This window comes from Leucopleurus acutus (assembly GCF_964270905.1).
Source record: "Leucopleurus acutus genome assembly, chromosome: 11".
Taxonomy (NCBI): Eukaryota; Metazoa; Chordata; class Mammalia; order Artiodactyla; family Delphinidae; genus Leucopleurus; species Leucopleurus acutus.
In genome coordinates, this window is record NC_139152.1 from 32878125 (window position 1) to 33166482 (window position 288358).

General features: G+C 35.4%; 1 protein-coding gene across 3 annotated transcripts; it reads left to right on the forward strand.

The window, feature by feature from the left end:
- Positions 1–34164: 34164 nt before the first annotated feature.
- On the forward strand, positions 34165–196831 carry CNTN1 (contactin 1; the record flags this gene model as incomplete). Of its 3 annotated transcripts, XM_082849223.1 has the most annotated exons (23): positions 34165–34225; positions 35625–35657; positions 44107–44239; positions 47678–47850; positions 49605–49700; positions 56977–57183; positions 60465–60564; positions 60718–60899; positions 63743–63867; positions 64522–64639; positions 68345–68495; positions 74067–74194; positions 74503–74678; positions 90004–90124; positions 112008–112166; positions 122829–122978; positions 130592–130662; positions 133075–133309; positions 135653–135756; positions 142904–143090; positions 152561–152673; positions 153459–153615; positions 196191–196831. In XM_082849223.1, the coding sequence occupies 23 exons, from the start codon at positions 34165–34167 to the stop codon at positions 196265–196267; spliced, it is 3057 nt and encodes a 1018-aa protein (XP_082705349.1). In that variant the 3' UTR covers positions 196268–196831. The 3 variants fall into 3 exon arrangements, with proteins under 3 accessions (XP_082705349.1, XP_082705350.1, XP_082705351.1); XM_082849224.1 differs by lacking the exon at positions 35625–35657; XM_082849225.1 differs by lacking the exons at positions 112008–112166; positions 122829–122978; positions 130592–130662; ... (4 more) ...; positions 153459–153615; positions 196191–196831 and adding an exon at positions 104067–104422.
- Positions 196832–288358: the final 91527 nt, after the last annotated feature.

Genomic DNA, 288358 nt, shown 5'->3' on the forward strand with positions numbered 1-288358 from the left:
AAAATTAAACGTGGAATTAATGTGAGGTTAGGCTAATCATCCATTGCTTGGATCATCAGTTGTCCCAGCTCCCAATTATTAAATGATCCTTCTTTCCCCTACTAGTTGCAGGAATATTTCTATCATTGATCAGGTCTCCTTGTATGGTGGGTCTGCTTATGGACTTTCTATTTGGTTCTGTTGGCTTATTATTCCACCCTGGCACTGTTACTATGCTGACTTAATTCTTATAATATTATAATAAATCGTGGATATGCTGAAGTAAGGACCCCACTTATTTCTTTTATTTTTACTGGATTATAATTGCTCTACAATGTTGTGTTAGTATCTGCTGCACAGCGAAGTGAATCAGCCATATTCATACACACATCCCCTCCCTCTTGGAGCTCCCTCTCCCCATCCCACCCAACTAGGCCATCACAGAGCATCGAGCTGAGCTCCCTGTGCTATACAGCAGGTTCCCACTAGCTACCTATTTTACACATAATAGTGTACTTATGTCAAACCTAATCTCCCAGTTCATCCCACCCTCCCCTTCCCCCACCATGTCCACATGTTTGTTCTCTACACCTGCCTTTCTATTCCTGCCCTGCAAATAGGTACATCTGTACCATTTTTCTAGATTCCATATATATGTGTTAATATATGATATTTGCTTTTCACTTTCTGACTTACTTCACTCTGTATGACAGACTCTAGGTCCATCCACATCTCTACAAATGACCCAATTTCATTTCTTTTTATGGCTAATATTCCATTATATATATGTACCACATCTTCTTTATCCATTCATCTGTTGATGGACATTTATGGAGGTTCCTTAAAAAACTAAAAATAGAACTACCATATGACCCAACAATCCCACTACTGGGCATATACCCTGAGAAAACCATAATTCAAAAAGACACATGTACCCCAATGTTCACTGCAGCACAATTTACAATACTAATTTCTTTTTCAAAATTGTTTTGACTATTCTTAGTTGTTTGATCTTTAACCTAGGTTTTAAAATCATCTTACTACATTCTCTACTAAATAGTGTTGATATTTTGACTGATTGTACTGCAATTACAGACTAATTTGGGAGAAAACTGAAATCTTTAATATATTGAGTTTTCCTATCCAAGAACATTTAATACTAACTCTAAATTTAAATTAGCTCTTCTCCAAACTCTTTTAGAAAAGTTTGCAATTTTCTCCAGAAAGGTTTCACACTACTTTTGTAAAAATATTATCCTAGATGTATAATAGTTTTTTTGTTAACGTAAATATTATTTTTATGACATTTAACTACTTGCTGCTTGTCTATAGGATTGCAACTAATTTATATAATTGATCTTATAGAAAAATTGCTGTACTATTATTAGCTATAGTTAGTAATTTTTGTTTTAGATATTTTTTTGTAGACAGTCATACTCTGAATAATGACGGCACTCTTTCATCCTTTCTAGTTCTTCTGTCTTTTATTTTTTTTCCTGACCTAATGGCTCAAGTCTCAAATATAAAGTTGCATAGAAGGCTTAGAAGCAGACATCCTGACTTATTCTTGACATTAAAAAAATTATGTCAATTCACCAACCTCTTTCTTTGATCACACTTGAAGGTAAAATACAGTGTCTATCTCAAGGTAAAATTAAGTTTTTTTACTCTGAGGATGTTTTTTTTTATCACCAACCTTTTATTTTTAATTTTGAGTATAAATGTTATTTCTAAGATCTTGGAAAACATGAAATAGCCACAGATTAAATACTGCTAGCACGGGCTTCCCTGGGGGTGCAGTGGTTGGGGGTCTGCCTGCCAATGCAGGGGACATGGGTTCGAGCCGTGGTCTGGGAAGATCCTATATGCCGCGGAGCAGCTGAGCCCATGTGCCACAACTGCTGAGCCTGCACACCTAGATCCTGTGCTGCACAGCAGGAGAGGCCACCGCAGTGAGAGGCTCACGCACCACAGTGAAGAGGGGCCCCCACTCGCCGCAACTAGGGAGGGCCCGCGCACAGCAACAAGGCCCGACGCAACCAAAAATAAAAATACATAAAATAAAATAAATTTTAAAAAATGTTAAAAAAATACTGCTAGCATTACTTAGTGAAAAAACAGAACTTATTGTTTAAGGTTTTCTCATTGATGATGCATACTACTAGTTTACTAGGAAATTAATATCATTATTCATTCATTTTCCCACCTTTGTTTTCTAGATATAGCAGATGAGAGAAAAAACAATCTAAATGCTTAAGCAGTGTTCACTCTCCTACAGCCAAATTAAAGGAAGTGTATTTTTCTAATAATATGTTCATTGACTTGAAATCAAAATAATAGGGATGCTTTGAAGAATAAAACACTTTTTAGAGTAAACTGAATATAAAATGACATTTAAACTTTATAGAATCTCATGGAAAACTTGAATAGCATTGAATGATATTCACATCCTAGAAACACGTAGTATCTTCTGCTAAATTTGACTAATCCATCAATATAGCCACCTTTATTCTCAAAGTTTTTTTTATTTTTTATGACACTAGAGCCAACAAAAATAAAGCATAATGCCATAGTATGGGAAATATAAATTATCACAGAAAAATTTAAAATTTATTACAGTTATTTAAATATTTTAATATGTCTATTCCTATACCAAAACATTTCCTACTAAGTATATGAACTGAACATACATTCGCTGTTAGCTTTTCTTTTCCTACCTGCTGCAAACAGAGATTTCTCTGCTTTGTCAAGACAGAAACATAATTGTATTATCTTCCTCTATAGGAAACGTATTATTTTCCTCTTTTAACAAAACTTTAATAGAAGAGCATTGTGATGCTATCATTTTCATGAGTTTAGTCTATTTATAAAGGAACTGATAAATCCAATGTGTTTGCCTCTGTGCATTATTTTTCTTGAAAATTTAGCCTAGATAATTATGAACTATTTACCTATATAAAATGTTTTGAAGCCTAAAATTTCAAGTGTATCTTAATTTTCTATTGAAATTTAATCACCTGGTTCTGAGTTGCTCTAAGAACTAAATTTCACCAATATAGTTGTGAATGTGAATTCTCTTGTTTTGTGACCTTGTTATCATGACAACTTCACTTGTTTCCCTTTCATCAGCCCTCATCTGCCAATGTACCATGATAGCTACCCTAACATTTAAGTTTAATTCTCCTGCTTTGGGATCAGTGAAGGTCAGGGATATTTAATCAGAATTTTCCATGTGAAAGTTGAAACTTTATACCTTGAGTATCCTTGCAATTGCTACTGTGCCTTTAGTAACTATTCCAGGTTAATAGGTAAAATGATGTGTTCAATTAAATAGACTTATGAATGATTAACAAATACAACCACACCATCTTGCTATAATTCTTTAAAATTTTAATTTTAATCAAACACTGTTTTTCACCCTAGAATTTCTTTTTGTGAAAGAATGAAAGTGAGAAACCTAAACATGTTTTTAAGTCTTTCCATTCAAAGGAAGAAATCATCTTAATCTTTATGAAGTTGACATGGTTAATGCACTTTCTATCAGTTAATGAGATTTGTTCACACTATTTAGCTTCCTGTGAGATTTCTTAGGTAAATTTTTTTGTACTCCATCTAAAATTAATAATAATATGAAAAAAAATCAACATGACTGGGGACTCTGAAGGTTGCTAAGGTCAGAACTCTCAGCCTTGGTTTATTCAGAGATTGATTAATAACTAACTGTGCCTTGGAGTTGGCTCATGTGCAGGAATTAAATCAATGTAATGGTTTTTCAAGTTGAGATTTTAAAGTACCAAGATGACCTTAATTACATGTATTAAATCACTTATCAAATATTATACACAGCACATTTTGCCCTTTTCTTCGTCTAATTAGTATTTTATTTACTATTTCTCTAAAAGATTTTCTTATATTCTCCCCACAATAAAGAAAGTTCCATTTCTCTGGTATATGTTCTTTGGAATCTCTTAGCTTATTAAAAAATTCTGAGAAAACAACAAAGATCCTGCTGCTAGAAGAAATAACAGATATGGGATTCCCAAGAAGAAAAATAGTTTATGTCACCCCCAGAGTGTTTCTCTTCTCCTCTCTCCTTTCTTTACATTTATGCAAAATAAATCCAAGGGTTGGAGATTAAGAGCAAGAGGAGAAAATCAGGAAAGGAATGAGAAGTTTAGAATTGAGGAAGCGACTAGTGTTACCACCCCAAAATAACAAGACATAAGTTCCAGGAAGCAGGAAGGGATATAGAGAAACTAGCTGAAGGATGGAATAAGAGAATCCTCTCAGTCTTTTTCTTGATATCCCATGTATAGGAGGAAAATACAGTTTCCTATAATAAGACAGAATAAGAGGGTCATAGAGATACATAATTTTTTGTTAAAATTAATTCTACATATATTGTGACTTTTACATTGAATACAACTTTACTTCATGGTTTGTTCATCTGTTGGGAATTTTCAATTTTGTAACAAGAAAAAGAAAAAAAACCCCAGTTAATTCTGTAGAAGCAAGAAATTCTTAGTGACAGTTGTATGTTATATGAAAATAAATAGGATTATCATCAAATAAACTGAATACAGATTGTAAAAATACCTGTAATTATACCTGTGCTCTGGGGAGCTAATATATGTAAGGAACACAGTGTAATACAGAGTGTTCTCCTTAGGAACAAATTTACTTGGGGTGATAAGTATTCAGAGATAAAGTAAAATTTATGCAATAAAGAGATAAGACAGAATAGCAATAAGGAAAAGGCAAATTATTTAGCTAATGCATACTGAGTATATTCATTAATTCAACAACTATTTGTTGTTGAGTATCAAAAAATACAGAATCAACTAGATTTTAGAGGTTGAAAGATCATTGTGAGTTATAGGATTTAGGAAGTCTTTTAGGAGAAGAATTATCTTTTGCTGAGTTCTTATGGGTAGGTTGTTTAGAAGAAGAAGTGGGAGAGCATTCTTTCTGAGTGTGTGTACATTTACTGAGTAAAGCAAATTCATTGCATTCTCAGGGTTTAGTAGCAGTAAATTACTTTGGCTAGAATGCAGTGTACAAATAGATTTGTGTTAAAATAGAAGTGAAAGTTCTAGAAAAGACAGATTTTAATCACTAGCCAGGATATTTGCAATTGGTGTTATGGGCAAAAAAGAATCTACTCTTAAGCAAGTAAGTGGCATCGTGAAAGAGTGTGCATCACTTAGAACAGAAAACCCAACTACAGTTGACTGAAGAAGGGGTTTGGATGGAACATATCACTGAAAAATTCAGAGGTAAACAGGGCTTCAGGAATATCTTGGGAGTAATTTAATTAGGAGTTAGTTTTTATCCTTGTCTTGACATTGTTTTCATTCTCAGGCTCCATATCATAATTTCCTTCAGTTTTAGGCTCACATCCTCCCAGGATTAAGTCCAGTAGAAAAGAGAGAGAAATATCTAACTCCTGAATAATGTTACTGTATTTTATGCTTGAAACTTCTAGAGTCACAAACTTATCTCTGAGCCAATCATCGTGGCTAAAAGGACAGAATTATATAGATTTACCAGGTGTGGGTCACAGACCTATTCTTGAACCATACCTCCTGTGAATAAAATCATTCAATAATTCATTATTATGAGTGATTGGGCATAGAGCCTGTGTACCATCCCCACTTCCACATGAATCAGAATCAAGAAAGGCTTGTTTCTCAGAGCAAATTTCTTCTTGAGGGAGAGAGAGAGAGAGAGAATGGAATGTGAATTTTGGTGCTAAAATACCACTCAAGGATGTTGTTGTAGAGTGGATTGGAAGAAAGAAAGCCCCAAAACAGGAAGACCAAATGCCATTGACATAAATTATATGAATCCAATCTATATAAATTGGAATGGAAAGGGTAATATCAATATGCAAAATTTTTCAAGGATGACTTGATATAACTTGTTAATTGATTAGCTACCGGTGGTGACGAAGGTGGTGGTGGTGATGGTGATGATGATGATGATGATGGTTAGCTTGTTGATCCATTAGCTGTTCCAATAGTTGGTATTTTCATAGTTATACATGATTTAGAGTTATACTATAGCCCAGAGGTTCCCAAACCTTTTCAAATTACAGCAGCCTTAATATCTGAGTCATTTTTTGTATGTTATCCCTACACCAAAATAAATACCTAAGAGATCTGTTTAATAAGTATTTAGGTCTGAGAAATAATATGGTTGGGTTTCACTCCAAAAATTTTAAATGCCCCATGGGTCCCATCTTTTTTGAACCATAGCTATAGTTATTGACTTACAAAAGTGTTTCATTACTTCTTAAGAGTAATCAGGATATCAAAATTAGATAGTACAAGAGTTTCACAGATACTAGTTGAGTAACATTGTGTATAAAGGAGTATCAAACTCACTTATGCAGATCTTAAGTAGGTAATCGGTATATACCATTTTGTCCAATTTATTTCCCAGTTTAAGTTCTGATTAATGAAGTATGATTAGAAAGTAAAAATTGATAAAACTAATTTTACAAATAAGGCATTTGTAGTTGGAGAAGAAATTGATTTCCTTTCTATATAGTTAGTCTAGACAATTTTGCCCCCCTTTGCAAAGTGTGATTTGTTTTGGGACATGTGAAGTTATTTTTATGCCATTTATAAATTATTGTAAGTTATCAGAGAACAGTTTTCTGTTGGGAATAGATAAAGGATAGGAGGATGGAGCCTCATTACAATAGGAAACAGGTGGTGAGATAAAGGGGCACAGGGACAGGAAAGATACACAGAAGTAGAGCAAGAATAACTTATGAGTAGCCTGGGTCACTTCTTAGTTTTCTAAGAGTTAACCTTGATTATGATTGGATAAGGCAAGAGAAGAGCCAAGTAAGTATCAGGAAAATAGGCATACAGAATGATATATAGAGAACAAGTTGAACTGACAAACATTTTTAAACCCTTTAAACTCTCTTAGTGATTCCTTTTGATTATTTAAACACATGAGTTAAATAAACCTCATCAGTTTATTTGTGTCCCTTCTTAATTTGTTTCAAAGACTATTACATATGAGAAGAAACGTCATTAACAACAATAAAAGTAGACAACTCTAAAGCATTGTAGAGTGAAAATAAATGGTGTAGTGTCCCAGATGATTTTTGTTTTCAATTCACTTTCCTAAAGAGTTCTCTAACAGACTGGCTGGAATGTGCAACTCAGAAAACTGAGTAATATGAACACTGTTATAGATCTTCTCTCTTCTAAGACCACTGGATCTAAACCTATCAGAGGAAACAATGTCATCTGGACCCCTTTCTCCTATTGCTCACCCCTTAGGATCTGTGCCACATTTAATTGTATGTTAGGGCTCAAAATAATATTCCATCTTCAATAAAGCCATTTGGTATGGACACCTTTCTATAGCCAATATAAATATTAACACACAGTTGCACACATAATCTCCTTTTAAAATGCTTTGAATTTAATATACTCCATATTTAGTATAAGTAAAATAGTTTATAGTAAAATGAAGACATTTTAAAACTATTTCTTACTTGCTTTTAACATATGAGGCATTGATTTTTTTATTTGGGGTTCTTTATTGTTTTATTATTTGAACTTTACATTTGAGTAATTGTAGCAAATCTGTGTTTAAATTAATATACTTGAGATATGTCCTGGTATCATCTTTCACTCATTTTTTAAGAAACTTTATTCATCACTTACTAAATGCCTTGCACATTGTTAGGGAAACAAACACTGATACTGTGAACACTGTAATAATGCAGTGGTTTTCAGTCCAGGCTCTACTACATTACTATCACCTGGGGAGATTTTAGTCAAACCTCACTCCAGAAGTAATAAGTTGGGTTTTGAACCCAGGCATTGGTATGTTTTAAAAGATTTCTAGGTGATTCTACCTTGCATTTAAGGTAGAGAGTGAGTGATCAAATGAGAAGGCTGATTTTTTAGGATCAGTGGCTATTTCAGGTCTTGAGAGAAAAACAATAACATAGTTATGGTTTCTGTTCTTTTTCAGTCCAAACCCTTGACAAAGTGTTACTGAAATTATATAACTGTGAATGAAAAATTCAAATATATTCCCCCAAACTTAAAACATTGTAGTATACCAAAGTGAATAAGAGAATGCTAGTGATTACAGAATTGATATTCCTTTTCTCCCTTTGCAGCTGCCTACTAGCCTAATTCACATTGTTTATTCACAGGATGAAAGAAATGTTTTTAGGCATTCTCCACAGAAGATTGTGATAGATATGAAAAAGACACTCTGGCTTAAAGAATGTTGCTAAGTAACACAGTTTGCAGATGAAATGTCCTACAGAGCTGTCTATCATCCCATAACAAGAATGTAAAGTGGTAGCATGTCCTGATTTTAAAAGTAGAAAAATAGTCTGTTAAAGTGTAACCAAAGGGAATCTGTTATAGTTTCATTTAAATAGTTTCATTTTGGAAATAGTTTTGGTTTATTTATGTTACACTGAAACTTCCAGATATTCTCTGTGTGTGTGTGTGTGTGTGTGTGTGTGTGTGTGTAAGGATAAAAATGTAAGCATATAATAATACTTTGTCAAAATAATCACTTTTAAAAGAAATACACATAAATGAAAAACTCATCTTAATTTTTGCTTTAATAATAATTTTCTGACAATTAAAATAATATATCCTTTATCACAGGAAAATTTGGATATATGGAAAATATCAAGAAGATAAAGATCATCCATAATGCTACCACATAGAAATAACCATATTTTGGGGTTACTTCTTCATACTTTATTTCCTCTAAATACTCAGTACATATTAGCTAGGGTTTTTAAAGTTTTTTTTTTTTTAAAGTATGTTCCCAAGAGAAAAACAAATATATATTAACGCATATATGTGGAACCTAGAAAAATGGTACAGATGAACCAGTTTGCAGGGCAGAAATAGAGACACAGATGTAGAGAACAAATGTATGGACACCAAGGGGGTGAAGGGGCAGGGGTGGTGATGGTGGTGAGATGAATTGGGAGATTGAGATTGACACATATACACTAATATGTATAAAATAGGTAACTAATAAGAACCTGCTGTATAAAAAAATAAATAAAATAAAATTCAAAAAAACCCCAAAAAAATAACATATGTCCCCTGCCTTTTAGCAGATAAATTAATTTAATCCATTTACTTTTATTGTAATTTCTTGTGTACCTTGATGTATTTCTACACTTATTTATTTATTTATTTTTTTACTGCCCATACTGTTTCTTTCCTCTTTTTTCTCCTTTCTTCCCTTTTATTTTATTTAAAGTCTTTTTGTACCTTGTATTTTTGAGGTCATACTCTATAATATTTACTTCTGCTTTTTCACATAATATAATCAAATAAACTTTCTCTGATTCTGATTCTTATTATTATAAAGCACTTGCAAGCATAATTTTAAGGCCTCCCTAATATTTCATCATATTACCTTATCATAATGTAAATAACTCAAATTATTTAATTATAATAGATTTTTCTGTAGAGAATCACTGTATCAAAATATCTGAACTATTTTAAAACTTTTAATATATAGTACAAAATTATTTTCTCAAAAGATTTTCTTAGTTACTACTTCTTGTAGCAATACAGGAAAATATCAATCATTGTATCTATTCCAACACTGAGTACTATTATTTTTAATGCTGTGAAAATTTGATCAAATAAAATATACATAGCATTTTAAAGAATTTGTATTTTTGATTAGTTTATTAGTCATTCATATTTAGTCTTTCATATACGTTTGTAAACATGTCCTTTATCAATTTATCTATTGTGACATTGATATTTTTTTACCTCTGTTACTGTGGGTGCCTTATAGCTGAGCCTGTAATTTTTTGAAGCTTTTCCCATTTGCATTTTCACTTTTAAATTTCTTCATCCCTTTTTGTATATGCAATTTAAAAATTCTTCTTTGTGTTTTCTTCTAGTCAAGGACTGCTACATTTATTTCCTTTTTCTATTAGCTTTTCAAAGTGGGTTTGATTTTTATATTTCAATATTTAATTCATCTGAGTTCATGTTGATGTATGAAGCAAGATTAGAACATTTACTGATTTTTCCATCTAGCTATCTGATTACCTAGTGCGTTTTATTAAATCATATTTCATCTCTTTATCTGTTAGTGCTTTTACAAATGGAGAATATAGCAGTATGAAATGTAAGCATGGTTTCAAACTCACTTCACTACTTGTTAACACCACCATTTTGGGCAATTTGCTTAATCTATGTGTCTCAGTTGTGTCATCCTGAAAATAAACATAAAGAAAAAGTATAAATCACAGGGATATTATGAGGGGTAAGTGATGTAATGTATCTAAAGTATTGGTACATAGTAAATGCTCAGAAAAATGCTATCTATTATGGAATCTGTTTATATTAGAATATCATCACACTTTTATTAATGGAGCTTTATTATAATTTTCTATCTGTTGATATTTTTCTCATTTTATTAGCCTTGGGAAACAATTTGGCACAGCATTTAAGCACATGGATTCTAGAGCTAGACTATCCCGGTGTGAATCTCAATATCCAAACTAATTAACTGTGTGACCTTAGGTAAATTACCTCACATCTTTGTGTTTTAATTTCTCTATTTGTAAAACTGAGATATTTGTGGCATTTATTTCAGAGATTTACTGTGGGGATTAAATGAGAATTAAATATGTTTAAAGTTGTTAGTGGTAAGTGTAATGGTAGCATTAGCTATTATTTGTTTCAAGATGTTCTTAATGACCTTTTCATCCATTTTTATTCTCTAAAGAAATTGAGATATTCTGTGAAGTTCAGAGACATCCTTTTTTTTATTGAAATGTACAGTATTCTGGAAAATTTTAAAAATACTGAGTCTTCTTATCAGGGGAAATGGTATATTTCTTGAATCTTTCAGTGATTCTTTTAGATCTATTAATAGATATTTATAGCTTGTTATTATTCTTCACACTATTTATTAAGAGCATTACTAGGTAATTAATTATGTGTTCTTAATATTGTAAATAGTATCTATTTTTCTTATTTCTAAGTAGTTAATTGTTGGTACACAAGAAAACCATTGTTTGGTTTATATTTATCTTCTGCTTAACCGTTTTGCTGAACTGTCTTAATTGTAGTATTTCATTTAAATCCATTTTCTTTGCTATTCTGGTATATAATCATATTGTATGCAAATAATAGTTTTGCCTTTTCTAATTCTTGAAATCTGATTTTTACTTCATTTTAAACTATATTTGCTTAAGCTTCCAGAATAGCGCTAAATTCATTGACCAAATATTCAATGGGCGTTTTCCATGTTTCAGATACTGTGGATAGCACTTGGGATAGACCGACAGACAGCAAAGCCAAAGAGCTTGTCCTCATAAAACTTTAAATCTAATCCTGTGGTCTTAACATGGTATCAGTCTATCAAATGTTTTACGTGGGTTTACATTATTTAGAGAAGATGTTACATAGCTTCCATTAGATAATCAAAAGAGTTAATGGCCATAAGAAGTGAAAAACCATTAACCTTAATGTATAGCAACAAGTTGTAACCTTAGTTATATACTGATTAATTTTACTTCATGATGATTTAAATGTTCTTATTCTCTATTATAGAATTTTTAAATGTGAAAGAACCTGTATAGTGCTACTAGTTTCCTTATAGGTATATATATTAAAAATAATCCACATTCTCAAAAATCAGTTACTGATTTTCCATAGAAATATGGTAAAGTAACCTATGCAGAACTCCAAAATAACCTAAAAAGGACTCTTTATAGATACATTAGTTTAAATGTAAAAATATATATATTTGAATGTTAAAAGACAATACTGAAAACATAATTCAAGTACATAATCACCGATTGATCACTTAGGCTTCCTAAGAAACATAGGAATAAGTTAGGGTATGATTTTCAATAATAACTTGTGGTTCTAGACAATAGAATTGTAAAGAAACGTATTTGATAAAATAAAAAGCAAACAAATAGTCTTGTGTGTGTTCATTCTTTTTCACATTTCTATTGCTCAAACAGAGAAAAGATAGAAAGTATTTTCTCTAATAAAATTGCCTGATTCATAGGGAAGGCAGAGGGCTTTCTCAGGTTTTGATGGAGAGACTATGGGAACACTTTATCAGAGTAAGAGGTGAATAAGCTGAGTGGCTCTCAACAAAAAAGATTGAGCCCTGTGAGAGATGCCTCAGAGGGAAGAGATCACCTTTCTTGATTTAGCAGCTAGGAGAAAACCTTCATGGGAGGGGAATGCATCAGGACAAAGAACAAGTCTCCCTTCCCTGACTGCCTCTCAGTTCACTCCACAATATGCCAGTGAGGGCACAGGTTTGGGCCTGCAGAGATTCGCTTCATGGGGAAGGTCATCTGAAATTTCTTTAAAGTATTCTGACTAGAGCTGTAAAAAATTAAAGCATTTAAAAATTCCTTCTCAGGTTATTCTCTGTAAGGGTTCAACCTTGTCTTAGGAAATTCACTTCCTATCTATCCACTTAATGTAGGAGAGAGGTTCATTAAAAGGTTGGTGAGAAGTAGCTAGGTCTACAATAAGAATCACTGGCCTCATTGGCTGAATTTTAGACCATAATGTGAAGCAGAAAAGACAAAAATTTTGGATATTATGAGTGGTTTAAAACAAAACAAAATTACTAAGACAGTTTAACATGGTGGTACAGTTAGAATGTGATTGAAGAAAGGAAAAGGGCACTTGGTATGTCATTACTTTTCAGTCTTCAATTTATCCCTTCAGGTATTGTGCAAATATTAGCTAATTATGCTTGTTTTTAGGTCAATAGATTAATTTTGACTTTCAAGGCATTTGTTAATTTATACATTCAGAGATTTTTTTAAATGTTTATTAAGTCCTTCTTGTGTAATTAGACATTATGGTAGCTTCCAGGAGTTTTATAGTTTGCATTTTATATTTAGGTCTGTGATCCATTTTGAGTTTATTTTTTGTGAAGAATGTAAAGTCTGTGTCTAGATTCATTTTTTTGCATGTGGATACCTCATTGTTCTAATACCATTTGTTGAAAAGATTATCATTGCTGCACTGTAATGCCTTTGCTCCTTGGTCAAAGTTGCCTATATTTATATTGGTCTATTTCTGGGCTCTCTATTCTGTTCCATTCATCTGTCTCTTTTCTCACCAATATCAGTGTCTTGGTTACTACAGATATATACTAAGTCTTGAAGTGGGGTAGTGTCAGTTCTCTGACTTTGTTTTTCTTCTTCAGTATTGTGTTGGTTATTCTGGGTCTTTTGCTTCTCCATATAAACTTCAGAACGAGTTTGTCAATACACAAAATAACATAAAATAACTTGCTGGGATTGGGATTGGGATTATCTTGAATCTATAGATCAAGTTGGGAAGAACTGACATCTTGACAGTACTGAAGTTTCTTCTCTATCTTTTCAACTTTGCATGAAAATTTACTAAAATATTTGTTCAATAAAAGAATAAATTGAACCCCTCCATACCATAGCCATATCTCAAAAGTTTATCTTCCTTCCACAGCTTAACACTGGCCAAATAACCAGCTGGCTAATGAGGTTAAACAAAGTTCTACCACTGAGAGGTTGCATCTTTGCATCAGGCCTGTCTGAGGGTGAAGGATGTATAGATTAGAAGTATTTAGCAGAAGGTGAGAGAAAGAACATAATTACAGTGTAGCTGAACTTACCTCAGGTTCAAAATCTATATGATTGTAGATTCAAAATCTATATGATTCAGGTTCAAAATCTATATACACTCCAGAAGGGTCAGGGGAGCTTCTCATTCTCAACAAAACATTGTTGAGGTTCAAAATCTATACGATTACATACACTCCAGAAGGGTCAGGGGAGCTTCTCATTCTCAATAAAACATTGTTTACCAACTAAGAATTTTTACTGTGAAAGACTATATTATTGACTCCTACTCATATAAAATTATTAGTTGCAGAAAACAAAATGGTATCCTCCCATAAAAGGAAACAGACCAACAGAAGAGACAATAGAACCATAACAAAATAATCATTACTATTGGCATTTTTAAGGAAGCCCTGAGGATGAATGCCTATAATAACTGACCAACCTTCTTGTGTATGTTAGGAATAACACCTGATTTAGTTGAGATATTGACTGTCCATTGATGGAAATGCTAATCATTTTTGTGACATAACTTATTCAACAACTGCATACTTATAGTTTCTTAAATGGAAGTTAATTTCTCCAAGGGCAAGAGATTTGCAATCTGATATTTTGTAACTTTTTAGCTGAGCTGTCTGTGAGGCAACTTGCCAACATCTCATTATATAATGCATTTTAAAAGTACTTTATATGGTACTTTTTGTTTCTGCTAGAAGGCTGAGAGGTTTGGTTCAGCAGAATACAAATCATTACAAATACCCTCTCCCAGAAATTCAAGACATCAATCAAAACAAATGTAACAAAAATGAAAACAACTGGAGGGTGAATAAAGAAAAATATGATGGAGTTGAAAACATAATGCATTTATTGATTGGAAAAAATTACTTATTAAGATACACAAAATTAAGCATAAAGATTCCGGTTATTATTATTATTAAAGATTTCAGATATTGTTCAAATACAAATAAAGAATGAATGGTCACTTAGATAATTCAAGTAAAAGTATTGCCTTTGCCTGAAGTTTCCTGATTAATTACAAAACCTTCCTTTTCACCTTGACTGTAGAGATCATTATATGATAGTCATGTAAGGAATTTAATTTTCAAGTGAAATCAAAAATCCCTTAAATGTCATGATAATTCAAGATTTCGGACAGAAATATGGACATATTGAATTCAACACTGATAGTTAATTAAGACTAAAAGTCCTTGACTAGCCCTGATAAACCTTATATTATGCATTGAAAATTAGTTCACAAAAGAGCAGATACATTTTTGCATTCTAAAATTTGTGAGATCTTTATTCTAAGAAACTGAAAATACACTAATGTTATTTATTAAATCTTCAGAACACCCAAGAAACTGTTTTGTAAATCTTTTTTAAAAATGTTCAGCAAGAAATTTTTTTAAAGCATCTTTATTGGAGTATAATTGCTTTACAATGGTGTGTTAGTTTCTGCTTTATAACAAAGTTAATCAGTTATACATATATATATGTCCCCATGTCTCTTCCCTCTTGTGTCTCCCTCCCTCCCACTGTCCCTATCCCACCCCTCTAGGTGGTCACAAAGACTGGAGCTGATCTCCCTGTGCGATGCGGCTGCTTCCCACTAGCTATCTATTTTACATTTGCTAGTGTATATATGACCATGCCACTCTCTCACTTCATCCCAGCTTACCCTTCCCCCTCCCTGTGCCCTCAAGTCCATTCTCTACATCTGCATCTTTATTCCTGTCCTGACCCTAGGTTCTTTAGAACCATTTTTTTTTTTAGATTCCATATATATGTGTTAGCATACGGTATTTGTTTATCTCTTTCTGACTTACTTCACTCTGTATGACAGGCTCTATGTCCATCCATCTCGCTACAAATAATTTCGTTTCTTTTTATGGCTGAGTAATATTCCATTGTATATATGTGCCACATCTTTTTTATCCATTCATCTGTTGATGGACACTTAGGTTGCTTCCATGTCCTGGCTATCGTAAATAGAGCTTTCAGCAAGAAATTTTGAACAAAAGCCAAAATATTTCTTTTAACATCATAAAGAAAGTAAATAATTCTGGCAAGAGTGCAAAGAGCTGCAAGATTCCTGCCAATATACAGCTGTAGCTGCTTTGTTCTTTTATTTTATTTCTAAGTCAGTGAGCAGGCCAAGATGGGTGAAAAATTAATCTCAGGTTTATATTTCTGCTGTTTAATTTATCTTCTTTTCATTTCTCCACTGTATAAAACAAATTGATTAGGAGGTTCTACCTATTACTGAACTTCAAAAATATTATCTCTGTGCAGATCCCTTCCAAATACCTGTTCTCTCCCCCAGCTTGTCTCCAAATTCTGGTCTCATTTACTCAAGTGTTCACTAAGTATCACCTCTCGGATGTCTAATGGGAAACTCAAACCTAGCACATTCAAAAGTAAACTCTTCATCAACTCACTTTCCCACCAAAACACTACCTCCCCTTTGCCAAATGGAAGCATCTTCCACTCCCATGGGCAAGCCAAGAGATAAGGACTCATCTCTGAACTCTTTCCTTTTGCTCACCTCCTACTTCTAATCAGTGTTAATTTCTCACTGGTCCATACTTGAAGCCAAGGGCCACATATTTTGGCTCTATTAAATCTCTAGGATCTAGCCCAGTGTACATGATAGACACAAATATTTTAAAACAAAGTTGCCTATATAACTGCTTCTACTACAGCTACTGCTAAGTAAATTGCTGATTTTACCTACCTATATTGAAAATTGTATTGGCAGCTGTACTGCATTAGAGAAGTCATTAGATCTTGGAAGAGAAATGGTATCATTTTGTTCCTCCCAATTAGATAAATGCACGGAATTATCCTCAAGTCAGCGTTAACTGTTTAACAGTGATTCTTGTGCTTTAAGTGTTCTAAATGACAGCAGCTTCATAGCCATTCACAACTGTGGTGCTTTTTCTTTAGTTATCAGCTTTCTTCTGTGACATCTAAAACTTCTGTGGCATTAAACACACACACACATACTCACACACAAGTGCACACACATATATTTATTAATCACACCTTCCATGCAAAGTATTTAATCCTTAATAAGAATATAAATATATGTATAAGGTATGTTCTGTTCCCTAACTTCTAATCTAGTTTGTGGTAATGAGAAATTAGCACAAATGTCATGTGTACATTTTTCAAATAATTCTCACAATTGACATATGCTGGAATAACTTGCCCAAAATGGACTAGCTATATGAGTGAGTTCTGACTTTATCCACACTCTTGTCTCTCAATCTCATTGCCTTTTGATAATACAAAAATCTAAAATACTGTGACCATATGTATAAATTTCCCAGGACAGTTTCATAGTCAGATATTTTACTCTACTTATTTTCTTCATAAGCCATCAAGACCTATCAGAAATAGCAGATTTGGGGCTTCCCTGGTGGCACAGTGGTTAAGAATCTGCCTGCCAATGCGGGGGACATGGGTTTGAACCCTGGTCCGGGAAGATCCCACATGCCACGGAGCAACTAAGCCCGTGCACCACAACTACTGAGCCTGTGCTCTAGAGCCCATGAGCCACAACTACTGAGCCCGTGTGCCATGACTACTGAAGCCTGTGTGCCTAGAGCTCGTGCTCCACAACAAGAGAAGCCACCACAATGAGAAGCCCATGCACTGCAATGAAGAGTAGCCCTCGCTCGCTGCAACTAGAGAAAGCCTGTGCACAGCAATGAAAACCCAACGTAGCCAAAAAGAAAGAAGGAAAGAAAGAAAGAAAGAAAGAAAGAAAGAAAGAAAGAAAGAAAGAAAGAAAGAAAGAAAGAAAGAAAGAAAGAAAGAAAGAAAGAAATAGCAGATTTTGGCAAAGAAACCACTTCTCCAAAATACTTTTTTTTCTCAATCTCTTAAATTGTCTTCAAATGTTTAATAATCAAATGTCCCTATATTCATTTGGAAGTGGCCTTGCATTTGGAAGACAAGAAAGCACATAATAATAAGGTATCAGTGAGTCAAACAGCTGCTCCAAGACTTTAGACAAGGGATAGGACCTCACAGAAGGATATTGTCAGAGGACAGTTTTTCTTACAAAGATGATCTTGATCTAGGTCTTGATAATAGGAGAGGTTTTTGTTTTCTCATCCATAAACTGAGGTTAATAGTAGTAGCTACATTATTGGTTCATGAAAGATTACTTGAGTTAATGCTTAAGCTTCTAGAACAAAGCCTGGCTTACAAAATGAGAGGTAATAGAGTGTAGATATCTTAACTACTAAGCTAAAACTTATAATTGAGTTTTTTTTATTTCTGTAACATAGTATAATGTGTACCACATACAATAGATACTCAATAAATATTTGTTGAAGTGATGGTGTATCACTGATAAATTTTGAAGCAGAGAGTACAAGTAAGCTAAATTTTCTAAAGATAAATTTAATTTTACATTATTCACTAGGTTTCAGATATTTGGATACATGTTCATTAAAATAACAAACACATAGGCAAGAGCTCCTCTTGGTAGCAGGGATCAAAGGCAGATCCATTGAGATTGCACTGATTCTTGTGCTTAACTAGACTCAAAGCTTTTGAAGTTTGAAAACTTGCCTCTACTTCTATTTGCATCTGGGGCTTGTATAGGGACTTTCCCATATTAGGTACCCAGTCAGTATTTGCTGACTGATAAGACTTGGGTTTGATACAAAGAAATCATTACTTACATTAAGAGAGAATAAAATTATTTTCAGAAGTTATAGATCCCTCTTTTATATTTCAGTTTTTTAATAATCTACATCTTTGTTCTGTAATTTCATATAAATGGAGGGATATCCACTCTTGCCTTACTGGTAATTTAATTAATCTTTGATACAAATTTGAATAAAAAGGGTACAGCCCTAGACCTTGTTGTCACTATAAATCTGAAACCTTGATTCTGTGAGGACATAAGGATTCAGGAGTTAGGGAGTTTCACCAATATCTGCTCTGGTAATGGAATGCTGAAAAGGAGCCTGAAGAACAGTGTTCTTCAACCAAAGCACTTAGGATTAAACATTATGATGACATTTTCTTTCAGAACAATTCAGCAATGGAAACTTACTCACTGCCTGTGGAAGAAACCAAAAGTTCAACACACGACATTTAAGGTCCTATAATTTGACGATATTTTCTCCCCATTTATCTTTCTTAAATGCTCCCATGAGCGTAGGCTCTGGCCATATTAAATACCTGAGTTCTCTGAATTTGACATATACTTTCCTACTTTATGCTTTTCCTATTGCTTCGTCCTCCTGCTTGCTTGGCTCTGTGAGCCAAATGTACACCAGTGATTTACTTTTAGTAATAGCTCAATAAATTTATTCAACAGATGTTAAATTGAGCATCTGCAATGTGTAAGACATCACATCAGGTAATATGGGGCATTGAAAAATACAATCTTCTATTGAGGTATTTATAACCTAGAAATTCCCTCACTGAATATACATCTTTGATTTAACAATACTTATGTTGCTGCTGCGAAATGTCTCAATTTGGTAGCTACTTCACAAATATGTATGGAATTAATGAATGAATAATTAAAATTGCCATCCAGCTACCTTTATATGATTATTTTATACTCTTCAAAAGAAAATGAAACAAACTTCTCGGTCTTTGAACAGCATTCAATAAAAAACAAGGTCTATTAAATTGCACAAACATTCAAAGACATCTTACATGTGTTTCAAAAATAAATACTTATTGAATTGTTTGAATTGAAGCATGTTAAAAAATGATTCTCTTATGCTGTTTCTAGAAATAAGGGCCTAAATTATCTGGCTAGAAATCAGTCATGAGTTTAAGCACTGAAACAACGACAAGAGTCAGTGACTCTTCCCTGTTATTTAAAATAAAATGTCAACGGTTACATCTTGTTCTTTCCGAAGGTCTGTGCCTTCGTGTGGTATCTCTCTTAACCTGAACAGCCGCTAATAGGAGTTGCAAGATCATCAGCCTCATTCTGCAATCATGGACGGGTTACTTGTCATAAAACAGTATGAAATTCTATGTACCTTTAGATTGGTGAAGTAGAACAAAGGTCTGCTCTTTTATATGCAGGACATACAGAAAGATCTGTGCAGTGAGGAGGAGTCACTCACATCATGGGCCTTTGCAGTTGCTTTAGGGAGAAGGACTTAGAGTGGAGCCTCAATAGCAGAGTGGTAGCAGCAATGAAGCCTTGTTATTAGATATGGCCATTTCCACAGAGGAATAAAGCCATACAAAGGGGAGATTAGGGTCCAGGAAGTCTTTAAAACTCCCAGTGTAAATTGAGTGAGTGGTTTCAACCTGCCACCTTTTCTTCACAGGTCTTGTCCTTTTGTGCATGTGTGGGAAAGCAAAAGTTCTATCTTGCTGGCATGGGAATTTTTTCTGCTGTCAAAGACTTATTAAATCCTACTTTGGATTTTTAGATATGATTCACAGGGAAGGTGTCACAGAGCACGTTTCTTTGTAGTAGTCCAGCTATCTCAGATCAGTTTGAACTTCAGTTAGGCAACAAGAGAGGTTAATAGAACGTTCAGTCATGTCATTATAGTCCAACAAGAGAGTCTTATTTAAAAGTAGGAAAACTTCCAGGTATTTGTCAAAGCAATATATCAAAATGCCTTGTTCATTATGATAAATCAGAAGTAAAGTAAATCAGATGTAGACACAGAGGATATTCAATTCTCACCCAGACCAAATGCCACAACAAGGTACAATGCAGACATAATTTTAAGAGGTAGGTTATTAAGTGTCGCATATCTTTTGATTTGGAGAGTGCACTGGCTAAAGATGTGGCCTAATGAATTCAGAACACATTTGCATGTTCTTTGCGAGTAGTGGAATATTCCAACCTTCACTTAACACATTAACTGCAATAGTTCTTGAACTTTAGTATGCCTACAAATTACCTAGGAAGCTTGATTAAAATGCAGACACCTGGACTATTCCCTTAGAGACTCTAATTATTCTTGGGAGTTGTCAGAAATCTGCTTTATTAACAAGCACACCAAATACTGTTAATGTAGGTGGCCCCTAGACCATATTTTGGGAAACACTGACAGTGTTTTGAAAGATATGTTAATCATTGAGTGTACAAAATATCATTTCTTATGATTTAGAGCAAGAATAGATTCTAAGTACCTTTAAAAAAAATTAAACAGTAGAAAATAAAGGATTTAAATCTGCCTGGAATAGAATTTAAACCCGGCTCTGTTACCAGCTGTGTGTCTTTGGGCAATCACCATGATCCTCAGAACTCATTCTATTTGGCAAGATCTAATGAGGTAATAGGTAGATTGGGAACTTGTAAAGTTTTTAGCACATTTACATGTTATTGCTCCTTAATTTTTTCCATGTGTCTGAAGTTACCTTCAGTTTTCTTATTCATCCACCTGGCTCTGTTCAGTTCCTTCCAACATGAACCATAATGTAAATCATTGACAACAGAGGAATTATTAGTTCCACTCCCCACTGTCCTTCTCTAAGTCTTACTAAAACTCACCAGCTATGTTTTACTTTTCATTTAATATTTATCTGATATTTTGCACAGCAATTCTTTGCCATAGCTAGCACTAGATTCTGAGGATTCAAAGTAGAATAAATTATAGAGTTGAATAATAAACTGATTCCTTTTTTATTTAGTATCATTGATTTAAAATATTATATTAGTTTCAGATGTACAACATAGTGATTCAATATTTTTATAGCTTACACTCCATTTAAAGTTATTATAAAGTATTGGCTATATTCCCTGTGCTGTACAATACTCTTGTATCTTATTTTATACATAGCAGTGTGTACCTCTTATCCCCTACCCCATCTGTCTTCTCAGTGGTAACCACTGGTTTATCCTCTATATTTGTGAGTCTATTTCTGTATGGTTATATTCACTTGTTTATCTTTTAGATTCTACACATAAATGATAACATATAGTATTTATTTTTCTCTGACTTATTTCATTGAGCATAATACCCTCCAGGTCCATTAGTGTTTTTTCAAAGGACAAAGTTTCATTTTTTTAATTGCTGAGTACTATATATAATATAATATATATGTTATATTATATTATACATGTATATTATATGTATATAATATCATATCATTTTCAAATATTTTCTCCCATTTTATAGGAAATCTTTTCTTTTGTTGAACGTTTTCTTTGCAGTGAAAAAGCTTTTAAGTTTAATTAGGCCCAATTTGTTTATTTTTGCTTTTATTTCTTTTACCTTGAGAGACTTATCCAAGAAAACACTGCTACAATTTATGTCAAAGAGTATTTCACCTCTGATCTTCTAGATATTTTATGCTTTCAGGTCCTACTTTAGGTCTTTAAACCATTTCGAGTTTATTTCTGCATATAGTGTGAGGGAATGTTCTAATTTCATTGTTTTAAATGTGACTGTTCCATTTTCCCAGCACCACTTGTTGAAGAGACAGTCTTTTCTCCATTGTTTACTCTTGCCTCCTTTGTAGTAGATTAACTGAACATAAATATGTGGCCTTATTTCCGGGCTCTCTATTCTGTTCCATTAATCTATGTGTCTGTTTTTGTCCCAATAACACACAGTTTTGATTATTGCAGCATTGCCATATAGTTTGAATACAGGGAATGTGAAACCTCCAGCTTTATTCTTTTTTTATTAATCAAGATTGCTTTCACAGTCTTTTGTGATTCCATATCAATTTTAGGATTATTTGTTCTACATCTGTGAAAAATGTCCTGGGTATTTAGATAGGATTGCATTAAATCTGTTGATTGCTTTGGGTAGTGTGGACATTTTAACAATGTTAATTCTTCTAAACCATAAACATGGGATATATTTCCATTTCTTTGTATCATCTTCAATTTCCTTCAACAATGTTTTATAGTTTTCAGAGTATAGGTCTTTCACCTCCTTGGTTAAGTTTATTCCAAGGTATTTTATTCTTTCTGGTGTGATTTTAAACAAGACTGTTTTCCTGCTTTCTCTTTCTGAAAGTTCATTATTGGTGTATAGAAAAGCAACAGATTTTTGTATGTTAATTTTGTATCTTCAATTTTACTGAATTCATTTATTAGTTCTAATAGTTTTTTGGTGGAGACTTTAGGGTTTTCTATATAAGGTATCAGGTCATCTGCTAATAGTGACAGTATTACTCTTCCCTTCCAATTTGGATGCCTTTTATTTTTCTTGTATGATTGCTCTGGATAGGACTTCCAAAACTATGTTAAATAGAAATAATGAAAGTGAAAATCCCTGTCTTCTTCCTGATTTTAGAGGAAAACCTTTAGTTTTTCACCATTGAGTATGATGTTAGCTGTGGCTTTGTCATAAATGGCCTTTATTATGTTGAGATATGTTCCCTCTACACCAACTTTGATGAAAGCTTTTATCACAAATGGATGTTGAATTTTGTCAAATGCTTTTTCAGAGTTATCAAGAGGATCATGTGCTTTTTATCCATTGTTTTGTTAATATGGTATGTCATATTGATTGTTTTGTGGATATTGAACCATCCTTACATCCCTGGAATTAATTCCACTTGATCATGATGTATGATCCTTTTTATATGTTGTTGAATTTGATTTGCTAATATTTTGTTGAGGATTTTTGCATCTATATTCATCAGAGATATTGGCCTATAATTTTCCTTTTTTTTTGTAGTGCCTGTGTCTGGTTTTGGTATCAAAATAATTGTGGCTTCATAGAGTGAATTTGGGGTGTTCCCTACTCTTCAATTATTTGGAATAATTTGAGAAGGATAGATATTAAGTCTTCATTGTACATTTTGTAGAATTCCTCTATGAAGCCATTTAGTCCTGGACTTTTGTTTGCTGGGAGATTTTTGTATACTGATTCAATTTCACTATTGTGATTGATCTGTTCAGATTATCTATTTCTTCCTGATTCAGTCTTGGAAGATTATATGTTTCTAGGAATTTATCCTTTTTTTCTAGGATGTCCATTTTTTGCCACAGTATTCCTTATTATTTTTGGTATCTCTGTGATAACAGTTGTAATATTTCATCTTGCATTTCTTATTCTGCTTATTTGTGTCCTCTTTCTTTTTTTTCATAATAAGCCTGGCTAAAGGTTTATCAATTTTATTGTCTTTTCAAAAACTAGCTCTTAGTTTCTTTGATCGTTTCTATTTTTTTTTTTTTTTGGTCTAAATTTTATTTATCTCCTTTCTGATGTTTATTATTTCCTTCCTTCTACCAACTTTGGGCTCTGATTGTTCTTCTTCTAATTCCTTTAGATGATAGGTTAGGTTGTTTAATGGAGATTTTTCTTGTTTCTTGAGGTAGGCCTGTATTGCTACAAATTTCCCTCTTTTAACTGCTTTTGCTGCATGCCATACATTTTGAAAAGTTGTATTTTCATTTTTATTTGACTCAAGGTATTTTCTGATTTCTTCTTTGATTTATTCATTGAACCATTAGATTTTTAGTAACATGTTGTTTAGACTTCACATGTTTGTGTTTTTCACATTTTTCTTCCTGTAATTGATTTCCAGTTTCATACCATTGTGGTTGGAAAAGATGCCTGATATAATTCCTATCCTCCTAAATTTCTTGAGACTTGTGTTGTGATCTAGAATGTGATCTATCCTGGAGAGCGCTTCATCTGCAGTTGAAAAGAATGTGTATTCTGCTGGTTTTGGATGGAATGTCCTATAGATATCTATTAATTCCAATTGGTCTGATATGTCTTTTAAAACAACTGTTTCCTTATTGTTTTTCTCTCTGGATAATATGTCCTTTGATGTAAGTGAGGTATTAGAGTACCCTATTATTTTTGTATTAGTGTCAATTTCTCCCTTTATCTATTAATATTTGATTCATATATTTAAGTGCTCCTGTGTTAGGTACATACATGTTAACAAATGTTATATCCTGTTCTTGTATGATCCCTTTATCATTATATAATGCCCTTCTTTGTATTTTGTGTTTTGTAACTTTGGTTTAAAGTCTACTTTGTTTGATATGAATACTGCTATCCCAACCTTTTTCATTTCCATTTTCATAGAATATCTTTTTCCATCCCCTTACTTTCAGTCCGTGTGTGTCTTTAGCTCTGAAGTAAATCATTTGTAGGCAGCATTTTTTGTTGTTGTTGTTGTTTTTTGACAGAGACATCAATAATTTTTTGGAGAGAGGGATCTTACAAATCTAAAACAAAGGGTTCTGGAGCAACACCTCACAGTGTACAGCAGGCAGGACATTGTTTTGTTTTTTTATCCAATCAACTACCCTATGCCTTTTGAGTGGAGTGTTTAGTTTGTTGACATTCAGTGTGATTATCACTGAGTATGTACTTATTGCCTTTGCTTATTTGGTTTCAGTTTGTCCTGTAGTTATTCTCTGTTCTTTTTTTAGGCTCTTCCTCTGTGGTTTGATGACTATCTTTAATGTTATGATTTTGTTCCTTTCTCTCTGGTTTTTGTTTATCTATTGTATGTTTTTGATTTGCGGTTACCATGGAGTTCACATATGTTGACCTGTAACTATATCTACTTGTTTTAAACTGGTAGTCATTTAAGTTCAAACACATTCTGAAAGAGGTACAGTTTTTACTCTCTTCCCCCATGCTTTATGTTTTTGATGTTATATTTTACATTATGTCTATCCCTTAAGTGTTTATTGTGGTTATATTGATTTTACATTTACTGTCTTTTAATCTTCATACTAATTTATTTAAATTGTTGATCCACAGCCTTTATTATATATTTGCCTTTACTAGTGGTATTTTCCCTTTCCTATAAATTCTTGTTGTAGCCTTTTCTTTTCCAACTAAATGTGACCCTTTGTCACTTCTTGTAAGATCAGTTTAGGGTTGATGAACTCTTTTAGTTTTTGCTTATCTGAGAAGTTATCTTTCTCACCTTTCATTCTGAATGATAACCTTACTGGTTAGAGACTTCTAAGTTTTAGGTTTTTCATTTCAGCACTTTATATATATCATGACACTCCCTTCTGGCTTGCAAAATTTCTGCAGAAAAAATCAGCTGAAGCTTTATGGGAATTCACTTGTAAGTGACTCTTTGTTTTTCTCTTGCTGCCTTTAAAATTCTCTCTATCTTTAACTTTTGCCATTTTAACTATGCCATTTTAACTTTTGCCATTTTAACTATGAGTCTTTTTGGGTTCATCTTGTTTGGGACTCTCTGTGATTCCTGAACCTAGAAATTTGTTTCTTTCTTCAGCTTCAGGAAATTTTCAGCCATAATTTTATCAAATACATTTTCTACCCCTTTCTCTCTTCTCCTCCTGGGATCCGTATAACACAGATGTTAGTGCACTTGATGTTGTCCCCAAGGTCCTTTAAGCTATCCTCATTTTTTTAAAGTTTGTTTTTCTTTTGCTCTTCTGATTACGTGATTTCCATTATTCTATTTTTCAGATCACTTATGCATTCTTCTGTATCACTTATTCTGCTGTTAGTTCCTTCTAGCATATTTTTCAGTTCCGTTATATTTTTCTGATCTAATTGGTTTTTATATTTTCTAGTTCTTATCAAAATTCTCACTGTGTTCATCTATTCTTTCCCCAAGTTCAGTTAGCATTCTTATTACTACTTGTTTGAACTCTGTGTCTGGTAAATTATTTATTTCTATTTCATTAGGGTTTTTTTCTTTTTTTTTTGTTCTTTCATTTGAAACAGTCTTCTCATTTTGTTTAACTTTCTTTGTCTCTACAATATTAGGTGTAACAGTTACCTACCCCAGTCTTGAAGGGTTATTCTAGTGTGGGAGCATTCCTATGCAGTCTGCATGTATCCAGTGGCTTTGGTGGGAGAGATGGATCTGAAGTGAGCATGGGTCATGTTTTCCCTTGGAGTGTGCTGGCAAATACCACCTTGGAGGGAGGTAGGTCTGAAGATGGAGTGGCTAGGACCAGAGTCAGGTTTAAGCCAGGGCTTCTCCTGTGCTCAGTGGCAATCAGCCCCCTATCAAGGGCAGGGTTGGTGCCCAAGGTGCTGGAACAGAAGCCCTAAAGTTTGTATCTGAGCTGGTTTCATTCTAATTGTGTAAAGTCTCCTTGGCAATGGCAACTTTCACCCTAATGGAGAGCAGCACCAGTGCAAGAGAGGCTAGATCCAGTGCCTGGTGTGGGCTGAGGTGTGTGCTGGGATGATCACAGGAAACTGGTCAGAATTTCAGGCAATTTTCAATCTACAGCCTCTGCACCACTCCTGGGAGTAAGCAAACATCTGCATGCACTCTTCACAAGAAAAATCTTGGTTTTTCATAGCCCTCTGGTAAGTCTCACAAGTTTTCAAACCAGCTAAGGGGACTCATCTCACCAGGGTCTGACTCCATGGCTGGGGTGCCTCATATGTGATTTGATCCCCGGGGAGGATCCTCAAGCCTGTGATATCCTCATTCCTCTTCTGTGTCCCCTGCTAGGGGCCTGGACCCTGACCGAATCATTTCTTTTCCCTTCCTACCTGATTTCCCTTCCTACCTGATGTGGATCTTTCTTTAAAGTTTTGGTTGTCGAAGAGCCTTTCTTGCCAGTCTCCAGGTTGTTTTCAGCAAGAGCTGTTCCATGTGTAGATGTATTTTGATGTGTTCATGGTGGAAGGTCAGCCCAGCAACCCCCTGCCCTGTCATCTTGATCTCCCTCATAAACAGATTCTTATTAGTACACTGATGAGAAAGAGGTTGAGTGGAATCCCACATGTATATGTTTGAGTTTTAAATCTTGCTTGACAAAGCAGCCCCTCTCTTATTCATTGACTGAATCAATGATTTTTGGAATTGCAAATGAAGAAATCATATTGCATTATTTGCTTATTATTACTATGTCTATTTTCCATTACCTTCTCAATTTTGTAATTTCAAGCAAAATAATTATGTAGTATTGGTACCATGTCAGTTCCATTGGGGAAATAGTTTAGAATCAGCGGGAACTTTCTGCATTTTCTTGAATTTCAAGAGATATCTAACCACACATACACATACTCCTGAAATGTGGGACAAAAATTCTGTTGGACTGTCAGTTTATTTATCATATAAAAATGATGGTTTACTGAAACTATCCAAACAAAATGCATGACTACATCAGTTATAATCTTGCATGACATCATGGGCTGGCAAGAAATATGTGCTATAAATATCACAAACAGGGTTCCATTATTTTTAAGTCCTTCTGCAGGCATTACATCATTTTAGAAATAAGCAAGTAATTAATTTAATCATAAATCCAATTATCTAAAAATATGAGCATTCAGTTTTCTGTAAAATGCAAGGTGTGCTGTCAACATGCAATAAATACCCATATCTTCAGAAAGCCTTTAGATATTTTTCCCTCAGCAGCCTCCAAGTCATTAATTTCACAGTCTGATAATTTTATATTTATTGAAATGTTTTGAAATGTATTTATTATATTGTTTTTCTTTTTACATATACTTCACACATAATCAAGTGACAGGCTGCTTCAGCAGCTAAGGCAGTTGCAATCTGAAAACCATCACATTCTACCTGTTAGTTGAGCAGTGTATGACTCTATTCTGGAAAAGAAGGATAATGTTTATAATCATTTTCAGAAAATGTGGTGTCTTTCTTGGTTGTGTACTGTTATTCCTTGGCTTCAAACAGCATGCTCTTTAATTTTTTTTTACATCTGTAAGCTGCTAAAACACTGTTAAAAACTATTAGACTGAGACAATAATAATTTGATAATAGAGTTTAAAGAAGTCAGTATGAGGCTGGAGAAGACCATATAAATTATGCAATTATATAGGTAGAGGGAGTTGTGTCTCCTATGTTTAAATTGTTTTTAATAATCTGAAAATTAACTGGAGCTGTAAAATATTGATATACAAATGCTTAATGTGTAGTATATACAGTATCTCCTTTCTAAAGGATAAGAATTTTTAAATATTCCTTTTTTAAAAGATTCCCAATTTTTAAATTCATAACTGATTTTGGGACTTCCCTGGTGGTCCAGTGGTTAAGACTCCATGCTTCCACTGCAGGGGACATGGGTTCAATCCCTGATCAGGGAACTGAGATATCTTGTACGCTGTGTGGCGCAGCCAAAAAAAAAAAAAAACTAATTTTATTTCTGGAAAATTTTAGTTAATTTCATTTTAATGTTTTGACTTCTGTTATATACAGATGTCAAAGGGCTTTTACTTACACACATGTATCCATATGCATAAATAATTTACTCCTCACAACAATCTTCTGAAGAATGGACTTGGATTTCCATTCTACATACTGGGTGACTGACACCTCAGGAAGATGAAGTGATGTGTGCAGCAAAGGCAGAATTTCAGATTGAGTCGAGGATAAAATGTCCCCTGGTTTTGTAGAGTAACAGCTATTGATGTCTTTTCACCTAGAATCATCTGTGCTCAGCACCAACAAGCTTATTCTATTTTCTGGAAACTGAACTTTATAGCAAATATTCTTTAGAACCAGAGCAGAGTGATGAGTATCATAAGTAAAATTTTAGGTTAAATATTTTTTAACATGGCCTTTCATGAGCTGTGTTGAGGATAAATCAGAATAGTTTCCTGATATCCCCCCAAATCTTTTTTCTTTCTGAAAGAGATGTGACAATTTGCCAATACATATTAGTATTTTCTCAATATTTCTAAAATTTTGTTCTCTCTCAATGTAAAGGCTTGAATAAGCATCAGTTCAATGAAATATTAGATTTATTGATATTGATGGAACAAACTTTGATTATACAGCAGGACTAAATACTTTGTGAATAATTGTTAGTGGCTAAATGTTTGTTAATGTACTGTTGAAGCTTTTTTGAATAAAAAATGCATACATAGATATGGACCAAATTTCTCAAAGGAGAACCATAGCATCATCTAAAGTAAAGAGAGAAAGGTCAGAGAAAGAAAAGCATGGAAAGACAGAAGGGAGAATGAAGGAAGGGAATAGAGATTGTCACCCTGTGTTGCCTTATTATATTTTTTTGTTGTTGTAGTTGTTTAAATACATGAGTAAGAAGAGATTTAGTAAACGATGTTGGAGAAAAGAAGTTAAGTTCTTTGGAAATTACTATAGTTGCAATGCATGTTAGAAAAACAACAGTCACTGGACACCTATAGATTTGTGATGGGTTTTGGGGGGAAGCACCTGCACTGCCTGGTGTAAGGCCTAGGCTGAGAGCAGCAGAAACCAGGGAGCTAGACAGCACAGTATGGCCTGGGGACAGGAATGCATACCCGGGTTCCAGGAGCTGGTCATTCTGTTCTTCTGGTTATTGAGAAGGAAAATGTTCACTCCTTTAACTGGCACATCTTCATCCGACTTGTTTTCTTCTTATGCCACTTCACTTGCTGCAACACTTTCAGGCCCATGGGGGCTGGGATCTGTCTGTGGATTACTGAGTGGCAGGTCCTCAAGGGACAATTAAGAAGAGCCATTTCTTCCACACTAACAAGCATGGGCACAGCCTTGCTGCCTCTCTCCTCTACTGCACTGCTGAGAGGATAGGATCAGGAGTCACAGTGATGGGATAACTGGGGACACAAGAAAACAAATCAGCAGCAGAAAACAAATGGGTGCACAACATGCGAGAGATGCTTTTATACTGAAACAACAAGAAACCCATTAAATAAAATAAAATACATTCTGCCAGAATGAGGACTCACTATCCTATTGAAATAGGCAATATTTTGGAGTGAAGGAAAAGACAGTGTGGCTCAAAATAATGAAAAATGTTTCCTTCTGACTAGAGTGAGCATATTCACATCAGAAGACAGAGACTTCCAACACTCAATAAAGTGCATAATAAAAATGCTTTAAAATATTGCTACTTAGAATATTCCTCTTCTAGAGTGTATTTATATGCAGCAATAATCCCTATCAAAGACCAGAGCCCCATTAAGAGATACTCCTTATTACCTATTGTCAGCATCCTATCCTTATTCTAAGGAACTAAAGTTTAATTTTGTTTGTGGCAAGTGTTTTGCCATTTCTTCATTTCCAGTCATTTCTTCATTTATTCAATAAATATATATCAAATGGCTTCTATGTGCCAGGTATTAGAGGCATAATAATAAACAATGACATGTTGTTTTCTCCTGTAGCCTGATGGACCTAAGATCTCGTAGAACAATAGTTAACATTTATCGAATACTTTCACAGTAAACATTTCACATTGCACAATCTTATGCAATGCTTGTAATAGTCCTATGAAATAGACATTTTTTTCATACTTTGTGCATGAGGAAAACTAGAGTCAGAGCTTGAGTGATTTGCCCAAAGTTACAAGCTAAATAATGGTTGAGCCAAACTTCAGACAAGGTCTGGCTGACTTCCCCAGATCTCTTTTTACTATGCCTTACCTCACTTTCCCATATACTGTGGGTGTTGTCTAAGAAGGAAATGTAAAATAATATCCTTGATCTAGAAACTCCTTCTGTACCTTATTTACAATTTCCTGAAATCACTTGCTCTGTGTAGACACAGCTAACCTTCCTTTAGACCTGCCCTCTTTCTTTCCCAGATTCCCTGTAGACTCAATGAGGTAAACAGACCAAAATCTCACTCACACAATTCATCAAAATTAATAATCTGAAGGATACTCTCACTGTAATTGTCCTTCATTTTTACCTGATTCTTTTTCTTTCTGGTCAGTACTGCTTCCTCTACACACAATACAAAAACTGCAGCAGCATCCCTTGCTCTTACGTTGAATATTATTAGTATGTAGAGTTACTGTTCAGAATTACTTTACAATTATCAATTTATAACAGTTTATTAATCGATAAATTTGAACTATGTAAAATCCAATAATTACTGCCACATTAAACCGAACATGCTTTGTAATTTGCAAAATGTTTGCAAATATATTATCTAAATTAATCTTTACAAAAAGAACTGTTTGATTGACACAGCAGTTTTGGCACAGTTTATGTTTGCCTTTCTACCTTCCTCCTCATTAAAGGAACTTGTCCTAATAGGGTGCATAACTCAATGAAAGGAATTAGAAACCAATAGGCCAAGAAAATGCTGAAATGTACATTTTTCGAGACAAACTTTAGGAGACATAAACAATGTGCACAGGTTTCAATAATTTTAAATTAGGTTATATTTAAATATTAATGATAACAAAATATAAAGCTAATATCCTTCCATAGATCATTTCATTGATTTCCCTGCCTCCTGAAGGATTTTTTTTTTCATTCTTCACATTTATTTACCTGTTTCTATTTCTCTCTGATCAGTTCTGCTTAGTAAAAGAAATAAAATAAAATTTAAATTTATAAGTGTAGATTTAATACAGTTTATAGAGATATGTATTTCTCACCTTCTTACATATGTCCAAGAGAAATAAATTGGTCATAAATCAATCCTGGCATTTAAAAATTATCTTTTGAATATTTTTCCTCTTGCAAAGATATTTTAAATATCTCCTGTTGCTAAGTTGACCCATTTCTGCTATGTTTTCTCTAAGAATTCAACTCAATTTCTTTCTAGAAATAAATGATTTTTCACTGTAAAATAACCTATACACCAAAAGGGACAAATATGTTTTTCCTGGTCCATGTAGTACCAACTAAATATTTTTACCAGTCTCTGCAAACGTTAGGATTCTGGCAAATTGGGGGGGGGGGGGCGGTAAATATAGTCTTTAAATCCAACATATTAAAAAAAATAAGTAATACCTTTAAATGTCATTATGATGCAACAAATAAGTACCATTTTATTTTTGCTGTTTTGGATAATATTTAAATATATTTATAAATTGATCATCATAACATTACATATTTTCTTTTCAGAATTGCTTTTATGCTCTATCTTAATATTTTACATTCAATTTTATGTCATGAGGTTTTTCTATCCTATTTCTTATATATTCTTTGAAAACTTGATTTAATATTCTTTCAAGTTGAAGGGCCTACTGTGTCCCAATTGAAGAAGTCTCTTTCTAATGCCCTGGAACATTAAAAAATTTGTTATACCTCCACCATAATGCCCTGCCTGTCACCACCAGGCCCATTCCCACTGTGATGTATTTTGCAATGCTTTTTTTTTTTTTTTTTTTTGCTGTACGTGGGCCTCTCACTGCTGTGGCCTCTCCCGTTGCAGAGCACAGGCTCCGGACACACAGGCTCAGTGGCCATGGCTCACAGGCCTAGCCGCTACGCGGCATGTGGGATCTTTCCGGACTGGGGCACGAACTCGTGTCCCCTGCATCGTCAGGCGGACTCTCAACCACTGCACCACTAGGGAAGCCCTGCAATGTTTTTAATTAAAATTATTAACATGCTTTCAAGTTTAATAGCATGTAGATCCAAAAAAGTTTCACTGCACTGACTTGTGTACACATAAGTGTTCCTATTGATCTGTGAACTTCTTAAGGGTAAGCAGACTATGTCTTTCTTATAGATTCCTTTATCTGTATGCTTGGTCGCAGACGTATTTACAAAGAAGATGATGAAGCTTAAGTCATGGGACCCCTCACTTACATGGGGCTATTTCAACGTCCTGAAACCTCACCAGTATAATCACGTGGTCATAAGTTTTTGCAGAATTTATAAAAGCAAGATATTTTATTTAGACTGCTGCATAGTTTCATAGCTTAGTTTATATTCATAATTTTATCTTTTTATCTTTAAAGATGGTTCTCCAAATTTTAAAGATTTGGCCACACAAAACCTAGATTCTTCCTTATAAGGAGTAATTATTTACTTTCTGTTAAATGAATAAAAGAAAGAAATGAAGAAGGGGAAAGGGAATGAATATATTATTAATCAATACATTTTAATGTCTAAAAATTAGCATTTCTGGCAAAATTTTTCCATAAGCCACCAACAGGCAACGCTAACATATAACTCTTGTACAGTGTCTATGCATTTACAAAGCCCTTATACAAATATATCTTTTATTAAATCTTTCTACCAGCCCTTCGAGTAAATTTAATCTTCAATTTAAATAATTGACATTGAAATGTTCACAACTGTGCTATTTGTAAAAAACATATTACTATGCTCAATTATTAAAAAGTTAAAAACTAAAACATATCAATTGAGTGACATGCTCATGTTTCTTACCATGTCAATACTGGGAGGCAGCTGAAGCCCTGATGCAGAATCTACTCTTTTCATTACAACATGGGGTTTACAAATGTACATAAAAAAACTAAAACATTCTACAAATAAGAAATATAAAATAGGGGCTTCCCTGGTGGCACAGTGGTTGAGAGTCCGCCTGCCGATGCAGGGGACATGGGTTCGTGACCCGGTCTGGGAAGATCCCACGTACCGTGGAGCGGCTGGGCCCGTGAGCCATGGCTGCTGAGCCTGCACGTCCGGAGCCTGTGCTCCGCAACGGGAGAGGTCACAACAGTGAGAGGTCCGCGTACTGCAAAAAAAAAAAAAAAAAAAAAAAGAAATATAAAATAAAATAGAATTGGTAATATTGTTGACCCCAAATGATGAACATTTTCCCTTCCTTTTCTTCCCTTTTCCTTCTCTTCTTTCTCTTTTCTTTTCTTTTCTTCTCTTCTCTTCTCTCATCTTTTTATGCAGGTGTTTAATATTCTCCAACTGCCATAAAGTTAAAGCTATTTTTGAAAATTGAACCTAACCTCTACTGAACACAAGATGAAAATGTGGTTGCTGGTCAATCACCTTGTGATTGTATCTTTTACAACCTGTCTATCAGGTAAGAAATATCCTTTGTATAATCTCCAAAAATTATGTCAATGTAAACAATATGCTGTTCACTTCATTGAATCTGGTGTATAAAGTTAGAATTAATATTTTCTTTTGACACCTGGGTCAGACAAGTAAATTCATATATATTAAGGTTGGCCCTTGTTCTCTTTTTTTTTTATTAGTTTCAATTAAAATTCACAAGATTTAGTTAATCAGTCTTATATAGTGATGTGCTGGTAAATGTTTAAAATCTGGATCTCTGGGAGGAAAAGAAAAATCCCTGCTGTGTAGCATTTGCCAATTCCTATAGAGTAAGTCGTCCTACTATTCTCAATTTCAACTTGAAATCATTTAATGTGGTGGCAGAAAAGATATGTAACAGTTCACCATTATACAGTATGTTCACTATATAATTATAATAGACAACCTCATCAGCATACATAAAAGTAAAATACAGTAAAATAATTAGAAAATAATGGATTTTAAGCTTTTGTTACCTTTGTTCTTTTTTATTTATGTTAATATAATTTAATTTTTATTATTGGCTGGTCTATCTTATGAAAAATAATTCAGAAATAATCTACAATGTATTCAGGGGCTTAATAACAAAGCAGTTTTAAGAATGCTATAGTTTTAGGACAAACAAATACTATATTTCTATCTTTCAAAGACAAGTGTGAAAGATTCAGAAATATTTTCTACAAGGAGAGGTACGTTGTATTTTTATCTGAAGCAGCATGTTTTCTACAATCAGTTTTTTCTGATACCTTTGTCTCAATTACCTTAGGTCAGTGCTTGTTGAGTTGTTATTAAGTTCAAGACTTAGTTGGATATCATTTTATCATTTATCAGCCCCCCTTGATTGCTTTAATGATGAACTTGATAGGCATCTTATTGTATTTCTTATGTATTATTAAGGGAATAAAAAATTTATTTTAATTTAGGGAGTAATTTTTATTATGATGACTTCAAAATCAAGAAAAATATAATAATTTTATCAGTACTTAAGAATTTTAATGACATTGATATAACCACGTAATTATACACACACACACACATATAACTATATGCTTATATATTATATAAATATAAGAAAGAAAAATTTTGTGGTAAGGTTATTATTGCTGTATTACCTTTATGAATAAAATAAAACAAAAATAATCTTATTAGTACTGAAAATCCATACTAATTCTGTTGACCATAAATTTTAGTGCTACAACTATAAAATTGCAAAGACAAGAAATAAATATTTGCAAAGATATGGTGATACTTCAGCCTTAATAGTGAAAGGCCAGTAATCTTATTTCATTAACTAATATCTCAGTTATCTGAGTAATGTTTGAGACCACAACCTGAAGAGTTGCTTTGGGGATTAATTTTTTTTCTTTTTCTTTTTTTCTTTTTAGAGTTTACATGGCACAGAAGGTATGGTCATGGAGGTAAGTTGATGAAAGGGTTAATTTTTAAATAGCTTTCCTCAAATAAATCATATTTCATCCTGCTTTAAGCTATTAATTCTCCAAACTTCAAGCAAGTGATTAATGTTAGAGCACTTGGAAATTTTGTAAGATGATTTATCTAGGGTCTTCAGGCAACTTGTTTGATTGCCAGAATGAATGAATGGATACACCACGAACAAATATCCAACTAGAAGATTGTAGCAGATGGAATATATTCAACACAACCTGTATTTTTTCCTGCATGCTTTGTAACAATCCTATGCTACTAAACTTTGAAGCAATATTTTCAATATTGTAAAAATCTAGCTTATTTTGAAAGCCTCCTGCTTTGCTGCACACATCACTTTAACTAAAGTTAATGAACTTGGAACCTTAAGATTCAGTTTAATTAGAAATCCAAAGACCTTGCAAAATTTATTGTTTATTTTTTATTGAATATAATTAGCAATCCTGCTAGTTTAGATTCTATTTCAACCACTGAACAGTTCTTGCCAGAAATATAGGCAATATAGTAGACTGCAAAAAAAAGAATCTAGAGTAAGGCCAGCCTGGATTTACATAGTCAACCTGGTATTCACTAGATATGTGATCTTGTGCAAATTATTCAACTTCTATGAGACTCAAGTTTCCAACATGTAACAATCACAGGATTCTTGTGAGAACTAAAAAATAATGTGACAGGGCTTCCCTGGTGGCGCAGTGGTTGAGAGTCCGCCTGCCGATGCACGGGACACAGGTTCGTGCCCCAGTCTGGGAAGATCCCACATGCCGTGGAGTGGCTAGGCCTGTGAGCCATGGCTGCTGAGCCTGTGCGTCCGGAGCCTGTGCTCCGCAACGGGAGAGGCCACAACAGTGAGAGGCCCGCGTACCGCAAAAAAAAAATAAATAAAAAATAATAATGTGACAATAGCTTCCAGCACAGTGACATACATAGTAAGTGCTCAGTAAACATAGTAAAGCTGGTAACCAATAAAAGCCACAGCATAGTGGTAGGAGAATGAATAATTAGGAAGAATCACTGAGCAAACAATGCAACAACTTCCATGCCAAAGCAAGATATTCATGCCAGAGTGGGTCTGAATTTCCCTCTGTAGGGGATTAAGAAAAAGGACAGTCCTAGCATGAAGCACATCAAAGCTATTTCTGTTTCCTCCTTGTGAGTTAGGAATAACATTTAGGCTATATAAAGATCAGTGAGATATGTTTTTTGACTTCAAGAACCTTACATATAATAGGGAATAATAAAAGGAAGATTAACAGATTTATAAGAGAAATAAGCATTTTAAAACAATTACTTTGAGGAATAAATGAGTATTTAATGATGGAGCTAGTAGGTAAGGGAAACTCGAAGTATTTCAATTATTAGAAATGGAGCTAATTCTTAGAGGCAGTGGCACAAATAAAGTGCAGATGTGGGCAAATATGGGCTGTGTTAGATCACTAATTCAAAGAACTCTTGTTCTGCAGGATGTTAGTAGGACTTCATTGTCAAATAAATTTGAGAAAGGCTAGTTCATAAAAGTTCAACAGTTTATTATTAAGTGTAATATATGTATTAGTTTCCTCGGACAGCTATAGGTATAATAACGTGCCACCAACTGGGTGGCTTAGAACAACAGAAATTTATTGTCTCACAGTTCTAAAAGTTCCAAACCAAGGAGATATCAGGGTCATTCTTCTGCTAAAACCTGTAGGGGAAAGCTCCTTCCTCGCCTCTTTCAGCTTCTGGTATCCCCATCATTCCTTGGCTTGTGGCAGCATACATAGGTAGACATAAGGTAGGTGTGGACAGATGCCCAGATAGTTATGCAAAACACAGTGTCTAGGGCTTCAGGGTTGGACCATAGGTCAAGGAAATTGTTGCCATCAAGAAATGTGATAGGCTCTTCTTAGGCAGGTAATGCCATGCTAAGGAAAATTTAGTCAACTTAACCATTCTGCTAACCAGATCCTAATCTTCCTTCTAATTATTGGATTTCTGCACATTCTCAAGGCCAACTCCTTATATTTTAGTTATGATAAATTACTGCAATGTTACCTATTACCCATGAGACTAAAGAATTAGGGCACCAGAGTATTCAAAGCCTAAGCCCTAAATGTCCTTGTTCTCTTATCAGTGGGGAACGATTGACAATGAAGACAAGAAGCATGCTTTGAGACAATTTAAATATTGTTTCATTTGGAGAGTTTATTGTATTTCAAGAGAGCCTACAGCACTCCCTATCCCATAACCACTGTAGCATTGTAAATATTGTAAAAATTCTAATATTAGACTGCGTTAAAATTTTGTTTTCATCGCTTTTTCTAATAGATTTTTTTCCTGAGAATCTTATTACAGCATACTTATATAAAATTATGTTTGAAAACTATCAGATTGAGATGACATATTACAGAGTGAGAAATAGGATTTGATTCATAATGAATATAAAATGAATAAAAAATAACTCTCAAGCACAGATAGTAATTATACTTTCAATTTCCAGAGATAAAATAGGATAGCAAGGTTACAGTGGACCATCTCTATATAGTGAAAGGTGAAGTAATACCATTTAAGATCATACAACTAAGTGATTACATTAACCATGAAACTGAGAATGCTACTGAAAAAAGCAGTAGTTTTTGCCTGTTGCTCACATCTGTGAATTTGACAGCAAATATTCATACATGATTTCTTTTTTTCTGTTAATCTTCTTGATCAGATTTAAGAAATGAACTTACTTCTGCAATATATTACCACTATATGGTAGAAAATACACAAATTTGCATTGAGTAGATCAAAAAAAGAGTGAAGTGCTGTCTTCAATTAGCTTGAGAAGTCATCTATATAATTGTGTGCTCCTTTTTAGAAGAATATATCCAGTACAAAAAAGAGCATGTGTTTTAAAAATAATCTTATTTTTTTAACATATTATCCATGTGTTTCTTGTACCCTTTAACCCCATAATACTTCCAAAGCATGATCATTTGTCATCTAATTATTTCCATGGCCCTAGAAGAAAAGCAATGGATGGCTGAATTCTTGTTAATGGAGATTATAATGCTTATATTAATGGATCCTTTGCTGAACCTTGTGTTGTATTCCCCCTGAAAGTTCTTTTTCCTTGATCTGGGCTCCCTAGCTGAGCTAACAGAGCAATGAGCTCAGGTAGTATTCAAGGGGGTTATGAAGTTCACATTCAGAAGTTCACACTGAGCATGCCACAACAATTCAAAACCTTGTGTTGAGTAATTTATCTTCCCAGAGCCCAAATATGTTCTCAAAATTAAATGTATAGAGTAATTGGTAAACCACCTAATGGAATATTATGCATTATTTTAATCAGGCTCGAAAATTTTACAAAAGCTAGAAATGCACATTTATAATATATACTGAGTAGAAACACTAATGTGATGTGGTGTGTCATATTCTGCTTTTTGATCTAGAAAGTGGGCAAAAGGAAATATCTTAAATGTAATATTTTCTCAAGTGAAAAATAAATTAAATATTTTATTGGAAATTAGCTTCATATTTTTATCCCTTAAATGTTTTGTTGTCTCTTCCTATAAAGGGCAGATGGAAGTGGAGTACTAGAAAATATCTGCATATAATTTTGGAAAAGCACTTGTCATTGAGAAAAAATAGCATGGGGCACTGATAATATACAGTTTGGCCTATAAACTTCAACCCAGCTCATCCCAAAAGTGTTTTATTTTTACATCTATCCTTTGAGGGATTGCCTATCAATAGATATAGTCCCATCATTATTAACATGTGGCATTCCATTATTTTCAATGGAAATATTCATTGCTGGTATCTTTTCCAGAAAAAAAAAAAAAAACTAAGCATTATGATCATGATGAAGAAACTATAAACAATATTTTCAGTTTACTAAAAGATGACCGATTTTTATCTCAAAGGCATATACCTTAAAATCATAGAGTCAGAAAGTATGTTGGTAGATGCCAGGGGCCAGGAAGTGGGGGTGTGGAGAGGGCGAATGGGGAGTTGTTAGTGTTTAACAGGGACAAAGTTTCAGCTTAGGAAGGTGAAAAATTCAGGAGACAGATGATTGTGAGAGTTGCACAACAGTGTGAATGTACTTAGTGCCACTGAACTGTACAGTTAAATATGGTTAAAATAGTATGTTTTATACTATGTGACTTACCACAATAAAAAAAATTAAGAAATAAAATAAAGTAAAAATGAAAAAAGATACACTATCAAAAAAATATGCATTTTATGAAAATATGCAAATCTACTAATCTCTACCTCCATATTGATGTATGTTTATGTGCAACTATCTTTGTTGTATTTCAGAGCACTGTACAGTACTTTAAATAATCAAGGCAACTTGGAATGAACAAAACTCACTTTATTTCAAAGTGATAAAAGTAGTTATTTCAAGAAGGCTAATAAAATTATAAATTAAATTGAGAATTATTACAAACCCAATACTGGCACTACCAGACGGCACTCTAGAAGCAGGTGCTAGCAGGCCAGGATTAACTATTTCTACATTGGAAATACAATACTGTTGAAGAATCTTTAGGTAATGAAACCCTGCACCTATTGAGATGAGTTCAGATTTTGTGAAATAGTGTGTAATCACCATTATTAAACGAAGTAGATACTTAATTAAGTTGACAGTCTTTTCAATTCGCTGCTTAATGCAAAATTTTCCGATGCAAGTTGGAGTCGACCTAAAGAAAAATCCCTAACCTTAAAGACCTGAAATTCTATTAAAAGTGTCTTTCATAGGGGACTTCCCTGGTGGCACAGTGGTTAAGAATCCGCCTGCCAATGCAAGGCACAGAGGTTCGAGCCCTGGTCCTGGAGGATCCCACATGCCACGGGGCAACTAACATGTGCCACAACTACTGAGCCTGCGCTCTAGAGCCTGCTAGCCACAACCACTGAGCCCACGGGCCACAACTACTGAAGCCTGTGCACCTAGAGCCTGTGCTCTGCAACAAGAGAAACCACCGCAATGAGAAGCCTGCGCACCGCAACAAAGAATAGCCCCCACTCACTGCAGCTAGAGAAAGCCCACATGCAGCAACGAAGAACCAAGGCAGCCAAAAATGAATGAATTAATTAATTTAAAAAATAAATTTTTTTAAAACAGTGTCTTTCACAGAGCATAACTTTTAAATTTTAATAAAGTCCAACTTATCAAATTTTTTTCTTTCATGGATCATGCTTTTGGCATTATATCTCAAAACTTCACCATATGCAAAGTCAGAATCAAGTCATTGACTGAATTAAGGACAACCAACACCTCTAGTTCACCAAACTGTAGCCTCACAGATGACCATCTAAAATTCTTATGCTGCCACTGATGTAACAAATGGAAACTCAAGATCTAATCCAGTGCAAATCAGGGGGTTTCTGCTTAAATTATATGCATAATTGCACCAAACATCCATTCCTCTTTAAATTTGATGATCTTTTCTATTGGTAATGATAGTAATACCATAATCATCAGGCTTGTATATAAATACAATGTACTTAGAAGATATTCATGAGCTTTAAACTCCCCTAAACACTTTATTTTTAGTATTCTAAATATTTAGTCTATTTAGGTATTTTTTTTTAATTGTTCAAAAAATTTCATACTAAACTCATAATTCATCAGGGGGTAAAGTGAGAATAGAAGTCATCTTACCTTCCAGAAGAGAATCAAAATATATTAATAAAATTGAACTCCTCTGCTTGTCTTTGTAAGCTTTTTTGTTTTTTTTGGGGGGGGGGCGGAGTTGGGAAGAAACAACAGACTCTCCAGGGCAGCAGTGTTACTAAATTGCTCCAGTCAGAAAAGCTGTGCAACTGGGAGAGATTCAAGGAAGAGCTTATGAGATTGTCCAAGTGGGAAGAAAAAAATAGCATATGATTTTTACCATAGATAAGCACAAGGTCGTTTCTTTCAGAGATTAGAAAATCTAGACCCTACGTCCAAACAAAGGTCTAGTTATCAGGGATTTGGGTTTCATTCCTCATTTTTCTCTGGTGTGCTATTATATCCTGAAAGGCCAGAAAACATTGGCCATCATCAGGAAAATTATAGAAGCAAAGCAGAAAACATTATATGCATTTCTAGTTTTTATAACCTCAGGGATATGGAACTAGACACAGCTCAGAGCAGTGTCAGTGTCATACTCAGAAAGTATGTTGGTAGATGACTTCAAAAGCATTAGCAGAGGACTTCTGTGAACACCTTGCACTCATTGTCTTACTTATGGCTGCAGTAGGCCTGTGAAGTCCTTAGGGCATGTGCCCCTATTCCTTTCTTTTTTTTAAACTGTAGATACCATGTAGAACAAACTTATATAAAACAACGGCTAGAACACTGCACAGCTGGAGCTAAATCCCAGTTTCTCTGGTTCCTCCAATTCTGATCCAGCAATTTATCTGCGGTCTGAAATAGAATGGTGGTTTTGGAATGTAACTAAGGTCTATAAATTCTTGAATGGCAATTTCAGCAAATTCCAACTAAAAATGAGGCTTCTCCCTTTGAAATATTTCAGGTCAGTTTAGAAAAATTAATGCTTCATACTGGGAGAAACTAACTGAAGGTTTTTGTTAGTCATCTATGTACACAGAAATATGTATTGACATAATGCTTATGGCACCATAGCTACAAGAATGAATAAAATTTGGCCCCTGAAGTTTTTGGAATTAGTCTAAGAGATGATATACATAAGATATTTAAATTAAATTTTGAAAGCATTGGCAAATTCATGATAATCAGTAGTTATTGATTACTGACTACATGGGTTGTCTCAATGTAATTCTCACAATAGTCCAATGAGATAGATTTTATTATTATGCACATTTTATAAAGCATGATATTGAGTCTTGGAGACATTAAATAATTTTTCCAAAAGCACTGCTAAACAGTACTAAAGCAAGATTTAAAAGACATAATTAAACTTCTTGTTAAGAGAAACTGGGAGAAAGCTTTTATCCTTAAGTTTAATGTTAGAACAACCAAAATTTCAGTGTAGCATTTGCCTTACACTCTCTCTTAAAAAGTAAATTGGAGGAGTGAACCATAGCTTTTGATCAAGCAGAGACATTACAATGATCCCATGTAAGACTATTCCTCATTTCTAGTCATATACATCAGTATTAATTCATTTGGGGTATATGGCTCTTAGCTGTGCTCTGTAAATGGTGCCACACTGATGACATGGGAGTGAATCTCTTCTCCTCATCCTGCTATGATGTGTCACACCTGCCCTTCAGAGAGGATACACAGTCAGGAACAACTGCTTCTCAACACTATTTTTGTGGTAGATTTTTTTTGTGTGTGTGGTAGATTTTGTGGTATTTTTGTGGTAGATTTTAAATGAGTTGTCCAGATCCCATATCATGTAATTAGTTTACTGATTGTTCTAGATGTTGCTAAGTACTAGTGCTGGTCACATGTTTAAAGACAAAAACAAAAATTAAACAAGAACTGACCCCCCAAAAGGACTCATTTCCCCAGAGCATCTATAAATTCATCCGTTATGTTGTTCAAAAGTTGTTAAGTACCTGGTATGTTCCAGACCTGTCCGCAGGCATCTGCAATCTAGTGAAACAGAAAGTTTTATCAAGAATCACAGCAGGTGTGTTAAGTGTCATAAGCCTGACAGGGAGTTATGAGAACATAAATGAGGACCAACTAAAGCTAGGAGGGGTTGGAGAGGTGGCTTCGTGAAGGAACTAACGCTATGACTAAATCATAAAGGAGTGTACAAAGTTTTTTGTTTTTTTTTTTTAGATTTAAACTTTTTCCTTCTTTTTTTCTAATTTATTTATTTATTTTTGGCTACATTGGGTCTTTGTTGCCGTGCACGGGCTTTCTCTAGTCGCGGTGAGCAGGGGCTACTCTTTGTTGTGGTGCTCAGGTTTCTCATTGCGGTGGCTTCTCTTGTTGCGGAGCACCGGCTCTAGGCGTATGGGCTTCAGTAGTTGTGGCACGTGGGCTCAGTAGTTGTGGCTCACGGACCTAGTTGCTCTGCAGCATGTGGGATCTTCCCAGACCAGGGCTCAAACCCATGTCCCCTGCATTGGCAGGGAGATTCTCAACCACTGCGCCACCAGGGATTCCAGGAGTGTACAAATTTTGATAAGAGGAGTAAAGTCAGATGGTGATTCCAGAAAGAGGAAGAGTATGTGCAAAGTGTCAGAGGCATAGAAAGCATGACTTGCATGAGGAGCCGTAAATAGTGAAGCATGGCACCGCAGAGTGCTTTTGGAGAAATGCTGAGAGATGGGCAGAAAAGAATTTTGAATAAAGAACCTGAACATTTTCCTCAGGATTATAGTGGCAAATATCTTTGGTTTGAATGAAAATGGAGATTCCATGTTTCTGACCTTTTTTTCAAAAAACTTTTTAATGTACCCAAATTATCTTTGATTTGTAAAATAGAACAATGTAAAATAATTGTATTTTTCTTATAGTTTCTGAGGAAGACAAAGGATTTGGACCAATTTTTGAAGAACAACCAATCAATACCATTTATCCAGAGGAGTCACCGGAAGGAAAAGTTTCACTAAACTGTAGGGCACGAGCCAGCCCTTTCCCAGTTTACAAGTAATGTACCTCATTGCTCTTTTCAGAAAGAAGTGTTGGACTAAAGATTACAGATCAGCATCTATGACCCTGTATCTATAGAGAAAGCTATGGCATAAAGCTTTCTACGAAGTCCAGGAACATTAACAAAAATATTGTCATACAGGTTATTTTTTTAAAGTTGTTAATACCCAAATAGATAGTTTTCGCAAATATATGCAAATAATTCACTTCCTATTTCCTGCAGAGATAATGCCAGTGTCATTTGACATTATCCACTTAAAAACTGGCTAATGGAGATCATGCTATTAAGTAAGAAAATTGTTATATGAATAATATGCACAATTTAAATATATGCATTTGAGGATAAGCTGGTTTTGTATGTATTGGCCTGGATAACTCATACCTACAAATGATGGATAGTATTTCTATATTAACTACATTTAAAGAGCTTCTTACATAGATAACTCTAGAAAGCACTATTTTTTCAGTAGTCTCAAATCTATATTCCAGACAAAGCAAATTCCTTAAATGTCTCTACTTATCGGACAATCTATATAACATACCTCTTTATGTTTTTCTGGGGTACATATTTATGCTATCAAAAATAACTTTATAGAAAGTAACATTTGGTTCTCTTGCTTCAGAGTGTTCAGAAAAGTATACTAACAGTTTCTAGCCTGATGTAAAGAATAAGATTTAAAACTTAAGCAAATGCCAATGGATTTTGGTTCCAGGAAAACAAAGGAAGTGATTGATGGGGAAATTGGGTCTCTAGTGTGTTAATGTCACCTGAGTTAATTGAAGGTTGTCATTCAACAAAGTTGATTTTAGTACTAGATTTTTCTTCTCATGGATAGAAAAATAACTTTCTATTTTTATTAAAAAGTTGTTATCATGGAGAATACCCCTTCCCCCCATTTAATTATACTTGAACTCATTTTCTCTTGCCTCTGGCTATAATTACAAAAATTTTCTTAAAATAAATATAAATTTATATGTAAAATCACCATCTCTTTAAAATTATTTTTTTTTAATTTTATAAAAGTAGAAGTAGATATTTTATAAATTATAAATAACACATTTGTTCTGAAAATAGTTGATGCGCTAGATTTATTTCTACCCTTAAGTCATATATAATGGGAGTTTATGTACGTAACCGTGGACATGGCATAGTATAACTAATGGGGGCTCTAGAGAAGATTTAATCCAGGTACAAAATTTTATAGGAGAGGAAGCTGAGTCCTGAATAAGTAAGTTGACTTGCTCTGCTCCAGAGCTAGTAAATTACAGATCCAGGGCTGAAATACAGGTTTTATGACTTTCAAAGAAACATATAATTTTTTTCAGTATTTATCTATCTAGACAGGTCAATAGCATTTAAAAAACTATTTCAGTGACGGTTATTCTGTGACAGTTATTCTGTGACAGTCTGTCCTTGACATTCATACACGGAACCTAAGCAAATCAGCCTCCAGGCTCCAATGGAAGAGAAAAGAACAGCAGAGGCTGTTCTCAGATGGTGTTCTACGAACGTGTACTTCTCTTTGCTGCCGCCACTACCACCATCCAGCAGAGACAGTAAGAAGCAAAGTTTTACATCAATAAAATTTTGTACATGTTGATTAGCACCTCTCTCTAGCTCCCTCCTGCTAGTCCCACTTAGTCTTCTCATTAAAATATAAAAAAGAACAATGAAAAGCAAAACTTTGCTTGGCAAATACATCACCAACTCCCTCCCAAAAGTTGCATCAGCACGTAAGTCCCCAGGGCGAGTACGGCCTGTTTATCTACACGTTAATGTAGAGAGCTGAAGGGGAGAAGTAGACGTTTAATTGTTAGGAAGGTGATCTGCATTTGACATCAAAATAAAAAATATTCAGCTCATGATGCAGCTTGTCTGACAGAAGAACACTTGCAGTTATGAACATTTACTTAATATTCAGGGCAAGCCATACTTACCTTGGTAATCATGTAATTTGTCATTCACATAGTACTTTTATATTTATGGCATGTTCTATGATAATTTGTTATTCGTGGCAACATCATGAACGTTACAACAGGGAACTTTACCTTTCACTCATCAGCCTTGAGGTTTTCATTACCTTGCCTTGTCTCCCACAATAACAAGAACTCCAATAAAAATTGTGTTTAAAGCTGTGTAAAAGGAATTACAGCAAAGGTGAATCTTCCTGAAAATAAAATAGACCTGTGAACTTACCTAACACAGCAAAACTTAATCATTATATGACATCAAGGGCAGAATCAGTCCCACTGGGAAGAAGTTAAAGCAATAAATAAAAATTTAAAGTAAATATAATGAGGGGGCGTAAAACCTAACAATTGGAACTGCCTAACAAAGAAACCCATTGCCTTGGCAAGTACTAAGTGACTTGGCATTGGATGGTTCAGTCAGGGACAATATTGCCATCAGCTGGGGTGAGGGGGATGATTTATTCATTGGGTTGGTATTTGGTAGGTTTTCAGAAGCAAAGCACAGTTTTCTGTTGTTCGCTTTTGAATTACTTCCTACACAGTAAAAATTAAAACTAAAAATGTTCCAGTAATTTGATTTATTAAAAAATGTTATAAAATCATTAGACCTCTTTGGCAAGATTCTGACCCTAATCAGAATTGTGCAGCCAGGCAATGAATGATGGGACCACAGCCCACTGGTTCACCATGGCTCGTCTTATAACATTGCAGAAGACATGGAACCTTAACCCTGATAGAACATGAGTATAAAATTATGCAGGTGGTCAACTTAATTGACAACTATTTTATATATGCAATCTTCTCATCATCTCACCAAGAAACTTAGATTCCTGTTTCTAGTTGGTTTATTCATAACATCATCTCCATGTAAATATACCTTCAATAGTGTACTTGTGGCTTGGAAACGAAGACCCAGTTGACTTTAATCATGTTCAAATAGTGTGATCGACCTCTAGTGGTCAGAATATGACATTTACTGAGAAGAATCCTGATTTCAATTAGTATGTTTTTTTCAAAAATGACTCATATTTAGAATCAGATATTGATATTTTATATTTTATTTCTGCTATAGGAATGTTTTTAATATTTTATACAATATATCTATATGCATTAATCTAAACTAGTGCATAAAAGGTTACCATTTATAATCCATGTATATCTGCTAAGAAACCAGTTTATGCAGCAAAATTCAATGAAATATTTGTCCTTTGGAATGCCTCATGAAAAAAAAGGAAATTATTCATACACTTGAACATTTACCTTTCTGTGCCTGAGCTGAATTATAAATCATGAGCCCAGAGGCACAGAATTATAGGATGTGAATAAATACCACTCTGAGTCAACTACTTAATCACCTGACTTCACATGGAGCTATACTCATATTATTTTAGAACAATGTTAGCCCAGTACACTGTTTGCAGTCCTCTTGGCCTTTGATATGACATTTATTTCTTTTTTTCATAGATGGAGAATGAATAATGGGGATATTGATCTGACAAGTGATCGGTACAGTATGGTAGGAGGAAACCTTGTTATCAACAATCCTGACAAACAGAAAGATGCTGGAGTATATTACTGTTTAGCATCAAATAACTACGGAATGGTCAGAAGCACTGAAGCAACCTTGAGCTTTGGATGTAAGTAATTGTAACTTTAAAAAGGGCAAATGGATTTAGGAGAAGTAAAACTTAGATGTTATCATAGGAGTTTAACAAAAGGAGAAATCAAGAAAAAAAGAAAGTGAAGGACTCCATAGATGAGGTGTGTCTTACCAGATTAGTGGGCCTTAATTGTGTGGAGAAGAAAAAATTTCAGGAGAGCAAAATGTCACGAGGGGTGTTATGAATGTACTTGAAGTAGTGAAAGGTAACACTGGAAAATAAACTAAGGCCATGTTCAAAAAGATCTTGAATAAGTTTCTAAAGATTACTATCAATGGAAATGCTAAGCTATGCATTCTCAGTGGGGGTGATATCACCCCCAACGTAGTGAAAATTGGTTTTTGCGGTGGGGGGAACCATCTTAGATATTACAACATAATGGTCTATGGCTCTCCAACGCTCAGCCCCACCCAACAAAACTTTTATTCCTTAGTATTTAATTTTTCTTGTTAAGAATAAATTAAATAAAATTTCTCATTTTGGGGACAATAATAATGAAAAATATTTTGAGAAACATTGTGCTAAACTAAAAGTTAGAGGTTATTCTGAAAGAAAAATGTGTGTTGGGAGAGGAGCTGGACTAGATGTTCTCCCTGAGTGATTTTATGTCAGCATTTAAATATTCTGCAAAATGAATTATAGGATGAAAGTGACATTTTAAAAGGACCCAAGTGGTAGTGATTACCAGGAGGGAGTGAGACAGGGTCAGGAAGTGCAGTCCAATTAAATTGGTGTGGTGACAGTGGGAATGAAAATAATAAACTCAGTCCTTGAAGAAATACACAACAGATTGCATTGCATTGAAAGAAAAAGACCTTCAATATTTTCTTAAGGAAAGTCTAGTCAAAAGGCAGAAACATTCTGCTCTCTTTAAAATGGGATGGCGCAAGTAAGACCAATTTCAAGGATGGGAGGAAGCATTTAAATTGTCGCTTCACATGCAGAGGTGACATTAAGTTATCCACAGTGAGATAGATGTCAGCTAAGTTTTGAGGACAGGGATGGCATTCCAGTGAGGCATCAGGACAAGAAAAGTAGATTTGAAGCGTTCTTTGCAAAAAGGTAGTTATTGGAATGATAAATTTTCAGGGACATAAGTATACTGAGAGAAGTAAAAACTAGATTTTATAATTCGAGTACTGATCACATGTAAGGAATAAGAGATGAGGCAAGACTGAAACAGAATGAGAACCAGTAAAACAAATGAAGAATCAAATAGTAGGCTCTCAATAAACCAAGCAAAATGTGAGTTCCAAATACACAGGAGAGAGTAGAGGAAATAAAACAGGAAAACCCAGAATTTGGAAAAAGGAAGAGATTGTTGACCTTAACATTCCTCATCTAGCATCCTGCCCTTCATCTTTATTCCTTCTCCCCATTGGAGTCCTCCCTAAAACTTTCTCTGGTAGAGCCCTGGGTTTGTCTGAACACACTATTTCCAGATACTCTTATGGAGATTCTTCCTAAATCTGAAACAAAGTTTAGGAAATGCTCAATCTTCAGGGTTGTCCAAATAGTTATCAGGTGCTACCAATGTCCATACTCTTCTGTAGTGTGTGCACATCCCAGTGTGTGTAAAAGGGAATTAATTGACTTTGATAGGTTTCACCAAACCAACAGAGAACTATTGTATCTAAAAGTGAGTTAGTAGCTGAAAAATAAACTTTAATGAGTATCAATCTTTCTATTGCCCAGAGAGTGAATGTTTTCCTTTTTGTTTTCATGATTAGATCTTGATCCTTTCCCACCTGAGGAACGTCCCGAGGTCAGAGTGAAAGAAGGGAAAGGAATGGTGTTGCTCTGTGACCCTCCATACCATTTCCCAGGTAAACTTAGCTCTTCTGTGATTATAAGCACCTAGGAAATGAAATGGGGAAGTTTCTGTTTTCTATTTTTTTGTTTTATTTTCTTAATAATAATGGAACATTTATAATTAAATAAGACTCAATATTTGTGTAACCTTATAATGCATGACTTACTAGTGATTATAGATGCTTGCTTTTTTAATTCCTTAATAACTGGGCCTTAATTCCAAAAATCTATGGTCATTTCAGTTTATAAACAATATATATGTTGGATTATGTCCCTATTAAAGTTCCTGGTACACAGGAGAAAACACTGTAGATTTTCTACAAATGACCTCTGAAATAGAATAGTACCAAGGAAGAATATATAATCAACTATTTTATTAACAATTTAGCATCTACAGTATACTGTGAACTGTAATTAAACACTAGAAAGGAATAAAGGCATAATAAATTATTAATCTCTGTAGGAGTACCAATCCAGAAGAAAGGGGCTAAATCAAATGTCATATATTAGAAGATTCAACTTTTGAATGCATGTTTTCAGTAATTTGATATGGCTAAAAGACAAGCCACCAAAGTGTTAATTAAAAGATGAACACTGCATACATTTCACTTGTTTTATTTATCAAATATCCTCTTCAAACAATATATTAATACCACTTTTCTCACAGAAAAAAATGTTTTGGGTTCTTATAGTTTTAATATTATGTCATAAAGACATAAAATATTATGTCTTTAAATATCTCCATAGAGAATGATTCATAACAGGCTAGTATAAATCATTTTCTATGGAATATATTAGTATGGCACATATATACATATATTATATATATATATATATATACTATTCCAATTATGTATATATAAATTCAGATTGTTTTTTGATCATTTTCTTTCTAATAGCTATGGGAGAAAGATAATTAATTGATAAACATAGGAGGAATTTATGAATCCAAAATGTTGTAAAAAAATTTCAAAGAGGAAGTAGTCTTTTTTTTGAAGAACTGACAAAACTATGAAAAAAAAATCCTATCATGTTCATAGTGTTTCCCACAAACCGAATGACCATAAGTCACCAGTGTCTACATTTGACCATATTCAACACTGGATGGGCTTCATTCAATCACTCATTCACTCAACAAATCTCTTGCGAGCACTTGTTATGTATCAGGCACTGTTTACACCACAGAAATACCTTGGTGAGCAAAATAGAAAAAGCTACTCTCCCTCAGAGACCTTCTACAGGGAGAGAGACAATAGACAAGATAAATAGTTAATAGACATAGCATGTTAGATATTAATAGATAAGTGAAAGGGAGAAAAAATAATCCAGGAAAATGGGGAGAGGAAGTGTTGAAGGGATGGCTAAACTTTTATAAAGGGCATCACTGAGATGGTAACTTTGAAATAAAGCCTGAAGGAAATGAAGAAGCTAAAATGAAGATATTTGAAGGAAGGACATGCCAGATATATGCCACAGCAAGAACAAAGGTCCAAAATGGGAGTATGGAGGAAGACAAAGTGAGCCAGGTTGCTGAATGAGATACAGGGTAGCAAGGAATGAAATCAAAGGGATACAAGAGATATATTGGTTGGAATCTTATAATCCATAGCAATTACATTGGCTTTTACTTTGAGTGAGAGTTACGTTGAAGGGATTTAAGCAGAAGAGTCATATGACATCACTTAAGTTATAGAAAGCTAAATCTGGCTACTGCTGTAAGAAAAGACTCAGGGGAGGGTAAAGGTGAAACCAGGAGATCAGTTCAAAGGTATTGCAATGATCTGGGCAATGAATGGTGGACCAGAGCAGTGGCACTGGAGGTGGAAAGAAATGGTTAAATTCAAGATATATTTTGAAGGAAAAGCCAAGAGGACTGGCTGGTAGACTTTCTGTGAGATATAAGAGAAAAACAGGAGTCAAGGATGACATCAAAGTTTTTGTCATGAGCTCTTGAGAGGATGCAGCTGCAATTACCTGGAGGAATAGCTATGGACATAAGAGTGAGGTGCCTGATTTAAACTTTCAAAAGGAGCTGTCAGATTGGCATTTCTGTGAATGTGGAACCCAGGGGCAACATCTGAGCTAGGAATATCAGTTTGTGATACATCATTTTATAGTTTTAAAAGCCATAGGAATGCATGTGATAACTTAGGGAATTAGTACAAATAGAAAGGTGGAAAATGTCCAGGGAACAGGTTTTGAGATTTTTCTGAGATAAGTCTTGTTTTCAAGTCTCTGTGACATCTTTACTACTATGCCGAATGAAGAATTTCATGGACCAAAACAAGGTTGATAGAAGCTTCAAATCATTAAGCGAAATGACTAATTACCTCTTCATCCTGATAAAGATACATATGTTTATATGGGCAGGGGCAGGGCAGGGAATTAAGTAGGTCTTTTAAATAAGCTGGAGAAACATCATTAATCATAGAATAGAATCTGAGCTGCTCTTCATCTCCTTTTGTCCGCTTGTGTTCTTAGCGGATTACGACCTCTTTGAACTTTAGACATGCCATCTTCAAACATAAGAATGGACATATGCTTCAAAACCATAATGTGTGTATGTATGTGTACTATTTTACCATCTCCATGCCATAAATCTATCTTCCTCCTATATGCAGTTAAGTTAAGGTTTTGTGTTTGCAGTTTAAAACTTAATGGCGTTGAAGGTGTAAAGGAACCTGCCTTTGGATTCTGAGCCTCAAAGAATGTTATATACGCAACTATTTATAGTTGTCAAACCCTGCTGCTCTACTTGGTGATCTGATAACCTAGGATTTAGTCCTTACTAAGTCAAGTCAACTTAGACATATCTACATCTCAATTTCCTTGTTTAAAATTTGAGAATAATAATTCCTGTGCCACCTACTTCATAGACCTTGTTGTGAGATTTAAATTTAATAATATATTTTTAAATGATAAAATGGATATATAATTAAAATGGATTATTATTAAAGTAAATAAAATACATTTAGTACATTTAGTATTTTGAACCTTATTATTAAAGCAAATAAAGTACTTCTTACTCTACTAAGAATTTTTTATTCACGATTATAGCAATGTTGTCTTTCTCATTTATGCACAGGAAAAAGATCTAGTAGGGAAGTCTTATTGTTTACAATCCATTACATTTTTCTATGGATTTGAGTGTTCTACAGTTTCTTGCAAAGGGGAGAACTCTAATTTGAACCAGTTTACTTATTTATCAAGAATACTTATACGTAACTATATCAGTACAGATGTTGATTCAATTTTATAACAACATTTGATATAAAACGGATTGCCTAATGCTTAGCACAGAATAAGTGTCCAAAAAATATTTGAGGACTGAGAGAGTGAAAGAGTAAATAAATGTGTTCATTAAATTGGTGGATATGTAGTGATTACAATTTCATTAAAAGATAAATTTTCCTGTTAAGATTTTGTTTTATTAAATAGCAATCAATAATTCATGAATGTGTAAGACTTCCTAAACCCCTAGACCCTCAGAAAATGAAAACATGATGCTTTGTTTCTGGCCAATTTTCAGAACCATCAGAAATTGAGTTATACATCTCACAAAATAGAAATCATATATGGGCATATTAAATGAGAGAATAAAGATGAAATCCATTGTTCAAAGGGTGGATACTATTGACAAAATATGGAATACTAAGTAATAGATATGGTGTGAATTTTTTTAATGAATAAGAAAGTGGGAATACTCCTAAGAAAAATAACTCATGAAATGGTGAATATGATATTGAATGAATCTCAATAGACTAAAAAGGTAAGCACAAAAATAGACACGAATGCCAGAGCATCGTAGGGAATATGTGAGCCCATGGTATAAGTTGGTATAAATTTCTTTCTAAAAGAGTTTAATGTATAGTTTACTGTGAGTATCAAAGAAAAATTAGGAGCTATAGTGATTTTTTTGGTATAGGTAAATTCTGTTCTATTGAGGTTAATTAACAAAGAAAGTACAAACATCTTCTTAAAAGTTTGTGAATTATTCTTCCAGGGAACACTTAAGTACTTTAAATCTATTTCAAGGAGAAATATATATTATTTATCAAGGTTAGATAAGTGATGTATTTCAAAGTAATACAATGAAACTAGTCAAATGCAGTAAAATTGGCCAAAACAAATCCCTCTGTAATATGGTCCAGACTCTCTTGAGGCAAAGGAAAAAACATCCCAGACATCTATCAATAAAAGTAGTGTTTTTGAAACAGGTGCTGGTACTTATTACTTTTTCTAAAAAAGTAATTTTATAATAATTTATTTTTTAAGCCAGACAACAGGGCTATGAAGAAAGCAGGTGTTGGCTTCTTCAGAGATGGTTAATTTTACCATCTGCATGGGGCAGGGGAAGACAGATAGATAATCGATTGAGCCCCTGTGAGAACTTGGTCAGGGTTTGGCTCTTGATTGCCTAAATTCAGTCTCATTCTTAAGTCCGAGCAGCAGGGCAGCTACCACACCAGTCGAGGAACCGTTTTGGTAGTTCTGGGGTGGAAAGGGAAGTTGGAAGATCTGTTCTGCCTCCCTACTGCTCCCCCGGGGAAGTCAACCAGCTAAAGCTCTGTGTCCCTGTTTAAAAATAGCAATAGCAATTCCTACCTTTATTTTAATGAGAAATGATAGCTTCCAACATATTGCAATTATTCTTTCATCCAAGTAGATGGCTTATCAGTAGGCAAAAATTCGTTATATAAATTTAGATTAACTATTAATATTACAAGTCCCATAAGGGCAAAGGCCAAATCTGTCTTGTTTAGTGACACATAGAAGATAACTCAGTAAACTGGAGAATCCACATTGGGCATTAAATCAGCCAGACCAGTTGCTCTGTAGTCCAACACTTATGTTTCTATCAACATCATGGAAATAACTTCTCTGACCTAGCGTTTCTCCCTTGAAGATTCAAATAGTAAAACATTATCCCATTCCTCGTTTCTAATGAGTCGTAAACAGAAAACTTTCTTAAAATTTACAGAAACTGAAAAATATAGTAATTAAAATAGACTGACCAAAATCATATTTAGTCTAGATTTAAAATACAGTTCTCCATATTCACATAACTATGGAGTACTCAGACTATTCTGAATGCATTTTGTGTGTGGTATCTTGAAATCATTGTATAGCTAAGAAAATCCTTCTTCTGTAAGGAAATCTATACTTTCCTGACTCTTTCTGACTTTTTGGAATTTAATTTTTTGCAGAAATCATTACAAAACTATTAATTTTCTTTTTAAGTGAGAATACAAAAAATATTTCAAAATTAGACAGGTTTACAGTTGTTAAAATATACTATAAATATTATTTTGGATCAAAGATTACATGGAATTATTTGTGCCCAATGCCAAGAACCTGATTTCAGCAATTTAAGCAGCCCCCAAAGTTTCTTCTTATTTTGTTTCTCCTGTGGTTTTTACCTGACCTTAAATCAGCATAAGAATAACAATTAAGATAATAGAATCATTCACAGATATAAATGCCTAGAAAGATGTATGCTAACAATGATAACTCTGAGTTGGAGAATTATGGTGGTTTAATTTTCTTTCTCTTTTTAACTTTATCTGTATTTCCTATTATTTTAATAAAAATAAACTTCTATAATTAAAAAGTTAAGATGAAAAAACAGAATAATCATCTTCATTCGCTTTTATAATATTGTATATTGCTGGAGAAAATTACATAGCTAATCTAAATGGAATCCCCTGGATTATTATTCTCAAGCATGCTGAATGTATATAGTGTGCAATTCTTATAGTTTTTCCTATTCAGCTCTCTTTCACACTCCCATTAGCAGCTTCACCAATCACCTTGAGTTCCCTGAAGCAAAAGGGTATTATGTCACGATTTTTTCTGTGTGTGTGTGGTACACGGGCCTCTCACTGTTGGGGCCTCTCCCGTTGCGGAGCACAGGCTCCGGACGCGCAGGCTCAGCGGCCATGGCTCACGGGCCCAGCCGCTCCGTGGCATGTGGGATCTTCCCGGACCGGGGCACGAACCCGTGTCCCCTGCATCGGCAGGCGGACTCTCAACCACTGCGCCACCAGGAAAGCCCCATGTCACGATTATTTCATTTTTAAAAGATCATGACTTTCTACCATCTTACATCTAAAATCCTTTCTAACTTGAACTAAGAGATCCCCTCTTTTTCTGAGGTGATCTTCCTAGTGGCAGTTGTCTTCACATGGTTATGATGTTTTAAAGGGAATCAGCATATTGTGACTGAGAAATACGCATTGCCCAGAGTTCCCTCTTGCACATTACTGCTGCACATGACTACTGGGGGGTCATTCCTCAAAACTGGAAGGGGATATAGGAATAGAAAACTGCATGAAAAACAGCAATTTAATGAGGAAATTCAACTTTTGGCCTAGCCAGCCAGTATGTTTAGCCAAAGGAATTTCCTACAGTTAAAAGTTACCATATGATTTGCTTCCTAATATTTAAGAAAACAAATTAGATACCTTCCTCAGGCTTCCCTGGTGGTGCAGTGGTTGAGAGTCCACCTGCCGACGCAGGGGACACGGGTTCGTGCCCCGGTCCGGGAAGATACCACATGTCGCCGAGCGGCTGGGCCCGTGAGCCATGGCCGCTGAGCCTGCGCGTCCGGAGCCTGTGCTCCGCAACGGGAGAGGCCACAGCGGTGAGAAGCCCGCATACCGCAAAAAAAAAAAAAAAAAAAGATGCCTTCCTCTGTTTCTGTAGTTTTCACTTTTTAATGTGGCCAGAATAGGCTATGTAAACTCATTCCTAAATCAATCATTTAAAATAGGAGTATAAAAATAAAAAGATATAGAGCCACAGTATAGTTAGTAATCTTGATTTTATCTTTTAAATGCAGTAGGGAAGATGGAATTTGGAATTATTAGACCTGGATTCAGAATCCTAATCCTTCTTAGCCATGAAATTCTAAGCAAGTCATTTAACCTCTCTGAGTTTCGTTTTGCCCATCAATGAAATAAAAAATAAAAATTAGTAATCCATAAATAATTGAGAGAGAGAGATATATAATTGCTTAGCATCACTTTATACTCACTCAAACTACAGTAGCTTTTAGAAAATTTTCAGTTTATCTTGGCCTATTTCCAACTTCTTGGCTCTATAAAAGCTTAGATTAGATTATGTGCTTATTACTAGAAAGCAAAATCTTTGCTTTTGGAGAAGAGATTAATACTTAGTCAACAATATTTTAAAAGCCTACATTAGGTTATGGGCTAGCTTATTATTAGAAAACAAAATCTTTGCTTTTGGAGAGGAGGTTAATACTTAGTCAACAATATTTTCTTCTAGATGATCTTAGCTACCGCTGGCTTCTAAATGAATTTCCTGTATTTATCACAATGGATAAACGAAGATTTGTGTCTCAGACAAATGGCAATCTCTACATTGCTAATGTTGAGGCATCAGACAAAGGGAATTATTCCTGTTTTGTATCCAGTCCCTCTATTACAAAGAGTGTGTTCAGCAAATTTATCCCACTCATTCCACTACCTGAACGTAAGTATCATATTTGTTCCTCTGTTTTTGCAAGTTTGTCTGCTTATGGCATACTTACAATAATGAAAAGAGATATCCAGTGGGGAGAACAGCTGTCTGCTCTGTCGGAGCAAACAGAGGATACGTACTTTGTAAGCCTTGCCCTTCCTTAGTTTTTCCCATAGAGAAGATTTACATCATAAAAGTGTCCCTAAGGTGGTTGAGTTTGGACTGGTTGCCTCTAGCTCAGGGAATGCATAGAGAACCAATCAATTCATTAGCAAAATACCAATATATCATTTACAATGGGAATCACCAGCAACTGCTTTTTGTTTCATGTCCAATCCTACTTCTTAGTAAATTCATGAAAGAGAATGAATGATTAGATCAAAACAAACTATAGTGATTACAGAATTGGGGGGCGGGGGGAAGAAGGCAATTGGATTATTTTGATATTTTTAAGAACTATTTACATGAAGCAAATAAGTATATAAATTGCCTTTCTACTGTAAGTAGTGTAGGGTATGACTACCGTGGTGCCATATTTGATGACCACTAACATTCTTGACTGGCCTTTTCTCAGGCTTCAATTGAATGAACTGCATTCCGTTTTTTAATGTACCACTTCCTGAGAAATCAGATCACAATATGTTTTCTTACTTCACATTATTTTTATCTCAGTCCTGCTGCTACACTCATATTGCTGAGTTCAAGCTTCTGAAGAAATACTGGCACTGTTGTTGGCAGACTTAGGTTTGGTTCCTACCACTAACCTTAAGTTGTATATAACAATGGGGAAAAGTCCATCATACCATAAAGATTCTATTTTTATTATTCTTCTCAAGATAGCAGTCACATGGTTAGAATTCAATAAATATCTTCTGATTTTCTGGCTTTTTTTCCCCTCCCAAATCTTAGGAGATACTCTCACCACTACTTCGCAGAGTGAAAAGGAGCCATCATGTAAAAATTTCCCTAACTTTCTTCCCTATGCTTCCCTCGACATTCAGTGCTTCTTTCTTTCTCGGTGGAAGAAGTGCTTCTCCTGCTGCTCAGGCTGCTTCCTCCAGTTGCCCTGGTTCACAGTCCATTTGATTCATTTAAGGACATCACTACATCACTCTTTCCTTTCTTTTCTGAATCTTCAAACTCTCCTCCATTCCTTTCCCTCTGCATATTATTTTGTATTCAATGAATAAGTGAAACCACTTCTTACTTGCTAAATCCAAAGGATATTTTCAGGCCTGATACTGTATGAATTTTGACACTTGTTGATCTCTCTGCCTCTCTTGAACTCGCCCTTCTTTTCCTATTTTTTCTGACTACTTCTGCCTCCGCTCATCTCCCACCTGCCTTGCTGACAAATTCTATACAGTATCCTTCATCAGATCTTCCTCCTTCTAATATTTCTTTCTAATCTTTTTTCAAATATTCTCACTCATTTACACCTTTTTCTCTAGTAGCCCTATGTGATGACTCCAAATTTGCATCTCCAAAACTTTTCCCTATATTTAATCCTGAATTCTACCTACATCCTGGGCTTGACACACAGAAAGTTCCCAAGGATGTTAAGTTTGAAATATTCCAAGCACATCTTTTATCTCCTCTCTAAACCTCCTCTTCTGGTGTTCTTCATCTCATTTAGCAATACTGTCATATTTCTCATTTAGCGATAATTCGGGGGAGCATTTTTAATCATCAGCTCCTCTCCACTGCCATCCTCAGGACAGTGAGCACAGCGGTTCCCATTTAGGATATAAGCACTTGGGAAGTTTGAGGAAAATGTGGAACCCAAAGATAGTGATTCAGCAGACCTATGATGTGACCCATCCTAGACCCCTAGGAAGTGATCTGCAGGTTCAACGAGCATCCCAGGTGATTCTGATTAATTGGATTTTTGATCTGTACCTTGAGAAAACATTGATCCAAGGGGCAGTTCTTTTGATTTTGCCTGTAAAATACAACTTGGATCTGCCCTTTCCTTTCTGTTCCCACTGCAACTGTGCCCTCGTTTAGTCCCTCATCTATTTTTCTGAATTTATGAAACTCACTACCTTAGATCTCTGACTCTCTGCTATTTTTCTTCTCCATATTCCTTCCTTTAAAACCGACAACAAGGTCTTCTACTTAAACCAAAATTAAGATTCATATCACTTCTTTTATCAAAACCTATTAGTAGTTACCCATTGAGGAAATTAGCTTCAAAATGTTTAATATCACAGTTTCAAGTCTTCTATGTTGTAGGTTCAAGCTCATCTTCAACTACATATGCTTCAATATCATTTTGATTCCTAGACCTTTTATAATTCCCTGCACACTCCTGAAGTTGTGTCATAATATGCTATTTCCTCAACTTGAACTGGTCTGGTTCAAATGCCCTCTTTGCTTGAAATTCCCTTGGCCCCTATATACTTCCAACAATCCTCCTTGGCTGCCACTCTTTCAGAGCATTTACTTTTGTTTTGGCTTGTATTTCAGGTCTTTGTGTATCTATTTGTCTTTATAGTGTTATACAGTGTAAAATACACACTCATGTTGTGATCCTAAACAGTGTATTTAGCCTTTCTGAGCCTATTTCTTCCACTGTAAGATAGAGGGAATTACATCCTTCAATAATGACATGCTAAATAAATGTTGTCAATTGATGAACACGGTGATGTTTAAATAAACAATTTTCTTCTTTCCTTCTCTCCTTCCCTCTTTTAAAATTGTTTTCTCTTTTCCTTCATCTCCATGGACACTCCTTTATTCTTTTCTTCCTCTTTCTTCCCTTGTCTCCTTCTTTTGCACTCTTCTCTCTTCTTTCTTCCCTTATCCCTCATTTCCTTCCTTTTTCTCTTTTTTCCTGATTCCCATAGAGTACCTGGCAGATCCAAGTTGTATTTTAGAGGCAGAATCAAAAGGAATGCCCCTTGGGTCAATGTTTTCTCAAGGTACAGATCAAAAATCCAATTTATCAGAATCGCCTGGGATGCTCGTTTCATACGTATTTTATGCTTGTTTTATACCTATTTGATGCTTCCTAAAGAATTGTTGAATTTTTTAGTTATTTGAGTCAAATTGGTTACACCGTTGTCAGAATGAGCCAATATGATTGAAAATGCTTAATAAAATTCATACTGTATGCATACTATGCATAAATAAACAAATCTATACATTGTGACATGATCAGATATTTTCCAGTACTTGTACAGAGAAAAGTCTTCCATACTGAAGCAATTCTAATCCTATAAAAACCACAATGTTAAACAAACGCTACTCTGCTTACTAATTAGTTGATATTTTTGTTTTTCTTAAATTAGGAACAACAAAACCATATCCTGCTGATATTGTAGTTCAGTTCAAGGACATATATGCATTGATGGGCCAAAATGTGACTTTAGAGTGTTTTGCACTTGGCAAGTAAGTATACTCACAGTTTTTATTAACATATATAGAAATACATTAAATTTTGTATTGTTAGGAAATAAATGTTGTAAATATTTAGCTATAAACATAGAGTAAATTGTCTTTTAAGAATTGTGGACCATTAGCTCTTACTTTCTCCTATTTAAGTCCTGTTCCTGATATCCGTTGGCGGAAGGTCCTAGAACCAATGCCAAGCACGGCTGAGATCAGCACATCTGGAGCTGTCCTGAAGATCTTCAATATTCAGCTAGAAGATGAAGGCACATATGAATGTGAGGCTGAGAACATTAGAGGAAAGGATAAACACCAAGCAAGAATTTATGTTCAAGGTAGAGATATTGTTTTAATTTTCCATACATTTAATCAATATCTTATTGAAAGCCACTTTCATACTTGAAAAACTAGCATAAAATGATTAGTTTAAAAATAGTGATGTGAACTACATTATGCAAAAGGATAAAATATTCATCTTTATGTCTAATTAAGTCACAAATATGAGTATATAAGTTAAGAGTTTATGCCACTGGTATCATAGGAACACCAATGGATCAATAGTAGTGTTATTGATAATTTTCAGAAAATATAATTCATATAGTTTGTAGACTTTTCTTCAAGCTCTCTTTTTTATTTGTACAAGAACCTAGGCATTATGATTTAGTTTAACCCAGTGGTTCACAAACTTTACCATGTTTTAAAATCATCTGGGGGCTCATTAAAAACACAAATTGCTGGTTCCCACCCTCAGAGTTTCTGAGTTAGAAGGTCTATTTGGGACCCAAGAATTTGTATGTCTAACAAATTCTTGGGAGATGTTGATGTTACTGGTTCAGGATGCACACTTAGAGAACAACTGGTCTAAGGAAAAGTTTTCTTTAATATAATTTTCTTGGCACAAGTGTTTGATTCTCACACATTAAAATAAGCTTATGTTTGGGAGGAGAGAATGTTGTTTCTCAGTCAGTGCTTGAAACTTTTCAGGCTGAAATCATCCCTACAAATCCATTCACAAATCTACAATGTGAAGTTTGCAGGTCTAAATAAACATCTAAATAAACATCTAAGTCTTCAACAAGTGTATACTGAGTGTGTCCTCAGAGGCAGACACTATGATAGGAGCAAGGACTTAAAGGAAATATTCTGTCCTTGAGGAATTCATACTCTAGTCATATCATACAAAACCCCCAAATGTATACAAGCATATACAGTCAAATAAATATATACCCCCAATATATATAATTATAAAGAAAATAGTGAGAGTGCGATATGGAAAATTACATAAGATATTGATAAAGCATATGGCAAAGGGGTACCTTAGTCTCATCAAAAAGATACATGATAGGAAAAACTGGAGATGATGCCTCAGCTGAACTGGAATACCAGAAGGCTGAAAGGGTACTGTGACAGGGTCAAGTCCAACCCCTACCCCTATCTCTCAGACCCCAGGCCTCTGTCTATATCGGAATAAAGTAAGTGTCTCCGATGACCCAGGATTTGCAGCCTCACCACCACCATCTCATAAAGTCCACTAAGATTAAGATCATTTTACCTTCACCCTGTGCATTTCATTTGCCTTAAGAAGCCCTTGGTCCAGGGCCTCCTTATGACCTGCACTTTAATACCCACAGAGCTCTGCACATGTCCTACTTAGTCTCTATTTCCCCCTCATTCCCAACTTCTGACGTCTTTATACTATGCTTCTAGAGCACATAGTCCATTATCAGAATCCCCTATATTCTCAACTTCTTTGAACATTCCCTTTATTCTCTTGCTCCAACTGAAACTTGGCTCTCCCTTAAAGACACTTTCCCCTGTAGACCATTCAAGCAGTGGCTGATTTTTCTTTCACAGCCCTCATCCCCAGGAGTGACTGGCAGTACTGCCAATACCTGCCTCCCTGCTCTTCACTGCTATTGCTAGACTATCTTTCTTTTCCTTTAATCATCCAGTTTACAATCTTATGTTAAGTCGCCCCTCCCCATTCATTGCCCTAAGATTTTCACTATTGACAACTCTCACCAACTACAACTCTACTCCTGACTTCATTCTTGGTGACATAAAATCATGTAGACTAGGGGCTTCCCTGGTGGCGCAGTGGTTGTGAGTCTGCCTGCCAGTGCAGGGGACACGGGTTCGAGCCCTGGTCTGGGAGGATCCCACATGCCGCGGAGCAACTGGGCCCGTGAGCCACAACTACTGAGCCTGCGCATCTGGAGCCTGTGCTCCGCAACAAGAGAGGCCGCGACAGTGAGAGGCCTGCGTACCACGATGAAGAGTGGCTCCCGCTCACCGCAACTAGAGAAAGCCCTCACACAGAAACGAAGACCCAACACAGCCAAAAATAAATAAATTAATTAATTTAAAAAAAATCATGTAGACTATAATAACTTTTCCAATAGTTTGCCCTCTCAGTTCCTTTGAACTCCTTTCCTCCAATGATCTTGTCCTACAACCTTCCTCAGCAACTCACTCCCACTGCCATGCTTCAGATCTTATTGTTACCCTTAATGTCGCCTGGCAACTAGACTACATTTCTCCAGATTCACTTACCTCTCACTCTCTTAGATGACCATTTCATGCCTTCATGATTTCCTTCAAACCCACAGTACCTCCTCCTTCAACCTTCCTCTCAGCTAATAACTAGGTTTCTTATTTCACAGAGAAAATGGTAGTAATTAAATTGGAGCTTTCACAAACTCCCACTCCACATCTACTGACACCTACTTCTCTACACTTATCTCTTTATATTCTAGGTTCAGCTGCTCTCTGAGGTCAACATCTCCACTTGTACCCTAGACTCTACCCCTCTTACATAATAAATTAACACATAATTCTTTAAAACTTTATATGTAATTTTGAAAGATTTACATTATAAGAAAAAGATAAATTATTTTAGTGCTATTCGTGAATTAGCTTTCCAACAAAACGTGGTTCACAAATAGAAAAACAATTATGAATTTAATTACAGTTACCTAGTGCTGTAATATTGTAAGATAAAGTTTACCTGCTGACCTGTAGAAATACAATTTCACTGACTCTATCATTGATTTTATGACACAAAGAGTATTTGATGTATTTTCTAGAGGAAGATCAACTAAGTGTAATATTTGTCCTCTTGAGATAATGATGAATGTTGACTTGCATTTGACAATTTTCAATGTCCTTTACTTTTAAGCATTTCCTGAGTGGGTAGAACACATCAATGACACAGAGGTGGATATAGGCAGTGATCTCTACTGGCCTTGTGTGGCCACAGGGAAGCCCATCCCTAGCATCCGATGGCTGAAGAATGGATATTTGGTATGTATGTTCAAGTGCTTTGCAGTTCTTGAGCCTATGTTCCGGTAACATTTCTGGGTGATCCTGGGATAAAGTTAGCAGGAGTGTCAATAGATTAAGGGCATCTAGTCCCTGAAATATAAAAGTCTCCTTTAAAAGAAAAAACCAGAAAGTGAACATAAAGTGTCTTTTTCCAGCTTAAACATTTTCTTATGTCTACCTTCTCTCTCTCTCTCTCCTTATTGTTTCCTTTGTTCCACTTTTCACCCTCTTCCTATGCATCCATCTCTACTACCTGATATTGTCCTCTTTTTCTTGCCACTGTTTCCCTGACCCCACAGAAACAGAGGTAAGAATGAAGGTCCTACCTTTAGCCCTGGGGACAAGTAGCAGCAGTGGGGTCCTTCTCTACCTTCCCACTGTAATCTCCCAGCTGGGCCAAGAGGGAAAAAAGGTGGACTCTCTTCTCTGTAGGATGAATAGAACAAGAGCCACTGGGCATGGTAAGTGGGTTTTACTTCCCCATACCATGAAAACCCCACTCCACTAGACTTAGTTAACAGTGGGGGCAAAAATAATGTACCTAAATGGAAAGACAACCAAGCCCAAACCCAAATGAAACCATTTCTATTAAAGTCTATCAAGAAAATGTGTTTCACTTTGTGTTCTTTCCAGTATCATAGAGGGGAATTGAGACTGTATGACGTGACCTTTGAAAATGCTGGCATGTATCAGTGCATAGCTGAAAATACACATGGAGCCATTTATGCAAACGCGGAGTTGAAGATCTTGGGTCAGTATTATTTCTGGTTTCTGTTAACAATCAGCAAGAAAGCAACATGTTAAAATGATCCTTCATTATATACAGATTATATTTAATTTCACATTACTTTCTTGAATTAGAAGTTAAACATTTCTAAAATGTGGTTTGAAATAGAATGATATTATTATTTTCCTTTCATTCATGAATAGTAAATAAATTGGAGGCAACATGGAGTATAAAGGTTTTTAAGACTTTTTTAATGGTAAAGCAAACTTTACACATGCCAATTTTTATGTCTTGTTCTCTCCTATGTTTGGGCAGCTAAACACTGCCAGGACATCACATAGTGAAGATTGATGCTTCCGCAATGCCTGTGAGCCAGCCTCAGATGAGTGTTTAGCACTTGGTAGCTTTATCAGTCCCTGGGTCCCTGGGTTAAAATTGCTATTGAAAACCTTCGAGACATTCCTCAATCCCCTTACCCCACACTCACTCCTACTTTCGTATTACTTTCTTACTTCTCCATGAAAATTGAAAAACACTGAAATAAAATATTTCAACCTCCCATCCCTCTTCAAAACTATCTGAATCTTTACTACACTTGTCCTTTTGATACTCTTTATCCAGAGGACGATGTATCTTGTCCCAAAATAATCCCTTTATCTCTGCCCTCAACAGACATCCTTTCTTCGTGTGCATGTGTGTGTGTGTGTGTGTGTGTGTGTGTGTGTGAGTGTGTGTGCATATCCTCAGGCTGCCTCTCTTTCTGGTCATGCTTTCCTCTTGAATTCTCCTCTCTTTTGTCCTTGGTGATGCCATGCTCTGATACCTCCCAGATTATTTTGTCTTGATCGCCTTCATTTTCCTTTTTACTGCTCAGTTGGAAATCTTGCTCTCTTCTAGATTTCCATTCCTCTGGTTGCATTCCATTTTCTTACTCATTCTTTCATGTATTTTATAATATTATTCCTCAATTATTATTATTTTTAAATTTTTAAAAAAAACCTGGATGATATCTTCTTCTTTGCCCATTAACTATCAAGGACCCCTTAATTTATACATCTGGCCCAGAATTTTATCCTCAGCTTCAAGCTCACTATAAAAGCTTCTTGGTAGAAATGGTCATCTGGGTAACTTCACAGATATCCCAAACTCAGCATGTCTGAAACCTAATTCATTATTTCTCACTCATTCACATCATCTCCTCCTGAAATATTTACTGTTCTAAAGAATGACACAATCTACTACATACTTTCCCCCCATTACATCTATTAAATTTCTCATTTTTATCCCATAAATCTCTGAGATTTTTTACTTTCTTCTTATTTTCATTACAACTACTTTAATTAAAAGTATCATGTCCTTTTCATACTATCATGTCCTTTTCATACTATTTGAAGTGGCTGTCACCAAGTTTAGTAATATTGTAAGTAATGAATCAGGTGGGCAGGATTTCTCTGCTAGAAATGATTACTGAAAAGATAAAACAATGACTCAGTGCAGTCTCTTTTATTCTTGAGACACCAAAGGGAAATTTTTTAAAACATTGGTATCACTGCAAATTGAGTGACACTAAAAGAACATGAAAGACACTGAGACAGTTATAAGAAAGTATTAAAGAAAGCTATCTTTAAAAAGAGTTGAGGCCTTCTTGATTTTAACTTTTCCTGCCTCTTCTTATAATGCTGAGTATCATATTCCATTTCTTCCCCCTAAAGTCAAAATTCCTTGCTAATAATTTAATCTAGTTTCTTTGGGTATCAAGGAAACATTTAGGCTTAGGCTTCATACCCTATCACTTTGGTATGAAGTGCAGTAAAATCATTTTGACTCTTAGAGAAGATATGAGGTGAATTTCAATTCCTTCCAAATGTAAATGCTTTTGTTTTCTGTTAAAATTTCTTGTTAATTGTTATATATTACAAGAGAAAATGAAAATTTAACAGCTCAGACTGAAAGATCTTTCTGTCTTCAAACCTAAATCTTGCAATCATTAATCTATTAAGGCAGTAATTAAGCAAATTGATCATTTTGAGACTGAGATTAATTCCTGACCATCTTTATATTTGTTTCAATCTATTTTTGTTTATTACCTTTAGGAACAGTGTTTCTCTCTCTTCTTTCCTGAGTTATTTAGTTAATTCATTTATTCATCCACCAAATGATTATTGAGTGCTTACTCTGCACCAGATACTAGTCTGTAATAGGCTCAATAAAGAACAAAAGAAAAAAAAATATATATATGTATGTATACATGAACATGGTCTAGATTCTGTCACTAGAAATTCAAACATTAGGTAAGCATGGGTCATTTAAATGACTGCACCAAATCAACGATTTTATTAAGACTGAACAGATTCAGAAAAAAGTCTTATTTTCTAGATAAATTTAGACTTTCTAAATATAATCCGATGAAAATTTCTCTCATATTTTATAAGCAATATGTCACCCACAATATTTATTTAGCCTATACAAAATACCACATGCTGTGTTAGGTGTACAACACAGTTGGTTGTTTACTTATTTATTTCCAATTATAAAAACTCAGACTAAAAGAACAATGGGATAACCTAAATCATTTTTATGAAAAGTGTGTTCTTCAGAGCTTGTTAGAAGTGCTGAATATCAGGTCCACCCCAGATCTATTAAATAGCATTTTACCAAGATCCTCAGATGATTATGATGCACAAATAAAATTTGAGAATCATGGGACTAGATGATGAAGGGTCAAGACCTGGATAAAAATATACTTAGGCCTAGAAAAGCCCCCAGAAAGGACAGTTTTATAGATGATTGGGATGTGTGGAAATAAAAAGATGGAATCCCCCTGGAGTCTGCAAAATGACAAAGAGATTGAGAAATGAGCTAGATGTGGGGACACTAAAGAAAATTAGAGCATATCATCAAGAGAGTAATATTTTTTGAGACTCTATAGCCTGTTTTCATAATTATTGATCTGTACTTTGAAGTAAGGATGAGCTACAGGTGCATTATGTACTTCTCAATTGATTGAAAACATCATTCCCATAACTGTTTGTAGGTTGGTCCTGAAGGCAGGGGTCTCTCTGTTTATTAAGGCATCTCATAGTGTCTTCATGCAGTTGGTACTCAATAAATGTTTGTATAATGAAGGAGGAGTCATATTGTTTATTGAAAAGAGCATGCTTGCAAATCAGACAGATCTAGATTCAAATGTAAATCCCATTTTATACCTTACTGCCTGTGGCACCTTTGGCAAATTATATAATCTTAATAGGTATCAGTTCTTTCATCCGTAAGCTGGGGACAGTTCATTCAAAGTGTGACTATGATTACGGATTATGAATATGTGTCAATATTAATAATTGCTCAATTTCCTCTATCCTTTCACTTAACTTCCCTTGCGCAACTGAGTCAAGACACTTGAATTAGGTATTACCTTCAAGGTAAATATTCATACAGCATTTGATTACAACTTAAATGTGTAATAATTAATTCAGTTATCACCAAGAATTATACATTTAAAATGGGTAAATTTTTGATAAGTAAAATATACCTCAATAAAGTTTTAAATAAAAGAAAACAATTATTATTATTAGGCATGGAATATCTGTTGGTCATTGCTGATAACATTTGGTGAGATTAATCTTTTCTATTGATTATTAATCAAAAGGGAATAAAAGATGCTATAGTATAGAAGAAACTTCTGTTTCTTTTTTTAGCAAAAGAGACAAATAATAGTTTACTTTCTTTTAGCTTTGGCTCCAACTTTTGAAATGAATCCTATGAAGAAAAAGATCCTGGCTGCTAAAGGAGGAAGAGTTATAATTGAATGCAAACCTAAAGCTGCACCCAAACCAAAATTTTTATGGAGTAAAGGTACAGAGCGGCTTGTCAATAGCAGCAGGTCAGTCCAGAAACTAGAAATCCGATTGCAACTCAGTGCTTGGGAAAGTTTACTTTGTAGAGAACTTGTTTTCATATTCATAGTGTAAATAATTTTTGTTCTAACTTTTCTCCCCAGAAGATATCACAGCTCTAAGGTAAACAGAAATACCCATCACTGTCAGTATCTATTATAAACAGAATTCAATTTTTAGACTTCTAGAGTTTATAAGGAATTTTAAAAATTGAGGCCCAGAGGTTTGTGACAAATTGCCCAAGGCCACAAAACTAATTAACAATGGGAAATAAAATAGGGTCTTTATAATTTTTCCCCTAACAAGGGCTTCTATAGCCATTCATATTTGATTTAATTTTATGCAATTAGCCTCTTAAATATTTCAGTAGGGAAATAAAAGGTGATTTTAAAGTACAAATCACCTCTTCCCTCTTCTGAAGTGAACAGGAACTTCTAATCTTCCTAACTATCTATGGGGAGAAGGAATGTTGGGAAATAGGAGAATTGGGATGTGAAGGTTGGGGAGAAGCAAATATTTCAAGCAGGGAGCACAGCATGTGCAAAGGCCCTAAGGCAGAGAGCAGAGGATGTATAAGGAATGTAAGAACTAAAACCAACATGGCTGTCTTTAGAATAAAATGGAGAACAGTTTTAAGGGATGACACATAGTAAGCCAGGTCATTAGTAACAACATTTTCTGTGGCTTTATCTAAGAGTAGTAGAAATCTGTCTAAAGGCTTAAATAAGGGAGGAAAAAAGTAGTTTTTGCCTTTAAAATATATTCTAGCAAAAGTATAAAAGATAAATCTTTACAGTAATCCAGTAAAGGATGTAAGGTGGGTGTTATCTCTGTTTTGATGTATCTAAAGCCTGGAAAGTTTAAAGTGACCTTCTGAAAATGTATCAGTAATCTCCAAGCCAGAACTTGAACTTGTGCCATGCTGATATGGAATGAACACATGGCAACACAGTTTTCTTACTAGGATAATCACAAGTATGGTTGTGCATGAGACAAAGCTGTGGTTGGGGAGGGGTGTGCAAGGACAGCAGCTGCTTCCCTGAATACATTAAATTCTACAGGTAATATGTCTGACTAAGATTTATTAACACTTTAACAAAATGATACTAGAAGAATCAGTGTTAAAGGAAAAGTCAATCTGTGCAATACAGGGTTGAAGCTTTAGCAGTCAGATAATGAGTGATGCAGACCATGATCATAAGGTAGTTCCAATTTTAGGTATTCACTACTGCAACAGCCTAGAGCATAGCATTCCCTGTTGGCTGCACTATTAGCTCTCTCTCCTTAATGAAAAGAATCTTGCTCTGATTCTGATGAGGACTCATGCCATGGGCCTCTGCAACCACAAATATCTCAGAACCATGCTTCATGGATTTGTTTTTCCTAAATACAAACATGTGTTCAAAAAAAGAAAAGTCTAGCTCCTGAAACCTTATTATTCTAGTCCTGTCAATATTTTTAAAGTATTTGAATCAAATTGTATGATGTTTTGATGAAAGAGTCTATAAATCTAATTTTTGCTCACTATGTTAACCCATTAGTAGCTCAGATTATTTAAGTATCTCTTTATTATAGATTTGGTATTTCATGTAAAAATAAGTTTGAATGTTATAAAATAGTATGTATTAAGAAAAGTTAAACTAATAATTACTTTTAGAGAAACATTTCTGTTGAAAATTATATTAAGGAGTAACTGAATAACTGTCTTTGAGCATAACTATAATCTCATTCTGATTAATATAATTACCTAAAAACTGTTCCACATTACTAAGTTATCTCTGTGCCTGGTAAATGGTTTGTAAATGGCATATGAAGTACTTGCAATCAGGAGAGAGGAAACATAAATCTTGATAAGTTGTAATTAAGTTCTCAATTGTATGATTTTATTTAAGGTAAAATGATATGCATCCTCCAACAGAATTTCTTTGTAGTTGTTCATTTATAACCAATGGACTGCTATCAACTCTAAAATGGTCTTTATCTGAGCCTTTTATATGAGAGTCTGTCCAAGATTCTTTTCTACCCCAGAGTTGGTGTGCTTTAAACATTAACAAATAAGATGGAGGTTATACTGGAATAATTTTGGCAACAATAAGTGACTACTTTATTAAAGACCAGATGGTTCCTGGCTTGTTTGACTGTTTATCTATATGATCTAATCTGAAAATAAGGATAAGATTCTGATAATTTAACTACATTGACTTTAGAATATGGATCATTATTCAAAAACATCAAGTTCCCTAAATACTCTTACTGAAATTAATTATAATGTCATGGACAAAGTACCTGAAAGTGTAGGTGAGCTGAACAACACAAGGAAGTATACCCTTTAAAGATGACAATGATCAATTGAGAGCTAATATATGTGAGAAAACTAAGAATATAATGTGGGTTTTAGAAAGATTAATTGTTGCTATTGTTGTTTCCATTGCAACTTGATGATAATTTTCATTGCTTTACGTACAAAATAAGTAAATGGGGTGGGGGTGGAAAATTGGCTAAGAACTTACACTAGAGCCTAGTGAGAAAAAATGAGACACATTAATGTTAGTACTGTGTTAATATGAGTTCTATGAGAAGAAGATGACAATGCGGGATTAGCCATGCAAGAGATTTATTAATGGCAATGCCTAGGAAGGAAAACAGAGAAGACTCTTGGTGAAGCCTGGGACAGCCATCTGAGATTCAGGTCTGCTTCCAAATGAAAGGGAAAGGGAAGGAAGGAAGAAAGGTTGGGTAGAAATGGACTGCAGTGCAGATTTAATAGAGTGTGGTAAGACCACTGGAAAGCGTTCCAGCTAAAAATGCCCATCAGAGGAGCCTGATGTCTACCTGGAATATGCAGCCTTAAAATTCCTCCTGGACTCAGTCATTGGCTGAGAGCAACCTGTGGAAAGTGTTGTTTTGGCTCAAACACAGTGATGGATTTCTGAGTGAAGCAGCTAGAGCTGTGGATCAGTTACACTCCTCACAGTGAGAACATAGAGGGACATTGGCATAGCTTCCACAATATCAAATAATTACTTTTATGTTTATATTATGCTATTACATTATTTCTTCAATAAGTAAAAAGTATTCTGAAATGAGCTTAAGTTGGAACTGGAGAGTTAAAGACAAGCAAGGAAATTATGGAATATATTATTGGTGAAATTTTTGGTGTTTTCTTATATGGAGATTTTTATTAATAAAGTATGTATGTAGTAATTGTCCTTTATGAAGCTCTGCTCTTAAAATGGAATATATGGAGAATTGTTGGCATGTGTTTGTACAAAGCTTCAGAGATAAATTAAGGTTTTGGAAATTATATATTTAAGGAAAGTAAAAATCAGATCTAAATAGACATTTCTCCAAAGAAGACATACAGATGGTCAATAGGCAAATGAAAAGATGTTCAGCATTGCTAATTATTAGAGAAATGCAAATCAAAACTACAATGAGGTACCACTTACACTGATCAGAATGGCCATCATTAAAAACTCTACAAATAGTAAATGCTGGAGAGGGTGTGGAGAAAAGGCAACCCTCCTACACCCTTTGCCACACCCAAAAGCGTGGCAAAACTCTACCCTTTTGAGGGTGTGGAGGTTCCTCAAAAAACTAAAAATAGAGTTTCCGTATGATGCAGCAATCCCAATCCTGAGCATATATCCAGACAAAACTATAATTTGAAAAGATACATGCACCCCAATGTTCATACAGCATTATTTACAATAGCCAAGACATGGAAGCAACCTAAATGTCCATTGACAGATAAATGGATAAAGATGTAGTATATATATACAATGGAATATTACTCAGCCATACAGAAGAATGAAATAATGCCATTTGCAGTAATATGGAAGGGTCTAGAGATTATCATACTAAATGAAATAAGTGAAAAAGAGAAAGATACTATATAATGTCACTTGTATGTGAAATCGAAAATATGACACAAATGAACTAATTTACAGAACAGAAACACATTCACAGACATAGAGAACAGACTTGTGGTTGCCAAGGGGGAAGGAGATGTGGGGGGATGGATGGGGAGTTTGGGATCAGCAGATGCAAAATATTATATATAGGATGGATACACAATAAGGTCCTACTGTAAAGCACGGGATAGTCAATATTCTGTAGTAAACCATAATGGAAAAGAATATCAAAAATTTAAAAATAAAATAAAATCCAATGACAGGCAATCCAATATTGAATGTAAGTGCAAGGCATTATATAGTAAAGTTATATAATAAATATATAAATTATATGTAATATATCATAATATATGTAATATTAATGTAATATAAATTATATGTAAGAGTTAGGTATAATAAGGTTACAAATAATGAGTTTTCGGTCTCCTGACTCCAAGGAAGAGGCAGACAGGCAGAGGGAATACATTTAAGTTCTATTAGTATGAAAGATTTAGTTTCTGTTCATAGAAGAATTTCCTAAAAGTAATCTGTTACAGAAGCTTTTACTAAGGTAGATTTTACAGTATCATTCTTTGAAATTTCCTAAAATTAAAATATGTTTGTATTCCTCTGTGGCTGTGGAAATGACAGTCCATTCTAACTACCAAGGCTGAAGTCCTGGGGTCATGTTCCTGGAAGATCTGGGCTCACTTCTTTCAGGCCTATGACTGATCTAAGTCTGTCTCACAGTGGTTTAAAAGTCATTTTATGGTGGTATGTAGAGAGCCACTGCTTCAGTTAAACTCTATGTAGTTCATACATTCAAAAACAGGTTGATCAAGTGCCTACTCATTGTTTCATGTCTCACTCCTTAAGGAATTCCTGGAACATAGTTTTTTGTTTTTTCCTAATGATTGTATACGTTAATGAATATGTTACCTTGAGATGGGGCCACAAACAAAGCAGATACAAATTCCTGACATCAGGATGCTACCATCTAATGCAAGGATAGATTAACAAGTAAAGCTGAAGTATGTCTGATGAAATATGTGTTAGGAAGAAAAATCTGGGAAGAGGGATATCATGGGGAATGCCAGGACAGCAGCAGTGCCATGGGTGGGTGTGTGCATGCCATACTAACTAGAATTTATCAGACAAAGCTTTACTGAAGGTGCCACTGTGCAAAACCCTGAAGGTTGTGAGAAACAGATTGTGAAAACGACCAGGGCCTAAAAGGGCAAACCAAGGGCTGTGGTTTTTACTATGCATGAGATGGAAAACTCACTGGAGGCTTCTGAGCTGTAGAGTGACATCACTGAGCCAAAGAGTGACATTGTATTACTTATGTGGTGTATGTCTTCATGTCTGGCTGACATGTGGGAAAAGAAACCGTGTAGAGGCAAGGTTGGCAGCAGGAGGACAGTTCGAGATTACTGTGATAAGTCCAAGAAAAAGATGAAGGTGGTTTTCCAAAAAAACTTGATGCTGAGAAAGAATATTCTAAACAAAGGCTAGAATGTTTCATCTTGAAAAAAGTCTCTGTCAAGCAATTTATGTAAAACTTTAATGATACTAAGATGTTAGTGTTTTTAATCCAAGACATAGAAAAGTAACGTATTTCATTAAATTAATTTTGTGAAATATGTATTTCTTTCATTTCAATAGAATAGTCATTTGGGAAGATGGCAGCTTGGAAATCAATAACATTACAAGGAATGATGGAGGTGTCTATACATGCTTTGTAGAAAATAATAAAGGGAAGGCTAATAGCACTGGGACTCTTGTTATCACAGGTAGGAAACCATTTGATTAACTTTACTTTTTTTTTTAAGTTTGACAGTGCTTAATTTCTAATGTACTATAAGACATGATTCAGCACTAAGCTTATAAGACAATCCACCTTTTGATGTTTCCATTTCAAAAGCCTTCTGTGCAAATCTCTTGTTTGATGAAACTATTCTTGGAATTTAAATTTGTAAACATCATATTGTTTTGCACAGAGATTTCAACTATATTGATTTTTATTTTTTAATGTACTAGATAATATGGTGTCTCATATTTTTTTGAATTGTGGTTTACTCCTTTATTTAAAAATGTATAGATCCCACACGAATTATATTGGCTCCAATTAATGCCGATATCACTGTTGGAGAAAATGCAACCATGCAGTGTGCTGCTTCCTTTGATCCTGCACTGGATCTCACATTTGTTTGGTCCTTCAATGGCTATGTGATCGACTTTAACAAAGAGAACATTCATTACCAGCGGAATTTTATGGTATGTGTTTTATTTTTCATCTTATTAACATCCCAACACCCCCCATGTGTCTGCATTGCACCTGCTATTACCATAATCATGTACATGAGACTGGAAAACAGGTAAAATTTTTTTATGGGTCTCCTTATATTAATTGTAATATTCCTGAACCTTTCTAAAAATGGCTAACCCTGAGGATTTTGGTAGCGATATTAATCAATAAATATTCATTGTGCTTTAGGTCCACTTCCTCTTTATTATAATACAATTTTTATATTAATGTGTACTCTGCCTCATTATATCTGTACTATAGGTTCTAAGTGCCTTCACATTCATTTTAAACTAAGTAAGAGCACAGAACTTATCCTTTGTTATAGTGATGACTTTATGGCATTTATTTTATTCTTTGAGGGTAAGAAATAGACAAGCTATATATGTGGGAGGGTTTGGAGAACTAGTCTATGCAATTTTTAAAAGGGTTAAATGGCTGTATTTTAAGAATAAGAAAGCTTACATGATACAAGTCCTATAATTAAGCATAGTGGTATCGTTGTATAGAAATGAAAATAGAGGAAAAAGACTGGGAAGTAACGCAAGTATAACAACTTGCATAGGAACACACTTGTTGCACTGATAGGGCTACCTAAATTACAGTGTATTTAAAGGGCAAATTGATCACTTCTTCTTCCAGTCTGTTCTTTAGAAAGGCAATCATTTAGGAACCTAAAGACCTATTTAGAACATATGCTTAGTCAAGAAAACTTTAATTCTAATTTTAGAAGTCAATTTTTAATAAAAGTTTGAATTAACTCAGTAGAGTATTTAAGATTTTCAAGTCCTATGAACTCTGAAGTTTGATATGTATCTATTAGAATATTATGTTTTCAAATTGTCTAACTCTTTCAAAAAATTCTTCTAGAACTTTCCACTTTAAAAAGCCAAAACAAGTTTTCAGTCAGGTTAAGATTGCTTTTAACTAGATGGGAACATTTATTCTTAAATTTTTATTAGATAGATTCATAGAACAATTATCAATACAGTATCAATGTTTGTGCCTTCTATATGTTAACTGTAATTCCAGTTTTTTTCTTTTTAATCTAACAAATCTAGCTAAAACTGTACATCTACAGTGAATCTACTGTCTTTCAGTTTCTGAAACAAATTTATACTTTAAAAATAAACAACTGGGAATTTGTAGAGAATGATTTTAACATTATACCATGTGATATTTTTTCTTTATATATCTATTTTGATGTGCTTAATTATAAGAATGCCCAACATTAATAAATTTGGCACCATTGTCTTTAATAATTTCTTCAAATTGTGTTTTGTTTTGCAAGAAAAGCAAATAACACTCAGTTTTTACTCATTTGAAGAAAAGAAGTGAGCTAAACAGAGATTTTATTTTAAAAAAGTAGACTTTTGAATTTGCTTGATATTATATATTGAATATTTTCTAAAATGCAACAAGCATAGTTTATACAAGTAGTTACTTATAGCTGCAGTAGAGTCTCTGAAAATAGATTTGAAGGTATAACTTACCCTAAGTTAAGCTGAAACTTCATATGTGGAGCCTCTTTATGTTCTTTAAAATAAGTTACTTTATGTTGATTGACGTAAATAAACATTTCAAAAAAAGAAATGAAGGAAGGAAGGAAGGGAGGGAGGGATGGAAAGAAGAGAAAGAAAGAGAGAGGTGCGGGGGGAGGAGGAGGAGAGAGAAAAAGACAAAAAAAGAGAGAAATAAGATAAAAGAGACCCATGACTTGAAAAAAGAGAAAAGTAAACCACTGAAAGACTAATTAAGAAATAATTATTACATTAGGTCATAACAATGTAAAAGACTTTGGTCATCACCAACTATACTCCTTCCTTTTGTGGATGTTAGCCACAGGGGTTCAGGTTGTTGCCCCTCAGGGAAGCCAGAGCAGACCCTGACTCTGAGCCCATACTCTGGCTTCAGGGGCTCAGTTTCAGCTTCATTCCACCATATAAGAAGCATAATAACAATCAGCGGCATAAAACATACTCACTGGTTAAGTATGCAACTTCAGTGAGTAAAAGTATCAAAGACACATTTTTAGCACTTTGTAGATGGACAAGTTGATTTAACTCTGTAAATAATTAAAAAACCCAGATAAGAAATGTATTTTGAATTATTAAACTTAATTCTGCCTTTTGAACCTAAGAAAGATCTATGAAGCTTTCCCTTGCATCCTCCTTCTCTTTTAAAGCAAACTTCAAAGTCACACTTCACTGCTAAATGTACCACACAAATTTGAGTAAAACACCATATGGGTCTGATCCACCTTTTGGAAGCCAGTCCTAATGGCTAGTAATTGCTTCTGGGGTCACTAATAGAACACTCAGAAGGAGGGGTTCTTCCAACCTAAAGCTCAGTGAATGAAAACATAACAGGGATGGCAGGTATTGGGGAAAGCAAATTCGAAGGAAGGAACACTGCTGCCTGCGTTTGTCTGTTATTCAAATTGCACTAGCAAATATGTCGGTATATAATTTTTTGGTTTTTTAAATCATGTTTTTATATTTTATTTAATTCTGGCAACATTTCAATTATTGAATATCACTTGTTCGTTTAAAAGTATAGTACTGAACCCATACCACAGCAGGAATAGTGATAGACACTAGGGTGTATAAAACAGTGAATAAGACGAACACAGGCACTGTTGAGGTCTATCCCAATGGGACTATTTCTGCAGACCTACATTGTTGGAAATGCCTCATAGAGTAACCGTGTGGTTTCCTTTACTGAGAGAACTACGTGTTAGACCTGTGGGAAAGAACTTCAAGATAGCTGCTAATAAACTATGAAAAACCTAACAGTCAAACTTTTTATATTGGGTATTGGCATATCCCAACGATCTGTACTGTTTTAAGGTGTGATAGCTTAAGAGTGAATATGGTTTGAACTTAACGCATGTTTAGAGGGTGTCTAAAATTCAGTGCCAGGCAGATCCATCTCCTTTGACCCTAAACATGGTCCTAAAGTAAATTGCTTGAGGAAATTGGATCCCAAAGATTACAGGTGGGGAATTTTGAAGTGTGTCCATATTCCACTGGAGATCAAAGAAGCCCAACTAAAAGAATTGTGGACCGACAACATGACAACTGTGGATTGAGACAAAATTCTTTTTGAAAGGGTTATCTTGAAAATTATGGATCAAACATTGGAGAAACCAAGGTGATTGGCAGTGGAAGGAATCAGAACATGTGAAATTCCTTAAAAATGTATTGACTTAAATAATTTTGCCTGTGTTACACATAATAACAAAAAAACCTTTACACTTTTTGTAGGAACAAAAGACAAGCACAGACTCTGATCCAAAATAAATCAGAGCTACCCTATGAGTTTAAAATTTAAATATAAATGACTTGGTAGCTATCACAGTTAACAAAACTGATGTCATTGTCACCATCATGTTTTAATAATTTTAATTGCTAAAAATTAATATCAGAAACTCTAATTCATGAAGAATATAGACATAAAAATTTACACTTTTAATTTTAAGAACCTAAGATTTTATTTTCAAGTTTGGCTTCAATAATACGTTATATTCAATAATCAAGCATGTTGTGAGTTTAGCTTGCTATTCTTGATCTTGACCACCATGTGGCAACCATGCATAAGGTTTCAAATTTCACAGCCTGACCTACTTGGAACTTGAAGCTTTATGAAATTAAACAAATTATAATATATCTATCATATATATAAAATTATAATATATCTAATATATCTATATCAAATTAATTATGTCTAAGATGTGTGATTTAAATTTTTTTCTTTATACTTTTTCCAATTATATTAATATAATTATCAGGAAAAAAGTAACTATATATTTTTGAAGATGTGCATTTCTTTTAAGAATTTATAGTGACCTATAAAATTTAAATATATAAATAACATTTCTATTACATTTATGATCCTACTTTATGTAAAACTCTTTTGAATTAATTAGTTTTAAAATGTAGCTATTAATTTTAAAGTTGTAAGTAAACAATACCGATTATAGAAAAAATATTAAGAAGTTAAATATCTAATTTACCTGTCATGTTATTTATTCTTTCACTATTCAATAAATATTCACTGAGTGTTACATCGTTATGTAACTAGGGTCAGTAAATGTTTCATTTGAACTTGAATTTATGCGTTGATGTTAAGTATATATATGTATATATACATATATATATGAATTACAAATTTCATAACTTTGGAGCTTTGATACAATAAGCTTATAAGTAGCTTATCTGGCATTCTTTTATTCTGTCAAATTTATATGGCAAATACCTATATTTTTCAAGTCCAAATATAAAATGATTTCTATTTTGATTTTCCAGTCCAGTAGCTACTTACTCGTTTAGAGTAAATACAAAAGCGGAGTCATTTTACTTACCAATTTAATTTATAATCCCTTTTGTTCTATAAAGGATGTAAGACTATCTACCAAAAAATATGTATTTGTAATATATCATTTTATTCCTTTCTCATGGTGGTACCTGATCTGCAGAAATTTTTTTTCAGGAGCTATCTAACTTTTGACACCCACTTTGAGTCATTTTCCTTCAACTATTTGACAGTTCTCCCTGTCAGAGCCATTATTTTAGTTAACCACGTTGAGTTTCTTAAACTTTCTAATTCTGGTATTGCTGCTATAATACCTTTTTTTCTGTTTACAAATAAATGTTAAAATTATAGTTCAGTTAGAAGATTTTACATACCTGCTTTGAATTCATAAATATCATATGAATTGTTCAGAGGCTTTGCCACAACCAGAGCTCTAGGCTCCATTAAGCTTAATCTAGAGTCAGTGATTAAGCCTCTCTAAGTTTCAAATTTCCCCCTCTGTAAACTTTTATTAGTAATTCACTTATTTCATTCAGCTTATTTCATTGGGTTTGCAGTACTGGTTACTTCATAATATTTTTGTGAGAATTCAATGAGAGAATGCCTATAAAGTTCTTGGCACAAGATCTGGCAGGTTATTACTAATACTTTTTATAATAGAGCAATCATTCTACATCGAAAATTCCAGAAGCTTTTGCCAGATAGTTTTTTTCTGGTTATAGATCTCATTTTTCATGATTGATATTTTGCACTGCTTGCTCTACTGGATACCTAGTTTGAGACAAAAGAGTCTCGGTATTTCCTTGCTGAGGGCAATGGAGAGGTAATAATAGTCAACATTTTACTGAGTGCTTGCTGTTTAGCCAGCATTGGATTAAATGCTTTTCATGTATTTCTCAGGTGATCTTCATAGCAGTCCTCTATGGAGCACATATTACTGTGATTTTTTTCTCAATTTCTGAGGTGGGGAAACAAGATTTGAAACGTTAAGTAACTTGTCTAAAGTCATACAACTTACTGGTGGCAGAGAGAGGATTTGAAACCAAGGTGGTTTGATTGTAGACCCTGTGGTCTTCACCACTTGTTTCTAATCCATTGACTGGTACTCATGTCTATATCTATTTAAATAACCTCCCTCCCATTATTTGAAACACTAAGACAGCAGTTGAACAGCAGTTCAACTCCTAACTTATTCTATAATCTTGTTTAATGAACATTTTATGTTCAAAGTTATCCAAATTACTTTATTCTCCCTACATGATTAGAAACCTTTGCATCACATTGTAAGTCGAGTCTACAGAGTTTCAGATTACCTAACTATAAAACTCTAGGCAGTTCTTAGTGATCTCCTTTAGAGAGATAGGTTATGTGTGTGTGTTTGCAGGTGTGTGGACATGCATTTGTTCTGACTGTATAGACAGCATTCAAAACCAAAGTAGACAGATTTCTTACCCTAAGGCTGAAAGAAAATATTAATTCTACTGAACATGTCACAGAAATGTGTTTAAATCTGAAACATGTATCTCATACTAGAAGAACAGAATTTGAACAGATGTTTTGCTTCTGTGCATGCAAAAAGAGAGAAAGAGAAGCAGTAATAAACAGAAGTCATTTTTTTTTGTTTTTTCAATTTCATTGGCTCTCTGTCATTATTGAACAAGAAGGTAAAGATTGTCCAGAGTTATGGGGCAACAGGTTACAGCAGAAAAGGAGTGTTAGGCCATAATCCAGACTAAGACAAGAATCAAATTAGAGCTGAAGAAATAGCAGAAAACCAAGAGGGCACAGTGAGATGATGTAAGCCCTAAAATGGTTATTCTAAACCAGGAACAATTTTTCTCCCTAGGGAAATTTGGTCATATTTGGAGACATTTTTGTTTATCACAACTGCAGGCAAGTGGTGTATTACGGGCACCTGTCTAGCACGGGTGCTGCTAAATATCCCATAATGCTGAGGACAGTCCTCCACGACAGAGAATTAACTGGTCCAAATTATCCATAGGGTCAAGATTGAGAAATGCTGTTCTCAAGTGAGATTTTTTTAAAAAGACTTAAGAAAAAAGGGACTGAAAAGTTTTAAGCATAGTATGTTGGAAACAAAGAGAAGTTATATTATTTTGAGCAAATGAGAGTGCTGAAGACAAAAAAAGAAATTATAAGAGGATAGATAAAGCATTTTTCAAAATAGTATCAGAAGTAGAGGATAGACTGCATGTGTTTCACGAATTCAAGACTCTTTAAATTTTGGGAGAGAGAAAGAAATATGTGAAATGTCCCCTGACATAGTTCTGTGGTCCACACAAAACCCACAAAGGCAGGCTACCTGTGCCCAAATTGTTTCTCTACTAAGGGTAATTAACTGGAAAAGAGAGAATTCTATCATCCCTCATTCTGTCTGAACTTTCTCTACCTCCCTTTCATTACCCTAATAAGACTTGACTTACACCTAACTATTCTATTTTATTTTGCTATTTTCTAGATCATCACACTTCCAGGGCAGAGATCATGCCAGCTAAAGTTATTCTCTAGCAGACTCCCAGAGTCTAGACTTTAGGAAGCATTTGTCAAAGATAAGGTTAAATATTTGGAATTAAGCACATATAGCAGCAAGTCTTTTTTCTTCAGAAATGTACTGGTTTGGAGAAATTTCTAAAAATTCATTCAAAATTAAAGTCCCATTTGTTTTACATAGAACTCCTTGCATACTTAATCATCACTGGAATAATTATTCTGGCTCTTTATGCTTGCAAAATACAGTGTGTATATAAAATAAAAAGAAGGGGAAATAAACATATAAACTTTTGGTGTCTTAGGAATTTTATTTTATAATTTTACATTGTCAATTTTGATGTTTTATTTACTATATCACATTAGAAATATACTATTTTGTCATTAGCTCTCATATTCCCAAAAAACTAACTAATTTTTTAAAAAACTAATTTTTAAAACAGAACATTATCTAAAGATCTGGAATTTTGTTGTTGTTTTGCCCTTGATAAATTATATGATCTTGGGCAAAACAGTCAATCTGTGCCTCAGGCTTCTCATCTGTCATATGAGGAAGTTGGGCCACACCAGAAGTTTTGAAAAACAGCAACAGAAGGTTTTTAGCAGCAGAATTCTTTTTGCAAAGAAAATTTAAATTAGAACCCCAATAAATATCAAAGATGAAGGTAAAGTTGGTCTGACTGAAAAAATTGTACCCATGTTTGTGAGCATGTGTAGGAGACCAAAGCCTTAACTATAGGGCATCTTACATCTTCCTGTCCCAAAACACATCCCATTCTGATCCCTTCTTTCTACCAAGTGATCCATGAAGGTCTTCAGAACCCTAAAGCTAATGGAAACCAATTTAAAAACCATATAAATTAAACAGTGTTCAAGTTTTCTTTCAACTCAAAAATATGGGTTCTAAACCCAAGGCTTTGATGGTTTTGTCCATCATTTAAAATGCTTAGTAGACATCGAAAAGAAAATTTCCTTCCTTATGAGTTTTAATTTAAAATGGTCCGATTGATCAAAATTGAACTCTTCAGCCATCAAAATAGCCAGATTCAGGGATATTCAACATCTCCATTGATCAAGTAAGTACGGGGTGACCTCTCAGTAATTATCCTAAACTATTTCCCTAATATATTTAAGCATGTATATTTGTAATGATAATACTCATTTTCATAAGATTTTGTAAGTTATGTCTTTTTAAATTTTTTTTACATTCAGGCAAACTTAATGCTGATGCATTACTTAAAATAACACTAACTTGAATATTAGATCATATTAGGAAATTAATGTTAATTATGTTGTGTGTGATTGTGTGTCTGTGATTATTTAAGAGAATGGTTTTACCGTTTTGGAGATTCAATTTAATATTTTGACGAATGAATTACGATGATATCAGTAATTTGTTCTTTAAGGATTCAACAATAGATAGACAACTAGATAATTAGATAAAGTGAATATGGCAAGAAGTTTACAACTGTTGAATCTAATTGGTTAGTATATGGGTGGCCATTGTACTATTCTTTCTATTTTCTTATGTTTGAGCATTTAAATAGGTTAAAAATTAAAGAAAGAAAATATAACATATTGTATTTTTCCTGTTATGAGAAAATATCCACTTTTACCTACCAAACTGTGAATCTAAGTTCAATTGTTTGATCCATGAAGCACTACTTTGGCAACAGCTTAACTTGGGGAAAACAGGTTAACTATTGAGCCTTCTACCAGTAGCTTAACTTAAAATCTAAAATTCCTTATCTGTAAAATGGAAAGATTAAACATATCTCCCTGAGTCTTATAAAAATTAAATAGGAAACATATATGTAAAGTAGCTAGCACATTGCAAGGCATCTTAAGGGCATTTAATAAGCTAGATCAGGTATTAGTAGGAGTTCATAGTAGCTATAGCAATGGCAGTAACAATAGCAGAAGTTGTAGTAGCAATGTTAATATTGATATTAATAGCAGCAGTAGTAGTATCCTATTAACGGCAACAGTGGTAGCAGTAGTGGTGGTTGTAGTTACAGTATTATTGTGTCCTCATCTCTAAAATACAGTTAAGAATAGTACCCCTTTCCCAGGGTTGTTGTTATAAGTGAATTTGCACATGTAAAGTATTTATAATAGCCCCTGGCACCTATAAAACCCTTACTTTTTTTCTTTTTCTTTTTTTTTTTTTTGCTCGTGTGTTGGTGATGGTGGTGTTAAAGTTTGCAGTTGCATCTGATGAATTTGCTACATTTATTCTTTCTTTAACCTAGGAAGCCAAAAGTAAAAAAGAAAAATGTTTATTTTTCATGGATATAGCATGTATCATACATATTTAATAATTTTTGCTTACAGGTTTCTAGAGTATTCTCTTTAAAGGCTATGCTTTCCTCCAGTCTTCCATATTTGTCTCTTCATTCTGAACTTCAATGGAACAAAAGAGATGTTTTTATAGAGCCATTATGACCTCTAAGCTTTATCTAGACCTTTATGGCATATTTCTTTGTTCATTATGATTAACTGAATTTGTTAATACAACTTAGTAATTCAGACTCATTTATACTGCAGGACTGATTTTTCAAAGTTAGTTCATGGGGGAGTGGAAAGGAAGGAATAGGCATTTATATTTTGGAAGTCTTTTGATTTAAACTTGGAAAGTTTCTAAGTGGTAAACCACATATACACTTTGGAACATCCCTGAGCTGTGCTATCACAATTTCCAGTATGTGATTCAACTCTCCTCATATGAAGGGAAGCATTTTGTAATTCAGCCAAGCTGTGGTTTTTAGTGAAAATAGAGAGAGCATTCGTATCTAATTTGTGGCTAGAATGTGCTGAGAGCCATGATCTTTACTTGCTTTGTAAGCGTTCTGTTGACCACTGAGAACCTCAACTTCTCCTGAGGTATGGAAAGTGCTAGTGCCATTTATAAAAACGTCAGCAAAGCTTTTATACATACACAACTCAATTGGAAATGATATAGCATATTTTTTCTTTATTTTCCTTTTGAGGTGTTTCAGTGCCACACCTTCACCAAATATAGATCAAATGAGAATAAATGTTAAAGTCGCTTATTACTGCTTTATGCAAATCGGCCTATCATTACCTACCTAAGTCCTAATGTTTAAAACAAGCCTAACTTTTAAAATGAGTTTAGCATTAAACTTTTAGAATAGTTTAATTAAAAGTTTTTAAGGAGTTTATTATGAAGATTCAGTAAGTATAACTTTAATATGATATTTTAAGACAAAATAGTTTTTTTCATTACATGTGAAAAGTATGAAAAGCATAACAACGTTATTCCTCTCAGGATTAAATAAGTGAATATGAAAACAGCACTGTGTTTCAAACTGAGATTTTGGGGAAAATTATAACAATTTCATTAAAGAAGATTATTAGGTGTACAGCATTCAAATATTTTACAAAGGGTAATTATGGTGTCGCAAATTATTTTTATATTATTTTCCTGCTTTCATTTTTTATTATAAGGTTGAATTTTTTTAAAATTTTAATTTCTGAAGTATTTTATTTTTTAAATTCCAATCTAATCCCATGGTTCATTGAAATAGTGGAAGTTTAGCAACAGGATTATCTTTCATTTGGATACATGGAGCAACCCAAGTAGTGAGTTAACATAATAAAAGCATGCAATAGAGCTAAGTGTTTTTAATTTTATGCAAACATTATTCTTTCTCAAATATAGCTATTATCTTGTGTCATGATAGTTTAAAAATATTTTTTAATATCTTTCCATTAATGAATATTTAATGTCAAAGTTCAGTACTATGATGTATTGAACTTTAAGGATGTTAAAGCACATTAAAGCAGCCTGTTTTATTAATATATAGTGTTTAAATTATTTTATTTTATGGTAATTATTTTATATTATTTTATTTTTTCTCACTAGAAATTGTCTCAGAAATATGTCAGTTAGCACCTACAATGGCTCAAGAAAAACTCTTTTATTATTACCTTCCCCATATACACAACTTTACTCTCTTCTTACTTTAAATATTTTTAAAAAGATAGCTATAGGTAATAAAATAATATTTCTTTACCCCTCCCCCCTTAGGTGAATTCTATTTAGTATGATATGTAGAATTGGTCAACTACAAAGTCAGGCAGAGTCCTCAAGACCATCTTCAGTTCTGAAACCAACTGCAAGTTCCAGGAGTTGCCAAAACCAGCCTCAGTTTCCTTGTGCTAGAGGGAACTCACAGAATTCCCGAAAACTATTATGCTCATGGTTACAATTTACTACCCAAATAGCATGTAGATTAAAAGCAATGAAGGGAAGAAATGCATGGGGCAGAGCCCAGGAGACGTACCAAACATAGAGCTTCCATTGTTCTCTCCCCATGGAGTCAGGATGCATTACTCTACCAGCTATGGTCTGTGGCAGTAGGCACAGAGTATTGCCAACCAGGGATGCTTTCCTGAGCTTTGTTATCTAGAGATTTAACCAGGGCTTAATCATGTAGGCATTGATTGACTGATTGATTGCCCAAATGGTTAATCTCAATATCTAGGTTGATTGATAACACATGACCCAAAGCCCCTACCCTAAGCCACGATGTTAGTCTTTTTGGCATGGTCAGCCCCTACTCTAAAACTATACAGGTGTGGCTAACTTCCACCCTAAATCACATGGTTAGAACTATTCAGTATGACCCAAGATGCCCAGGCAAAGAAAGAATACTACAGGTTACCTTCCAGACGCTGACAGAAAGGGCAGATCTCTCTGTAAATTTGTGATTTGTATTATAAATTTTGAATTTGTAAAGGCCTAATTCTTTACAACAAATATGGGTGGTTGAAAAACTTAGAGGTGTACATTTTCTTATATGTCAACTGCATTCTTTTCTCTATAAATTTACACATTATTCCTAAAACGTTTATATTTACTCATGAAATTGTTTACAAATAATTTGAAATATATTATTAATTGATAGCTGAACTTGGGTATATGGATAGCAATAGTTGTTCTCAATTCAGCTATTTTATCTTATAATATTATCATTATCTTACCTGAAAAATCATATGAAATTACTAAAAGAATTTAATAAAAAACATTTTAGATAATAGGTATTTTAATTCATTTATGCAATATTTATTTGTTGAATTCCTCCTGTATGTCAGATATCACAATACATAATTTATATGTAATAATAAATAAGACCTAGTCCCTTCCTCAAAGAATTACAGTCTAGTAGAAGAAATGAACAACTAAATAATTAGAATAGAAAGGGATAGTTAAAATGAAAATATGCAAGGGGCAATCCCCTAACCAGGACTTTGGATTCTAGAGAAGAAAGGGGCATCTAAACCACGACTTGAAATTAGCCAAGTGATAGAAGTGGGAGATGGGAGAATCCAGGCAATGCAAGTGATATGTACAAAGGTCTGCAGGAAAGAGAACACATGGTAAAATGTAAGTTTCTGGGGCACAGGAAGTGGGAAAAGAGGTGACAAGAGTGTGTACTTCACCCTGACATCAAAATGTCTCATTATGTGCTTACAAAATTCTGCCATTGTGATGGGCTATATGAACTTGCTATCCTAACTCTGCTTGTACCTGAAAAGAAGTAAACATGTATTATCTTAAGAGCAGATGCCAGAAGTCTTAATAAGCATGCTGAAAAATTCACTCAAACAATGTATATTTGGTGTTGTTATATCCCTGGGACTGTGCTGGTCTTAGGGATACAGCACATACAGCTGTACACATGTAACACAGGGATACAATGCTGAAGAAATCAGGCATGTTTCCTCCTCTCATAAAATTTACAGTCCTTCAGGGAAACCAACTTTAATCATATAATTGCAAAAATATTTTATTGTAAATGATATATATAATATCACATTAAGTAAAATGTGCTATGGCAAAATGTAACAACAGAAAACAGAAAGACTTGCTTAAGGAAATGATTTGAACTGATATTGGTGGGGGAGGGTAAATGTTATTTAGATGAAGGTGGTAAGATGGTGGGGTATGAAGAGATCAAATTCCAGGAAAGGAAACACCTTGGAGAACCAGAGATAGGAGATAACAAGGTACATTTAAGGTCTTAAAAAGGGAATGTTCTTCTGGAGAGCAGAGTGTAAGTTCAATGGTGGCACTAGTTGAGCTGGAATATTGGACAGAATTTAGAGAATGGAGCCAAGTTGACTATCATAACACTTACGGCTTTTATTCCAAGAAGTGGAACATTTTTAAAGGTTTTAGTTTGTTTTTATAGAAAGGGATGATTTGATCTAATTTGCATTTTTTAAAGGTCACCCTGAGTGCTAAGTAGAGAAAAGAATAGATGGGACAGGGGTGAGGGTCATGACCAAATAAGACATAGTAGTTCAGTGAAAGATGTTGATAGCTTGGACAAGGACAGAGGAAGTGTTGAAGAAAAGGAAGGGATAAATTCAATAATTTATTTTGGAATTATAAGGAAGTTGAAGAAGATGAGAGGTTAAGAATTTTCTGAAACTTTCTGGAAAATATGCTGTCACAGATGACTAGAAAAGTTGGGTGTTTGGGGAAGAAAGGTCAAATGCTACTAGAAGTCAAGTAAAATGAGTTGAAGAGTTGGGAACCAGATTAAAATGGACTGAGGGGTAAGAGGTAAAGAAACGGCAAAAGCTGAAAACAGAAAGTAAGGGTTTGAGGAAGAAGTATTGTCAGAATCCAAGCAACGATCCAATAATTAAGCAGCTTAACATGAGGAAAGAAGAATAGTTGTTTGTTTCCAAGGGAAAGAAGAGAAGAGCAGAGAGAGGTAAGATATGGGAGTGAGAGTGAGTGCCAACAAGATGATAGGGAACAGAGACAGGTGAAAGTCACTGAGAAATCCTTAGTAAAATTATGACCAGCAAGACTTTTAAAAATAGAAATATACAGTGGATGATAATTGCCCTACTTTGTGGGATACAACCAATTCCATGACCTTTAACTCTTTAGTACACCTACTTTACTAGGGAATATTTCATGCTAGTAGGTTTCATGGCAAAATAGAGAAAAGGTTGGTCTGGAGCTCCTTGGTCAAGAGAACAGAAGGAAAGAATTCCCCTACCTTAGGAATTTGAAGAAATCTTGGAAACTGGATTTTTACCCAATCTTAGACCTCAAGGGACAGGAAGACCCCAACTAACATTAAATTGTATGACCCCTAGTTTCATTTTTCAGAGATTTTAATTACTGAAACCAAGGAACAAGGTGTGTGGCCACTGACCAGTTCTTTATAGGGAGATAGTATTCTATTACAACCAATTGAATCAATCTGCTCAGATGATAACTAGCTATTATTTTTAATTAATCTTATTAATCAAGCAAGGATTGCAACCCAAATACTTTCCAAGACCAGCAGGGAATTTAATATGTGAAGGGGCCACCAGCAGAACCAATGGTGAAGCAGAGCATTTATTCCATATATAGTCATTAAATAATTAAAATTTGCAGGTCTGTCATATAACAGAAACAATACCTTCATCTATTATGTGAAATATTAGCCTAATCATTAGTTTTTCATCTTTAATCTATCTGGATATCTATAATTGCAATAGTAAATCAATATTTTTGTTTCTCAGGGAAACCAAATGTCTATTTAAAAATCGAGTTTTCCAAATTTTTCTCTTAAGAGAGTATTTTGGAGATAATGAGCATGGACTATGTTATGCTCCTCCAGCCAAGCAAACCAAGTAACCATAGTTAAATTACTTGGCTACTCTAAGTCTCACTTTTATCTTTAGTAAAATGGACAAAATAGGACCTATCTCATAGGAGTGTTTTCAGAAGAGAATCCTAGGATCTGTATAGAGGAGGCATTCTATAAATATTAGCTATTTTTAGAAATTGCATTGGGATGGTGCCTTATCATTCACAAGCAAAATTCCCTCAAGCCTCCTTAAAAAAAACATATGTTAAACACTATTCTAAGCACTGGGAATAGAGCAGTGAACAAGAAAAAAATCCTTGCCCACAAGGAGGTTATATTTGGCCAAAACAGAACATGTTAGTAAAATTGTCCATTTTGACAGTTTCTGCAAACTTTTAGTATCTTTGTAAAATGAACTGTGGCACGTCTTGAAATTAGTTGTTTAGATTGGTTTTACATAACCAAATTAATAATTCTCCCTAGCCATACAGCATTTATGTATCTTCATTGATATTGAGCATCAAGATTTTTGGACCTTCACATTTCTTTTTAAAAGACATCAATGAAATAGTCTCATCCTGTGTTTTCTCTCAAAATGCCCTCTGATTATATAAATAATAGAATACTAAAGACATTAAAACTAAAAATGACCTTAGGTAATTCACTCTATTTTTCACTTGAGATACCAAAGCCCAGAGTTTAAATAACCTAAGAACACACAGACAGTTAGCACATCTCGAACAGGTGTTCATTTTGTTAGGGGAAAATGTACCGCTCATATCCTAAATACCATTTAATTGGTGAAAAAAATGTACCGATTGATTTGAATGACTGCTGTTTTTGCCGACAGCTGGATTCCAATGGGGAACTGCTCATCCGAAATGCCCAGCTAAAACACGCTGGGAGGTACACGTGCACCGCTCAGACAATTGTGGACAATTCTTCAGCCTCAGCTGACCTTGTTGTGCGAGGTAAGAGTTTCAACATTTTGGAATCACAAAACCAAAGCTATATGACTTACATAAATATGTATAATCTTCTGGTAACTCTGGTACGAATTCTTATATATTTAGAGTCTCGATCCTTGAGAACAGTTCTTCACCCATGCCTGATTTATGCCAGCCAAGTAGTAAACAGAACTGATTTTGTTTGTTTTACGAACTACGTATTTTTTAGCAACTTACACCACATACCTCCTACTAAATGTTTGTGCTTTTAAACTTAGTACTTACCAGAAGTTCTCAGTTCCTGCTAATACTTTTCATGTGTTGAGTAGAGTTTTGTTTCCTTTTTTATTTTTTATGGAAAAAATACACTGGTGCTGTTTATTATAATCTCAAGTGTTATACATTTACCAGTATCATCTTAGAATAAAAAATGCTTTGTACATGTATCATGTTTCTATTTGTTACTGATTTTCAGACTAGTGCTTTTGTTCTTATAAATGATTGAGAATGTGCTTGGATACATGCTTATTGAAAATACAACACCTTTGCTACTGGCCTCTGCTATATAGCTGTGAAGCCAGCTCAGAATATGCCTTACTTTATTTAAAATCATTCATCGGCTCTTTACTCCCTGCCTACAGAACATAGACCATTCCTTTTAGCTAAGTGCCCAAGAAGTTCCATGAGGTGTGGTGACCTCGGCCTGTTTAGCTTTAATCTCTCACCATTCCTCCTGACCAACTAGTCCACAGAAATACCCTAGGATTTCTACCTCTGTTCCTTGGTTCACAGCATTCCTTCTACATGCTGTTTTCATTTATTGTTGCCCAAATCTTATCCATCCTTCAAGACTTGGCTCAAGAAGTAACAAACTCATGAGTTATTTTTATGAGGTCCCAAATATAAGCCCTCTCTTCTAAACTCTCATAACAATTATTACTTTCTCTAATGTGTTTTATAGCAATCTGTACATATGAGTTACCTTCTCTACTAAGTTGTGAAATTCACATATGCATTTTTATTAATATTTAGTGAGTTGCAGAATTCTATCTCATAGTTTCATGGTTCTCTTTATCCCTCTGTCTCAGTGACATGTTAAACTTTGGTTTTTTTCACATTTTACCTACTAGAAATATTTATTGACCATTATTTATTGCACTTTTTTTTTTCAGTCAGTTTTTGCACAATCAGATAAACAATTAGTAAATGAGATGATATTCATGGTTTGTCTTAATACCCATTCTGGATTAATTGAAAATTAATAAAACTACAAGGCTACAAAATGCTAAATTAAAGGAAGTTCATTTAGGTTCAGTATTTCCATTAGGAATATTTTGTTATCTGGGACATCTATTGTCTGTGAGAGTTATCAGGGAGAGGGACTATTCACTGTTCTTTCTAGTCAGACCGCTAGCTGTTAAGTCACTTCCAGCAATACTCTATGCTTGTATTTAATTGAAATTATTTGCATATTAAAAGATTATCATTAGTGTTACAATAGGGGTTATGTTACAATGCCTGTGCATCAGTGTCTTCATATAATTACATTGCAGCAAACTCCCAGTACTCACAGGGAAGACGAAATTTTACAGATGTAGTCAAAGAATATTAATAACCTTATCCACTCATACTTAGGTAATTAATAATCATACTCTGTATTTTTTACAGAAAAACCAATATAAAAAAGGTATAGCAGGTATTATGTGAAAATATAAAGTTTTTTTTTTTCTAAAGCCCTTTAGTCATAGGAAATATAACTTAAAGCAAAGCAATCTGGCAAGTGCACTTAGTAGAAATATGATATAGCATTTTAAGTCCCTGCACTATAGCAGGATGTTGAAAAAACTATACAGGTAGATAAAAAGTATTGCTTAACACTGATAAAAGTCTGAAAGTTGTAATCATTCTCCAAATGTTATTTCTAATAATATAAAAGGTATTCATTTATATCAAGAGAAATTTGCAATTCAAATAGTCAAATACATTTCTGCATAACTGCATTCTGATGGCCAACTACTCAGCAGCAGTACTAAAAGTCACAAGGTAGTTGGGGGATTCAGACTTCAAGGTGACCCTCAGTGATCCTTGCTTTCTGATAAACCAGCCCCTGTGTAATCCCTCTAACACTTAGGGTTGGTGTATGTGCCAGCAGAAGTGACAGCGCTGAACATTGTCATAAATCACATTGCTGCTTCTGCCTTGGTTTTTGGAATTCTCATTTTGGAGGAAGCCAACTACCATGTCATGAGGATATTTCAGCAATCTTGTAGAGAAGCCCACATGAAGAGGAAATGAGACCTCCTATTAATAACCAATACCAACTTCCCAGTCATTTGAGTGAGTCATCTAGAGAGCAGATCTTCCAGTCAAGCTTTCAGATGACTGTAGCCTTGGCCAACAGTTTGATTATAACTTTCACGGCAGACCCTGATCAAGAATTATTCAGCTAAGCCACTCAAGAATTCTTAATCCACAGAAACTGTAAGAGATAACTGTTTATATGTATAGCTGATTTATTTTGTTATAAAACAGAAACTAACATACAATTGTAAAGCAACTATACTCTAATAAAGATGTTAAAAAAAAAAAAGAGATAACTGTTTACTATTGTTTTAAGCCACTCAGGCCTGGGGTAATTTGTTATGCAGCAGTAGATAACTAATACAACCATGGAATGTGCTGAAAGAAAAATAACTCTCCACCAAGAAGTATATATACAGACAAGTTATCATTTCATAATGAGGAAAAATAGTTATATTTAGACTGACAGAAACAGAGTTTATTTCCCAAGAGACTCTTCTGTCTAAAGGAATATTTAATGGGTACATTTCAGGAAGAAGGAAAATAATGCCAGAGTAAAGTTCTGAGACATCAAATAGCATGATGAACAAAGAAAACAGTAAAAATACCCAAATCTAAGCAAACAGAGCTAAACTAGACTTCAGAATATGCTGTGGTCTGGGTTTGAGAACTGGCAAGAATAAGTTGCACACTGATCAAGTTGATAGTTGCTTTTACTTCAAGTTTCTATTAAAACAACAAATTTGACATATATATGTATGTATGTATGTATATGAATATGTGTGCATATTTTATATGGTCAAATATAGAGAATGCATGAAAATGATAATCACGAAATATAGGGGAGTTGTTACCCCTGGGTTGGAGATAGGAGAGGAGATGAGTGTGGTTAAGGAGGGAGGGGACCCACAAAAGGCTACATCTGAATAAGTAATGTTTTATTTCTTAACCTGAATGGTGAGTTTTTAGGTGGTCATTTCTTATTTTATACAGCTTTACCTAAATGTTAAATATTTCTCAATATATTTAATTTAATTAAACAGGGTGACCTGCTATCCCCTACTTCCTCTCCACCAACCTTTTCAGCAAAGATTCATGAAAAATCTTTGTGTAACCTCTGGGTGCAGGTGCCAGACTTGACTGTACATCAGATTTACTACTACAATTAATTTTAAATACACAATTCTAAGCCTCTCTTGGAAGTTTCTAAATTAATAGCTCTGGGATGGGTTTAGCAAAGCTAGCTTAAAGATTGGCCTGGTGAACCATGGTGCATCAACAATGGACACAGAAATTGACCCATACACATATGTTCAACTGATTTATAACAAAAATGAAAATTAATTCAGTGGAGGAAGATTAGCCTTTGCAATAAACGGTGCTAGAACAAATGAGGATTCATAGTTCAAAAAAAAAAAAGGACCTTGATATAAACCTCAGACCTTATGCATAATTAACTTGAAACGGATCATGGACTTATTTGTAAATTTTAAACTATGAAACTTTTAGAAAATAAAGTATAGGTGAAAATCTTCAGCTCTTAGGGCTAGATGAAGAGTTCTTAGACTTGACACCAAAAGCATAATGCATAAAATGAAAAAGTGATAAACTGAACTTCATCAAAATTTAAAACTTTTGCTTTGTGAAAATCCCTGTGAAGATGATGAAAAGACAAGCAACAGACTGGGAGAAAATATTTGCAAACCATATATCCAAGAAAGGTTTGTATGTAAAACATATAAATAACTCTCAAAACTCAAAATTAAAATAACCTAATATGAAAAAAGATAAAAGATGTGAACAGACATTTCATCGAAGATGATATACAAATGGTAGATAAACACATAAAAGATGTTCAATGTCACTAACCATTAGGGAAATGCACATTTAAAGCCACAGTGATATATCACTACATACCTATAAGAATGGCTAAAATAAAAAAGAAATAGTGATGCAAAACAACAGAGTCACTCACTCACACATTGCTGGTGAAAATGTAGAATTGTACAGCCACCCTGGAAAAGAGTATGGCTGTTTCTAAACATGTGCTTACTACAGGACCCAGTAGTTGCACTCTTGGACATTTATCTCAAAGACATTAAAACTTATGTCCACATAAAATATATATACACAAATGTTCATAGCTGTTTTATTCATGATAGCCCAACACTGGAAACAAATGCCCTTAAACAGGTGAGTGGTTAAACAAACTGTGGTATATTAGTACCATGGACTATTACTTAGCAATAAGAGAAGAATGATCTATTGATGTGTGCAATTTGGATATATATCAAGGGAATTAATGCTGAGTGAAAGAAAGCCAACCTCAAAAGGTTACATACTGTATGATTCCATTTATTTAGCATTCTTGAAATGACAAAATTATAGAGATGGAGAGTAGACTAATGGTGGCTTAGGGAGGCTAGAGGAAGGGGAGTAGCTGTAGCCATGAAAGTGTACAACAGGGGATCCTCATGATGAAATTGTTCTGTATTTTAACTGTGGTCATGGTCCCAGAAGTCTACGCATGTGATAAAACTAAAAGTTTCTTAGAACTAAACAAACACATAAACACACAAATGAATGAATGTAAAACTAGCAAAATCTGTACTATAAGGTTGATGGATTATGTCTATGTCAATTTTCTGGTTCTGTTATTGTATTTAGTTATACAGAAAGTTATGATGAGTAAATGAGTGAAGGATATGCAGGACCTTCCTGTATTAATTTTCACAGTTGCATGTGAATCTATAATTATCTCCAAAAAAATGTTTAAGAAAAAATCACTGGACATAAAATACACTGAAAATATAAAGAAAATATGTATATATGGGCTCTTTTTTCAAAAATAGTATAATATTACTAGAAGGCAAAGAGTATGGCACACCCAGAGGTAATGTTTGAACAAGTGGTGGCCACCAAACTGCCTTCTGAGGAAGTGGATCCAGGCCTGGGAAGGACCTAGTGGGGTTGCAGCTTTGGAACCAGGGTTGAATTACTGAAGGCAGTAGAAGAGAGTGTGTGTTCTACTTCTTTCCCCAGAACCCTCCTTCACTTCTTTTTCCCTATGCATGTCTGTCTCCCCTTTAAATAAATACTGGATATATTTTTAAAGAATGTCATTACGGAGGGCATCAAATTACAGCATTCCAGAGTGACCAAGTGTTTAAACCTGGCCTAGGCTGGCAAATCTGTATTTTTAATAATGCCCCATGATGCTTGTGATGAAGTGGTCTTTAAATGGTTTTTGGAAATTATTGTTCTAGGGAATTCTTGGAAAATAGTTTGAAAGTCCTATTATTTTGTTTATGGAATGAGTAAATTACATTAGAAATGTGTTTCAAAAAGATGGTAAGGTCCCCTTTTCCTCCAATTCGTCCTGTTCAAACCAAATAGAAGTCAATCAACAGACAATTGAAAAACTGTTATGAATATTTGGCTAGAAGTCAGGGAAGGGAGCTCTGATGTAAGGACAGGAGTGGCATGGAAACGCAGGAAGGCAGTCCAGGTGGTGAGAAAAAGAGTTAACTCTTTTTTCCCTTACCCTCATATAATTTTAGCACAGCTACACTTAAGCCCTAAGTCACACCAAATAAGATAGCTTCAAAAACTCTAAAGTTAATCAAGAACCACTCAATCTATGTATCAACAGTAAGTAAATAAAAAAACAAAAACAAAATATGATGAAATATTTCCCAGCTAGAGAACTGATATAAAAAATGAAGATAACTTTACAAGAGATTGTAATGCCATTTCTTGGTAATATGGCATTTCAAGTAATTTATAAAAGATTTTACTAATTTTTTTTCTATCAGACATTGACATCAATTTAAATTATTATTGTATTAGTGAAAGAGGTAATTTCAGAATAAAACTTTAAAACAGAGGTGCATATAATATAGCCAAAGGGATTTAGAACTCAAACAGCTACAAATTGCTTAATATCTAGAAGACCTTTACAGTTTAAAACTATTTTTAGTTAAAAAAAAAAAGAACCAGCTATTAGACTTCAAATGGTTTTAGGCTTCTTATATAAAAATCCAAATCAAGAGGATCGATACAAATTTCCTTTTTGTTGTTGTTATTGTAATAAAGGTTGTACTAAATAGGTCCCACAAAAGTGTATTTCAGGTTGTTTCATCAAGTAAGTTTTGATGCACATCAATAGCCCTGTATGAATGTTTTTAGCAAAAGATGTTTCTGGAGGACTTAGTGCTTTTCAGTTAAAAAAAAAAGTGTCATTTAGAAGGAAAGGTGTTTCAGGATTTATCTGACAGCACCTGTGGGAACATTTATGTAGCTTGCCAAATCTAAATTCTCTTTTATGAGTGCACTTTTGGACAGCATTCAAAAATGGACCATAAAATTAGGCCACAAAAGCAAGAAATGAGGCTTTGACGTCTGTTTTTTACTACTTTCCACGGCATTTCTGCTGTATTATAAATATCCTTGGTAATGCTACCGACCGTTAGGAGGACCTTCCTGACACCTGGCTGAACATAATGTTTGTCACTAAAATTGCCAAAACAGAAAATGCAATCATGATTATACTTTTCACATCTGCCCCCTCTTTTACATCTTATATACCATATTAAACAAAATTTCTTAATACAAGGCTGAGATTTAAAAACAAACAAAAGAAAAAGACTTCAGTCTGATTCTCAACACTAACCTGTGCTATGTGAAATTTGGAAACATTTAGGAAAAAGTGTAACTAAAGGTCCAGTGGATAATACAAAACTGTGTAAATCATTGCATCCCCAAATTAAGTTTGTATTGTTTATATTTTTATATTAAAAGTTTATATTCATAGTTTTATGTAGATTTTCATTTAGATTAGAATATTGTGTGTGTGCATGTGTGTATGTATGAATGCCAAAATGTGTGTGTGTGTATTTCTAATGCCAAAATACAGTTGCAGAATGGAAATGGATATGTTAGATGTCATCTTTATTTGATGTAATCCCCTGAAGTTTTTAGTACTTGGCCTAATGACATGGTTACCAGATTCTTTCTTAAGGAGGTCATTTTGGTTGATGACTAACCCACTTTTAAATCCTGTGTTGGCTAAGTTAAGGTAATATAGCCAAATAAATAACCTGCTGGAAGCTGTCAATATACTTTTTAGTCTGAATAATACTGCTGTATTTTAAACAATCATAATGGTTGGCCAATGGTCTTTTCTACAGAAAATGCTCTTGAGTATTTGTTACTCCCAGATGTTCTATGTTAGCAGAGTTCATATCCAGAGCACACCTCTCTTCGCTATCCAGGCAAACAATTTTGAACCATTTACTTAGAGACGTTGTTCCAGATTAATTAGTACTCTTTCTTAAAAAATAGGAAGTAAACATTTTCTTTGTCTCAAATAAAAGAGTTCTAATGGTCCTATTATTGGAAAATCATGCACCAGTTATATCTTTTTTCCTTCCAACTTCTTCAGAGTAGCTACATGAAATATCTGCATTTATGTTAAAATTGGAATATACAATTTTAAATCTAGAATTAATCCTGGAGGTCATCTAGAAAATTTCCGTTCCTTTATACTACAAAATTTAGACTTCAAGAGAAAGAGACTTGTCTTGTATTACCCATCTATTTCATAATAATTATTTTGGAACCTAGGCTTCTTCCAGACTGTAAGAATAAATAAAATTTATAGTTAATTTCTAAAACTTCTGTAGTTAGTGCTTTAAAATTTTAATAGATTAATACACTAAAACTTTCAATAGTTAATTTGGTATAGTACCCAAACGATTACCAAGTCTGTTCTAGAATTGCTGCTATTAAATGGTGAAAGTTACTGACTGCAGTTCTGCTCTTCTTGTTTTCCCATCCATTGTCCAGAACATGCTAAGAAATAGTAGTTGGGTTTTTAAAACATTGTGGGAAAAATAAAGCCAAAGACATTTATTTTAAAAGGTTAAATTACCACCTGTTGGATTATTTAGCATTCTATTTGTATGGCTAACTCAGGGACCCTGGCTATTTGTGAAAGCAAAAAGACGGTGAGTCTACTGTCATGCTAAAAGTTAGTGCTAAATCAGGGTTTAGATTTCTGTGGTATCTGGTATAAATATTTACCCAGTGTTCAAGAATTCCTATATTCAAGTTATTATTAATAACCAAATGTGGATTTATGTTCAAAATTATTATTTAAGCATGGCATGCCTAAATTAATTCAAAAGGACTTTTAAATTAATTAATTTAATCACTATAAAATTAGGAAGAACAGATTAAAAAGTTGCACACAAAGCCAGACAGATGCACGAGTACACACACAGCTTACCACCTCCACCTGCCTCACACACACATGCATATGTGAAGACATCCAGAAAAGAGATTCATTTATACAGGCAGAAAGATGTGTCCAGATCATAAGAGTCAAATCAAAGAGAATAGTTGAGGTAGTTTTTCAAGTATTTGGGTCAGAAAAACACACATTTACCTCAGATACTTGGATAATTGCCTCTGCTTTCCACTTACTTTGGCCAAGAAAGTTTGCCACAGAGACAGACTAAAGATTCCATCTCGTCAGTCCTTGCAGGACTGAGACAGGAAAATGGCCCTCATTGCCCACATTGGCTGGAGAAACGACTGACAGGGCGCCATTCGGAGGCATCCTGACCCCACTTGGCACTAAACCACAGCCATACATCTATTAATAGTGAAGCCTGCCCAGAAATTAAGCTTTCTCATTTCCATTGAGAATCAACAAATTCAAAAGCTGCTAAGGGCCAGTTCTCCATAACTGTTGTAAGCTAAAGCTGAAATAATGAGCTGAAAGGTGTATCTGAATTTACAAGGTAGCCTGATTGTTTCAAAGCTAGAACTTACACGTAGTTCTATTTGATAAAAGCTCTAGTAAAAGTAGCAGCTTTCCCAATTACTATTAAAGTTATGAAGTACATCAATAATTTGAAACTGTATTTTTCAAAGTCAGTTAGATGTAAATTGACATAAATTGAAGGAAGTGTTCAAATATATCAACAAAGTATGTAGTTCATTCAGAATGAGTCATGATATTTTAAGCTTTAAGATGGATCTTGAAAGTGATTTAGTTTATCCCTTCATTTTACAAATTCAAAAATTGAAACATAACTGTGTGAGGGTTATAAACTGGTAGATGACACTCTGAAGGATGCACTGATATAAATTTAGATTACTTTTCTTTTTCCTCACTGGAGTACAGTGAGAGAAGTTTCCTTGTAGGATTTCTTCTCTTCTTCAATTAATTGCTCCTGACTCTCTTTGTCTTATAATCAAACTGATCAGCTTTTGGCAAACTGGAATTTATTCTTTGCTACACAGTCAGTCTGTATCCATGATTCCCTTAAAAAATAATCAGCAAACTTGCTTCTCCTCACTCTGATTCCAGGAGGGAAAGCAGGAAAGATTTACAGAACTTAATAGTCTGGCAGGCTTTTAGACACTCCACTTCACTGACCCATCATGGGCTTTATACATCAGTGTCTACTTACCAGACAGTAATGTCAAATTATGCTGACAATTACATCAAATTACAAGCAGTACAGATAACCAGTGATATCCAAAAGTCTTTATGGACATGAATAAATGGCAATTAGTTCATATTTTAAAAAAATATTTTAAATTATGCTGGCAAAATATGTTTCCAACTCTAATCTATATCCTGTGAAAAGACATATATTATGAATATAAAATTTAAAAATAAAGATATGTAATTATATGTTAATGTATAATATATGACATAATTATATAGTATATTTTATAACAAAATACAAATTACATAGCATATATTTATTATATTATGTTAGGATATGTAATATTTATTAAAGCCTTATTTTTTTTTAATTTATTTTATTTATTTTTTGGCTGCGTTGGGTCTTTGTTGCTGTGCATGGGCTTTCTCTAGTTGCGATGAGCAGCGTCTACTCTTCGCGTGGTGCTCAGGCTTCCCATTACTGTGGCTTCTCTTGTTGCAGAGCATGGGTTCTAGGCACACGGGCTTCAGTAGTTGTGGCATGCGGGCTCAGTAGTTGTGGCTCGTGGGCTCTAGAGCACAGGCTCAGTAGTTGTGGCGCACAGACTTAGTTGCTCTGCAGCATGTGGGATCCTCCCCGACCAGGGATCCAACCCGTGTCCCCTGCATTTGTGGGCAGATTCTTATCCACTGCGCCACCAGAGAAGTCCCTAAAGGCTAATTTTAACAACACTATTTTAAGAGATGGATACGATCATTATCCCCATTTTACACATAAGGAAATTGAGTACAAGAGAGGCTAAGTTACTTGCCCAAGGTCATTTAGCTACTAAGTAAAAGGACAAGATTTGAATATAAGCAGTCTGGCTTCACATATAACACCCAGTTCATTGCTGTAACATAATATAATCAAACACTAATTCAGATATATTCAATGAGATAAAATAATCAATGTGGAAAAATTAAAATGTAGGCTTTTTTCTTTTTTGGTAAGAAATGTTTATTCTATAGAAAAGTTACTGATACAGATTTTGCAATTTTATTTTTGCCCATAATATATTTATGACTGGTATAATAAAAAGGGAAAGGTATAATAATTAAAATTATTTTCCTGTAGTCAATGTCATACAATTGTAATTACAACAGCAAAAACAATAAATCATAGTAGATGGTTTTAAGCTTGATTTTATAATGTGTTCTTTGGCCTTAAAAATAGTACATTCAAAATGTTTAAGTGTTTTAGATTAAAATGTATGTGTCTACAGGACTTTCATATAAATTTTATCATGTCATCCTAACAAAACTGCTGTGTGGTAGTCATGCAAGGACTGGTAATCCATTCATAGGCAAAGGAAGTTTAAAACAAGAAGAAAACGAAAATGAAAATATTCCTCAGAGTTCACATGATCAAGCCAGAACTTGGCCAGTTATCAGTGTTTCAAATTCACTACATAACTTACTTTTTCTCACTTCTCTTTAGTGTTTAACTTCCCAAATATAAAAATCAGATCAGATAATTTTATTGTACATCTGTTTCACATTGGTATATGGTTTGTTTGTTAAACTGTCCACCCAAATACTCTGAAGCATTGATAATTCAAAGTTAATTCAGAGAGTAAAATTTTAAGTTATTTGAAATTAAAATTTCATAATATCTTCTCTTTTTGGTTCATTTTATTTAAAAAAGAAGACAAAATGCTTTAGCTTCATTATTGAAAAAATAACCAATAGAAGACTCAATGGTATAAAATCCCTTTTAAGCAAAATTATTTTTTTGGTGTGATTTTTGTAAAGTCTGCCATTTCAAGTCTCAGGAATGTGCAATTATTTCCTCATGGTACATTTTGCAGACTGGCTTCCTGCCACCACCATCTATCTCCTTCCCACCAGCCAACCTCATCAGACCAGGCCCTGGGAATTTGATTGGGTCACAGAATTTCTTACACCTAAGTAAATGAAAATGAAGGAAACTCAGAGAAAACTTTTACCCTCTAAACCTGTGGTCAGTATAACAAGCTGTAGAGAGGAGATTTTAGTCCTTTTAAATTCCTATCACATAGGTCCTTTTAGTCCTTTTAAATTCCATTTTAGTCCTTTTAAATTCCTATCACACAGGTCCAAACTACCATCATCACTGGGATTAATAGAGACATACTCAAAGGGAAAGGGAGAAATGTAAAAGGGTACTACAAGCAACTATGGAATCTCCATTGGTATCCTACAAATCCAGCTATTCCATAGTTTGCGCCTTCCCTATTTCCTCTTCAGAGGTGACTACAGGATCCGGTCCTTGTGTGACAGAACCCCGTCTCCCATCTGTTATCTAAATTTGGCTTAGGACATCTCATTAGATCAACACAGCAGGGAGCTCCCAATCTTCTCTCTGCCACAGTACCTTTCTATTATAATTTTAACTGCCCAATACACTCATGAGTGAATGAAGATTGTGGAATAAATCCAAAGGGTCTTTTTATTTTTTCAAAAAATTAAAACACCATTTTAATTTCTAATTGCCCAATGCTTGTCATGGTCACTCTGTTGACATGGGATGAGGTGAGGGACTTCGTTGTGGCCCACATGCATTTCCCAGGGCACTGCTGGAATACCAACTCCCTTATCTGAAAATGCATTGGGATGAAAGTGAACAGTGAACAAGAGCTAGCATAATTAAAAGGATAACCTTGAATACACTTCATTTTTACACAAAAAAATAATGTACAAACTTATGAATTTTCAATATTCTTAGTAGCAAATAACTTGTGACTCACTAGAAGGTAGCAATCCCTTGTGTGTCATTGAACAGTCTGGGCTCTGTCACACTGAGGAATATGCTTCTGAGCATCATCTCACTACAGTCTTAATGGCTCTCAACAGCTAGTGCTTGAGCCCCCCCGCACATCCCTGAGAATTTCTCTGGGGCAAGGGACTGTCCCTGTTTGGAACACACCAGGTACTTCTGATGTTTGTGGTTTAAACAAGTTGGAGGACCACTGTTTGATATGTTCCTGCAGAGGTTGGAAGCCTCTGTTACTAATTCAAGAAATGGCACTCCAATGTGCAACAGTTTGGGGAGGCTCCCTGTGTGACTGTTCACAGCCCCCTCTCTCCACAAAACTACCAAAACTTCATTTAAAAGGGAGAAAAAAAGAATATATTTAAAATTAGCAATTTCAATTCTCATCAAAAGACTTGGAAATCTCTTATGTTTGAAAGACAAATGTAAGAGACAAGTGCGTTTTGGTGACCTTTGTTACCATTTATCATAGGACTAAATTTGCAATAAGCAGTCAGCAGTTTTCCTAGATACTATTTCTCCTACTTAAATAACTATAACTAGGGGGGCACTAGTAGTTATAAAGTGGTCCAATTATAATAATCAAACTATCCCTAGTTATGTTTAGGGAACATAGGAGGATGATCATCTTGTTAATACCATACTTTTCTATAATAATATAGTTATACTAATATATGCATATAGTCATTAAAAGATCCGCATGGCACAATGGAAAATGTATGGCTTTTGGCATTAGGCAAACATAGATTAGAAATGCACTTCACTTGCTGAATAATCTGTGGTCTTAGGCCAGTCGGTTAATCATCATAAGCCTCAGAGTCCATATTTATGAAAGAGAAGAACAGCTCCAGTTCACACGTTGCCCATGATGACTTTCTATAAACATTTTCTTTTACTTCCCTCCTTTTTGCTATTAACGTCTATATAGACATAAACAATAAATATAATATTAATCAAGACACAGGTTCCCATGACTTCCAGCCCCAACCTCTGATTAAATTTCATAAATCACTGCTTAAATTTATCCTCAGGATTTTTTTCTTACTTAGAAGCCTTGAAGGCATGAGCATAGGTTTGGGTAGGTAGACTTGTACTATGTGGAGTGGAATTACAAAGGCTCTAGGAATTTGAGGGTTTTTTTTAAGGGGAGGAAGGGATCCAGTTACAACTCTTGTTCCTTACAAAGTCAGTCACTGTTTCTGAGGGAAACAGGTTTGATTGGGCCAAAGCTTGTCACTTCAGCCTTCTCCTTTTTGGACTCCCATCTACAGTGTCTAGAAGATGTTTTTCTTTGTTCATTATTTCAACTTACCCATTAAGGATACTTGGCAAATTCCTGAAGTATATGGCTTCCTGCTCCTAAATGGGCATCCACACTTGCCCTTCAGCCTTGATCTTTCCTCTTGCAGGTAAAAACAGAAAAGATGGAGAGAAAAACATGGCGGATCCTTTTCTCCCCGTCTGTGCAAGCCTGCCTCCAACCTGGTGATCGTTGACACTCACTCTTTGTGGGAAAACCTTTTTTTTTTTTTTTTTAACATATTATATTAGATTTTACTAATTAACTCAATCTTGTAGCTTCTGCAGTTCCCCCTGCCAAAATCTAGTTCTTAGAGGATTTTTTTCCCTTTTGAACATCTAAGCATACTTTGAGCAGAATGATATTTTAAAATATAATTGTATAGCTTCATTAATATCTGAAAAATGCCTACTGAACTAACCCAGTACATCATATAATGGCCAAGTAAAATTTTCGTGTTTTCATATCCTGTTTTTCTTTGAAATTACATATCTCAGAAATTAGCTCATTATCTGAAAAAAAAAATGAAGAACTGGTGAATTATAATACAGGAGTGTTGCCACCGAATGGACTGTTTGATTTACCCAAGCAGGTAATGAACACTGTTGTTGTCAAATTCACTAATGAGTCATCTTAATTAGGATGTAAGCTAAGGGGCATTATTCCAGTGGCCTTTTGTATCCTGGTGCCATATATATTCTTTGGCAAGAAAAGATCAAAAGCAGCAATAAACAACTGAAGACCACCCATGGCTCTGTAAGGTTTTTGGAACAATTCCTGGGACTGGGAAGTGAAATTGGTCAGCATGTGGAGAAAACTGTCATCTCAGTAGCAAGATTTAAGTGAAGATGACTAAGCCATTAACAGCACGTATGCATATTTAATTCTGTTAACTCCTAGCATCAGCCTTCTTGGATCTTTTGTTTTGAGAGGAAGGTCAAGACTTTTTGGAAGGACATGAACAGAAATGGCAGATTAAAATTGAAGTGTATATAATTCTTTCTGGAACTGCTTAAATTTCATTATTTGAAAATATTTTCATTTCTGCCCTTTGGTCAAAGAGACATGCTTAAAATTCTTATTTCTTCACAAGAAATAATTTGCTCTTCTTAAACAGGTTTATGGTTAAGGGTGGGATATTATATGAACTTCTCATTTAGTAACTCTAAAATTCCCATCTGTGGTTGGAAGAACTCTTAGGAAAACTTTGAGAGATATGTAATGACCCCTAAATATGTATGTAGTTAAAAAATAATTGATTAGTCATCGTAAAGGAATACATGTCTCTGGCTCAAAATGTTACTTATTTCCACCATTTTTCATTTTCTAGTGTTAATTATTGTCATAGAAGGAAGCATCTTAGGATTTAGACTGGAGATCTAGGGCAACTGTCATTTTAATAAGATATTTTAAAATAATTCAAAATTGTCACGTATCCATAAATGTTGCCATGGAGATGTGCATAAACCAGCATTGTGGTCCATAGTCCATCACTGAAAGTATACCACCAAGATCAGATAGGAATATAGTTTTGGAAAGACAGAATAAAAATTAGAAAGGAAACCACATAACAATTATGACAAGTGGCAGGAAAAGGAGAATATTTTTGTTTAGATAAACTGCATCAATATCAATTAGAATTACATAGATTCATTTAGCTCCTTTATCCTCATTCTCATTTCTAATAGGGATCTATGTTCATTTTTAACAATGTAAGAGGTTAAAATACCAATTTTAGAGGTTGAAAAACTACTATATTCCTATTAAATGGTAGAGATGTTTAATATTCAGCTTCATCTTAGTACAGTCTTAACGCTTTAACAAGAGCACACAAATTTGTGTTTTATTAACTTATAATAAAGCTGTTGTCTTAACTAATTTTCAGAGCAAGAACGGGCATATAGTAATAAAGAGACTCTAACTGACATGTTTTGGTAAAGAAGAAGCCATGTGCCTTGATAATAACTGATGTTGTTTCAGCATTGTTATTTTCAGATTATTTTATTTTAAAAGGGATGATAATTTGTACTGAAAGTTTTTTGTTTTCTTACATTTAAACTTTTCATTAAAATTTGCTCTTTTGGTAAAAATAAACAGTGAACCATGGGATATTCATATGTGGTGCTTTGCTTTTAATTACTTATGGAGTAATTACAAATGGAAATAAGATGACACTGAGATGTCTTTCCTGCTTAGCGCCAAGGCTTGCATTAAATGTGTGCTATGCGGAGTGGAGTCCAAGAAGGACCAGCAGTTTTTTGGGGTCCAGTTCTAACTACAGGTATTTAGAGAGTGAGTCAGCCTTTTGGAGGGAGAAAGTGCGTTAGGGTTACTGCCTAAGTATTGGCGCTGACTCAAGTGACGCCTGGGGTATAGTCAAGGGTACTATGCATCTATCGTGTTTAATCCTGGAGGATCCCAGTTTCAAATCTTCTATCCCACTGGACTTATGGGAAAATTAGTCTCAGTTATTGATTGAGAAAATACAGTCAGCTTATAATGTGTGAATAATCATTTTGAAAACTTTTTACCTGCTATTTTTCCTCAAATGTCTAAAAACTACTTCACTGAGTGTTACTACATTCCTAAAGAAGAAATGGCAGAATTGAGAAATAATTGTATTTATGTTCATTTTTCCTTCTAATTACTTTACATGTGAAAGAAAACTGAATGGAAATCACATCTGTATTTTGTTCACACATAGGTATTTTTTTCTAAAAACACTAGTAAAATTCAGGAAAGTTTAACAAATCCCTTCATGATAATAAAAAAAAACTGGGCATGTAGTAGGAATTTATAAATGGGTGATATCTTTACCTTCACTTATCTGAATTAACAGATCACAAAATGATTTAAAAAGCTGTAGTCAATATATCGCAGTTTTTGTCATTTTACCCACAATATACACTAGTGCCCAAGTAATTCATATTCTCCCCAACAAAAAAGGTCTCTAAAGGAAAGCAGTAAATACCATTTTTGAATTTGAAGCTGCTAATGCTGTTTTTTAAATGATTGTTTTTACTATAGTTAATGAAAAGTCTCATGGCAAATCAGTTGAGTTCAGGTCTTAGCTTTGCCGTTTGCTAGCTGGATGACTGTGGTTATTTTATTTAATCTGTCCATATCTGGGTTTCCTCATTTGTAAAATAGTGAAAATAATAGTGCCTACATCATAGCGTTATTTGTAAGAATTATAAAAGATTTAGCAATGACTCAGATATAATAAGGACTTAGTAAAATATATTACTTTTATTAAAATAGACAATATAAATTTCCTTACTTAGTAAAATATATTACTTTTATTAAAATAGACAATATAAATTTCCTTTTTTGGATTCACTAACATTTTATGCTCCTATGAGTTCATACTTTTTTAAAAATGCAGGCAAATCCAAGAGAAGCACAGTATAAATGTGCTAGTTATCAGGTAGTTCTCTGCAGGCTTTTTGTGGACAGACACGTTTGGGCTGCATGATTCGAATTTCAAACGGGCTGCTTCTCGCTTTGCCTGGGTTGTACCAGGAAACTCAGTCTCTTGTCTTTTTCTGTACTGTCACAGACCAACTGTTTCATACTGGCAATAACCTTTCTGAACTGCAGCAACGTTTTGTAAAATGTACAGGTATTGGCTTCAGTGATCTCTAAAGTGTGTGTGACCTACATTACATAGCCAAATGTTTTCAATATTTGCCTGTAGTCAGTGATTTAATAGTAAAAACATTGAGAACCTAGAAAAATTTAGGAAAAGAGAATATGGATGTGGCCAGTGAAACTGCATTGAACCACAGATGATAAAGGACCATTCTGGCTATTTCCAAAGTCTCCACTATGTAAAAAAAAAGTGACAGAAAAAAGCCTCAGTAATTATAGACTCCTTTTGCCTGATTTTGAAGAACTCACAATGTAGAAACATAACACTAACAAGGATCTTGATAGACTACTAATTATCCCCCATAGGTGAGATTTTTTGGAGCTTTCTCAGTCAGTAATCTCTGAGAGAGATATTTAAAGCCAGAGAGAAAGGTTATAATGGTGAAAAACAAGAACTGAAAGATAGAGGGTAATGCAAATAAAAAAGGAAGAACAGTCCATAGTGGCAGCCTCTACCTGAAGAAGTACAGAAAGGTAGTGGTTGAACACTATGATATTGAAAAGGAAAAGAAGATGCAAAGAATCAACATTGAAGTCTGTACTGTTAATTTATAAAGGAGGAATTTAGTCAGCTGGACAGGCCTAACACAGTTAGTGATGTCCACACTTAACGACATCTGTCAGCATTTGGAAGAATCGGAAAACAAAAATAGCAGCACTGTTTTATGGACATGATACATAAGCTTAATAAAATGAATATCAGAACTCCAGGGCATGGGGGTATGCAAGTAGTATAGATAAAACCATATTCATAAAAACTAAAACCAAAAAGCATACTTGGAATAACTTTTTATCCCCTCCTTCCTATCCCTTTTTCTCATTTTCTTCTCTTTCCAACTCCTTTAGTATTTACTAATAGTGAGAAGAACTGATGAAAAGCCTTTGCAGGGTTAGTCAGAGAAATATTCCAGTTCCTTCTTTTTTTATTCCCACTATGGATCATTAATGATAAAAACAAAAGACAGAAAAGAATGCATGAATAAAATAATTTGTCATCTAATATACTTATGCATTTAAAATACAGGTCAAATTCCAAAGGTCCTTTCCCTCTGACCAATTTCTCTGTTTCATGATAATTTAAATTTGGTATATATAGTGTTCTTAGCAATCATTAGCTATCTGCCTGAGGACACCTAAGAAACTGGAAAGGTATACCGATAGAGTAATAGTGAAATAACCTGTATCTAGCTGTCTATTCGCTTACATTTTCCCTAGCTTCAATTCTTTCCTTAAAGATTTCTTGAAAGTGTTTGCACAGTGATGAGAGCTTAAAAAAGAAACAAACAGACTCTGAGTCAGAATTATGTATTGCTTTTTTGTCACTGAAGAAAGAATCAGAAGGACTGCCAGTTCCTAAATGCCTGCCTTTGTGCTGAGGAACTAGTGGCTGCATTATTTCATTTTCTACCACAACACTTTTTTCTCCATTCTGAACAGAAAATCTGAACAAGTAACATCAGCTACACTGCTTAGAAAACCTTCCTTCTGGGAGACAGTGCAAGGCTGGCCCAGTTTGTCTCCATAGAACCACTCTGTTTTTTCTGCATCTTGATTCCTTAGTACACATTAGAGGGCCTTCACATCCCCAGCCATTCCTTACCTCCATCAAATTTACTAGAAATACCTTACTTTTGAGTGGAAACAAGTGATAAATGAACAATCGGGTAAACAAATCCCTGTTAATTATTAACAAGTATTACTCCTGTCCTATAGTTCAGATGCCCAGAAAGCTCTTACAGGTGTAACAATAATAACATTAATAGCTAAAATTTACTAAGGACTTCCTGTGGACCAGGCCTAACACTACATTCTTTAAAGGTTTTTTTTCAATCCTAACAACAATCCTATCTGGTCAATTTTTATTACTCCTATTTTATAGATGAGAAAATGAAAGTTGAGTAAATTTGAGAAACTTGCCCAAGATAGATCAAGGAACTGGATTTAAAGTCAAGCCTTTTTTAACTCTAAAATCTCTGCTCTTTAATAGTATATTTTCTCTCAGGTATTTTCTGGGGGATATTTGTATTTAATTACTAGATGGAAAAATCTACTTTATATCAAAGTGAGCCGTTACCAAATAATATTGCCACACAGTGGTTTTGGGAATATCAACCAACTCCTTTCCATTTGTTTTCTCAATTTCACCTTCTTATGATGATACAGTATTTCAATACAGATTGTATTGTGAATGACTGTTATGTTTACAGAACTGTCTGAAGGTCAATGTGATAAATTTATTTATGTCTTCACCAAATATTTACTAAGAACTCACTATAGGCCAGGCATGTATCAGAGAAAAAAAATGCATAAGTATAATTACAGTCTTTTGCTCAACAATATTGTTCTTCAGTGAATGGGTGACTGGATAAATTATCATGCATATAGTGTCCCAACAAATACACTAATAGTATGTGACTTTAATCTGACTTTGCCAAGGTCATTCATTTGCCATCAAAGAACTTCACAGAATAATAGTAGGGAAATGATTTTCACTTTAATGGTAAAAGACTAACCTATGGCAATTTTGCCTTAAATTTCCTTTAACATTTTCTGAATGCCATAACTTTATGCTCAGAAAAAGTGTCTGAATGCCTTCACTATAAGACTTTCTCTTCCTTTTAAAATTTTTATTTTTCATTTCTAATTTTTAATTTTAATACTCTGAAATATTCCACTCAGTAATTGACTTGGGATGATACTTCATGTGAAATAAGGAACTTGGTGGTTCTGATCAAGAATGTGCATTGTATTTCAATGTGTTTTTTACATATGAAAAATACAATGTGTTCTTTCTGAATATCAAATGTGTTTTATATAATTTATGTGACTATTTTCATTAATTGTGGGTGGTGTATTATTATTACTTTTAATTAACATCAGGAAGTATAAGAATACTATTACAGATTATACATTTACAAAAATTTATTTACCTTTATTAATTTGTTATATAATTCCAAATAAAATTTACTACCATCAATAGGCTGTGTCCTGTGTTATTTTAATATTAGTAGTAATACAGTTTTGTTGATCTACACACACGTTTTCCTCCTTGGGACCAACCGCAAGGAAATTGGTGAAGGTTTGTGGTGTTCTCTATACCTTTGCAAAGACCAAAGCCCATGTGGAGAAAAAAGGCCAAGTAGACAAAGCATCTGATCTGACATTTAAATAGGAAGGCACTTATTTTCAGCTAAAAGATTAAAACTTTGTTTTATTTAATACTTTTTCAACAAAAAAAGTTGCCACTTAAAAAAGTTGTTGATTATTATATTCACTATGCCTAATTCAGTTGGGGATGGCCTCCTTTCTGGTACAAAGAAAACAAGTGATGTCACTGTCTGAAATGTCTATTCTAGGAGTTCTCTGGCAACTGAGAGCCTTCTTTAGCATTGTAAGTGATAGATGCCACATTACCACCTAAAGGACTTTTTGTTACAGTTTTACAAAGAAGAAATCATGATGCAAAGTATAAGTATCTTGTATACCATGTATGCCATAATCCTGGCATTCACTACTGTCTATTACTGTTATTTATTTACCGGGCCAATTCACCCTTTTCAAGACAAAGTGCTGTTCAAAATCTAAAAGTTATGTCTCATTTATCTTGTCATCTCTACCACCCAGAACAGTGTTCTCAGTTTAGAGAAGAATATTAATACTGAATTACGAAGCATCTCTGAAAGCCTATTTTTAACATTGTTTTATGTTCTGCAGTAATAATTCTTCTGGCCTAAGACTCTTCAGTATATTATTTGATGTTTTCAGATCATTCCTCGTATATCTGAATTGACAGTTGTTTTCTACATTTTATATAAATAGAAATATTTCTTTTAATATTATTTATTTCTATTAGTTTAACTAACATGAAATGTATTATCCAAAATGATACATACAAGCATTCTCAGAAATTTCTACTCCAAGTAACATAAATTATCTATAACGTTTAGAGTTATATGTCCTGCCTCCTTTTGGGTAGACAGAATGAAACATACGACTGACTACCCTCATATCTGGACTGTGCTGTCAGCTCTGATCCATGTATTCAGCAAACATCCATTAACTATCGCTATGCTACAATCTGTTATGTCAGGTTCATTTGATGCCAAATGCATTTTATGAGTCAAGGAGTATCATATGTTTGTTATAATAATAATGCCATTTTTAAAGGACAGAATTTATCTCCTTTCATAAAAAGAGACATCACGAAAGCATTTAGTAAAAACCATAAACACCATTATTACTGCTTCTTATAGTTTATGTTTAAATGGACTATGACACCACTGATTTCATCATGTATATGTTCTTTAGATTAATTGCAAAGAGGGCATTTTTGTATTCTAATGTGTACTTAATTCTCTAGCTGGGATTCATTGATTCATTACCCAAATTTTCATTTCAGGCCCTCCAGGCCCTCCAGGTGGTCTGCGAATAGAAGACATTAGGGCCACTTCTGTGGGACTTACTTGGAGCCGTGGTTCAGACAATCATAGTCCTATATCTAAATACACTATCCAGACCAAGACTATTCTTTCAGATGACTGGAAAGATGCAAAGACAGGTGAGTTTTTTTTGTTTGATAAATCTGTTCATATTTTGAGATGAATTGTTTTTTGGTGTTTTTTTTGGCGGTACGCGGGCCTCTCACTGTTGTGGCCTCTCCCGTTGTGGAGCACAGGCTCCAGACGTGCAGGCTCAGCGGCCATGGCTCACAGGCCCAGCCGCTCTGCGGCATGTGGGATCTTCCTGGACCGGGGCACGAACCTGTGTCCCCTGCATCGGCAGGCGGACTCTCAACCACTGCGTCACCAGGGAAGCCCTTGAGATGAATTCTTTCATCAAAAACAAACAAAAAAACCTGGATGTTTTAATAATTTTATCATCGACCCTGAAAATTTTCTTAAAACAAACAATCCCAATGTTTTAGTAGTAAAGAAAACCACAGAAAACTAAATGTTTTAAAGCTATAGGGGAAGAAGCAGCATGTCTAAATCTATAATGGGGAAGCAAAGAGAGGTCTCCTGGATTTCTTATTTGAGCTACGTGTTAAGTGTAAAATGTACTAGGAAAAAATTATAAGGAAGGTAGATTTGGCAAATGGCATCTATAACTTATTATTTATGACCCTTTTTATCCAATTATATAGGCACTATAGTTCTGCATTCTAAAAAAAGGTACAATTAATCATAAAGATTAAGCACCTAAATCTTACTACCATAACTTTTTACTTTCTGAATATGTTCTTATCTGGCTTGAATTTCCTCAAAACAGGTTTTTAAAGAAGTCTAGTACCTCAACTTTTTTTTTCTCTCATATTAAGATTTTCTAACAGACAAAAACTAATTAAGAGCAAGTGGGTACTTTTCCTTGTGTATAAGTTATTACCATTGCCATTTGTCATCACTAGTCTTCAAATATCACACATCAGCGTATTTTCTCATAGAACATGAAGGAAGATAGAGGATTGTTTTGATAAAATAACCTGTTTATCTTTGTCATTGTTGACAATATTTTTAACCAAACTTGCAGTTGTCAGAATTTCTTTCACATGCATAAAGAAGAGGCATAGAAATATGTTCTCAGTTGTCACCAGAGGGGAGAAAAAAAGACAAAAGTGAATAGAATGTTCCTCTTTTTTAAAAAATGAAAAAGAATTAATCCCAGCATATCTTAAACCTGCTCACTTTAATCTTAACATAACAGAATTTATTGGTATTGCTCCCTGAGAAGTTTTAATTTAGATTCACCTCTTTTTTTTGATAATTTCTTCCTATCATGGGAAATAAATGAAATATAAACTTGAAATCTGTTACAAGGGTTTAGGATATATTTTAGCATTAAGTAATTCTCCACATAAGTGTATGAAGTTCAGAAGAATTAGAAACAAGTGAAACATTTCTATTACATTATGCTTGTGAGTGTAAGAATTATCTATAAATATACTTGGCAAAATCAGACCTTTTGAAAAACAATTTTAAAAACCGTTTAGATATTTGATAAACATAAAGCATGAGCAGTTTCTACTTCTCTAAATAGAATGAAAATGGATGATAATGATAAAACAATAGATGATAATTTATATCTAGCCAAATTTACATTAATTATAGATACTAGAGAGCAAATGAAATAAACATATGGTTAAAATTTGGTTTGGCTTTGAAAAATGAATAATGATTGCAATCATCTCCATTAGTTCTTACCATGCTTACCACATTATGCTTAACATATGGCTCAATTAAAATATGCTTCCCATTAAAAAAATTTTTTCCACTATAAATTAAGTTCCATGAGGGGGAAGACTTTTGTTTGATTCACTGTGCTATCCCTAGCAACTAGATCAGAACCCATAGTGCTCATTCATTAAATACATATTTATTGAGCTCCCACTGTGTGCCTGAACCTGTCCTAGATACATAGTTGACCAGCAGTGAATAAAACAGAGAGAAAAAAAAGTCAAAAGAAAAGCCACAACCCTACCTTCAAGGAGCTTACATTCTAGTAGGAGAGATGGTAATAAACAACTAATTAAAATATATAATAAGTCACATGGTGATTAGTGATAAAGATAAACAACAGAGAAGGGAGATGGGGAGGCAAGACTTGCATTTAAATAGGATGCTTCTAATATTAGCATAGCCACTCCAATTTGTTATGGTACCTGTTTGCATGTTATATCTTTTACAATTGCCAACCTATTTGTATATTGAATCTAAAGTATATTTTCTGTTGACAACATATAGTTGGATCTTATTTTTTATCCAGTCTGACAATCTCTGCCTTTTGATTAGATTATTTAATCCATTGATATTTAATATTATCATTGATGTAGTTGAATTTATATCTGCCACTGTATTTTTGTTTTCTAAATGTTCCATTTGTTTATGTCCTTTTATTTCTTCTTTATTGTTTTCTTTTGCATTAAATGAATATTTTCTAGCATAAAAATTCAACTAATTTAATGATATTCTCTAAATATAAAAACTTAATGATTACTCTAGAGCTTACCTGGTATAATGGAATTTATCACAATAAACTTCATATTTTTACCAACAATATCAGAGAGATATAGAAACATTACTCTTAGCACTATTCCATTCTGCCCCTTTTTTGTGCTATGGATTATTATTCATACATCTATATTATATATATTATACACCTATGTATGTTGCAAATTCAATAAACTTCTGCTGAAATTGCTTTCTATAATTTGAATGTCTTTTAAAGAAGCTAAGAGAAGAAAGGAAAACAAGTATATATTTATAGTTTGTTATATTAAGTAACATATTAAATATTTAACATTTCTGATCCTCTTCATTTGTTTCTGTCAATTTGAATTATCATCTTATGTTATTTTCTTACTGTAATACAACTTCGCTTCTACCTGTCCCTTAAAGTTATGTCAAATATATTACATTTCTATATGCTGTAAGCCCAACAACACAATTTTATTACATACACACACTGTATATATACATTTATACATATGTATATGTGTATGGGTAAATGCATAAGTAGATAGATAAAGATAGATAAATAGATATTCTCTACAATGGCCTTTAAATCAGATAAGAGAAGAAAGAATAAATATGTATTTATACTTTTCTAATTACATAATTACCTTTACCAGTGCTCCTTATTTTTTTGGGATGGTTTTTTCAAATTACTGTCAATGATCAACTGCTTTCAGCCTGAAGAACTTTTTGGAATATTTCTTGTAGGTCAGGTCTGCTCCCAACAAATTCTGTTTTTGTTTATCTGGGAATGTCTTTATTTTGCTTTCATTTTTAAAAGGTAGTTTTATTTTCTTGGTTGACAGCTTTTTTCCCCCCTTTATGCCCCTGGTGATAAAGGGCATCTTGGATGGAAGTTCTTTTCTATTATTATTTTATTTATTATTTTAAATAATTATTATTATTTTCTATATTATTAATATATTCTATATTCTATAGAATATATTCTATTATTTCTCAGTTGCTGAAAGTTGTTTCTAAGTCCTTCATACTTACCAATATATTTTCTATTTCTGGGTTTTCCATTGCTTTCTGTAGAACTGGATTTCTATCTGTTATAATTTTTCTAAGTAAGGAACTTCTTTTAACATGTCTAACTCTTCAGGTTGCTGAAGTCAAAGACCTTCAGCTTTTTTTTACACTAACAAATAGTTTTCTTTTAATATTTAAGTGATTTTTTGGATATATGTTCTAAGCTGCTTTTTTGAGCACTTAATAGAGTGTCTTTGTCTTTTTGCCTTCATTGTTTCTGACAAGAAGTCAACTATTCTTTTTACCTTATATTCCTGTATTTAATGTGTCCATATTCTCTAGCTACTCTCAAGATTTCCCTTTGTATTTGCTTTTCAGCTTGATGAGAATATATTTATCCAGATGCAGTTTACTGGCATCTTAGACCTTTGAGGTGATATCTTCCTTCAGCCTTGGAAATTCTCAGACATTATGCCTTTAGATATTCCTCTGTCCCACTCTCGCTCTGCTTGGTCTCTAGTGAAATATATGTTAGATTGTTTGATGTGTTCCACAGATCGTGGACACTGTGTGTGTGTGTGTGTGTGTGTGTGTGTGTGTTGATTGATTTTCAAACATTGTGTGTAAAAGAACAGAAGAGGCTGAGTAAATATTTTTTTCCCAGGAAAATTCATGTCATTCTTTCAGGGGTTGAGTCAATCTAATCTGTCATTGAGATGATCTGAGCTTTGCTGTTAAATTCAGTTCTATACAGGCTTTAATAAGTGTTTTGAGTACAGGATCACAACCTTTCCCCCATATTGCATGTCTGGAGGTTTTCCAGTCTTCCTATCAGACTTCAGCTTTCTTCTCCAGCTTGGACAACAGAGAGGGCTCTTGCTCCTCCCCTGCTCCTGCCCCAGACAGCTGTTGTCTGATAATCAGTCTAAAGCACAGAGTGCTGGGGCGGTGCGGGAGAATTTTCTCAGTTCTCCTATCCTTCCCTCAGACTTCACAGATCCAAAGCACCTGCTCCTCAGATGGGAGGCAAATCTCTGTTACCCTCGTACCACTCACCCAGCCACACGTGGGCACTCACTTATATCCAGTGTAAGGCTCAGAGTGCATGCAGGGTCTCAATTTTCCTGCTGTGCTCTTAGATTTGAGCAGATCTGAGGTGTCTATGCCTTTAAGGGTGGTCTCTCAGCACTCTTGTCCGGCTTCCGAACTTTCTTGAATGCATTTGGTAAAGCCTACAGAGAAAGAATTAGTCAACAGGTAAGGACTCTCCTTGATTTGGGGCTCCCAGAGATTCAAAATAGCCATGCCAGACTGCACTTTATCTTTAAATATCTATGAAAAGTTAAACTGCCTTTTTCTTATGAACGTCTATGACTAAATCCTCCTCTCCCCATGACTCTACTGATGATGACTTTAGTTCATTGGATTTCTTCACAAACTCAGCTCTCCAATGGCCTCTAAAAAAAACTATTATTTTGTAGATTATCTTGCATGTTCTTCCTGTTTGTTGGTCAGTAAAGTTATTGTGACTGTGTTCTAAGTGGAAGTGGAAAAAAAAATTTATAGCCAACGTAGAAATAAAAATCACGTGGTTCTTATTTACAGTGGTGTCCACTGAAAAAAGAAGGTATAGGATTAAATTCAATTTCATGCAGGTAATTAGTTAAGGTGTCCAATAAATATTTTTCAAAGATACCAACTTTCAGCATTCCAATGATTAAATTTAGAATAATGAGAATAATAGACTGTAGATCTTTAAAACAATCAACTGTAAGCATTACTTCTCCGGAACATTTTTGGGGATGGACAACAGAAACCTGATACCATTCCTAGGGTTCTACAAGATGCTCAGGTCACGTTTAGAATGTGTGTTGGATTCCGTGCTGCTACTTTCAGAGGAAAAAATATAGAATATTGTTGGTGATGGTGTGTGTGTGTGTGTGTGTGTGTGTGTGTGTGTGTGTGTGTGTGTTTGTGTGGAAAAAGAATGTTGGCCAGAATATAAAATGGCCTGGAAACTGTGCTATGAGGAGCAATTGAGAGAACCTCAGATATGTTCTTGAAAAAGGAGAAGAAAAGTGTCTTTATATTTAAAGTTTTGTCTTGCGGAAGACTAGAATTAATTGTTACCAATCCTCTGCAATTTTCGTCGTGGCACATAAATGTTCCTCTGAATTTTAGATTATTTCCTCAGAATAGACGTTTGTGAGTTAAATTATTGAGTGAATTAAATTATTGAGCTCATATGCTTAAGCCCATGAGCTTACTACAAAATTACGCTGTAGAAAGGTGGAATAAGTTTTATTCCAATCAACAGTATATAAGTGTCTCTTCCACCATAGCTTTACTTAGTATTTTCTTTTTAAATCTTTGTCAAATTTATAGGTTAAAAAAATGAAAAAGTATTAGGCTCCTTGTAGGACATTTACATTTTAGAATTTACTGTTTTATTTTTTGCCTTTCCATAGCTTCACTTTTGTTGCTCTTATTTCAAAGATAAACTTCTGGGTTTTTATGAGGCAGCATGCAAACTTTCCATAGAGAAGAAAAAATGAATCACATTTTCTGGGAATTCAGAGAACAATCCGATTCTCTTTCTCTGCAAGGAACATTGTCACACCTCTGGTTCTTCTCTGAGTCCTGCCAGATGATCTACAGGTTGGGTCTAGAGCCTCTAACATCACACTGAGTAGTTGTGTCAGAGCAAGAGAGAGGCCTTTAATTGTCCATTTTCATTCTGAAACAATGGATCAACTTTTTCAGCTAGATCCCCAGGTGGGTAATTCTTTCTGAATAGTTTTAAATACTTGGGTTTTAGATTTAGATGGAGGATCCTAAGGGTTCAAACTGTATTTAAACCCCGAGGAAATAGCAGAACTCACTATGGCAACTTCCAAGGATCTAGAACAGGTGTGATTATATTGCCTGGAGTTATTTTTGAAACATCTGCTTTTTAGTCTGGAGGTCATTGTGCCTAGTTCTGAAGCTGCTCAGGGAACTAGTTGTGGTCTGAAGGCAGAGCACCACAAAGCATGGTTGCCAGGCAATTGTGACTATTGGCCTTGGGATACCCATGAGACTTGCTTCTCTTTTCCTCCAAAGAATAGTCAGATTTTTTTTTATTCTGAGCCTTATGGACTAAAGGTATTTGAAAATAGACCTGTAGATTAGTGCTCATGGCTGGTTATCAAAATAAAACCTTCTAAAGGGGGTCTTTTGACCTGAATATTAAAGTAAGGAGTATGTCTCTTATTCTGTATCCCTTTGCTTGAAATTTACACTTAGAAGTAAAACCAAGATTTAAATAGCTACCAGGTTAATATACAACATTTTAGTTTTTTATAGAAAGAAGCCTCTGACAGCCTTTATACAGTTAAAATCTGATTTCCAAAACTGAAATTGTCTGTAAAAAGTGGCCTGACTCAGAAATGACCCAGTTAAAACTCAGGAACTTGAGACCACAGTCCTGATTCCTGGTACTTGCCTCTATTTTGCCAAGTACTCTCCTCTCTTTCTGACTCCAGGAATAGCAAACAGGTTGCAAGGAACTTGGCTGAAGAGAGGTAACACAAAGTCCCTCTGCTCCTGATTATTGTGCATTTGGCTTGGAGCAAGAATCTCTTTCCAAAGCAAAGATGACCTTTGCTTCCAACCTATCTATGTGGGTGGTTTTAGAAAAATAAAATCCATCCAATAGTTCCTACCAGGGCTGAAGGGGTTGGAGAAGGTACAAATCCTTTTATAGGGACATTTAAGGCTCAGAATAAAATAAATAAAAATGTGTACTAGAGGTAAAACACAGTAGCAGTGGAGGAGAGAAATTGCAAAGGATCAACTCAGAGTTAAAGAGGGTGGGAGAGAGCTTAAGAGGACGGAGATGAGGTCTACCCTCTGCTTTAGACAGGGCAGGATGATTTATGAGCTAAATACAGGCATAAGAGCCATAGAGCGTGGATATTTTGTAGTGGGACAAGGTAACAGAGTGCCCTCTTTTCTTCTACCAGTTGCCTGCCTGATTCAGGGTTGAAGGAGACAATAAAATTATACACATGGTTGTGCTTCTTGCATTAAGACATTGTCGACTCTAAATAAGCACAACTTTTGTATTTGTAGTTTATTTGTATTTTTTACAAATATTTATAAAGTACTTCTACTTACAAAACATCATTCTAGGTGTACCAGGCACTGAGTGGTTCCCAAACATGAATAAGAAGTAAAAGAAACATATGTATGTCCATAAATAATAACCAGGAACAAACAAGGGGGAACATAGAGACATATTATAGGTGTGGCCTGGTATGGACATAGCCGGTCTTGAAGTTCAAGTTGTAAAGTGGTGATATGGGCTACCGAGCTCAAGATTGGACTGGAAAAAAGTTAGAAAGCAAACTTTTAAACCCTGTTCTTATGATGTGGTATGCATCCAAAGTCCTGTCCCCCTCTGGGGAAGGAAAGCAGGCCATATACAGAGCCATTTTTAATTCTAAATACATTTTTATAAAATGATTGGCTTTAGTCATTTTTTGCTAAGTTAACCCTATTACTTATATAAATGGTTTTATAGAGGGGGTATTATAAAGATATGCCAAAAACTTATTTGTTTTAGATACTTATCTTCTCATAAGTACTGATGTTAGTGTGTATTAACAATGATCATAATTGGTTTTGTTCTAAAAAGAGAGGTGCTCACAACTGTTAGCTATCCTTTTAGACTATATTATTAACTTATAGATATCAAATTCTTTCCTTAATCATTTGGAAGTTACATTCTGGAAGTCCATCTTCCTAACATCCACTTCCAGCTTCCCCTTTTGAAAGTTGTTTGCATCACTGGGTCAAGAGTATCCCACTGAGGTCTGTCTTCTCATGGTTGTAACTCCAAGGCTTTCTGCTTATTCATCTTCCTCTCTTCATCTCAGACTTCATTTAGTCACAGGCCTTACTCCTCATCTGGAATCTAAAACCTACCCTAAAATGACACCAGTTGACTTTCCTTTCTTTAGCTCTCCCCATTCTTCCAAATGTTTTCTGTAGTAAAGTATGAATTTCTACCCTTTGAACATATTCCTGATCTTCCATTTGTTTGGAGATATTTTCATACTGGATCCTCATACATGCTCAGAATCAGTCTGTCAGCTGTAGTTTTCACTGCACATCCATCTGGCTCTTCCTGTCTGATCCAGCCTTCACCTGCCCCTACTTGTTGACTGCCCAGCTGCTTGGAAAAAGCCCCAGGGTAGCCGTTACCATCGTGAGAACACCATGCCCTTGTCAAGAGGGACCCTTTAGAATGGTTCCCGTATTTCCATTCTTCAAGCATTTAAATGGTGCTGGGGTTTTGCAGCATAAGAAGCAGGAGAGAGGATCAGACTGCCTCCTTGACCCTTCTATTATACTTTTTTACTTGGACACCCCAGACTCACAAACTCACAAATATTTCCATCAGCTTCAGCCTCTAAACCTCTGTATTAATTCCCTATGTCTGTCATAACACATTACCACAGATCTGATGGTTTGAAACAACAGAAGTACAAAACTAAGGTGTTGAAAGGGCTGCACCTTCTCCAAGGATCTCAGGGAACAACCCATTCCTTGCTTTTTCTAGATTCCAGAGGCTCCAAATACTCCTTGGCTTGTGGCTGCATCACTTCAATTTCTGCCTTTGTGGTCACATTTCACTCTTTTATATGTCTCTTTGCTGTGTTTCTTTTAAAAGGACACTTGTCATTGGATTTAGGGCCCATCTAGATAATCCAGGATATCTTATCCAAAGATTCTTAACTTAATTTGTCTTAAAATTAAAATGGTCTACAAGACCCTTTCTCCAAATAAGCTCACATTCATAGGTTCTGGTGATTTGAACATAGACATATCTCTTGTGTGGGGGGAGTCACCATTCAACCCACTACAATGGCTCCTTCTACAGGAGGCTCAAAATCATAAAAAGGCATCTAGTGAAGAAGGAGGCCACTCTGCCCAGTGTCATAACAACCAGCTCTGTGTTTTCCTTTTCTCCATGAAGAGTCCTTTGCAAATCAAAAATTCATCTTCCCTCTTCCAATTACCTAAAATAACTTCCTATGTACACGAAGTAAGACAAACAAATCCCAATTTGGTGTGAGGAAGGGGCAGAGAAAACAGGAGATAAAGAGGCAGAATTAAAACAGAGGAGAAGGAAAGCCAAACTTTTAATCAGAAAGTCAAAAATATATGTCAATATATATAAAACAAATTCTTAACAAAATAAGAGACTGGATGGCAAATTTAGTGTCTAGGAGAGTTATGCCACACGTGCCACACGTGACAGTGTGAGGCATGGGATAGTCTGAGCCGTTAGGAATTTGTCTAAAAGTAGAAACTGGGCACTGGGATGCTTAACATTTATTGTGATGATGGGTACAACATCTTAAAAAGCTATTTATTCATGGTCTGCAGTGCCAGATAAAAATTCCTTGAGTAATAAGATAATGAGTCATATATAAGCCTAAAGGAACACATTTTCCAATAAGTGATGTACAGGTATTTACATGCATATGTATGTGTAAGTTAATTATTAAAAACACATGAGAGAATATTTTAGGGGAGCTTAAAATAATGTATAATCCCGCCTTGGTTGTATGTTTTATCATACCTCAATTAAATAAGCAGTCTTGAACGTATCTTACCCCTAAGTTATAATTTTCCTGTTAGTATCTAGTAGCATCAATTCTGAGAAATACTTAATAAATCTGAATGAATTATTATAACCTTTATTATCAGTGCCCCAAAGGATTTGGGTATAAATCTAAAAAGCTAACTACAAAAGAGTATAAACATACAGGTACCCTAGTAATAAATCATTCACTACCCATACACTACATCAGTGGCAGTCCATAAAAATTTTAACTGCACAAGTTGTACATTTGCCTCAAAATACAGCCCCTCGCTGTTCGGGTTGTAGACAGTGGACGAGCAGCAGAAGCAAGAGCTGGGAGCCAGTTAGAAATGCAGAATCTCAGTGCTCCCACTCTGTACTTAATAAATAAATGATCCATGTGCATATCTCTCTTTCTAACGTGTTATCTATTAAGGACCTCTCCTCTCACTCCCTTGAACTTAACATTTTGTCATTCCTACTTTTTATTTTTATTTCAACTCAATGGAACATGTGCCATTTTCTCAAAACAGTAAAATAAAAAGAGAGAATTATAAGAATGATGTTACTCAACTAATATTCTCTATTTAATATTTATTTTATTTAGATCCTCCGATTATTGAAGGAAATATGGAGGCAGCAAGAGCAGTGGATTTAATCCCGTGGATGGAATATGAATTTCGTGTGCTAGCAACCAATACATTGGGTATAGGAGAGCCCAGTATACCATCAAGCAAAATTAAAACAGATGGTGCTGGTATGTAGAAGAAACTTTTTAAAATTTAAAAGGTTTATAAATTCAGTGACACTTTAACATATAATTGAATGTATTTGGAAATAATGCTCTGAGGTAAGTAATTTATCTAAAAAATGTGTGTATATGTATCTCACACAGGTGTGTGCATTCTGTGTCAAGACAGTCAAAAACCAAAAGAGAAAATATAAAGCTTTAGAATATTCTTACATAATTAATGGAAAAGAGGTAAATAGAGGCAACTATATGATCCACTGAACACCACTTAAATGAAGTTGGTGTTTAGAATATAAACTTTAATGTAAATTGTGAATCTTAACCGGGCAGAGTCATGGTTAAGCAGATTCCATGATTTAGAAGGCTCACAATTTGTTTTCTCTCTCAAAGACATGGATAACTGAACAACCACGTGGATGGAGGGTATGGGCAGGAGAGCAGGGTGAGCCTGGCAAGGAGGGAATGTGATGGGGTCTCTTGGATCTATACCACCTGGGGAGTCAGAGCATCTCAGAAATAGCTATAATGTGTTCTTTTAATATTAGGTGTCACTCTAAATGTGCTCTTTTATCACAGCTCAACCATGGCTATTCTTCCAATTTAGGTTCACATTTTTATGCTAAATACCAACTCCATTTTAATAGCCTTTTATACAAGAAATACCCCACTCTGTTTTCCTTCACCCTTGAATTTCTAGGCAAAAATATTGTTCTGATTCTAATAATAACTCTTCTTTATTATTCCCTGTCTATGAAAAAGAAAATGTTTTGTAGACTTTCTGAGTTTATTTTTACTGCGCCTTGCCAAACTTCAGTGCTTTATTTGGGGGAAAATATTTTAAATGGATGACAGAATGCCATTAAAATTCTGCTGTGATATCTTAATATCACTTATCCACATTTCTGGCTACGTCAATTCCTTGGCCTAACTTCTAAATAGAATTATGAATTGTACTGTCTTTAGTTTTTAAAGCCAAGTTATTCACAGAGACTGCCATCAATAAATTATCTCTTAAAGTTTCATGTAATTTCATGTAATTTATCAGATAAAACTGATGATTCTGTAATAAAGGAAGAACAGAAACACTAAAATACTGATCTGTGCTGAGCATTTTCAGATACATTTCAGTTAATCCTCACAATAATATTTTGAGGTAGGTATTACAATCCAATGCTCATTAATAGGCAGTAGACTCAGAAACACTGAACAGTTTACCTAGGTTAATATAACTACTTGCAAGATTCAGAATTCAAACACAGACCTGATACATTCAACTTTCTCTCTTAAAGGTGTTTTCTCAAGCAGGACTCCTAAACACACAGCCATTTATATGAACCTTTATTTTTGCGTTCTAGTAGAAGCTCATATTTCATTCTAAGTTACAGGGCTAGATATGACTTAAACACTGTTTTTTGTTTTACTATATCCACCTGTGAAATGAACACAATTGTTCCTTTTTCTCTCCTTGCAGAAATCTCATTAGGATACAGAGGTAATATATGTTGCAGCTTTAGAGAACACAGATACCACATAGCCAGGATCCTTGTGTTTGTTTGGTTTTGATTATTCCCTAGAGCCTCCTATGTTTGTAATAGAAGTTTCTGCGTGATGGACTGAACACAGTTGCCCTTTCTTGCAAAACAAAAATAAAAAGGAACTGGCACATTATCTGACTGGTGGTTTCAACCACATAATTCATGCTGAGAGATCATGCACTTGCTTTGATATAACAAGTATTCATTTTCAAAATAAAATTGCAAAAATATCAAATGATTAAGTTGGTCTAAGCAAACTTATTTCAGTTAAAAATTATAACATGCTTATCTCAGATATAGGCCTTTTTTTTATCTCATTGAGCTTGGTTAATTTTCTGTGATCTGTTGACTAGCACAATATGAATTAATTCTGATCCAAAAACAACATTGTTCATGGGGAGGGAAGATACTTTCTCTGGCATTGATGATAGGAGTAGACCCTCCCCGCTGTTACCAAAAAATTGTAGGAACTCTGTTACCAAAAAATTATGTATTATTTATTTCAAAAATGATTGCTTTAGTATACTTCAGTTGATTGGACAGAATTATAAGAACTTGGATTTTTTTTTTAATCTCAGTGTATATTTGATTAAATTAAATGTTTTTAAGAACAGCAACAGCAAAACATGTTTCAGAAAGAAAGATTCAATCTGATTCTTTCATCTGTGAATCTATAAATATAATTTATATTTAGTATCATATTTAGAAGATAAGAATACTTTTTGATGTGCTTGCTACCTGTAGTTTGTATGTAACTCTGAAGACTTTCCAACCTTAATGTCTTCTTATCTTTAGAAATGCTGGGAAAAATTTGTTTTAGTGATATCAAACCTAAAATTTTGGTAAGGTTGTTACTTTCAACTAACAACTTTTGGCATCACCTTCATTAAGCATGACCTCTAACATGTTTGCTCAAATGGTATTTTGTTAAGGAATTAATTCTCTCTCTAGTGTACTTGGAAAAGAACTTCTCTTAAAGGCCTTCACACACAAAACAAACATATGAAGTGATAACGGTCTTATTCACAATGCAAGATTTGGCCCAATCGTGATATAATAAGATGATGCCTTCCTTTCAGTTGTGAAAAAATAAATCCTATAACCTCTAATACATTTGTTAATCTTTCATAAGAAAATATTTTTGGATCCTTTATTAATCAAGTTTGTGGCTACTATCATTTATGCACTTGCTGTATGTTATCACAGAGTGCTAAACTCTCTACTTGCATTGCTCCACTTAATTCCCACAATGACTTTATGCAACTGGTATTATTTATCCTAATTTTACAGACAAAGAAGTCAAGATTACACTTGGTTAATGTGAAGCAGAGCTAGTATTCAAATTCAGGGCTTTGCAATTCTAAAAGCTTCATTCTTAAATAATTTTCTAGGAGGGCAATATGCAGTATTAAAGTTCTGAGACACTGATCCTTTAGTAGAATACTGGTTCCATCATTTAAAACTCTGTGATTAGAGGCATTTACTTAACCTCTCTGAGCCTCAGGTTTCTCATCTCTAAGTGGAAATTATTTATCTTATGAATTTTTTTATGATTAAAAACATGTAAGGAAAGCAAAGTTAGTGCTGTCTAGTGCATAATATTTTCTGAATAAAATTTTTATTATGCCATTAATGCTCATTTTAAGCTTTAATATGCTTATAAGAAAATATTGATCACCTCTTTTGGCAATATATTTCCATTTTTATTAACATAAAAGAGGATCATATAATTTCATGTAATTTTAATCATCTTAAAGGAATAATTTATATATTTAATACAATACAATCCAACAGACTTTCTCTTTAATTTCTGTTTTTCATTTCATCCTGTTTTTGAAAAATTGAGTATTCATAAAATTGGACATTTACATTTTTTATCCTTACAAAAAAATAAAAATACTTTCTGAAACAGGGGGATGTTTGTCTTGTCACGTACCATTATAACAACTCTCTAAGAGATGCCAGCATATGTTATGTGGGATAAAGGCTGGTTCCCATTTGATGGAAAGGTTGCTCCTGTGCCTCATTATACTGATTGAAAGACAGGACATTATCTAGTGCGGCATATGCCCTTATCTGTCCAATTACTTAATTTTAAGATTGCCAGGCACAGTTGGGTATATTCTTTGGTTTCAGACAAGTTCATTATAAAATGGATGGCCCCAAATGAAGAATTAGAAGATGTGTTTGTAATCATTGTAACCCATTTAATTTTGACTGTAAATAAGAGATAACAGAAGCATCCTTCAAAGTGATGTGTCATTGTAAGACATACCCCCATAGCTAATAGCTCTGCAGGTGCAGTTGGTAAGTCGATATCCTAAAACGGTACATTCAGGTTTGTTTTGACAACTTAGCTATTTATTTGCCAGATCAAACTAAGAAGAAAAGGAGAAAAAATAACATAACACTGTAATCAGCACTTTCATACTATGTAGAGAGCTTTAATTTCATGTCTAATGAAGCTATTCGGCTGTGTCATTTATTTTTATTTTTATTTTTTTAGATATGTTTGATAAAGGAGGAGGATGGTGCTAAGAACATGTTTTATAGCTAGTAAAGTGCTATGTTAAAGTTAGCAGCTGTCACTAGTTATGTAATAGAAAAATCTTTTTTTTTTTTTTAAAGAAGCAAAGAGTGTAGATTTTTAAGCCATCAGGAGGCCTGAGTTAAAATTGCAGCTTCTCTACATGTGAGTAGTGTGACCTGGGCTAGTTAACTAACTACTTTTGGGACTCATTTGCCTATTTTATAAAAAAAGAATAATGCTACTTTTCTGTATATTTATTTTAAAGTGCTGATCTGAGTATCCAATTAGGTACGATATGTAAAAATCATTTCTAAGTTCTAGATGAGTCTTTTAATAAGCTGGGCTTTTTTATTCATTTATTCATTCATCCATTCATCCAGCAAACTTCTACTAGGGATTTTTAACACATTGAGGATATTTAACACATTGAATTAAAACCAGTTGTACATATTTAATTTTACTACACTAGCATTTTCAGGACCAGAATCAGATTTTATTCATATTGATAACTTTAGTGCTTAACACTACACAGTGTCTATAACTGGTACTTAAAATTATTTATAGAAGGAAAAGAGAGGAACAAGAAGGGAAAGAGGATGGTTCTTGCAATTGTAAGTTAATAGAGGATAATGAAAAGTAGTGATCAAACCTACTGTGATATTTGCATATTAAAATTTAGAAAAATATATTATCAAATATAATTTGTTTTGTTTGAAACAAGGTTAACATATGCATTAGATGCTTTTGTTTTTAATACACTGAGATAAACTAGGAAGTGTTCATTCTTTCACTTAAGTGAAAAATCCATAATCAGTTTGGGTTCTTTACAATAAATGTACTATGCATTATGCTTATTTCAGTTTGTAGCATTCTTTTCTGCCCATCTAAACATTCCCCCAGATGACTTGTGTTTAGACTATCATTCTATTGAGCAGTTAACGAATTTACTCTGCTACGCCCATTTAACTTTCCTGTTTGAGAACAAAATCTAGATTAATAAGCAAACTACAATTTTGGCCTGATAAGATCTAAAGACATTAATGTTTTTGTGAACAATTTCAGACCCTATATAATTTTTGCCTGGGAAGAGCATCAATTTAACATGGTAGATGCATAAAGAATGTTAGCAATCTGGTCCACCATCAGAGCAGGAGATCATAAGAATTATGAAGAACTCATTTGAATATCCAAATATTATACAGTTAATTTGATTTTATTAATGACTTCAGAAAGAAAATATATTTATAGATAGAATAAAAGCAGATGTAAGGCTTTAATCCCTTTGTTTATCTAGACCCTAGAGCATTACTTACATACCATTTTGAATCTCTTACTAAAAAATTTGTTTTAAATCACAGTGAAATTCTGATGCAAATTGAAATGAGAAGCTACATTCATGGTAACTTTATTTCTGTAAAACTGGAAAGCAATAATTAACAAAAACTGAGTAGTCCATATATTTTAAATCAAGGGCCTTTCTTCCTATACTCCATGATTTTTATAATTTAGGATTTGTCACAGGGCAGTTTGTACATTGTTAAATAAAATGCCAAAGCCCCAAATGTTGCTTATATGCAAATATTTAAGCATTCAAATTTACAAGTAAAATTGGCAACAGTTTCTTTTCATAGGAAAGAATAATCATGACATTGGCTTGATTTTCTTTTTAAATATTTTTTAGATCTACACCTGAAATACAAAAGCCTTCCTATAAACATCATTAAGGAATCATTATTAGACTGAAATCATTGCAAAAAGACAAGTTTAAAAGCCTCACTATTTTAAATTGTTTATTCATTGTTAATTCAAGAATTTTGTATTTTTCCTAAATATTTGTTTAAATTCTTTTGAATAATTTATTGTTAAGAGAAAGTCTATTTTGCTCACTGTCAGATGCCCTGGAGCCTAAAGTTAAGTAAACTTCCTTGTGCTCAGGGTGATTTACTTCCCTGAAAGGAATCAGTATTTGGCCAAGTCCTCCTGTTTTCTGCAGGGCTGAATACAAATACAGAGTAGTTAGGTATTCAGATACATGTCCAATATGTAGGTTATATGCCAATTCCACTTGTGAAAAAATGTCCCTTAGCTCCTAAAGCTACAAATGAACATTCAAAGCTTAAAGAAGGAAATTAAAATATAAAACACTCTATTATTCCAAGTAAGATATAAAACACTCTATTAAGAGATATAGCTAGGGCTTCCCTGGTGGCACAGTGGTTGAGAGTCCGCCTGCTGATGCAGGGGACACGGGTTCATGCCCCGGTCCGGGAAGATCCCATATGCCGCGGAGTGGCTGGGCCCGTGAGCCATGGCCACTGAGCCTGCGCATCCAGAGCCTGTGCTCCACAACGGGAGAGGCCACAACAGTGAGAGGCCCGCGTACCGCAAAAAAAAAAAAAAAATATATATATATATATATATATATATATATATATATATATATATATTGCTAGGGCTTCCCTGGTGGCGCACTGGTTGAGAGTCCGCCTACTGATGCAGGAGACATGGGTTCATGCCCCAGTCCGGGAAGATCCCACGGAGCGGCTGGGCCCGTGGGCCATGGCTGCTGAGCCTATGCGTCCGGAACCTGTGCTCCACAACGGGAGAGGCCACAACAGTGAGAGGCCTACGTACCGCAAAAAAAAAGGAAAAAGAGTTATAGCTACCTTTATTTCTGTGCTTTTGTTCTGTCTTATTTTCAGCATCGTGAACTCAATGGATGATCTTTGAGGAGGAAAATAATCTTGAATCATCACTTATTTGAAATGTGTTAGACCTGAAACTAAAAGTGACGAAATGGGAAAAATATTCACTCTAACATAAACATACTCTATTTTTAGCTCTGTTCTAAATAACAAAGGTTAATATTGATTATAATTTAAAAGATTATAGTGACAGGAAAGGGTGAGATTAAGAGGAAAGCAGTATTACAGGATGATTTTTAAGGCTGGAGAGACTGAAAAGGATAGTCATTACAGTAGAGACTGAAAAATAGAAGGATAATATAAAAAGATGGAAGTAGGTGAGAACTGGAGTCACTGATGGGACAGGGTTCCAGAAGAGATTTAGGCATTGAAAATAAGAGCATAAGAACAGCATCAGTTTTCTGTTTCCAAATATCTCAGGGAAGCATAATCCTATGTTAATGCACATGCACTGTTTCTTAACAGTTATTTGTAGATTGAGGCATAAAACTAACACAACAGTGAGTTGTTAGGTCATAGAGTTCAAAGCGAGGTGTGAAATATTTAACCAATAAAATACGTCTAATCTTTCAAAACCATATTAAATAAAAGGACACAGAAAAAAAAAGATGGGAAGGCAAATTTGCTTCACTATTTTGTTGAAGGAAACTAGTACATTTCCTGTGGCACTGAACCAATTCTTTTCTTGGCAGTAAAACATTATTACAGCAACTATGCGGCATTGGATCATGTGTGCAGCTTGTCTTTCCTGGTGAAAGAAAACATGTACAGTTTCTAAGTGAATAAGAACTCTAACATAAGAAAATAATTACAGGACCTCTCATTTGTAGCTTTGTTTATTTGTTTCAGCACCTAATGTGGCTCCTTCAGATGTAGGAGGTGGGGGTGGAAGCAACAGAGAACTGACCATAACATGGGCGGTAAGTGCTAAGAAGTTGCATATGTTAATAGGCTGCTTTACCTACACTTAATCTCAAACCCATTTTGCTTCCTGAAATAAATTGAAATAAAAGACAATGCCCCAAACCCAAACAAGAATAAATTACTAAAATTATTTTTTTTTCTTAATGCATGCCAGATTTTACCTGGCTTACTATGGCTTAGTGCAATTCTTATACCAAAACAGATTATTGATGCTAAAGTATCTGTAGGTTTAAAGATTAAACAAACATTCAACTCTCTCATTCCAGAGATATTTTGTACTCTCTGTGGCCTGGTAACCCAACTGCAATTCACATTTGCTCTGGACTTTCAGAACTCCAACGATTCAGTTAAAAACTCTTTTGTATCAGCATCTGTTTTAAAATTGGAGCTTGCTTTCTCACTTGAGACTTACTTTCATCACCATGAGTAATCTGTCATTAGTCAGTCTTAGAAGTCCCCCCAAATGACTTGTTATTGAGGTGTCCAAAACATTGTATTAAATTTTTATGACCCAAAGGGGAGTTTTTTTTTCAGAGATTGTGATGTCTGGAAAACAATGCGTCTTAGCTGAATTTTTGAAGTGAGAGAGATACTGGGGGTGGGAAAGGCTTTGGTAACATAGATTTGCCTGAATTAGACATCTGACATTTATCTAGGTAACATGTTTTATATAGCTCTATGTATCCATTAAATATTTTTAGTATTTAATCACTGCAGAAAGTCAAAGAACACAACTAAGGCTCCAAAGGATTCTGAGAACTACAGGAAAAATGACAGGTTTTATTCTTTACATGAGTTAAATTGATTTATATAATAAATGGATATTTAGCAGAAATTGACTTCACTCTGTGCTCTGTAGTCATATTTTATACTTGGCATTTAAATCACATTTTTAAGTAAGATTTAGAAAAAAAATTGCCTTTTCTTCATTCAAATCTCAAATGATTTGTCAGTTCTAGTGTCAGTGTATCACACAAAAGTAAAGATATTGGAAAAATTTTAACATCTTCTTCCTTTCTTTAGGCTTGATTTTCTTAAACTGTGTAGATATGTGCGTCACAATAAGATGAGGAGCTTGTCAAAAAATTCAGAATTGGGAATTCCTATTTTAAAAATTTGAAATCAATTCTCTGAGACTAGGGCCTGAGAATCACTAATTTTTGAAAACTCCATAGCTAATTCTGATCTACTAAATTGCAAAAACTAAGTATAGAACTATCAATAAGAAAAAATATTTAAATTATGGTGGGAATGTTAGGCTATTCTATTAATAATGTAAAATCATATTTTGTACATCCTTGTGATCATGCTTCAGGATTTCTATATTGTGCAACCAAGAACAACTTCTTTTCCCTTTGAACTTTGTATATTTACAGACATTCCTCTTTAACCTATGGATATTCAAGTTACTGTGTTGTATTTAGTTCAAGGTTTTTCCTCAAGACACTGTAACTTTGATATTCTGGTGAAAAAAGTCAATATACAATGGGCACATTTACTTTATTGGCTAAAAAAGACTAAATGATGGATATTCAGTAGAACTTGCTTTGAGTCAGTATTTATAAATAATGGATTGTTAGGGCTGACACAGACTTCTTTATTGAGCAATTGTTATATAGTAATAACTCTGAGACAATAATGCAAAACAGAGCTCTTACTTCAGCCCTGGAGTCAGACGGGACCCATAGCCAGCCTCCTACAGATCAGTGCAATGTTATCCCTTCCTCCTTTCGCATTCTTTTTCCTCTGACCAGTTTCTATTGCTTGGTTACAATACAGATATTCCAGAGTATTGTTAACTGTCTTACCATAGCCTTTCAACTCTAAAGAAATTCATTTACTTATCCATTGAATAAATACTACTTGAGGCTTTGTTCTAGAGTCTAGGTAAATGAAACTGACAATAACCCTGCCCTCATGAAACTTATGTTATACTAGTGGAGAGAGACAGTAAAGTAGACAATAAGTAGAATATGTAGTGTAGATCATTATTATTGTATTAAAGAGAAAAAAATAAAGTGGGGGGATTCTATATGGATTATTGCAGAGTCTTGAAATGGCAGATCCTGTGGCCAGGGAAAGCATCAAGTGGCTTTTTAACCTCAAGAAAGTGAGAGAGGGACCTTCTGACAAATGGGAAAGCATCCTAGAAGGAAGGAACTGAAAGTAAAAAAGCCCAGAGTGAGAGCCCCCGTGGGGTGTTCCAGAAATAACGAATTTGGTAAATGAAGTCACCACATGTTGGAGCACATTTGTGCCCTGGCCTTTTCAGGCAGCTCTCACTTATGAACTAAGAATGTTTTTACAGAAATCATGCTTCCATGTGTAGCATATTTATTGTTTGCATAGGATTTTCCCCGTGTTAACCGTATTGCTTAAACCTATTAAATATTTCAATTTCTATTCAGCCTTTGTCAAGAGAATACCACTACGGCAACAATTTTGGTTACATAGTGGCATTTAAGCCATTTGATGGGGAAGAATGGAAAAAAGTGACAGTTACTAACCCAGATACTGGCCGCTACGTTCATAAAGATGAGACCATGCGCCCTTCCACTGCATTTCAAGTCAAAGTCAAAGCTTTCAACAACAAAGGAGATGGACCATACAGCCTCACAGCCGTCATCCACTCCGCACAAGATGGTAGGTGAAAGAAAGACCCCACTGACCTGATGAGGGATTGTTTCTCCAGTAAGCATTTTGTTTGCTGTCTTTCGAGCCTACTTATTAAGATCTTTTTAAGATACCACACATTTTGTAAATGAGTTAGTAAATTTTGAGCCAAATTAAAATGTCAGTCTCTTTATTTAAATGACAGGAACGTTGCCAAAATCTCTTTCACTCTTTAGATCATGTTTATGGTAGTTAGGAAATCTCCACTAAAACCCTGGGCTTAGACCGCTGTTCCTGGACTCTTGACTATAATTTTGCAGTCAGAAATTCTCCAGACTTGATGGAATCTTAACGTACACTTTTTTTTGATAAAATTTCTCCTTTTAACTCAAAATTGTGTATTGTATCATTTATGTAACTTCTTTTGTCATTACAGTAGCATGCTAGAATTTCATTAAAGTGAACTTAGGCATAATACTATGAAAAAGGAGTCAGAAAGCAAGTTGAAATTTTTTTCTTGGAAAGAAAAAAAGATATCTGAAAGGCTATTCAGGGGAAAAAAATACAGATACTGGCTCTTTGTTTTTCTAGAAACTTTAACTGAACTGAGCATGCTTCTGGAGGACTTTATATATCTCTGCTAAATGATACATATTTTTATATTAAACTTAATTACATTGATTTCTATGATTTCCCATTTAAGCTGCTACACTTTTTTTATTATTTATTTTCCTATTTAAAAAAGTAAGACTTCCTTATTATACCTTTGTACTCACATGCATTATGCAAATAATTAATGGCTAGAAAGGCAAGTAGAGATTTTCGTTGCCTTCTGACCTAACACATTTGTGCTTGGACAAGTTTCCCTTTGCACCATGTGTGAGAAGTAAAAATGGAAGGTTTTAAAACTTAAAACTATGTGAAGTACTCTTCTGATCTCTTAGAGGAAAAACACTATCTATTAATGTACCCAATTTACACTAATTTTAGTCCACAATAAACATTTAGCTATCCCTTAGAATTTATGCTCTTCAGTCATAGAGTTATTAGCTTTCATATTTGTTAAAAATTTAATATCTATTCAAATCATCCCATGATCTTTACTTTCAATACAAACATGAAAGACAATCATATATATGTATATATGTTTACACACACACATAAACACGTGCATACTTTTCTAAAGTTAGCTCAATGAAATACATAGAAAGAATAACAAGTAGAAATTTCTAAGTTAATAATCAATTCAGGACTATTTAATCCTGAGTAATTAATCCCACATTTTCTACACTCATTCTGATTTGGCAGAAGTATGATAACTTGACTCAATAGTTTGAACAACTTAAGTACATCTCACAGAGAAAATGAAAGTGTAAAGCATTTTACAAGTTACCTTCTCACCCAATATGATTTTTTTTTTTTTACTCGATGCTAAAGTAATCAGGCAAAAGCCATGTTTGTCATCTCTTTAGTTATGGCTATCTGTATTTAATTACATTTCTTTCCTAAATATTTCATGAGTCTCATAAAACGTGCATGTGACAAAATTTGTTTAAGTGTTCATCTTCACGGCTACTGCTAAGAAATCAGTCACATGCCACACGTTTACCTTGATTTGGAAAGACGACAGTGTTCATGTGCAGGACATTTTAGCATAAAAGAGGATTATGGCTTGTTAATAAAAGACAATAAAAACTGATCACTCCTGCTTAAGATTTCCTTAGTTACTTTGTGTAATTTTTGTAAGGGATGTAAATTACTTTTTTTTTTCACTGAACAGAGCCTTTTGATACATGTTTGACTAGATGCCCAGTTGGACAATTAGACTTATAAAGGCTTTCCTGAGCACAAGAAGCTGTGGATGTCACAACTTGTTTCAAAGGATCTTAAAAAAAAGAAAAAAAAAAGATCTTAGCTTAAACATAAAAGAAAAAGAGGCTGTATAAAGCTGTATATCTCTATATATACAGCTGTATATAAAGCTGTATATCTTTAGCTCATATTAAATAGGAAGTGTGAGAGAGTTGAAAATTAATTGTAATGACTAATTTTCTACAATAAATACCAAATTTCCTATCTTTGACAATATAGAGTTGATAAGCTAAACATAATAAATTTTAATTTGCGTCCACGGGCTTTCATAAACAGGTTAGTTAAAAGAAATACAAAAATATTAGTATGGTTCTTGCTCACAGATATCAGAGAAATCCTTATGGATTTCCATATTTTGTATAAGTGTGTGTATATATGTGTATGTATATGTATCTGTCTGTATTAACATTCATATATATGAATATGTGTGTGTGCATGTATTACTGATGACCACGAAATAAGCATCTTACGTAAGAATGTAATGTTCTCATCAAATTTCAGCTCCCAGTGAAGCCCCAACAGCAGTAGGCGTAAAAGTCTTATCATCTTCTGAGATATCTGTTCATTGGGAGCATGTTGTAGAAAAAATAGTGGAAAGCTATCAGGTGAGTTCAATTTTTACCAAACTAAATACACTTGCTCATAATTATCAGCATACCTTTTCAAATATGTTGCATCTCTCAACGTTCTGTGTCCTTCTGATTTATGTGACAACTAACACTATATTCTCTGTGTTTAATATGTTGGATATTTATTAACTAACTTATGAGTAAAGCAGGGGTTCCAAACTGACTTATCTGTAAGAGATGTAGAGTCTTGTGTGTAGGTAAACAATTGGCCAAAATAAAAACTAAGGTAATAACACTCGGGCTTAAGCACAATCTTTTGACAAACATTCTCATAAAATGCTGGTAAATCTCAAGTTTTTGGGAAATCATTTTGGTAATTTAATTTTTTTTACCCTATTTGACTCATTAGTTCCACTTCCAAAAAGCCCTCCAAAGGAAACACTTCTAAATATACTAAATATGTATCCCATTATGTTATCTATGAAGGCAGAAAATTGACAACATTCAAAATGTCTCAAAGGAAACTTCCTTCAAAATAAGTCTTAAAAGTGTAGTAGGATTTATCCAGAAGGATAGGGGAGGACTTGTCTTAGTCGATGGAAATAAGACCTGGGGAATTGAAGCTAGTTCTGCTGGGATCTTTAATATGAAATTTAGACTTGATTTTGTAGGAAAAGTGAAGTCGTCTCATATTTTTAAGCACAAAGAGTGAAAATTAAGAGGAACTGACATCGTCCTACCTTTGCAGATGAGAAAATGGATGCCAAAGAGATTCAACAACTGGCCTTAGTTAGCACTAATATACTCAAATAAAGTGCTGCAACCTGGCTTTCTCAAGACCCTGTTTCTGAGATAGAACCACAAAAGCAGCCCCAGGTTTTAAGTTTTAAACTCACAAGCTAACAGGAAGCTTTTTTTCTTGGTATCATAGGTTATGATTTGGGTAGATGTTAAAGTGTTTTCAGATCATCTTTGCAAGTGATCAGAGTGGATTCCACCAAGAGAGTGGAATTATAGGAGTGGACTGTGAAGTTCCAATATTCATAACTTATTAAACTTACATTTGCATCTGGTAGAAAAGAAATGGAAATGGAAAAGAGAGAGAAATTCACTAGACGTTAGAAAGCCCTGTAATAAATAAGTCTGCGGTATCTTGGGAGAACACATCAATATTTAGAGCTTTCAAGCCATATTTTGGACTTAGGGTTTCTTCTTTTTTTAATATTATTCATTTGTAAGCAACAAAAAAGAGAAAAAAATGATTATTTAATATATAACCCATGCATTAACTCAAAGTGCTAAAGATGTATTATTACTTTGCTAAAAACATGCCACAGAAATAGATATTTTCTTTGTCTGAGAATTATACGTTGACTATTTTATAACTTCTGACATGCAGAGTAAAATGGAAATACGAGATGTGAAACAATGCACTGGCACCAGTGAATTTAGACAATAATCAGAATATACACTCTTGGTGCGGAATAAGCTAAGTAGAGGATTCTCAATTAACTAGCAAAAAATAATCTTAACAGCTAAGATTTTCTCAAATGATCAAAAACCGTATGCCGTGGAGAAGTTTAGTTTCACAGATTTCTGACGTTTCACAACTCCATACTAGAAAATTATGAGCTCTGCTGCTGAACAGACGTGGGGTTATCTCTCAGCTGTGTCACTTAGAAACTTTGTGGAAAATTTATTCAAACTTTCTGGGCCCTAGTTTCCTCACGTTTTAAGCTGAGAGTAATCAATGCTTCATATCCTGTTGTGTGGAATAAATGAAATAACCTGTGTTTAACGCTTTTCCCTGTTTTATATCATTGGACATTTGAAGACAATGATGACGATGATGATGATGATGACAATGATGATAATGTTAATAATGATAAGAATGATAATATTTGTTGAGCCCTATGATGTCAAACATTAAATTAAGCTCATCGTATTGAATCCACACAATCCCAGGAGATAAACACTATTATTTTCTCCATTTTACAGGTGAAGAACTTGAAGTTAAAAACATTTATCTGAGTAATAATTGGTATAAACTGACTTGAACCTAGGTCTTGCCTCTCCAGAGGATGGTTAATTAAAAATGTTGGAAGGGCTTCCCTGGTGGCGCAGTGGTTGAGAGTCCTCCTGCCGATGTGGGGGACACAGGTTCGTGCCCCAGTCTGGGAGGATCCCACATGCCGCGGAGCGGCTGGGCCTGTGAGCCCTGGCCGCTGAGCCTGCGTGTCCGGAGCCTGTGCTCCGCAACGGGAGAGGCCACAACAATGAGAGGCCATGTACGGCAAAAAAAAAAAAAAAAATGTTGGAAATAAATCATAGAATTATTGTTTCCATTTATTCTTTCTTTAAAAAGCCTTTAAGTCTTTCATACAGAGCTTTAAATATCAAAGAGACAAGCATGAAAGCTTAAAAGAGAAAATCTGTAACATTTATTCTCCTGTAAGAAAATGCCCCTTTATGGGGGAAAAGCTTGACTCACTATAATGCGGTTATTGTTACTATTTTTAGACGTGAAGGAAGAAGCCGGTGGTTTAACAAGATAGACGATCAAGAAAACTAATATCCTACTGCACTTCCCATGAAAATGTACTATGGGTCTAAGTTATAAAGAAACAGAAAAAAAGCAGGACATTAATAAAATAAGATAAATTAAAAGTTGGAAAAGCCCCAGTCCTGTGTGATTGACCCCATCTCAAGGTTAATTTCCTGACATTTCAAGTGAGAACTGTTGGCAATTGGATTTAAAAAAATCCCTTGTGGTTTTAAAGTGTATCTTGTAGAAAGTTTAAGTTTTATTCTTTTCCCCCCCCTGGCCTAGTTAAAGAGCTCCCCACTTTTAATCTTAATTTCCTGCAGTGTAGGTGAACTAGAAGAATGCAAGAAGTATTTCTTATCAAAGGCTTATTAGAAATTTGGGCTCCTGCCCAGGAATCCACAAAAGACTTAGTTTACTCACCCAGCAGGTAAAGAATTCACTTAATGAAAACAAGTAAAATATTCTATCAGGAATAATAAATACAAAACCTCTTAGCAGCTGAATTGGACATTAATGCTGATGATTGATTTCACAACTATCTTAAAAGATTAACCATCCTGAGTAGTTTACACAGATGTCTTTAAAAGTTAAATTATTATGGTGAGCATAAGCTCATATTTAGGAAGTGCTGTATTTTCTTATTTTGGAGAAGGCATCTATCTTCATCTGGATCTCCCCAAAGCAAAGTCTGACACACAGGTATAGAAGAAGTTAGTGTTTTTGTTGTTATTGTTGTTTGTTTTAAATATGATCCCAGGGAGCAGATATGAGGAAAAAGCAGAATGAACAGGAGAGGGTTAGAAAAATGCTTTATCTTGTTGGCAACCACTGTGGGCACTGGTACTCCATCCCTTGTGATCTTTAAGGAGCTTCATAAATGTGGTTGAGAATTACCCCACATAGAATGAAAGGGGAAGTGTTCATCCACTGCTATTCCCCATTGGTTAAGAGTGGCCCCAGGGGCATCACCTCCCCTCCCTGCATTGATTGCAGGACAAGGTTCACACTGCAGCATCAAGGATGACCCAAGACAGGGAGTGAGAAGTTAGCAGCAATAGCAGAGGAAAACTGCTAACTGGTAGTACTTATGGGAAGCTGGTTGAAGCCTACATAGAATTGTTTGGTTCCTGCACCAATGGCTAGAATAAAAAAGAACTTTGAATAGGTTCCAAGAAGTGTGAGAATACAGATTTTGAGTGATATATATTATTACTATTCCTAACCCATAGAATGTACTAATACTTGAATTAGTCTGGGATCTGGATAATATAAAGTTATTATATAATATCTTTTTTAGATATTTTTCACTTAAATAACCGTATTTAGATTTTTTTTCCCTAAAAACTGTATTAAATCCATAACAAAAGAATATTCAGCTCTCAGAAGATATTTTTTTCAGAAAATTCAGAATTTGAAGAAGAAAGTTTGGAAATCTGATACAAAGGTTTACTGAAGTGGAAAATAATAAAATGGAGCAAGCCTAATTTTCAAAAGTACTAAATATCTTTAAATACTTCCACAATTGTAACATCCAAGTTTTATTCTAAGCCTCTTTGGAGAAAATGAGATTAAAGAGCTGTTTTTCCTACAAATTTCTTAAATTTTCCTCGGAAGGGATATAACTATTATCTTTGTACAAAAGTGGTGTTATTGTAGTTCATAAATGTATGGAAATTATAATTATTCTTTGTTATATGATTTAGCCCTTTTTCTGAGGCTTTTCTTTTCAGCTTCCCAATACTGTTACAAAGAGTAAATTTTCTTGGGACAAAATTATACACTTAGATCATCCTATCAAATATATTAGTAATTTTATGTGAACTTAAACATTTTGATTTCTTACTTTATTTATAAGATCTATGGAGGAAAAAAACATGTTTGCTTGGTTCACTACTATATTCTTAGCATCTAGCACATAGCTGGTACAAAGTAGATACCCAGAAAATATTTGTTCAATGAATGAATGAGTGCCATACATCAAATGCAGTCCTATGTACACAGCATTCGAAATAATGAATACCTGTCCTCAAGGAATTTATAACCTAGCAATAGTAGAGACCAGTAATGGGGTAATTCCATAATTGTTTAGTAAGCACTAAGATAAGTTAACACTAGACATGGGGTGTTGTGGAGATTTTAGGAACATGTAAATAAAGAGTTAAATTTATATAATGCCACAGTGTTAAATAGAAATAAACACACTATATGTTGCTCTAGCATGTGAAAATGAATTTATGGTCTGCTGTCCATAAAGCAGGACCTGCTTCATTTATTTATTTTTTTCCACTAGTTCATCCAGGCTGCCTTTTGGTCTCCCTAGTGATTAATCAAAAGGAGTGCATTTGTTCTGCTGCATGACTACAGGTTCAACCCTTCACTCCAAACAATTTTCTCACAGATTAATATTGGTTCTTCACCACAATGGGCAACTTACTGCAGGGATCAAACACAGTGGTCCAAATTATCTATTTGGAAATTATTTCTAAGTGCATGGCCAGTGCCTAGTTCAGATGAAAAAAAATAATAATGCTACATTTTACATATATCCACTATTTATTTTAGAATTCTTTGAAAACATTGCAAGTTAAATCTAAAGGTATGCTTTAAATTAAGGAGAGACAGATTATTCAACCAAAATAATTTTGTATCAGATGCTTTCATTAGTAGAGGTTTAAAATACTGTAAAAGTGTCTGTAAAAAATCTCATATTTTAAAATAAGAAAGTCAGAAATTATTTGATACACTCAATAACTCTCTCTGTTCTCTAGTTACCAGGGCATAACTAAGGCACTGCTTAAATTTATTGTGAATTTCAATGGAGACTGTGTAATATAGATCCCTGCCAAAATCAGATGAATAAAATAATTGGCCATTTAAGATATAGATGCAAAGAGTAAATTAAAGAAAATTTTGTTCTTTCCTTTTGTATTGCCAAAATGCCTCATGGAATTTTGGGTAAACTGTCAAAAAAGTTTGTCACTTTAAGTCCTCATTTTAATACTTAGTGTCTTTTAGAAATGGTCTAGTTAAAAATCTTCTCCTCTTTAAACGGGATAGAAAAATTGTTATAATGAATGAATAAAATTTTAAAATGTGCTCTCAGTCAACAAGTATCCACATAAAAATGTCTGAACCTCGGGGACGTCAGTTTTGATTGCTATAAAACAGGCTAAATACTACTATTATTGGTTTGTTGAGAAAATAATACACATGGATGATCCTACTTTAGTACCTGGCATTTCACTAGAATATAAATGTTCATTTTATTTCTCTTCAGTCAGGCAGTGGAAGAGGCCTTACATGTCACACAGTTCAAATTTCCACTAAAATATAGGCCGTCTTCCTCCTTCTCAGATGAATGTAGGCACTGCCTGGATGCTTCCAACACCAGGAAACTCATGCCTTCACAAGGAGGGTCCCATCCTCATAAAGTCTTTTCTCTGCCAACTGAGATCTGCCTTTGGAGCCGCTTGTAATATTCCACTTCCTCGGTTCTGAAGCCATCCTTCTGGTCAGAGGACAGAAAAGCCAAAGAGATTCCATCAAAACTATTAGGAAATATATTATTGGCATCAGAAAAAATGAGCCCTAGTATACAAAATAAAAATATCACAAAGGAAACCAATAAGCAAGTAGTAACTAGCCTTTGTTCTGAAATGTGCTCATTCTTCATATAAACCTCACTTTGTTACTAAGGGAATTTGAGCCATCCAGTTCCATTTTATAATTTTTTTTATGTGTTTATGTAAATAAACATTTCAGGATTATATAAATATTAGATATTATCTTCTAGTATGTTGGTTAATTGTGAAATTAAAATCTCATTGTTTTATAGACAGGACATCTAAAATATAAAATTGCAGTATACTTATAAACAATCCTCTCCTTTTTATTTATAACTGAGATGTAATTATAGATTTTTAACCAATAAAACAGCCTTATTGGAAGAATGAATATTATAATTCATAGCTTTTACTTAAACTTTAAGAGACAAGGAAAGCTGTCATTGATATGCTAGTTGGTAAAAGTAATCATTTCTAATCACAACATGAATGAAATTTTTTAAACCTTATTTTAAAGATAACTTCTACAACTAATCAAGTTATTAGGTATAATATTTCTTTGATATCTGGCCTCTATATAAGTTCAAAGGAAATAATTTTATATACATACTTCTGAAATAAGCTGGCAGAAAGTAATTAAGCTAGCATGTTTTAGGCCTCATGACTATTTTTGTTTATCAATGGCTCTTAACAAATTTGCAATCATGTAAACACAAATAAAGCTGGAAATAAATTATATAAATTATTGTGGCAAATACTTCTAAACAGAAACCAGTTTTATAGTTTGAGAGCAAATCTTATGCACATTTTTTTGGCTTTTTCTCTTTTTTCGTCTGTGTGTGACTATTTCAGGCAATGAGGTGAGCCTTTAATTTGCTTTTGACACTTCTAATCAGATATGCATTGTGTGCCTTGACATTTTCTAAGACTGATAGAAATGTAAGTAACATTAAGTAACATTTGAGAATATGATGCTCAGCCAACATCAAGTGTCAGAACAACTTGAAAAGAATTTTTTGCAACTGAAGTGTCTGAATCATGAAAAAATATTACCCAACTTGTATGTTTGCAGATTCGGTACTGGGCTGTCCATGATAAAGAAGCAGCTGCACACAGAGTGCAAGTCACTAGCCAAGAATACTCTGCCAGGCTGGAGAACCTTCTGCCTGACACCCAGTACTTTATGGAAGTCAGGGCCTGCAATAGCGCAGGGTGTGGACCTCCCAGTGATATGATTGAGACCTTCACCAAGAAAGCACGTGAGTCTCAATATTTGCATTTTATACTTGTCAAAAGCTCCCAATTGATTCAGTGATGATGCAGGTATATTTGAGAGAAAATTACTACCTAGCAGTCTGAGCACTTTTGGTTTTCAATTTTAACCTTTAAAATCACACAAGATTTAAAAAAACAAAAACAAACAAAAGCATTGATAGTTATTGTAGATGATGAAAAAATGTGGAGAATACCTTCACACATTTAATGTTCCATTACAGAACCTCCCTTTGTAAAGACTGCCCACAAAATTTTGTATCATTAGACAATTAATTTGTTATTGTTTTAAACTTGATTTTATAGGAATGCATCAACAACATGAGAAAATGAAAATTCTATAATTTTTCTATGCTTTGATTTAAAAACCTTCGTCACTGCACCATGCAAATACAAGTTAAATGTTGTAGCATTATGTTCACTCTCTTATTACTGTATGTTCTCATTGTTAATATAACAAGACCACCTGCCCTGCTCACATTTTTTGTCATACCCATCTCCCTGACTTCACCATGATAGCTCTTTTTTGAACCCAAGTTGAACAGATGGAGGAGGAGAACTTATATTCAGAACTCAGGGAAACTTCACAAGAATTTGAAGACATGATTACCATTAGAGTTTGAAAATTTATGAAATTCACTTGGGGGAAAAGAAAGTTCTAATGAAATAATAGAACATGGTGGTAAGATACAGGCTTTGGTGTCAGACAGGGGTTTCAAATCTGTCTCTATCACTTACTCAATGTGTGACAGTAGACATATTACATCAAATCTTTAAACCTCAGCTTTTTAATTTGTAAAAAGAGCATTCATTCCTTTGTCCTTTTTTCAATTTATTCATTCATCAAAAATATGCTACATGCCCAGAACAGGTCTAAGTGTTGACAATACAGAAAGGATGAAGCAAGACCCAGATCCTCTTCTCACAGGTTTAACAAACTAATGGAAAGAGAGGAAGAGAGAGAGAGGGAGAGAAATATGACAAATAAATAAGTATAACATCAGATGACAGAACAATAAAGTGAATAAACAGATAATATGGGAGGAGGAGACCAAGATGTCAGAGTAGAGGACCTGAGCTCACCGCCCCCCATGAACACATTAAAAATACATCTAGACATGGAGCAATTCTCACTGAAAACAAACTGAAGATTGGCAGAAATACTCTTCTACGACCAAGGCTGTAAAGTAATATCCACATGGAGTAAAGTAGGAGGAGAGAAGAAGTAATCAGATTGGGACTCATGACCCTACTACAGGACATAAAAGAGGAGGGGGATATCACAGAGTCAGAGATCTCCTGGGGAGTGAGGGCTTTGAGCCACATATCAGACACCCCAACCCTGGGGTCCAACACCAGGAAGATGAGTCCCCATAGCAGATTAAACCACCAATGGGACTTACAAGAGGGCTGTAGAAAACAAGACTCCACTCACGAAGAGTGTGCACACACAGTTGCTTACTCCTGGTAACAGGAAAGAGGAATCAGATTGAAAATCCTCTGATGGCTTTCCTTGGGCTTTCCCAGCATGTGTCCCAATCTGCGCCAGTTGTCTTCTTCAGAAAAGTTCCCAGATAGGACAAAGGCTACATTGCCAAAGAGAGTGTGCAGCTGTGGGGGAAGGAACTGGAAAAGAAACAGCACTGCAACTGAATGGGGCAAGGGCAGCCATTACTTGTGCTCACAGAGGCTCCGAATTGGGAGCTGTCTCAAGCTCTGACTGGCTTGCCAGGACTGTCTTATCACATGCTCTGGCCTGCACTGGGCACCCACTCTGGCCCCCTTGCTCTAGCACTGCTCCCCTCTGAGGCAATGATTCTGTTGCTGTGGGGAGGGAGAAGACACATTTAGAGAAAATGGAACCAGCTTAGACCTGAACCTCAGGGCTTCTGCTCCAGCACCTTGGGACTCAAAACTGCCCCCAGTAAGGTGATGATGGCCACTGAGCATAGGAGAAGCTCCAGTACACACCTGGCTCTGGATCTAGGCCTTCTGTCTCCAGCCCCACATTCCAGCAGAATGATAGTTACCAGCACACTGTAAGAGGAGATGTGACCCATGCTCGCTTCAGATCCAGTTCTCCCACCAAAGCCACTGGACGCACAGAGATTGATAGGGGCACTACAACACAAGAACACTCCTTCAAGAACTGAATAGTTAAATGTTTTACCTAATTTCAAAGAGACTGAGAAAGTTAAATATGAAGACAGAGAAATTAGTTTCAAACAAAAGAAAAAGAAAAGAACCTCTGTAAAAAAACAACTAATGAAGCAGAGATAAAGAGTTTAAAACATTAGTAATAAGAATGCTAACTGAACTTGGGAAAAGAATAGATGAAGACAGTGAAGATCTTAACTAGGAATTAGAAAATGTTAAAAAGAACAAGTCACAACTGAAGAATGCAATAACTGAAATGAAAAACACTAGATGGAATTAGCAGCTGACTACATGATACAGAAGAACACATAAGCAATCTGGACGATAGAATAATGGAAATAATCCAATCAGAACAGCAAAAGAAAAACATATTTTAAAAAATTGAGAACAGTTTAAGGGACCTCTGTGACAATATCAAGCATACTAACATTTTTTTAAATTTATTTATTTATTTTTGTCTGTGTTGGGTCTTTGTTTCTGTGAGAGGGCTTTCTCTAGTTGTGGCGAGCGGGGGCCACTCTTCGTCTCGGTGCATGGGCCTCTCACTGTTGCGGCCTCTATTGTTGCAGAGCACAAGCTTCAGACGTGCAGGCTCAGTAGTTGTGGCTCACAGGCCTAGTTGCTCCGCGGCATGTGGGATCTTCCCAGACCAGGGCTCAAACCATGTCCCCTGCATTGGCAGGCAGATTCTTAACCACTGAGCCACCAGGGAAGCCCCCATACTAACATTTTTACTATGCGGGTCCCAGAAGAAGAAGAGAGAAGGGGGTCAAAAGTGTATTTGATGAAATGATGGCTGAAAACTTCCCAAACCTGAAGAAGGAAACAGATATCCAGATACAGGAAGCACAGAGGATACCAAACAAGATGAACCCAAAGAAACCCAAGACGTATCATAAAGAAATGGCAAAAGTTAAAGATAAGGGGAGAATTCTAAAGGCAGCAAGAGAAAAACAAAGAATCACTTACAAGGGAACCCCCATAAGGCTATTAGCTGATATTTCTACAGAAGCTTTGTGGGCCAGAAGGGAGTGGCATAATATATTTAAAGTGCTGAAAGAGAAAAACCTACAAACTAGGGTACTCTACTCAGCAAGGTTATCATTCAGAATTGAAGGAGAGATAGGAGAAGCAAAAACTAAAAGAGTTTATCAATACAAAGCCAACCTTGCAAAAAATTTTAGAGGGTCTTCTCTAAGTGGAAAAGAAAAGGCTACAACAAGTAGTAAGAGTTGATACGAAAGAAAAACCCCTACTAGTAAGAGCAAATATATAGTAAAGGCTGTGGATCACCACTTAAATAAGCAACTATGAAGATTAAAAAACAAAAATTGTAAAATCAACTATAACCACAATAGACTTTTAAAGGATAAACATGAAGAAGCAAAATATGACATCAAAACAGAAAATGTGTGGAGGGGAGTTTAAAAAGTAGATCTTTTAGAATGTGTTTGAATTTAAATGATTATCAGTTTAAAACAAGTAGTTATAGTTGTAGGTCAACATATATGGACTCTATGGTAACTACAAGTCAAAACCCACAATTATAGATACACAAAAACTGGAGAGAAAGGAACACGAGCACACCAACAAAGAAAATCAAACCACAAGGGAAGAAACTAAAAGACAACTACAAAACAACCAGAAAACAAGTAACAGGATGGCAATACGTATATATCTATCAATAATCACTTCAAATGTCAATACACTAAATGCTCCAATTAAAAGACACAGAGTGGTTGATTAAATAGGGAAAAAGTCCCATCTATCTGTTACTTACAAGAGACTCACTTCAGAGCTAAAGACACACAGAGACTGAAAGTGAGGAGATGGAAAGAGATTCATGCAAATGGAAACTAAAAGAAAGCTGAGGTAGCAATACTCATAACAGATACAGTCTATAACAAAGATAGAGAAATGCATAATATAATGAAATGCTAAAGGAAGTGATACAAGAAAAGGGTATAACATTTGTTATCATGTATGCACCTAAACATATAAATCAAATATTAACAGACATAAAGGGAGAAATTGACACTAATACAATAACAGTAGGTAACTTTAACGTCCCACTTACATCAATGGGTAGATTATTCAGACAGATTATCAATAAAGAAACAGTGCCCTTCATCATCAAAAAAATCTACAAACAATAAATGCTGGAGAGGGTGTGGAGAAAAGGGAACCTTCTTGCACTGTTGGTGGGAATGTAAATTGATACAGCCACTATGGAGAAGAGTATGGAGGTTCCTTAAAAAACTAAAAATAGAGCTACCATATGACCCAGAAATCCCAGTTCTGGGCATATACCCTGAGAAAACCATAATTCAAAAAGACACATGCACCCCAGTGTTCATTGCAGCACTATTTACAATAGCCAGAACATGGAAGCAACATAAGTGTCCATCAACAGATGAATGGATAAAGAAGATGTGGCACATATATACAATGGAATATTACTCAGCCATGAAAAGAAACGGAATTGAGTTATTTGTAGTGAGGTGGATGGACCTAGAGCCTGTCATACAGAGTGAAGTAAGTCAGAAAGAGAAAAACAGGGCTTCCCTGGTGGCGCAGTTGTTGAGAGTCCGCCTGCCGATGCAAGGGACACAGGTTCGTGACCCGGTCTGGGAAGATCCCACATGCCACGGAGCGGCTGGGCCCGTGAGCCATGGCTGCTGAGCCTGCATGTCCGGAGCCTGTGCTCCGCAGCGGGAGAGACCACAGAAGTGAGAGGCCCGCATACCGCAAAAAAAAAAAAAAGAAAGAGATAAACAAATACCGTATGCTAACACATATATATGGAATCTAAAAAACAAAACAAAAAAATGATTCTGAGGAACCTAGGGGAAGGACAGGAATAAGGACTCAGACATAGAGAATGGACTTGAGGACACAGGGAGGGGCAAGCATAAGCTGGGACGAAGTGCGAGAGTGGCATTGACATATATACACTACCAAATGTAAAATAGATAGCTAATGGGAAGCAGCTGCATAGCACAGGGAGATCAGCTTGGTGCTTTGTGACCACCTAGAGGGGTGGAGAAGGGAGGGTGGGAGGGAGACACAAGAGGGAGTGGATATGGGGATATATGTGTATATATATAGCTAATTCACTTTGTTATACAGCAGAAACTAATACAACATTGTAAAGCAATTATACTCCAATAACAATGTTAAAAAAAAGATTAAAAAAAAAAAGAAACAGTGGCCTTAAATGACACATTAGACCAGTTGCACTTAATAGATATCTATAGAGCATTCCACCCAAAAACAGCAGAGTACACATTTCTTTCAAGTTCAAATGGCATGCTTCCCAGGATAGATCACATGCTAGGCCAAAAAACAAATCTTAAAAAACTTAAGAGGATAAAAATTATATCAATCATCTTTTATAGTGAAAATGGTATGAAACTAGAAATCAATTACAGGAAGAAAAATGGGATAAACCTAAGGAACTAAAAAGCATACTACTAAAAAACCAATGGGTCAATGAAGGAAATCAAAGAGAAAATCAGAAAATACCTAGAGACAAATGAAAATAAAAACACAGCTTTTCAAAATCTATGGGACACAGCAAAAGTAGTTCTAAGAGGGAAGTTTGTAGCCATACAGGCCTACTTGAAGAAAGAAGAAATATCTGAATAAACAACTTAAACTACCATCTAAAGGAATTAGAAAAGGAAGAGGAAACAGAGCCTAAAATCAACAGAAAGAAGGAAATAATAAAGATAAGAGAGGAAATAAATAAAATTCAGACCAAAACAAATCAATAGAGAAGATTTAATGCAATTCGTATCAAAATACCCATGACATTTTCACACAACTAGAAGAAATAATTCTAAAATTTTATGGAACCACAAATACACTGAGTGACCAAAATAATTTTGAGAATGAAGAACCAGAGCTGGAGGTTGCTGACTTCAGACTATACTACAAAGCTACAGTAATCAAAACAGTATGGTAGTGGCACAATACAGACACATAGGTCAATAGAACAGAATAGAGAGCCCAGAAGTAAACTCATGTTCTTATAGTCAATTAATATATGATAAAGGAAACAAAAGTATACAAAGAGGAGGAGCTTCCCTGGTGGCGCAGTGGTTGAGAGTCCGCCTGCCGATGCAGGGGACACAGGTTCGTGCCCCAGTCTGGGAAGATCCCACATGCCACAGCATGGCTTGTCCCGTGAGCCATGGCTGCTGAGCCTGCGCGTCCGGAGCCTGTGCTCCGCAACCGGAGAGGCAACAACAGTGAGAGGTCCATGTACCACACACACAAAAAAAGAGTATACAAAGGGGAAAAGACAGTCTCTTCAATAAGTGGTACTGGGAAAACTGGATAGCTACATGCAAAAGAATGAAATTAGAAGATTTTCTTAATACCATATGCAAAAATAAGCTCAAAATGGATTAAAGAGCTAAATGTAAGACCAGAACCATAAAATTCCTATAAGAAAAGATAGGCTGAATACTATTTGACATTTTTTGGGGTCTGTTTCCTTAGGCAAAGGAAACAAAAGCAAAAATAAACAAATGGAACCAAATTAAACCTAAAAGTTTTTGCTCAGCAAAGGAAATCATTGAAAAAATGAAAAGGTAACCTACTGAGTGGGAGAAAATATGTGCATATTATATGACAGATAAGCAATTAATATCAAAAATATGTAAACAGTTCATTTAACTCAATATCAAAACAACAAACAACCCATTAAAAAAATGGGCAGAAGATCTGAATAGGCATTTTTACAAAAAGACATACAGATGGCCAATAGGCACATGAAAAGATGCTCAACATCACTAATCACTGACCAAGTCAAATCAAAACCACAATGAGTTATCACCTCACAGTTGTCAGAATGGCTGTCATCAAAAATACTGCAAATATCAAATGTTGGCAAGGATGTGAAGAAAAGGGAACCCTAGTATATCATTGGTTGGAATGTAAATTGATGCAGCCACTATGGTAAGTGATATGAAGGTCCTCAAAAAACTTAAATCCAGCAATTCCATTCCTAGATATATATCTGAAGAAAATAAAAACACTAATTTGAAAAGATGCATGCACTCCAGCCTTCATAGCATTATTTATAACAGCCAAGATATGGAAGCAACCTAAATGTCCGTCAATAGATGAAGGGACAAAGTAGTTGTGGTATATATATATATACAATGGAGTATTAATCAGCCATTAAGGAAGGAATGAAATTTTGCCATTTGCAACAATGTGGATGGACCTGGAGGGTATTGTGCTTAGTGAAGTAAGTCAGACAAAGTCAAATACTTAATGTTACCACTTATATGTGGAATAAAATATAAAACAGATGAATGAACATAACAATATAGAAGCAGACTCACAGATACAAAGAACAAACCAGTGGTTGCCAGTGCAGAGAGGGAAAGGGGGTGGAGTAAAATAGGGGTAGGATTAAGAGGTACAGACTGCTATATATAAAATAAATAAACTACAAGGCTATATTGTACAGCATAGGGAATATAGCCAATATTTTGTAACTTCTAAAGTGGTAGAATCAATAAAAATATTGAATCACTGTTGTACACCTGAAAGTAATATAATATAGTAAATCAACTACACTTCAATTAGAATTAAGTAATAAATAAAATACAATAAATAAACAGATAATACAATTTAAAACTGCCTGGGTGGGAGCCAAATTCGAATCTGATGGTTGGGAATATCCTCTTAGAGAAGATGCCATTTGACCTAGGATATGAGTAATAAGAAGGAAGTCTTTGCAGAAGAGATTCTGTCAGGCAGATAAAATAACTAGCACAAAGCCTTTATATGAAAAGAGTGCGGTATGCTTTACTTGTAGAAAGGCCAATAGTTCCAGAGCATAGGCTCTGAGTTGAGGAGGAAGAAGTGTGCTGGAGTCGTAATAAGAAGGGTCTTATAGATCATAGTAAGGAGTTTAAATTCTTTCTAAGTATGATAAGAAATCATTGGAAGATAGTAAGGCAGAGAGTGATATCTAATTTATGGTTTTTTTAAATTGTTCTGGGTAGACAATGGATATTGGTGGAATAAAAGTGAAAGAAGAATAGCAAATTAGGAGACTTTTTTAGTATTTGAGGCAGAATAGCAAATTAGGAGACCTTTTTTAGTATTTGAGGAAGAAACGTTGGTAGCCAGCATTAGGTGATAATGGAGATAGAAAGAAGTGGAAAATTTTCGGCAGGCAGAGTTGAAAATTTGCAGCTAATTTGGATGTTGGCAATAAATGGAATGGAAGACTGAATCGATTTTGGCTTGAGAAATTGGGGGTTTGGTTGTACCATTTAGTAAATATGGTAAAGTCTCACAGAAAGACAGATTTGGGGGTACATAGTAAATGTTCTGTCTTGATTATATTGCATTTGAGAAACCTTTTAGACATTTAGGAGGAGATAGGAAGTTGCACATATATGTCTAGAGGTCGAGAGAGAGATGAGCTTGAGATAAAATTGTGTGTACTCAAAACCATGGGCCCAGGTGAGAGGTTTAGAGAAGATTCATATATAGAGGAGAGAAGTGTGCTCAGAATCAAGTCCTAAGTCATTCCACCATTTGGAAACTGGGCAGAGGACATGGAGCTAGCAAAGGATGATTAATGAGAAGGAAGAACCTGAGAGATAGGAGGAAAGATTATAAGAGATTATGAAATTTAAGAAAAGATATTCAAGAAAGAATTGGAAGGTCAACTCTGTGAAATACTGCAAAGATGCTAAGTTTTAAAAGAATAAAAAAGTGACATTAGATTTGGCCAAGTGGAGATGATTGATGACCTTGAAAACAGAAGTTTCAAAAGACTGATGGAGGGGCTTCCCTGGTGGCGCAGTGGTTGAGAGTCAGCCTGCCGATGCAGGGGACGTGGGTTCGTGTCCCGGTCCGGGAGGATCCCACATGCCGCGGAGCGGCTGGGCCCGTGAGCCATGGCCGCTGAGCCTGCGCGTCCGGAGACTGTGCTCCTCAATGGGAGAGGCCACAACAGTGAGAGGCCCACGTATCGCAAAAAAAAAAAAAAGAAAAAGAAAAAGACTGGTGGAGAGAGACATCCAAATGAAGGTTGATGAGAAGAGAATAAGAGATCATTTTATTACCTACCTCCCAGGGTCCCAGTGCATTAAATGAACCCATGGATATAAAGTGCATACCATAGTGCCAGGCAAACAGTACAAACATCAGAATTAGCCATTGTTGTTGTCACGTCATTATCAGTATTATAATTCCCAATGTGATACAGCTTGCAGAATTGAAATTGGATATGGTGACTATCAGTTGCATGTTATTACTTTCACAGCTCCAAGCCAGCCTCCAAGGATCATCAGTTCCGTAAGGTCTGGTTCACGCTACATAATCACCTGGGATCATGTGGTTGCACTGTCCAATGAATCCACAGTGACAGGATATAAGGTATATAAAAGATTACTAGATTATTTCCCACACAAGCTTCATTCTTACAAAGGGTGACTGATGTTTGGTGGGTTTTTTTTTGCCAAAACCCATCCAGCTCTCTTTTATTCTAGCTGTGAAGCAGAATCAGATGACATGATAAATTTTGAAATGAGAAAAGATCTTCAGTGAATTCTAGAAAAATACTATGTCAAATGAGCAAGATAGAATAACTGCTTTAAAGAATAGAGTTGTTAGAATAATTGGTGTTTAAAAAAGAGAGAAAGAAAGAATCCATTTTTGTTTGACAATGATTAAGATAGTGTCTCCAAGCACACAGTGAATTCTTTGATGTATGAGGTACCCTCTGTAAATGAACAAAAATGGAAAAAAAGGTTATTTCTATATATTCTCTATATCACACTATCACATTTTTCAGTCAACACTAACTTTTAGAAACAGTGTGAAAAAATTTTAATTACTAGGCAATTTTTAGACTAATTTAATATATTGAAAGAGCCCTCATTTTTTTACCTTTTTCATAAAAAGACACATTCTATTTTGGTAATTTCAAAAAATAAAATTTAGATGCTTAAAATGCATCCTCTTGGATCACCCTAAAAATAGATGAAATCAATTTCTGTGAATTAAAAATAACATGAATTTTCCAGCTAGTATTACACACAGTTCCCTAAGATTTTTTTTTAATTAATAAAAGTATAAGCGTTTTTATTCTGGTTTTAATGTTAAGGAATTGACTCCTTATTGCCAATTTATTAAATATAAATATTTTGAAACTTTTAAAGGTACTCTATAGACCTGATGGCCAGCATGATGGCAAGCTGTATTCAACTCATAAACACTCCATAGAAGTCCCAATCCCCAGGGATGGAGAATATGTTGTAGAGGTTCGTGCACACAGTGATGGAGGAGATGGAATGGTGTCTCAAGTCAAAATTTCAGGTAAGCCAATCATTTAAGGCATGTTTTAATTAAGTACTCGTAAGTTCTAGGCCCATATGACTTCTCAAGGGTAAATGTGGGACTGATATTCACACTAATATCAGTATCGTTTGTAAGTAGATTTGAAATGGTAAGGATGCCCTGAAACTTGAAACTTCTCCCTTTATGAGTCACAAAGTACATTTGCAACCTATCAGATACCTATTGGTTATTATCTGGACAGCAAAGCACAATTAAAATACCATAATGCATTAAAATGGTACATAATACTAGATCATTAGATAATAATATCCAAAATTCTCTTATATCAAAAGGAAATTCACTGGACAACTATCAGTGTTCTTCTCACCCCCTTTTCTTTATCTTACACATATTAATATAAGAAGATAGAAAGACAGTAGATGATAGTTCCTTCCTTTACCAGTATGTCTATTTGTCTCAGTATAACTATTCCTTTTCTGCAGACTGTAATTATTTCTCACAGCATTGGTTAATTTGAAATAAATATTTAAGGCAGTTATTTCTTCCTGTAGAACTCTACTAATTTTAAAAATTTTGATATTTTCACTCACGCTGTATGCATGGTATAGTTTAATTATACTGAATTAAAATTGAGGTCATTTTGAGAATTTTATGAGACTATGAAGTGCTAGAATATGCTAAAGCAAAGATGGCAATAATTGATTTAGAAGAAAATTTGGTGATTTATAGCTAAATAGATGAATATGTTACATATGAACCTAAAATAAAAACCCTTTGAAACAATTCCAGTGTTTTTTGTCCAATCATGGTTATGCAAAGAAACGGTTGAATTAACATTAGGAAATGTCAGATGTTAGGTGAATAGTACTATTCTAGACTTTTTAAAAATATGTTTGGATTTATTTGCAAATTATTTAAATTATTTGCAGTGAGAAAGCATGTAAATACAAATGGAAATTTTAGGTTTTCTTATAAATTCAAATTATTTACATTGAAAACACTTTTAGTTTAGACAGTATTATTATGTATTTTTAGAAAATTGCGAAAATATGAAAGGAAAAGAAAATAGTCATATTCCAGACACTAACTGCTTAACTAATGTTCAGTGGAATTTACTTTTAGTTACCCTATATACATATATAGTTTCATGTGATTTAATATATCGTGTCATATCCAAATTTTATCAATTATGTTTTATGAACATCCCCCATGTCATTGAAAACTTTATGCATTTTATTTAAAATTATACATAATATTCTCTCAAACAAATGTACAAAAGTTATCTACCCATTTCAGTTTTTCCTATCATAAATAACACTATTTTGAGTGCATTTTTATAAATATTTCTGCAGGTTAAATTTAAATAATCTTTCTGCAGGTTAAATTTAAACAATAAGTTAAAGAGTTTTACTTCTATATTTCAAAATTTATTTTAAAATATTTATCAACTTATATTCCTATTATCATTGTGTATGAGTACTAATGTTGCCCCATTCCAACATTAGTCTCTTTCTTTTAAGTCATCACTATTTTAATAGGAGAAAATGGCATCTTTTTATCTTTGAAACTTTTTCTAAATTTTGAACTTTGATAACACACAGCTTCCATAGTTTCACACTTAGCAGGGCTGTTTCACAAAAGGAAATGAGAGGCAAATGTGGACATTATTTTGAGGGTGGTAAAATGCAAACGAACTAAGTAAAGTACTTTTGAACACTGACCTTCCCTGTCTAAAAGCCAGCAGTGGCACACTGTTGCTCTCTTCATTTTTACCCTTGATTCATTCCTAATGCAAAGCAGAACGTAGTTTCTGGAATTTAGACTATAGAAGTTCTTAGCAGGGACAGATGCTGTAGCAGTGACAGTAGCATTAGTACAGTTATAACTAGTGGTGTGATGGTAAATGTTAAACAATTGACTCTCCTGGGTAGAAGGAAGCCCTGGTTTATAGTATTTGCCAATTTTTGTGATGCAAATATTTCATCATGTCCGATTTCAAGCTTCCCACATGTTGTCACTAAATGTGAAGTTGGAAAGAGGTGGTTAGGAGCACACTGTGATAGGATTGTCACCATACAGACGCAACAGGCATAACCTCAAGAGCACTGAAGACAATTAAAATGTAGTAAATAATTACGAAGTGAAGAGACTGAATATTTACTACCTTTGTTTTAAACTTTTTCATTTAACTAATAAGTTTACATAATTTCAATTTTAATAAGTGTTTTCAACAATTAACTCTTAAACTTCCTTAAAATGTAATGGTTGCCTTTTGGAAGGTAGTATGGACCAGCTGCAGCACACCAAGTTTATAGTCTGATTGCCCAGTGTAAACAGCCCATGTGCAGAAGACACAGAGTATGATTTTTTAGAAACCTCAAACATAGTTTCCTCTTTTTTTGCTAAATAATGGAAAATATTCTTATTAATGCAGAATTTCTATTATTTATCTCAATCTGACCATAACTGTACAAAAAAAAAAAACCTGTAGAATTAACATTAGGAAATGTCAGATGTTTGGTGAATAGCACCATTCTAGAATTTTCTCATTTAAGTTTGGATTTATTTTCAAATTGTTTAAATTATTTGTAGTGAGAAAAGCATTTAAATACAAATGAAAATTTTAAGCTTTCTCATAAGTTTAAAAGATTCCCAGTACTTTCCTTTGTTTCAGTTTTCATGCCTAAAATATGTAGCCATGAATATAATACACTGCTACATTTTCATATTTATAACATTATGCTGTCCATTCATTGATTCATTCATTCAACAAATATACATTAAATGCCTAAAATATGTGAGGCATAGTTTACATACTTAAAATGTACTACCATTTGTACATTTCCACATGCCTTTGAGTCCACATCACAATCATTCCTCACTGGCTCTATGACAATTCTAAAAATTTTTTAGGCTTCCAGTTTTGACTTCCTATAGTCCATTCCCTATGCAGCAGCCAGACTGATCCTTTCAAACATGTCAAATCATATAACTTTCCTCTTAGAAAGATATCCTATAAAATGAAATCTAAATTCCTCACCACCTACCTTTATAATCTGGCCCTGCCAAACTCTCTACCCTCAGTTAATTGATTTCACCCTTGGTCCATTGACCTCTTTTTGCTTCTTGAACATACCAACATTGTTCGTATTACCTTTAACCACCTGTACTTTTTCTTGCTGCTGCCTGGGATTCTCTGGATCTTGGCACAGCAGGTCATTCTTGTCATTTTTGTTTCTGCTCAGATGTGCCCTTCTCAATGAAGAATTATTATACAGCCATCAATGTAAGATAGCCCTCTACTCCAATGTTTTGTCATATCATGTCACTTTTAAAATTTATTCATAACATTTATAGATATTTAGAATTATCTTATTAATTTATACTGTTTATTGTCTATCTTTATCTTTACTTGAATGTAAGCTCTGAGGAGGCAAGTTCTTGCCTGCCTTGTTCAACCCTTGAATCCCCAGCACTCAGAGGACATATCTGGCACATAACAGGGTTTTAACAAATAATTCTTCAATAAATTCATGATTTCTGTATAGAGTAAGAATAATTTGGCAACTTAAACTATAATTTAGATGTCTAGAATGTTGATAATGCTTTCCCATTGGGTACGTGATTTACATTATGACATACTCATCCACAAGTTTGATTCTTACAAAGATTAAGACTTAGAGATATTCTAGAAAATTTATTAGACATGGTAATCTGTAACTCCACTTATCTCTGACCTGAACACTGTCAGCTGCTGTCTTAATAAATTGTTCCCTATCAGATGTTTATAGCTCACAGTGAGGCAAACATAATACTGTAAATGTTTCGTCACAAACATACTATGTCTAATACATTCTATATTGTCTTTTAAGAATCTTTTGTTTTTATAGATCATTGTGAGTTAAATTAAGAATCTGGTGAAGATAGCTACAATATTCTAAATATAAATTTTAATAAATTAATTTAGTTTATGACATATTCACTTACAAATGTTAGAACATAGATTAACAAGGATCTTTGGTCATAAATAAATGTCCACAGAGAAGCGTGCATTTCATTACTGATGTGTGAATGTGCATACTTTGAGCTTTTATTTTCCTTTTAGTTTTAAACACACTATAGCTATCTTAGTCAAATGAAGACTTTCAAGGACATTTTAGAGTCTGGACTTCTTCCTGAGGGCAAAAAGTAGTCATTTGAAATCTTTAAGGTGGGAGTAATATGATAAGATATTTGCACTTGAAAAATCACTTTCGTGATTATGGAAAATATATATAGTAGGGGAGTAAGATATAAGGAGATGAATTACAAGGTTATTGGCATAGAAGGATTAAGATGATGATGGTCTGGACTGGAAAGAGGGTAGTGGTAAAGTCTAGGGTAGGTTCTAAAAGAACAAGGCATCTTTTCCACTTGATTTAAAGGTACTATATATTTATTTTGTTGACTTCATGTCTTTGAATAAATCTGTAATTTATCCTGATGTCACCATAGATGATGTAATCTAAACATTTAACCTACTATTTCTGGTAACTCCAAGCTATTAAGTTAAACTATATATATAAAACCAAAGCCACTGACTTCAATACTGATGAAAAACACATTTTTTTTTCACTTTGTCCTTTCTTCCCAGTAGCAGAAGACAAAGCGCTAGTAAACCAGTCTTTAGGTGGAACCTTTAGATGTTTGATTCCATTACTCACATGCTCCTTTCTCCATTACCCATGTAAGTAGTGTAGTATAAAAGGAACAAGAGGATAGTCGGAATGTTTAGATTTAATTCATGCTTTATGAAATTAAAATTCATAAAGAATTAATGTCAGCAATTTTGCAAAATATCCTTGGTAAGCATTTTCAAAAACCAAAAATAGTTTGAGCATCTAATTTTGTACAATAGCCTGTATATAGAAGGAGAGGGTAATATGCATGGTGGTCTTAGGTTTACTTTATCCTGCCTTCTTTAATGACAGGATGTTATATAATTAAGTGATCCCCAAATCTGTAACTTTGTAAATGTCCTGTATCATTTGGAAAAATAGATTTCAATAAATAAATTAACTACTAACCTAAAATTTTGGAATGTTATATTATATGACAATAATGTTACAGTTGCTTGCCATTCTTATAGGTCCATCATCATAACTTTAAAGTCTTGTATTTGTAATTATGACACAATCAGATATTATCATTCATGAAATGCTATCACCCTAACTATTTTGAAATTACCAAATATTTTGCTTTACTTTGCTACATGTTGTGTGGGATTCAAGAGTTTAAGAGGGTAAATTCAACCTATGTATTTCTAGGCTGACAAGTAGCTTACATTTAAAATTACCTCTAAAATATAAATTCCTTTTATTACCATTCAGTCCTGACTACACAGTTAAAATCTTTCCAACTGTATAGCATTCCTAGTTTTACAAAAAACATGAAAAAGGACAAGAAGTTATCTGAACAAACTAATATTTTTTCGCATTTCTAAATTTGACTTAGAACAGTGACTGCCTTGATTATTGTTAATGTAGCTCTATGAATGACTCAGGGTTGTTTCAGCAGTTGATGGACAGGGCTAGGAACTCCCAGCAAAGGGAATTCTCAGAGGTTTACTTACCCTTCAGAAGCTTTGAGCAGTAGTTCTAGAAGCAGATTTTGCCACTTTGTCAGGCCATGGATAGCATCTCTGCATCTAAATTAACTCAGGTTCTCCTGAATCTTCCCCAATGGTTTTCTTAGCTACTAGTAAATTCACACAACAGTCCCAACATAATTTGTTCATTTACTTAGATTCAGACATAATTTGATAGGAAAATTAATCAGTGGAATACATTATAAAAATAGAAGGGAAAATTAAAAATAATACTCCAAGATTTACTTACTACCAAAATAATTTTGTTTTATAAAATTTGGTCTTAGTCTCTAAAGCTATACTTTAGTGTTACAATGTGCAAATAGTATTTTCCTCTGATAAATAAACCTTACTCTTAAAATAGTCCATATTTGTATAATACTTTTGCTCTCCAGGAAATTGATTCATTCATTAAACATCTACTGAACACCTACAATATGTCAGGCATTCTGCTAGGTTACTGGTTACAATAATTGGCAAGCCCTTCCGAAGCTTACATGCAGCAACATGGGTAGACCTAGAAATTATCATACTAAGTGAACTAAGTCAGACAGAGAAAGACAAATATCATATGATATCACTTATATGTGGAATCTAAAATATGATACAAATGAACTTATTTACAAAACAGAAAAAGACTCACAGACATAGAAAACAAACTTATGGTTACCAAAGGGGAAAGGGGGTGGGGGAGGGATAAATTAGGGGTTTCGGATTAACAGATACACAGTACTCTATATAAAATAGATAAACAACAAGTAACTACTGTATAGCACAGGGAACTATGTTCAGTCTCTTGTAATAAACTATAATGGAAAAAAATATAAAACTATATATATATATAAAACTGAATTACTTTGCCGTACACCAGCAGCTAACACAACATTGTAAATCAATTTAAAAAAATAAGAAAACTAGTAGATATCAGGAAAATAAAGAACTAACACCAAATAATAAAGTTTATTTATAGTTAGCTTTATTAAGGATTATAAGGAAAATATAAGTGGCTAATATAGAGAATAAAAGAGGTAAAACTCATTTAAATGAGATGATCAGTTCAAGCCTCCCTTAAGTAGGAAATGTTTGGGCTGAAGCCTAAAGAAAAGGAACTAGCCAGACCCCTCAAGTGGGGCTAAGAGTGCCAGGTACCGGAAAGGAGCCTGACGTGTTCAAGGAGACCAGTGTGACCATTACGTGGAGGTGTGGGATGAGTTGGAGAGATGAGAGGGGCAAAGCCATGAACGGTCTTGATTCCATCTCAGACTCATTTCATACCCTTCTCCTCTCATTTTAACTCTCTCCCTCATCCCGTCCTTAAAGGCTTTTGTCAGAAGTTTGTACCTTATTCTATGTTCAATGGGAAAACATCGAGGAGCCTTTAGGAGATGAGTGATGCAATCTGATTTAAGATCATTTTTGCTATAGTGCAGAAAATAAACTGGAGTGGAACAAAAGGGGAATTGGTGGGGCTGGTGAGTAAAGAGAAAGTATGAAGCCCAATCAGCACAAGCAGATTCTTCTTCAGAAAGAATCAATATATAGGATAGTTTACTTTTTTCTTGCTCTGCAAAGCAAAGCAAATTACAAGATCTTTTTGAGGATAAATGACTAAAGAAGATATTACATACTATTCAGAGGGTAAAAATGTACATTTTAGAATGTTTCTTGTAAAAATTTTCAGGTGGAATATAAAAGTTAGCGATAAAAATATTATAAAAGTATTCATAGGCTTGCTGGAGGAAAATGTCTAGACCATCTTGTTCAACTCCTTCCCAAGGGCTGGAATTCTCTGCAGGACATTGATGACTTATGCTCTCTCAACATCAGCTTAAACACTGTTGGTGATGAGGAGGGAATTCACCCATTTTACAAGCAGCCCTTAGACTATCAATAGCTTTAATCAACAGATTACAGATCTCTGATCAATTCTATAATGATTGAACTAGTTTCCAATAAAATCAGGATCGACCCACATATACTATAAAATTCTTTCCTCTCTCTCTTCTGTCAGTGAAAGATGGTGCAGCTTTCAGGAAAAATGAAACCTCTCTGGATAATTTAATTTAGAGTCTTAAAAAAAGAAAACCTTTTACAAGAACTGTGAAAATGAATGTCTGCTGGCTTTAAGAAAAGCAAAGTAGTTGAAAGGAACCCCCACTGGTGTTCCATCTGCTTGCAGTCCCAAAGTAGGGGATCCACAGATGAATCCCAAAGGCAGTGGCACCACCTTCCTTTGATATCAGCTGAGGCCCACAGTCCTGCCCACCACAGCCAGAGCAGCAGTGGCTTCTGTTTTTCTATGACCTCCCAGTTCACCCCCTTAGTGCCTCTCAGTGTCAAGAGAATCTAGGAAATATTGTTTTCACATTTTTACCTCAGAGATAGTCAGGAGGTCATAGGGAGCAAGAGGAATGGTGCTGTAATTCCAAGAAAAATATGTCCTTCTCCAAAAATAAGTAGGTTTACATCAAAACTAATAAGAAGAACCAAGCTAAATATGGATTTTTAGGGAAAGTTAAATTAAATAAAAGAGAGAAAATAAATATGTTTTAACTTCTAAACTGACTTCATGATACAGAAATTCATATTATTAGAAGCACCATTAAAATTATAGGATAAGAGAAGCTGAAGATATTAAAGCTATATCATGAAAATATCTGAAAGGGAGATTTGCCCAAGATATGGAAAATAATGATTAATATCACCTGATCACTAGGACTCACAGATAACAATGTGGCTACTATATTTAGTCACTCCCCATATTTCATTTTTCAGTATTATGATAACATCATAATGGATATTATTGTATACAGACCTTTTTTCTGAATTTCCAAGTTTTTCTTAGAAAAGATTCCTAGAAGTGGAAATACAGGATTAAAGGGCAGGACTTTTCAAAGACTTGGCAAATACTTGACAATTGCCAAATTGCTATCCAAATAGCAAGGCCCACATTTTATCATTAAACAAGTCTTTTTTTAACTAGCATTTTGCTATTCAAAATTTTTTCATTAATTAAGAAAGATATTATCTCATAATTTTTATTATTTAATTACTATTGCAATGAATATATTATATTTAATAGCTACTTAGTTTCAGTTCTATGAAGTTCTGTTTATATTCTTTTTTTGTTTACTATTAATTACTTTCTTTAAATTGTTATGACCAATTTATAAAGCAAGATTTTTAATACTTTCATGCCATATTTGGAGCAAATATTTTTCAAACTTGTATTTAAATGTTATTGACACTAGATTGATATGTTTTATTTTTATTTTTTATTTTTTTTGCGGTACGCGGGCCTCTCACTGTTGTGGCCTCTCCCGTTGTGGAGAACAGGCTCCAGACGCACAGGCTCAGTGGCCATGGCTCACAGGCCCAGCTGCTCCACGGCATGTGAGATCTTCTCGGACTGGGGCACGAACCCGTGTCCCTTGCATCGGCAGGTGGACTCTCAACCACTGCGCCATCAGGGAAGCCCGATATGTTTAATTTTTAAGCAAAATAATGAACAGTTATAAAAATTCTCAAATATTTATTGCACATAAACAAGAAGTAATAGAATAATAGATACAATGTAAATTTATTTATATTAAGTTCAAAAAGAATATAATAAAGCAACCTTTAAAGAGGTACATATATGACCTGTATAACTTCCCCCAAAAGAGAATGATTAACACAAAATTCAGCACAGTGTTGTGAGGGGCAATCAGGAAGAAGCTTATAGGATGGTAACAATGTTATCAATATTTGTTTGCCTGCTGATAAGTATACAGGTGTTTTCTGTTGTTTTTAAATAGTATTTTAAAAAAATACTAATTTACATAATTTATTTCAAAGTTGTAAGACTAAAAACGGGGTTGACAAAATTGAAGAGTGGAGAAAGACTATTGAATTTGGTATTTTATAGGTCTGTATTAGTTGGCTAGGCCTGCCATAACAAAGTATCACAGACTTGTTTAAACAACAGAAATGTATTTTCTTTCAATTCTGAAGACTAGAAGTCTGAGATGGAGGTGTTGGAAGGTTTGGCTTCTTTGGAGGCCTCTCTTTTTGGCTTGTAGATGGCCATTTTCTCCCTCTGTCCTCACATGGTCTTCCCTCTGTGTAGGTCTGTGTTCTAATTTCCCCTTCTTATAAGAACACCAATCATATTGGGCTAGAGCCCACCCCAATAACCTATTTTAACTTAATTACCTCTTTAAAGACTCTGTCTCCCAATACAGTCACATTATGATGTACTAAGGATTAGGGCTTCAACATATGAATTTTCAGGGGTAAAATTCAGCCCATAATAAAATCATTGGTAATTTCAAGAGAAAAACTTCCATAAAATAGTGTGGGTGAAGGTCTTATTTCTCTAAGCAAACCACACAGAACTTACATACTATAGGGAGGAGGTAAAATCAATCTATTGATATATAACATTTTGTCAGGTAGATATAATGTATGAAGAAAATAAAGCAGAGGCAGGTGGGTAAGGAGGGATGGAAGAGGGCTAGAGCCTATGTTTTCTTTTTCTTTTTTGTCCCATGGAAAGACATTTTATTTTAAACATAGCAGTGTGTGCATGTCAATCCCAAACCCCCAGTCTATCTCTCCCCTCTGCCCTTCCCCCCTGGTAACCATAAATTCATTCTCTAAGTTTACGAGTCTGTTCCTGTTTTGTAAATAAGCTCATTTGTATCATATTTTTTTTTAGATTCTGCATATAAGTGATATCATATGATATTTGTCTTTCTCTGTCTGACTTACTTCATTTAGGATGATAATCTCCAGGTCCATCCAGGTTGCTGCAAATGGCATGATTTCATTCTTTTTAATGGTTGAGTAATATTCCATGGTATATATGTACCACATCTTCTTTACCCATTCATCTGTTGATGGACGTTTAGGTTGCTTCCATGTCTTGGCTATTGTAAAGAGTGCTGCAATGGACATTAGGGTACATGTATCCTTTCAAAACATGTTTTTCAATAAGAGTGGCAGGAAAATCCTGCTCTGACGGGGTGGAAAAGAAAATCAAATGAAGTGAGGAAATTGTCCATGCAGTTATCTGGAAAGAAAAGTATTTCTACAAGAACATTAAAAAGCCCCAAGCAAAGAGTAGGTTTGAATGTTCAGTGTTCCAGCAAGGAGACCAGTGTGACTGGGGCCGAGCAAGCCATGGGGAGAGTGGGCACAATGAGTCTGGAGAGGTAAATAGGACCTGAATCATAACAAGTTTAAGGACTTTGGGATTTACTCTAAGTGTGACAAGAAACTACTGAAGTATTTTTAAATGTGGACTGATATGATCAGATTTATATTATACAAGTTGTATGTTTGCTATTCCTTGGAAGGAAGTAGAAATCCTGTGAATTGTGGGGAAAATCTCTGTAAATATCAGAAAATAAGGAGGGCAGGAAATAGTAGCCAAAAGATGATAGTCCAAGTAAGAGATGAAGTCAGCTTTGACTAGCGTGGTCACAGTAGAAGAAGTGAGAAATAGTTATAGTCAGTATTTATTTGGAAGAAGACCTAACAATATTTTCTGATGATAAGGGGTGTGAAAAAGGGATTGGCATAACTCTTAGGAATTTAGATTAACCAGTGGAATCATCTACTTAAATGGCCAACAGAATATCTACTTAACAGAATCATCTACTGAAAATAGATCACTGGAGAAAATAATTAGGAGTTCAAATTTTGGCATGCTAGCTCATGCTACATCTATTAGACATCCAGGTGTATATGATTTTTAAAAAATTATCTAGCAAAACTGAGAATCCAGCTGAGATCAGATAATAAATTTGTCAGAGAACTGCTTGGCATAATTGTATAAGTATCTACAATCCATACCAGTCTGATACAGAAATAGAGATAGCAGATTGTTGTTGGTGTTGCCCAAAGTTATTGTTAATGTAATAGGAGATCAAGGGAAAAAAGGATTCATTACTTTTAGTTAAAGAAAAATTTAAATAGCTGGACAGAGAGTTTTTATCTATTAGAATATTTTCAGTTGTCAGTAACAAACTCTCAACTCAAAATTGCTTGAGAGATAGGTAGGCCTTATGTCTTCCGTGAAATCAGTGTCTCAAACATATAATCAAGGACCAGTTTCCCCTCCCCCCTCCCCAGCTTTATCTACTTGGGAGGTCTCAGAATCAGGTTCATTCTAAGGCTCATCTAAGGCTCTCTGTGGTTGCAAGATGGCTGCCGCAGTGCTAGGAATTATTACAAAGAGGCCTGATGATGTCCAAGAAAGAAGGGGTCTCTCTCTTTTGAAACTCTATTCTTAAAATGAATGACCTTTCCCAGAAGGCCCTCAGAAAATCTTTCCCATATTGTCTAGAACTGAGTTACAAGTCTACCCTTAAATAAATAATATGGCATTTCCATGATTGCTCAATGTGATAAAATTTACCACAAATCTGAGGATGGAAAAATCTTCCATGAGGAATGAACATCTGAGCAAAAAATGGAGACTGTATTCACAAGGAAGCAAAGAGAAAAAGATTTCTGCTTAATATTAAAAGTTAAATAGAGAGGTAAATAAATGTGGATGTAGGAAAAGGAAGAAGAAGAAACTTAAGTCAAAGGCAACTTCATAAAAATGCAGAAGAAGAGAGAGGAATATTATAGGAAGGATAGAAAGTTAGCTTCAAAAGCAGAAAATTTAGGCAGGATTATTTTTTATTTAGGCAATAAACGGTGATCACCAACATGGATCCTGAGAGTAAAACAAAGATTTATGATGTCAAACAAGTAACCAAAGGGTATGTCAATAAACTAAGTTGAGAGAACTCTAATCCAAAGTCAGTAAACACAAGTTTATCCTTAACATTATATATTTGTCACTACCACTGTTAAAGAACATGTAAGTAGGTAAATAGGCATAGGAACAGTTTAAGTTATTACTGTCACAGGAGAATTCTACATGTCTTTGCTTTGTTTTGCATTTTAGATTATATAGTCCACAATACGTAAATCTGTGAGACAATCCCTTCCCCTCAAGAGCTGCATTTGGTGGTATTTTCTACATTTAGGAAATTATACTAGGAGGATGGAATCTGGAAAGAATACTGTTGATGTAACTAAAATTGGAACCTAGCTTGAGAAGGGATTTCCATATATAATAAGTGCTTTCCGAAACAGAGTCGTAAATTAAGGAATTTAACATTTTTGAAGAATGTAAGTACATTGAAGAAGTTTCAGAAAATGAACCAACAGTACATTCAAAATGGGCTTTCTTTTTCTGAATTTTGGGTATCAGCAAAATTACAGTCTTACTAAATAGTAATCTGTTTATTTTACCTTGTTTGCATAATACCAAGTTTTGTGGAATATAAAGTTTCAACAAATATTATAATGGGGCATAATATTATGCATCAATAAATTAGTCATAAGATGGGTAATCTTGTGCAATGGTATATCTTAAATGTATAGTTTTAATTGTTAGTAAACTCAATTTTGCATTTTATGAATGTTTATATATTTGTGGCTTAAAATAGTACATTAAGATATCTGTTCTGTACACTCAAGTGGGTTGGAAATATTCTATGATCCTAAGGAAGGAATATTAGGATAGATGTACCTCCCTCAAATTATAAGATATTACTTTAGGGGGATCAGGAAGATGGCGGAAGAGTAAGACGCGGAGATCACCTTCCTCCCCACAGTTACACCAGAAATACATCTACACGTGGAACAACTCCTACAGAAAACCTACTGAACGCTGGCAGAAGACCTCAGACCTCCTCAAAGGCAAGAAACTCCCCCACGTACCTGGGTAGGGCAAAGGAAAAGAGAATAAACAGAGACAAAAGAATAGGGATGGGACCTGCACCAGTGGGAGGGAGCTGTGAAGGAGGAAAACTTTCCACACACTAGGAAGCTCCTTCACAGGCGGAGACTGCGGGTGGCGGAGGGGGAAAGCTTCGGAGCCACGCAGGAGAGCGCAGCCACAGGGGTGCAGAGGGCAAAGCAGAGAGATTCCTGCACAGAGGATCGGTGCCGACCAGCACTCACCAGTCGGAGAGGCTTGTCTGCCCACCCACTGGGGCGGGCAGGGCTGGGAGCTGAAGCTCGGGCTTCAGAGCTTACAACCCAGGGAGAGGACTGGGGTTGGCGGCGTGAACACAGCCTGCAGGGGGTTAGTGCACCACGACTAGCCGGGAGGGAGTCCGGGGAAAAGTCTGGACCTGCCGAAGGGGCAAGAGACTTTTCCTTCCCTCTTTGTTTCCTGGTGCGCGAGGAGAGGAGATTTAGAGCGCTGCTTAAAGGAGCTCCAGAGATGGGCGCGAGCCACGGCTAAACAGGACGGACCCCAGAGACAGGCATGAGACGCTAAGGCTGTTGCTGCCGCCACCAAGAAGTCTGTGTGCGAGCACAGGTCACTATCCACACCTCCCTTCTGGGGAGCCTGTGCAGCCTGCCACTGCCAGGGTCCTGGGATGCAGGGACAACTTCCCCAGGAGAACGCACGGCGCGTCTCCGGCTGGTGCAATGTCCCACCGGCCTCTGCCGCCGCAAGCTCGCCCCGCACTCCATGCCCCTCCCTCTCCCCCGGACTGAGTGAGTGAGTCCCCGAAGCAGCTGCTTCTTTAACCCGTCCTGTCTGAGCGAAAAAAAGACGCCCTCTGGCGACCTACACGCAGAGGCAGGGTCAAATCCAAATCTGAGCCCCGGGAGCTGTGCGGGAGCTGTGCGAACAAAGAAGAGAAAAGGAAATCTCTCCCAGCAGGCTCAGAAGCAGCGGATTAAAGCTCCACAATCAACTTGATGTACCCTGCATCTGTGGAATACATGAATAGACAACGAAACATCCCAAATTGAGAAGGTGGACTTTGAGAGCAAGATTTATTATTTTTTCCTCTTTTTGTGTGTATGTGTATGTTTCTGTTGAGATTTTGTCTGTATAGCTTTGCTGTCACCATTTGTCCTAGGGTTCTATCCGTCTGTTTTTTTTGTTTGTTTTTTTTTTCTCTTTAAAAAAATTGTTTTCTTAATAATTACTTTTTATTTTAATAACTTTATTTTATCTTACTTTAATTTATTTTATCCTCTTTCCTCTTTCTTTCTTTTCTTTCTTTCTTCCTTCCTTTCTTCCCTCCTTCCTTCCTTCCTTTCTTTTTCTTTCTTTCTTTCACTCTCTTTCTTTCTTTCTTTCTTCCTTTCTTTTCTTTCTTTCCTCCTTTCTTCCCTCCCTCCTTCCTTCCTTCCTTGCTTCCTTCCTTCCATCCTTCCCTCCCTCCCTCCCTTCTTTCTTTCTTTCTTTCTTTCTTTCTTTCTTTCTTTCTTTCTTTCTTTCTTTCTTTCTTTCTTTCTTTCCTTCTTTCCTTCCTTCCTTCCTTTCTTCCTTTCTTTCTTTCTTTCTTTCTTTCTTTCTTTCTTTCTTTCTTTCTTTCTTTCTTTCTTTCTTTCTTTCTTTCTTTCTTTCTTTCTTTCTTTCTGATTTTTCCCCCTTTTATTCTGAGCTGTGTGGATGAAAGGCTCTTGGTGCTCCAGCCAGGAGTCAGGGCTGTGCCTCTGAGGTGGGAGAGCCACCTTCAGGACACTGGTCCACAAGTAACCTCCCAGCTCCACATAATATCAAATGGCAAAAATCTCCCAGAGATCTCCATCTCAACACCAGCACCCAGCTTCACTCAATGAACAGCAAGCTACAGTGCTGGACACCCTATGCCAAACAACCAGAAAGACAGGAACAAAACCCCACCCATTAGCAGAGAGGCTGCCTAAAATCATAATAAGTCCACAGGCACCTCAAAACACACCACCAGATGTGGACCGGCCCACCTGAAATACAAGATCCAGCCTCACCCACCTGAACACAGGCACTAGTCCCCTCCACCAGGAAGCCTACACAACCCACTGAACCAACCTTAGCCACTGGGAACAGACACCAAAAACAACAGGAACTACGAACGTGCAGCCTGCAAAAAGGAGACCCCAAACACAGTAAGATAAGCAAAATGAGAAGACAGAAAAACACACAGCAGATGAAGAAGCAAGATAAAAACCCACCAGACCTAACAAATGAAGAGAAAATAGGCAGTCTACCTGAAAAAGAATTCAGAATAATGATAGTAAGGATGATCCAAAATCTTGGAAATAGAATAGGGAAAATGCAAGAAACATTTAACAAGGACCTAGAAGAACTAAAGATGAAACAACCAATGATGAACAACACAATAAATGAAATTAAAAATACTCTAGATGGGATCAATAGCAGAATAACTGAGGCAGAAGAACAGATAAGTGACCGAGAAGATAAAATAGTGGAAATAACTACTGCAGAGCAGAAAAAAGAAAAAAACAATGAAAAGAACTGAGGACAGTCTCAGAGTCATCTGGGACAACATTAAATGCACCAAAATTCAAATTATAGGGCTTCCAGAAAAAGAAAAGTAAAAGAAAGGGACTGAGAAAATATTTGAAGACATTATAGTTGAAAACTTCCCTAATATGGGAAAGGAAATAGTTAATCAAGTCCAGGAAGCACAAAAAGTCCCATACAGGATAAATCCAAGGAGAAACACTCCAAGAAACGTATTAATCATCTGTCAAAAATTAAATACAAAGAAAACATATTAAAAGCAATAAGGGAAAAACTACAAATAACACACAACGGAATCCCCATAAGGTTAACAGCTGATCTTTCAGCAGAAACTCTGCAAGCCAGAAGGGAGTGACAGGACATATTTAAAGTGATGAAGGAGAAAAACGTACAACCAAGATTACTCTACCCAGCAAGTATCTCATTCAGATTTGATGGAGAAATTAAAACCTTTACAGAGAAGCAAAAGCTGAGAGAGTTCAGCACCACTAAACCAGCTTTAAAACAAATGCTAAAGGACCTTCTCTAGGCAAGATACACAAAAGAAGGAAAAGACCTACAATAACAAACCCAAAACAAATAAGAAAATGGGAATAAGAACTTACATATCAATCATTACATTAAATATAACTGGATGAATGCTCCCACCCAAAGACACAGACTGGCTGAATGGATATAAAAACAAGACCCATATATATGCTGCCTACAAGAGACCCACTTCAGACCTAGAGACACATACAGACTGAAAGTGAGGGGATGGAAAAAGATATTTCATGCAAATGGAAATCAGAAGAAAGCTGGAGTAACAATTCTCATATCAGACAAAATAGACTTTAAAATAAAGACTATTAGAAGAGACAAAGAAGGACACTACATAATGATCAAGGGATCGATCCAAGAAGAAGATATAACAATTGTAAATATTTATGAACCCAACATAGGAGCACCTCAATACATAAGGCAAATACTAACAGCCATAAAAGGGGAAATCGACAGTAACACATTCAGAGTAGGGGACTTTAACACCCCACTTTCACCAATGGACAGATCATCCAAAATAAAAATAAATAAGGAAACACAAGCTTTAAATGATACATTAAACAAGATGGACTTAGTTGATATTGATATTTATAGGACATTCCATTCAAAAACAACAGAAAACACATTTTTCTCAAGTGCTCATGGAACATTCTCCAGGATAGGTCATATCTTGGGTCACAAATCAAGCCTTGGTAAATTAAAAAAAAATTGAAACTGTATCAAGTATCTTTTCCGACCAAAACGTTATGAGACTAGATATCAATTACAGGAAAAGATCTGTGAAAAATACAAACACATGATGGCTAAACAATACACTACTTAATAACAAAGTGATCACTGAAGAAATCAAAGAGGAAATCAAAAAATACCTAAAAACAAATGACAATGGAGACACGATGACCCAAAACCTATGGGATGTAGCAAAAGCAATTCTAAGAGGGAAGTTTATAGCAATAAAATCCTGCCTTAAGAAACAGGAAACATCTTGAATAAACAACCTAACCTTGCACCTAAATCAATTAGAGAAAGAAGAACAAAAAAAAACCCCAAAGTTAACAGAAGGAAAGAAATGATAAAGATCAGATCAGATATAAATGAAAAAGAAATGAAGGAAATGATAGAAAAGATCAATAAAACTAAAAGCTGGTTCTTTAAGAAGATAAACAAAATTGATAAACCATTAGCCAGACTCATCAAGAAAAAAAGGGAGAAGACTCAAATCAATAGAATTAGAAATGTAAAAGGAGAAGTAACAACTGACACTGCAGAAATACCAAAGATCATGAGAGATTACTACAAGCAACTTTATGCCAATAAAATGGACAACCTGGAAGAAATGGACAAATTCTTAGAAAAGCACAATCTGCCAAGACTGAATCAGGAAGAAATAGAAAATATGAACAGACCAATCACAAGCACTGAAATTGAAACTGTGATTAAAAATCTAACAACAAACAAAAGCCCAGGACCAGATGGCTTCACAGGCGAATTCTACCAAGCATTTAGAGAAGAGCTAACACCTATCCTTCTCAAACTCTTCCAAAATATAGCAGAGGGAGGAATACTCCCAAACTCATTCTATGAGGCCACCATCACCCTGATACCAAAACCAGACAAGGATGTCACAGAGAAAGAAAACTACAGACCAATATCACTGATGAACATAGACGCAAAAATCCTCAACAAAATACTAGCAAACAGAATCCAACAGCACATTAAAGGATCATACACCATGATCAAGTGGGGTTTATTCCAGGAATGCAAGAATTCTTTAATATACACAAATCAACCAATGTGATACACCATATTAAAAAATTGAAGGAGAAAAAACATATGATCATCTCAATAGATGCAGAGAAAGCTTTCGACAAAATTCAACACCCATTTATGATAAAAACCCTGCAGAAAGTAGGCATAGAGGGAACTTTCCTGAACATAATAAAGGCCATATATGAAAAACCCACAGCCAACATCATCCTCGATGGTGAAAAACAGAAACCATTTCCACTAAGATCAGGAGCAACACAGGGTTTCCCACTCTCACCATTCTTATTCAACATAGTATTGGAAGTTTTAGCCACAGCAATCAGAGAAGAAAAGGAAATAAAAGGAATCCAAATTGGAAAAGAAGAAGTATAGCTGTCACTGTTTGCAGATGACATGATACTATACATAGAGAATCCTAAAGATGCTACCAGAAAACTACTAGAGCTAATCAATGAATTTGGTAAAGTGGCAGGATACAAAATTAATGCAGAGAAATCTCTGGCATTCCTCTACACTAATGATGAAAAATCTGAAAGTGAAACCAAGAAAACACTCCCATTTACCAGTGCAACAAAAAGAATAAAATATCTAGGAATAAACCTACCTAAGGAGACAAAAGACCTGTATGCAGAAAATTATAAGACACTGATGAAAGAAATTAAAGATGATACAAGTAGATGGAGAGATATACCATGTTCTTGGATTGGAAGAATCAATATTGTGAAAAATGACTCTACTACCCAAAGCAATCTACAGATTCAATGCAATCCCTATCAAACTACCACTGGTATTTTTCAGAGAACTAAAACAAAAAATTTTACAATTTGTATGGAAACACAAAAGACCCCGAATAGCAAAAGCAATCTTGAGAAAGAAAAACAGAACTGGAGGAATCAGGCTCCCTGACTTCAGACTATACTACAATGCTACAGTAATCAAGACAGTATGGTACTGGCACAAAAACAGAAATATAGATCAATGGAACAGGATAGAAAGCCCAGAGATATACCCACGCACATATGGTCACCCTATCTTTGATAAAGGATGTAGGAATGTAAAGTGGAGAAAAGACAGCCTCTTCAATAAGTGGTGCTGGGAAAACTGGACAGGTACATGTAAATGTATGAGATTAGATCACTCCCTAACACCATACACAAAAATAAGCTCAAAATGGATTAAAGACCTAAATGTAAGGCCAGAAGCTATCAAACTCTTAGAGGAAAACATAGGCAGAACACTCTATGACATAATTCACAGCAAGATCCTTTTTGACCCACCTCCTAGAGAAATGGAAATAAAAACAAAAGTAAACAAATGGGACCTAATGAAACTTAAAAGCTTTTGCACAGCAAAGGAAACCATAAATAAGACCCAAAGACAACCCTCGGAATGGGAGAAAATATTTGCAAATGGAGCAACTGACAAAGGATTAATCTCCAAAAATTAAAAGCAGCTCATGCAGCTCAATAACAAAAAAACAAACAACCCAATCCAAAAATGGGCAGAAGACCTAAATAGACATTTCTCCAAAGAAGATATACACACTGCCAACAAACACATGAAAGAATGCTCAACTTCATTAATCATTAGAGAAATGCAAATCAAAACTATAATGAGATATCACCTCACACCTGTCAGAATGGCCATCATCAAAAAATCTAGAAACAATAAATCCTGGAGAGGGTGTGGAAAAAAAGGAACACTCTTGCACTGCTGGTAGGAATGTGAATTGGTACAGCCACTATGGAGAACATTATGGAGGTTCCTTAAAAAACTACAAAAAGAACTACCATATGACCCAGCAATCCCACTGCTGGGCATATACCCTGAGAAAACCATAATTCAAAAAGAGTCATGTACCAAAATGTTCATTGCAGCTCTATTTACAAAAGCCAGGAGATGGAAACAACCTAAGTGTCCATCATCAGATGAATGGATAAAAAAGATGTGTCACATATACACAATGGAGTATTACTCAGCCATAAAAAGAAACAAAATTGAGCTATTTGTAATGAGGTGGATAGACCTAGAGTGTGTCATACAGAGTGAAGAAAGTCAGAAAGAGAAAGACAAATACCGTATGCTAACACATATATATGGAATTTAAGAAAAAAAAAATGTCATGAAGAACCTAGGGGTAAGACAGGAATAAAGACACAGACCTACTAGAGAATGGACTTGAGGATATGGGGAGGAGGAAGGGTAAGCTGTGACAAAGCGAGAGAGTGGCATGTACATATACACACTACAAAACGAGATCAGTTCGGTGCTTTGCGACCACCTAGAGGGGTGGGATAGGGAGGGTGGGAGGGAGGGAGACGCAAGAGGGAAGAGATATGAGAACATATGTGTATGTATAACTGATTCACTTTGTTATAAAGCAGAAACTAGCACACCATTGTAAAGCAATTATACTCCAATAAAGATGTAAAAAAAAAAAGATTAAAAAAATTTTTTTAAAGATATTACTTTATATTCTCTCCTGAAAGAAGAGCAACAAATAAGTGAATTAAAATAATTATATTATCTTAAAATGATATATACATCAACCATTAAAGTACTATTTCAAAATTAATTTTCCTATGAAAAATTATAGGCTCTGTTGAAATTTATAACCTTTTTAGGAATATATAGAGGCAATTGTCTGTGCTGAGAAAGAGAGTTGGGTTTTAAATTTTCTCTCCTGTGGTTTGACACTTACTCACTGTAACATAAATCTGAAAACCATTTAGAAAAGAAAATGAGCTTGTTATTTTTAAAAATAAATTCCTGCAAAATTGTCACAAATAGAACAGGAAAACTTTAATGCTCCAATAAGAGGGAATATAACTCTTAAACTGGCAAGTGATATATCAACATATTAAAATGGTCCATTTGATACTACATTAGGGACCAACTTTAGTGATTGATGAAGGAATGTTTAGGTCTCAAAGTACTTTTCATAGTTGAGTACGGCTAAAAGCCAGATTCTTTGGTAGGTTATTCACAGTATAAAAGCAATGTAATGAAGCAAATGACATTCCAAGGGCACTTTCTATGCAAAATGAGCCATATAAAGAGAAAATAAATCATTTGGAACATAATCCAAGAGTATGAATTTCTCCATCCAGTAGTCTTTCTTCTACAACCTATCACTCCAGGCAGACCCTGAATAATTGCCTCTCATCTCTAAAGCAAATCGCCAGCCTTCCTCACGTGGCGGTGAGAAGCAGAAAGATGGAAGGGTGTTTGTTGTAGGTTACAGAGGACTTAGGAAGAGTCAAGGATACTGTAGATTACAAAGGAGTAGCGCAACAAGACACTTAGCCCAAAGTCATTGCCTCAAAGTCTAGATATACCTGGAAGTTCTGAAATCTTTGAATATCAACATGTGTGGAGATGATCCTTCCAATGTCCTGGCCTCTTAATTCCTGTTTCTTGATGATCTTGACCTCTGCCTGCCTCAGCCACCCACCCATGATTACAGTCTAGACAGGGCTTCACAGACTTGAAGGTGAATTAGAACTTGAGTGGTCCCTGAAACTTGACTGAGAAATAATTAATAAAAAAATTTATTAATTTCTAACTAAAATTTATGATTTCTTCAAATATGAATTTAAGCTACAAATCACTCACCAGTAACAATCCCAGATATTCTCATATAATAGTTCACCTGTTGCAGTATCGCTTCTTCAAAAAATATATTTATTAGACTGTATCCAATTTCTTATTATGTAATGTTCTAATAAGCACACTATTTTATGTGTTAACAAACATATATTTGTTTTCTTGATATTTTAAAAATGCATTTTAATATAATGTGTTTCCTTTTAACTCTATGTATTGTATTTTATGTATGTAAAAGCATTATTTTCAGTGTTCTCAGAGATTCACAGGATGCCAAGGTGTCTATGACACAAAAATCCTTGCAAATCTTGGCTTTACCAATAGCTACAAAAAATTAAAAATTTAAGTTTAAGCTTTCATTCTCTGACCACTAACTGTTATCTTTCCAATTCATTCCTTCAAATCTCCTTCCATCTCCAACAGTTCTTTCACCTTCCCCCACCCAGACCTGCCATTGACCCTATCACTTGTTTTCCTTTCCCTCGTTCTCCTTGATGTCCTCAGTTGTGGCCTTAAAGAGCTCAGATTCCATAGTTCATAATTAAAACCACTGTACCTTGCCTCATTCTCTCTTTATGCTCCTCACATGGTTGAATCCAAATTTTGATTAAACACAACTTTTCTCATATTTTATGCCTGCATACAAGCAGAACTCCATGTGCTCCCACCAAGATCTCCTCTTCAATCCCCATCCCCAACATTCACCACTTCCCCAGCACTACTGCCTGGAGACCCTCAAGTCTAATAGATTAATACTACTCTGTGCCCCATTTTCTGGCATCATTTATGTCCAAACTTAGTTCTTAAAACCTTCCTACTCTGCCTCTGGAATTCATTATCAGTCATCAGTAGCCTCTTATAATATTCATCTCTTCACTGAATGTTTCCTTCACCTTCTTAATTTATCAGAAACATTACTCCACCCCCCGCCCACGCCGCTCCCAATGATGTTGCTCCTCCTGCAGTCTATTCATACGCCTTGAACACTGGGCCTCGTGGCAAGATAGGTGCTCTCCTTCCTTCTTGATAATGCTTCCATTGTATCCTCCTTCTTTCTTGTCTCAAGTTCCCTGCTTACAACCTCATATCATCCGCTTCTCTCACTTATTTCCCCTTCCTGAAGTTTTCTATGAGTCCCTGAGATCATTCCTTGAAGATTTTGGTGCACCGGCACTCTCTCCAACACTACTTCTCTCCTACCTTTTGCTGATTTCCATATACATGTCAGTGATCCTTACATCACACTGTCCTCTCAGTTCTTTGAAACACTTAATCCAATTTGTGTTGTCCTTGCCATGGCTCCACTTTTACCCTTATCATTGCTGTCTTCATAATCTCAAATATTCTCATCTCTGAAAGACACCTATCTTTCTTCTCACTTTTTTTAGTACTCAGGTTCCTGAAAAATTTTGACCCACCAGGAACAACAAACCCTTTATCTCACCACTTTTCTTATGTCCCCTACCTTTCTCAATCTCTCCATATCTAGCTGAAATCCCACAGCCATAAATTATCATTACTCCTTGGCATACATACCGGTACCCTTTTACTTCTCTCACTTCATCATACTCACTTGGAAAAAATGTGGATTAAATCTAACTGTCCACTTACTCAAAACCTACACTCTCACATTTAATGGTGGCTAGAGAAAAATACCCCAAATTAAGACTGGTTACACCTTGAACTCATGACCATGTCAAGTGGGCCCACAGTGCTACTGGGCCATTCCACTAGGTTTTCCTAGTAACTTTATTCTTCTCTCCCTTAGACAACAATTACATACCTCCTTCTCCTTCCTTAAATTTCCAAAGTATCTTTCCTATCTTCCCTTTTTAGTCAATAGCTTGCTTCCTGCTTCCCTGAGAAAATAGAAGGAATTGGAAGCAACCAACACATAAATATGTGTCCATGTGCTCTGCCTTCCTTCTTAATGCCCTGGCTGAGCTCCATATTCTTATCTAAGGGCAGCCGTCCACATGTGAACCAGTTGCCATAGCCTCTTGTTAATTCATGAATATTGCTTCAGCCATTCTTTCTTTTCTCTTCTGCATCATTTTTTTTTTCTATTTGATTTGTCTCATCACTATGCAAGAATTCTGCAATTTTGCCCATTGTTAAGGGAAAATAAAAACAAACAAACAACAACAACAAGAAAAAAGGAAAATCTCCCCTTGCAACTAATGCATTGTTCTATGATTTTCTATAGAGCAAAATGCAAAAAATAATTTGTCCCTCTTCAGTGTTTCTAATTCCCCTTCTCAAATCCTGTTTTGAATTTGCATCCTCCCAACCCTCTATCAAAATAGCCTTTGTCAAGATCACCAATGACCTTCATATTTTTAATGCAGAAGTTAGTTCTCTCCTACTCCATTTCTTAGCAGCTTGAATACAGTTGATCACTTTCTCCTTCTTGGCTTTCTGGGCACCAGTCTTTTGTAATTTTCCTTCTCCCTAATAAGATGCTGTTCTACGTCTCTTTTGCTGGTTCTTGATTATCCTTCCAATAACTCTATCCTTCTTAGTCCATAAGCAATCTTATTGTTTCAAGGCTAGAAATGCTAAAAACTCTCAAACATAAATCTTTGATTTCTCCAACTGTCAAATCACTATCTCGACTTGGATATCTAAATTAAACTTTTTTCTTTATATATATACTTTTCCTACACTTTCACCTGTCTCCACAATGCATCTCCAGTCTTCCTGGAAGTCATCTTTGACTTCTTTTTTCCTCCTATATACTAGTTTCATTTCATCAAGAAATCCTATTCCACTAAAGTGGAATTAGTGGCTATTCCTATACCACTAAAATATATCTAGAAACCTCCACCTCTGCTGCCACCATCATGATCCAGCCATCGTGCTTTGTCTCCAGGATTATTGATTAGCCATCCAACTGTTTTCTCTGATTTACACTTAGCTACAACCCTACAATTCATTCTCAGCAGAACAACCACAGTGATCATTTAAAAATATGTTAGGTCTTATCTATGCAAAAACCTCCAATGACTTTCATCTTCTCAGAATGGGACTAAATCATATTCATACTTATATTCTGTCTGATTTTTGTCAACCTTGGTCATTTCCATTAACTCTCTAACTCATAAATCTGTTTCTGTGAGATTTTAAATTGGTTTTCCAATATCTTGCAAATTTGCAAATTTAACTCCTCTAATCAAGAGGCCTACAATATTCTTATATATTTGTATATATTTGTATTATTTATATGGTTTGATTATTTAGCATAGGTATATTCTATATTTTACATGTAGAATGGGAACAATAGTGTCCATATTTTATGTGAGTAATAAATAATAATAAATAAATAATAAATTTAAATCTATTTTCCTGTACCTTACAACTTTGCCACCCAATCCCAAACAGAAGAATGATTGGGAGAGATAATACTTGTACCAGAGTTTCTCAATCTTTTTTCATTATTTTTCTCCCTCATAAACCTTTTTACATGTTTTTTCTTAGCAGCTGTTGCCACCCATGTAATTTTAATACAACAGAAATACTGCATATCTGTTTATGTACTGTAGCCCTTTGGAGATGCAAAAACCATTGTAATAGCCCAGATATTCTTCACCTCACAAGAACCAATTTTCACCTCCGTGGAAGCCATATTGTCCCTGTAGAGAACGCATGGGCTATTCAGATACCCCCTTCCATCCGTTCCCAGGAGATCCAATCAATTTTATAAACTGATCTGTCTAAAACTTCAGTGAGCTGTGTCTTTAGAAGACAGTGTTTTCTATCTTCATAGGATTGATTTTTATTGAATTGTACTTTGGTATTGTGCTATTGGCTTATATTGAGGAACATTATAGGAAAAAAAAAACAACAAAAGCAAAAAACAATTACACGAAATCTGATACCATATTATTCCTTGATAGTTGAGGATATGTTTTGCTGTACTACAGTGTCCTCCTTTTATGGAAACTTGATTGAAAATTTTCTTAGGTGAGGCGGAACTTAGAGAAGTGAAGACACTGGGCCAGGCTAATAAATAAATATTTAAATAAAATGTCTGATATTTAATATTAAATCAGTATGTTTCAAATTCCTATACACAATTTAATGGAGAAGGTGAGATCTTATTAGAGGAAGTATATGAAGAAAGACCGCTTCTGTCTAAATACTAGAAAAATTTATCTTCTCAACACCACCCCATGCTTCACACACACACACAAGAAAAATTCATATAGCTAAATAAATCCATTGTCCTCTGTAGGCACCTTAGATATTACTTACTGGACCATATTTAATAAGAACCTTATTCTCCACACATACACACTCTAAATAGGTTATCAATATCTTCCTTCAATACAGTACTCTCCTTTAGAAGATCTAGGGGTGATGGTAGGGGGAGAAGATGCATTTCCAGTATTGTGTAGCATCCTTTATTTCAGGTACTGCCCTGGGAGAGACTGTCCCTTAACCTGCATCCTTTCTCTGGTCTGAGGACTAGAAGTAGAACACTTTTCTTGAGCACAATACTTGTTTTTATCTTTCAGATAATCAACTTCATGACTGATCTATTTTTCTATTTGAATTGCCTGGCCAAAACTCAATGCCATATTTCCAACATACCTTCAGCAAAGTATCAGTACATAGAGCATTGTATATTTTAACTGAATGTAGGTGAATATAGGTAAAGTGTTTTTCAATAGTAGCATTAGTGGATGTTGTTGCTATTTATGTATCATTATCTCAGCTTTGTCTCATTTTTCCTAAACTTATTTCCCTTCCCCTCAACTAATATTTTTTCTTTACCATAATTTATGTATCTTTGTAATCTATCTTAAAACCTTTTTAAAATGAGGTAGCATATAACTCATAAGTAAATATTTATGTTTTATTCTCCAAAGAACCTGGCAAAGAATTTTGACTCAATATTTATTTTTTCAATTAAACTAGCAAAAGTAAGTGATCTAAATTAATACTGATGTACTAAAATGCTTCAAAGATTTAGATCATAAATGCCTTAAGAACATGTGTTGACTCTCTAGAACTATAAGACACATGTATTTGATTCCCAATATATGCTTTATGATTAAAATGTAAGTTAAAAAGAATTCTTAAAACATATAAAGTCATAAAGAATGTATTGTAAAATGTAAGAGCCAATAAAATCTAAAGAAAAAAATGCTAAAAATGAAGAAAACTTGACACAATTTAAAAGTGCTTATATTTTTAGTATAATAATTTTCATGACAAATGGAAAACTGACATATGTGATTCTAAAATTACAAAGAGATTGTAATCCAAGGAGAAAACCAAAACATAGAGCAAACAAATTTAAAAGAAAAAAGATTGGAAGCATAAAAAAGTGATGCCATCACGTTTGAAATATATAGCCATCATAATTCTTATATTCATCCAAGTACATCAAGTAATTTAGTAACTTCATGTATTCTAAGGTTTTTGAGAAATCTTTGGTTTTTATAAATGAAAACATGTTTTTTCTTTTTATACTGTCACCATAAGTGGCTGCCTAACCCTCCAAACATATAAATATATTGTCATGGGTACCTGATATCCAAAGTGAATTTGATGTAGAGAATAAAGTACTATGCGGATAAGTTATTTAGCTTCTGTCTCTTATGTTTTCATTGAATATATTTTTCTGCTGATAACATAGAGTTGGTCCTTTAGAAGATTGCTCATTTCTGGGAACCCTGGTTATTTTATGGTTTTGTTAATAACTTTTCCCTTTATATGGATGATTTTGATAGTTGAACACATCTTTTTGCAGCTCTCTGAAGCCACATATTATTTTGTGTTTTTCTTAGGATTAAAACACTGTCTTTATCAAAAACTTTTAAATGATTATTAATATATTTAAACTAAGGTATATTTAAATTACATTACAAAAAAGATATCTCATATTTATTCAGTTATTACACTTTTGTAGAACTTTAGGTTCAGTTAAAACATAAGAGAATTATTTAACATAGAGTTTTCTTGCTTTGATTTTTTAAATTCTTTTTTGCCTGTTTATCAATTGAATATAATTTATCACTAAATCAAGAGCCCCAATTACTCTATTGTCTTCTTATTCTCTAATTCTTCAAGGAGTAGTTTCTATTAGATATAGTTGTATCAGTTATTACAGTTAATTACAGTTATTACAGTTAATACAGTTATTTTATTTAAATAATCAATATTTTAGGTCAGATAAAAGAAGTATACAAATATTCTATACCTAAATTTTATAAATTAGTTCCCTAATCCAGAGAGGGGAAATTTACATTGTTCTCAAAGAAATTAAAGTGAAAATAGGGACGATTTTTTTTTTTTTTTTTTTTGCGGTACGCAGGCCTCTCACTGTTGTGGCCTCTCCCGTTGTGGAACTCAGGCTCCGGTCGCTCAGGCTCAGCAGCCATGGCTCACGGGCCTAGCCGCTCCGCGGCATGTGGGATCTTCCCAGACCAGGGCACGAACCCGTGTCCCCTGCATCGGCAGGCCGACTCTCAACCACTACGCCACCAGGGAAGCCCCGAAATTATATCATATTTTTAAATCTCTCTGTTATTCTTTCTGGATGAATATTTATTTTTCTAAAATTTGAGATTAATAAAATTAGTAATAAATTATGCTAGGAGTTCCAGCATTGATATTGGGAAGAAAAGTAAGACATACATTTTACAGGCAATATTAAATTCAGTGTTATAAGTATTTCCTAGAGCACAGTTGATTGTAATCATTTCTCTATAAATTAATGATTGTTGTCAATGCCTAGAATCCTAGATTATATGTTTTGCTGTCATGTCAGATGTATGAGGCAACATTAGCTATATAAAAGATGGAAAATCACAGTGAGAATATGATCAGACAGTTTTTGCTTTAGCAAGAAATGAAATGGTATTCTCTCCTTACTTTAAACTTGAGCAAATTTCTTGTCTTTAAAATTAACCTATTGATAGCATAGGCAAGAACGCTTATCACAGTGCATAGCAATTACTCAATAATTTTATTTAATCTTCAGCAGTTACAGTGAACAGTACAAGCCAGTACATGAATAATGTACTTTACACAGAATAATGTCTTCATATCACATTATCAATTGCCATGTCATATTTAGAGAATTATTTTTTTAGTGACAAGATGAACTAAATGTATTTATATACATTTAGATTTAGAGATTGTCAAGTCGTAGGATGCATTTGTGCAAATTTGATAAATTCCTATTTATTTGTGTTAATTTTAAAATGCCACGTCTCTAATGTTTAATATATTTTCTATACCGATATGCTATATGGTCAGTGAAGAGAATATCCTCTGTGGCTTATCCTCAGGCTTTTAAAAAGTAGATGGAATGCAACATTGCCAGTTTTAAAACGAAAGATTACATATTTTCCCAAGTAGTAGATGTCTCTGTTGTGGCTGTTTTCTCAGGTTAATAACTTCTCTTACATTGAGCAACTATATTTGAAATACAGTCTAACAAAATGTGTATTCATCTTCTATTAAATTTATGTTCAAGAATATCATGATGAAATATCTTCTTAAATTTTAAAGTATTTTCATGTTTTTATAATTTTGGAGTGTTCTATGGATTAATGAAATGGAAATTAATATCTCTGAGGGGATTAACTATAACTAAGTAAAATTAGATTATTATAAAGCAGTGGCTTAGAATAAGAGTTTATTTCCTTTTGAATATCAAGGATTACTTTTCATTAGATTCTCTGTTTTTAGTATGCATTTCTTGGTAAATATTTTATTATCACAATAGAAGGGCATTTGTGAAGCACATACATATATTTTGTCCCATCTCTTCTTTCTTAGCTCAGGTCCCTTTTCCTCCAGAAAACTCCTTTTGTGCCACCACCTGCAGCTGCCCCTCATTTCAGTTTTGCTTCCATGGTGTCTTGGGCATTCTGAGTACAAAAAACACTGCAGTGTGGTTGACTTGTGATTCAGCTGTGATCTCCAGGGGGAAGAAAGGCTGTTTCTGCCCTAGCACTGGGCAGAATAGTAGTAGGCTCTCATTATGTGTAAATTGAATTCATGAACAAATATCAGGCAGTTAAGCTCTTTTTCTTCTACGAAACCTTAGAGAAACTATCTTAAAAAGAAAAAAAAATCGAAGCAGAGTTGATCAGAATTAAATTTCAATCACATCCAGATGGTTACTGCCTACTTAGCTAAGACATCCAGTAACTCTAACTACAAGGTAGATCATGTCTGTGTACCTTTTTCAGTAGGGACTTCCTTCTCTGTCTTCTCAGCTTCTATTTGGGGCATTATAGCCTAGGGTCTGCTCTTACTTTAAAAGAAGCAGAGGCCTCACTTCAGTACCTAAGATCCGTTTTCAAATTTGTACAACCTTCGATATCCAGAGTGGCTAAATTGTAGTCAGTACAGTGTGATGCTTTGTGGCTAGTCTTGAATGGTTTTCTAGACTTTAGTTGTTACCTTGCAAATGCCCTTCAGTTTGGGCTTGGCCCAGTACCTTTTCCTTCCTGAGTCCAGTAAAGAATTCTTTGGAATGTGGCCTGCAGCTACCACAGATAAGTGGTAATCTATTCCTTGACAAATGGAACAGATCAGAAAAACAACTTCCCAGTAATTTCAATAGGAAGAGCTGCCAACTCTGACATATTTTTATATAATAGCAATGCACTTTCTGTACCTTTCATTGTTATAAGACACAATTAGGTAAAACTATCCTCATTTGACTGATGAAGTAACTGAGCATCAGAGTTTAAGTAACTTGCCCAGAATCACATCGCTGTTAAAGAGACGTCAGGATTCAAATGATTTATAGCTCTAATATGTGTACTCTTAATCTCTATACTATGTCCAGAGAAGATTAATTTTGTGTGGCAATTTTTAACAAAAACCTGATACTGGGAAATGACATGGCACAATGGAGGATAAATGAAAACACCCAGAAATACCAAGGTCTTTCTGTAAGTAATTCATTATTGCAGAATGAGTAGTAAATGCCAGATAGGAAGAAGTGAGATTTCCAGCAACCAAACCCAAACCACATTTTGTTAACTATATAGACAGGATCTGTCACAGCCTCTACCATTATCTAATGAGGCAGCATCCAAATGGTCATTAAAGAAGTTAAATAAACTCAGATTACTGTCTTTTAATTATTTAGACTCTATCTATACAAGTGGAAAATTCACCTGATTTAAAGTTAAAATTCTTAAAGCACAAATTATGTGTTCAAATTAAAATATTATCTAAATATGCCCCTTTAAAGGAACAGTCTTGTTTTCCTGGTCCAAGATTATATTCTGAACACAGTTACAACTTAAAATTGGCCAAGATACTACAGAAAGCAAGAAAGATGTTAAATAACACTTAAAAGCTCACAAGTTTATTAGCAGAACTCTCACAAGAGGAAAAAATAGCAAAGTTTTGGCGTGCAGCTAATTTCTCTCAGTGAATTCTATTTCCTTTTGATCCAAATTATAAAATAACCTCTGGCTAACAGTCATCCTCAGAATATGGACTATCAGTGAAGAGCCTTGTTTGTTCATATTTACATCTTGAGCACTCTACTGGATGTTGGTTAAAAGGGATGATTGCTTGATTTTGAGTCTACAAAGAAGTGGAGATTTGATAGGGAAAAAAATTCATTGCACCACATTTTCTCAGGAATGGTCCTTCTCACACATGCCTAGAGAAAGAGAGATCATGGGTAGAATGACAGCAGAGGGGGGTCCGAAGCAGGACCATTAGTTCAACTCATTCAACAAAAATGTACTGAGCACCACAGGTCTTAGGTAGGACTTGGTCCCTGGAAGTTGGAAGATGAATAAGAACATGGTCTCTGTTCTTAAGGAACCATAAAGTCACAGATAAATAAGACAGGTGAAAAAATAATTGGCAGCACAATGTATTAAGTGTTTTACAAGCAAGCACTGAGGAGGAAGTCATTAAATTCATGCACAGTTACCTAAAAGAATGATATTTTGATGACTCTTTTAAGATCAATGAGCATTTTCTAGGCATAAAAGGGGGTAATAGGGCATATGAGTTTGAGGAAACAAGTGTTGACTCTGAGAATATGTAAAAATGGCATCACATTCAGTGAGTCTCTAATGCAGGATTCAAAAAGGAGAGAGAGGTAGTATAATTGGAGTATAGGTTATTACAGACTGTGAAAAGGGGGCAGATTGGATTTGTGGGTTTTGGTTTTTTCATCTTTTTACTTTTCTTGTGATTAAGTAAGAGGTGATGAGGTCCTGGATCACTGTGGCAGAGACAGGAGAGAAAGTGGAGCAGAGAGATTCTAGAGCGATGTTGGAGACGGAATCAACTGTACTTGGTGACCAAGACAGTGTATTGCAAGTGAGAGGAAAAAGCACTTTGAAAATGACTCTATGTTTAACATTCTGATTGCATGGCAATCATTAACTGAGCTAAGTAATTTAGAAGGATGGGAAAATGCTATAAGAATAAGGATGGAACAGATGGTGTAGAGGGCAAGAGAAGTGGTGCTCTGACAAACTCTGAAGAACCTAATATGGAAAAGCCAGGGAAGGGAAACAAGAGGTAGGACAGTCCAGGTGAAATAAATGTCAAAGCAAATCATTGGTCTCAAACTTCTTTCTAGATTTTATATTTCTTTCAATATCTTGAAAACTAATTATGTTATTTTTAAGCATATTAGTATATCATCATCAATCAACATCCAAAAGTCCCTCTGTATAAAACACACTCTCACGAGTCATGGAGACACAAGGCACAAGTCTTATGGAGAGATAGTCAATAATGACTCCCAAAATTTTATAATGAAATGACTGGCAGAAGACTGGTATTACTGGTTAGAAATATAGATGTTGACAAAAGAATTTCAATTTCCACTCAGAGTGAGAGAATTTGATTTGTTCAGTATAAACAAAATGGTTTCTTAAAGCATTCCCCAGAATTCCTGTTGGTTAGCAAGGAGTAACTACTCTATTGAGTTTTTAAAATAAACTCCTTACAGACGTAATGAAAGTCAACCTTCTTTTTTCCCCACTTTTTTTTAACCTAAAAAGAATTTGGAAAGAACTTAAAATTTCAGGGTTTAGCACCATGAAAACATGACTAAGAATGAGCCTTCTGGAAAAAAAAGAATTCTGAAAAATATATAAAAATAACAAAAATTCCATGTAGATGCCATCCAAAGTGATTGAAATTATTTTATATCTTCTACTGAATAAGCACAAACCCTTAGAAATCCTTTGGAGTAATTAGTGTTGATTTCAGCCAGTACCTCCTTACATGTTTCAGACTATTGTGAAAATAGCTGAGAAATTGTTTCTTCTGTGAAAGTATAAAAACAAGATTCAGTTGATTTTGATCCTCTTAATAGTTGTGAAGATTCAATGAAATCAGACTGTTTTTTATAAGAACTTCATGTGCATGTGGAAAAACAGAGAAGCACCAATTAATCCTTGCTGATAGATGGATGACACTGAATCCTACAGTAAGTAGGGGGCCTACAGTAAGGCCCCGAGGTCTGACAAACAAATGAGTTCAGGATTATATTAGGGACGAAAATCTTAAATAACAAAATACCACCTCAAACAGGTGAGTCATTCATTTATCATAGCCCCAAAGCAAAGATGAATCAAGAAAAATCAAATGGGACTTCTGCTCTGGTTTGCCCTGGGAAAGCTTCCCAGGTATTTGTGACTCTGAACCACCACATGAAACCAGTGAGGGGCTAGGATCCTTGGCTGTTGTGACATGGGGATATTTATATATTGGTAATAAAATCCAACTCTCAACTCATTACATTAAGGAAAGTTGGACCACTGCATTGTCTGGCCATATTAAGAAGGATTCATGAAGCATCTTTGGGGTAGAGAAAGTAGCACTGGGCTTAGAACCAGGTTTTAGTTCAATAACCAATTTTGCCTTGTGCTAGGTCAGCAAATCTGACTCTTAGACCTTTAATCTGCAAATGAAGATAATGAGACATACTTCAACTGTATTATAAGAATTAAACAAAATAACATGTTACAAAAGTTCCCTGGACAGAATAGGCACTTAATAAATTAAAAAATAATAATAATCCATCAAACAAATATTTGTTGAGGACATGCTGTAGACCAGACTGTCCAGAAAACTTATGAATAAATTATTTAAAGAAATCTTCTTATTATTCTTATATCATAGCTATCTGTACATTTAAATTTTTGGAGTTTTCCTCACAGAAGAAGATTTGATTTAAAAGAAAAGCAGAGGTAATACTTAAATTGAAATTAATCTGCATCTATACTTTGATAAAACCTGACTTGTGAATTGGAAACCACCCCCAGGAAGGCCAGCTGGGTGAATGATGGCTGCTAGTTCTGTCCCACAAGAGTCACATGAAACTGGATATAGTTGCCACTTTGGGGCTCACAATGCCAAAGCTTAACAGGGGCTTTTCTGTGTCATCCCATCCTCTCATCTCTTGAAAAGCCTGCTGTTCTAAGCAAATTTAAAAGGCAAAATATCTATCCTTTCCTAGAACTGGGGAATGATTTGTCCCACAAATATTGGTACTAGAAATAGGCATGCAAGTATGTGTCTGCTAAAAATATGTCATCTCTCCTATAATTTTAGGGATGCCTGAACAAAATAGACCCTCCATGAATAAATAGTCATGACATCCAGGAGCATGATAGACTAAGCCTTTTTAGTTCTATGGTCTCACCTACAAGCAAACATTGTGCCCATCATGACCTTGAGCATTAGTATTAAACTCAGCAAAATATCCTTTACTCAAATTTATGTAAAAGAACAGCTACGAAAAATTCGGTGGGCTTTGTAAGAAGACATACCTGCCTGCTTCCCTTTGTTTAGCTTTCTTTTGATTACATACACTGATAAGTTTAAGGAAAATTGACTGTCATGTCCAGCTAGTTTTACTCCTACTCTTCATTGTCAGTACTGCAAAACACCAGTTTTTTCTCCTAAAAATGTAAAGTGACAAAACTATAGAAGAAGCAAGTATGTCTATGGGGGATGTAGGAGAGGTTCAGGGAGCAGTACTTCTTCTTAAGTAAACCTGGTAGGGTATGTGTCTGTAGCTCCTGAAGTTGTCTAGGAAGTCTTAGTCATAGATGTGTTCAACTGGGCCCTCAAGCCTAGCACTAAAGAGGAACCATTAGCCTTGGCATGGAGCACACACAAATTATTAAACTTTTTCTCTGGCTCTACTTGTTATTGCTTTGCCTCAAAAACTGATTGGGGAAAGGCAAGGCTGGGGCAGTGGAGGGAATAATTTAATATTTGTTTTTATGAATATTGCAAAATAGAATGAGCATCTGAAAGTCCCCAGGCTCTCTAAATTTTATTGATGTTGAGAAAAACTGATCCCAGTCCTAGTTTGATGCATTCCACAAAACCAGGGCTACCCAAGTAAGCATATTCTGCCAAACAGCTATTTCCAATACCAAATGCAAAGATGATCTAATAAGCTGGCTCTGGTTGTTTGTGAATAAGGAACTTGAGTGTTATTTGTTAAAGATTTTGTATAAGTTGAGGAAAAAATTAAACCCATGAAATGCATTATATGTATGTTGAACATTTTATAGAATAGGAGAGAGTACTGAGTCTCTTATGTCTCATCCCATGCTTAGGGTATTCTCATATTCACTATATAATAATTTTTAAATGAACACACTAAATTTCATATTTCAGATTCACAATTATCAAATGGCATTTGCTCTGTATTTTTAACTTTTTTTTCGTTTAATTATCGCAAATACCCTGCTGTGAAAATATTGTACTCCCCATTTTCCAGATAAGGAAATGGAGGCTCTGAGAGGTTAAGTACCTCGCGGAGGTCACACACTCAAGTGAGGGCAACAGTATTCAAGTAGAATTCTTTCTAATGCCAAGTCTCAAGCTTTTGTGAAAATCTTACCTTGCATTTCTAAAAAAGTAGGTAAACCAGTTTTAAAAGTCCTCAGAATTATACTCCCATCTTGCCCCCCAATTATATCAAAATTAGGTTATTTAGAATGTGTTTGTTAGTGAATGGACTGTTAGAAGTTAGGTTTATATTTCCCAGCAAATAATTGGTCATCACTCTAATGGAGATACTTGATCCTTTCTCAAAGAAGAAATGCATCCTTGTAATCTCACATTTCCTGATAGGGAAAGGACCAGAGTAAGGAAAATATATGACTGCCAGGATAAGCTGTCAGCAAACCATACACCCTTGCCAAAAAAAACCAAAAGTTATTTTGTTTGACATATGTGTTTATAATTGCCAAGTAAGTAGGAGCAGCAAGATTAGTGGGTTTCACCAGTTTGAAAAAAAACATCATAGCCACTGTCACTTATATGATCAAGCTTTTAATGTATATATATAAACACATATCAACTTTATCATAAATAAGGGGAAATATAACAAATATCTTTGCAAATTTTAGGCTCAATACTTGATATTCTTGAACACATTATGGTTTGCATAGAATCATAGACTAATGGCAGTGCTAGGAACCTAAGGAGTTATAATATTGAACCCTATCATTTTACAGAAGGAAAAATCCACAGCCTTGACAAGTAAAATGACCAAAGATCACACCAGCCTCAGAGCCATATTTTGAGTCCAAATATTCTCTTTTGCCCAAAGTTACACAACTAGCTATTGACAGAACTGCAAATAGGTCTTAAATTATCTTTTTTTCTTCTTCTTCTTCACATAGCTTAGTATTTTGCTATCTCAAAGAAGCATAAGGAGATAAAATTCTCAAACACAGAATAAGCAAGCTGATACACATAGACACTATAATATAATAGATATCAAAGGCCAAAAAAATCATCAAATATAAAAAGTCTTCTGTATCTCAAAGAAAAAATCCATCTTATTTTCTGATTTCTCTTTTGTTTTCTTTTCCAGAAACTCTTAAAACCGATTGGGGTAAATATCCATAACTCCATTTTGTCAAAGGCAGGTAGTTATGCTTATAATAATGGATTTAAAATTGAAAACTGTAACAGCATTTTCCCCAAGAGACCTATTTGAAGCAGAGCCAACTAACTTTTTAAAGAGATACATCTTTTAATTCTTAATAAGCATTAGACAATTTATAAAAATAAAAATTCTGATATATGGCCCAATGAAAATTTTAACATTAACCTCACTGAGTTACAGAAGTTTTATTCCAAATTCTATACCAGTTTCTAGTCAAGGGTAAAAAATCGGGTGGGAATCAGGAAAAGGGTGGGGGGGAATCATGAAAAAGAAAATATGAAAGGGAGGAGAGACATATAAGATAGAAATTCCAGAAATGAATTAACCAATAACGAATCTATAATTGTTTTGTCTCAGACATTCTGTAAAATCCCAGTAGTCAAGACAAATTTTGAAGTATTTGTTTTTGCCTCAATGGTTTCACATCCTTTAAGTGTTAAGTCCTGCAAGAAAATTAGAGTACATGAATTTTTTTAAAATTTTCTTGGTCAGAAAATTCATTCATACATTAAGTTATATGTCAGTATCTGAAAATAAAAAACAGCTCTTCCTCCTTTAACTTTTGTTTTCACCCATTTCTGCCACAAAATTTAAGAAACTAAGTGCCATTTTCTCACTTAAACCTCACAACAATCTAATGGGTAAATGGACACAAATAATTTTCCAAAGGGTACACAGCCAGTAAATGATAGACCCAGAATTGCCAACGGGTCAGGCTAACTCCAAAAACAAAGCTCGTAATCAATACCTGAGATCAGAAAGTGTTGATGTCTTCTTAAGCGACCCTCCTCCTTGGCCACAGTGATTGGTTGAGGGATGGGAACCTGTTCCCAGCTAGTTCAATCACACAAATGCACTAATTCAGCCACAGTATTGGTCTGAAAGTACGTATATGACTCAGACTTTGCAAATAAGAATCTTTCCTTGAGAGTTTTCTCACTGGAATTGGTGTAAAAAAATATCATCTCTTTGATCTTGAGAATGTATGATTGTGAACTTGACTCTCTTGTCTACCTTGAGAAGTCAGTTTGAGAATGTGAGACAATCTGCAAAGGAAGAAGACATGAAAGTCAGAAATGTAGCAGACACAGGTATTCAGTTAACTAGCTCTAGTTGTCCCAAAGCAATGCAAAATCAGCTTTTTCTTCAGTTGAGCTCCAGCTACTTAAAACCAAAGATCCCAGACTACCATGTCACAGAGGAGATCAACTTGAGCTAGACTACTACAGAAAAGTCCAATATGCCCTGTGTTGATAGGTGAAAGGACATTTCAGGAATGTTTGTGATCTAAAAGGACACAATGTGTGACTAGGGAACAGTAAATAGACATACAGGTCTCAAATGTAAGTTGTCTGCAGGGGACACCTGCTTTATCTATTGTTTTGCTTTGTTTTTATCCAACTACTTTTCAAAAAATACAGTGTAGGACTGTATAAAGAGATGAACAACATCAAGTGTAGTATGAATCACTATCATTTACAGAAGTTTTCTACCAGCTATGCACTTTTTGAAGTGCTCTACATAAAGCAGCTGTTTTCAAACTGTGATAAGCAGAGCCCTACACATTGCCTGGAGTCATGGGCTTGGGGGAGTACAGGTACAAGCATGAACGTAAAGGAGGCAACAAATCTGTGGTCTCCTGCCCCAGGCCCAGCCCATCTTTAAATAAAGCATCCCCTCTCCCTGCTTGTTGAGTAAATGGGCTTCCACATATGATTGTTTCTGAAGAAAGGTTATGCTGCTAAAATATATATAAGAACCATTGATATACATCTTCTCCATACTCACAATAAAGCTATGAGATATATTACCCCTGTTTTATACTTGAAGGAACTAGGGCATAAAAATATTAAGGAACATGCTCAAGATGACCTAGCCAATAAAAGGCAGAGGCAGTATTTGGACTCTTGCTTTCTTTGCCTGGCTCTAGAGCCCCATTACACTATTCACTATCCCCTTACATCTCCTGCTAAGACAGTGACCTGCTTACAGACCCTCATATTTGCCTGTTTGTTCTCAAAATCTAAACAACCAAGGACCAGTTACAAAGCTGTAGTCTGACAGATAGTCGGACTACCTGTAATTGACTGGATGTAACAAGGAAACGTACCCCAGAGCAGTTGTGGAACACCTCTCGAGTGAGAAGGAGGAACATCTTATGTAAGGTTTGAGTTCTTACTGAAGAATCCAGAGGAAGGTCTAAGGGAAGAAGCAATCAGTTTTGGATCAGTTGCTGTTTCTAAGATGAGGGCAGGAGTATCAGGAATTAACTAGGGTTGGGAGCCGTCTCAAGGGGAGAGTAGTTTAGCAATTGGGTGTTCCTAGTAAAAGATGGGAAGTGTAAAGCAGGTATGGAGTAGCACTGGTAACACAGCACTAGCCACTCAATGAAGGGGTCATTTGTGCCTTTGCCAGCTGCTGCATGACCCTGGCAGTGTCTCCATTTAAGTTCAAGCTGGGATTATCTGTGTCTGTCATACTACTAACCTGAATAAACGCAGGTGACTTTGCTCTTTTTCCCTCTGAGCTGATTTTTTACTCTCAATCCCAAACAGACTTTTACTCTTATGTTTCTCTAAACTTGCTGCTATCCCAGCAGGAGTTTTATTGAATTCGACAAATTTCAACAGCAAACACCCACTGACGTGTACCTAACACACCTAATATATATGAAACATATCCCTAGGCATGGGAATCAATCATCTTATCAAAACGCTTTCTTCCCTCAGCCCAGGGTTATAAGGCTTTGAAGGAATCCAAAGTAACATCCTATCAAGAAAAGTTAGAGAACCCCTCGGCCTGAGCAGTAAAATAAGGCCTTTCTGATACTGCAGATTTTTAATATCATCTCTCTGATAAGAGATGCATGTCACAGTGGTTGCCTTTGTCTTCTTTAAACCCCCGTGTCCTACCCCTTCACTTTCTCTCCCACCTTGTGTTCTGCAATCAGAAAAGGTTCAGGGCTTTTAACTGGAAGAATTATTCATATTATAACTTTATGGTTCAAGAACTCACTATATGCTGGGCTTGGTATTAGACAACACAGCTGAAAATATGATTTGGATATATTCCCTGTCCTGAAGTTGTTCAAAATCTAGAGATATTAACAGGTGTGATCATAAACATGACACCACAAGGAGAAAATTCCAAGTATTAATAGTAAACATTAGCAATTTGGATTGGACCATGGTATCTAAACTTAAGCATCAGAAAAGAGATTTGTATTAAAAACTGACTAGAGTGGCTGTCTATTTAGCATAAAACCTGGAGAGATTGTTAAGCACTGCTTAACTTTTAATTAAATTTCTCTTCTCAATATATAACTCCCTCTAGGGGAATCCTTCCTGAGGGAAAAATAAATCTGGGCAGTTTAGGTTAAAAAAAGTCAAGAAATCCAATGGAAGAGACATAGTATTCTAAATTGGCCTTACATTTGTTCTTATAGGCAAAAGTAATTAACCAGACTGATGACTTTTTCATGTTTGATATTCAGTAGCTATGTGAAAAGAAAAATATACGTTTACTACATACCATGTTAAGTACTGAAATTATGCTTGATATACATTTTGTTAGATGGAAAACCAATATATGTTTAAAACCCCTCAAGAATAGGGCTCCCACATTTAAAATGACTTTAAAATAGTAATTCAGGCAGGTCTCTAATTTGTGTTTGCAATGTGGAAGAGAATTGAAGATGAAGACCACAGTTACATAAGCTTGAGCCATTAGAGAAATTAAATATAACACACATAAACATGAAGAGTTTATTTTAAATAAATCAAATATCCTGATGTTGAAGCCTCAAATTATGAAATTGTGTTTGGTTTTCATACTAACACTAAAACTTCAAAATGGCATCCACAATTGACTAACTTTCTTTCCTTGGCCACAGTTTGTACTTAGCCAACCCACATATTCAGGCAAATACATGAATGTGTACCCATCACTGATGTAATTCATGGTCAAAGACACAGTGTTGCAGAGACCCTGCAGTCATTCTCAGACGAAGTTCTTCAGGAAAGATCATTTAAATTAGGTCAAACATTGAAAGCTAATGTTTTTCTGTGTGATTAAGGTTTATTATTGGTCATCTTATTGAATAAAATAATATGTGGGCTGTGGCATAGTTTTAAAATATCTGTGTAGAAAAATAGAAGGAAAAAATGCTGCAAGAATAAAGACACTTTGAAACAGCTTAGGTGCTCTGCTTTCCCATAAGTCATTTGTTTTCCTCCTGTGCCCTTGCCTTGACACTTTAAATGCAAGATGTAATGTCCTAATGCTTTTCTAGCACTGGTACCTTTCCAAAGTTATCTGTAGAAAGTGGCAGAGAGGTAGAAAGAACATGGGCTTTGGAGCCAGGCCAATCTGAGATCTAATCCTGGCTCTGCCTTCTACTGGCCACTGGCCTTGAACAAGTCATTTTACCTGAGTCTGAGTTACATAATCTATAAAGTCAGGAAAATAAGATCTGCCATCATAATCTATTGTATAAATGTCATAATACATATAAATGACCAGTGTGGTGAACTGTAGCTGTAGCTGCTGTAGAACAGCAATTATCATGGTCATTATTTGTATCATCATTGCTACCGATAATGCCATTATGCATTATCATAAAGAGGCTATAAGCAGCTACTCGAGGGCTGTTTATATAGTGCTTGCTGTTCTGCCCTCACTTTTACCTTCGCTGTCCTGCTCATTTCTAAGAACCCCTTTATCAGTGTCTGATAATGTTTTCTCTCTTATATTTTCCATGCAGCACTGAATGCTGCTAACAGGGCAATAGTGGAATGCAGGTAGACACAATCATCTTCCACCTTACAGGGAGTATGACTGTGCTTTCAATGACCAAATTTGAGAGAAATGGCCTTGAGTCTTCCTAAACTTAAGAGGAATATTCCAAAGAAAGTTTTATTTAGGCAACTGTTGATATAGTAGATAACAATGGTTTAAAGTTTCAATTTAGAGAATAAACTTCCAAAAATGGACACAAATTTATTATATTTACAAGCTGTTGACTGTATTTTTTGCTCATTGAAGAGAGCACCTAATAATTGTGGAGAGTTGAAAGGAAGAGTGTACCTTCTTGGTCCCACTTTTCAGCCCTTTCTCAAGAATTCCAGTGAAGCTGCACTTGGACCCATAAACTTACCTGACCACAGGAAGAGCCCTTCTAGGTGGCATTCAAGAGGTAGTTTAAGTCTGTAGAATATTACATCATTTTTATTCTTCATTTACATAACATCTCTCAGGGTAATTGTTCTTTAGATAAAAATTTGAATAGGTTATTTATTATTATCAAAAATACATTTCTAAAATCATTGCGTATAAGCCCCTAAATGTTTTAAAACCATTAGGATATGAAATCATGTAGGACCTTCCAGTATACCTATGATGTCATTGCCCCATGTAACATTATTAGCATTTTTTCTGCATCTCTTTATCTTATTTTTTCACAGCTTACTTACGATTTTTCACTTATTTATACATGTTTCCTGACCTAGTGCCTTCTGGTAGGAGTTTGGGACTGCTGGATCACAGGAAAAACAGAAACATTTGTGATCTTATTATCTTAAATGATTTATATGAACTTTTGGTATAAATAGTCCACACAGTCTCACACACAAAATCCTTGATCAAACATTTTTGTTTTTCTTAAGTCGCTTAAGACTAAGTGAAGCTAGTATTTTTTTAAAGGAACCACTTGAGTTTCATGGTTACATAATACCCAAAGCAGGGTAAATGAGCAACAGTGACTGTTATCAATGAAATAATATGCACTTTTTTGGTTTACATTATAGGTGCATCCATCCTATCACCATGTCTTCTTGGCTTCCTGCTTCCTGTCCTTGGCATCCTTGTGTACTTGGAATTCTGAATGTGGCATGACAACTGCTGCTCCCAGCCCAGCTCAGAGGACACCCTCCATCTCTGTGATGACTACAATTCCTTCCAAGTCCTGCAACTCCATCCTAAGCCAAATAAATTATACTTTAACAAACTATCCAACTGATTTACAGCATATGTTATGACTGAGGCATTCAGGAACCCCTTCATCCAAAAGAATAAACTTTTAAATGGATATAAAATGATTTTTAACTCGTTCCAATATGCCTTATAAACCACTTAACCTAATTCTGTGACAGTTGCATGATTTAATCCAATGGGACAATTTACAGTGTTCAATTCAATACCATAGGCTGTAGAGTGAAAGTAAAAATCACCATACACAGGTGCTTTAAATTTAATAACAAGTTGTGAAATATAATAGAGGTTGAAACGTTGATCGTATGTGGTAAATGTAAGAGTAATACAGTCTCTTGTACTATCCTCTCTGTTTTGGGTCCTGCATATTTTTGAATGGCCCCTATCACTCATGGCATTTTGAGTTTTCTTTAAGAAAAAAGTATAACTAAAGCATTTAACATAATTTCCAATACCAAAACATGCTACTGAATGAGTTGGATGATTTTGAATATTGAAAACCAAATTCTAGAACTTACTTTCAGTATTCTTGTTTTGGAAGTAAGTAATTTTCTAAATATTTGGTCTTCAGAATCAGTAATACTTTTAAGTTAGTTTTTTAATAATAAAATTAATATACTACATGAAGTTTTTTTTTTACTTTTGTATTCTACTCTGACATTATTTTATGTTTTTCTTATCATCAATCTCAAACCTCAAAAAATCACAGCTCTTGTGTTAGAATATCATCATGTTGCTGTATTTATTCATACGTGAACTGATGAATTTTGAGAAGTAGAGTGCTTCCATTTTTTAATTGAGATGTGACAGTCTTTACACAGCTAGGAATAAATGACAGTTAAGTGAATATCAGAATTATCTAATATTCTAGTGACTTTGTTTTTGTGCTTCATTCTAAGTAAAACCTCTCTTTATTAAAGGTATGGAATCAAGAAATCACCTGTAGCTCGAAAAACTACAGTATTCCCTATTTTTTTTTAATTTAGTTTTAAACTCATTTCCTGCTTCAATGCAATACCGAAAACTGGCTATGAATACCAAATCAAGATGTTGCTAATGGTACTTTGAAGAGTATGCAAAACTGGAAGGCCAGGAGGAGACAAATAACGTGTCTGTCCAGTGGTCTCCCAAGTGTTGGTGCTTTAGGTTTTTATAAGTTGTGAAAAGGAAGATGCACATTTCTTCATTCTCCATGGTGTGCACGGAAATGTGTTTGAGTATGGATGTGAAAGAAATCAAGTAATAAAGGATTAGCTGGCTTATGAAATAGTGCAATGTCTGATGCTTCAAGAGGTATAATCCTATTTTATTAGCACAACCTTGCTAGCTAATTAGAGATAGAATTTATCTTTTTAGAAAGGATACCTTATAGGTTCATAAAAAAAATATTTACAGGAAGCAAAATAGATCTATTACTATTTTACCCCCCTTTCTTTAATTTGTATAATTTTTGTACTATATATCTATGTATAAATGTTTAGAGTTTTCATTATGAAAATACCAATAAATATTTCATTAGTTTACATTTAACTCTTTGTTATAAAATGAAACTTTTTAAAAATAAGTGAAAGGGATGATTCTCCAGTGGAAGTATGTCAACAGTCTTGAGATCGTTACCAGATTTCATAAAATATTTAATTATTTGAAAAAAAAATCTCTTCATACTTTAGGGAAACGAATACTCTGTGAGCCTTCTGTACACATGTTTGTGTCTTCATTGTTACACTTTGGGGTTTTCCTTTTGCAATGTGACCCATGTTGGGCATTTTTATATAGTCAACAACTAAATCTTTTGCCAAATGCATGCTTGCCTTTTATTTTCTAATGTATGGTAATAAAGAGCAAAACTGGTTTTGCATGAAATGGTTCTGAAAGGTAAAAAGAAAACAGACTTTGGAGGTTGTTTGTTTAATTTTAACTTTGTGGCAGAGATAAGGTAGATTAAAATCTCTCATACACTGATAACTCAAGCCTTTCATTTCCTCATACAAGTGTACAAATTTGACTGGGACCATCAGTTTTAAACTGTTGTCAAACTAACTAATGTATCATCTGCTTTAAGACGCAAGATTCTTAATTAAACTTTATATAGATATAGATACATATGTTGTTTCTTTGTATTTCAAGGAAAGGTGATAGTAGTTTTATTTGATACTGATAAATATTGAATTGATTTTTTTAGTTATTTTTTATCATTTTTTCAATGGAGTAGTATAGGACTGTGCTTTGTCCTTTTTATGAATGAAAACAAATTATAAAGAAATAAATGTCTTACTGTTACCCAAGAAATAACAATTGTCCTTTCAATTTACCTGAAGTTGAAAATTCGTTTTTAGAGGGTTTTCATTAAAAGTTTAATAGCATGGGAAAAAAATATTACATGTTAAACAACAGTTCAATGTTTGAAGCATTCTACAAAAAATATACAAACAAACATAGAGCTACACACATAGACACACACAGGCATTATTACAGTGAAATACTCTCGCCTGGGAGATAACTTCAGTTTATGGAGAGGTCAATGCATATCACTCAGTCTAATGCTGGACACTAAAGCAAGCTGCTAGATGCTGAAAAAATAAGAGACTAGATAAACCCTGAATGAACTGATACTCTTAATAGAGGAATTTACATAAAAGCATAACTCTACAGACAGGAATCTGGTTCAGGTAAAGCTTTCTCTGAGTCCTGAGCCAGACTGAGCCCCAAATTCTAAATGCCAGAGCTTCCTGTGTTTCTGGCTTACAATCCTCCCCTGTGTTCTGATTGTGATTTCTCATTGGCATTCTGACCTCCTTTCCTGTTTCATGAAGCTTGCTTCCACCCTGCATCCTGGTTTCCCTTTTAGACCCTGCCTCTGTTTCTTGACCTTAAGGATTATATTACTTCCATTCTAATATTTTGCTTTTGGTATTTGACCTTGGATTGACCCCATCTCTAATTCCCCAGGCTTTGGGAGATCAAAGCTTCTTTCTGTGAGAGCATTTTCTATGTTAGTTGTTCTCAAACCTGGTCGTCCATCAGGATGACCTGGAGAATTTGAAAAAATAAATAGATTCCTTAGGTGTTAGTTCAGACTTACCAAACCAGAATCTGGGCAGTGAGACATAGGGATATTTCTAGGTTGTTCAGGAGTGTCTGAAAAGGAGCCAGGTTTGAGAATCACAGATTTTCATCATTATTACAAGGTAGATTAACTGATGTTTTAAACTTAATCAACAATATTAACATCATGGATACATAATTTAAATATCTCTTAGAAAAAAATCCATTCTCTTGGTTTGTCTAAAATGCTAATTTGTTCATTTGCTCTCTTTTGCTTCTACGTCTTAAGTATCAAAAGGCTATATACTTTCTGTCTATTAAAAATATCCTCTAATTTGTTTGTGTCTAAAATCCAAGCAGCAGACTGAAATGCACTTCAGAAGATTTTTTTCTCTAGAGGAATGTGGATTTTACTTTTTTCTTTCTTTTTTCTTCAAGTAACTTGGAAAGTTAATTAAATTTTAATACCTAATTTCCTGAGTCTATAATCTTCTGGAGATGCTTAATAAAAAGATTGATGAAAGGTGCCCCCTCCCCAACTTGAATATTTTTTTTCCTTCACAATGGAAACATGGCGGTTTTGAATGAGTTGACTTCAAAATTAGTTGATGAGGAGGCCAAAATTAGGTTTGTACATTGTTTATCATATTTTAAAAACAGGTTTCACTTTCAGTTACTAGTAATAGATTTGATGCTTGGGGAAATATACCAGTACCCGTGATGCTATTACAGTTTGGCTCTAGAATTCAGTCAGGCTCATCCTAAGTCAAAACTGTAAAGTGAAAGAACTTGGTCTTCATCTATCCTATCTCCTCAGTCGGGCTCTTTTGCTTGATGGAAGCTGCCCTAAAAGCAATCCCCTATACCTTCATACCTTCTTGTATTAGTTTCGTAAGGCTGCCACAACAAATAACCGCAAACTGAGTGCTTCCAATAACAGAAATCTATCTCTTACAGTTCTGGAAGCTGGAAGTCAGAAATCAAGGTGTCAGCAAGGTTGGTTCTCTGAGGGACAGTCTGTCTGTTCCATGCCTCTCTTGTAGCTTCTTGTGGTTGCAGGCAATTCTTGGTGTTTCTTGGTTTGCAGCTGCATGTCTCCAATCTCTGCTTCTATTGTCATGTGACATTCTCCCTTTGTATCTTTGTGTCTAAATTTCTCTCTTCTCATAAGAGCACGAGTCATTGGATTAGGGCCCACCCTAATCCAGTCTGACATCATCTTAACTTGATTACATCTGCAAAGACCTTATTTCCAAATAGATTCCAGCTGGATATAAATCTTGGTAGAATATTATTCAACCCAGTATACATTCTTTTCATCTTTTTAAAACCTGTATATGCCCCACTCACACTAATGAGGATATGATTGAAAAGCTGCTCTAAGCATGCTTTCATAAAACATTTATGTTGATAACATATAACAGTATGGATGGATTTCAAATGCATTAGGCTAAATGAAAAGAAGCCAGATTTGAAAGGCTGTGTGATTCCATTTATATGACATTCTGGAAAAGACAAAACTCTAGGGACAGAGAACAAGTCAGTGGTTATCAAGCATTAAGAGTAGGAGGAGGGGGCTTCCCTGGTGGCGCAGTGGTTGAGAGTCCGCCTGCTGATGCAGGGGACGCGGGTTCGTGCCCCGATCCGGGAAGATCCCACATGCCGCAGAGTGGCTGGGCCCGTGAGCCATGGCTGCTGAGCCTGCGGTCCAGAGCCTGTGCTCCGCAACGGGAGAGGCCACAACAGTGAGAGGCCCACGTACCGCAAAAAAAAAAAAAAAAAAAAAAGGAGGGTTTGACTACAAAGGGACAGCATGAGGAAGTCTTGGGGGTGCAAAACTGGTGGCAGTGATGCAAATCTATTGGTCAAAACTCATACAACTGTACAACAAAAGGGTGAGTTTTACTGCATATACATTTTAAAAACTTTTAAAATGCAGTTATGCAAAGATCATGGGCATTGGACAAATCTGTGATCATGTTCTAACTCTGTTATTACCTTGTGAGATACCTTGTGAGACCTTGGGCAAGTAATGTGACATTTGGAAGATAATTTCCTTTCCCATATAGTGAGGATAACACTTTTCAATCATTCAGAATCCTTTCAGTTGCAAAGGACAGATACTCAACTCAAATAAGCTTAAGAAAAACAAGGAATTTATTGGCTCAAATAATGCCATCTGCGAGATATAAGGGCAGGATTTAAAGGCTTAAGTAATGTTCTCAGCAGACTGTCTCTCCATCCACTGATTCTAGTTCTCTCTGTGCACACGTTTCATTTTTAGGCAGGCTATCTCCTTGTGACAGGAATCACGGGTGCTGACCGTTCCAAGCCTACATTCTGCTGGCTGGTGGTCCCAAAGAAATAGGGACTCTTTTTCTGACCTAATACAGATACCAAATCTCATTAAAGACTCATATTATGCCCGGGAGGTTGGCCATCAGGGACCATCATTGGCCTCCTGCCTGTCCTTCTGAATAATTGGAAGGTGGCAAGAGCACTGTAATAGAAATTCCACCAGGGCCACATGGAGTGGAAAGGGATGATTCCCCTAAAATAAATATCAGGTGCTAATAACAGAAGGAGAGTATTGGACAGACAAAAACATTCTCTACTCCACTTATTCTTCCTAAAATTCTATGAGTTAAAAAGATGATAGAGTTAAAATGCCTGGCATATAGTATTAATATATTCCCCCAAAATCTTAAATTTCCTCTCCCACCCCATGACTTTTCACCAGATATATGCAAATTAGCATTTAGGGCTTCTAAAAATCTTAATTCAGGTGATTGCATAGCTGTCTGTTTATATCTAGAACAGAGCTTAGCATTCACAGTCAACTCAAAGTCACCTATCCTTGGTCAGGTAGAGCTGATTTACTTGAACTGAATGCAATAGCAGAAAGTAAAAGAATAAGGAAAAGGGTCTGTTGGCTCTGAAATCTTCCTTTTACTACATTTAAATGTATAACATTTTCAATGATGAAGGGTGAGGGGAAACCACTGTCAAACAGTTTGTCTACACTTTTTTCATTATTTCTAAGAAAGAATGATGTGTATATCCAGACATAGTACAAGTTTTCAAGGGACATCAGAACTTCAGTGGAAAATCTTATCCACATAGATTATCATGCCAATTAATCAATGGGAAGGGGCATACTATATTAAAGTGGTGAAAACACATACACCATTTTAAGTGAACTATATTAGTTATTTATCACCACAATAATGCTGCAGAAACACAACCACAAAACCTCAGTGACATGTAACAATAAACATTAATTGCTCACACATCAGGCTCAGCAGTAGATCAGAAATGTGGCTTTGCTAATGTGAACTGGGCTTTCTCACTCGCTTGAGAGCAGTCTGACTGTCAAATGTTAGAGGCTGCCTTTAGTTGGGACCTTTAGGGCAACTTGGATCTGCTCCATTTTTCTCTCATCTTCCAACAGGCTAATTCTGGCATGTTGTCATGACAGTGGCAGAGGTACAAGGAAGCAAATGGAAACGTGCAGGTACACTTTCAAGCCTTCTCTTGCCTCATGACTGCTAATATCCTATTAACCAAATCAAGTCACATTATAAAACCCAGAGCCAAGGAGAAGGGCAGGTCATTCACGTATATGGGTGGGCACCTTATAGTTACCAGCAAAGGGTGTGGATATAGGGAATACTGACGAATTGGAGCCAAACGATGCAGTCTACCACAGACATTTACCAAATCCCTTTGGATCTAAAAGGCCATTAATTCTACTATTAAGAAAGAAAAAATACTCCTAATTAAATTATAATACAACATTTGTTTATCATGTAGAATTTTATTTTATATTTATGGAAATATTTACACAAAAATTTTATGACTTGTGATTCTTATGCATAGACAAGAAGGAAACTATGTACAAAATCAATTGTGTAATATAATCCTAAATATTTCCACGTTCAGAATATGACTCTTCTAAATCAATCTTAAACTCAGTAAATGATATTTGTGTTTTGCCACAAAATACTATTCTTTGGTGGTATTGGTATATGCATCATTTCTTAAAAGAATGCTTCAGTATTTATTTCAAGCTTCTGATGCTCATTCTGCCAGTACTTTCTCAATCTTATCAGGCATTAATGGACAGTTATTAGAGATATTTAAAAAATATGTCCATAAATTCTTTGATAGTTCTCCCTTCAGGAGGTAGAAACTAATTCTCCTCTTAGGTTGTGCTGGACTTAATGACTCATTTCTAGTGAACAGAATAAAGCAGAAGTGACAGTGCAGGACTTTGGAAACTAGGTCATAAAAAGCCAATGTGGTTTCCATGGTTTCCATTTTGGTCTGTCTGTCTGTCTGTCTGTCTCTCTCTCCTTCTCAGATCAGTTGTTCTGGGAAATGCTAACTGCCATGTTGTGGAAGCATTCAGGCAGCCCTATGAAGATGCCCACACAGTGAGAAACTGAGGTCCCTACCAACAGCCATGTGAGTGAGCCATCTTGCAAGCACATGCCAGTCCCAGTCAAGCTTTCACATGACTACAGTCTTGGCTAAAAGCGTAATTGCAGTCTTTGAAAGACACTGAGCAAGAGCTACCCAACAGAAATGCTCCCAGGTTCATGACCCTCAGAAACTGCATGAGATAACAAATATTTGACGTTTCAGGCCACTAAGTTTTGGGGGTAGTATGTTATACATAGAATAAAATAAAGACTCTTGCTGACAAGAATTTTAAGCAAATGAAATTTTCTGATCTGGCCAACAGGAATAAAAAATGTTATCCCTATATGTCCAGATGCTCTATTTCCATAAATTTCTGTACATAAAATATTTTTGGTTTTAATGATGAATCATAAGACATTTAAAAAGCAATTAAACTCAACATGTGTTATCCCCAAAATACTCCTAACTCAACTGAAGTAATGCCAATATAAACAGCTATGACCAAAGTCACATATGCGCAGGCAGTGACAACTAAGTCATTATTGTCTTCTGACTGACAGCAATTAAGAGGTGCCATAAATTGCAAGATACATTCCATTTTCAGAGATATTAACATGGAAAAAATCACTGGGTGTACTAGAAATGATAAAATATGGTGTTTAACAACCCTTACGAATACTTACAGCTTCTGGACCACATTTGAGTTAAAGATGAGAGTTATGTTTAGGTTAGATTGCTGAATTTGTTTTGTTTAGTTCACTGAAGAAGAAAGACACCAGCTTAGGTGGCTGGAATCGCAGTGGTGAGCTGAGATGAGCATGGCTGCCAAGGGAAATAGCCTCTCTACATTTGCATCTACCATAAAGATTACAGCTCAAAGTGTTCTACCAGGCTGAAGTATGTTTCTTTTCATCTTCATAGAGTAGCATAAGACCTTGTATGTAATAAGAACTCAGTACATATATATATATATATATATAGAATGGATTATTGAATGAAAAACAAATTTTTAAGTTTTCAGTGTTTTAGTGCATTTCTATAAATAATTTTCATATTACTTGATTGATATAATAATAATGATAATTACATATATTCTAATATTATAAGAAAACAATATTCTAATATTGCAATATTTGAATATTCTAATATTACAAGAGAATAATAAGCTTTTGACAATGTTGTGTTTACAAGTGTGAGTTTGTGAAAACATCTGGGTGGGGAACAGGCCATCACCAAAGAGGAAGAAATTCATCTACACTTGTACTTTCAGGGAATAGCCAGTACCTCCTTCTCTGAGTATTATTTCTGTAACACTTTATTTCTAAATGTTCACACGTCAGGAGCACAGGATCAGGTTGATATGATCAATAATATTCTGCAATTTGTGGCACACACTAAGTACTGCCTGAGCACAATGTCTCTCATACTTATCATTTATTTATTTATGTATTTATTTATATATTGTATTATGTTTTTTCCATTTAACTCCAATTCCGTATCCTGCCATGCATTCACTGTCACTTCAGTTCCTCTTCTTTGTTTTATTTACACATGTTGTTGTATGAACAATAAATAGTATTGTTATATTTGGTTTTATTTACATAAATTATACTTCACTGCATATTTTATTGTTTCTCAGTTCTTTCAATTAATATTATTTGTTCTAATCTGTCCATGTTGTTCTATGTAAGTTTAGTTTATTCCTCTAGCTGCCTTTATTACATTTCATTCCTTCATTGCCATTCTCTCTTAAAATCTCCTCACTAAAAACAATTTGAAAACAAACATCTTTTTACATGCCTTTTTATGCACCTCTGGGAGAACTTTCCTGGGGTATATATTCAGTGTGGAAGTTTATTAAGTTATAGTATATAACTTATATTGTCTTATACCTGTGGTTGAAGGTATAGCAATAAACAAAAGAAAGTGACACCAGTTTAAAATGGTGGCTCCAATTTTTCTTCTTCCAGCACCTGATGGCTTCCATCTTCCCATCTGAACTTAAAGTTATATAGATACAAAGTTTAGCCTGTCTAACCAGGTGTGAAGAGCTTTATTTTTATTTCCCTGACTACTAAATATCCTGAGCATCTCTTTGCATGATTACGATGCATATATTCTTCTCCTATGAACTGCCTATAAAAAAATCTTAACAGTCTATAGAAGCCTTGAAGATGAAGATTTGCATATCCTGTGAATAAGCAATTTTACTCATGGGTATGTGTGATCGAAAAATGTGTGCATAGGTGTACCAAGTTAGCAAGTACCAATGTTAGCATTGTTCATATAACTCAGACTTGGAATCAACCCAAATGCCCATCAATAGTGGCTTAGATAAATTCACTATGGTATTTTTAATATAATAGAATATCATACAGTAAATAATATGAATATTCTACTGCTACACACAATAAGAGTGAATTTTACATGCACATGTTTTTCAAGCTAGACACAAAAGAGTACATGCTGTACTGTTTTAAAAGTTCAAGGTTAAGGGCTTCCCTGGTGGCACAGTGATTGAGAATCTGCCTGCCAATGCAGGGGACACGGGTTCGAGCCCTGGTCTGGAAAGATCCCACATGCTGCGGAGCAACTAGGCCCATGAGCCACAACTACTGAGCCTGCGTGTCTGGAGCCTGTGCTCTGCAACAAGAGAGGCCGCGATAGTGAGAGGCCCGCACACTGCAATGAAGAGTGGCCCCCGCTTGCCACAACTGGAGAAAGCCCTCACACAGAAATGAAGACCCAACACAGCCATAAATAAATAAATAAAAATTTAAAAAAAAAGTTCAAGGTTAAAGTGTTCAAAACTGATCTGTTTCATTAGAAGTCAGGATATTTGCTTACCTTTGAGAAGATGGGCAAAGGTAGTGACTGGCAGGGAATATGAAGAGACTTCTGGGGTGATGGCTTTTCCTGATTTGGTGGTAATTGCACGGTGTGAAAATTCATTAATCTCTACACTTAGAACTCATGCATTTTTCAATATGCATAGTATGTTTCAAAAAATAGATTTGGTTAAAAATTCAATAAACCTAATTGTGCATAAGTCTGCATTTCTAATTATGTCTTAAATTAACATTGTTAGGAGATGTGACTTCACATATATCTCCCACAAAGGAGTTATAAAACATTATTCTCAATCAACAAGAAAGATGACTGAAGAAGAAATTATAATCAAGTACGATAAGTCCTATGATAGGGAGAATTCAAAAAGCTATCAGAGTAGAGTGGGCTTGGCAATGCAGTCCAGGAATCAAGAAAAACTTCTCAGAGAGGATAATGTTTAAGGTACTACCTGGTGTGTGTGGGGTGGCGGCATGGGGAGGCTGGGAGAGAGTGTTAACGCTGAGATGAGAAGAATGTGCCTGGCAGGGGAAAGTCACTGTGAAGGGACCAAGCTGAGAGTGGCTAGGTGAGATTTAGAAGTTGAAAGGACTGTATGGCTGGAGTATGAGCATCAAGGCTGGAGTGATATCTTAGCGGATCATGAGGGCCCTGTGAGTCCTGGTAAACTGGGCTTTAATTTACCACATTGGAGGGTGAAATAATAAGGTTTGCCTTTTAAGCCTAGTTCAGACTACAGTGTAGACAGTGGCTTGGAAATGAGCAGTACTGGAGTGAGGGAAACCAGTTAGAGGCCAGTAGTAGCAATAATCCTGGTAGAAAGGATGGTGGCCTGAAATCCTTTTGTTGTGGAGGAAAATAAAGAAAGTAGACAGGATTTAGAGATGTCTAATAAGCCAAATTAAGAGAACTCATCATTTGATTGGATATGGTACGTAGAAGAAATGAAAAATGTTGAGAATTATTTACTTGTTTCAGGTTTAGCTATTTTTCCTAAAAAATAACCAATGCTTTCAAATGACTTCAGATATGATTTTGAGTACTTTTAAATATTTGCACTGAATTTTTATAATTATAGCATTTATATTATGCTCATACTGTTCATGGCCACAACTAGAAAAAAATAATAAATATCTGGAGGAGGACAGCTTAATGCATGATAACCTGATGAAGTAAAGAAAAAGTCTGAAATATCTTCATGAGACTGAAAAGACTTGCTTACGTGAGCAGAGATAAATCAGATTGTTCCAAAGTTTCTCTAATTTTTTTGTGGTTTATCAATGAGGAGCTTTCAGATCTCTCTTGAGAACATGGTCATACAGATACTTTAAAAGAGAGTAAGTTAACATTCCCTTTCTCATTTAATCTGCTGTCCTTAGAAACATTCATCGACTGCTTACATGTTGGCCATTTCCAAAGCCAAATATTGGAAGGCAGCTTCTGGTACTGTATGATTTGAGAATTGCCAGAAGGACATCTGTCTAATGAATTTTAGACTTCTGTATTATTTATTCTTTTGGCTTTGTGGCTCTTAAACTTGAGAAAAGCACAGCTAAAATCAAACAACCACAGCTATCCATGTTAACTAAAATTATGATTATTAAAATGTTACCTAAATATATACAGCATAAAATTAGTTATAAATTTACTGTACTCATAACTCACACCAAAGTACATTTAAAAATTATACAATGGACTGCCCTAGTAGCACAGTGGTTAAGAATCTGCCTGCCAATGCAGGGGACACGGGTTCGATCCCTGGTCTGGGAAGATCCCACATGCCGTGAAGCAACTAAGCCTGTGTGCCACAACTACTGAGCCTGTGCTCTAGAACCCGCGAGCCATAGCTACTGAGCCTGCATGCTACAACTACTGAAGCCTGTGCACCTAGAGCCGGTGCTCTGCAACAAGAGAAGCCACTGCGGTGAGAAGCCCACGCACCGCAATGAAGAGTAGCCCCAGCTCGCCGCAACTAGAGAAAGCCTGCACGCAGCAACGAAGACCCAACACAGCCATAAGTAAATAAATAAATAAATATACAAAGGTACAAGGCAAGCAATATTGAAATTAATAATTGATTTAATATGGTTATTGATGTTGTTTTGCCATAGTTAATTTGCTGCTTGCAGCCCTGTACCAGATGACTGACTTCTTCGGCCATTTCTCAATGCTAATTACAATAAAGATTTCTGGCAAGCAGTGCTGACATTTGGGCATCACTTAGTGCAAGCTCATCATTTACCATTAAGTGCATATCTCTTTATTTCTTATTATCCAGAGACAATAAAATAGTACCACTTGGCACCAATGGACTTATAAATACAAATTCCAGGGCTAAAATTATAGGCAATATTAAGCTATCCAGCAGTCATTCAGAGGATCCAGAACATGCTTACATTATTTTTAAAGCTATCATCCAAAGATGATCAAAACTTTTACATTCTCCTTGAGAACTCTCAGAATTTGTGGAAAGCAATTTCTCTGACTAGACCCAGCTTGAGGAACACTGGATTAAGTCTTGATAGGCAAGAGCTAAAATGCAAATATTATTCAATATTTGTAAAGAATAGCACACCAGATCTTTTCACACTCTAACTTAAACAATTAAAGTAGAGAAGGAAAAGAAAGACCTTCAAGAAAAAGAAGGACAATCGTCTTTGGCTGGAGTTAAGGGGTTAGGAAATAAAGCATTTGTAAGTAAAGAATTTATAATGATGATATGAAACTTTTGGAAGATACTAGAAGGCACTAGGTAATAGGGACCAAAGTGACCATAATACAGGAGAGAGAAGAAGATGATTAAAAAGGATCTGAGGAAGAATGTAAAGCATAATATGGATACTTAAAAAAATTTGTGACATTAGTAAATATTATAGATGCAGTATATTATTCTATTCAATTCAGCCATGGTGATATAGAATTAAAGTACTCAAAAAAGCAAAGAGGTAGACTTCTAAAATAAACAGTTTCAATCCTCAGAGATAATTTTTTATGTTACTAACTGAAGCAAACAAGCTTTCAGAAAAGATTTAATGATTGGCATTTTTGGCATATGAAACGCCATTGATCCTGCTTGTTCATGATTTTCTTTGATTTGAACAGAAATGTTTATTTTTTAAATAATTCTATTAAGAACTGACAGATTATATACTTTAGAAATTGTTAATTTGGTATGAAATACAATATTCCAAGTAGTCCAGTTTGGGAAGGATTTTACCATTTGAAAAATCTTAGGAAATACAACAGTTCTTTGACACAAATAATTTACCGGAGTCTTAAACCACAAATCTGAGTCCCAGATCTAGTGATATTGAGCTAGCTTCACGATTCCTATGGGTTTAAGTTTTGTTCCCTATAGCAGGAGGAAGTTGGCAAAAATAATCACGGGCTCAACTCCTCTGTATCATTAAACCTACAGCTAAAGAAATTTCCTTTAATCTGCATAGTAAACCTCTCCAAAATTAATATTAAACAAAAAGAGAAATAAATTATTTCTCCCTATAATTATTCCATTGGATCTCACACGTATCATATAAAGAGTATTAACATCACACTCTAAAATTTTACTTGCTCCTAAGAGCCTGTATGCTAAATCTTAACTACTGACAAACAAGCTACTTCTGTGCTTCAATTGCAGAAATACACTATATTTTTATAATGTTGTTTTTATTGTCTCAATCTTTGAAAAAAAATCATTTTGGTCTTTTTTATTGCCACCCCCAGGAAAAGAACCTATCCCCAGGACTCTACAATGAATTTATTTTCCTGTTTATTTAGCATAATCATTTCTCTTTCACCAGAGGAATGGTGCCTCAAGGCCACTACAGAACTATACAAAATCTTCGTTCATTAATGATCAAATAAAGAATGTGACCTCTCCAACTTCCTAAAATATTTCTTTGCCAAGAATCTGTTTTGGCTTTTTAGTTTGATTTTTTTTTCTTTCTTTTCTCCCCCGAACTCCTTTTTTAAAAACTTCTAATTAATGTAACAATGTTTTTCCTATTGAAGTCTCTTCAATGCAAATAAAACCAAGATGGTTAGATCTCCGTTTTTTTTCCATGACATAATCTGTTGTCTGGCACTCAGAAAAGCTTAGTTTCGGTAGCCATTCTAGAGATGCATAAAATGCCACGTGGGTAGGCAACACCAAAAGCAAAGAGTTGCCTCAGATTTCAGTTGTCTGGAATAGTCACAGGAAGCTCTTTGATCTCCAGCTTGTCCCATCTGCCTCTACCTACTGAAACAGGCTCACCTTAAGACTGGGTGCCTGAGCAGCTTTTGTTTTCTGCGCATTCTTTAGAATCTGCTATCAAAAAGGAGATCTTAACATTCATTCTTTCATTTACCGGAGTCATTTGATAATACTTGTAAAGAACCTAGTGTTCTAGAAAGTTCCTATGGGGCTTATATGATGTCAATATTTTATTTAAATATGCAGCCACTTAAAAACCTAAACCACAGAAAATCTGGCAATTGCTATTTGGAAAAGAAATTTTAAAAGATTGGAGGTTGGACTGTTCTGGCTTTAAAGAAGCAGACCCATAAAATCAAGGGAGGGTGGAGAGGTGAGTAATAGACAACATTTGCTTCTCATGAGCTGAAGGGCACCTCATGACACACTTGAATGCAGACTATTTTAAAGCAATTAAATATATTTTCTCTTTATTTATTTAAAGAGTCTACCAGATTTGGTAGGATTTGGTTAGATTTTTGGTTATTATCTCTGGGAAGCTGATCCAAAAGGTGTGCAAAGGTAAATATAGACTTATTTAAACTTTCACAGTGAATTTCTGTTATTTTCTCCCACAAACAGTGGCATCCAAGAATTATACAATTGTAGATCACATATAATAATCGCTCATTAGATAACTTCCAATGTATAATCTCTTAGGTGGCAAAATTGATATTTCTTTAGAAAATAATTGCCATCTCCTTTGATAACTGTATTAGATTCTTGTGGCTGCTACAACAAATTACCACAAGCTTGGTGGCATAAAATAATCTAAATTTATTCTCTCACAGTTATCGAGGCCAGTGATCCTAAATCAATATCACTGAACTAAAATCAAGGTGTTGTCAGGGCCATACTCCCTCTGGAGGCCCTAGTGGAGAGCACGTTCCTTGCTGTACATTTCTTACCCAGTTTTGGGTAGCTGTTGGCATTTCTTGGCCTGTAGCCACATCATTCCAATCTCTGCCTCCACAGTCACATCAAATTTTCCTCTTCTATATGTAGTCAAATGCCCTTCAACCTCCCTCTTGTAAGGGATTGCATGTAGGGTCACTCTGATTATCCAGGAGAGTCTTCCCATCTCAATATCCTTAATCACATCTGCAAAGTCTTTGCTGTATAAATTAGCATTTACAAGTATAAATTTGGATTACTGGGATAAAGATCTAACATCTTTGGGGAACATTATCCAGCTTACAAGAAAAATCATCTGTTCTTTCAACTTATACTTCTTTTCTAAGAGTGACAATTTCAATAAATAGATTCCCATAAGCAATTTGAGCCTTATACAGTTAATGACTTATGTTATTTTTTTAACATCTTTATAGGAGTATAATTGCTTTACAATGGTGTGTTAGTTTCTGATGTATAACAAAGTGAATCACTTATACATATACATATATCTCCATATACCCTCGCTCTTGCGTTTCTCTCCCACCCTCCCTATCCCACCCTTCTAGGTGGTCACAAAGCACCAAGCCAATCTCCCTGTCCTATGCAGCTGCTTCCCACTAGCTATCTATTCTACATTTGGTAGTTTATATATGTCAGTGCTACTCTCTCACATGCTCCCAGCTTACTCTTCCCCTTCCCCATGTCCTCATGTCCTTTCTCTACATCTGCGTCTTTATTCCTCTCCTGCCCCTAGGTTCTTCAGAACCACTTTTTCTTTTTCTTAGATTCCATATATATGTGTTAGCATATGGTATTTGTTTTTCTCTTTCTGACTTACTTCACTCTGTATGACAGACTCTAGGTCCATCCACCTAACTACAAATAACTCAGTTTCATTTCTTTTTATGGCTGAGTAATATTCCATTATATATATGTGCCACATCTTCTTTATCTATTCAACAGTTGATGGACAATTATGTTGATTCCATGTCCTGGCTTTTATAAATAGAGCTGCAATGAACATTGTGGTACATGACTCTTTTTGAATTATGGTTTTCTCAGGGTATATGCCCAGTAGTGGGATTGCTGGGTCATATGGTAGTTCTATTTGTAGTTTTTTAAGGAACCTCCATACTGTTCGCCATAGTGGCTATATCAATTTACATTCCCACCAACAGTGCAAGAAGGTTCGTTTCCTCCAAACTCTCTCCAGCATTTATTGTTTGTAGGTTTTTTGATGGTGGCCATTCTGACTGGTATGAGGTGATACCTCATTGGAGTTTTGATTTTCATTTCTCTAATGATTAGTGATGTTCAGCATCCTTCTGCCCATTTTTGGATTGGTTTTTTTTTTTTTTTTTTATATTGAGCTGCATGAGCTGCTTTTATGTTTTGGAGATTAATCCTTTGTCAGTTGCTTCATTTGCAAATATTTTCTCCCATTCTGAGGGTTGTCTTTTCATCTTGTTTATGGTTTCCTTTTCTGTGCAAAAGCTTTTAAGTTTCATTAGGTCCCATTTGTTTACTTTTGGTTTTATTTCCATTTCTATAGGAGGTGGGTCAAAAAGGATCTTGCTATGGTTTATGTCATAGAGTGTTCTGCCTATGTTTTCCTCTAAGAGTTTGATAGTGACTGGACTTACATTTAGGTCTTTAATCCACTTTGAGTTTATTTTTGTGTATGGTGTTATGGAGTGCTCTAATTTCATTCTTTTACATTAGTTAACCAGTTTTCCCAGCACCACTTATTGAAGAGGCTGTTTTTTTCTCCATTGTATATTCTTGCCTCCTTTATGGAAGATAAGGTGACCATATGTGCGTGGGTTTATCTCTGGGCTTTCTATCCTGATCCATTGATCTATACTTCTGTTTTTGTGCCAGTACCATACTGTCTTGATTACTGTAGCTTTGTAATATAGTCTGAAGTCTGGGAGCCTTATTCCTCCAGCTCCGTTTTTCTTTCTCAAGATTGTTTTGGCTATTTGGGGTCTTTTGTGTTGCCGTACAAATTGTGCAATGTTTTGTTCTAGTTCTGTGAAAAATTCCATTGATAATTTGATAGGGATTGCATTGAATCTGTAGATTGCTTTGGGTAGTAGAGTAATTTTCACAATGTTGATTCTTGCAATCCAAGAACATGGTATATCACTCCATCTGTTTGTATAATCTTTAATCTCTTTCATCACTGTCATACTTTTCTACATACAGGTCTTTTACCTCCTTAGGTAGGTTTATTCCTAGGTATTTTATTCTTTGTGTTGCAACGGTAAATGGGAGTGTTTCCTTAATTTCTCTTTCAGATTTTTCATCATTAGTGTATAGGAATGCAAGAGAGTTCTGTGCATTAATTTTGTATCCTGCTACTTTACTAAATTCATTGATTAGCTCGTGTAATTTTCTGTTAGCATCTTTAGGATTCTCTATATATAGTATCATGTGATATGCAAACAGTGACATTTTTACTTCTTCTTTTCCGATTTGGATTCCTTTTATTTCTTTTTCTTCTCTGATTGCTCTGGCTAAAAATTCCAAAACTATGTTAAATGATAATGGTGAGAGTGGGCAACCTTTTCTTGTTCCTGATCTTAGTGGAAATGGTTTCAGTCTTTTACCATTGAGAACTATGCTGGCTGTGGATTTGTCATATATGGCTTTATTACGCTGAAGTAAGTTCCCTCTTCGCCTGCTTTCTGGAGGGTTTTTAATCATAAATTTGTGTCGAATTTTGTCCAAAGTTTTTTTGTATCTATTAAGATTATCATATGTTTTTTATCCTTCAATTTGTTAATATGGTGTATCACATTGATTGATTTGCATATATTGAAGAAGTCTTGCATTCCTGGGATAAACCCCATTTGATCATGGCGTATGATCCTTTTAATGTGCTGTTGGATTCGGTTTCCTAGTATTTTGTTGAGGATTTTTGCATCTATGTTCATCAGTGATATTGGTCTGTAGTTTTCTTTATATGTGACACCTTTGTCTTGTTTTGGTATCAGGGTGATGGTGGCCTTGTAGAATGAGTTTGGGAGTGTTCCTCTCTCTGTTATATTTTGGAAGAGTTTGCAAAGGTTAGGTGTTAGTTCTTCCCTAAATGTTCAATAGAATTTGCTGGTGAAGCCATCAAATCCTGGGCTTCTCTTTGTTGGAAGAAGTTAATCACGGTTTCAATGTCAGTGCTTGTGACTGGTCTGTTTTTTTTGTTTGTTTGTTTGTTTGTTTTTGTATTTCTTCCTTGTTCAGTCACGGAAGGTTGTGCTTTTCTAAGAATTTGTCCATTTCCTCCAGGTTGTCCATTTTATTGGCATATAGTTGCTTATAGTAATCTCTCATGATCCTTTGTATTTCTGCAGTGTCAGTTGTTACTTCTCCTTTTTCATTTCTAATTCTGTTGATTTGAGTCTTCTCCCTTTTTTTTGTGATGAGTCTGGCTAATGGTTTGTCAATTTTGTTTATCTTCTCAAAGAACCAGCTTTTAGTTTTATTGATCTTTTCTATCATTTCCTTCATTTCTTTTTCATTTATATCTGATCTGATCTTTATGATTTCTTTCCTTCTGCTAACTTTGGGGTTTTTTGTTATTTCTCTCCTTGCTTTAGGTGTAAGGTTAGATGGTTTATTTGAGATGTTTCTTGTTTCTTAAGTTAGGATTTTATTGCTATAACCTTCTTAGAACTTAAATAAACTTAAATAAACTTAAACTTATAAACCTGTTAGAACTGCTTTTGCTGTATCCCATAGGTTTTAGGCCATCATGTTTTCATTGTCATTTGTTTCTTGGTATTTTTTGATTTCCTCTTTGATTTCTTCTGTGATCACTGGTTATTTACTAATGTATTCTTTAGCTTCCATTTGTTTGTATTTCTTACAGATTTTTTTCCTGTAATTGATATCTAGTCTCATAGAGCTTTGTTCTGATAAAATACTTGATATGTTTCAATTTTCTTAAATTTACAAAGGTTTGATTTGTGACCCAAGACATGATCTATCCTGGAGAATGTTCCATGAGCACTTGAGAAGAAAGTGTATTCTGTTGTTTTTGGATGGAATGTCCTGTAAATATCAACTAAGTACATCTTGTTCAATGTGTCATTTAAAGCTTGTGTTTCCTACTTTATTTTCATTTTGGATGATCTGTCCATTGGTGAAAGTGAAGTGTTAAAGTCCCCTAGTATTATTGTGTTATTGTTCATTAACCCTTTTATGGCTGCTAGCATTTTCCTTATGTATTGAGGTGCTCCTATGTTGAGTGCATAAATATTTACAATTGTTATATCTTCTTCTTGGATTGATGCTTTGATCATTATGTAGTGTCCTTCTTTGCCTCTTGTAATCATCTTTACTTTAAAATCTATTTTGTCTGATATGAGTATTGCTACTCCAGCTTTCTTTTGATTTCCATTCGCGTGGAATATCTTTTTCCATCCCCTCACTTTCAGTCTGTATGTGTCTCTAGGTCTGAAGTGGGTCTCTTGTAGACAGCATATTTACAGGTCTTGTTTTTGCATCCATTCAGCCAGTCTGTGTCTTTTGGTTGGAGCACTTAATCCATTTACATTTAAGGTAATTATCGATATGTATGTTCTTATTATCATTTTCTTAATTGTTTTGGTTTTGTTATTGTAGGTTTTTTTCTTCTCTTGTGTTTCCTACCTAGAGAAGTTCCTTTAGCATTTGTTGTAAAGCTGGTTTGGTGCTGCTGAATTATCTTAGCTTTTGATCATCTGTAAAGGTTTTAATTTCTCCATTGAATCTGAATGAGATCCTTCCTGGGTAGAGTAATCTTGGCTGTATGTTTTTCCCTTTCATCACTTTAAATATGTCTTGCCATTCCCTATGTCTTGCAGGGTTTCTGCTGTAAGATCAGCTGTTAACCTTATCGGGATTCCTTGTATGTTATTTGTTGATTTTCCTTTGCTGCTTTTAATATTTTTTCTTTGTATTTAATTTTTGATAGTTTGATTAATATGTGTCTTGGCATGTTTCTCCTTGGATTTATCCTGTATGGGACTCTCTTCACTTCCTGGACTTGATTAACTATTTCCTTTCCCATATTAGGGAAGTTTTCAACTATAATCTCTTCAAATATCTTCTCAGTCCCTTTCTTTTTCTCTTCCTGTTCTGGAACCCCTATAATTCGAATGTTGGTGTGTTTAATGTTGTCCCAGAGGTCTCTGAGACTGTCCTCAGTTCTTTTAATTCTTTTTTCTTTATTCTGCTCTGCAGTAGTTATTTCCACTATTTTATCTTCAAGGTCACTTATCCGTTCTTCTGCCTCAGTTATTATGCTATTGCTTCCTTCTCGAGAATTTTAAATTTCATTTATTGTGCTGTTCATCACTGTTTGTTTGCTCTTTAGTTCTTCTAGTTACTTGTTAAACATTTCTTGTATTTTTTCCACTCTATTTCCAAGATTTTGGATCATCTTTACTACCATTAGTCTGAATTCTTTTTCAGGTAGACTGCCTATTTCTTCTTCATTTGTTTGGTCAGGTGGGTTTTTACCTTGTTCCTTCATCTCCTGTGTATTTCTCTGTCTTCTCATTGTGCTTAACTTAGTGTCTTTGGGGTCTCCTTTTCACAGGCTGCTGGTTCATAGTTCCCGTTGATTTGGGTGTTTGCCCTCAGTTGGTAAGTTTAGTTCAGAGAGTTGTGTAGAATTCCTGGTGAAGGGGACTGGTGCCTGTGTTCTGGTGGAGGAGGCTGGATCTTGTCTTTCTGATAGGCAGGCCACTTCCGGTGGTGTGTTTTGGGGTGTCTTTGAACTTATTATGATTTCAGCCTCTCTGCTAATGAGAGGTGTTGTGTTCCTGTCTTGCTAGTTATTTGGCATGGTGTGTCCAGCATTGTAGCTTGCTGGTCATTGAGTGGAGCTGGGTCTTAGCATTGAGACAGAGATCTCTGGGAGAACTCTCACTGATTGATATGTGGGGCCAGTATGTCTCCTGTAGTCCAATGTCCTGAACGTGGCTCTCCTATGTCAGAGGTTCAGGCCTAACACCCAGTCAGAGCACCATGACCCTGTCAGCCACACGGCTTTTGGGAAGTCTGAGGTCTTCTGCCAGTGTTCAGTAGGTGTTCTGTAGGAGTTGTTCCACATGTAGATGTATTTTTGTTGTATTTGTGGGTAGGAAGGTGATCTCCATGTCTTACTCCTCCACCATCTTGAAGGTCCTCCAGGAGTGGAGATCTTGAAATTGTAAAATGTAGAATTCAAGGGAAAAACATTAGCCAAATGATCCAACATTAGCCAAATGACTAAAATGACCCATTTTATTAAAGTATTAAAGCCATGGATATTCTACAATGAAAATATGAGTTACGGATGTTTTGCACCAAGTAACACAGCAATTACCTATATATAACAGAAACTACGAGAGATGCAATGAGAAGTAAATAGAAACATACTAATGACAGGAGACTTTAACATATTCTCCTCAGTACAAGACAGATCAGGTGGCCAAAAAATAAATAAAGACACAAAAGTTCTACACAATGTAGTACTATAGATTTTTTGGATATATATCAAATACTATACCTCAGTAAAAGATAGTATATCTTTTTCTCAACTACACTTGAATAGTCACAAAAATTGACAGTTATTAAGACACACACATTCAAAAACAGTAAGTTCTATGAATTAGAACTATTCAGAAGCACTCTTTGATCTTAATGAATACAGCTAGAAACCAAAACACAAAAATGCCCTCCCACCTAGAAGAATGGACATATAAATATGATATGGGGCAAGGCAAGAAAGAACCCCATGGGGATGGATTGGAATTGCAGATAATAGTTTAAATTCATGATTTCCAAAATACGTGTATAATGTATATATACGTGTGTGTGTATAAATACATATATACATATGTATGAATGTGTATATATGTTTATCTACCTGTGTATGTGTATATATGAATATGTCTTTATGTGTATGATTATCTACATGATCATATATATGATGTATGTGAGTGTGTATGCATGTGAATATGCATGCACATATTTTTAGACCTCTCTACTGGAAGGACAAAGACACCTCAATAGCAATGACTGCAAGCAGCATATTCAGCTCCCAGATTTTAGTCTCTACTACCATTCAAACTTAAAAGGGACCAGAGCTCTTCCGGCTAATGGTTAATTCCAGGGCTAAGGCAGGGTAGATAAAGATGAACCTGGAACACTTGTTATGCCAGAAAGTAAGAAGATACCCAATAAATGAAATGATGTACTTCTCAGCGAAATGGGAACTGGCTTTAAGACTGTCAGTGTTACAACAAAAATAGAAATGAAGTTTTTCCTATCCTGAAAACAAAAAAAGTAAAGGGGACAGTGAACAGGCTAGAGAAGAAACATAAACTGGCCTAATCAATGCTAGTTTTATTTTAACTGTTACTAATCTGTAGTTTCTCTAACTAGATTAGTTCTTCACAAAGCTAACCTGTCACCCCTAATTCTGTGTAATTTACATCCTGCACCTGGCATTTACTCTCCCTGTAATCTCTTGTAGCCAATCACCCCTTGTAGCTGTTTACAATTCAGAAAGGAAGTCACAGGCAGATAATCCAGAAACTAACGGGCCCAATTACCAGGCTGCCAGACCCAATTACTGGGTTGCCTGACGCCAGCGGTGACTGTTTTGAAACAATGCAAGAAGAAGAAGGCTAGACATTCACCATGTTGATCCTTATCACTCACTTTGGACTGTGAACTCCCCTTATAAGAATCCCTGTAATTCCCCAGGAGAGGTGGGTACAGTTCTTGAGGTGCTAGCCTGCTGTGTCTTCCCTTTGCCTGGCAAAGAAAATAAAAAGCCTCTCTTATTTCTCATCCTCCAAATCTCTGCCTCCCTATTTCTATTCAACATCGTGCACCGGGAACAACAAAATTTGGGGGGCTCGTCTGGGATCTGATAATGGGCAGGTGGCCCCGCAGGGCCCCTCGGCTTGAATAGATGCTTGGAGATTTCTCTTCACACCAGCCTCCTTTGGGAGAGAAGAGGGTTGAGGGATTTCTCTGAAGCCAGATAGGCAGGGCCTCCCTGTGGCAGGACCATGCCTCGATCACACCCGACCTGCCTACTCGGCTGCGGAACTCCGAGTCTGCGGCGGGGAACGGTGGAGAGGTTGCCCTAGCAGCTGCTGAGGCTTTCTTTGCTTCGAGGACAGCTTCTTTTCCCCTTCCCCACATCGGCCCGGACTTCTACTCCGAGAAGGCATTAACTCTTGGAGGATCAGAAAGAGGGTATTTGGTACCTCGCGACTCACCCGCCAGCATTTTGGTAAGTCCCCGGGGTGCACCCCGAGATCTTTTTACTTTGACCATTTTGGTAACTTCGGTTCCAACCTTAGAAATTCCATTTACAAGGCACCACTTTGGACAAACGTCACAGGCTTAGCAGGACTTGGAAGTCACATTTGGGGGCATTTCTGCCATTTGGCTTTTGATTTCTGGGCATTTCTTTGCTGTTTGTTTTACTTTGTGACTTCCTGCTGGCGAGGTTTTGGTTTGGTTGGGTTACTTTGGTTTCAGCGCGCAGACATCTGGTACTAACTCCAGATAAAACGGGAAGCGCTTCCTCTAAGGTTGCACCGCTACCTGGGAACCCTTGGGGAAATTTTTAAATGACTGGTCGTCCTATAGCTATGATCCAATGACAAAGAAAAATGGCCTGAAAATAGGTCTCCTACAATTAGATCTTTATTGCCACAGGATTGGAAAAATGGACTGAGGCTCCCTTATGTCTAGGACTTTCTCCTATAATCAAAAGCCTGAGCAATCAGAAAAACTCTCCTCACATTCTAAATGATCCCCTTCTAACTTCTCCCAACTCTCAGGGGGTGGGGAACAAAGCTTCCCCCACTTCTGCAAGTTCCTTTACTCCTTGAGATCAAACTAAGACCCCACCTCCCAAGAGGGAAAATTCCTGTTGGGACAATATTTTATCAGCCAGTCTGCCCCTGTTATCAGAGTCAATTTGAGCACTATCTGGTTTAAATTTTAGCTATGAAACCATGACCACAGAAAGAGAATGATTTTTGACAGTATGGCCACAATATTCTTTAAACTCCAGAGAAAATTGGTTAAAATAAAACATTTTTAAAATTGCAAAACCAGTTCTTTTTGCATGTGCGATTAGAAAAAGCTATCTTGTTAAAATACTTTTCAAAATTCTGACCCTGAGAAAACAAAAATATGCCTAGGACAAAGCTTGAAGTTAATTCTTATCATGTCCTTGAGCTACAAACACAGCCCACGTTGCCTGAGACTTCAGCCTTGGGTTAATTAGTAGAACTTCAAGGGAGGAAAAAAAAAAAAAAAAAAAGAGGCACAGAGACATTTTAAATCTCAAGTGGAAACTATGAGGTCTCTGTCTGTCTGGATATATGTGTATGTCTCAGTACGTGTCTTTGTCTTTGGGTAATATTGCCGAGGTTAATTTGTAAATGAGCTCTATTTAATTGGCTTTAAAAAAAAAGTAAGCACTTACAAATCAAACAATTCTAAATACAAGGGAAAAGGCTCCTGGCAAAGAACAAAAACAGGAGCCTAGGCAAGAAAATAAAGATAGGGACAAATTAGACCAAGGTCAATGTGCATATTGTAAAGAAAAAGAGTATTGGAAAAAGGAATGCCCAAAGCTGAACAGACAATACAGAGAGACCCAGAAGCTTGGGGAAAACAAAACAATTGGGGTCTCAAGTAAAGAAAGCTCTGAGGAAGGGTATGGTGACTGTGAATGAAGGAGCTCAGTTTCCCACAGCTCCCATTAACATAGCAAAAGAGGAGCCTTGGGTACAACCAGCAGTGGGGAGCAAAATGATGGAGTTTTTGGTGGATACTGGGGCCACCCACTCAGTTCTCAACTGCAAACTGACTTCCCTGAGCAAAAATGCAATATCAGTAGCAGGAGTCTCAGGGCAGGAATGGGCAAAACCGTCTGTTCCTGAAACCACTGGAATGTCAGATTGGGGACAAAAAGCCTGTACATGCCTGATTGTCCCATTCCTCTATTAGGGAGGGATATGCTGTGCAAACCGAATGCTCAAATAACTTTCCCACCTGCAAAGTGGCTTTTGTGCCTAGAGATAACGCCGGAAAGTGCCCTGAGATTTCACCAGTCACTGGAAGAGGAAGAAGATAAAACGGAACTGATTCCGGAGCAAATCAAAGAAAAAGTGAGTACAGCTGTCTGGGCCAATGGGGTGCCTGGGCATGCCAGATTTGCCACTCCAGTTTCCATCACCCTACAGGATAGAGTAAAATGTCCCAGAAAGAAACATTATCCATTAAAAAGGGAAGCAACTCAAGGAATCCAACCGGTGCTGACACGATTTTTGGAACATGATCTCATCAGACCCTGCAGATGCCCATGCAATATCCCAATATTGCTGGTAAAGAAAACCCACACAAATGAATACCAGTTTGTTCAGGTCCTAAGCCGTTAACGAGATCTTGCAGGATATTCATCCCATGGTCCCCAACCCATATACGTTGTTCACTAACATTCCAGGAGACTATGAGTACTCCACTGTACAGTACCTGACTTGAAAGATGCCTTCTTTTGCATACCTGTAGAGGAGGAATCACAGTTGCTATTTGCATTTGAATGGTAAGACCAGAAAACAAAAGCAATCAGTCAGTACTGCTGGACGGTACTGTCCCAAGGATTTAAGAACTATTTTCAATGAAATTCTGGCCAAAGATTTGCAGGGACTACATTTAAACCAAGGAGTCCTCCTACAATATGTGGATGATTTGTTAATAGCAAGCTCAGATATAGAACACTGCTTATCTAACACTGTCACAGTATTAAATCACTTGGCCTGGTGTGGCTGCAAAGTCTCACAAAAGAAAGCTCAAATCTGTCAACAACGGGTCACTTACTTAGGATTCCAATTACAAGAAGGAACTCGGAGCTTGTTAGCCAACAGAAAACAGACTATCTGTAATTTAGACATTCCAAAAAGCCGCCGACAACTCCAGGGTTTCCTAGGGATGGCTGGATTTTGTCACATATGGACACCCAACTTCGGGTTAATTGCAAAGCCTTTATATCATGATTTGAAAAGCACAGATTCTCAGCCCTTGGTTTGGACAGGAGACTGCCAAAAGGCTTACGAGACTTTAAAACTTAAATTCATGACTGCACAAGCCCTGGGCCTGCCCGAGCTTCAGAAAGAATTTAAACTGTATGTACAGGGGCTGGCCCTGGGTGCACTCATGCAACCGGTGGGAGACATCCCCAGACCAGTGGCTTATCTTTCAAAACAACTGGATACCACAGCCGCTGGCTGGCCCCCTTGCTTACGCTCAGTAGCCGCCACCTGTGATCTGCTAAAATAGGCAGAAAAATTCACTTTGGGTCAGCCAATAGCAGTATATGTCCCACATCAAGTCTTAGTGCTCCTGGAACAAAAGGGTGGATACTGGTTGACATCATGGAGGATGTGAAAATGTCAGGCAATTCTCCTTGATGACCCCAATGTCACTGTTCCAGTGAGCAGTTCTTTAAATCCTACTACCCTGCTTCCCTCACTCCCTGAAAAGGACATCCTCCATGACTGTTTGAAGGTATTAGAGACTGTTTATTCTAGCTCACTGGATTTATCTGATAAACCTCTGAGCGAGGCTGATTGGGACCTGTTTACTGATGGCAGTAGTTTTGTGAAGGAGGGACAAAGGTATGCAGGATATATAGTGGCTACGGAACAACAGGTAATTGAGGTGTTGGCCCTGCCCCAGTCCTCCCGGCACCTCTGCACAGAAAGCAGAGCTGATTGCTCTAACCCAAGCCCTAACTTCATCAAAAGAGAAAAGGGCCAACATCTATACAAACTCTAAATATGCCTTTATGGTTTTGCATGCCCACGGAGCCATATGGAAGGAACGAGGGCTACTGAATTCAAACAATAAGGACATCAAACATGCTCCAGAAATTCTAGCCCTCTTGAGAGCAGTGACTGAGCTAAAGGCTATAGCTATAACGCACCGCCCAGGACGTCAAAAACCTACATTATTCATAGCCAGAGGGAACCAAAACACAGATGCCACAGCAAAACAAGCTGCATTAAAAAGGGTAATGGTGGGACACTTGCTTCCCCAAATAGACTGGTCACAGTACCATCCCCAGTATACTGTAGAAGATAATCAGAGAGCAAAAGAGTGAGGTTTTGATTCCACAAACCTGAGTGGACAATGGAAAATTAACCCACATGGTCTTATCTTGCTGCCTGCTGCCCTAGTGTGGCCAATAATAAAACATCTACATGACAACACTCACTACGGCCAAGAGGCACTAATGGTTTATATCAAACCTCATATACGTGGACCAAACTTAAACCAAACTATACAAAGGGTAAGTGAAAGCTGCCCCATTTGTATAAAAAGCAATCCTAAGCCAGGTAAGCTAGGACTACCTGAAGGAATCCAACGTGCTGGAGAACACCCAGGTGCTGACTGTCAGGTAGATTTCACCCAAATGCCAAAGACTAGGGGCTGCATAAAATACTTACTTATGTTTATTGATACCTTTTCAGGTTGGGTTGAGGCCTTCCCAACCAGGACTGAGAAATCTCAAGAAGTGACAAAAGTCTTACTTAAAGAAATTATACCCAGGTATGGCCTTCCTTCATCCATACAAAGTGATAACAGATCGGCCTTTATAGCAGAAATAACTGAAACCATAAGTAGAATTCTAGGAATAAAGTGGAAGCTTCACTCAGCCTGGAGACCCCGATCAATAGGAAAAACAAAAAAGATGAACCACACATTAAAGAAAACCTTGCCAAGCTATGCCAAGAGACAGCTAAAATGGGACAAAGTGTTGCCTATTGCTCTCCTCCGCATACGGGTGGCCCCTAGAAGAAGGCTAGGTTTAAGCCCCTGTGAAATTCTTTATGGGAGACCATTCTTTGCTCATCATAGGGAATTAGGAAATGTTACTCTTTTACATGAGTCCAAAGTAAAACACTATGTCCAACAGCTCAATGATATTATAATTTCTATGAATGGGTTTATATTTTACAGGTCTCCTCTGCACCTGGAAGTTCCTCTACATCCCTTCAAGGCCGGAGATCAAGTGCTATTAAAAGTGTGGAAAGAACAAGGGCCTGATCATCAACTTGAAGAAAAGTGGAAGGGACCATATGACGATCTTCTAACCACTCATACGTCTCTCAAGCTTGAAGGGGTGAAGCCATGAATCCACCACACCCCAGGTGAAAAGACCTCCAGAGATGGACCCACACCCCGGGACTTCAGAGCTGACTCCAACCACTGAAAGGAAGCCTCAAGAGTGGACTTCACATCCCACTGGAGACCTTAAGTATCACTTTAAGCAAGAGAAATGATGGCTAGAGCTTTGTATTATACTGGTAACTATGTTCTCTCCTAGTTTAAGAAATATCTTTTTGCAATGGGCTTATTCATTTGCTGACTCTTTTAAGCACACTAATTGCTGGATATGTTGCCAACTACCTGTGTCTGCGTCCTCCAGATTGCCCTGGTGGGTTTTCCCCCTAAAGGCTCTGATTGGAAACATTTGGCAGAATTCATTCTTGAAGTAATGGAAGCTGGGGATGTCACTTCTGAAGTCACCAATTTCCTCCCCACTGAATGGCCAATTAAAGACACAATCAATCAGCCAGGCCATAACTTCACCTTCTCTCGTGGTTCCACAATATACTTAGATGTGGCAACCACAAAAACACTAGAGAAAAAAAAAGCCTGGGTCAGTACAAAACCTATAGCTTATAATAAAAGGGCACATCCGAATTTGGTATGGACTATTTTGGCTAACCCCTGAATATGGCTGCCTGAGTGACAGGCACCGTTGTGCTGGGAACAGAAACCATTCATACCAGCACTGGATAAATTCCACTTGACATCTGGGTTGGATGCCTCTAGAATATTGTCAAAACATCATGCTATTAAGGAATAGTGACTGGTTTGCCACACGTTGGGGTCTAAGACCTGGTATTTATTGGAGAGCCCCCAGTGGGACCTGCTGGCTTTGTGAAACCAACCTGTGGCCTTGGCTCCCTCTAGGGTGGATAGACAAATGTACGTTAGGATTTCCTGGGCCCACGGACACCGACAAGAGTCCTTACCAAAAACCAAGATTGCTAATTTACAGTATATCCACTCTAGATGGGCCAGATGCATTTTTAAATGGTATGATCACCTAAATTTCTTTGTCCCAAATATCAGCCTAGAAAGTGTGCCATTACATATAGAAGCATTAGCTAAATTTACCAAGCAGGCCCTCAGTGGTACTCAAAAAAGTCTGTCTTTACTGAATACTGAAGTTACACTAATGTGAAAAGCCGTCTTACAAAACCGGATGGCCTTAGATATCCTACCTGCAGCCCAAGGGGGAACATGTGCTATCATATATACTGAGTGTTGCACTTTCATACCAGATGAATCAGGAAATATATCTTTGTTTCTGAATGATTTAAAGAACTAAGTCCAAACTACAGATAATGCAGATGCTTACACTACTGAAATTTTGTCCTCAACCAGACAAGAACGATGAACGTTTCCCTTCCTCCACTGATATGGAGGAAATGAACTAGCAGGGTGGAATTTGTTACAACAAAAAATAGAAATTAAGTTTTTTGTCTCCTGAAAACAAGGAAAGTAAAGGGGACAGTGAACAGACTAGAGAAGAAACATAAACTGGCCTAAAGCGTTAATCAATGCTAGTTTTATTTTAACTGTTACTAATCTGTAGTTTCTCTAACTAGATTAGTCCTTCACCAAGCTAACCTGTCACCCCTAATTCTGTGTAATTTAAATCCTGCACCTGGCATTTACTCTCCCTGTAATCTTTTGTAGCAAATCGCCCCTTGTAGCTGTTTACATTTCAGAAAGGAGGTCACAGACAGGTAATCCAGAAACTAAAGGACCCAATTACCAGGCTGCCAGACCCAATTACTGGGTTGCCTGACGCCAGCGGTGACTGTTTTGAAACAATGCAAAAAGAAGAAGAATACAAGACCTTCACCATTTTGATCCTTATCACTCACTTTGGACTGCAAACTCCCCCTATAAGAATTCCTGTAATTCCCCAGGAGAGGGGGGCACAGTTCTTGAGGTGCTAGCCTGCTGTGTCTTCCCTTTGCCTGGCAAAGAAAATAAAAAGCCTCTCTTATTTCTCATCCTCCAAATCTCTGTCTCCATATTTCTATCCAACATCAGTGCACAGGGAGCTAAGATTTTTGGCAGCACTAGTAGTCAAATCCAGGACAATTTGAACAAGACAATTAAGAACAGTTAAATGAATTACAAATCCTTAAAAAAATGGGTATCCATGAGCCCATAATGAAGAAAGAGAGAGAGAGAGAGAGAGGAACAGAGTGAGAGAAAGAGAGAAGGGGAGAGGGTGGTAAAGGAGAGAAGGAAGGGTGGAAGAAAGGGACAAAGGAAGGGAGGAAAGGAGGAAGGGGGAAGGGAGGGAAAGAGGAAGGAAGGAAGGAAGGAAGAAAGGAAAGAAGGAGGGAGGGAGGGAAGGAGAGAGGAATGGGGGCAGGAAGGAAGGAGAAATGAGAGAAGAAATGAGGGCTCTTGCGTACAATAAAATGAGAGGGGCTGACTAGTAAATTGTCATGTTTTTCATTATTCTACTAATATTGTAAATCATATTGATTGATTTATAAAAGTTAAACCAATCTTGTATTCTTGGGATGACACCGGTTGGGTGTGATATATTATCATTTTTACATATTGCTATTTTGTCCATTTTTATTGAGAAATAATTGACATATGTCACTGTATAAGTTTAAAATGTACAGCATGATAGTTTGGATAACACATATTGTGAAATGATTGCCATAATAGGTTTAGTTAACATCTATCATTGCAAATAGATACAATAAAAAGAAAAAAGGCTATTTTAAAATTTATAAATGTATAAGAGATGAAGATTTAATATCTCCTTCATTCTCTAACCATTTTATCATACTTTTAATTACATCAATAATTAGCATTTGCATCATTATGGTGATGTAAATGTTGTCCACTGCAGAACCTATTAGAACAGTGTGATTACATGTTTTTGCTTTTTTAAAATTGAAGTATAACTGACCTAGAACACTGTGTTAGTTCCAGTTGCAAATCGTAGTGATTCAAAATTGCTATACAGGGCTTCCCTGGTGGCACAGTGGTTTAGAGTCCGCCTGCCAATGCAGGGGACGCAGGTTCGTGCCCCGGTCCGGGAGGATCCCACGTGCCGCGGAGCGGCTGGGCCCGTGAGCCATGGTCGCTGGGCCTGTGCGTCCGGAGCCTGTGCTTCCCAACGGGAGAGGCCACAACAGTGAGAGGCCTGCGTACGGCAAAAAAAAGAAAAAAAAATTGCTATACATTACAAAATAATCATAAAAATGTCTCGTTACCATGTGTCACCATAAAAATTATGACAATATTATTAACAATATTCCCCATGCTGTATATTTCATCCCCATGACTCATTTATTTTGTAACTGGAAGTTTGTACCTCTTAATCTCCCTCACCTATTTCACTCATTCCCCCACCCCCTGCACCTGTAGCAACCATCTGTTTCTTTGCTGTATCTATGAGTCTGTTTCTATTTTGTTTATCCATTTGTTTTATTCTTTAGATTCCACATATAAATGAAATTGTATGTATTTGTCTTCCTCTGTCTGACTTATTTCACTTACAATAATACCCTCGAGGTCCATACATACTTTTGCAAATGACAAAATTTCATTCTTTTTGTAACTGATTAATTTTCCATTGTGTATATATATATATATATATATATATATATATATATATCTTTATTCGTTCATTTATTAATGGAGACATTAGTTGCTTCCATGTATTGGTTATTGCAAATAATGCTGCAGTGAACATAGGGATGTATATATCTTTTCTAGTGTTTTTGTTTTCTTTGGAAAATAACCAGAAGTGGAATAGCTGGATTGTATGGTAGCTCTATTTTACTTTTTTGAGGAATCTCCATCTGTTTTCTATAGTGGCTTTGCCTATTTACATTCCCACTAACAATGTACAACTGTTCTTTTCACCATATCCTTTCCAACACTTGTTATTTGTTTTTGTTTTGATAATAGTCATTCTGATAAGTGTGAGGTGATATCTCATTGTGGTTTTGATTTGCATTTCCCTGATTATTGGCAATGCTGAGCATCTTTTCATGTGCCTGTTGTCCATCTGTATGTCTTCTTTGGAAAAATGTCTCTTCAGGTCCTCTGTCCATTTTTTAATCAAGTTGTTTGGTTTTTGATATTAAGTTGTATGAGTTCCTTGGAAATTCTGGAAATTAACCCATTTTCAGATACATTGTTTACAAATATCTTCTCCCATTCAGTAGTCAGTCTTTTCATTTGTTGATAAGTTTCCCTGGCTGTGCAAAAGCTTTTGAGTTTGATGTGATCTCAATTATTTATTTTTGCTTTGGTTTCCTTTGCCTGAAAAGGAAAAGATATGGCTAAGACCAACATCAAAGAGCATATTGTCTTGTTTTATTTTTCCTAGCAGTTTTATCATTTTGAGTCTTATGTTTAAGTCTTTCATCCATTTTGAGTTTATTTTTGCATATAGTATGACAAAGAGTTCCAGTTTGATTTTTTTGCATGTCCAGTTTTTCCAATACCAATTATTGAAGAGGCTGTCTTTTTCCCACTGTATACTCTTCCCTCCTTTGTCATAGATTAATTGACTATATGAATGTGAGTTCATTTCAGGGCTCTCTATTCTACATGTGTGCTTTTGTGCCAGTATCATACCACTTTGATTACTGTAACTTTGTAATATAGTTTGAAATCAGAGCAAGATACCTCCAGATTTGCTCTTTTTTTCTCAGTATAATTTTGGCTGTTTGAGGTCTTTTGTGTTTCCATACAGATTTTAGAACTATTTGTTCTAGTTCTCTGAAAAATTCCATTGGTATTTTTGATAGGGATTGCATTGAATCTGTAGATTGCCTTAGATAGTATTGTCATTTTTATTTTATTTATTTATTTTTTTGTGGTACGCGGGGCTCTCACTGTTGTGGCCTCTCCTGTTGAGGAGCACAGGCTCCGGACGCGCAGGCTCAGTGGCCATGGCTCACGGGCCCAGCTGCTCCGCGGCACGTAGGATCTTCCCAGACCAGGGCACAAACCCGCGTCCCCTGCATTGGCAGGCTGACACTCAACCACTGTGCCATCAGGGAAGCCCAGTATTGTCATTTTAACAATATTAATTCTTCCAGCCCATGAACATGATACTTCTTTCCATCTCTTTGTGTCGTCTTACCCTTTTTTTTCATCAGAATCTTATAGGTTTCTGAGTACAAGTGTTTTACCATCTTGGTTAGAGTTATCCCTAGGTATTTTTTGTTTATTTTGAATGCAATGGTTAGCAGAATTTATTCCTTAATTTCTCTTTCTAATAGTTCATCGCTGTATGTAGAAATGCAACAAATTTCTTTATATTATTTTTGTATCCCATAATTTTACTAATTTCACTCTAGTTCTAATCATTTTTGGTGTCATCTTTAGGATTTTCTATATATATCAATAGTATCATGTCATCTGCAAACAGTGACAGCTTTACATCTTCCTCTCCAGTTTGGAATCCTTTTATTTCTTTTTCTTGTCTGACTGCTATGGCTAGGAGTTCTGATACTATGTGAAATAAAAGTGGTGAAAGTGAGCAACCTTGTCTTGTTCCTGATCTTATAGGAAATGCTTTCAGCTTTTCACCACTGAGTATGATGTTACCTATGGGTTTGTCATATATGGTCTTTATTATGTGGAGGTATGTTCCCTCTATATCCACTTTCTGGAGAGTTTTTTTGTCCATAAATTGATGTTGAATTTTGTCAAAATATTTTTCAGCATCTATAGAGATGATCATATGATTTTTATTTTTCAGTTTGTTAATGTGGTATAACACATCAATTGATTTGCAGATATTAAACCATCTTTGCATCCCTGGAATGCATCCCACTTGATAACGGTGTATGATCAGTTTAATGCATTCTTGGATTTGGTTTTCTCATATTTGTTGAGGATTTTTATGTTCCTATTCATCAGTGATATTGACATGTAATTTTCTTTTTGTGTGGTGTCTTTATCTGGTTTTGACCAGGGTGATGCTGGCCTTATACAATGATTTCAAAAGTGTTCTTTCAACTTCAGGATTTTAGAACACTTTGAGAAGGATAGCCATGAACTGTTCTTTAGATGTTTGGTAAAATTCACCTCTAAAGCCATCTGGTCATGGATTTTTGTTTGCTGGGATTTTTTTTCATTACTGATTCAATTTCATTACAGGTAATCAACTTTTCATATTTTATATTTCTTCCTGACTCAGTTTTAGGAGATTGTATGTCTCTAGAAATTTGTCCAGCTTTTTCTAGGTTGTCCATTTTATTTGTGTATAACTGTTCGTAGTAACTTCTTATGATTCTTTGTATTTCTCTTGTGTCAGTGGTAATTTCTCCTTTTTCATTCCTGATTATTTTAACCCTTTCTCTTTTTTCTTGATGAGTCTCCCTAAAGGTTTATTAATTTTGATTATTTTCTTAAGGAAGCAGCTCTCAGCTTTGTTCATCTTTCCTATTTTTTTTTTTTTTTTTAGTCTCTATTTCATTAATGTCTGCTCTGATATTCATGATTTCTTTCTTTCTACTAACTTTGGGTTTTTTTGTTCTTATTCTATTTCCTTTGGGTATACAGTTAGGTTGTTTATTTCAAATTTTTCTTGTTTCCTGAGGTAGGCTTGTATTACTATAAACTTCCCTCATAGAACTGGCCTTGCTCTGTCCCTTTTTTTTTTTTTTTTTTACATCTGTATTGGAGTATAATTACTTTACAATGGTGTGTTAGTTCTGCTTTGTAACAAAGTGAATCAGTTATACATATACATATGTGTGCATATGTCCTCCCTCTTTCGTCTCCCTCCCTCCCACCCTCCCTATTATACCACCCATCCAGGTGGTCACAAAGCACTGAGCTTATCTCCCTGTGCTATGTGGCTGCTTCCCACTAGCTATCTATTTTACATCTAGTAGTGTATTTATGTCCATGCCACTCTCTCACTTTGTCATAGCTTATCCTTCCCCCTCCCCATATCCTCAAGTCCATTCTCTAGTAGGTCTGTGTCTGTATTCCAGTCTTACCCCTAGATTCTTCATAACTTTTTTTTTCTTAGATTCCATATATATGTGTTAGCATACAGTATTTGCCTTTCTCTTTCTCACTGACTTCACTCTGTATGACAGACTCTAGGTCCATCCACCTCACAACAAATAACTCAATTTCCTTTCTTTTTATGGCTGACTAATATTCCATTGTATATATGTGCCACATCTTCTTTATCCATTCATCCAATGATGGACACTTAGGTTGGTTCCATCTCCTGGCTATTGTAAATAGAGCTGCAATGAACATTTTGGTACATGACTCTTTTTGAATTATGGTTTTCTCAGGGCATATGCCCAGTAGTGGGATTGCTGGGTCATATGGTAGTTCTATTTGAAGTTTTTTAAGGAACCTCCATACTGTTCTCCATAGTGGCTGTACCAATTCACATTCCGACCAGCAGTGCAAGTGTTCCCGTTTCTCCACACCCTCTCCCACATTTATTGTTTCTAGATTTTTTGATGATGGCCATTCTGACCAGTGTGAGATGATATCTCATTGTAGTTTTGATTTGTATTTCTCTAATGATTAATGATGTTGAGCATTCTTTCATGTGTTTGTTGGCAATCTGTATACCTTCTTTGGAGAAATGTCTCTTTAGGTCTTCTGCCCATTTTTGGATTGGGTTGTTTGATTTTTGTTATTGAGCTGCATGAGCTGCTTATAAATTTTGGAAATTAATCCTTTATCAGTTGCTTCATTTGCAAATATTGTCTCCCATTCTGAGGGTTGTCTTTTGGTCTTGTTTATGGTTTCCTTTGCTGTGCAAAAATTTTGAAGTTTCATTAGGTCCCATTTGTTTATTTTTGTTTTTATTTCCATTTCTCTAGGAGGTGGGTCAAAAAGGATCTTGCTGTGATTTATGTCATAGAGTGTTCTGCCTATGTTTTCCTCTAAGAGTTTGATAGTTTCTGGCCTTACATTTAGGTCTTTAATCCATTTTGAGCTTATTTTTGTATATGGTGTTAGGGAGAGTTCTAATCTCATACTTTTACATGTACCTGTCCAGTTTTCCCAGCACCAATTATTGAAGAGGTTGTCCTTTCTCCATTGTACATTCCTGCCTCCTTTATCAAAGATAAGGTGACCATAGGTGTATGGGTTTATCTCTGGGCTTTCTATCCTGTTCCATTGATCTATCTTTCTGTTTGTGTGCCAGTACTGTACTGTATTGATTACTCTTGCTTTGTAGGATAGTCTGAAGTCAGGGAGTCTGATTCCTCCAGCTCTGTTTTTCGTTCTCAAGATTGCTTTGGCTATTCGGGGTCTTTTGTGTTTCCATACAAATTGTGAAATTTTTTGTTCTAGTTCTGAGAAAAATGCCAGTTGTAGATTAATTGGGATTGCATTGAATCTGTAGATTTCGTTGGGTAGTAGATTCATTTTCACATTGTATGATCTTTAATTTCTTTCATCAGTGTCTTATAATTTTCTGCATACAGGTCTTTTGTCTCCATAGGTAGGTTTATTCCTAAATATTTTATTCCTTTTGTTGCAATGGTAAATGGGAGTGTTTTTTTTTTAAATTTCACTTTCAGATTTTTCATCATTATTGTATAGGAATGCCAGAGATTTCTCTGCATTAATTTTGTATCTTGCTACTTTACCAAATTCATTGATTAGCTCTAGAAGTTTTCTGGTAGCATCTTTAGGATTCTCTATGCATAGTATCATGTCATCTGCAAACAGTTATAGCTTTACTTCTTCTTTTCCGATTTGGATTCCTTTTATTTCCTTTTCTTCTCTGATTGCTGTGGCTAAAACTTCCAAAACTATGTTGAATAACAGTTGTGAGAGTGGGCAACCTTATCTTGTTACTGATCTTAGTGGAAACACATTCAGTTTTTCACCATTGAGGACGATGTTGGCTGTGGGTTTGTCATATATGGCCTTTATTATGTTGAGGAAAGTTCCCTCTATGCCTACTTTTTGCAGGCTTTTTATCATAAATGGGTGTTGAATTTTGTTGAAAGCTTTCTCTGCATGTAGTGAGATGATCATATGGTTTTTCTCCTTCAGTTTGTAAATATGGTGTATCACATTGATGGATTTGCGTATATTGAAGAATCCTTGCATTCCTGGAATAAACCCCACTTGATCATGGTGTATGATCCTTTTAATGTGCTGTTGGATTCTGTTTGCTAGTATTTTGTTGAAGATTTTTGCATCTATGTTCATCAGTGATATTGGCCTGTAGTTTTCTTTCTTTGCGACACCTTTGTCTGATTTTGGTATCAGGATGATGGTGGCCTCATACAATGAGTTTGGGAGTGTTCCTCCCTCTGCTATATTTTCGAAGAGTTTGAGAAGGATAGGTGTTAGCTCTTGTCTAAATGTTTGATAGAATTTGTTTGTGAAGCCATCTGGTCCTGGGCCTTTTTTGTTGGAAGATTTTTAATCACAGTTTCAATTTCAGTGTTTGTGATTGGTCTGTTCATATTTTCTATTTATTCCTGGTTCAGTCTTCGCAGGTTGTGCATTTCTAAGAATTTGTCCATTTCTTCCAAGATGTCCATTTTATTGGCATAAAGTTGGTTGTAGTAATCTCTCATGATCCTTTGTATTTCTGCAGTGTCTGTTGTTACTTCTCCTTTTTTATTTCTAATTCTATTAATTTGAGTTTCCTCCCTTTTTTCTTGATGAGTCTGGATAATGGTTTATCAATTTTGTTTATCTTCTCAAAGAACCATCTTTTAGTTTTATTGATCTTTTCTATCATTTCCTTCATTTCTTTTTCATTTATATCTGATCTGGTCTTTATGATTTCTTTCCTTCTGCTACTTTGGGTTTTTTTTCTTCTTATTTCTCTAATTGTGTTAGGTACAATTTAGGTTGATTATTCGAGATGTGTCCTGTTTCTTAAGGTAGGATTGTATTGCTATAATCTTCCCTCTTAGAACTGCTTTTGCTGCATCCCATAGGTTTTGGGTCGTCATGCCTCCATTGTCATTTTTTTTTTTTAAACATCTTTATTGGAGTATAATTGCTTTACAGTAGTGTGTTAGTTTCTGCTTTATAACAAAGTGAATCAGCTATACTTATACATATATCCTCATATCTCCTCCCTCTTGCGTCTCCCTCCCACCCTCCCTATCCCACCTCTCTAGGTGGTCACAAAGCACCAAGCTGATCTCCCTGTGCTACGGGGCTTCTTCCCACTAGCTATTTTACATTTGGTAATGTATATATGTCCATGTCACTCTCTCACTTCGTCCCAGCTTACCCTTCCCCCTTGTCTTTTTGATGATGGCCATTCTAACAACAGTGAGGTAATATCTCATTGTGGTTTTAATTTGCATTTCCCTAATGACTAGTGAGGTTGAGCATCTTTTTTTTTTTAACATCTTTATTGGGGTACAATTGCTTTACAATGGTGTGTTAGTTTCTGCTTTATAACAAAGTGAATCAGTCATACATAAACATATGTTCCCATATGTCTTCCCTCTTGCGTCTCCCTCCCTCCCACCCTCTCTATCTCACCCCTCCAGGCTGTCACAAAGCACCGAGCCAATATCCCTTTGCCATGCGGCTGCTTCCCACTAGCTATTTACCTTACTACATTTGTTAGTATGTATATGTCCATGACTCTCTCTCGCCCTGTCACAGCTCACCCTTCCCCCTCCCATAACCTCAAGTCCATTCTCTAGGAGGTCTGTGTCTTTATTCCTGACTTACCCCTAGGTTCTTCATGACATTTTTTTCCCTTAAATTCCATATATATGTGTTAGCATACGGTATTTGTCTTTTTCTTTCTGACTTACTTCACTCTGTATGACAGACTCTAGGTCTATCCACCTCATTACAAATAGCTCAATTTCGTTTCTTTTTATGGCTGAGTAATATTCCATTGTATATATGTGCCACATCTTCTTTATCCATTCATCCGATGATGGGCACTTAGGTTGTTTCCATCTCCAGGCTATTGTAAATAGAGCTGCAATGAACATTGTGGTACATGACTCTTTTTGAATTTTGGTTTTCTCAGGGTATATGCCCAGTAGTGGGATTGCTGGGTCATATGGTAGTTCTATTTGTAGTTTTTTCAGGAACCTCCATACTGTTCTCCATAGTGGCTGAACCAATTCACATTCCCACCAGCAGTGCAGGAGTGTTCCCTTTTCTCCACACCCTCTCCAGCATTTATTGTTTCTAGATTTTTTGATGATGGCCATTCTGACCAGTGTGAGATGATATCTCATTGTAGTTTTGATTTGCATTTCTCTAATGATTAATGATGTTGAGCATTCTTTCATGTGTTTGTTGGCAGTCTGTATATCTTCTTTGGAGAAATGTCTATTTAGGTCTTCTGCCCATTTTTGGATTGGTTGTTTGTTTTTTTGTTATTGAGCTGCATGAGCTGCTTGTAAATTTTGGAGATTAATCCTTTGTCAGTTGTTTCATTTGCAAATATTTTCTCCCATTCTGAGGGTTGTCTTTTGGTCTTGTTTATGGTTTCCTTTGCTGTGCAAAAACTTTGAAGTTTCATTAGGTCCCATTTGTTTATTTTTGTTTTTATTTCCATTACTCTAGGAATGGGTCAAAAAGGATCTTGCTGTGATTTATGTCATAGAGTGTTCTGCCTATGTTTTCCTCTAAGAGTTTGATAGTTTCTGGCCTTACATTTAGGTCTTAAATCCATTTTGAGCTTATTTTTGTGTATGGTATTAGGGAGTGATCTAATCTCATACTTTTACATGTACCTGTCCAGTTTTCCCAGCACCACTTATTGAAGAGGCTGTCCTTTCTCCACTGTACATTCCTGCCACCATTAGCAAAGATAAGATGTCCATATGTGCATGGGTTTATTTCTGGGCTTTCTACCCTGTTCCATTGATCTATTTTTCTGTTTTTGTGCCAGTACCATACCATCTTGATAATTGTAGCTTTGTAGTATAGTCTGAAGTCAGGAAGCCTGATTCCTCCAGCTCCATTTTTCGTTCTCAAGATTGCTTTGGCTATTCGGGGTCTTTTGTATTTCCATACAAATTGCAAAATTTTTTGTTCTAGTTCTGTGAAAAATGCCAGTGGTAGTTTGATAGGGATTGCATTGATCTATAGATTGCTTTGGGTAGTAGAGTCATTTTCACAATGTTGATTCTTCCAATCCAAGAACATGGTATATCTCTCCATCTACTTGTATCATCTTTAATTTCTTTCATCAGTGTCTTATAATTTTCTGCATACAGGTCTTTTGTCTCCTTAGGTAGGTTTATTCCTAGATATTTTATTCTTTTTGTTGCAATGGTAAATGGGAGTGTTTTCTTGGTTTCACTTTCAGATTTTTCATCATTAGTATATAGGAATGCCAGAGATTTCTGTGCATTAATTTTGTATCCTGCCACTTTACCAAATTCATTGATTAGCTCTAGTAGTTTTCTGGTAGCATCTTTAGGATTCTCTATGTATAGGATCATGTCGTCTGCAAACAGTGACAGCTTTACTTCTTCTTTTCCGATTTGGATTCCTTTTATTTCCTTTTCTTCTCTGATTGCTGTGGCTAAAACTTCCAAAACTATGTTGAATAAGAGTGGTGATAGTGGGCAACTTTGTCTTGTTCCTGATCTTAGTGGAAATGCTTTCAGTTTTTCACCATTGAGGATGATGTTTGTTGTGGGCTTGTCATACATGGCCTTTATTATGTTGAGGAAAGTTCCCTCTATGCCTACTTTCTGCAGCGTTTTTATCATAAATGGGTGTTGAATTTTGTTGAAAGCTTTCTCTGCATCTATTGACATGATCATATGGTTTTTCTCCTTCAGTTTGTTAATATGGTTTATCACATTGATAGATTTGCGTATATTGAAGAATCCTTGCATTCCTGGAATAAACCCCACTTGATCATGGTGTACGATCCTTTTAATGTGCTGTTGGATTCTCTTTGCTAGTATTTTGTTGAGTATTTTTGCATCTATGTTCATCAGTGATATTGGCCTGTAGTTTTCTTTCTTTGTGACATCCTTGTCTGGTTTTGGTATGAAGGTGATGGTGGCCTCGTAGAAGGAGTTTGAGAGTGTTCCTCCCTCTGCTATATTTTGGAAGAGTTTGAGAAGGATAGGTGTTAGCTCTTCTCTAAACGTTTGATAGAATTCGCCTGTGAAGCCATCTGGTCCTGGGCTTTTCTTTGTTGGAAGATTTTTAATCAGTTTCAATTTCAGTGCTTGTGATTGGTCTGTTCATATTTTCTATTTCTTCCTGATTCAGTCTTGGCACGTTGTGCATTTCTAAGAATTTGTCCATTTTTTCCAGATTGTCCATTTTATTGGCATAGAGTTGCTTGTAGTAATCTCTCATGATCTCTTTTATTTCTGCAGTGTCAGTTGTTACCTCTGCTTTTTCATTTCTAATTCTATTGATTTGAGTCTTCTCCCTTTTTTTCTTGATGAGTCTGGCTAGTGGTTTATCTATTTTGTTTATCTTCTCAAAGAACCAGCTTTTAGTTTTATTGATCTTTGCTATTGTTTCCTTCATTTCTTTTTCATTTATTTCTGATCTGATTTTTATGATTTCTTTCCTTCTGCTAGCTTTGGGGTTTTTTTGTTCTTCTTTCTCTAATTGCTTGAGGTGCAATGTTAGGTTGTTTATTCGAGATGTTTCCTGCTTCTTAAGGTGGGCTTGTATTGCTATAAACTTCCCCCTTAGAACTGCTTTTGCTGCATCCCACAGGTTTTGGGTTGTTGTGTCTCCATTGTCATTTGTTTCTAGGTATTTTTTGATTTCCTCTTTGATTTCTTCAGTGATCACTTCATTATTAAGTAGTGTATTGTTTAGCCTCCATGTGTTTGTATTTTTTACAGATCTTTTCCTGTAATTGATATCTAGTCTCATGGCATTGTGGTCATAAAAGATACTTGATACAATTTCAATTTTCTTAAATTTAGCAATGCTTGATTTGTGACCCAAGATATGATCTATCCTGGAGAATGTTCCATGAGCACTTGAGAAAAATGTGTATTCTGTTGTTTTTGGATGGAGTGTCCTATAAATATCAATTAAGTCCATCTTGTTTAATGTATCATTTAAAGCTTGTGTTTCCTTATTTATTTTCATTTTGGATGATCTGTCCATGGGTGAAAGTGGGATGTTTAAGTCCCCTACTATGAATGTGTTACTGTCGATTTCCCCTTTTATGGCTGTTAGTATTTGCTTATGTATTGAGGTGCTCCTATGTTGGGTGCATAAATATTTACAATTGTTATATCTTCTTCTTGGATCGACCCCTTGATCATTATGTAGTGCCCTTCTTTGTCTCTTTTAATAGTCCTTATTTTAAAGTCTATTTTGTCTGATATGTGAATTGCTACTCCAGCTTTCTTTTGGTTTCCATTTGCATGGAATATCTTTTTCCATCCCCTTACTTTCAGTGTGTATGTGTCTCTAGGTCTGAAGTGGGTCTCTTGTAGACAGCATATATAAGGGTCTTGTTTTTTTATCCATTCAGCTACTCTGTGTCTTTGGTGGGAGCATTTAGTCCATTTACATTTAAGGTAATTATCCATATGTATGTTCCTAGTCCCATTTTCTTAATTGTTTTGGGTTCGTTATTATAGGTCTTTTCCTTCTCTTGTGTTTCTTGCCTAGAGAAGATCCTTTAACATTTGTTGTAAAGCTGGTTTGGTGGTGCTGAACTCTCTCAGCTTTTGCTTGTCTGTAAAGGTTTTAATTTCTCCATCAAATCTGAATGAGATCCTTGCTGGGTAGAGTAGTCTTGGCTGCAGGTTTTTCTCCTTCATCACTTTCAGTATGTCCTGTCACTCCCTTCTGGCTTGTAGGGTTTCTGCTGAGAGATCAGCTGTTAACCTTATGGGGATTCCCTTATGTGTTATTTGTTGTTTTTCCCTTGCTGCTTTTAATATGCTTTCTTTGTATTTAATTTTTGACAGTTTGATTAATATGTGTCTTGGCGTATTTCTCCTTGTATTTATCCTGTATGGGACTCTCTGTGCTTCCTGGACTTGATTAACTATTTCCTTTCCCATATTAGGGAAGTTTTCAACTATAATCTCTTCAAATATTTTCTCAGTCCCTTTCTTTTTCTCTTCTTCTTCTGGAACCCCTATAATTTGAACGTTGGTGTGTTTAATGTTGTCCCAGAGGTCTCTGAGACTGTCCTCAGTTCTTTTCATTCTTTTTTCTTTATTCTGCTCTGCAGTAGTTATTTCCACTATTTTATCTTCCAGGTCACTTATCCGTTCTTCTGCCTCAGTTATTCTGCTATTGATCCCATCTAGAGTACTTTTAATTTCATTTATTGTGTTGTTCATTGTTGTTTGTTTCACCTTTAGTTCTTCTAGGTTCTTGTTAAATGTTTCTTGCTTTTTCTGTATTCTATTTCCAAGATTTTGGATCATCTTTATTATCATTATCCTGAATTCTTTTTCAGGTAGACTGCCTATTTCCTCTTCATTTGTTAGGTCTAGTGGGTGTTTATCTTGCTCCTTCATCTGCTGTGTGTTTTTCTGTCTTCTCATTTTGCTTATTTTATTGTGTTTGGGGTGTCCTTTTTGCAGGCTGCAGGTTCGTAGTTACCGTTGTTTTTGGTGTCTGTGCCCAGTGGCTAAAGTTGTTTCAGTGGGTTGTGTAGGCTCCTGATGGAGGGACTAGTGTCTGTGTTCTGGTGGATGAGGCCTGGATCTTGCCTTTCTGGTGGGCAGGTCCACGTCTTGTGGTGTGTTTTGGGGTGTCTGTGACTTATTATGATTTTTGGAAGCCTCTCTGTTAATAGGTGGGATTGTGTTCCTGTCTTGCTAGTTGTTTGGCATAGGATGTCCAGCACTGTAACTTGCTGGTCGTTGAGGGAAGCTGGAGATCTCTGGGAGATTTTTGCCATTTGATATTATGTGGAGCTGGGAGGTTTCTTGTGGACCAGTGTCCTGAAGTTGGCTCTCCCACCTTAGAGGCACAGCACTGACTCCTGGCTGTAGCACCAAAAGCCTTTCATCCACATGGCTCAGAATAAAAGGGGGGAAAATTAGAAAGAAAGAAAGAGAGAAAGAAAAAGGATAAAATAAAATAAAGATAAAATAAAATAAAGTTATTAAAATAAAAAAAAATTAGGAAAAAATTTAAAAAAAAAAGACGGATAGAACCCTAAGACAAATGGTGAAAGCAACACTATACAGACAAAATCTCACACAGAAGTATACACATACACACTCACAAAAAGAGGAAAAGGGGAAAAAATAATAAATCTTGCTCTCAAAGTCCACCTCCTCAATTTGCGATGATTTGTTGTCTATTCATGTATTCCACAGATGCAGGGTACACCAAGTTGATTGTGGAGCTTTTTAATCTGCTGCTTTTGAGGCTGCTGGGAGAGATTTACCTTTCTCTTCTTTGTTCGCACAGCTCCCGGGGCTCAGCTTTGGATTTGGCCCCACCTCTGCATGCAGTTTGCTGGAGGACATCTGTTCTTGGCTCAGCCAGGACGGGGTTAAAGGAGCAGCTGACTTGGAGGCTCTGGCTCACTCAGGACGGGAGAGGGAGGGGTGCGGATGCTGGGCGAGCCTGTGGCGGCAGAGGCTGACGGGTCGTTGTACCAGCCTGAGGCATGCTGTGCATTCTCCTGGGGAAGTTGTCCCTAGATCCCGGGACCCTGGCAGTGGCGGGCTGCACAGGCTCCCCAGAAGGGGGGTGTGGAGAGTGACCTGTGCTCACACACAGGCTTCTTGGTTGTGGCAGCAGCAGCGTTAGCATCTCATGCCCGTATCTGGGGTCTGCCCTGTTAGCTGCGGCTTGCGCCCATCTCTGGAGCTCCTTTAAGCTGTGCTCTTAATCCCCTCTCCTCGCCCACCAGGAAACAAAGAGGGAAGAAAAAGTCTCTTGCCTCTTTGGCAGGTCCAGACTTTTTCCCCGACTCCCTCCCAGCTATCCGAGGTGCACTAACCCCCTTCAGTCTGTGTTCACGTCGCCAACCCCATTCCTCTCCCTGGGCTCTGACCGAAGTCTGAGCCTCAGCTGCCAGCCCCGCCCATCCTGGCGGGTGAGCAGACAAGCCTCTCGGGCTGGTGAGTGCAGGCTGCACCAATCCCCTGTGTGGGAATCTCTCCACTTTGCCCTCCTCACCCCTGTTGCTGTGCTTTCTTCCATGGCTCCAAAGCTTGCCCCCTCTGCCACCCACAGTCTCTGCCCGTGAAGGGGCTTCCTAGTGTGTGGAAACCTTTCCTCCTTCACAGCTCCCTCCCACTGGTGCAGGTCCTGTCCCTATCCTTTTGTCTCTGTTTATTCTTTTTTCTTTTGCCCTACCCCGGTATGTGGGTATTTTCTTGCCTTTTGGGAAGTCTGAGGTCTTCTGCCAGCATTCAGTAGGTGTTCTGTAGGAGTTGTTCCACATGTAGATGTATTTCTGGTGTATCTGTGGGGAGGAAGGTGATCTCCACATCTTACTCTTCCACCATCTTCCCCCTCTCCTCCCCCATAGATTTTTGATCATTGTTTTCATTTTCATTTGTGTCCAGGTATTTTTTTTTCTCTTTGCTACTCAATGCCCCATTTGTTGTTTAGTAGCATACTGTTTAACCTCCATTTGTTTGTAGTTTTATTGCAGTTTTTGTCTTGCAGTTGATTTCTAGTCTCATAGTGCTGTTGTTTCAATCTTCTCAAAGTTATTGAGACTTGTTTTGTGGTCTAGCATGTGTTCTATGCTGGAGAATGTTCCATGTCCTTTTGAAAATAATGTGTATTCTGTTGCTTTTGGATGAAATATTCTCTATGCATCTGTTAAGTCCAAATGATCTTGTGTGTTGTTCAAGGCCAGTGTTTTCTTAATGGTTTTTTTGTTTGTTTCTTTATTTGTTTTGTTTGTGTTTTGTTTTGTTCTTAGTCTAGATGATCTGTCCATTGATGTAACTGGGGTGTTAACAATACTTACTATTATTGTGTTACTGTCAATTTCTCCCTTTATGTTTGTTAATATTTGCTCTATGTATTTAGGTACTCCTAAGTTGGGTGAATATTTTGTCTGATACAAGTACTGCAACTCCACACTTTCTTTTCATTTTCAATTGCATGGAATAGCTTTTTCCATCCTATTACTTTCAGTCTGTGTGTGTCTTTAAATCTAAAGTCTCTTTTAGGCAGCATACAGATATCTCTGAATAAATCGTCATATTTAAGCATTTTCAAAGTTTGTATTTTTTAATAATATATTTAAAATATATTTTAAATGAAGTATCACAATTCTGGTTGGACTGAGGCACTTTAAAGTAGATGACCTTATCTGAGCATGTGAGAACTTGGTCATGTTGTCAATAATGTTCTTACTACAGTTAATTAATGAGTTTGATTGACACCCTACACATTTGGTTTAATTACATTTAAAATATCTTGATTATACTATTAAGTCATATTTATTTTTAAATGATTGTGTATGCAAAAACACATAAAAGCAACAGCAGTGCATAAATGTTTTATTAGTGAATTTAATATTCATCATTGAAGAAATGACTACAGGCACCAACATGTGATGAATGGGTATCAGTGGCTTGGAAAAGTATATCTGAGACTAAAACGTACTCCATCAATTACTCTCTCTCAATTAGCCCAGAGAATCAAGAATACTGATAAGTCTAAGAAAAAAAGTGATTCACAAAGGATTTAGGTATTCCTTAGTCAATTTATTTCACTTATATTTTTCTTTTTATGTTCATTAGTGAAATATGACAAAAATGAATTTGTAAGTATATCTAAAGGAGCTTGTTTACTAAATATAAAAATTTCTAAGTGAAAGGAAAGCATTATCTGTGTAATTGGTGCCCCTTTTTAGGTGATACATGCAATAATGTTGCATCTTGCATGTATGGCATCTTAAACTGATGAAATCTGAAAATCTGAAATGTCTGTAGCACTCCTATATTTTTAGGTCCTTGTAATTTTGATTGAGATTCAGATTGCAAAGAGGGCACTGAGGAACCTTACTTAAACCATATGATAATCCCTTGTCCTTGGGGAGGGTGATTGGTAATTCCAACAAGATTTAATCCAATGAAGATGAGTTGGATTCCCAAAGGAATATCAGAATTTTATTACAAAAAAAGAAAGCGTGCATAGATATTGAATAATCAAGACAATTGGGTAAAAAAAAGTTCATTATTATTACTTATAACTAGGATATTCCTAGGATTAAAAAAATAACTAAATCAATTTAAATTAATCAACAGATATGAGAATATTAATATCCCAGAATCTTCATCAACACTTGATATTACCACTTTTTTTCTCAATCTGATGGGAGAATAAGATATTTCACAGTTGCATTAATTTGCATTTCCTTGCTTCCTTTTTAAGTCAAACATCCTTTATATGTATTTACTCATTTGTATTTCCTCTTTTGCAAATGGTTTGTTCAAAATTTTGCCTATTTTTCTGCTGTGTTTTTGTCTTTTCTTATAAACATTATGGAATATTCTGGCTATTTATTTTCTGTTATATGTTGTTGCACACTTTTTTTCAGTCAATGATTTTACTTTTAACTTTGTTTACATGGTGCTTTTTCATACATATAATTGTTATTTTGCTATTGTCAGACATATAGATCTCCTAACTCACAGAGCAAAGGCAGTTAAGCTCAGCAGAAATCAGTTAGTATAAGTGGGTTCAGTGCAGCTAGAGAATGGAGGCAGAGCCTCCAATATGCTGAGGAGATAACTAACTGGGCAATCCAAAATAGCTAAGGGTCAGGGATTTCACTCAGAGCTTCAACAGAGAGGTAGGTCCCACATAAGTCACTGGTCTTCAGCACCTTCTTCCCTTCTGCCATGTTGTAAATAACAAGACACAGAAGACATCTTTCACTGGGTCAGTCTTGATCCTTGAGGATCCCCAGATTCCAGGAATGTGTGAATCCTACCAAGCCTCTTGTATTAGGATAAAGAATCCATGTGCACTCCCAAACATGCTTGTCCAACACTGACTTTATTCCATTATTTCCATGACATCTTTGGAAAGAGAAGATCACAAGCATGTGGAACTTTAGCTTTTAAGACAGGAAGACTTTTTTTCTGTCTGGGCTAAACTTCTATTTCAGCAGTAAAGTGATAATTATGTAAACATAGTATTTACCCCAAATAGTATTTACTGAGTATTCAAAAGTGCTCAAGATGGAAAATATGTATATAAAATTTTGCAATTTAGAAAATAAGACCAATAATCAATCAACCAAATATTTTGAGTAGATTTTTTTAATACACCCTGATTTTATTTTTTTGTGTTTTATAATTGGTTTGTTTGTTTTACTCTATAAACAATACTAAGACAGATAAGAAAATTCTTAACTCCTGAAATATAACTAGGAAGACTATATTTTCAATTATACAACATAAAAATTAAATTGTGTCTTCAACTTTCATGCAACAAGATGGGAATTTGTTTGCAAGCACATATTTTAAAACTTGGAAAATGTGAAACCAAATACCTGAAATAATGCAGAAGAGGGACTCTTTCTGTGCTAAAATGTGCAAAGCATAGCTGCTTGCAACATCAATCTCATCACAAGTTCTTCGAACATTTACAGAAAGCAATTCCAAGTTCACAGAAAAATGTGTTTTAAATGCTGATGAATAATGATATGTGTGTAGTACTGGAAACCAAAAACACTATTATTTTTGAAAAGCAATTAATATAAATTATTGATATTAAATGGGTGTCAACAGAGTAACTCATTAATATAAATGCTTTTCCCAAGTTATAGGGAGAGGTGTTGATTATTCTTAGGCAGAGGAAATTAAGTAAATGCTAATATCTAAGGCCTTGATATTTTGCTTAGTAAGCAAGAGATATTTTAAACTAATCTATGAAATTGGGTGGCTGACTGCCATTATTAGCTCAGATCCTGAGTTGTTAAAGAACAAAGTCATCTTCCAAAGTAATGTACTTGATGCAGTCACTATTTAAATTCCCAGAAATAGAAAAATTATGCCAATACATCTAAGAATGAACTCTTGATGTGTTCAATAAATATTTTATAAGCTTTATAAAATGCCTCAAAAACAAACCTAAAGTAATGAAAAATTTTTTACATTTATTCTGAATTATAACTTTCATGATCCTTTGTTGTTAGATTAACCCTATATGCAACTCTATGGCCAATATTTTTATATTCAGATTTGAAGATTTTTTCAGATCCTTGTTAGCCTTTCTTCAGAGCTCTTTCTTCAGTGACATCATCAGTTGAAAGTCAACTTTAACGCCTACTTACAAGAAGTTATTTTTCATATTTTGTTCCAAATTCTTACAATAGTTAAATCACTGGATAATGCATAACATATCTTGATTATTTTGCAAAGGCAATTTAAAAAAAGTGATCTAGAGAAATAAAAGAGAGATAACACATTTTAGAGAAGCATTTTAAAAAGCTTTCTTCATGGAACAAAGCACTGTCCTTTAGAACATTCTGAGATAATGAAAATTTTCTGTATCTTCAAGGTTCAAAATTGTACCCACTAGCCATTGACCACTTGGAAAGTGCCAATATAAGGAGAAACTGAATTTTAGGTTTTATTTAATTTTAACAAATTTAAATTTAAATACCCTCATGAGTAGTGACTACTGTGTTGGACATTGCAGCTGTAGGCTGTAGACTACCTACTCAACCAAAGGAATGATAACTATTTTTAATATAAGAAAAGAGAAACAGTGAAACTAATTGAAGCAACTCAGCTCCTCTGGGTAGGAATGGATAGACAATGGATTAAGTCATCCCAAAATGGATAAACCAATTGATTGCTTTACTCTTACCTCTGAATGTTGTTTGGTGTCAACCATTCTGCTAGTGAATAATCAGGACTCATTATTTAATGTGATAAACTACTGTCCACAAAAGTGATTATATTCACTTAGTTTCACAAACAAAATAATACATTAGTCACCTTAGATAACAGGTGTTTGTTTATAAGTTTACCACCATCAACGTGGTAAATATAGACACACCTAGACATGAGACTGGCTTGGAGATGGGCTTCCCAGAAGTACTGTCAGACATTTTGCTTAATATTTTGCAAATTTTAAAAATATGAAATAAAAAATTTTGTATAATCTGTACTTTGTTATTACTCTTAAATATAGAAACTCCTGTACGTTTATTTGAAGATAAAATTTGCATGTTTAAAAAGTATCCAAGCTATTCAGTGTAAAAAAGAACAAGTTTAAAAAAACAACAAACTAGTCCATCACCTAGATATAATCATTGTTAAATTTATGTGACCATAATCCAGACATTTTTTTATTCCTACATAAACATAGAGATACAGATATCTAGATTGAGAGACCAAAATAATGTTATTAAAATGGAACTGTACTTGCTTCTTTTATTTTAAAAATTATCAATGTCATTTTATTTTAATTTAAAAGAAAAAAGATGAATTGAAACTAAATGAATTATTGAAGTTTTGATAATTGTTTCTTCACCAAAAAAGTAGCATATCCTAAAATATCTTTCCAAATTCAATTTTAAATGTTCATGAAAACCTAAAGATGTTATATTATTTTTTGAACTAAATATCTCAGGTTCAGAGAGTAGTAACTGACTGCCTATTATGAAGATGAAGAAATGAACATTCAAATTCATCCTGCAACCACCTACCTCCTGTTCTTCCACATAGCTAAACATTTGTTATACTGTCTATGCTTCTTGTTTGTTTAGATAGTATCTTGTTTTTTATTACATTATGAAGGTTTTATATCACTTACACCCTATTCTGTGACTATCCGGCCTCCTAATAAGCCTTTCAAACTTTATTATGTCAACAACCAGCTCGCCAGGAGTGTAAAACCTATTCTTCCACAGTCTTGTCCATCTTGGTTATCGGCAGCTCTAGTCTTCTGGTTGCTCAGTACATGAAACCTGGGGTCGTTCTTGAGCCTCTCCTTCTTTCTCACCCCACATCCAGACCGTAAATAAATCCTGCCTGGCTCTACCTTCTAAGTATATTCAGAATCTGCCCATCTTCTCAGCACTTTCACTGCACCACCCAGATAAAAGGCACCATCAATCTCACCTGGGTCTTTGCAACCACGTCCTACCTGGTCTTCCGGCTTTGCCCTTGTGCTCCCTCAGTCACTTCTCAACACAGAGCCAGAATGATCCTTTTATAAAAACAATACAGTTATGTTAACCCTTTGAGGGAAACTCTTCAAAGTCTTAACAATGGCCAGCATGGCCCTGCACAATCTCACCCTGTTCCTCATTTCACTTCATCTCCTACAACCTCACTCCAGCACACTGGCTTCCTCAAATATGCCAGGTAGCTGTGGACACTATTGGACATGGTCCTTGCTACACATTTCACACGTTTTTGTTGGATACATACGTAGGAATAGAATGAGTCATATGATATGTCTATGCTCAACTTCATTGACAATGCCAAATGGTTTTCCAGTGTGGTTTCACCAATTTACGCTTTCACCCATGATGTAGGAGAATTGCTCTCACTCCACATATTTGCCAAAAATTCCAATTGCCAGTCTTTTTATTTCTAGCCACCTGGTGGTTGTGTAGTAAACCCATTTGCAGGCTTACTCCTATATCTCCAATTACCAGTGAGGTTGGACATTGTTCTGATTTATCTGTTCTCAACTTGGCATCACTACCAAGATGTTCTCTTTGTTACAGAGGAGAAGCCAGAGATTGCATTTCCAAGAACTTCCTGTCTGTTTGATTCTGGATTAAAGTCTGACGTTGAGAGAATTTTAAGAAGGGAAGGAAAGGTCATATTTCCCAGAGAAGGTTGTAGTCAGACTGATAGACAGATATGAGATCTCAGCAGCTTCTGATGAGCTCTTGAGCACAGCTCACATTACTGATGCAGAGGAAGAGAAATGGGAGCTTCCCTGAGCTTTACTCCTCAGACTGTAAATGTCTATTTAAGCTTCTAATTTGCGATAATAAAACCCTTCATACCCCAAATACATAATGTGGCTTCTGTTTTCCTATTCAGAGCTCTGATGATATCAATACCCTTTCGCATATGTATTAGCTCTTGAGAGTTTTTTTGTGAAAGGCTTGTTCAAGCCTCTTGCCTTTTTTCCATGCTGAGTTGTCTTTTTCTTATTGATTGGTAGGAATATTTTATATTACTTTGGGGTTCAGTTATAGATGATGTAAATACTTCTCCCACTCTATAATCTGCTTTTTCACTCTCAAATGGTATATTTTGATAAGATTTACTTAATTTTGAAGTAGTCAATTTAAGAAACACATGAATAATGCTCTTTTGTTTTATTTTAAAAAACGATTTCCTACCAATGTTCATGAAGATATTCTCCTATTTTATTTTGTTTGTTTGTTTTCTTTTTAATTTTTGGCCACACCATGTGCCATGTGGGATCTTAGTGCACCAACCAGGGATCAAACCCACACCCCCTGAAATGGAAGTGCAATATCTTAACCACTGGACCGCAAGGGAAGTCCTTTTCCTATGTTATCTTTATTTTTGTTTTTCCTTTCACATCTTTAAAATCTAAAATCTATCTGGAAATAATTTTTTCAGTAAGGCATGAGGAAGAGGTCATTTTTTCTCCCCACATAGCTATCCAATTGACTCAACACTTTATCAAGTAGACCATTTTTCTCCCATTTCTTGGAAGTGCTAACTTTTGCATAGATAAAATGTCTATATCTAATGTGGATTTCTTTCTGGGTTATTTAATCTGTTGCATTGGCTTATTTGTCTATTCTTCAGTCACACTCTCTGTATTACCTTTATAACAAACATCAATATCCATTAAAGCAAGCCTTTCTACCCTTTCTTTGCCTTCAAGATTATCTCAATTATTCTTGTTTTTTTTTTTTTTGTATTTCTAAATAAATTTTAGAATAAGGTCAATTTCCATTTTGAAAAACTGTGAATCTATTTGCTTTATTTGTTCTATTTTGGTTTGATTTAGTTTGGGGAGGGAAGGGGTGCAGTATTAAATCTATAGTCCCTGCCACCAGGGCTATCTGACACACAAATATATCACCCTTTCAATTTTAATTCCTAAAGGTACACTCCCTCTAGATAAAATCTATAATACTTAGATTGTTAGACTATTATGCAAGGCCATATACTGACTTATTTTTTACTTCATTTCCAGCCACAACATATGCCAAGAATAAAGCTTGGGAACTACATGCTAGATTCATCCTCTTCCTTTAGGTATTAGCCTAGTTGTCATGTTTTTCCAGAAGACTTTCCTGAGTTCCTCAAATGAGGCTAAGTTTTCTCTTCTCTGGGTTATAGATAATTGTACAAACCTCTATGCTTACTGCCTGTATATCACTCTGTGGTCTTAAAATTATTTAAGCATTATCCAAATCTCCCTAATAAGAGGACAGAGATCCAATATAATTATCTTGAACACAAATACTTAGGGCAAATACCTCTACTTTAGAAATATAAATAGATAAATACACAGACAGATATTTAGAGATAGAGAGTTGGCATTTTAGTCTGGTATCATATTAGTTTACATTATTTTTCTGTAAGTCACTTCTATATAATATTTCTGATGATTATAAAGACACAAAGACACAAAGCAGCATTAAAAATAGACTGGGGATTCTATAAGGAAATGGCTCCACCATGGTGCCCTAGTGATTTTACCTCCACATAATCCATGAGGCCAACTGTGACCATAGTCTAACCCAAGTTTTGATCCAGAGTCCTGTGACTCCTTTTGGAGCAACCAGAGGTAAGCCTTGTGAGAAACTGCCACAAGGCATTTTTTCATCCTGATCTTGTGAAAGATGGACACAGAGCTAATTCCTGATCATCTCCCTAGTTTCAGCTGAGCACAGGACTTTCCACTGCACCTCATCTCTGTAGTACAGCTGCAGGCTTCTGTGTAAATTTACATAACTGCTTGCTGTGGTTTAGAAACTGATCCCCAATGGCAGAGTGAGCAATCACCTGGGTTGTCTGTCATCTGACATTTCTGGTTTAGATTCATAATGTGAAACTGAGAATTTGGGGAGCTGGGACCATGTTGATCTCACTTTGCTTTGACATAAGTAGTAAACTGTCTAAATCTATTTGGGGCCATTGACTCTGTACTGGCCAAATCGATGGTAGGGTAACAAGGCAACCTGTGGCCTGATGCTGCTTTTGGAATGTTTGACCACTTGATAGAGTCTTCTTAAAATGCCATCTGGTTAACAAGTTGTGCTGCAAATTCTGCTAACTGCAAACAAAAATACTTATAAATAGTCTGTTAAAGATTGAAAATCCATGATATCACTAAAACAGAATTTATAATCTACCTCTTGAAATAGAAGTAACAAAATAAAGCAATAGTGAAAGGATGGTGGCCTATGTGTATCAGGTTCACTTGCAGGGAAAATCATGCTTCTTATCTCCTTCACTGCATGATTTCTGTTTCACAGACATGAAATTTGGGTCAAGTTCTTTTCTACCTCAGGACATGTAGCAGGCTGTGTTCCTTCTGCCTGCTCACCATCCCAGCTCTCACCTAACAAGCACATATGTACTCATCACATGATTAACCCTTTTTCATACTTTAGTCCTCAACTCAAATGCCTTTTACCCAGAGAATCATTCTCTGAACCACTAATCTATTTAACACTCTGTTCTCCAATGGCATTGTATACTTTCCCTTTGTTATATTTACCACACTTTATACTAAAAAATAAAAGGAAACCTGAAAAATAGAAAAATAGATATTAATTATTCATGTTTACTTCCTACTAGAATGTGAGGTTCACGAAAACAGAGATCATAGTTTTTTGGTTTATTATTATTACTTTGCTAAGGCTGTATTTCCACCACCTAGCTCAGTCCCTGGCATATAGAGAAGCTTAATTGATGGAGTGATAAACTAGAAAAAATGAACCTTTGACCCTCAATTTCTTGGGTACTAATTCTTCAATGCCATATTTCTCTCTCCCCTTTTTTTTTCCTGCTATATCTAGTCTGGGGCTTAAAATTCCAAGAGTATTTGATGTAAAGCAGGTGGTGTGGTGGGGATTGAGTTGGGAGTTTGCTGGCAAAAGGCAATGTTATTGAAGGGAGATACGTAAATAGGAAGGAATGATATTAGTGATGTCATGTTGCAACTCTGGAAACAGAGTCCCTACAAGAAAATTATATAGGTAGAGTAGACACTGGAAAAATGTGGAAATATTAACAGTGAGGAGGTAATTTTTTAATATATATTTTTGTTTTATGTCAAAGTAACAGGCTAAGAAATTCTAAGATGTTCCATATCTGCCCCTCAGATATAAATTAGACATTGATTTTGTGGTTTGGAGCTGTAGACATCCAGAAGCAATATATCTGACTAGTTGTGATCATCACTTAAGTGATAAGAGTTCATATCAATCAAATCAACAGAGCAAATCACCAACTTCAGTTTTCTGCCTGTGTCATGTTCTGTCATGATCTCTGTGAAGCCAAGGATGAGTTTTTAAAAAGCCATACATAATGACCATGCAAAATTATTGCAGAACAAGTGAAAAGGTCCAGCAGCATAAAGATTCAGAGGAATAACAATGTTTACTAAACCAGATGGAAATTTTAGGAAATTGACATCCTAAATTAAGAAAAAAAGACCCAGACTCAGGACCAGAAAGAATTATAAAAGCAGGTATAGATTCAAAGTTCACAGATAAGAGAATATAGATGTGATGGACATAAATGGGGTAGAGGAAAAAAAAAATAATTAGCTAAAAAATGAAGTAATAATGAAAATCAATAGCTTGAAGACAGACTTTAGAAACTCCCCCAGGTTGGAGATGGAAAAGACCGTTAAAAGTAGTAAGATATAACGTAAAGGAGAGATAATGGTGAGTGAACTCAAGTATTATAGTTATTCCTGGGGAGGCTACCACAACTATTAGAACAGAATCCAACCTGCAAAATTTCTAAAAGCAATCTTCTTTCAAGGAAGGTAATACAATTTGTTCAAAGGAAAAAAATTATCTTGAGATACATGGTTGGAAGGGAAAATATGTGTGGCACACAAGCTTCACCATAAAACATTACAACAATTACTTTTAGTAAACCGTTAAAATGGAGAACAGACTCATGTAGTGAATACCAGAGGTCCATGGAGAAAACAAAAAGAATTTGGACCTAACTAAACTTGAGTAACAGGATCCCGAATGGGGGGAATTTACTAATATGTGTGTATCAAACATGCCTTTTTTAAATCTTCTACCTATAAAATTTATATTAACATTCTCCCCCATTACCTATAAAAAATCATTTTGTGAACATGTTACGTGTTTTAAATACCATAGACATAGTTTGGCAGAATTATTGAAATAGAAGCAGCCCAATGTAAGAAAAATAAATAATAAGAATAGGAAATGGAAAGTAATTTCATAAAAAGTTACAGAAATATTGTGGAATTTTTGTATCTTTAAATAAACATAATTTTAACTGTATTCTGAACACTTTTAAAGGAGATATGATAAGAATTAATTCAGAGAATTAATTACTGGCAGTTTGTTTAAGAATTTAAATAAATACATTGTAAAGAATAATTAAAGGATAGAATGATGAAGACAGCTGTCCTGTGAATAGCACAATGTCCAACACAAACAATAGTATGTTGCATCTAACTTTACCCACCAGATTTTAATGATGTGCCTCTTTTAATCTTTAATTTTAATAATTTAATTTTATTAAATTATTATTTAATAATATAGGTTCACTTTTTTATGTTTTAAAGGTAAATCATGTCAGTTTATAGGTCATAAATCTTTAGGTTTTTTTCCCGGACAGAAAATTGGAAATTGTAGGAGAGCAACATGATCTCACCACCCAACAGAACATCTAACTACAATCATTTTGTTATACTCCAATCTAATAATTCTCCATATATTACTTCACTTGCTTGCAATCCTTGCACACATGTAATTTTATATCCTGATTTTTACACTGCAGCATTTACACTTACTTGTTCATGTAGAAACATAGTTTTCCTAATTATTTTAACAGTTACATACTATCCCATTTAATAGATGTATCATAATTTTCTCAACCATTTTTCTTCATTTTAATATTCAAGTTGTTCCTATTTTGGCAGCAATAGGAAACAAATCATGCACATCATTTTCATTTTATTAATTATTTCTTAAAATTGTTTTCACAAATGTTACTACTTTATTAAAATATAAATTAAAGTCAATTTATATTGCCTAATTAAACTAAAGCATGGTCTTCCCAATATGAATGTATGAAAGTACCAGTTTTGCTGCATGTTTTTATCACTTATAACATGATTAAAAATTATTTTTCTAATTTGAAAGACGACGTATTCCATTATTTTAAAAAAGATATTTGAAAATTAACAAAATTGAAAATTTTCCATATATTTGTTTATTAGTTTTATCAGCTGCAACATTTGATAACTAGGAGTAGAATATAACAAATAGCCAATATAAAAGTTAACATCAACTTAGTGGAGGCAGAGAGGAGATAGATATTGGAGGTTGGAAACATGGTAACTCTTGTTAAGAAATGGCAAAGCATTTGTTCAAAATATCATCTACAGTACTTTGGAAGGCAGATCAAGTGCCAGCCAAGACTGTAGCATTAGGTAAATAACTAGTGAAATAAGCAGAATGACCTTATGTAATGGCTGCCAATTGATACTTACAGTAAACAAATTAATCAAAAAATGTCTGCAATGAATTCACATTAGAATGAACTAGTCTGCAAGCAGAGACAAAGGGAAATAAAGCTTTGTTCAGAAAGATACTGCCCCTGGCCTATAGTCTAAATTGACTGAGAATCCAGGAATTTGAAATCTTAGTGCATGAAACAGCCAATAATATCTATACCCAAACTGAAGCCATCCTTAGAGACTAGTATCTACAAAACTTTGTGAAACTGCTGATAAAGATAAGATTAAGGGGATTGTCTTACTATTCTCACATATTATTTCAGAGTTAGTGGGATATGGGCAAAAGAAGAGGATCAGAAACCAAAATACCATGGTCTATGTCTAAATGATGGTTACCCCATTCTAGTTCAGCTCCTATGACAAACTGCCATAGAATGGTAGGATTATAAACAACAGAAATTTATTTCTCACAGTTCTGGAAGATGGAAGTCCATAATCATGGTGCCCACATGGTCACATTCTGGTGGGAGCCCTCTCTATGGTTGCAGACTGCAACTTTTCATTGTATCCTTACATGGCAAGAGCAGAGAGAGGAAGCAAGCACTCTCATGATGTTATAAGGGCACTAATATGACTCATAAGAGTTACACCCTCATTGCCTAATCTAATGTTAATTACTTCCCAAAGGCCTCACCTCATAATATCATCACATTAGGGAGTAGGATTTCAACATATGAATTTTGGGGGGACACAAATATTTAGTGCATAACATTCTGTCCCTGGCCCCTCAAAATCCATGTCCTTCTCACATGTAAATATATTCATTCCATCCCAATGATCCCAAAACTCTTAACTCATTCTAGCATTAACTCTAAAGTCCAAAGTTTCATATAAATATCATTTACATCAGAGTTGGGTGAGACTGGAGACACTATTCATCCTGAGACAGAATTCCTCTCCAGCTGAGAACCTGTGAAACCAAATAAGTTATACTTCCAAAATACAATGGTAAGACAGACATAGAATAGATATTCTCATTCCAAAAAGGAGAAACAGGAAAGAAGGAATGGGTGACAGGTCCCAAGCAAGTCCAAAACCTAGCAGAGCAAAATACATTAGACCTTAAGACTTGAGAATAAACCTCTTTGGCTTGATGCTCTGCTTTCCAGGCCCACTGAGGTGGTAGTCCTGCAATAGTAGTTCTGCACCCACCAGAACTCTGCCAGGTGGCCCAGTCCCCAGGGCTCTGGGCAGAGGCCAACTGGCCTGTTGAAAGCAAGATGATGGTCAATCTCCTTTTTGAAACAAAGGGCACAGCCTGATGATCTCTGAATCACCTTCAGGGTCATTCTTCCCTGTCCTGAAGAATAGTGCAAGTTCAGAGCTGAATAGCTCTATGATCCTGTCCTATAAAATCCAAGAAGTCCACAGCCTTCCTTCATTCTTTCTTATCTCCTTCCTCTTCAGTTCAAACTGGCAGTTTCCTGCTGGGGTGGCTGATTAAGTCTATGGTTCAGATATATACTCATCTTGTCAACCAGATGCTGGCCACACCTTTACTGTTTTTTTCTGAACATGCTTTCTCATTTTTCACGATATGGATACTAAGAAGTTTCCAAATATTTTAGCTATTATTTCGCTTTGCTAAAAAATTCCATCTTTAAGTCATTTCTCCTTGCATTTTACTATAAGCAGTCAGAAGCCAAGCTGCACCTTCAACACTGCTTAGAAATCTCTTCAGGCTAATATTCAATTTTATCACTTGCACGCTCTTATTTCCACAAAAAACTAGGACACACACACAACCAGCCAAGTTCTTTGCCACTTCACCTTTCCTCCAGTTTCCAATAATACATTCCTCATTCGTGTCTGAGATCTCATTAAAATGACCTTTACTGTCCATATTTCTACCCACATTCTGTTAAAGATTTCTTATGCATTCTTTAAAAAAACTAAGGCTTTCTCTATGGCTCTCCTCTTTTCTTTCTGAGCTTTCACCAGAACTGCCTTTAAAGCCCCACTCAAAGCAATGTACGCTTTTTGTAGCAAGCACCTCAAAATTCTTCCAGCTCCTCAGATTTCAGGCCAAGATGGTATGAAAACCCTAAGCTCACCTCCTCTCACAGGCACACCAAAATTGCAACCATTTACAGAGCAACTATTGATGAAAAAGACAGGAATCTAGTATAAAATATCTTCTACAACTAAAGATATGAAGAAGAAATCACAATGAGATGGGTAGGAGGGGTAGTCACAGTATAGTCAAGACCCATAACCCTGGGTGGGTGACCCACAAACAGGAGGATAATTACAATTGCCAAGGTTCTCCCCAAGGAGCAATGGGCCTGAGCCCCACTTTGGCTTCCCAGCCTGTGGGTCCTGTACTAGAAAGATGAGCTCCCAGAACATTTAGCTTTGAAGGCCAGTGGGGCTTACTTTTGGGAGATCCAGAGGGTTGTGGAAAATAGAGACTGCCTTTTAAAGGGCACACACAAAGTTTTAGATGCTCCGGGACCCAGGGCAGAAGCAGTAATTTGAAAGGAGGTTCAAACCCACCTACTGAACTTGGAGAGTCCCCCAGAGAAGCAGGAGGCAACTGGAGCTCACCCTGGGGACAAAGACACAGGTGGCAGCCATTGGGGGAGCTCGTTCTACCACATGTACACTGGTGCTGGCAAATGTCATTTTGGAATCCTTCCTCTAGTTTACTAGCACTGGGACCCGGCCCCACCGGCCTTTAGCAACAAGTACTGGAACACTTTAGCTCAAGCAACTAGCCAGGAGGGGACACAGTGTCACCAACCTGAAGGCAGGCTGCTGTAAGACCTCCTGATCCCACAGCCACCCCGGCACATGGCTGTATAAACCAGAGGAACCGGGACCCAAGCCCACATACCAGTGTATGAGCACTAGCCCTGGGACCCCAAGGGCCCTGCAGTCAGAGACCTCAGTACACAACTTTGCTCACAAGCAGGCTGACATCAGCCCCAGAACCCCTGAGCCCTGGCCCCAGCCCCCCCACCAGCAAGCCAGCACCAGCTTTGGGAAACCTTGGGACCTGTAGCCATCCAAGTCAGGAAGTGACCACTTGACAAGCAGGCTGACAGGATATCTGAGAACGTCAGCACTAAAACCACCCCAGGACCCTGCTCTGACCAGAAGTGAGCCAGCACTAACCCTGTAACCGACCAGGATTCCTCAGCCAGCCACTTTGTCACCCAGCCCCCACAACCAAGGGCCAGCAGCCTCTGCACAAGGCAAGGACTGCCAAACAAGTCCAGTGGCCGACCACACCGACCATAGAGCCTACAGTAGTCAGCCTGCCACAATAGAGGGTCACACACAGTTCACACAGGGGGTACCCCTGGAGCACATAGCTCTGGTGACCAGAGGGGAGTGGACTGCTAGGACTCACAGAATTTCTCCTACAAAAGGCCACTTCTTCAAAGTTGAGGAATATAACCAACTTACCAGATACATAGGAATTTAAAAAAGCAAATTAGGGCTTCCCTGGTGGCACAGTGGTTGAGAGTCCGCCTGCCGATGCAGGGGACACAGGTTCGTGCCCTGGTCCGGGAAGATCCCACATGCCATGGAGCGGCGGGGCCCGTGAGCCATGGCCGCTGAGTCTGCACGTCCAGAGCCTGTGTTCCTCAACGGGAGAGGCCACAACAGTGAGAGGCCCGCATACCGCAAAAAAAAAAAAAAAAAGCATATTAGGCAAATTTTTGGTGACAGAGAAACATGTTCCAAATGAAGGAAGATAAGACCCAAGAATTAAGTGAAGAGGAGACAGGCAATCTACCTGAGAAAGAGTTCAAGATAACAATTTAAAGATGATCTAAAAACTCAGAGAAGAATGGATGAGCAAAGTGACTAATTTAAGAAAGAGTCAGGAGAAGCCAACAGAGCTGAAGAAAATAATAACTAAAATAAAAAATACAGTAGAAGGAATCAGCAGTGGATTAGAATATACAGCAGAACTGAAAAGTGAGCTGGAAAATAGAGTAATGGAAATCACTGAAGCTGACGAGAAAAATAAAAGGAAATGAGGACAGTTTAAGAGACCTCTGTGACAACATCAAGCATAGTAATATCTGCATTATAGGGATACCAGAAGGAGAAAAAAGAGAGAAAGGGGCACATATTTAAAGATATAAAAGCTGACAACTTCCCTAAGTTTCTTGGGAGAGGAAAAGATATCTAGGTCTAGGGAGCACAGAGAGTCCTAAACAGGATTGATCAAAGGGGACCAACCCAAGACACATTGTAGTTTAAATAGCAAAAATTAAACATAAAAAGAGAATATTAAAGCAGCAAGGGAAAAGCTATATACAAGGACACCTGCATAAGGCTACTTTTCAGTGGAAACCCCGGACCAGAGGAGGTTACATAATATATCTAAGGTGATAATAGGGAAAAACAACCAAGAATACTCCACCCGGCAAGGCCTTTTTACAGATTTGATGGAAAAATCTAATGTTTAACAGACAGACAAAAGCTAAAAGAGTTTAGCACACAAACCAGATTTACCAGAAATGTAAAAGGGAATTCTCTAAGCAAAAAAGAAAAGACCACAACTAGAAACATAAAACTACAAAAGGAAAAGGCTCATTGGTAAAGATAAATAGATAGTAATCATAGTAAATTAACAATGTACAAAGCTAGCAGTAGGAAGGTAAAGGACAAAATAGTAAAATCATCTATTTCCAGGATAAGTAGTTAAAGGATGCACAAAACAAAAAGCTGTAAAACATGACATGAAAAACAGTAATTGGGGCTTCCCTGGTGGCGCAATTGTTGAGAGTCCGCCTGCCGATGCAGGGGACACGGGTTCGTGCCCCGGTCCGGGAAGATCCCGCATGCCGTGGAGCAGCTGGGCCCGTGAGCCATGGCCACTGGGCCTGCGCGTCTGGAGCCTGTGCTCCGCAATGGGGGAGGCCATAGCAGTGGGAGGCCGGCATACTGCAAGAAAAAAAGAAATTATTAAAAAAAAAACAAAAAAAAAACAGTAATTGTGGTGGTGGTAGAAGTACAAATGCAGGGTTGTTAAAAAGTTGTTTGAAATAAATATATCAGCAAATTATCATATACGTATGATATGTATATCATACATATCATATGTAAATACAAATATATATGTATAACATATAAATAAATATATAATGATACATATGATATATGTATAGATAATATATATTTATAATAATATAATAAATATATGTGAATAAAAATGGAATAAATATAATATAATACATATATACCATGATAATAAAAAATATATAATGTATTATTACCTAATAATATGTAGTAATAATGATAATTTAATAAATAAAAATTATGTACCATATATCACTTATATGATATGTTATATAACAGTGTAATTCTATATTATGAATATTAATATAATATATTCTACTATATATTAAAATATATTATATAATTATTAATAAAATCATATAATATATAATATTACAATGTATATTATTATATATCTTATAACACATATAATATACATATAATATATTATATTGGTATATTTATAAATCATAAACTTATAAATATATTTTAATATTTATAAATTTAATAGTATAATATATAATATTATATATAACTATATATATTATATATAATATTGTTAGTATTAATATATTATTACTTATATAATAATATATATTATAAGATGATGTAATAATATAATAATATATATAATAATTTTATACTATTATATTATAAAATAATCATATATTATTATAATACACTATACAATTATATTATAATATACTATACAATTATATTATAATATACAATGTAAAATATATTATATATAATATAAAATAAATAATTATATATGTATCATATTATACACTACGATATACATGTATATATGTATATATATTATTATATCATGGGAGAACAGTAATTGAGGTGGAGGAGTAAAAATGCAGGACTATTAATATTTATTTGAAATTAATACATCAGCAAATAATCATATGTAAATATATATACATAAATAAATATATATTATATATATTTAAAAATATATAAATAAATATTAAAAAATAAATATGTATAATATATAAATAAATATATATTATAAATATATGTATAATAGACATAAAAATATATAAATGAAATATAATTTATTTATTATTATAATAATATAATAAATATATTAATACATATATTTATTATGTATGCAATACATATAGTATAATAAATATATATTCATACATACAATAAATGTAATATTATAAATATGTATTCATAATAAAAATTATTATTTAATTACTATTGGTAGTATTTTTAATTATAATAATTATAATATATATTGAATTATATAATTTAATTACTATCATTATAATTATTATTCATAATAAAATAAATATATAATTTATTATTATATAAAAATATATCATAATAATACAACTTATAATAATATAAATATATCACAAATATAATATATACTATATATCATATAACATTATATACATATCATATATATTATGTATGAAATATATCATTTTTAAATATATATTTTAAAAATATATGTATATTATGATATATAATATGTTTGATATATATGATACATATATATACATATATACAATATATATCATATATAATATATATTATATATATATACATATATACAATATATATCATATATAATATATATTATATCATATCACATCTTACTATGTTTTATATGCTATATATCATATATTATATATGTATATACAAAGAGAGAGAAAGAGAGATTGTTATATATAAAATTCATGGTAATAAACACTTAAACTATACTAGGTCAACACACAAAGAAAATTCAAACATAATATTAAATGTAGTCATCAAGTCATAAGAGAACAAGCGAAGAAAGGAACAAAAAAGAACTATCCAAACAACCCCAAACGTTTTTTTAAAATGGCAATAAGTACATACTTATTAATAATCACTTTAAATGTAAATAGACTAAATGTGCCAATCATAAAACATAGAGTGGCTAAATGAAAATGAAACCAAGCCTCATATACATGTTGCCTACAAGAGACTCACTTCAGGTCTAAAGACACACAGAGACTGAAAGTAAGAGAATGGAAAAAGGTATTCTATCCAAATGAAAATCAACAGAAAGCTGGGATAGCAAAACTTATATCAGAACATAATAGACTTCATACAATATTTGTTTTTCTCTTTCTGACTTACTTCACTCTGTATAACAATCTCTAGGTCCACCACATCTCTACAAATGACCCAATTTTGTTCCTTTTTATGGCTGAGTAATACTCCATTGTATATAAGTACCACATCTTCTTTATCCATTCATCTGTCATTGGGCTTTTAGGTTGCATCCATGACCTGGCTATTGTAAGTAGTACTGCAATGACTATTGGGGTGCATGTGTCTTTTTGAATTATGGTTTTCTCTGGGTATTTGCCCAGTAGTGGGATTGCTGGGTCATATGGTAATTCTATTTTTAGCTTTTTAAGGAACTTCCATACTGTTCTCCATAGTGGCTGTATAAATTTACATTCCCACCAAGAGTACAAGAAGGTTCATTTTTTCCACACCCTCTCCAGCACTTATTGTTTGTAGGTTTTTTGATGATGGTCATTCTGACTGGTGTGAGGTGATCCCTCGTTGTAGTTTTGATTTGCATTTCTCTAATAATTAGTGATGTTGAGCAGTTTTTCATATGCCTCTTGGCCATCTGTATGTCTTCTTTGGAGAGATGTCTATTTAGGTCTTCTTCCCATTTTTTGAATAGGTTGTTTGTTTTTTTAATATTGACCCAAATGATCTGTTTATATATTTAAGAGATTAATCCTTTGTCCATTGATTCATTAGCAAATATTTTCTCCCATTCTGAGGGTTGTCTTTTCACCTTGTTTATAGTTTCCTTTGCTGTGCAAAACCTTTGAAGTTTCATTAGGTCCCATTTGTTTATTTTTGTTTTTATTTCCATTACTCTAGGAAGTGGGTCAAAAAAGATCTTGCTGTGGGCTTCCCTGGTGGTGTAGTGGTTGAGAGTCTGCTTGCTGATGCAGGGGACACGGGTTTGTGCTCCGGTCTGGGAAGATCCCACATGCCGCGGAGCGGCTAGGCCTGTGAGCCATGGCCGCTGAGCCTGCGTGTCCGGAGCCTGTGCTCCACAATGGGAGAGGCCACAACAGTGAGAGGCCCACATACCACAAACACACACACAAAAAAAGATCTTGCTGTGATTTATGTCAAAGAGTATTCTTCCTATGTTTTCCTCTAACAGTTTTATAGTGTCCAGTCTTACATTTTGGTGTTTAATCCATTTTGAGTTTATTTTTGTGTCTGGTGTTAGGGAGTATTCTAATTTCATTCTTTTACATGCAGCTTTCCAATTTTCCCAGCACCACTTACTGAAGAGACTGTCTTTTCTCCATTATATATCCTTGCCTCCTTTGTCATAGGTTAGTCTCATCATGTTGTGGTTGGAAAAGATGCTTGATATGATTTCAATTTTCTTAAATTTACGAAAGCTTGGTTTGTGACTCAAGGTGTGATCTATCCTGAAGAATGTTCCGTGTGCACTTGAGAAGAAAGTGTAATCTGGTGTTTTCGGATGGAATGTCCTATAATGTCAATTAAACCTACTGGTCTATTGTGTCATTTAATGCTTGCATTTCCATATTAATTTTCTGTCTTTATGATCTTTCCATTGGTAAAAGTGAGGTGTTAAAGTCCCCAAGTATTATTGTGCTAATGTCGGTTTCCTCTTTTATAGCTATTAGCATTTACCTTATGTACTGAGGTGTTCCTATGTTGGGTACATATGTATTTATAATTGTTTTATCTTCTTCTTGGATTGATCCCTTGATCATTATGTAGGGTCCTTCCTTGGCTCTTCTAACATTCTTTATTTTAAAGTCTATTTTCATCTGATATGAGTATTGCTACTCCAGCTTTCTTTTGATTTCCGTTTGCATGGAATATCTTTTTCCATCCCCTCACTTTCAGTCTGTATGTGTCCCTAGGTCTGAAGTGAGTCTCTTGTAGACAGCATATATATGGGTTTTGTTTTTGTAGCCATACAGCAAGCCTGTGTCTTTTGGTTAGAACATTTAATCCATTCACATTTAAGGTAATTAGTGATATGTATGTTCCTATTACCATTTTCTTAATTGTTTGGGTTTGTTTTTGTATGTCTTTCCTTCTCTGTGTTTCCCACTTAGAGAAGTTTCTTTAGCATTTGTTGTAGAGCTAGTTTAGTGTTGCTGAATTCTCTTAGCTTTTGCCTTTCGGTAAAGCTTTTGATTTCTCCACTGAATCGGAATGAGATCCTTGCCAGGTAGAGTAATCATGGCTGTTGGTTCTTCCCTTTCATCACTTTAAGTATATCATGCCACTCCCTTCTGGCTTGTAGTGTTTCTGCTCAGAGATCAGCTGTTAACCTTATGTGAGTTCCCTTGTATGCTATTTGTCATTTTTCTCTTGTGGCTTTTAATAATTTTCCTTTGTCTTTAATTTTTGTCAATTTGATTACTATGTGTCTCAGCCTGTTTCTCCTTGGGTATATCTTGCCTGGGACTCTGTGAGTTTCCTGGACTTGGGTGGCTATTTCCTTTCCCATGTTAGGGAATTTTTCAACTGTAATGTCTTCAAATATTTTCTTGGGTCCTTTCTCTCTCTCTTCTCCTTCGGGACCCTATAATGACAATGTTGGTGTGGTTAATGTTGTGCTAGAGGTCTCTTAGGCTGTCTTCATCTCTTTTCATTCTTTTTTCTTTATTCTGTTCCGTGGCAGTAAATTCCACCATTTTGTCTTCCAGGTTACTTATCCGTTCTTCTGCCTCAGTTATTCTGTTATTGATTCTTTCTAGTGTATTTTTCATTTCAATTATTGCATTGTTCACCTATGTTTGTCTGTTCTTTAATTCTTCTAAGTGTTTGTTCTTTAGTTCTTCTTGGTCTTTATTAAACATTGCTTGCATCTTGTTGATCTTTGCCTCCATCCTTTCTCTGAGGTCTTGGATCATCTTCCCTATTATTATTCTGAATTCTTTTTCTGGAGGTTGCCTATCTTCACTTGGTTTAGTTTTTTTTCCTGGGGTTTTATCTTGTTCCTTCATCTGGTACATAGCCCTCTGCTTTTTCATTTTGCCTATCTTTCTGTGAACGCAGTTTTCATTATACAGACTGTAGCATTGTAGTACTTCTTGCTTCTGCTGTCTGCCCTCTGGTGGATGAGGCTGTCTAAGAGGCTTGTGCAAGCTTCCTGATGGGAGGGACTGCTGGTGGGTAGAGCTGTGTGTTGTTCTGGTTGGCAGAGCTCAGTAAAACTTCAATCTGCTTGTCTGCTGATGGATGGGCCTGGGTTCCCTCCCTGTTGGCTGTTTGGCCTGAGGCGACCCAGCACTGGAGCCTAATGGGGCTAATGGCAGACTCTGGGAGGGCTCACACTAAGGAGTGTTTCCCAGAACTTCTGTTGTCAGTGTCCATGTCCCTGCAGTGAGCCACAGCCAGTCCCCATCTCTGCAGGAGACCCTCTAACACTAGCAGGTAGGTCAGCTTCAGTCTCTCATGGGGTCACTCCCTCCCCAGGGTCCTAATGTGCACACTACTTTGTGCATGCCCTCCAAGAGTGGAGTCTCCACTTCCCCAAGTCCTGTGAAAGTCCTGCAATCAAATCCCACCAGCCTTCAAAGTCTGATTCTCTAGGAATTCCTCCTCCTTTTGCTGGACCCCCAGGTTTGGAAGCCTGACGTGGGGCTCAGAACCTTCACTCCAGTGGTTGGACCTCTGTGGTATAAGTGTTCTCCAGTTTTTGAGTCACTCTCTCAGTGGCCATGGGATTTGATTTTATTGTTATTGTGCCCCTCCTACCATCTCATTGTGGCTTCTCCCCTGTCCTTGGATGTGGGGCATCTTTCTTGGTGAGTTCCAGTGTCTTCCTACTGATGATTGTTCAGCAGTTAATTGTGATTCCGGTGTTCTTGCAATAGGGAGTGAGCATACATCCTTCTACTCTGCCGTCTTGAACCAATCTCCCTAATAGATTTTAAAGAAAGACAAAGAAAAGAGACAAGAGACAAAGAAAAACATAACATAATGGTCAGGGATCAATCCAAGAACAAGATCTAACATTATAAATATATATTCACCCAACATAAGATCATCTAAATACCTAAAGCAAATATTAACAGACATAATGGAAAATTGACAATAACACAATAATAGTAGGGGACTTTAACACTCCACTTACAACAATGGACAGGTTGTTCAGACAGTAAATCAATAAGAAAACTCTGGTCTTGAATGACACACCAGACTAAGTGAATGGATGTGCATATATATATATGTGCATATGACATTCCATCCAAATGCAGTAGAATACACATTCTTTTCAAGTGCATATGGAACATTCTCCAGGATAGATCACATGCTGGGCAACAAAATAAGTCTCAGTAAATTTAGGAAAATTGAAATCATATCTAGCATATTTTCAGCCACAGTGCTATGAGACTAGAAATTAATTACAAGGAAAATACTGCAGAAAACCACAACCACATGGAGGCTTATCAGCATACTGCTAAACAACAAATGAAGAAATCAAAAAAGAAATTTAAAAATACCTGGAAACTATTGGAAATGTAAACATAATAATCCAAAATCTATGGAATGGACTGACAGAAAAACAAATACTGTATGTTATCACTTATATGTGGAATCTGAAAAATAAAACAAAGGAATGAATACAACAAAACAGAAGCAGACTCACAGATGTAGACAACAAACTAGTGTTTACCAGTGGGGAGAGGGGAGGGGGAGGGGCAAGATTGGAGTAGGAGATTAAGAGGTACAAACTACTTTCTGTAAAATAAACTACAAGCTACAAGGATGCATTGCACAACACAGGGAATATAGCCAATATTTTATAATAACTTTAAATGGAGTATAATCTGTAAAAATTTGAATCAGTATGTTATGCACATGAAACTAATATATTGTAAATCAACTTTGCCTCAGTTTTTTAAACAATAAGTCTTCTGGCCCCTACTCATTACTCGGTTCCAAAGCTGCTTCCACAGTTTTAGGTATTTGTTACAGCAGCATTCCCACATTTTGGTAACAATTTCTGGCTTAGTTCAGACTGCTATAACACAGCACAATAGACTGGGTGGTTTATAAACAATTGAAATTTATTTCTCACAGTTCTAGAGCATGGAAGTCCAAGATCAGGTTACTAGCATTTTCAATTTCTGGTGAGTGCCCTCTTCCTGGTTGCAGCCTGCCAACATCTTATTGTATCCTTACATGGCAGGAGCAGAGAGAGGAAGCAAGGTCTCACAGGACTCCTATAAAGGCGCTAATCCCACTCATGTGGGCTCCACCCTCATGACTTCATCTAATCCTAATTCCTTCCCAAAAGCCTCACCTTCTGATACCACCACATTGAGGGGTAGGGTTTCAACACACCAATTTGGGACAGACAAAGTAAATCCATTACACCCTCACATGGAACTGTCCAGAATAAATTATGAATCCTTTTGAATAACATACAATACGTTACCTTGCCCTTGCCTACCAGTTTCAACCATTGCTGCTATCTTTCCATTTCCCACTATCCTACAAAACACAAGACACCTTCTATCTCCCAATGTGTCTCACTTTATTGAAAGCCCATTTACTTTTACAAATAGCTCACTGTGACCATCACTCTCTTTCTCCCCTTCCTCTGATTAAATTTCTACTAAGCTTGGCATCCACAGTAGTATCTCTCACAGTGCCATAAATAGTGAAATAAAAATTCTATAAGTTTTAATTGATACAAGTCACCAAAAAATGTACCTTCTTCTATTGATTCATAGTAGTAGAGGGGGCACCTTCATCTAAGTGGGACTGTTTCATCATACTTTTTCTGTTAAGTTACGACTGAATACATATTTTTATTTAGGTAATTTATAGCCAACCATGGCAAGAATAGAAGAGTAAGGGAAAAGTCTCTCTGTCTCTGTCTCTGTCTCTCTCTCACAGACACACACACACACACACACAAATAATACTTTTCACCCATTATTACATGAAGCATGTTAACTGAATGTAAACCACATGCCCCAAGCTGTTCTACAACCAACAAATTATTGAAAAATCACTTGAAATAAAATCTTGTAAAAAAAAAAACTGGCATATTGTTGCTAGCCCATGAATCCAATTTTTTCTTAATTTTCCCACATTTTTGTTATGCCAGGTATTGCCGTGACAACATGTGTGAACCTCAGAAAGGCTCTTTTCCTCAGTGTAGCCCCACAGCAGTCAGGAAATGTTCTTGTATGAACGGCAGAGCATAAAAATCTCAGAATTACAAATTTTATCCCATTGCAGATATACATCCATTCCCTGTCTTAAAATGACATTGCTCCTTTTACAGAACAGCAAGCCAAATGTGAACGTATTCACAAAGCAGTAGGCTGAAGAGCATGTGGAATGCTGAACAACTAATAAACAAGAATGTAAATGAAACTGGACGTTCTGCCTAGAAAACAGAATCTATGTGGAAACAACAGTATTCAGTGCCAAATTTTAGACCCTTTGAGAGGCCGTTCAACTATGTTCTCTCTAAGCATAGGGCCAAAGAGGAAACAGGTGAATTTTCCATCAATACACAGTATGGAGGTATAAGGTGTAAAGATTGTAAATCTACTTAGGAAAGACAGAACAAAAGGATGAAGAGTCAACCAATCATCCCTAATTTGACAAGTTGACATGCCAACATACTAATAGCTACAATCACCCATAGCAAGTCTTAGGAATCTCTTCATAGTTGAGCTCCATGTTTTATAATTTATTTAGGCTTATTAGAGGTTATATTTTTGTAGCACTATTAGATACCTCAAAGGCTAACGCTGGTATCAAATGGCACGTATCTTATCTCAGATTACGTGATTGGACAAATCACTTTCTTCTGGTCCCATCTTTAAAGCAAAGCTAACCATTTCCCAAAGTCATAAGTATAAAACACTCTATAGGGCTTCCCTGGTGGTGCAGTGGTTAAGAATCCGCCTGACAATGCAGGGGACACAGGTTCGAGCCCTGGTTTGGGAAGATCCCACATGCCGCAGAGCAACTAAGCCTGTGTGCCACAACTACTGAGGTTGCACTCTAGAGCCCGCAAGCCACAACTACTGAGTCCACGTGCCACAAATACTGAAGCCCACGTGCCTAGAGCCCATGTTCCACAACAAGAGAAACCACTGCAATGAGAAGCTCGCGCACTGCAATGAAGAGTAGCCCCCACTTGCCACAACTAGAGAAAGCCCTCACACAGCAACGAAGACCCAACACAGCCAAAAATAAATAAATTAATTAAAAAAGAAAACACTCTGTAAATATCAGGTGCTATTATTTTTATAAATAACAAGGAAGAGTAAGTGCATTCCAAAGAAAATAATGCTCAGTTTGCAGATCCTAAATATGGCAATAGGAAGTAGCAAGGCCACATTTGGGAAACAAACAGTATACATCTCTGGTTGACCTGATAAATTCCACAAATATTTTTGAAGCTTCCACTAGTCTGTAACTATTAGTTCAGAATAACTATACCTTCCTTTGATTTTGATGGCTTTTCCAACTTATCTCTCCGCAGGCAGTTAATTCTTTGCTAAGATTATTATCTGAAAATTAGAAGAAAAAACAACAAGCTTCTACCTGATTTTAGGTCTTATGACCACAGTTTCTCTCCATTCCAATCCATGTCAAAATTTCTCATATATAGTTTTCACGTACCTGCTGAAAGTTCTACAAAATTGAGTGTAAAAAGCTCACTATTTTAGGTCCATTCTCTACCAAGATTTCAAAGTCATTTATTATCTACCTTCACTCAAACAGTCTAATTTCATTTTCTGTCAAATTCTGGTCAGAGCAATTCCTTCCATTTCTGGAGGATGTTCTTAACCAGATCCACCTCTCCTCCAAAGCTTAGTGTCTTTCTCCTGAAATCTCTTCCTTGTCTTCCTGCATCTTCATTCTTTGCCCACTCATCAAGGGCAGGAGGCCTTGAATTCTCTGAAAATGTTTGAAACTTATTTACTCCTATGAATTCATTTAGCCCCTTCTAATTATATCACACCCCTTAACACTTGATTATATTTTGTCATATATATTTCACATTTCAAAATGGCCCAATTAGACTATAAATAGGCACAGGAAATTTTGCTTTTCCCATACATTGTACATGCCTCAAAAGGCAGGCTGATTGATGTATTAACTGATTAGAAGTGAATCTGGAAAGTGATTCACAGGTCTGAAAATACAACAAAACGGTTCCTATTTAACATTAAATTCACACACTTGCCCACTATCTCCCTTGACAAAAGGCTATTGGACTTGGGACTGTACCTCAAAATTACAACGAATGTCCATGGAGATAAAGGAACCTTTTTTGAATCAAATTCATAGGCTTAAGCCACCAGTACAAAGGAAAGAATGCTTTGTTTAGAATAACAAATTGTCTCTTTTGAGTTTCATGACAGGATGTGCAATACGTTTCCTCTAAGTGTTAAGATATGATTTAAATGTATTAGTGATCCATACTACTCTAAAATCAGAAATGTAGCTTTCTGAGATGGAAATTATCTGTTACAGTGTAAACTATACGGTCAGCATTATTTATATTTAGTATATAGATTTTACAAGGAATGAAAAAATGTCATACTACAGCTAGAAAGGGTGTGCACATTGAATGCAACACTCATGAAAAGGTCTGTGTCTTGACAGTATTTTGGTTTATTTTTGGTGGTGGTGTGTTTTCATTGCTGTATGTGGACGTTCTCTAGTTGAGGCGAGTGGGGGCTACTCTTCATTGCAGTGCGCGGACTTCTCACTGCGGTGGCTTCTGTTGTTGCAGAGCATGGGCGCTAGGTGTGTGGGCTTCAGTAGCTGTGGCACACAGGCTTAGTTGCTCCTCGGCATGTGGGATCTTCCCGGACCAGGGCTCAAACCCATGTCCCCTGCATTGGCAGGCGGATTCTTAACCACTGTGCCACCAGGGAAGCCCTTGACGGTGTTTTTGATCAAAGCTGTTTCCATAGTTACAATACTATTACCCAGATCACGCACTGTGTGATAAGCCACTTTATTTTTTAATGTTACTTGGTTGCTAAAATATGAAATTCAATTTAAATGATTATTTAAAATTTATATGGAATATATGTCTAAAAATAAAGGGGACAAATCTTCTATGCTTTTTTCTGTTAATGAGGAAGACATTTTAAAGTTTCATATAATTTAGTCTTTTGGAGATAGATATGGCTAGATCTACTCTCAGAAATTATCCCTTCTATACAGCTTGATTTGAGGGACTACATTTATTATTAGTATTTGATTTTACTATTAATCTATTAAGTAAAATAATACTGTGCTTCAAAAGAATGAATCCATTCTCTCGATATGCAGAGTACATACTACTTACTGCCTCTTTCAAAAACAAATTAGGCCTAGTTTTTATGGAGAAATTCAGGGAGAAGATGAATAGAGGCTTCAGCCATGGACAGGAGTGACACACTGTTCCTTCTGACAGTTTCCAGTTTTACAGCTCTAATCTAATCTATTTTAAAGAGCTGTGGTCTGAAGTCAGACTAACAAATTTTATTATGTAACTGAAATATTGCATGCCTTGTGCCTTAAGTTGAGGGAATTCCTTCCTCAGATAAAATAATCTGAGTCTCAGTTTGGAGGAGTGCAACAGTTTGGGCAAGAGCACATGACATGCAGAGGTCTGCAAAAGTGAAGGGATAGGTGTTGGGTGAAGGAAAGGACAAGATGGAAGAGCAGAGGGAAGAAGTGCTGGGAAGGCACGTTCTCCCTGAAGCCCCCACTCCCTGCAGGAGCTCCCCTGGGGAAGCCGGAAGATTCATCACATTCTGAAATAAGTTCAACAGTGAGCTGTCCCCTAGATTAGAGTTTCCTTGGTTATTTCCTCCTGCAAAGGACTTTTGTTACCATAGAGAAACAAAAGCACGTTTATATCCAGAAACTTCCAATACTCAAAACTCCGTGCATTTTATCTACTGACTACATATTGACAGATTAAATATGATGGGTGTGAATATCAGGAAGTGGTTGAAATAACAGCAGCAGTGTAATATAAGTTAACACTAACTTCATCTGATCCATCTGTCCATGCCAAGAACACCAAAGTAATTGCCATTTAACAATCCCTGCACCTGGGTTCTGTATTAAATTTCAGGTGGGTTTTTATACAAATTTCACCTTAATTTAATACCAAAACCCTGAAATGAAGTCACCCTAAATGCACCGGTGGACTCAGTCAAGTTAGATGCTTTGATATGATAGCTACAGTTATATATTATAAAAAGAAGTTTAGAGCTATTATATTTCCATGTTTATTCTCCAGTTAGTCATATAAAATTTTAATGTTCACATAATTTTCCCAAAGGAAACTTGAATTTCTCTGCATGGCATTATGATAGTCATGGCACTATTAGAAAAATAATGGTAATTTTACCTCTGATTTATGGATTTGGATGAGTCATATATATATATATATATGTGTATATATATATGATATTAATTGAACAGGATGAAATCCAGAAGCAAATACTCCTCTTCCCATCTCTGCACAAAAGTTCTGAATTCTGATCTGCCAGAAACATTATTTATTAGCCCAGTAGATGCTTCAAGCTCTGAAATGCTCACAAGTCTGTCGGCACATTCTGCTTAAACCTTTGAATGTCCCTATCCACTTTTGCTCTTTTGCCCTGTTTCTCTCTCTCTCTCTCTCTCTCTCTCTCTCTCTCTCTCTCTCTCACACACACACACACACACACACACACACACACACACACACACCCCACAGCTTACACTTCCTTTCTCAATTTGTGATGCACTTGCTTTTGTAAATTTGAATGCTCAAGGGAATTTGGGGACTGTTGATCATGTTTATTTTTTACTATTTCATAAAAAAAAAAGTTTGAATCAACAAACTTCCCATCAACACTTTGTCTTTTCATAGAGCTAAATTTCCCCCTCTCAATTTCTTTTAACTCTAAGGGGAGAAGAAAGAAACTTTTAGCCAGTCCCTATGATGAGACAGGCACTGTTTTAGGTACTTGCTGTACTTATGTCATGTAATCCTCAAACTGCTCTGAAAGATTCACTCATTTTATTTCTATTTCTGTTCAAACATCACTCTATCAGGAAAGCCATATAAAGTCTTTATAAACCTACCTAAATAGAAATTCCTCTTATCATCTCAGTCCCCTTTTCCTAAGCTGTTTTTCTTCTTAGCATTTATTATCGTCTGACATATTATATAGATTTTGTTTGTTTTGTTTCCCCCCGCTACATCATAAGCATCATGATAGTGACCATTTTTCCTGCTTTCATTCTGAGCTCTGTCCTCATTGCAACCTACACTTAATAGATGTAAATAAATATCTGTAGAATGAATGATTAGATAAGTAATTGAACTAGGGGTAAAGAACAAAGACAGTAAACTTAATGTCTGGGCTCAACTCCCCATGGAGTCAACGTAAGGTAGCTGTTAAAGCGTGTAACCTTGGAGTCAGACTGCTTGGGTTGGAAGCCCAGCTTTAGCATTTACTTTACCATTCTTTGCTATGTGACCTTGGATGAGTTACTTCACTGCAACTGATTTCAACGTTCCTCATCTGAAAGATGGTGATCATAGTAGCAACCATCTCATAGGGTTATGTGAGAATTGTATTAATGAACACAATATACTTAGAAAAGTATTCGGCATTCCACGTTAAAAGTTGTCATTAACTCAGTTCACAGATGAAGAAACAGGAGTTCAGAGAAGTCATAGTACATATTAGGTGAGAGGGTTTCAAACAGAGCTCCTGATGCCACAGATGACTTTTTTAACTATAGATAGTTATTTTTTCCTCTAAATTGGATTTTTTCTCCTCTTCTTCCTCTTTTTTCTTTATAATTTTAATAACATGATTATTAAAAGTAATAATTGGATTTTAAGGTATTACCCAAATGTAAGCTTTGTATGTCATAAATAAAGTGTTCTTCTCTCTTTAAGGAAATAATCATGGAAAAAGATAATAGGGTGAGAAAAATACACTTATATATGTAAGAGGAATAATAACTCATAGTCTCATTTTTCTCTAAAATCTTTGAGTACTAAATTTTCTACCTACAGAGATAGCTTTGACTTGTCATTTAAAAAATGCTTGACCATGAAGTGTTATGCTGTAACAGCACCACAAATATAGGTTCTTTTAAGTGTTAATAAGGCTACTTGATTGCTAATTTTAGTAATTTTGTCTTAGGTATTTCATATGATGAAAGATACTTTTGGCTTTGCAGATTTTAAAAAATATGTAGTAGCATCTACCTTTTATCCTATCATAACAGTCATTTCTCTGATACTCTGTAGTAGTTTTTTTTTTTTTTTAACACACTTCTTTTCTCTTTTGTTCAGTGAATCCTTTCTTCATAAAGCAATTTACTGGGAACCCAATATAAAAGTAGAGTCACTCTGATTGAAATAAGATTGGGAATTGCAAAGTCCAGCTCACTCAATCCCTTCTCTACCTCAGGACAGAAATGCCCTAAAACACAGAGAAGACTCCAGGGTAAGATTGTCATTTCAAAAGAAATACTGTGAAGCAGAATGTATTTTCCAGACCCCACTTTGGCCTTTGGGAAACTAATCTAAACATTGCAATACCCAACTGGGCTTCAGGACAACGAGCCCCTGACCAGGCTAGTTCATCCAGACCCCACCCTGGGTGCTGAATGACAGTCACCTCAGCTCAGGGGCTGTCTGCCTGCTTGGAAAACGATCACCTGTGAGATTATAATTAGGGACATTTCTCCGACAGGGAAGACATGAAAATTTCTTAAATGTTGCCTACAATAATCACTAAACATCCATTTTTCAGTTTCAATAGGATGGGAGTTTATTTAAAGCAGGTCAAGAAACTGATTATTATTTTTCACAGTGTTGTCTAAAATATATCTCAGCAACAAATAATTTAGAAGTATTCTTTTAATTTTGGAATATTTTTTCTAATAACTTCTAAATGTACAAAAATTATTTCATGTGATTTGGGTGTATAATTGTGTTTTGGGTTTTTTTTCCCAAGGTGGGATATTAACTTGATGTGTTTGCCTAATAATATTTCCCAGTAGAACAGAGAGTCATCAAAAACTGATATTGAGTAAATGGTGATGCGATTGATTTCCTCTGACTGCACACCATATATGAGTGAATATTTTAAATTGCCTTGAGTGAATAGAGTCTCTTAAATATATTCAATTTCCAACCTGATATTTGGGCTATAGTATTAATTTGCTAGCAAATACTCTTTAAGAATAAAATACTCAAGTCTGTTAAAAACTTGTCCAGCTACAATCATATGGTGAATTATTACAAACTGTATTAAAGTTTTGTTTTATTGACAAAGCTGAGATTTCAACAACACAAAAGACACTGTTTAGCTCATGCAGCTCAATAACAAAAAAAACCCACAACCCAATCCAAAAATGGGCAGAAGACCTAAATAGACATTTCTCCAAAGAAGATATACAGATTGCCAACAAACACATGAAAGAATGCTCAACATCATTAATCATTAGAGAAATGCAAATCAAAACTACAATGAGATATTTCACACCAGTCAGAATGGCCATCATCAAAAAATCTAGAAACAATAAATGCTGGAGAAGGTGTGGGGAAAAGGGAACACTCTTGCACTGCTGGTGGGAGCATGAATTGGTACAGCCACTATGGAGAACAGTATGGAGGTTCCTTAAAAAACTGCAAATAGAACTACCATATGACCCAGCAATCCCACTACTGGGCATATACCCTGAGAAAACCATAATTCAAAATGTTCATTGCAGCTCTATTTACAATAACCAGGAGATGGAAACAACCTAAGTGCCCATCAATGGATGAATGGATAAAGATGTGGCACATATATACAATGGAATACTACTCAGCCATAAAAAGAAACGAAATTGAGCTATTTGTAATGAGGTGGATAGACCTAGAGTCTGTCATACAGAGTGAAGTAAGTCAGAAAGAGAAAGACAAATACTATATGCTAACACATATATATGGAATATAAGAAAAAAAAATGTAATGAAGAACCTAGGGGTAAGACTGGAATAAAGACACAGACCTACTAGAGAATGGACTTGAGGATATGGGGAGGGGGAAGGGTAAGCTGTGACAAAGTGAGAGAGAGAGGCATGGACATATATACACTACCAAACGTAAAATAGATAGCTAGTGGGAAGCAGCAGCATAGCACAGGGATATCAGCTCGGTGCTTTGTGACCACCTGGATGGGTGGGATAGAGAGGGTGGGAGAGAGGGGATGCAAGAGGGAGGACATATGGGAACATATGTATATGTATAACTGATTTACTTTGTTATAAAGCAGAAACTAACACACCATTGTAAAGCAATTATACTCCAATAACGATGTCAAAAAAAAAAAAAAGACAATATGCTAAACAAAAGGACAAATACTGTCTGATTCCACTTATATGAAGTACCTAGAGTAATTGAACTCATGGAGACAGAAAGTAGAAGAGTGGTTGCCAGGGGATTGCTAGGGAAGGAAATGGGGAGTTGTTGCTTAATGTGCATAGGATTTCATATTTGCAAGAAAAAAAAGATCTGGAGACTGGTTGTACAACAGTGTGAATATATTTACTAGTACTGGACTGTGCACTTAGAAATAGCTAAGATGGTAAACTTTATATGTTTTTATTTTAACCACAATTTAATTTAAAATAAAAAAAATTGGGGCTTCCCTGGTGGCGCAGTGGTTGAGAGTCCACCTGCCGATGCAGGGGACACGGGTTCGTGCCCCGGTCCGGGAAGATCCCACATGCCGCAGAGCGGCTGGGCCCGTGAGCCATGGCCGCTGAGCCTGCGCGTCCGGAGCCTGTGCTCCACAACGGGAGAGGCCACAGCAGTGAGAGGCCCGCATACTGCAAAAAAAAAATAAAAAATAAAATAAAATTTAAAAATTTAAAAACCTAAAAAAAAAAAAGACACTGTTTAGCACTGATAGCAACAATTTTAATTTTATAAAAATTGAGAAAAGACAAACACAATGGAATGTCTGCACACCCTTTTAGAGATGTGTAATTTTCTTTCTAAGTCTATCTCATGTTCTAATAAAAGGCACAATCCTTTACTCAGCCCCACATGTAAGGGCTTAATAACTGTTTTTTTGTTGATGAGGGGGTGGAGAATGATTAATAATGGGGAGAATTTAACTTAATAAATATTCTGTATACTTTGTATTAAGAAGAATTAAACTAGCTGTGATCACTAGTTTTGCGGACATCTGCAACTACAAAGTTCACCAGGTGACCAATAGCTTCAGTGCAGCTTCATAAAGATCACCCCTTGATTGGGATTAGAGCTGATAAATAGCTATTTAAAAAAAAAAAAAAAGAAAAGCTCCGTTTGCTGCTTGGCTTCACTTCAGGTCCTTTTGTTACCACCTCATCCATCATAAAGCCTGGGTTGTCTCTTGTGATAGCAATTTCCCAAAGGGTTGTAATATGTCACGCCATGTGGAATTTCCTTCTCTAGGTTCTTGAAGAATGTCTTTGGTCCGTTCCTCTTGTTTAGAGGTGCTCTATACCAGCTGTACCCTATTAGCTATTCTCCCAATAAAATATATTATTATATTAAAGTGGCACTGAACATATATTGGATATTTAATATGCAAGGCATTTGTGCTAAGCATCTTAGGATCCCTAGCTTATCCCAATTATACAGATGTTGAAACTGAGAAAGATAAGGTCAGTTTTCCATATTTAATATTAGTTAATCAGTATCAAACATGGAACTCCAATCTAGATCTGATTCTTACATCTTGACAATATATTGCCTCTAAATACCCAGCTTGTATTATTGTGTTAGTTCATTCATTCATTGGTTTAACAAACATTTATTAAGTACCAACAGTAATGTGTTGGAATATAAAATGCATAGAACAGAGTGCCTGGCCTCTTAGGTTTCTCCACATGGTGAGAAATTTTAAAGCTTCTAAATAATAATATAAATAAATAAATAATTGTCAAATGGGTAGGGAGGAAAACACAGTTCAATAATTGTGGAAGCCAAGGATGAAGTTCTCAAATGGGGGTGATATTGGAATTGACGAATAAATAGGTATTGGGATATAAAAAAAAGTAGGTTGAGGGCTTCCTTGGTGGCACAGTGGTTGAGAGTCTGCCTGCCGATGCAGGGGACACAGGTTCGTGCCCCGGTCCGGGAAGATCCCACATGCCGTGGAGCAGCTGGGCCTGTGAGTCATGGCCGCTGAGCCTGTGCGTCCAGAGCCTGTGCTCCGCAACGGGAGAGGCCACAACAGTGAGAGGCCCACGTATCGCAAAATAAAAAAAAGTAGCTTGACTTTGAAGAAGAACATCAAGGCTAAAGCACAAAAGTGGCAAAATTTGAGAGATAGACAAAGTCATAACTTGTTTACATTCTAATAAAAATAAATATTCTAGATGTAGATATAGGGTAAACATGAGAGTATTTTAAGCATCTCTATGACTATAGGGTACGCTCTCTAAGGATTCTTATCTCGGCATTCAGCACTGATCTTAGCCTTTTAGTAGGTGCTCTGTAAGTGTTTTCTGATCCACTTAATGGGTTACAAGAAAGGGATGTAAGGAAATTAAGTCAAAAATGATTTAAGGAAAAGCCCATGAAAGAGAAACAGACAGTTGGCCTGGGTTGAGAAGAGCTTGAGCACAAATGCACTAATTATTGAAAATTTGAAGAAAGTGGAAATTTGAATATGTGAATGTGACAAAGCACATTGTGGAGAGAGTAAGTGATCACACATAAAACTACATGTGTAGTGAAAGGACAGGCAGTAGAGTGAAAAGAAAGTTAGAAATACTAAGGATAAATGGAAGAGTGAATGGGTAAACCAATAATGAGAAAATGTTGCTGATTCTCCATATGATGAATTTACAAATGATGACTCCCAGTGGTAGATTTCTTAGACAGTATAATACTAGTATCTGGCTCTTCTGAATGATTTCCTGTTTTACTCCTCTTTAATAATAATGATAACTTACATTTGAATGGATTTTTATTTTGTAAAGTGCTTTCATACCCATAATCCCACTTAATTGTACAATAATTACGTGAGGCACTCAAGGCAGTTATTACTCCCATTTTACAAATGAAGAAGCAGAGGATAGGCTCAATCATTTGCCCAATGGTACTTTCCAGTCCGTGTAGGAACCAGAGCAGACTTGCAGATCATGGCAGCTAGACCCTTATTTTGCAGATAAAGAACATCTTAAGGTACATGTCTGGACCAGCTCCAGGGTAAAGAGGTGGCAGCCAGGCCTGCCTATGTCATATCTCCCAGTCAAGCGCATTTCTAATTTATCCAAATTGTTTCTTTATTATTGTCTATATCATAGGCTTTTAAAATATAGAAATTTTCATTTATCTTTGTGCTGCATTTTGAGATTGATAATATCCCTGTATTAAAAGATTGTACCTCATAACTCTGTCCCAAAGCAGTTTTATCTGCAGAAGCACTGACAGATAAGATTTTGTGAAGATTGTCTATCTAAGAAAGTGAGGTGATCCTGTTCTTTTTTGGTTCCTTAGCTGAACGAAGACAATGGGTAAGAATTTGAAAAAAAAAAAAGTATGTAATACGTCATTCTTCCTGGCATGGTCCCAGTTTTGAGGCCCTTCCCTGTGGCTGCTAGTATCTGCCTCATTAAGGAGAAGGTGCAGAGGAAGGAATCAACATGCTCCCCAGGTTTTATACAAACATATTTGAACCACCACCAACCCCAGTACCATCCAACCACACACAGAAATCTAAGAATAGAATTCCTTCTGTTTACTGGCTACCATATTTTATCTTTAAATATCTGAAGAAAGTCCTTGCTGATTATTACGCAGAGATAATTCCATATCTAATAGTTTATTTTATTAAAATGTTTATTTTATGAGTATTGCATGCAAAAAATATCCAGAAACAATGGAAAAAAATGCACTTCAAGTTTGTGGGGAAATATAGACTTCATAGAAGATAGAAAAACAAGAAAAAAATTAAAAACCTTTCCTCAAAGGGCTTTTGTGATGAATAACAAGCTAATGTTTATATTCAATTAATAATGAGAATCTGTCTTACATTGCAAGCAAAAAGCTTTAATAATGTTGTCAGGTATTCCCGTATTACAAAGATTTAAAATTATAGGTTTAGGTCTGCACAATGGAATGTTTACTGCTCAGTTTGAAGAGTTCTCAAGTAATACTCTTCCAGTTAAGGTCAAACTCAAGATGCCTATTTCAATTCAGACAACATGCTCTTAGATCAGTCAGAAAAGAGCAAAAATCCCTGCTTCTGCTTTGCTTAATTTTGTCTTTTAGATCCAATAATTTCTAAATATTTTAAAGAGACAAATTATTGTAATGATTTCCCACCTAGCTGCTGGATTAAAGCAGGGATATTTGTAAATGTTAACACTATGACTATTGTGAGAAGAAATTATATTTATTATACTTGACTTGTTTGGCTTCTGTAACTCAATTTCAGTTTTCGATACAAAGATGTTAATGCAGCACAGAGATTTACCACACCATCCTACTCCACAGCTAGAATCACCATAACGTTTCAGCCAGGATTTCATTTATTAAAGTTTGCCATAGAGAGATGCAGAAGTAAAATGATCTCTCAGTAAAATGCAGTTTGATTAGAATAACCCAAGAGAAAACTTTGGAGAGTAGATAGAGGCAGGAAAGGAGAGGAGAAAGAGGGAAGAGGGGGAGAGAGAAAGAATGGTAATATTTTCTCCCTACTTGATATACATCCTTGCTTATAAGTCCTTATTTTTCTCATCAATAAGGCAATTTATTAAGTGGTGAACATTTTTGGTCTACCCTATCACTTCCTTTAGGGGACCATCTTTTCTCTCTCCATATGTTCTTTGTGGAAATGTCAATTATCATGTTCCACCCATCCCTAAAGTAATGTATAAGACTATTTAACCCACAGTTCTCTATTCCTCAGGATACAGTGATTAGTATAGGAGCAGGCATGTGACCTAGGCTAATCAGAGTCTTTCTGAAAACTAATAGAGAAAATCTCAACTCCCTTTGGACTATGAGATATAAGAAGACAAGTTGCAGTCTGCCAGCATCCCTCTTTTTCATCCATGCAGAAAGAGGTTGCCTGAGATTTAAGTTCACAGACAAACCTAGGGAATATTTTTCAAGTCTCTGGCTCTAACTATGTCTGGACTTCCCAGTAACATGAGTCAGTATGCTCTTTTCTTTCCTCTTTTCTTTTATTTTTTAATTAGGTTAACTTTACCGAGTTTGTTACAACCTCCCAAATTTGACAAATACAGACTTTATATGAATTTTCCTCAATTAATCCTCTCAAAACCTAATTTTACAGATGAGAGGCTTAGTGAGGTTAAATAAACTATCCAAGTTCAAAAGTAGAAAATGTCACAGCTAGATTCAAATCCACATAGTCTGACTGGAGTTTCCTTGAACACACTTCCAGTGCCATTAAAAGGCTGGACCTTGTGGACCTGACATTCATGAGGGTCATATTTTTTCACTTTTCTTTGGTTTTTATTTTTCATTTATTCTATTATTTATTTTAATTAACATGACTTTATTTCTTTTTATTCTAATATATATTTCATAGATGTTCAACTTTTTTCAACAATTTGTCCCCTGCCAGTAGAAAAAACTCACTGTTAGCAAATATGAGAGCATGTTGCATATATAACTTGATAATTTAGAATAATTTGCAGCAATGAAGAACAAATAAAACAATGGCTTATGATTCTCAATTTATATTATTGATATTGTGCACATTTTATAGTTCAACCTCATTTCTGGTATTTTTTCTAAGATGTTTAGGGTAGATGTTGAGAGAGAATTGCTAGGCAGAAAAAGATTGTCATGTCTCCTATATGTCCCTTCCTTCTGTCACTAAATCCAGCTTATTCTTTCTCTACTCCACCCGTGAAGTCTCTTTTCCAATGTCATGGTCACTAAATCTTTGCATACGTAAATCAAAAACTTCCTTTTCCTAGCCCTCTCTTATTCCTCCTTCCTTGGTCTCACCATTCCATTCGCTGCTACCACAATTATATGCAATTAATTTTCCACCTGCCTACTTGCTCTGCCACATGTGAAAAAATTGTATTAATTAGGGACTTCCACTCTGCTCAGCCATGAATATGCAAAACTTATGACGTGATCTATTGCCTTAGAAGCAGTATGTTTAGTTGGGAAGACAGACATGTTAATAAAATTCTATAGAGTATATACTCTTTCAAAGGAAGTCCAGATATCAGACCAACTAACACAAACAAGACCCAGTGAGAATTTTAGATCTCGGTCATCAGGGTGAAACAAGGCTGCAGAGACATAGTTGGAGAAGGAGAAGTTGTGTCAAACAGAGGCATGCCAAACAGATGACACAACAGGCACAGAGACATGAGCCATAAAGGAATTTGCTTAGGTCACAGAGACATTTTGGGGATGTCTACCCTATTTATAATTCATCCTTTATCAGCAACTCCCTTCCCTGACACTTCTCATCCATAGTAGTTGGTCCTGTAGCAGCTATATTTATACTCTATGTCTGTAACTACACACTCCTGATTACAGTTCATTAGACCAGAGTGCTGCCTGATCCAAGTTGAATACATAAGCATGCCTCCCACCAGAACTTAGAATTTGGCTTAAAGGAGAAAGAGTGATTTTAAGCTATTAAATCTATACTTTGTGAGTTTCTCTAGTAGACCTGCTATGTGGACAAGAGAGGCAAAGAAAGACGTGAAGCCATGAAGAGAACACAGATTAGACTGGAACAGGGAAAGTCCTGATCTATTCATTCATACAACAAAATATACTACAGAATTATGATATGGGAGGCATGGTGAAGGTTCAGAGAGCAAAAGGGTAAGAAAAAAAATGCAGGCTCTGCTCTCATGAAACCAGAAGCCTAATGAAAAAATAGACAATAACCAAACAAGAAGACATCAGACAGTGATTAAGGCTGTAGTGCAATAAATCAAGGGAATGTGGAAAAGAATGTCTTGGGGACTAATTTGGTATGGAGGGTTTAGAGAAGATGTCTATGAGGAAGTTTCATCTAAACTAAAATTTAGTGACAAGAAAAACTCATGAAACTATGGGGAGGAACTTTCCAAGCTGAGAATATAGGAGAGAGTAAATTTAGCATGTTAAAGGTACAGAAAGAAGGTCAGTGTGATTGGAGCTTAGAGACTGAAGTCAAGAATATTAACAGTGAGATAGAGAAGAAATGGGGACCAGAGGAGGTAGGATTTTTTTTGCCAGGTTAAGGATTTGGAATTCTATTTTAAATTCAATAATAACCCATTAAAGCATAGAAAGTAGGCCAATGACATGTTTTGATTTAAGTGCTAAAAAATCACTTTAACTTGCAAAGTGGATTTTAGTAAGGAAAGAGGAAAGCAAGGAAGTCAGGTCACAGACAACCTGAAATAGCTCAAGTTAAAGAAAATGGAAACTCTTACCACCAAGCTAGTGCTACTGTAGATGTAAGAAAGGGTGCATAGGGAGATAGAGAAAAGGCTTGTTAATAGATTGGAGATAGAAGATGGAGAAAAAGGAGAAAGCAAGAATAATTTCTTGGCTTTCGGATTAAGCATTTAAGTAGATGAAGATGCAATTTTCTGAGATGGGTATGACTGTGAGAAAAACAAATTTGGAGTTTAGTGGGGTGACTTAAGAGTTCTGTTTTGACCATTCTGAATTTGAGTTGCCTATAAGACATCAAGGTGGATAGGTCAAATGGGCAATTAGATATTTGAGTCTGCAGTCCAGAACAGTCTGCAGTAAAGATATAAATTGAGTGTTAATCATCAAATAGATAGTATTTAAAGTCCTGAGCTAGAGGATATCACCTAGACAAAAAGTATAGATAGAAGAAAAACCTCTAGCCAGTTATAGATTAGGACAAGGAGAAAAGTCTTCAAAGAAAACAGAAATTTTCCAGTGTGGTAGAATGAAAACACTGGAGTGTGATATTTCAGAATCCAAGAGAAGAAAGGGTTTCAGGAAGGATAGAGTATTTCCCTATGCAGAATAGTCTGGGAAGTTGAGTAAGATGAGGATGTGAGTATAACCACTGAGTCTGGAAATGCTGAAGACTCTGATTTGTTGACAGTATCAGTGTCAGGATAGTGATGGGGAGAGAGGCTGTACTGGAGCAAGTTGAGGAGAGAATCAGAAATGATTTAGTGGAGGAGTTGAATTGACACAACTCTTTCAAGATTCTCTCTTGAAGGAGGCCAGAAATATTGAATAGGCTGGAGGAACTAAAGGAGTAAATTCCCACAATATGACTGCACTGTTGAGACAGTGGTAGGGGATGGGACCAGGGAGTGAGTGAAGGAGTGACCTTTGTTTGAGTGGGAGCATCTCATCTATTGTAATGGGGGAACAAGCACAGGGTGTTGGTATCCAGGCCAGGAAAGTGGTAGAGTTGGGGCTATGAATGTGTGGGAGTTCCTGCCTCATTCTGTTTTCTCCATAAGGACATTAGCTAAGAGTAGGAAAAGAAGGTAGTTTGAAATAACTGCTTTAGAGAACTGGAAACCAAACCTTCTAGGGTAGAATGTAGGATTCCTGACCAAAGTTGAGTGCTAACTTGAGATCTGTGGTCATGAATATAAGGTGAGACCAACTGGTTCAGTTGTCCAGCAATATTTATTTGCTCAAGTATTAATAGCTGGGATTTATCAGAGGTAGAGCTTTCTCACCCAGGAATTAAATGAAGGAGAGAGATGCACGATAGTTATGGGTTTTTTCAAGAAAGTGATTTTAATTATTGGACATGAAATCAATGGTGTATAACCATAGCAAAGAGAATTAGAGGGGTATGGTTGATATAAGAAAAAGAAGTAAAGAATTAAAAGTCTCAATAAGGACAAAGAATTAGTGGAGTAGAAGAACTAGAATAAGCAAGTTAAATGGGTAGGAGGTGCAAGGTAGATTCTAGAGATTGAAAGAGAAATTCTGGCAGCGTTTGAGTTTTTGAAAATTAGAAATGTCAAGGGTAAAACTGTGGGTGTTGGTAAATGAGATAAGTTAAAGAAAAAAAGTGGAAGTGAGGCCAAAGAATTAAGACGCCAAGGGATTAGATAGATATCTAAACAGATACTGAGTCAGCAAGAACTACCCCAGAGTAAATGTGGTGGAGATGAAAGGGAGCAAGGGCTCAAGTCATCTTGAATGAAAGGGGAGTGGCTGGAGGTTGGCAGGTGAAACTCAAAAGGAGGGTAAAGTTGATAAAATTTGTTGGCATAAACTTCAAAAACCCTGTGTATTTGAAAGGGAAGGATGAAGGCATTTTGGAAGCAGCATGGGGCAGGGCAAGTAAGATTCAGGCCTTCCTCTTCTCTGAGCTCCGAGGTATATGGAGAGAAAACACAACCTCTCCACTCTTGAGTTCTGCCTGGAGTACAGCATCAGTAGGAGATGGCCAGTTTCATTTAGGAAAAGAAAGGAGAAAGACTGTTCAGAAAAGAAGTTACTGAGAAAGAGGAGTTGGCTACTAATCTGCCACATGCTCCAAAAGGCACAACAGAAGGTATTGGAGGGTGGAAGCTGGTGACAGACTGGGTCACATTAGCCTCTGCAGTGTTAGCTTGTAATCCATGTAGGGATAGGATTTAATGAAAGACCCAGCCCACATACGGGCATGCATGTATGTAACTAAAAGCAGTTTCACAAAACAACACTTTCCTATTTAGTATGTGTGGAACACTCTGACCAGTTGCAATCAGTTATAAATGAAAACAATGCCATTTTGGAGCCACTAACTCACTTTCACAAGTGGCTGATCGCCTGTACCTACCCAGGGTTTGAAAACACTGCATTGGGTCCTGCTTTTTCTTCAGGTTCTCTGAAAGTTTTCCCTGTGGTTTTCTAAAGTGGTTCAGTTATTCTCTATCTTCTTTCCTTGCTTATTTGCTTTGTGATGCTTCTAATTTTCCCTTTTATCTTTCTAGTTATTATTGCCCACATTCTCTAAAAAGGTAAATTCTGGAGGACAGGGGCCTGTCTGTCTTGTCTGTCTTTTCACCACCAGCACAGTACCTAGTACATAACACGCTCCACAGAAATACTGAATGGATGAATTCTTGAGAATACCAATTTTACATGTTCTGGACTAGAAAATATCTAAGTTGTCTCTAGCACTACGTTCTAGACCTCAGCTATGCTCACTAAATAAATATCCTCTAGAAGGTGCCTAAAAAGTTTTTCTTCATCCTTTTGCTTAGCCTATACATCAAACAATAAAGAAGAAAACTTAGCTAGGTATTGACCTTCTGTCCCTCCATATTCACTTTCTTGCCCTTTTCACTCTGTTCTGTGACCCTCTGTTGACTGCATGTCCTGTGGCTTCCAGCTGGCTCTGGCCTGTAAAGGCCCCAACAGGAGATCCAGAAGTAGAGGAGCGGGAGACCAGGTGTTTCTTCACCAGACTCTGACTCTCTCCCTCCATGGACGCAGGTTGAAATGGCTGTGTTCCTTCCTGTGCCCCTTCTCCTTGTCCCTTGAGGCCTGGACGTGACAACCATCCTCTCCCCACCCCAGCCACAAACAAGCCACAAAACCTTGTTTCATTCTCTTATCTCTGTCCAAGGCTTTCTAAATGCTTTCTTCTTTAAACTCTCCCCACTCATCTCATTTGAGTGTACCATTTGTCTCCTGCCTGGACCCTGGTTGAAACAGAAATATATTCTATTTAAAATGTGACAGAACCATCCTAGGTGTCTCTGGGTTTAAAAGTCATGCCAAGGGCATTTCTGAACAAGTCTATAGAGGCCTAGGAAGATACATTCTGCACACCCCACATCTAAACTCATAGAATTAAGAGGGTGTTTTGTAGCTACAGGCAAACATTCCATTATAACCACAGTAGTGTCATTCCTTCGATCGAAAAACACTTACCAACAACCTACTATGTGCTGGCTATTGACACAACAACAAATAGGTCACAGTGCCTGCTGCCACGAAACTCAAAATGTTCTTGTGGAAATCCTAACCTATGCTTGGTATTCAAAGCAAAGGGTTGAGGGTAAGCGTTGAGAGCAATATTATGAAATATAAAAATATTCAATGTGAAAGCTCAGGAGAGAGCAACTAAATATATCAATATTATAACATCTCAATTTGATAATTAGATATTTAGTGTTTTGACAGATAAGAAGTAAAAATACTAACTCTTTTTCTAACTAACACTTAGGTGTTATTTGATACAGAATTTTAAAAATCAGGAAGAATGTATGCACGTGTATATTTCTTCCTTTGAGAGACAAAAGAGTAAAACACAGTTATAAAGCAGAAAGGAGTTACTTAGCTAATTTGAGACTAATTTTTTTAGATTAGGTAAGAGGCTATCTTCAGTGTAACATTCAAATATGAAGCAGTTGCACTTCTGTATTAAGATCTGTTACACAAAGAGATTTTTATTAGGGTCCATTGAATTTATTTTGTTGTGTGCACGTCATTTTGGTCTCAAACACTTAGCTGTAATAGACATTTTCATCTCACCTCAAGGGGATACTGAGAATGACTCATGAATTGGGTTTTGAGATAAAAAGGTATTAGTGGAAGTTTCCAAAATAAACCTTAGATTCAGTCCTTAGCAACCACCTTACTTTTCATTATGAGTAAAGAAGTATAGATTGGTAATTTAGTGCTCTCTAACACGTGTTAAAAGGTTTCTCCATATTTCTTTTCTGTAAAGTGAGGAGCCATTGCTGATCCTTTGATACTTGTTCATAAATTGTTAACACAAATGAATCGGCAAAATCAAAAAAGTACTCATGAAAATTAGTTAATATTCAATATCATGAAAAAAAGAAAAATCCTTTAAAAGTCACATTCAGATGACAGTGATGTTGGGTTTATTGAATTTCTGTTGAAACTTTACAAAACCTTTTCTTTCCCTTATTTTTTTCTGGAAGTTAGAAAGACATACCAATTAAAATAAAATAGGAAGCTTGAAGTTGATTGAACAATATCTCAGGGGGGCTGAAATGCTTGGTATGAGATGTGTGTGAATTGTCTACCCCCAAAGATATGCTGAAGGTATCTGTGAATGTGACCTTATTTGGATACATGGGGTCTTTGCAGATGTCATCAAGTTAAGATGAGGTCATCCTGGATTAGTCTGAGTCCTAAATCCAATGACTAGTTACTTTATAAGAAAAGATAAGTTTGGACACAGACACACACAGATTTCTATCATTTTAAGCCACGCAGCTTGTGGTATTTTGCTATGGCTGCCTTAGGAAACTAACACAGTATATAAGGTTTTCACAAGTGATCAGATGTTTCTTATTCATAGATAAAAGCCAAATACACACATTAAGTTAAAACAAGAAAGCAGAATGTAAATAATTATGAGAAAACCATAAATAAAACATGAAATCAGAGTAGCTATAGTAAAGACTTTGGAAGTTCCAAGACAAAACCTTTATTTCACATTCAGCAGAGACTTAAGCCTAGAATGATAAGAAATACACAATTCATCTTAAAATTTTATTATTATATATATAATAAAGATATGTATATATGTATATCCTTGAAATTGACATACCATCAGAGACAACACTCAGAAGTAACTAGTGTATTGGCATCTCATTCATATTTTTGACATGTGAGGTATACGGTACTAATTACGTTTTCCTTGATGTTTGCCAAACTTGAATAAAGATTGGTATGAACTCACAGAA